The sequence below is a fragment of the Apostichopus japonicus genome, chromosome 6, assembly GCF_037975245.1.
Source record: "Apostichopus japonicus isolate 1M-3 chromosome 6, ASM3797524v1, whole genome shotgun sequence".
In the NCBI taxonomy this organism is placed as follows: domain Eukaryota; kingdom Metazoa; phylum Echinodermata; class Holothuroidea; order Aspidochirotida; family Stichopodidae; genus Apostichopus; species Apostichopus japonicus.
Window position 1 is genome coordinate 1,482,808 of NC_092566.1, and position 242,900 is coordinate 1,725,707.

At 36.0% G+C, this 242,900-nt stretch overlaps 7 protein-coding genes and 6 non-coding genes across 16 annotated transcripts; 8 read left to right on the forward strand and 5 right to left on the reverse strand.

The window, feature by feature from the left end:
* Positions 1-3,959: 3,959 nt before the first annotated feature.
* On the reverse strand, positions 3,960-88,983 carry LOC139968609 (paired box protein Pax-2-like). Of its 2 annotated transcripts, XM_071972776.1 has the most exons (10): positions 54,099-54,284; positions 51,973-53,457; positions 36,080-36,245; positions 28,685-28,882; positions 26,940-27,124; positions 11,081-11,256; positions 10,198-10,285; positions 8,425-8,529; positions 7,401-7,526; positions 3,960-6,939 (listed from the first exon to the last, which is right to left on the reverse strand). In XM_071972776.1, the coding sequence occupies exons 2-10, from the start codon at positions 52,046-52,048 to the stop codon at positions 6,818-6,820; spliced, it is 1,242 nt and encodes a 413-aa protein (XP_071828877.1). In that variant the 5' UTR covers positions 52,049-53,457; positions 54,099-54,284; the 3' UTR covers positions 3,960-6,817. The 2 variants fall into 2 exon arrangements, with proteins under 2 accessions (XP_071828877.1, XP_071828878.1); XM_071972777.1 differs by lacking the exons at positions 51,973-53,457; positions 54,099-54,284 and adding an exon at positions 88,761-88,983.
* A 6,047-nt stretch (positions 88,984-95,030) lies between these two features.
* On the reverse strand, positions 95,031-101,012 carry LOC139968610 (uncharacterized). Its single transcript, XM_071972778.1, has 2 exons — positions 100,790-101,012; positions 95,031-96,669 (listed from the first exon to the last, which is right to left on the reverse strand). Exon 2 carries the CDS (start codon positions 96,611-96,613, stop codon positions 95,294-95,296), a length of 1,320 nt encoding a protein of 439 aa, XP_071828879.1. The 5' UTR covers positions 96,614-96,669; positions 100,790-101,012; the 3' UTR covers positions 95,031-95,293.
* A 5,252-nt stretch (positions 101,013-106,264) lies between these two features.
* LOC139968612 (uncharacterized) lies at positions 106,265-145,863 on the reverse strand. Of its 3 annotated transcripts, none has more exons than XM_071972781.1 (8): positions 145,529-145,863; positions 127,250-127,401; positions 126,143-126,528; positions 125,189-125,443; positions 124,458-124,595; positions 122,682-124,244; positions 115,934-116,842; positions 106,265-107,591 (listed from the first exon to the last, which is right to left on the reverse strand). In XM_071972781.1, the coding sequence occupies exons 1-8, from the start codon at positions 145,634-145,636 to the stop codon at positions 107,224-107,226; spliced, it is 3,879 nt and encodes a 1,292-aa protein (XP_071828882.1). In that variant the 5' UTR covers positions 145,637-145,863; the 3' UTR covers positions 106,265-107,223. The 3 variants fall into 3 exon arrangements, with proteins under 3 accessions (XP_071828882.1, XP_071828880.1, XP_071828881.1); XM_071972779.1 differs by lacking the exon at positions 145,529-145,863 and adding an exon at positions 134,172-134,555; XM_071972780.1 differs by lacking the exons at positions 124,458-124,595; positions 145,529-145,863 and adding an exon at positions 134,172-134,555.
* Trnap-cgg (transfer RNA proline (anticodon CGG)) lies at positions 129,758-129,829 on the forward strand. The gene has a single exon. It is a non-coding gene; the product is annotated as a tRNA-Pro (tRNA).
* On the forward strand, positions 130,141-130,212 carry Trnap-cgg (transfer RNA proline (anticodon CGG)). The gene has a single exon. It is a non-coding gene; the product is annotated as a tRNA-Pro (tRNA).
* Positions 130,648-130,721, forward strand: Trnan-guu (transfer RNA asparagine (anticodon GUU)). Its single transcript has one exon. It is a non-coding gene; the product is annotated as a tRNA-Asn (tRNA).
* Trnap-cgg (transfer RNA proline (anticodon CGG)) lies at positions 132,794-132,865 on the forward strand. Its single transcript has one exon. It is a non-coding gene; the product is annotated as a tRNA-Pro (tRNA).
* Trnap-cgg (transfer RNA proline (anticodon CGG)) lies at positions 133,233-133,304 on the forward strand. The gene has a single exon. It is a non-coding gene; the product is annotated as a tRNA-Pro (tRNA).
* Positions 133,619-133,690, forward strand: Trnap-cgg (transfer RNA proline (anticodon CGG)). Its single transcript has one exon. It is a non-coding gene; the product is annotated as a tRNA-Pro (tRNA).
* A 5,146-nt stretch (positions 145,864-151,009) lies between the features above and the next one.
* Positions 151,010-165,055, forward strand: LOC139968620 (inorganic pyrophosphatase-like). The gene is made up of 13 exons (XM_071972798.1): positions 151,010-151,250; positions 152,115-152,176; positions 154,280-154,336; positions 154,849-154,968; positions 156,011-156,097; positions 156,748-156,811; positions 158,440-158,502; positions 158,726-158,766; positions 159,565-159,651; positions 159,796-159,881; positions 160,407-160,482; positions 161,488-161,527; positions 162,425-165,055. The coding sequence occupies exons 1-13, from the start codon at positions 151,046-151,048 to the stop codon at positions 162,454-162,456; spliced, it is 1,020 nt and encodes a 339-aa protein (XP_071828899.1). The 5' UTR covers positions 151,010-151,045; the 3' UTR covers positions 162,457-165,055.
* A 531-nt stretch (positions 165,056-165,586) lies between these two features.
* Positions 165,587-193,440, reverse strand: LOC139968619 (serine/threonine-protein kinase 31-like). Its single transcript, XM_071972796.1, has 23 exons — positions 193,226-193,440; positions 191,933-192,018; positions 190,244-190,351; positions 189,622-189,674; positions 188,635-188,729; positions 187,229-187,384; positions 185,907-185,984; positions 184,966-185,124; positions 183,407-183,793; positions 182,561-182,667; positions 181,522-181,714; positions 180,600-180,722; positions 179,225-179,329; positions 178,557-178,646; positions 178,147-178,251; positions 177,423-177,725; positions 176,977-177,081; positions 176,073-176,153; positions 174,918-175,043; positions 173,727-174,080; positions 171,876-172,001; positions 169,461-170,256; positions 165,587-168,647 (listed from the first exon to the last, which is right to left on the reverse strand). Exons 1-23 carry the CDS (start codon positions 193,289-193,291, stop codon positions 168,547-168,549), a joined length of 3,903 nt encoding a protein of 1,300 aa, XP_071828897.1. The 5' UTR covers positions 193,292-193,440; the 3' UTR covers positions 165,587-168,546.
* A 2,186-nt stretch (positions 193,441-195,626) lies between these two features.
* LOC139968626 (uncharacterized) lies at positions 195,627-200,365 on the forward strand. The gene is made up of 4 exons (XM_071972815.1): positions 195,627-195,844; positions 198,239-198,642; positions 199,513-199,569; positions 200,152-200,365. The coding sequence occupies exons 1-4, from the start codon at positions 195,751-195,753 to the stop codon at positions 200,302-200,304; spliced, it is 708 nt and encodes a 235-aa protein (XP_071828916.1). The 5' UTR covers positions 195,627-195,750; the 3' UTR covers positions 200,305-200,365.
* Positions 200,366-201,021: 656 nt separating this feature from the next.
* LOC139968625 (uncharacterized) lies at positions 201,022-230,508 on the reverse strand. Its single transcript, XM_071972814.1, has 6 exons — positions 229,780-230,508; positions 212,948-213,036; positions 211,720-211,821; positions 207,115-207,500; positions 206,222-206,307; positions 201,022-205,560 (listed from the first exon to the last, which is right to left on the reverse strand). Exons 1-6 carry the CDS (start codon positions 229,868-229,870, stop codon positions 205,382-205,384), a joined length of 933 nt encoding a protein of 310 aa, XP_071828915.1. The 5' UTR covers positions 229,871-230,508; the 3' UTR covers positions 201,022-205,381.
* Between the last annotated feature and the right edge of the window lie 12,392 nt (positions 230,509-242,900).

Sequence of the window (242,900 nt, forward strand, 5' to 3'; positions counted from 1 at the left end):
TGCATAGAGTACATATTGCGTATATATACACTGGCCGTGTAATCTCGTTGGGTATGGCTGGTTTAGGGTGATTATAAGGAAGAGATAAAACCCAAACGAGGTTATTTATGAAACGCTTAGCAGCCAACTGGATTTAAGCTTCGTGGATGAGTCTATTGAGGACCCTTAAAATCTGCTTTTTAAATCTGAAACCACGGGGGTTGGAAGAGAATGAAAGAAGAAAGGACCCTGGGTAATCTGTGCCCCTTAAAGTATTCCAGTTTCTTAAGTTTGATTGGAATAACTCAAAAGTAACTGCTTAATCGAGGTACTTAAGTGTCCTCGCAGAGATTGCAATCTCTTGGGGACCACAGCTTTTTAAGAGAGTTATTAACAATCCAGTGAAGTAAAAGTTTGGCTACGAATATTCTGATCGGATTATAGCTGAATGGGAATTCGAAGTGGGGCGGAATGGGGTGGGCGGGGTTCTGGGAAGGGGGTTCTAGGGACGTGTGGTTCTGAGGTGGGAGGTGATAATTTGTGTAAATATTGGGGTAGAATGTGGTTTTGAAAAAATAATGGACGTGACACAGTGTTCGAGTTGGGGAGGGAGGGGGTGAGGGGAAGGGGTTGGAAACTTGGGTTAGTGATCTAATTTATTGGTCATCTCATCAAAGTGTTAATAAAATAAGCCACTAACTAACCTGTTATTACTATTAGCGTATAAACCCTTTGAACTTGAGTTTTATATGGGTGAGGGGGAGGGGGTATGGGAGTTGATGTTTGTATGAGGGGCTGTTGAAATGGTATTCACAACTTCAAACGGTGAATAACAAGAAACCATCAAGACCTAACGTGGATATGGTGTATAAAAATGTTGCGGTTGTCCGCAAAATAAATGAAACAGAAATTGAAAAGTACAGGTGACTTATTCTAACAGAAAACTGAACCCTGTATTTGCACAGCCTAATTATGGCATGGCAGGCAATCACAATATAGTATAGTCATACTTGTCTCATATGTAAATAATAGCCTAACCTGTGGAACAATTCCTTTCTTTCCTTTCTTCGCCCATTTTTTTTCTGTTTTTTTTGTGTCCAGATTTTTGCTGTTTACTCAAACCTGGATATATAGCTCAGCTATTTCTATTCACCATTCATCGGATGAGCGAACAAAAAAGTTTAAAAGTAAGAAGGTCGCGCTTTAAATTAACCAACGGGGCGTGACAGATTGGACTTCAAGGGGCTTCAAGTTCCCTTTAGAAATTTTCAGATTATCAAAGATTTAAAAAAAAAAAAAAAAAAACTTTAACATCCGTGTGAAGTCGTAATGGCTGAAATACTCGACAGGGATTCTAAGTTTGAACGTGTCCTTCTTTTACGAGTGTTGAGGATGGCCTGGGGAGAAAAGGGGCGGGGGAGGGGGGGTAAGCATAATAAGAAACATATGATGGATGAGGTAGGTGAAGGGGGGGGGGGGCACTTAGTATAGGAAAATGTTGGCTTGAATAATAAAATAGAAAATTCAGAGATAATGAGATGAGAAATGGTGGAGAATTAAGTGTGGGAATAAATAGGGGTGGTTGGGAGGGGAGAGGAGGGTGTGTGGCCAGAGATAAAGGGAATTACGGTGTCATTACCGACAAAGGTGTGTGGGGGGGGGGCATGGAAGAGGTGTGTACAACCCAAGTGGTACTACGATTGGTTATTAAGGCCGAGCAATTGGTAGCATGGAGATTCATACACATCACAATTGCATGGAAAATACTTCACCGGTGGGGAAAGGAGAGGGGGGGGGGGGAATTTTCTCATTTCCCCATCTTTGATCAGATTTTAAGCTAATTGTGCAAAATGATTTAAAAAATTATAGAGCAATTTCTGGAACCGAGATCTTGATTGAAACTAATTTGTAGTGACATGGCTGACCATTATTTAATCGTCTAGCATATTTCTAGTAAAAAACGAATGTTCTTATATATATATGTAATAAAGATAAAATAAGTAAAAATAATAATCGGATTAACCTTAACAATTGACAAAATAACGTTTTTTTTATCCTTTTATTTGTGACTCAAGTTTCTTGAATTCATTATCGAACGAAATTAATTCTTATTGTGATAACTTAACAATTACCGGAAGTGAAAATAATAGACACAAGTTGAAAACTAATAATATGAGCAAATAATATCTCTATACAATAGAGATACAGGTTACACATAGCAGCCTCATTATCTGATTTTTTTTATTCTTTAAGAAATAACTGTGTTTTTTTATTTAATAATTACCATATTGAAATGATATCTTATGTCATGCAATGACACATAAACACAAAGTTTTATAACATTAGTTTTTTTTTTGTTTTACGTCAGTTCACGTCCGACCAAGATACAAAGGTGATTGAACAATAAAAACAGTTACGAAAAAATAAAATAAAGGGAAAAAGGAAAGAAAGAAAAATATATTAATATAAGAAAAGGAAAAACGAGGAGCAAAATATAGTCAAATGTTTGTTGTGACCATGGTGGGCTTACAATGGAGTATTGTATGAATTTAATATAATGAAGAAATACATTGACAAGGCATGCTTGGTTATTATGCAAGTATACTACAACACATTTAAAGAACAGACCAATACGATACAAAAAAGGAAAAAACACAAATACATCGATCTTCTATATAAATCCATCTTTCCATTTTGTATTACAAAAAAGAAAAGAAAACGCCATTCTAAGAAAGAGAATTTTTTAAAAGAAATATTTATCAGATAAATATTTGTGTTGATTATATTTTAGAAATGAAAGGTGGGCTAGATTGCTTTGTAAACATTAAATTGGTGGAATTCGTTTGATTTTCTTTTCAATTCTTCAGAAAATTCGGTTTCAGTCATACATAAACATATTTAACTAATTTGAAGTGGTTTTATTCCACGTCTTAATATATTCTCTCTTATAATTAGTGCATTGTTTTTGTCTGTATGATAAGAAATATGTTTTTCTTGCCAATATATAAAAAATGAGTCAAGTAGATGGGAATTTTCCTTTAACAGGTAAATGACAATAATAACTCGTGTTTCTGTTTATTGTATGCAACGCAGGCTAGGCCTACATACATCTGATACGTAAGTTCGGTAGGATCAAGGAAGTTCATTTTGTCAACAAATATATATATATGTGCGTTTGAAGAGTATATTCTGGGCACAAAAAACCAAACTACTTGATCCACTCAGCTCCACATCAGCCCCCACCCCCCCCCCCGCCTTAAACCGAGACTGTAACCACGTGGACATGACGGTGTTACGTCTGTTCAGGGAATAGATGCTACACATGATCTTGGTTAAAAGCTGACAGCGATCTTACAGTTTATCTGAAAAGAACAGATACTATACACGTCATCTTATAGCATAAAGGCCGAGAAGCCGAGCAGCCGAGAAGCCGACAGTCAAATATATGTAACTTGATGGTCAATTCCATACATCTGCAGACTGGAGACACCACGATGCCAACCTGTGTAACTTTGCTTTAAGTGTTTGTTTCACTTACCACAAGTAACGAATGTTTTTTGTTTTATTTCCCGGCATGCTCTAGGTGGTGACATTGACAGCAATGCGAATGATATAGACGCAGGGATGTTGTTTGTTTCAGTTAAGTAGAACCTATAACCAGGTTATATTTCTATCCATTATTTTGAAGGACAGTGCAAAGTATATTCGTATTTGGCATATATGGAAATACATTCAACGTTAAGAAGGTATACAATATGAGGTGTATGTATGTCTTGCTTGTGACACGTAATTGTAACGTAAATACTGTGTTCCTCGGCATACCAGGAAAATGCACGCATAAAATAACACCCTTGGAAAACGAACTCGGCGAAGTAATGAAATATGGTAAGATCATCAAAATATATATATCAGTGTTTACATTATGATTAAATCTAACAGAAAAAGTCTTGAAAATGCGTTGGTTTATGCACAAATTTGTGAGAAACAGGAATTAATGTTTGTAAAATATATACCGAACACAAAACACAAATAAACTTAAAATCAAAATAACGCCATACTTTTACCGTAACTATATATGCGTTCATAACTATGTATTTTTTATCTGTTCCCATTGGGAAACTTTTGGAAAACTTCCTTCACCTATTCGCCCCTGCTGTCCTCCCCTCCCATTCCGGTCCCCGGTTACGTTGTTTGACGATAATAGTATATGGACCAAGCTCATGTCGATTTAGTATAAAAAAAAAAGAAGAAGCGAATGAGCAATGACGAAACTGGACTGAAATTTCATGAAAAAACACATTTTGAGAAGATTAATTAAAGTAACTTTTGGTTAAAACTGGATTCTATCCAGTGACCTCACGATAATACAAAACACTGTATTCTCCTAACTCAGTTATCCATTTCTTAGTTGGTGGCGATTCCTTTCTTTGAACAGTGAGTAAAAACATGACCATAGCCTGTGCTATAACGTGGGAAGGTATAAGACACTTTGTGACGAAAGGAGACCGTTGCGAAGTTGAATCAAGAGTATATTATTGCAAAGCTACACCACGTTCATCTCTGCATTTTCCAATCAGGCCTAACTCAGAAAAAATGTTGCAATCCTCATTTCGCCCCCTCCCTTCCTTCACCACACCCCCTCCCTCCCTCTCTCCCAATCTCGCGAGTGTTTTGACAAGATTTACATAATCGCCTATCGAGAGTTTGTTACAAACTATTTGGTCTGTGAAGTTACAGTCCACATGGACTTTTTATGCATAATAAGCAGTTGATAATTCCATACTATACATGCGTTATGTGAATCGTATGTCGGCCCCATTAATTCACACACAAAAGGTTGCCTTTTATACTCAGCTTTTGTTGGTAGAACTAACACCGACCCCAAATACGACACACACACACGTATACACGATATGGACCCTGGCAAACGGATTTATGTACTACAGTCCTTGCAAACGATGATACATGACGTCACACAAGCCGTCTTGTTGACTTGTATATACGTTTAACGGTCGGATACCCCTGAAGAGGGAATTATTGTTAAATTATGAATTATGAGTAAATTCTGCAGACTTTGCCAACGTCATCAAACTGATACATCAAAACAGACCTAAATTTACCTTCCCCCCCCCCTCCCTCAGGCAAAAAAAAGGTTAACAAGAACTGCTGATATACAAAACATATACAATTGAATACAGTATTGTCTCCGATTCCAGGTTAGCGATGATTGGAATAAAGAAATTGATAAAAATGGGTCCTAGTCATAGACACAAATGGATATGAATATTAAAAAAAGCTGGCATGATTAAATTATCCCTTAACCTATTTATGTACAAATGTTAAACTCAAAATAAATTTAAGAAAAAAAAACTGACCATAGAGAAAGATCTAGGACAAAATGACAAGAGAAAAAAAAAAACAGAAAACCCCTTATATTGTCAATATCCTTGTTATATATGGATTGTAATATCAAAGATAGGGAATCCAAAAAAAAAATACCTTCAAAACAAATCGGTTTTTTCGATTTCGAATATTGCACGAGATAAAAACGAAGAATGTTTCTATGACAGTGATGTAGTAAACTTAAGTTTTTGAAACAATTTTCATCTGCTGTCGAATTCACTTTGAGGTAGACCGGCGTTTTTAAAGTCCATAGGGCCATAGTATAGAAGAATAGGATATACTAGTTTACATTTAGACCTATAGGCCTTTACCTTTTCAACTTACTTTCGTGAAGAAAAAGAAAGCTATTTCCCTGAGGAAACTTAACAGCTTAGATTTAAAAGGTCTTGTTTTTGTTGCCAACAAAGAAATGAAATCATGAAGGGAAAGTCCACACAATTATTAAAAACCTTGGCTTAAATGTCCAAGGACACCTTGATGGTGACGTTTAATATGTTTGTATAAAATAGTGCTAGAGAAAAAACAATAATTTTAGAAAAAAAAGTGAGTACCGTTAAAGATGAAATTAATGTTGTCACTTTTAGTGAACATTTTAAGTCCAAAGAGATAGATTGTGAATGAAAAATGTTGACGATACGTCACCATGGAAACCTGGTCCCACTCTAAGGTATATCCCACTGACCGTCCGGATTTGTGACGTGTACGATCATGTTAATTTTATACTCGATGCAGTTTCTGTTGTTCTGAAAGAATATTTTACTTAAAAAATATCTGGATTCTAATATATGGCGAGTAAGATCATGAACAGATTATCAAGCACGTTGATCAAAACAAATGCTTTGAGATTATGATTAGACTTTGATTCCCCTACTCCACCGGTGTTTGCACTTTGAATACACTGCAGGGTGCACGCCCATATGCAAATGAGCACATCAGTGACGTCATTTTGATAATTTACATACGGTACATCAGATTGTGTAACTTCTCCGAGCAAATTTTGTGCACAAAAACAGTTATCTTTCTGGTGTCGTCAGGTGTCGTCCTATGTATACGGTATCTTACAGTATTTACTGTTAAAGAAATTGTGATCACCGATTCCAAAACTGCCCAAAATATCTTCCTTACACAAATTTGTGTCTCAAATATTGGAGGTTAGTACTGCGGTTTGTCACAGCCAAATGTATAACTTGTAGCAATGCGAGATAAAAAGTTGTCAGGGGAGGGACAGGGGAAAGGCCGGGGGGGTGACTGTGGAAATGATTGGTTTATTGCCTACGTTCGGTATTTCAAAAAGTAACGAAATTACTGCAGTCTTCTTCGAAGTCAGGAAAGAAGTGGCGCGAACAGTTTTTTCCGCGTTTCTTACATACTTTTCTTCGTAGTGACGTATAGTGACGTCATTGTTTCTTGGCCAATATTCATTTCATTTATTTGGCTACTTAGAGATCAATGATTGCGGTGAGCTAAATCGCTGCCAGTCGTTGTAACCTGTTGGTACTGCCGAGAACTGTGAATGTGGGTTATACTGCATACTGGAAAACTGGGCACCGTAATCACCTACAAACAGACAAGAAAAGAAGAGAAATTAAATATTTATAATAAATATCCATTCAAAGTTTTATACTTTTAATCATCAACGTCTACGTACATTGATTTTACCGTATATACTAATAGACATATAGCAACCAATTCGCACAAGAGGAGAGGAGAGGGGAGGAGAGGGGGAGGAGAGGGGGAGGAGAGGGGGAGGAGAGGGGGAGGAGAGGGGAGGAGAGGGTAGGAGAGGGGGAGGAGAGGGGAGGAGAGAGGAAGAGAGGGTGGAGAGGAGAGAGGAGAGGAGGGGATGGCAGGCACGACTTCCATCCTCGTTTGAAAAAAAACATGCATGATTTTCGTAATTTATAGTCCTGGTTTTAAACAGACAAGTGAACAAGTTCAGTACTTTGCATTTGCTCTGTAGGTACAAGCTAATTTGTGGTCACCCTTCTCAACTTTCGGACATGTCGGGACTTGCTTACCTTCTCGAGACCCCGAGTAAGTGGTACTGGTAGGTGGTAAAACAATTGGTGGCACAAGACTCGCAGCAGATGGAAAATTCGTTTGACTTTGGGTGGTGTAAGGTCGTGGAACATCTCTCCCCTGACCTGTGTACAAGCAACGACATATAAATACAAGAAAATTCAAGGTTAAAAGTCTGCAATAACTGAATAAATTTGTAAAGTTTCATCCAAAGTGGATACTGTGTTTGTGTTTTGCAGTAATATTTTGTTCTGCTTTAATTGAGCTTTTTTTTTTTAACCTCTGACCTCTACAGTTACCAGGACATTCAGTTTTCATGCATGTAACCATAGTTATTATACTAACTATGATGTAACGTTGCAAGCTGCAGTTCAGGGTATGTAATGGTGTGCAGCTATACAAATGCACTTTCGAATGAACCTTTGAAATTCAAGGAAATATTTAGTGACGTCATGACATTCAAATAACAATACATCTACAGGGAAAACAAAGATCCTGTAAGAATTTAATTCATGAATTAACCATTTTATTGATAAACATGTTAGTAAGGTTAGAATGACGCCTTTGTACGTCCACTAATCTGTATTTACATTTAATATCATCACGCTAACTTTGCTAAATGTTTCCTACATAAAAAGAACTTTCCTGAATATCTCAGACATTCATGTTCTGCTGAGATACTAAGGATTAAACATATGACCATTAAATATTGATGTGTTGAGATGGTACATGATAATTGTAAGAGTGAGTATCGGTGAAAAGATTCGGCCATCTACCTTACTTATGGCAGTATTGATTAATATTTCAATTCGAAAAGTAACTAAGTCTGTTGGGGGGAATCTCTTGTTTCGTATTATTTCAATCGAAAGGTGGCTAGTGAAGGAGGAGGAGCGGAGGGGATGGAGAGAGGGTGGGGAAGAATGGTCTTACTCGATCAGAGGGGAGCACCAGCCTATCGAGAAATGGAAATAATTTGGAGGACAGAATTACGCACATAGTAAGAGAGATTCTAGCTTTACTCACCAGAGTATTGTGTGAAGGAAGTCGCGGTGGTAGGAAATTGCGTATGGGCTGGGATGATGTTATAGGCACTCTCGCTTTTTATGTTACTCACAGCGGCTAAGCTTCCTAGTGAGAGGAAAGAAAGGAACATTACAGTAACAGTAACAATAAGTAAACAAATATTAATAACATAATAATAATAATAATAATAAGTAAGCAAATATATACTAAATACGCGCTTCTTCTATGTAGAAAAAACGCATGAGTTTTTAACGTTAATAATCTACGACCGTAGAAATATAGGCCGCGTAACTGCGATACTCATTGTAGCTGACGTTATTACAATGCTGTACTGCATTCAATGGTAATTGAAGTGCGCCCTCTAATATTTCTGACACGTGCCATGCAGTTGGGAGATGTGGCCGTTTTATCCAAGTTCTTTTAAGGAAAGCATCACATCACAAATTCCCGCCGTCAGTGGCAGGTCGGGCTCCGGGGACAATATAACCACCGTGCACCCTTTCCGAAATTTTCCTTTTCCCTCCTTAAACGTATGTTATGAACATGAAAAAAACATTAGTATTTATCCCATATTTCCCCGTCACCCTTATCGACCCTGGACCCGGGAATATATCCACCTATCGCACAAACCACACCGACCCCTCTCCACCCCCTCTCCTCAGACATTTCTACCGTTGTCCATTGATTTTATGATATCATATACCTATATGAATATATCATGAATTTGATAATATCCTTTAATATCCGTTAATGTCAGTTAATATTCAATGATACAATCAATGCACATTATAAAGGCATGCTTGACATACTTAATTTAATCTAAAAGACAAAAGTGATTGAGACTGAATCCCTTACAAATCTAAAACTAATAGACCCACGGCTATGAGATCACTTAGGACATAGCTCTTATAGTTTTCACACATGCACTTAGTAATATCGAGCGCCGTACATCAACTTTGCAGCCACTAATAATAATAATAATACGCTGTTATCGAGCGCCGATGACCAGAAACGCCCTTTCTTGTTTCAGCTTCCGACAAACGGATGCTAGCGCACAATACTCGTCTGATTTTACAGTGATGTGCAACACTGATTTATAGGATAATTATTACAATGCAAGATTAATCTGTCGACTAATTTAGAGGTGGAGGGGGAGAGGGGGGGATATCACCATTTCCTTCTTAATTAATTTGATTCTTGATCAGTGAACTGGTAAAGGAAATAAACGTAACTTGATGTTATTGTCATATTAAGAAAATTTAATGTTGTATCACTGATACTGGCGATGCCAGCAAAATGCGAACTTTATTTTTGAATTAAAATTTTAATAGGTGAACCAAAACATTGTTATTTGCAACCTTGTCAGATACGTCAGATAACCAGAACTACTGACAAATCGGGAGGGTGGTGGTGTGGAAGGGGAGGGAGGGAAGGGAGGGGTGAGAATAAGTTCCCAAGCTATAGGGCAGTCATTTTATCACTGTGCTCAAAGAGGTGAGTCACAAACAGGATATTATAACCAATATAACCACACACCCACCCCCTCTCTCTCACTGAATGAACGAACCCTATAAATATTTAAGAAATTCTATTGCTATTGTTTTCAGCGAACAGAGGTGAACGGGCCATTGAAACGTTTACTAACATTTCCGCAAAATGTTAAAAACCGTCGCACAAAAGAACCATTTCTACATCTGAGCTGACCTCGACAAAGTCAACAAGAACCGACAATGATTGTAGCTAAACGATAACCATAATGAAGGAATTACACACCTGCTTGGTACCCGGATGTGACCACATTGTTACTGGAATTGACATCTGAAGGCTGGTGGTAATTGTTAGCAAGTGGTAAGCCATTTCCCTGAGAAAAGAATAGATACAAAAATCATGAGAACGAGCTTGTATTCAACTAACGTGGATGATACGTTTATGAAAATTAAAGATTATTGTTATTAAAAAAGTGGGTGCGGGGGTTTGGGAGGGGTTGCCTCTTTTGCGACAAATCATATGAAAGACGAAAAAGGGGCGTGAAGCCAATCTGTAAAAAAGATGGCGCTGTTTATAATCCACACAAAACTAACTACATATGGAAGCGAAAGAAGGGGTTCAAACGGATTATAACACAAAGCAACAATTCCGATATAAATGTCACGATTTGAAGTCCCCTCCCCACCCTCACCCTCACCCTCACCCTCACCCCGTCCCATTACACGCACTTCATACTCAACAAAACAACTGAGGATAACTTTTCTTTGCATTTGCCTAAAATATGGAGTTGACCACAAACGAAAATTCACGCCGAACTTGCATGTAACAGGTTCTTGGTGCTTACAATACCTCAACTGAACCATGCCTCCTTCGTCGGATAACTTACAATCCGGCCCGTCTCCTCCCAGCTCATGCCGGCCCATTCCGTCCCTTTCCGTCCCAATTCTCCCCATCCAGGCAGTTCCGTCCCACCCTGTCTCATTTCTTCGTATACCTTAGAATCCATCCCATTTCATTGTAGTCCCCCCACCCCATCCCGTCCTTTTCTTTCCCATACCATTACCCCCCCCCCCCCGCCCCGTCCCATGCCGTTCCCTTCCGTCACATGATGTCTTGGAGTCTATGGCATGTCCGATAACTGGGCGTACAACTTAAAACCAATAAATACCTCTGATGCATGTACGTCGTCGCGTAGGTAAACATCCGGGTAGTGTGATCGATCAAAGGCCTTCTCCATTGCTTCTATTTGATGAGGTGAAAAGGTCGCTCTATTTGCGCGCATCATTTTCCTAGCTTCGTCTTCGGCTATGGTCGATCCTCTTTCATGTGGGGTGATGTTGCAATCTGCATAGCAAAAGAACACAGACAATTATGAAACCTTAATTGATTTCACAAAACGGATGAAAGTTATGACCACAATATCACAAAACAAATGGCAGAGACAAATAATGTTTTCAGAGCGGTGAAGGTGGAGGGTGGGGGGGGGGGGAGGGGTGCAGGGATGTGGGCTAGTGGTATTCAGTGGAAGATGATGGGTGAACGGTAAGGGTATGGGAGGAAGTTGATGACTGAGGAAGGAGGGGTAATGGGTAAAAGGAGCTGATACCATCGAATGAAGTGTTCAATGTGTCAAGATAAAATTATATTATGTTCTTTGTTTAGTTCCATTAACCGGTATAATGTTACCGGTCAAGGCTTCGGTAATTAATACAAGACTTGTGTCAAGCAACGATCAAATGCGGATAATTAATAGTTAGAGAGGGAGAAATAAATAAATGTCAGACAAGTTGGATATCACAAAACCAATGAAAGCATTTTTTGATTAAATAGGCGGCGCTATACTACCACTTGAAAATGCCTCCCGACATACAATTAAGTTAGCGCGCCATCACAACACCAATTTCGAAGTCATTGAAGAATTAGAATGTCTTCGTAAGGCGACGTTACGCGGTTAGGTCTTACGTCCAAAGGACTCAGTTGTTTCTATCACTAGAAAAATGAAAATGTCCATATCAGCATCCGTGGAAAAGTGCAAGACCCATCCTGCGTGCGATTAAATCGTAAAGCACATGACGTGCATATTAATGAAGTATTACACGCTCTGATTGATGCTCCCAAAATGTTGAACTTTACCCTTGGATATGCCTCACAGCTCACCACATGACGTCACCCTTACCCTCGATACCCACCCCAAGAGGGGAATTGAAATAAAAGCTAGATTATCAATTTAATTCACAAGTAAACCTGTACATTGCATTATTATTATAACTGTTGTTATTATTATTATTATTATTGTTGTTGTTGTTCTTATTTTATATTTTTCATCAAGTGTTTCCAATAATTACATTGATATACCATAGACAATACACTGAAATCTATGCAATCCTTTGTTTCAGCGAAATTAATTCGCCGATAGCTATCCCAGACAGGCATTTTTCATAACATCATAATGGATAGATGTTGGTGAAGTTCAGGGCCGACGTAGCCATGGAAAGTTCATTACCTATGCCTTTGTATCTGCTAAAAATTCACTATTTTTTAATTACTCCCGATTCTCGCAAGATTGGTTACGAAAAACAAAAAATTGTTGTTGCAAGGACGAGGAAGGTGAAAACAAAATTCTCTAACAAAGAACTAGAAGATCGAATATAGTCTCACTCAATCGCTTAACATTAAAAGCATAAAGGCGATTAAAGGTTTTTTTGAGTTTTTAAGTAGGACGGAGCAACAGAGGAAGCTGGTACATCTTCCGCCCCATGTGCTAAGACTATTAGCACACAGGAAGTTCAGCTTATCACTATGCCAGTTTGTAAAAACAATTGACGGCCAATACGGGGGTGTATCGCTTGGATTTACAGCACTTAATTAATGTTGGTAGTGCGGTCGAGAAACAAAAGGCGCTTTTAGTGCTTATATATTAAACTACTAGAAAAGCTTTAATTATATAGTGACACTAAAGGCTAAGATTAACCACAAAGTATACAAGTGTCCAATTAAAACACTAATATAGATAGAAGGAGACATCAATATTTTGACCTCATCTTTTACATTTTAATGCGCTCAGTGTAAAACTTCATTTCGTCAGGTTATTAATGTTAAGAGAACGTTTCAAGGAATGCAAGACAAATGTCTTTGAACGTAGGCTATACATCAACTGTTCATCCTTTATTGGAAACCAGTTCTCATCACAAAGAGGTTTGGCACCGAGAACTGAACTGAAGGGGTACTTGCCATCTTTAAGCTTAATATGTACAAGTTTATGCTGTCTTATCAAAAACATGTTACTTTAATTCTTTGCAGGTATTTCTAGTTCAACAGTACGGTCGTTTCGAGATCTTTTTTTCCGATCTACAAAGATGAATGAGTAGTATTTTGTGCATTCAATCGATGATTAATATACACCACTGAGAAAGAATAGAATTAATAAACCAAAAACAAGGGAGAGGAGATAAAACAAACGGGAAGGAGTTATTTACATGCAACTTGTATCCTTCGATTCTCTTGCTAAAATGTTGGTTCTTAAAGATGGAGGTTCGTCTTACTGTTGAAGAGTTTCATGGAATATGAAAGATACACGACGCCCCCTTCCCACCCCACCCCACCCCTTAACATTCAAAGCTGCAGTTGTTCAAATGTATTATTGATTGCCATCATTAAGTTAGACCTTTGTTTAATTTTTGAGACATTTTCTGCGATATTTATTAACAACATTAGCAATTTGTGATGAGTGTAACCTACATAATAGTAGAGCTAACCCAAATACAATATGTGCGTGTGAGTTTTTTGGGGTGGGGGTGTGGGGTGTGGGGGGGGGGTGGGTACAAGTTTTAACATTCAAATTGTCTTCGTATGTAATAATGTAAATTTGGATCTATTTAAGTTTACGTTAAGGCATAGTCTCCAACCATACAGTGGCTCTCTTTTTATAAAATAATAGGTATAGAAATTATACACCATCAAAATATTTCGAACGTATTTTTTTTCGGACAAAGTTCTTTGCTGGACCTTTTCACGCCAGGTAAAAGTAACAAACCAAGTCATGCACCGTTTACCGAATGACGTCATTAAGCAAAACAATCTACCAGTCTGAAAAGTACCAAAAGTTGACGAGAGAATAATTTAATATTATTTTCTTCTTGTGTATAACGACAAATGTAATCAACAAGTAATATTTATGTAATTAAATTAAGGTAATATTATATTTTATAAACTTTTTAGAAACATCGACTAAAGAAACTTCACTAAGAAAAGCTTTAACATCTTGAAATTAAGTTGAGTTGTTATATTCGTGACAAGCTTTGCATAAACCTTTTCTAACCTAAATCCAATTGACAAGAATACCGGTTAATTTCCTCATTCGATAACATTCAACACCGCGAAACGAGGGCGTATGTTGACCCCGTGATGTCAACCTTATATTGATGGTATATAGGTTATAGATTTTTGAATTCTTTGGGGTAACTGACCCGGGTCACTTGCGTCTCAAAGTCGCCTAGCGGTCTTCACAGCGAGCTGTTTGTTTGTTTGCAGGGGTAACCATACCCTCCCTTCGAAAAGGGATCTAATGTGTACTATATATACTGATTCCGAGACAACTAGGGATCATAACGACTAACTAGGGGAACCACAAAGGGACGCTTGTCAAGAGCTGCGAAACATGATGAGGACGAATATTTGGAGATGCAACTGTTTAGGTGAAAAGGAGACCCCTGACCTTTGACCTTCATTCCATGCCTTTTGTTTTTGTCTTGTTGGTTTTTTAGCCTGTTTTCTGAGTTTCCTCTTCTCTTTGATAGTCCGACTTATGTCGTCATGATATACTGACAGATTGACATGTAGAGGGTGAATGTGATCTTATAGAATCACGTGAAACAATCAGCAACATTCCCTCACACACGCGACTAGAAAGATCGAGGGATATTAAGAAGCATGGTACTATATACGTGTATTGATGACTAGGGGTATCATAGTTTAAATCTACCAGGGAGCTCGTCATCAAGACTCTATACCTTTACCAGGTCACGTGACAATAAAATACAGGGAAATGTTTCTCTTTTTACTGTTTACATGTACAGAGACAGCTACTGCAATATAACAGACATGTCAGACTAAGTGTCTCAAAGGTAAAGGCAAACCTCAAGCAAAGTGTGTTTTGTTTTCTAACGGTGGACCCGTCTAACCTCTTGACCCCCCCCCCCCCCCCTCACATGGGAGCCACATTCAACTTGAACAATCCAAGGCGGTGCCTTCTCCATTTTAAATCAATTTTTAAAAATCAGTTTTTTAAAAAGTGCCGAGCACTTTTTAATTCCAGTTAACTTCCCCCGTCACCCTTCTTCATCGCCCTTGATGTCTCTGTTAGAGCAAGGTGTATCCAATTATGTTTAAGTATTTGATGACCTGGTCGGAATGATCCAAGTCCAGTACAACGCTATATAGTAATGTAGCAATAGGCTAATGTTTACAGACTTTTCTTATACCAAGTGGATATACATTGAGTAAATAGTGTACGGTACTCTTCCTCTACTAAGTATATTTACATTGAGTACATATTGTACTCTAAATAATACTTAATAAATATACATTGAGTACTTACGGTACTCTAAATAATACTTAGTGAATATACATTGAGTACATATGGTACTCTAAATAATACTTAATGGATATACATTGAGCACTTACGGTACTCTAAATAATACTTAGTGGATAAACATTGAGTACATATGGTACTCTAAATAATACTTAGTGGATAAACATTGAGTACACATGGTACTCTAAATAATACTTAGTGAATATACATTGAGTACATATGGTACTCTAAATAATACCTAGTGGATATACATTGAGTACATATGGTACTCTAAATAATACTTAATGGATATACATTGAGTACATATGGTACTCTAAATAATACTTAATGGATATACATTGAGTACATATGGTACTCTAAATAATACTTAATGGATATACATTGAGTACATATGGTACTCTAAATAATACTTAATGGATATACATTGAGTACATATGGTACTCTAAATAATACTTAATGGATATACATTGAGTACATACGGTACTCTAAATAATACTTAGTGGATATACATTGAGTACATATGGTACTCTAAATAATACTTAATGGATATACATTGAGTACATACGGTACTCTAAATAATACTTAGTGGATATACATTGAGTACATACGGTACTCTAAATAATACTTAGTGGATATACATTGAGTACATACGGTATTGTTCCTATACTAAGTGGATATACATTGAGTACAAATGGTACTCTAAATAATACTTAGTGGATATACATTGAGTACATACGGTACTCTAAATAATACTTAATGGATATACATTGAGTACATATGGTACTCTAAATAATACTTAGTGGATATACATTGAGTACATACGGTACTCTAAATAATACTTAATGGATATACATTGAGAACATATGGTACATTAAATAATACTTAATGGATATACATTGAGTACATATGGTACTCTAAATAATACTTAATGGATATACATTGAGTACATATGGTACTCTAAATAATACTTAGTGGATATACATTGAGTACATATGGTACTCTAAATAATACCTAGTGGATATACATTGAGTACATACGGTACTCTAAATAATACTTAGTGGATATACATTGAGTACATATGGTACTCTAAATAATACCTAGTGGATATACATTGAGTACATATGGTACTCTAAATAATACTTAATGGATATACATTGAGTACAAATGGTACTCTAAATAATACTTAGTGGATATACATTGAGTACATACGGTATACTCTTTTTATACTAAGTGGGTATACATTGTTTAGAGCACGTTGTGTGGACCATGGAATTATTGCATCCATATACCTGCAATACCAACATAAAAACCAAGGTCAATACAATAGTCCATATACGATGTAAATTTGTACCAACTTGAAAACAATAAATATTCGGATTTCGTATCCTGATCAATATGAAGGCTAAAGATGGTTGCGAGTCACCATATGCTATAGTAACTGTTATTAAATGTACCTGCAACATTAAAGCTTACACTAGATATCCCGCAGAATTAACGACAGGTCCTTCGAGTTACCCTTGCCCATATATCCTGATCGATACGATTCTAATTCGTGATAATCTGATAAAGCCCAGCAAACTTTTATCTGATGCCCTAATAAGGTAATTTTCTGACCTTTATCCGCCCAACAGGATTTTAGAGTTTGTTAGATGAGTTTGTATCAGTCCTCCTTGATATACCCTCCTTGTTTTGAGAATTTTACAATATTTTACAAAGGAGATATGTACCTAGCTTAAGCTAGGCCTGAAGTTAGTCAATCTTATTGAAATACGTATATATTACCATAGTGTACCTTTCATTGTAAGAACCTTGATATCCTAATGTTAAAATGCGAGCTATGTTCTCAGTTATGTCATATGTGATACCTTGTATAGTGCTACTCGTACTAATATACCTATACTCATGTACCCTTCACTTTGGAAATTTTGATATTCTGATACTAAAGTGCGAGTTCTGTACTCAGTTATGTATAACATATTTACATGTACTATTCCACCCAAGCCGAAAAGGTGTGAGCTTATATATGTTCTTAACCGTGTAGCATATTATGCATTTATATGCCAGGGTGTTATAACACACTAACATGTGTTATGTTTTGGGCGCATGCGAGAGCTTGATATGTTAAAGATACAATACAGTAAATCGTAGTGGTATTATATATATATATATATATACATATATATATATATATATATATATATATATATATATATATATATATATATATATACATATATATATATATATATATATATATTTTTTTTTTTTTTATTTTTTTTTTTTATATATATATATTTTTTATATTTTTATATAATATAAAATATTTTTAAATTTTTTATTTTTATATATATATATATATATATATATATATATATATATATATATATTTTTTTTTATTTTTTATTTTTTATATATATATATTTTTTATATTTTTATATAATATAAAATATTTTTAAATTTTTTATTTTTATATTTTTATATATTTTTTTAACACAGGCCGCAATAAAATGTGCCTCTAGCATAACACGTGTTATCATGTAATAACACAGATGCATATAAATGCGCAATATATTCAAGTCGAAAACGCTATTATAAGCAAAGGTACAATTCGGTTCGGGTGACTATTCAGTGGTACTATAGTAAATTAACTGCAGCCAACAGCTATAAGTTAAAGTACATTAAACATTTTACTCGCAACAATTCAAGTGTAAATATTCCTCATGTAATGATAATACATGAAGTTCGTTCTCTTTCTTTATTTCTTTACAGAATTGAACTTATTTTGACTCATTACTTGACATTTTGCTCTTCAGTTGTTATGACTACCCCCACAACATTCTAAAAAAGACACTATGAAGAAAAAAATGTCAACTCCATTATAAGCCTTAAATCTTACAAGACGTACAAAACTCCTGTAATGGCTTATTGCATATACAGCTGGGTAAATATAAATTGACTTTCACCGCCTTATCGACAAGCTAATATCATCTAGACTGATAAAGCCTCTGCTGAGCGGACATCTGTTCTGTTGTTCTTCTAACAACTCCCTGTTCTTAATGGGTGGGGGGGGGGGGGGAATTCTAATGTGAAGTAATCCCGGTGTGAGATACAGATAAACAACTTTACTTTTGACTTTTTAACAAAACTACAATTCTTCTCTCGTTTCGGTCCATCCTAGAAGAAGGAAACATATCCTACACATGATCGACACCACCGTCTCCTTTCTATCCCCGAGACATTTCTTAAGGTCGCGTTAAGGTCGTGTCTCGATGAACGTTTGCAAACACAATTTGGGTCAATTTGGTAACATGTTTCCATTAGTGCCTCCGCAAAACGGTCAACTACCGAAAAGATAACATTTGTGAGACTAATCGGGACCGCCTCGGGCTAACAGCGGGCGTAGACTTGGATTCCATCGTCGAAACAAAGGCGGGCGATCGACGTGATCAAAGGCGACATGGGCAAAGTAGATTATAAACAGTATCGTGTCAACCTCGCTACGATTCTATTGTTCTCCCTTTACAAAACCCGAGAAAACAATAGAGGTCGTGAAATTGATCAACAAGACAGCATAAATGCAATTTATTTTAGATAAAAGAACGAGAGTGTTTCATAAAGACTTTTTTTTTTTACTCCAACAAGTTTCCCATCTGTTAGGATATTATAAGCTTCAAAGAAGTAAAACGATATATATATATAAATATATATATATATATATATATATATATATATATATATATATATATATATATATATATATATATATATATGTATATACTAAACTATATGCATGTGTTGTGTGTAACTACAGGCGGCATGCATGAACTCAATGTCAATAGGCTACAGTGTTCGTTCAAGGCCTTTTTACATTGTTACTGCTTTTATGCTGATGAGGCCGAATTTTTGAACGCAGTAGAGATGCATATACGTACGCTCTTGTTTGGTACCATCACAGCTTCATAAATTTCTGCGAACACGGATGGATCTATTTCTTTGTAATTTCGTTTCATTTTTGAGAATTATTTTTGCAAACGTAGTGTTTTCTGTTGTAGTATTTATTTATAATCTTTAGAAATTAATGTAAATCATACCTTAATATATCAGTATCAATGTCAGTGTCACTATAAATATTAGTATCATTGTCAATATCAGTATCAATACCTTAGTATTAATATCAGTATCATTATTGCTCGTTTTACCGGTATCGACATCAACAAGTTATTTACATATATCGCTGCTGTTGTTGATTAACAAACTGTGGACTGCATGGGAAGAAATATTATATTAATTAAACATAATAATATATCAAAATCACTTTCGATATCAGTGACACTATTAATACCCACACTAGTAATAATCAATATCATAATCAATATCGGTAGTCATTATCGTTTTACCAATATCAATATCAGTGTTAATATCGCTATGAATATTGATCTATCAGTATCGATATACCGACATCGACATAACTAGAACATCATTAGTATTAGCATCGATATCAGTGTTACTATCCCTATAAATATCGATATGTAAATACCGATTATCCAATATCGATCTCTCAATATTGGCCTATATGTTATGATCGATCTCAGTTAACGCCTATCTAAATAACAATCTCTACCACTACTCGCATAAAAAATTTTCTCATCAAGAACTTAGGGAAACACATTTCAAGCAAAAAGTTCATAAAAAAAATTATCTTCTTCCAATTTCGGTTTGTTTAACATTTAGATGAAACATTAGTTTATATTATCAGATATTGTCATATGTGTCAACATCCATTATTTTAGTAAGTTTATCAATGATTGGTTTGGGGTTGTTGTCAGCATTGCATCAACATAATAGACGTTGCGAAAACAACAACATTTGTATTCAGTCTTTCTTACTATGTAAAACCTATATCAATTCATAACGGTAGGCTACGCTTACTCATCGCACGTAGGCTGCTACATACACAGCTACAGCTGATTGTAAAGTGCGTCTTCGTCGAAGTGATTGACTTTTATATTCCTTTTTTTCCCGCCATAAACCGTGACATTTCTAGCTGTGCAGCGCCCGAAAAATTGTCGGTTTTTCTGCAACGCTTCCCTTCGAAGGCTGTGAAAACTCAAGTCCGGCGGAGAATTTACAGTGGGACCTTTTACAAGTTTTTACAAGAGAGGCGGAACGTGCTTTTGACACTTCTCCGCCGCAACATGTATACAGTCTTATCGGGCGAGGACGGCTGCTCTCGGCACACCGATACAATATTTACACGCGGAAAACGCAGTTTGAGTTGTAATGAGCTGTTTGGCAGAGTCCATATGGAGCACCCATCAGATTGTACGGCACGCTCCTAGCATATGAATTTCACATTATCACTGAAGTTTCAGTGACTCAGTTATTTGTCAGCCCCCTTGAGGACAAACCTCGCATGCAAATCAACTCGCTACTTTTACACCTTGTAAGATTCTGTCTGATGTGTATATGTAATACATACTAGACCTGTATCATCACGGAGACCGAAGGGATGTTGTTTTTTTGCGCTTTCCATGCAAACAAATGCCGTACTACCGGTGCCGAGTTAAATGGCGGAGAAAAGTAACACTAGTTACCGATCACTGCGTCTCACCTTACAAGGCATTTCCCATGATTTTTATATATAATATTCTTTGTGATTTTTCCTTATTTACATATTTTGTTGCTTGTATATCAAATTGTGTTTATTGAGCATTAAATCTTGATTGAATTGATTATTCTGTGCAATAGTCTATTAAAACTGCCAGTTTTTCGGAGAAATATTATTGGTTAGTTGTCATGGATACGAGTCCTTGTTTCATTGTGGTTTTATGATAACAATTACTACGTCAAATATAATTTATACGTGTATCTCATTTACGGCATAGAAACGACTTATGTGACAGAAACTTTTTTTTCTTTCAGCTTATTACAACATAAACAATTAAAGATATGACTCATTTGTGTACATGAACTGTATACTGCGTTGATGAAATTTATATAGTCTTTACGTATTAACTGCTAAATGAAACAGGAAAATAAATACAACCCACACACACAAAGGGGAAGAAGGGGGAAGTTGGTAGGACTTTATGTCAATTAAGAAGAACTCTGTGTGTGTGTGTGTGTATGTATAAATACGAAGAAGAAGAATTAAGCTTCACTGAAAAAGTCATCCATCCTCATTCAGGGGAAAACTTCATTCGAAGAATTTCTCTTGTTAAATTAAATCGAGGAAGCATTATAGACCACTCCCGGGCCACGAAGCTCAGATCTAAAGGGGATGTGGGAATGAATACCTTCTGTCAACCTTACACTAAAGTAGTTATTGCAACAACCTTGCGATGAAACCTAATTATAGAATTAATTTAATCTAAATATTCCTCAGAACTCACCATCTGACGTCCAATTTTGTTCTTGGTGAGACCTACATGGCCAGTCGGCTTGAACGACCCCATGGCCACACTCCTCTTTTATAAAATGCTGGATCCACCTCTGAACTTTGCTTTAAGGTTTATGACGTTACCTATTCATTAGGAGGCAGAGGGTGGGTGGGTAGGGTGAGGGGGGGGGGCATTGTCGCATAAGAATACTTAATTGTATGCCACCAAAGAGCAGACGCTTATCATTGAAACTTTAAAGAACTTTATTTTCTCTTTAACTGTTGTAATATTAAACTAGAAATTATATCCTAATAGATATACGACGACAACAACAACAACACGTTTTTAAATTGTATGACATCATTATCCGTCCATCTCTAGAACGTTGATTTTCCAATTTAATTTACATATCTGTATATACCATGAGTCAATTTGCATATCTCATGAATACGCATCATCATATACAATACATGTCAGCTTCCGACCTCCATCACGTGACTTAAATCCCTTTTCAAAGTCATATTGTCTAAGCACATATTCAGACCGAAGAAAAAATATATATATAAATATATCAAATCCATAAATCAAATAAATGACCTCTAACATAATCCAAAATGAATTTACTTTCTATTATCGAAGTCAAATCGGTCGTAAGTGTGTTTGTGTTTCTGCTTAAGATAACATATCTTTCTCATGTCGAAAACAATATAATGGGAGACGCATCTTGTATGCACGCATGCTACATGACGAAAACATAGCCAAACACAAGTATCAAATCTTCCTTTTTCTTACTCGACTATTGATAAAAAGTTTAAAATACTTAAATATTGCCTCTTGCCGAGCCTATTGACCCATCAAAAACACCATAAGTGACATTTTAGGGGCTTGCTCAGTCGAGCAAATCTTTTATTTTTTTTGCCTTTTTTATTTTTCTTCCTTTTCTCCTTTGCTATTATAGTTGGTTTAGGAAAGATTTACCAGACTGCATCGGAGTACAGGGCCTGCATGGCAGATGTTGTACGCGGCAACTGCTCACGAATCCTAAGTTATTCGACACTCTGCCGGAAGATATGTTTACGTTGGTTTCGAGATGTGTTCTCTTCGGTATTACTTAGCTATTATTATGCTATTACTCTATTCAGCTTCGCGGCTAACGTGTGTCATAAGTTTGAGTTTCCAGGAACAGAAAACAGTAGTGTTAGCTATGCTAAGATTATCAGGACACGCGTATACATGATATACAATAATGGGACGTATCGTCCCCATCATTATGCCCCCAAAGGAACATTGTCCCACCTCAAGACCAAACGTTATCCGCAAACATTTGCTAAGTATGTCGCTGAACTTTAATAAAACTATAGAAAGCCCATTAAATATATATTATAAGGTGACCTGTGAAAAAAGTCAAATAATTACGCGAAACTGTTTGCCATTAGTATGTGCAGTAATAACCTATAGCATATGTGTTTTCCAAAAAATGTGGTCTCACCCGACGGGTTAAAGAAAGAAGAAGAAGAAGAAAAATTAAAATTTCGGAGCAGGCTATATATATATGTGTTTTTCTATACGGCATGTCACAACCACTCTAGCCTGTAAGGCTAAAATCTTAATGACTTTCCGCTTCGCTTACATATCGGGTGACAGCCCAGCGTCTGTTTTGGCTAAGTTTGATCGTAATGAACATGACGTATCTTCAAGTCGGATTCTTTTGTCTTATACTAGCTGAAGGCTATACCACGACTACTACGACGACAAGGGAATTTAATATCCGAGCAGTAACCAAAATAGACAGATGTAACTCCTAAATAAAAATAAATTTCTGCTGAAGTGATGTTCATCAAACGGATGTAATGATTTCGACGGAAACTGAATTTTATCGGGTCATATATATTAGAAGAGGGGAAAAAAATACTAAAACGACAAAAAGATTAGATAAGGGGGGGGATAAAAATTAGAAGTTCGGACGAAGATAATTAAAAGTCTCCGGGACTTACACAGAAATGACCACGCCTAGCGAGTAAACGTTGTAAATGATTCGATCTTATCGAATTAGGAGTTGAAAGGGCAAATTAATGATAAGATTAGTTTGATAAAAAGAAATGCTTAGTTTTCTTTTTGTTGTATTAACCTGTGGAAAATTATAAACTAATATTTAATTATATATTTGTTTCTTTTCATAAAATTGATTTTTCTATGGACTATAATATTAGCATAAGAGAAAAAACATTTGTTCAGTACCTGCAGTTAGAAGAATGTGGCATAGTGGTCAAAGTGTCTTTCTTACTTAAAAAATGTGTAATTTTATTAAACTTTTATACTCTCCTTTTCATGATCTCGGGTTCGGGAAGTTTCTCAAACGTCACAATGCAGAGTTTTTATGACTAAACAGTCGGTGTTCTTGTCTCATTTGGTCAAATCAAATAATGCTAAATTATATCTTCCACTGTTAGAATATCAAATGAATCTTTATTAACTCGGAATACCGCCAACATTTCTTTTTGGTCTCTTATTCCTGACACCAGTTCAAATTGGGCTGTCGTTTATCATAATGTATGTCGTTTGGGATACTGGAATATATTCGTGTTGTGTTGTACAGAACCAATCGCGTGATACTCACAAATTTTCGAACTTTTTTATTCACTATACTATTACAATGTAATTATATATTCATACGATATGAATATTCATTAATGTAAATATTTATTATACACTGCCACTACACTGAGAGTAAACATATAAAAAAAATACCCTCTCTAGCAGTGTGATAGTCAAACACTTCATACCTTCAATATATTGCTACATTAAACACATCAAGTATCGCGAGGAAGAAGCCACAAAATGCATGGATCGCCATTCATGCCATAAAGTCTACTTAAGTCTACATTGTTAAAAACTATATGAACACAAGATTGCGTCAACCTATTAAACAAATTACATTTTATAATCTTTTAAATATCAAGAAACAAAGAAATACAAGGGGGAAAGAAGGAAAAGAAGAAGAAGAAGAATATGTTTTGAAATAATTGGTATTGAAATCTGTTGCATCTTAACAATTAAATTTAGGGATAGCGCTGATTGTTGCTATTGTGTTTAATAACAATAGCTGCATAACTGTGAGATAACTGTTCTCTATAAGTTCATCTCATTTACTAATAGGCACGGTACATTTTGATGTCAGACAGACGGGAATGGATAAAACAAATTTAGAAGTGGAAAAAAAAGGAGAGAAAGGAAAAATGAATTGACTCGCTTTTGAAAGTTTCATCAATAACCATTTAAATGATTGAAAATCACGATAAAATGTGGCATTGCAAAGAAATCTGTGTGCACAAAGTTCAGATTTTTTTAGGCAAAAAGTGTTATTACTTAGATGTTAATATATTTTTAGATTTTTCTTAGAAAAAAGTAATGATGGCAGAGGAATATCCATTTGAAAGATTTAGTTGAACAGACAACCATATCAGGATTGCGGGACAAGGGGGGTGGGGGAGGGGGGGGGGGGTGATGTTCGTTACGTTGCTAAATCTAAAATATTAAGATTTACAAGTATCAGGAAATATTTTTTCACTTTGTATGCTTCTTTTTTTTTCATTTATAACTTACTAGCTAACCAGTGAATCTTGCGAATCATAAGAAAAAAGAGGATAAACCTCTTTTATAACAAGTTGCCACAATATAGATTCCAACAAAACTAGTAAGCGGAGAATGAATGAAGAGACAGAGAGGGAGAGTGAAAAGGGGAGGGGCAGTGAGGAATCGATAGGGGGGGGGTTGGTTGGTAGGGGCTTCTGTATCGTAGTGATGGTACAGTTTGGTCATTTGGTTTATAAAACAGTGACGTAATTTAATATACAATGCCAACAAGCTTAAGTCGAAGAACGAAAAATCCTATTTAAGTCTAAGTTCAGTTATTGAGCATAGGCTTTAAGCGGACTAATTGCTGCACGGTATGTGACGCCAGTTTTATGGCACGCCAAATGTGACATATATACATAAAAATATATATATATATATATATAATTATATAAAACGTAGGTTCCACGAAAAAAGTGTCCCTTTTGACGATGGTAAATGATAAGTGTGGCAAAGTTGTAAACGCACAATTAGATACCAAACCGTGCATATCTTAATTAAGCCGACTATATGCTGGTACGTTCATAAGCTGATTAATGGTAATACCAGATATTGCAGTAAGTAATAAACAGATCCACACACTAAGACTAAAAAAACACAGAGCTACTAGTGACTGTTCATGTAAATCGTCGTTATACTAATAAAACCATTGGCTGGGCTATAGACAAGTTGAGAAAAAAATATATAAAAGGGAAAGAATAAAGAAAGATATCAATAAAAGAAAATGCCAATGTTAATAATGTCTAATAATGAATGTATGTGTCATGATAAAGCATAGAGCTAAAATGGAAAACCTACAGTAGTATATTACATGGGATTGTAGTGCATCAACTTTCCCTTGTGTTTTACTATCAACAGTCGCTGTTGCTTACATGGACAAAACAGATGTCGTATAAGGTGAAGCGAAAGGTGGGGGGGGGGGGGTGGAGAAGGGAATGAAAGGTAAGTGGGACAACTCTAACAGCAGCTTTAGAGTAACAATTTAATTTTGTTTCATAATGTTTGACAATTTCCAGAATATCACATTGAATAAAAATACCCCCTTCCCCGAAAATCCGGCTTTCTGAATCTTACCAATATTGTATATACATATATGTGATTAATCCACCTAACATCGATAGAACCAATTTTGTTCCTCCCCATCATAGTGGTAATGTATACCGCGTTACTGGAAATAGTTTAAAACAGAAACATGTTCCAGTTTGTTCTTACATGTGTACCAGATCCGCGAGACATTTCAAGCAAATATGCCGTTATTATTATCACCAGATAAAAACCGTGATATTTTTGGCGAACTTGTTAAATCACGTCTTTATAAGTTGCAAACTGTTTGCAACGTGTTTAAGGGGAAGGTTGACGCACAACTTAATGTTTATAAATCACCAGACATCACCATGACGACGAAAAGAAATATAATATCTTACCTGGGTATAACTTCTCCCCTCTTTTATCTTTGGGGATCCCCAGTATGCCACTGATGGAGTAAGATGATCCCGTACGATCCCCCTCCCCGTTGATTGGTATCAACGTGCTGGGAGGGGATCCTGACGTCACTAGGCCATGTTCGTGATCTTCTGGTCGTTTGTCTCCCAGTTTGTTTCTGACGATCCTGGAAAAGAAAAAAAGATGGATTCAGATATAACTCAAACCAGATACGAAAGCGATTATCCAACAAAGACAAGCATACCAGGACATGGCGAGGCCGAGCAGGACAGGACAGGATGGAATATAAGAGGACAGGACAGAACAGGACGGAGCAGCACAACACAGGACAGGGTGAGGCCGAACATGACAGACGGGAAGAGGATGGAATGGAGGCAGAAAACAGCAAGACTGTACAGGACATGGAAGAGAAACATGACACATGGACCAGCACAAAATAGGACGTGACGAGACCGGACAGGACATGATGGAATGACCAGGACCATTATGGACCAGCACAATAATAGGGCATTGGGAGACCCAGCGGTCAAGGACGAAACAGACACAGCATATGACAAGGGTGGTCATGGCATCAGGTGCTATACCAAAACGGGTAAGGACAACGCAGAGAGATATAGGACGAAATAGAAAGGGAATAAACAGGATAGGAAGGAAAGGAAAATACATGGATGGACATCAGAGAATAGGAACAGATAGGAGCAGAGGACAACACAGGCAGGACAGGAACAGGACAAGGATAGGGACAGGAACAGGGACAGGACAGAACATGTCAAGATGACGCGACTTGATCGACAGCTCAGGACAGATCAGAATAGAGAAAATCAAACACAATATCCACATCAATAATCAAAGAAGTTTTCGTTTGTTCTTTCAGACGTCATTTATCCTCCCCCAATCAGTTGTCTGTTTCTGTATCATTTTAAAATTTCAAACATCTCATAAATACATTAAAAATGTAAGTTATATCTCAGTTATGCTTTCGTATTTGTGAAGAAGTAAGAAATGGTTAGTATTTATCAAAGTAACTTGTATATATTAGATTTCAAGAGAAAAAAAAAAAAACATTCCATCACATACTGTAACCCCACTTTGTACTTTTCCCACTTTGAACTTTTTATCTGTTCATCTGATTTTGAAATCAGATGAAACCACAGTGAGACTTAAGCAGTTAACTTTTATACACTGTACAATAACAAGTTATTGGTTGCAATACTGGTTCTAAATATTATACGTACTAATATATATCCAAGCCCTACTTTCTCAATGTACTGGTGGTGTTTGATTTAAAAAAAAAGGTCAGATGATAGCATACTATGCATTTTATTTCATTATGATCACGTTTAAATCACACCAATGGTTAATGTACGTTAGAGGTTTTTAACAGCTTAAATTGGATTCATGTTAATTCAAATATTGGGTTAAAAGGATTAATGCATAACACCTGTCTCTATCGTCACACCAGGGTCGCAATCAGTATTTTTGTTCCGGGGGGGGGGGGTGGTGGATTAGGTGGGGGTAGCTAACGTGCACTGTTATGTCGTCCAGGAGAGGGTCTAAGGGGAGGGTTGGTGCGTCTCCTTTGAGAAATTTGTTAAATGGAGGTTGATTAAATGCAAAAATATATACTATATTTAATTATATATATATATTCACGAGTAAATGCGTGATTACAGTGACCTGTACGAGTTGACATAACAGTTATGAATACTTGAGTATATATACCAACCTGTTTATTGAGCTCACGCTGGGTACATTATCTTTATCACAAACTCCCTCGGCTAAAAGTCTGTCCCTAATCTCCCAAGCAAACATCGTCGGGTTTTGTCGTTTATATTCGGCTATTTTCGAGACTACTTTCGGTGTAGCTACCTTAGGCTTACTTCCCCCTATAACTCCTGGTTTGATGGAACCAGTTTCATAGTATCTGTGAAAGAAATAACAAGAAATGTTTAATGTACAGCTTTTATTTCTAAATATAATATAAATTAGAAAGCATTTCAATAAGTCACATTCAGGTAATTAACTTACGTTTGTTCTTCGTTAACAATGACAGAGAGACATCATGTGATCAGGTTAGCGAGACAACCTCACGAAATCAACAGTGGAAACTTTGTTTCATATGTAAATTAGTTGAAAAGTACTGACAATTTTAATGATGTTTTCGGAGAGAAAAGCAGATTGTCATATGGACGATACTTTATTATTATAATTATTATAAAATATCTTTGTATTCGTTATGCTTCATCGAGTGCCTTGGTAAAAATAAATTAATATCAATATCTTTTGTACATGTGTTTGGATTATTGTAAATATGTGATACATAGCGGTAATTGTTGAAGGTATGCATAACAACAGATAGTAATTGGAAAGACAACGAAAAATAGGGCGAAACCACATCATAGTGAATGAATCATGACAAACATATGATAACTTAGATTTCCTGATAAAATGGGCGAACTCTATTATTTTTAGAGGCGAGAATTTAGGTGTATTCTTGAAAAGGTTTATAAAGCGAAAATAAATGTATCTTGTTTAGAATTTCTTTCCTTTGAGCGTTATAAACCTTTTTTTCCCCTATGGAATGCAAATTTTCTGTTGATTTCACGTTAATGCTTAACATTATCACTCTACTACATTTGATGTGTTATCCAATTTTTTTAGGGGGAGGGTGAGGGGGTATGTTGTTGTTGTAAAAATTAATCAGCCAGTTGTTGATCGCACATGCTTCTTGCAATTATAGTTCTATTTTTTTTCCCATTACAATAGTCGTATTTTTGAGATGCAGACACCTCAATAACACATATTTTATAAGTAGTTCGTTTCTGGTATAGTCAGAGGTGATTATAATATACCCCTATTTTTGTTCACTACGGGAGACGCTATAGAGGAAGTTAGCAACTTGCGTACTCTATTTGCTACCAGTAAACTGAACTACCATGTCGTCAAAGGTATAGGATGTCGTGACGTAGGAAAATATATATATGTTTCACTCCAGAACTGTCGAACAATTTCCGCGTCCCTCCAATACCATAAATTAAGTCCTGGATCAAGTTTTGTACGATTCAGATAACGTGAGGTGAAAGACCTCAGTATTGATAGAGAGAGAGAGGTGGAGATAGAATAGTGCAAAAATAGAATAAAAGTAACTGATGTGTTATATAGAAATAAATTATACAGTTCGAACTACTGTACTAGTTCATTATATGTATCTATAGTGTGTATATTCGTCATAACAAAACCGGTGTTGAAAATTCTGACCCGCCCTTTAGCATCTCCTTAGTTTACAAAATTAAAAGTCATCTTCTGTCGTCAGTTGCAGCAGCGTGGGTCCTATGTCGTGTCATACACTATATTGTTAATGCCATGGGCATCTCTGTGTTGCATCTGTGGATCTAACACACCCCTTTACAATTATTACTGATCCTGTTTTCAGTTAAAACCATTAATCATTAAAATGAAGATGAGACATAATGGCGAGAGTATATGCCGATGTTATGGTATAGTTGTTCGAATTGTCTTATCGATGCATCTCTTTGTTCGCATGACCCAAAAAAATTGTTCTGTGTCTGCAAATAAATAATCGTCTTCGGTATATTGATTCACCATCCTTACTAGTTTACACTTAACGCAGATATTATAATCGGGATCGGTTTAGCGAAACGATCTTTACATAGCCCATATTTATGAAAGGTATCAGTTTTGCGAAACTATAATCATTAAATCAACAAGTATATACCTCCAGTAGAGCACACACATAATATTAACACCGCAGTGCTCACATGCATTCAATACAACGACTAAACTGCCAAGCTTAATATATATCTAATACGCTCAAAAGGTGAAAAAAAAAATTGCGACAAGATTAATTGTGGGGGCTAATTTCATATTACAAGCCAAAACACGAGGTAGAATGAATCGAATCATTATGACTGTTCATGATAACCAAAAGTTTTGGCTTTTCTTGCGGTGGTGCTTAGACTTAAATGTGGCATAGGTCTAGTGTTGCTGGTTATCACTACACATAAAAACCATAACATCGGCTGCAAATCTACAGCGTTTTGGATTCTTTTTTTTTCTATTGCAAAGATGGAAATGTGATATCAATTAGATAACACTTAAAGAAGTACAAAATCGCTATTTTACTTTTTCCTAATCAGAGAGCATTTGCAATTAAATTAACTATGTGTAGGCCTATGTGTTTTTGAGAGATTTTAGAGTATATTCTATTTACTTTCAAAATGATAGCGAATGCGTTTTATAGATTTTATATTTATTTATCTATTTATTTATGAACCACATTAAATATAAGATATGTTGACTTTTTTTGACGAAAAGACCACATGATCTTGGAATTTTTGTTGTGTAAAAGGATTTAACTCAATCGATCTCTACAAGGAAGCTACATGGTGCACGTTAAAATAAAAATATAAACTTCTAGTTTAGGTTAGCTCTGCGCACGATGGAGCTAATGCTGGCCTGCATGACAAATTTCAAGAATAACTTGCTCGATAAAGTGATAATTAAAGTATCAGGCTTAATATAGTAAAACGTACTATGTTAAATTCCCTATAAAAGTTCACGCTGAAGTGCGCGAAAAGTACAAGGCGAAGTGAAAACGGTGCTTAGTATAATGTGACACCTCTTTCAATTAATTTTGTAATCATACTTCGAGATTAATTCTAAAATTAATCAAAATGGTAACTGGGGGAGTGAAGTGACATTTTATTTTTTTTTTCGATGTGCTCTGACTTCACAGATCTTCATAATGATTTATTTTGAAAAGAAAAAGATAAATACGTATATAATGTTTACAAACAAATTCTGAATATACTATTCCTTCTATGTACACCCATGTTTAATGTCCAAAATATGAAAAGCATTTGCATAATATTATATAGCCTACTTAACGATGATTGGTCGGTTGGTCATATTACGTCACAATTTGGTAATTCTTTTTGAGTGATTATATGCAGACTGTAGTACTGTTACTAATATATTACATTAACCGATTGTTATTAAAACGACCGTTTCCAGTGACTGAATTGTACTCTCTTACATTTTAAGGCGCCAAGCATGCTAATGTAATTAATGTTGTAATTGCTGATATAATCAAGGCTTTGTTGTGCAGGAATCCTTATCTTCATGATAACCGAAGTAACAGATGTATAAAGTATGCGTCACCAATATTACTTTAGATTTTCAACCACACGATGTTTTGTTCTTATGGATGGAGATTATACCAAATAAACCGATGACCTTAAACTACACTTTTTACCGATGACCTTAGCTAGCAAGCTATAGTAAAGTTCAACCGTGAGAACTAATCGTACGAGGTATAAGGTCTTAACAAGGTCACCAGTTTCGCTGTTAAGTTAATAAGATTACAATGTGGGAGAGCATAGAAAGTGTTTAGCAGTGCAGATTGTAATTAGAAACTTTAATTTGTTTTATTTAAAATGAAATAACCTCTAACACTTTGCAAAAAAAGCACACCTACATACCTATACACGCATACCTACATATATACCTACACACATACACGCATACATACATACACGCATACAGGCATAAACGCATACACATAAACGCATACACGCATACACGCATCCACGCATGCATACATAAACGCATACACGCATACATACACGCACAAATACAAATATCCCATATGGATAATTGTATTGATAAAGTGTATAAACCCTATACATCATGACGTATCAACTCATACGCATGCAGTGACCGTAACAAATATAACAGGGACCACAGTTTCAATGCAAGGGTTATATCTTTTGAAGTGAAATATTTGTATATGGTCTTGTTATATATTTTGTTGAATGAAATGGAACGGAATCGTTAAAAATATAGTGTATGCTTGATATAAGTTTGATAAACAAAATACCCTCAATATTAGTCGAGGCCAATGAAAGTATGAAACACGTTTCCAGCAAGAACGCAGTTCAAGCATATAGGCCTATATATGGCTTATTCTTTGGCTGTTGCATGTATTTCCATACAGTTTTGCTCATTCGTTTGTCAGAACAGTAATATTTGGCAATCATTTTTCTTCCATTTCTGTTATTGCAACTTTTTTTTATTGTCTTATTCACTAAACATGGATTTCATGAGAAAAAAATAACTTGTCTAAACAAGCCAATGCACTGTATGGTCATAGGCATTTTATTATCAAATATATATTTATATAAAGAAATATGACCTAAAATCGACTTAAAAGTTGTTTCAAGCGATCAAGACCATGACCGTGACGTAACGCTACCTCATTTACATACACTGTTATTAACGGCATCATATTATGAAAACGATATTGGGAACACTAATCAAGTGACATTGTTCTGTTTAGGACGGATATAAAACTATACCCCAATTAAAAGCTTAACTAATGAAGAAACAATATATAATAGATAAGCAATTAAGTGGGCTAAAACACAGCGCGGTAGTTGATTTTCATGTATTATTGATTCAATATATTAGCCCCACCCTCATTTCATTTCGGATTTATCATCAGATAAAACTTCATACCAGTTTTGCAGCTTTTTTTTTGATGGATGCTTCAAGCTAAGAGAAACTGAAAATCTTATCATTCACTACCCACCCGCAGAAAGTAGCGAAGCATTGTTTGTGCGAAATTTACGCTGGTCTTTGGTAGTAATATCAGAGAGGTGGTCCTCTAGTATAGGCCACTGGCAACATCAGATATCGTTCAATAGAATGTATAGGCAGCCAATATATATGGAGAGAAATCTTTCATTAATTTAATTCGGATTGCCATGGTAAAGATTATGTGATTCATAGACTATGCTCATAATTGATGTAGGCATGTCCTACAGGACTTCTTAGTCCGCTTGTGTTAATCTCATAAATTTTGACGTCACAATACCCTTTATCGGTCGTTGTCTGATGATTTCGTAAACCCAAACATGATTTTTTCAATATTACCACCAACTTCAAGCTACATACGGCCTCAAAAAATAACTTCACGTAAAGTTAAAAGGAGTTTATTGTTCAGCAAACTTGCCGGAAATTTCTGCAGCTACCCACAGAACACCTTATTTTGTACCTTCGATACATCATATCTACACCGTGGTTACACCTTACATAATCCATCCTGAGCTATACATTCAGTATACATCTAGCGACAGCATCCTTACACTTATCTCAGATACAAACCACATTATGCCTTATTTGCACCTTAGAACCACACAACCTGGGTATTACATCTACAACGCACGGTTTACTATTAGTGTCAACCTATCTAAACTCTGTTTACACCTTGCCTGTAACCTACATACACCCTGTTTACACCTTGCATACAACCTACATACACTCTATTTACACCTTACTAGCAATCTGATACACCCTTTTTACTGCTGGCTGCAATCTATACGCCTTGCCTGCAACCTACTTACACCTGAGTTAAAGTTTAAGTACATATAACATGAAGTTATTCATCTGCTCTTTATAATTTCATCTTGGCTATAGCCTACAACCCCAATATCTCACCCAATTTACATCTTAGTTGCATACAACTATAGTTACATCTACACCGTAGTTACACCTAGTATACACCATCGTAAATCTTGCTTACACGATGACGAGGAATCCCAGTACTATCTAAAGATGAATTGCGTTCAAACTAAATGTTATACTTTGAAATGGACCACATAGCAAAACTTGATAATCGGGCCTATTCTTGCTTCATTATTTGGTACATAAACAACTGAATAAAATATGTATAGGCATATTTATAATAATCGTGTTTTGTTTCTATTTGTCCTATATTACCACAAATGAAAAGACTTTAAACCAAAATATGTGCTCTTGAAGATTCTCATTGAATATTTCTTGACTTTTCGTCTGGACTAATTTTATTGTTATTATTATGTTTTTGAATTCTAATTTCTTATAACTAACGCTTTATAACTACCGCATGCGCACACGCAATATATGAAAATACGTTCTTTATATACGCTTTTTAGTCTTTTAGGTTTCTTTAACTTTTTGAAGTCTTATAATACGTATGTCAGGGTTGGCTGGTTTTAGTGCATTTTATCCCAGTGAAATGATTGATAGTATTAATGAAGTTGGCTTTATTGTTATATCAACGAACGTTTCCCCCCTTTTCTCGTTTTCCATAATTAGTATCAGAGATAGAGTAATAAATAGACGAAGTTGAAAGTTGTCTCGAAAGGTTATAACACGTCTTTGTGAGGGTAAAGGCATTACAGAAAACATCTAATGGCACCAAGAAAATGTATAAAACAGTCTTTTTCGCCAAACGTTGTTAAAGAGTTTTTAGGTAATGCACAAAATACATTTCATTCTATATCTGCTTTTGCTTTTGTTGATCGATCGCACCGTTTCTTGTTCAGAAAATCCATTAATAAGAATCCATATATCTAAAGAGAAAAAAACTAAACTATATGGGAACACAAAAGGTGAACTATAAAATAGGCGTTCCTATTGACCATGGTTTTTGAAATGAAAGATGATTTCACTTTAAGTTTGGCATTCCGGTATGTAGAAAGTGACGAAAGTTATTGAAAGCTTCGACGAAAATGCATACATGCTTTCGTAGCAATTATGTTTAAAGGAAATGAAATTTTCTTTCAATTTTTTTTCTATAATAAAACGTTTTAATTTTACAAATCATTAAGAAAAGTAATACAGCGATGAATTGATTAGATGTTGTATGATGCGCATTCTTGCAGCATTAACTAATAGAATATACTAATCAGTCGTTTCTTTAGTTACATGAGTCCAATCGTGTTGTAAAGTAATATATTTTGAAGGGACATGGACTAACATATGAATATTGTGCTTATGTCATTCCTCATTTATTTTCTCGAAGACAAGTTTTGCATATGCAAAGAAAAAAGTGTCGAGAAACGTGATTAATATAACCTTCATAACCTAATTACTACACTTTTCAGATGAGCATGTTTCGAGAGGACCACCCAGGCCCGCCCCCCCCCCTTTAAACAAAAAAGAGGGTGAAGGCGAGTTTCAATCTATTTCGATTGGTCCTCGTTTATAACATCAGGCACAGGATTAGAATGACTTTGAATTTTCAATCTATCATGATATATAAAAAATGCCTGTTTACCTGCCGAGTATCTTAGAGACACATCCATGAGACACTCGTAACTGTCTCGATATGTCACATGGACGAACCCCGCTGTGGGCTAGGTTGACTATGCGTTGTCTTACGACATCAGGAAGAGGCCGCCCATTTACAAAAACTCCACCCAACTGGTTGACACCTCCGTGACCTGCAAAAAGATAGGGAAAAGAGAGAAAATGTAATTATTTGGCTCTAAGAAAAATGCTTGAACAACGGTATCTTTTTTAATGAAAAGTAACGCAAGATTGAGTTCCTGGACGAAAACCAAACCACCTGATCCACTCTTAACCCCAATCCCCTTACCTGGTAACCATAACCATGTGATCATTACAGTAAAATGTCTAGTTAACAACGTTCATGAGCAAAATCATTTTTATAACACAAAGTCTAAGCAAATATAATTCATGTTTGTGTTGATATAGTACTTGTTCACAATTTAATCTGTTTGTATCGTATGAGTAGTGAAGTGTTTGAATATTCATGTGCATATTAACATGTGTCATATTACAAAACTTCAGACAATTTTACCAGTATCGCATCTTTTATTTTTAAGATATACAGAAAGAAAGCTCTATTTAAGGATAAAGGAATATTCATTTGTTGGTGTAAGAGTTAGATATATAAGTAAGATCTTAATTTAAGTAATAAATAATAAATGTATATATGCATATTCATGTTCTCACATGATATGTAAATCAGATTCTGATCTTACCCATATCACAATTTCCAATTTCTCGTTCGTCTAAATAGTGACGAAAAATCTGAAAATATTTTTCGACGACACTTGATACTCATAAAAAAAAATTGGATTTTAAAAGTACAATGTCAAACGTTTCTTATATTTATGTGAAAAGAGTAAAGTATAGATTTCGTTAAGGGGGTTAAAAAAGACAATTGAGACGGGAATAGAAATTGTAGTCTCGTCGACAATACTTCTGATGATACCGGCATGAAATCACTGGTTCCGCGATGTCTGGTCTCCGTTAGTTATATTACTAAAAGATACCTATGCATGGTGAAACGATCCGCGGGATAAGTCGCGGTCTGCTGGTTCGGTACATCCATCAAACACTTCAAGAAAAACTTGGAAAAATGACGACATTTCTCGGTAGTCATCAAGATAGCAACTCCCAAATCCAATTAAAATTGAGAGCCCTCGCGAATAGCTTGCTGCGTAATACTCCGGGGACCGATCAGCCATCGAATTATTACAGCCGAAAATTTCTCAGTTTTAATTTTTCTTCCTTTCTCTTTCTTTTTTAACTTTCGGTTTGTAATAGAAGCTTTGTCGCAACATATTGTTCTGGCTCTTACAGAAGCCATAGAAAGTTGTGTTTTTTTTCTTGTTGTTGTCTTGTGTAACATCATCACGTTAAAGGAACCTGTTATTTAGCTAGGATGTTAATTACTGGCAATTCCGAACTTGAATTCGGGATACGATATGAAATTAAATTGCTTTGTCGGCCTGTGAGCTTTTTTACATTTCTATAAAAAAAAATTACAAAAATATGAATTGATCTTGATGATGTTTAGGTTGGATGTTATTATATATTCTAAAATTCCATCATGATAGAATTCATTAGGTTGACTATATGTATGTTTTATTTTAAATAATAACAACAATTTAGCAATTTTTTAAACCTTTTCTTTCGTTTTGCCGCTTGTAATTTGAAAAGAACATTTCTGGGCGACCAAACTTAGCATCAATCAAATATTTACTCATAGTTGGATGCCATTGGTTAAATCTTCCCAAAACGCTGTCCTAGATAGTTCAATCTTTTAAATCCGAAAATCCGATATAATTAATGATCTTTAGATTTAATGAAATATTCGACAAAATGAAGAAACTAATGATAATAATAAAAGATGAGATTTGGTGCTCTATTTAGCATAAATCTGTCAACAGTCTTTTCATACTTTACACTAGATAATCCTCTTTAAGCAATTCCAAAATCCCTAACCCTTTTTTCTTGGAGTGTAAGAGTTTCGTTTAAGTTTTGTATCTACTATTTAGAGACATTTTAAAATTTACATATTGGAATTGATTTACAAAAATATTTGTGAAGTATAAGAATCATTTCTATTCAATAAATATCTTCACTATATTTTATTCATTTAACAAAACAAACCTGTAATATTTAACAGGTATTAGCGACTTTTCAGTTTGAGTAAAGACGTATTATTATTATTACATGAAAGGTCAACAAATCGAGTTTATAAGACGAGTGTATAAATCCATCTCATACAGACATATTTATAGACAAGATAATAACATCAGCTCTCGTTCAATATTGTTGAATAAACATCATTATAGCTTCAATCATTCGCATAATCTTAAAGGAGATCTCTATCTAACAAGTTAGAAAGTCAAGTGCTTGATTTTGAAGTGTTTCAGCTAATCTAAACTGCAAGTGACAGGGGAAAAACGTTATTAAAAAAAGATCAAATCAACTCGGTGATTTTTTATTAGCACATTCAAAGGGACATAGTTTTTATAAGCTCTTTACTATATAATAAATAACGAATGTTAGGTTATGTAAGTGAACTGCCAGATAACCCGTTATTGATTGAATTGAAGTAAACCTTTATTTTTGTTTGCATTAAATCCCTAAATATTTAATGAATTTCAATTTTTGGAGAAATAAAGTTTTACTAACTTACTAACTTACGCATATATCAAGTCGAGTTTATTTAAATGAAGCATAAAGTAGAAAGGGTACATTGGCTACTTTTTTTTAAATTAAAAATGCTTAAAGTGATGAATACACGTATTATGCTGTTTTCTTAGTGCATAAGTTGTTTTTGTGTTATATATTTATATTGTTGTTGTCGTTGTCGTCTGAAAATATGTCAAAGAATAACGTCTGCAAGAAGTGATTTGAAAACAAATTGCTTGTAAGGTTGATCAAGTGTTGAGCCGACCTTACACTTTACTAACACCATATCTATGACAAAAGTTATGCACCAGGATAATTTGTGTAAACGGAAGATGTTCTTGACTAAAAAAAAACCATTGCTTCTTTGGACAATATCTCAAGAATGTAAGAACATCATACATCCGAGGAATGTGTTATGCTGGTTGGAATTATTGGACTGTGACGTCATTTGACAATTTTGATGTTTCATTCATATATCCTTCCTCTGTTCTATTTAACACCGTTTGTTGATGCAAGCCTTTTTTTATCACTGATATCAATATTTCACACAGATATATATGCCTATCTAATATTTGTGTACACTTATATCTGTTAGGATATATAAATCAGTTTAGTAGGCTTCGAAATGATAATGGATCCATTGTTACACAAAATTAATTAAACTTCACGATATATTCATGAACATAATAAATGAATCCTGTTACATTCAAAATAACATACTATAAATGAACACAGTTTCCGAGAGCCATGTTCTACAATAGAACAGTATATCTATGTCGTTCGTTGTTCTTACTATGTAAACTTTACATGATATCATCCCTTACTCATCCAATGACGATGAACCTACGCAGTGTATTATGTGCTTTGTTTACAGTGTCGTATGTTATAGTATTAACCACGTATAACGTTGCGCATATATATAAGCCTGTACGCTCTGTGACTCGTTCCAGCGCAAAACAGAAAAGAGGCGAAATACAAAGTTTATACCAGAAAATGATATAAATATCATTCTTATCAACAAAAGTAACATAAATATTATATTTTTGCTACATCGATTCTGCTCAATGTCCCGATACGGTTGGCTGTCTTCTTCTGTTGGATTCGCTTGATATTTCAAAAGCTCTCATTTTTTCCCCTCTCTCTCTTTTTATTGAAGTAGTCGAGACAGGGGTTGTTTTACACGCTGATGCTCCCGTGGTGTGAAAATATGTCCGCGCTGCCGGTATTTTCCGCCTACAGTGTAAAGCTTGTGCCGTCTGTTTCGCACGCAAACTGACACTTGGCAGACTATAGTTTTGTATAGTGATTGAAGAAAGATACCTTTAATATATGTATAACATGAAGCAACAATTCTTATCAATAGCACCACACACACACACACACATATATATATCAAAAAATAAATAGAGATAGACACATCAATTTAAAATTCTCCTGCAGAAATTTGTAACGTAAAATAAAAATTCCTGCAAAATATAATATATATATATATATATATATATATATATATATATAGATTTATATATATATTGAAATATATTTATATATTATATTATTTATTCATATTTACATATATTCATATTTATATATATACGTATATATGTATGAATAATTGAAATTGTAGTGAGTTGGAAAATCCAGAACAGTGAAAAACCTTCCAGCCTATATATCTATATATAGAGGCCTATATATTAAACAAAGTTACGTGATATGGATTATACTTGATTGCGCTTCCGTTTATGATAATTTTTCATGAAAATTAATTTTCTCTTCTATCAATGGAATTACTGATTACTTGCGGGGATGTATTTGCTTGAATATCACACAGTTACCAAATAATACATTCTCTTTTCGTGAAATCAGGAGCGGAAAAATATTTACCAACAACTAGATTGAATTTAATTCTTGAATTTAGTGTTATTTTGTGTTTGTTATGTAATATTAAAGATAAAATGAAACAGGCTCTACTCTAATTGTCTTTCATGTGTGTTACCCAGAGTTAAGAACTTATGCCAAAGTCAACCCTGCATATAGTGTTCCTATTTCTACGGTAGATCCTTAATGTGTCTATCTCTTTACTTCAAATAGAAAATCGTTAAACCAAAAAAAATTGTTTAATCATCATCGAATCGCTTTTTGTTATAACATCTTGTACCGACATTCCGCCTTTTTCACTTTTGCTTCAATTTTTTTCTTTATTTTTTTATTCTATTTGTTTTTCAATTTTTGTTCTTTCTCTTTTTAGGTGAAAATAAAGACAAGCGAGTTGTATAAGAGTAGTTCGATCTCGACCATTACAGCGGTCGACTACACACGGATTAACTGGCACTGTGCAATTATCGGCTACACCAACTCTTTCGTATCAATCAATCACATGACATGTGATGCATACACAGTCCCTATGTTTCTTCCATGTCACTGCACCACATAATATCGTATCTTTGAAAATATAATTTTCTCTCTTCAAAGCCCCGTAATTGTCCCGCCGATAGCTAACTTCGTTGGTTTGTTTTCCTCTGGGAATTACACTTTTAGTATTGTTATTTGGCATCTTCCTGTTTTTTTTTTGTTTTTTCGTTTTTAAATTCCTGTTTTTTATATTCTTAATGTCATATGCAGCATCTTGGTACTACCTCGCAAATTAGCTGTTTAAAAAAGGAATAAAAAAAATACGAGTTTTTGAAGTGTGAAAAGAGCTGAAACTATAGGCATGCTCCGAGGTAGTTTTATTTCCACAGAAACGTTCTCCAAGGAGGCCCGGGGAACGTCCCATATGCATAAGCTTCCATTCCGCATGGCAGAATTGCAACAAAACGACTGATTTCCATAACCTAACAGGCGTGAAACTTACCGATAAATCGACACAAACGACAAGGCGTTATTGCATGATATATATATACGAGGATTTGGCATTCTATTCAAGGCATACCGACCTGTGCGTACATAATATGCACAATGATGCTGGCTGCATTAATATGATATAGGGTTCTATGGGACAATTGTGTTAAAAAGATATGGAATTTACCAAATACCGTAGTGAAATATTCCCCCCCCCCCTTATATCCCCCCCTTTGTTTACTCTACGTATGTGATTTTGTAATGTAAAAAAAATGTATTAGCAACTAATGGGAGTTGTTATTTCAAATTAAGACGTCACTTAAGCCACTAAATAAACGGATATTTTTGGCAACTATTATATTAACAGGTCAGTGAAAACCAATGGTCTACGGACACGCCCATTGGTCAATGGACACGCATGGTATACAGAACTGGGTAAACAGCAGCTCCCTGTTTGCAACAATGTAGCTATTAATAGATAGTTCAAAACAGTGCTGTTGTGTTCCGAAAGAAACTTCTCTTTGCATAATACATCATTTGTCAACAGTGTTTGTTCTTATAGTATGAATGTTGCATTATGAAATATCTACAAACATGAGAATTGTTTTGTTTTTTTCTGTTGCAAAATAAATAATCCAGGCCAAACATTAATATTCAAAATGGAGAATATAGTTCAATTTTATAGCATCTCTATCTTCTCTATAGGTAAACCTTCATTTGCATATAAGAAGCGAGACGCATTATCTCTTGCGGTATAACTTTGTTTAAACGACACCAGTTTAATGTCATTTTCTTTGGAAAGAAAGCATATTTTATTATACTCGTACAGATCATAGTCGATAATCTCGTGAGTGATTTTGGTTCATAATGTAGAAAAATAGTTTTGTATTATTTCTAAGTTACTATGAAACACAAGAAGTTGTAACTGCTCTAAAGTAAGTATATGAAATCACAGGAATGTGTTACGTCAATATGAATTAAACTCTGAAGAGTAAAATAGAAGAACTAAACCAAACATGAATTTGTAATTTATCTAAACGGTTTACTCTTGGTTAGCTTTACCTAATACATGAATATTAAATATTTCATGACTGCAAATATTTACAGAAGAAATGTATGTTATATGTATTGCATGAACTTAATTGTATTTTATGTATGAAATATGGATTGCATGAATGTGGTATGTAGGCCTTTTGTATTTGTGTAGTATGTACTCATGTATTGTGCATTGTATGTATATCTAATATGTATTGTGTGTATGTAATATGTAGACCTATTGTACTTTTGTATTATGTACGCCTTTACTGTGCATTGTATGTATATCTAATATGTTTTGTGTGTATGTAATATGTAGACCTATTGTACTTTTGTATTATGTACGCCTTTACTGTGCATTGTATGCATATCTAATATGTATTGTGTGTATGTAATATGTAGACCTATTGTACTTTTGTATTATGTACTCATGTACAGTGCATTGTATGTATATCTAATATGTATTGTGTGTATGTAATATGTAGACCTATTGTACTTTTGTATTATGTACGCCTTTACTGTGCATTGTATGTATATCTAATATGTTTTGTGTGTATGTAATATGTAGACCTATTGTACTTTTGTATTATGTACGCCTTTACTGTGCATTGTATGCATATCTAATATGTTTTGTGTGTATGTAATATGTAGACCTATTGTACTTTTGTATTATGTACGCATGTACTGTGCATTGTATGTGTATCTAATATGAGTTGTATGTAATATGTATCATATGTAAATTATTTGTTTATTTGTTTTATTTGTCCTGTTCATCAATCACTGAGATGGGCCCACATCACTTACAATGATTTAATATGACTCGTATACGTTTGTTATACAAATCATTTATGACATATAAGCCTAGGCCTAAGCCTATATAACTCATAATATTTTCAGTCGCAATTTCCCTATATTTCTTGAAGAAAAATTGTGACTGCAAGTAAAACACGCCTCGCTTGTAGAAGTGCGGGCATTCAAGCCTTGAAAATACTGGTACGATTGTTAAGGGGCCGAAAAACCGTTACAACTTGAGCTAGAATTTGTAGTAATTGCAAGTATAGTTAGGAAATATTTTCCAGGGAAGGCCTATTTTAATGTGGGGGAAGTCGAGACCCCGATTAAACAATTTTTGCTTGCTCAAATGAGTCCATCGATGGACGTTTGGTTCTGGTCATACGTGGTACCAGCGAAAATAAAATGATTTTTATCAACGTTATATAGCTCAGACAGGCGACACTGGTTACACACTGTAATATTTTACCAGTTGCCATGACATTGTGATTCTAAATTTACGCTTATCGGAGCACGTTCCTACCTTATGTATAAACCATTATCATATGTGTATAAGATATATGATTCGTGTTAAAGCGTCGTCGAGATATGCATATGCATATATATTAATATATATATATATATACATATATATATATGTATATACGTGTATGTATATACGTATATGTATATGTATTTATATATATATATATATGTACATTGATCATATATATATATATATATATATATATGTACATTGATCTTCAGATTAAATATTTCAATCTATTTCATTGAAAGTTTATTTATAAGTACATTTGCACGTCAATTAGTTGGTGGAGTTTTGTTGTTGTTGTTGAATTTCCGGCACCTCTAAACTTGCTCAAAGTGTTGCCATGCATTTCCCCTGAGTAGCCACAATCATAAAATGAGACCAGTTGTTACGAATTGGGTTATTAGGTTATATGACAACTATACAATAGATAACGAAAGATATATTGCGTGCAAACGTTATTCCATACCATGTATCAGGGTATGTATTTATTACTATATTATGTAGTGTTTCACAGAGTGTAACTTCTGATGTTTTTATCACACTGGTATTGTAAAGCAGTTTACTGCGTTTAAATAAACATGGCAAAAATGTTCCATTCTTTCGTCACGATCCATTTTGCACACAAAAAAAAAACAAAAAAAAACAACTTGATGATCACGTGACGTCCAAAGTGATTTAATAACGCTGTTAGAAAAGACAAAGTTACCCAAGGGTCACATGTCTTCTCATTTTCTATCCCCTCCCCTCCCCACTCCAACCCCCACCGCAAACATCTCTCATCTAGCAATGTACTGCAATCTTTACGCATCCCCGTCACCCGACTTTGCGCCATGCGCCTTGCTCCCTATGCCATAAATATTTTGGCAAATTTTACAAATTCGATAAAAGGCTGAACTGAGTTTCTGTCAATCATTAATGAGGCGTTTGGTTAACCAGTATGGTATGAGACCCCAAGATGAAAGTGAGTATTCCTTGATCCTCCCTCCCCGATCAGACCCCGCCCTCTCCCTTGGTCTCTCTCATCCAATCAGACCCCGCCCCCTCCCTTGGTCTCTCCCACCCTGATCAGACCCCGCCCTCCCTTTTGGCTTTGGTAAATATGGATGAATTACAGATTGGTTATTTAAAATGTTGACATTGTATGACCAACAATTTAACTGTAGGGCTGTTCTGCTAAGTTCCTGTCAAACTGTTCATTCCTTGATCCTATGATTGATTAACAGATTAATTCAACGTTAGCTATTTTTCTCGGTGTTAATCGTTTGATATTTAGTCCTTTCATTCTTCCTTACTCTTTTCTTTCTTTAATTTAATCAATTATATTATATGCAACTGTTTGTTATATACATATTTCCTTCTAAGAAAGTTTACCGTTGCAAACAGTTTTTCAAAGTTTTGTCAGACAGTCTTTTGAAAGAACAGATGTTAGGTTGTGTGCCTGCCGTGGAAGGGTTATTGTTACGGCACACAATGGACTACAAAACAACAAAACACGGTAGAATAGAGAAGCAAAGATGTTACTGAGACCGCCTAAGGGAACAACATTTCGGAAAGTTACACAAAACTCGTTTTTTCTCGGCTTCTTGTGCGTTAATTACAGCCTATTTTTCTAAAACAAATTTGCAAAGTCTGCCTAGCATGTAGAAATATATATATATATATATATATATATATATATATATATATATATATATATATATATACACATATATATAAATATAAAATAAACCGTATATATGATATAGGGAAAATATAATACAAAGAGAGATGAACGCAAACAATGTATCTATAGTTTTTTTCTCTCCAAATATCTTGGATGGAATATTTGCATCTGTTCTGAAAAGTACTGAACGTATAGTGTTAGAATTTTCTTAAGGATTAGTTCCAACCAAGTCTTAGATAAGGTTTCACTTACAGCGACATGTGTTAGTCTTACACTTGTTTTGAGCAATATTATTATTATGATCGCCCAATGGAGTTGCACAAACGTTGTTACGAAAGATGTATCTATATTGGCTAAACCGCCGGACGCCAGAGTTTATTGTCCACAGACGCCAAAAAAAGACATAGTTTTACAAGACTCATATAACAATAATTGGTTCCATCCTCACATGTACCATCTGACTTTGTTGCGAAAAAGTTATATAGTTTAACTCTAAAGCATGCAGTTAACAGTTCAAAGCTAAAAATAGAACAGTGTGAACGATCTTATAATGGTCGTGTGTCCACCAAATGTGATTCCACAGTTACTGGCACGTGCAGAAGAATACTCCGCGGGAATATATTCACTGCATGAATACCATAGACTAGTCGTCAGGGTTAATAGTGGGGGAGGGTGGGGGAAGATAACGCTACCTCCTGGCCCCCTTCAAACTCATTAGAATTTTATGGGCAAAATTGTTGACACTAATAAACTTATGTCGATTGTGGGGGGGGGGGGGGGGCATAACATTGGGCAGATATTCAACCGAACTCCTGTCCATCCTTCCCAAAGAAAAGTTTGAATTTTTTTGACTCAGCCTTGTTTTTTGTTTGTGATTTAAATTTATCCTGTGAGAAGGAATATGTTTTTGTATCATTTCAATTTTCACATAAATGTGTATGCAATTCAAAAGATACATCGTTAAGCTGTTAGCAGAGGTTAAATTGGTCTTTACTGTAATGTTCCATATGGAATACTGTTGGTAAAATCGATTCGATAAGTAGAATATTAAAAATATTAAGTAGCATATTAAAAATATTAAAAATACTAAGGATATCTACAACAGGAGGAACAAAATATGATATATTTCGATAAAATAATAATATATTTTAATAGGCAAAGTAATATAATTCGTTTTCCATTGTCAAGACGAACTAAAATTACCTTAGGTGTGGTAAGACAATGTGGGGTGTGGGGTGGGGTGGGGTGGGGGAGGGGTGGGGAGGATGGTGCAATTAAATCTTTTGTTAAATCGAATTACAATATGTAAATACTTTGTGTGTCTCCAGCCGAATTTTATATGCAGGCATCTTTCCACTTCTATACCAGAACAAAGAAATATAAATAAGAAAACGTTGAAACAGCTTGTAATCCATCCATGAAGCGACAGAGATTACAATTGTAAATAGACGGGGAATAAAATCGATCCTTCCATTTTACAGAAATCTATCTTTATACACCCGCAGGAGTCTCTAAAATGATTTAAGCGTGTATATCAATGTGCATGTGGGTTTGTATTGTTATATTTACTTTCCACACAAATCAATGCTATATTCCTTTTGACTTCTTGCGGCTACCGGCATTTTGCAATCATTCCATACACAAAAGGCTGCAGCATTGAGAATCAACAGAGAAAAGGGCGAAACAAACGAATAAGCCTGTCGCAAAGGAGTAGTATATCCAGTCTACTATTATCATACGGGTATAACAAACGCGTATATACCAGATTGCCTTATATTTTTATCATTTTATTATCTTACTTATAGAGTAATTGTTTTTTGGTAGGTTTTGGAATGATCTTCAATAGAATGTTATTTAGTTATAAAGAATTAAAATTATGCAAAAGGACTCGAAGAAAATTTTTCACATAATATGCTGTAAATTGAAACTCCAATTTTACGAAAGTTTTGACCCATGAATCTTATCCAATATTCTACAGACCTAATTTATTTTTTCCGGTTTTACATTTACCATGATAACTTTATTGTAATGTTTGTGTCTATAGATGCAACAGATCGCACTCAATACTTATCATATACGTACTACAAATCATCTAACTCGCTAACATACAACGCAGGCTACATGTAGTTTTTAAAACTAATAAATAAATGGTTGAACAACAACTGGTTGAATGCATGGGCATATACTTATAACAAGTGAATTTAGGGGTACACACTAATGAAACGAGATAACATGTCAATGAATCTTGTACACAGATAAAAATGAATAGTTTGAGAGCATTGTAATGGTTGGACTAGCGTGTAAATTCTCAATCAATTAAGGTCTGTTCTAGTAGGGAACGTCCCCTGAGCGATAGGGAAATAGATTATGCGGCGTTTACAAGGACAATTTGTCCAAAGTTAATTAGAGAAACCATAATTAGATACCAATATATATATATATATATATATATATATATATATATATATATATATATATATATATATATATATATATATATATATATAAGCAGGTATTTCTCGAGGTCTCGAATAGATACTGTGTTTTCTGTTGGTTTTATTTTATTTTATTATATTTTATTTCGTTTGTTGATTTGTGTTAATTATTGTTCGTTTTGTTTTGTCTGAACCATCAGTTTTACATGCTGCTTTGAGAAATACTGTTATAAAAGAAGATGTGTATACGCACAGCTATTAAATTCAGGCGGTAAATTTTAATGACTTTTTAAACACGTCTCAACAAAATAACTAATAAGAAAGCAATCACACGTAGAATGACTTTAATTGAATTATGTTTTTGTTACCAATAGAATATACTATTTGTAACTGATATGAAACAATAGAGACTCGTAAGTTAGTCTAGTTATAAGTATTGGTTGTGTGAGGTACCCGTTCGTTCTTTTGATATTCATTATTTCGGTCAGTTTTTCCAAAACTCAAAAGTTCTCTCCAACTAATGAGTTTGTAAATAATCAAACTATAAGAAATTCCTGACCTTATTTGCCAACAAAAGAATATCAAGTTGCTTATATAGGAAATGGCTTTAGTGGATAAAAGACAATCGTGTTGTAGACAAAAACATTGGATAGAAATACAAACGATTTGCAGGAAAGCATTTCGAATTTTAAAAAAAAAAGACTTTTTCATTATGTTTTGAAATGAAAGTTGAATTGAAAACTACTGCAATAGAATTTTATGAGATTTTAGTATAGAACAGTATCAATATTTTAAATGAAATTAATGAAAAGATTTGCATAGTAAGGTAATAATTTCTGGAAATTGCTCATTAAAAGTGGATTTTCAGTCTATTAAACCAAGATGGAATAATAAAGAACTCGTCCATCTTCTTTCAAAATCTTTGATTTGCTTAATTGATTCTACAAGCAATTGTGGTGGTGGTGGTATTTTCTGTTTTAGTATAGGCGACATTAAGACTGTTACAAACAACATTCCTTAATATAGATTTTGGAACATTTAAGATGATATTCAAATTTGATTTGATGATATTAGACCTGATGAAGAAGGCTTGGTTTCATGAATTCAATTTTTGAACTAAATTTTCGTTTCGATTTCAAAGTCACGATATAAGCAATATCTTTGATACCTTTTTGTCAATTACATGATACTATTTAAAATATGTACCCTTAAAAACCAATTCAGTCATTTATTTATTGAAAAACATAAATACATATTCCAGTAATGAACTGCTGAAAAATATATGTGATTTTTAATCAAATGATATAAATATGGAATGAATGAACCACATGAATGTCACACATTGAAGTAAACTGCAACTGGTAATCTCTTAAATAATTTGAATACATTTATGAGTATAATGGTACCCAAACTGCCAGCCCCTACATTAACAAGCAATATTTCAAAGACCCACACGGTTATCATATTTGACCTTTGGAAGGACAAGGTAAAATTTAAATATTGAAATCACATAATAGAGGATGCATATATTAATTATCTATCTGTTTGGGTACCAGCTCGAAAAATAATAGAAAATGTCAAAACTTGCGGAATGTTTCTGATTTATGAAAGGCGACAATTACCTTCTCCTTTACAATCATTCAGCTGAAAATACTGAAAACCCTTTTCTGAGATATAACTTTATGGAAAACATTAGAATGTTAATTACATAGAAAATTTTAAAATGGACTACTTATTATCATCAACTACATAATTGCTAGGTAATAAAGTACTTGCTACCAAATTAACTTTATCAGCACGTTTCTTAAGATGTGATAAACTCACAGAATGCATTGAAGATGATTGAAAAACCCATTTTCGTTTGCCCGTGAAGAGAGAAAAAAATGTTTCTTGCGTTGTTACTTAAATAATAGAAAAAACAAAGTAAGCAATTTTGTACAATAATTAATTATGGACGAAAACAAATTGTAACGTTAAATGGAAAGACCCGTGTTTATATGTCAAAGATTCAAATTCATTAAATACCCTATTTGACTTTCTAATAATGAATTAATTAATAACACGTGTTGTCCCTGAAAAAAAAACAGGTTTCACAATTTAATAATAAATGATATTATGATTCAGCTTCGTGTAGTAAAACTTGCCATAATCTATTTTTGGTCAGCATTTTCGTGACGAATACAGCTGAAAGGGTATCCTTTTAATTTAAAGACTTTATCGAAGTGTTTTGGTAAATTTTCGACGCTTATCGATACTCAAATCCTTTAACAATGTATGTCTTGAATATAATCCACTTCCAGTTAAGAGAACGAAGAAACAGTCGAGCACACCAAAAATCCGTTTGTTTTGTTTTGTTTTGTTTGCGGTTTATGTTATTATGAAAAGTGCCTGGGTGAAGGGAATGTTGAATATCGCACCAAATTCAGATATTACCCACTGACTCACATTCTTTCTTTGGGGGATGGTGGTGGGGGGGGGGGCGACAAAAATCTAGTAAGATATCTAATTTGATCAATTTTAATATTTTTTAGTGAAATTTGGGTAGTAGGTTTTTAGTAAAATTGCTGACCATTTATTGATCTATATTAAATAAATTAACAATATTTACGAATTTAATCTTAAACTCCAATGACATAATTTTTTTCTCGAGACAACTGTGAAAGTGTATCAGCTCATGTGATTCTGCTTATGGTTATATAACGTTAGACGAATCAAGCGCTTAAAGTAATAACTCAATTTATTCCCCTTTCCTTTCCCCATCACCACCACACTTAAAGGTTAATAATAACTCCATTTCCCCATCCCTCCCCTCGGAACATCAGCTAATGATCAATTTAATCAATTAATGACAATAACAAGATTAGCCCAGATGTGTATATGCAAATTAGGCTAGGTTCAGCTACATCTGTAACGAGAACGTCGTGTGCTTTATCACATCATTAATCGACAAGAAAGTAAAATTTGTCTTTGTAAATTATCGATTTGTTGTGATATCACAGGAAGGAAGTAAAAACATATGTTGTTTCGGTGTTTTTGGGTAGCTAAAAGTCAAGTACTATTGCAAACGGAACAAACCAGTATGGGTATGAAATAAAAATGTAATGAAGAAAGAAAAAAAAATCACGTTTCATGATAAACAATATTAATTGTGCATCTTTTTGTTTTCATAAAGGAAAGGAAAGGGATATCTCGACTGTTTCACAAACGGATTATATAATTACTCGTATTGGATTAAACGTATTATCCTGATTAGTGATTACCTTGTAATTTCCACATACCAAAGATTTTGACAACGAATCAACAATATTTAATCTAGAGCTGAATGTCTTTGTACTTCTAGTTTTAAAAAAACGGAACATTTTTTTATTGTTACAATTGATTAGTTTCATAAATAGAAGAACACAATGCAACTGGCGTTGGAATCAAATAAACCTCAAATATCTTAACATTATATTTTAAGTGAGAAATATGATAATTCTGAATCGGATGAGTGAATAAGTAATTTATTGAAACAAAAGTCAACATTTAATCTGTTGATTTTGTTACTCAAAAATTTGCTAATGTTAACAGGTGTTGAGCTGAACACCTGCAATCATTGCGTTATTAAGGTCATATTATGTGCCACAAACGTAAACCATACGAAGAGCAAACTATCATGCTCAAAACAATTGAAGATATAGTCATTTCTGTGAGGTAATGGGAAGGGAAGATATCCCTTCCCCACCCATACACCCCACCCCCCAATTAGTCAAGTGTTCACAATATGTAATACAATTTCAAGAAAATAATCGTTGGTGACAATGCAAATACAACGAAGGTATTTCTTTTAATTACCTATACGTTACCTAAGTAACATGTAGGTAATCACGAGTGGTATAAACATATATTTATTTATATATATAGAAAAATACAAACAAACTTACTTTTGCAAGCTCCTGGGGGCAGGGGGGCTCGTCGGGAATGGAGATCCATTATCATTGACATGGTTATTGAATGCATTCAAACAAGTTCTTATTAAGCGGAGGCTAACGGTAGGTATGAACTCACAAGAAACGCCTTTCTTTTTGATGTTGATAAAATATAAAGTTCTCACAACGTGCACGAGAAATCACTTAAATTAATCGATCCTTTCTCTTCCTCCGTCTATAATAAGGCCATAAAAAAATTGGATAAAAATTCTAATTCGTTTCAAATAGTTTTATAATAGTTACGTAATTCCAATTCTGTCAAGATAATGTTGGTGACACAAATAACGTTCGTGTAGAATTCACGCCTCGACTGTGCGTAATAAGTTTCAATGTTTGCGCAAGAATAACAATTAGTTGCCGTCTTACTCTTTAAAGAGAATCAATTGTGTAAATAAAACAATGCATTGTTGTTTTCCTAACAATAGTTTTGATTGTTCTTTCCTTTTCTTTCCTTTTGTTCTTTTTTTTTAGAGATGATGACAATGCCACGATTGAGTAATCAGGATGGCTGTTTGTTCTCGCACCGCTGGTGATATTTGACTCGATCAGTTTCCACGTATGAACGCTTTCCCGATGAAGTGAGATACTCCACAATCACATCAAGAAAAGAAACTCTTAATACAAACTTGGTCCTCTTTCTGACGATAATTATTAACCGAATATAATTCGTTACAGGTATTTTTTCTCGGTGAACAAACGGGTTCACTTTTTAAAACAACAAAATCGCAAACAAAAAGTTACAATTTGACTTGAGAAATCGACTAAGCGATGAAATCAAACTAATTAAAAAGGAAGTCCGTAAACCCAGAAGTTATATGCTCCCGCGGACACGTTCGGCTTGGTTGTGCGCAGGTGCCAAACGGACTTCCGGTTTTTACAAGTGCAGCCCTCTAGCGATGGGTTGTTAGCAACCACTTTCAACGACCGTGTCCAACACAAAGCGCTTTTATCATTGAATGATGCCGTGGCACAAAGAACCAAACTATACCTATAGTATGGATCGCCGTTGTGGTAACCATGAGAAACTTTTCCTTTGCTGAATGTCGAAGTTAAAGTTATAGCGATGCGTCCCGGCGCTAGTTCTTCCTTGCTTGATAATGTCAAACTATATCTGGTGAGATATATGATTGTAAACACAAATTTTTCCAAATAATAAGGATTTCAGCGTAAAAAGGTAATAAAACAAAATACAGAAAAAGGAATAAGCTTTGCCGTGAGTGCAGTTGAGGAAAACCCAATGTGTACACACGAAAGCTTTCTGTTAACAGTTTGGTTTCGGCTGGTAGGTGTGTTTGTCACGCTCCAACACACTGAACAACAAGTAGACTTCACCTAGGCTTTTGCAAGTTAGACAAATGAGCTGGTAGTGATAAATGTGGTAGATTTTGCCTTTTATTGCTTGCAGAATGGCAAGTTGTACAGACTATCGTAAAAGGGGAGCTGAGAGAGATAGAGAGAGAGAGAGAGAACTGTGAACACTTCTTTGATTTGTATATATATATATAATATATATATATATATATATATATATATATATATATATATATATATATATATATATATATATATATATATATATATATATATATATATGTATATATATAGGCTTATATTAAAATATTGTTGTGCTTCTTGAGACTGATGCTATTTGAACTACAATAACAATGGTGTTGAGTTTACAGTTATACATCTCTAACAGAACCGTTCGCACGGTGTAATCCCCCAAAACCAAACGCCTCTATTATAAAATCGATTACTCGACCTTCTAACCAAATATTTAAGTATTCCCCTAAATAGTCACGCTGAGCAATTTCGAATCATTTGTATCATTTTACACCAAAGATAGATTGATTATCGCATTTGTTTATTCAAGATTGTTTACAATAGTGTCCTCTTTGTAAACAAAACGCCTCTTGTCCTCGAGGTAGCATTCCAGATCAAAACAATTAAGAATATCACTTTTCAAATAGCTTGTTTAAACCACTGAACCAAATTGGATACGCTCTCTTTGCCTACTTAGGTCTAATAATATAAATATATTGACAACTTCAACAAGTACGGTACTCTATACCACTACACACCAGTTTCGCGAATAAACTTGAGCTATTTCCTAAACGCTTGTAATTCGGTAAGTGGCTTAATTTCATGGCAACTTGACATCTCAACGACTCAACTTCAACCAACCGATAGAATCAAGTGGTTAAGCCTGTTAAATTTCTCGCTTCAAGTGTGATAGGGGCGACTGGTATAGAAAATTAACCAAAACGCTCGTGCAAGTCACACGCCGTAATCGCGTTCATTCAAAAAAACATTTTTAGCAGTAGTAATGTTAGTTTGTTACGTCCCATTGTCCTGCTCTACGCTCTTTTCTGATTGGCTGTCGGTGGTTTTTCATTACAGCTGTTGATTGGTTACTAGAAAACAAAATCTCATGATGCGCAAGCGCTTAGCGTCTCCTATTTACTCCAGTGTAATACGTATGCTGATATGATAGTAACTACAAAAAAGTTTCTCAGTGGGAGGGATAAAAGCGAGTATTGTAGAACGAGGTGACAGCTAAAAGAAGACAGGGAATGTTGCTGGGGCGAGGGAGGGGGTGGAGAGGGGTTTGGGGGAGGATAGGACGGCTAGCTTGCAATGAAAGTAGCAAGCCTTTGTTGCGGTTAGAGCAGGATTATGCAGTAACTATGCAACCTTATTAAAAAGTCATTTTAAAGCAAAAGGAAGTTGTAGTAAATGGATTCAAGACCGCTGAAGCCACGTTTTAACTTCTTCTTTTTTCTCTCTCTGTGTCAATTTGAGGATAGTTTGTTTGTTTGATAAAGTTCCTGAGTACAAGAGGTTTGATGCATCCCTTTGGGAAAGACATTGTAAGACCTTCAACGGGTAACATTACTTTAGTATAAAGGCTGTTTATTTTTTTGGGAGGGGAGAGGGAAGGGTGGTGTTTTTTGGCAAGAAGGGGAAGGGATGGAATGACTATGGGGATGGATTGCGTGTACATAGATTTTGCAAACCGGATTGCGAGGTGTTGATGGTAAGGTCTATGCACTGGGGTGCACAGGACTTCAAAGGTGGGGGCCAACTCTGATACCCCCGAGTAAATTAAGGTTTATACATGAACCGCTATGGAACAGTCAAGGGTGGATGAGGGATTTTATAATGGATGAGGTGCGGGCCTGGAGCGGTTGAAGACGACGTTTAGAGGCCAAATGGTGCATTCTGAGGACTATAAATTAGGTATAAATGCAGGTTTGTGGTAATAAGGCATAACAATTCTTGAGGTTGAAAATAAGGGGGTGTACGACCCACACCCCTGGATTCCCGTCTGAGAGTCCTAGGCCAGTAGCAGTGGTCTAATTGTTTCCGACTGGATATGAAAGAGTTCCTCAACTGATCATTTTACCCTACTGATGATAGAGGTGCGCTGGGGTGCATGGAGGTGCATGATCCACGCCCCCTAACATTTGCGCTTCCCACCTGGTCAGTGTCTCGAAGGAGGGGTGTGGTGTGGTCAACTCTTTTTGTTTTATGGGAAATCTACTTCTAATGGTTACCCCTTTAAAGGGTAATCGCGAATAAAAGTACTTAACTCACATGGCTATGTACTCTTAATATATTCTTAATTAATGACTGACATTGTGTACTCGTAACAGATGCAATTGTACTCACAATATGAGTACCTTGAACACTCTTCTTAATTTGATTAAAATTTCTCTCTAAGTCAGTACAGTGTCAGTTAAGTGTTTGGTTATTAATATTATTTTGAAAACAAGTGAACTAAAAATCCATGTGGGCTTGACAACAATCGATGGTTCTCTGAACAAATATGAGAACGTATTCATAAACATAACAGTAATAAAGATATTGGTATACTGTAACAATTCTTTGATTGTTTTAGACCAATCGCTTTACATATATTTACCGATAGCTTATGTATATGTAGTTCGAATTGGTTAGCATCATGATTGATCTCTGGAGTAATGTTACCAAATATAGAACTAGCATGGTTCGATACAGGTGAAAAACGCCTAGTGGAATTACGACCTTCCTTACCGGTTTCGAACCTCTGGACATACAATCAGCGTCCATAGCCTAGTGGCTATGGTGTCATTATATAAAGCGGAAGGCCCGGGTTCGAATGCCGGGGGAGACTGGACGATTTTCACTGTTCTGGATTACCAAATCATTGTATACATACACACACACAAACGATATATATATATATATATATATATATATATATATATATATATATATATATATATATATATATATATATATATATTGCACAGAATTACGTTTCTCAAACTGAATATCAATTATCAAAGATAATAAATGTAATTATCATGACTCATTTTTATTTAATAATTAATATAGTTCTGGATAGAATTTTTCTCCCAATATTCCAAATTTGATTCAAAACGAAAGCAATATACCCCTCCTTCCCCTCCCCCCAATCCCCATCAAATCTAATGTTGTTAAAATCTTCCAAAGTACATTTCGGTGGCAGAGAAAAAAGTATTCGACGTTAACTGTATATCTTGTCTTCATATTATATAACTGTATCAATATTTATTTTTCTTTCTGGATTTTACTTTTCTGAACTAATGTTTTTATTTCCTCAAACGATATACCAGTACTTCAATGAATACATGCCTTTTCTTTTAAAATTTGGCAAATTTGCAAAAAAATACAAGTGTATATAAGTTAAAACAACCAGTATCACAAAGTCGGTTGTCGACTCTTTCTCTCTCTCTCTATCTTACTCTTGTCTCTCGGAAACCGTTAATCAAAGGTTTGATTCTCAGCGTAGCAAAACGAAAGCTCTCAAATTCATTTCTTTTTTATCAAGGGAAGCGTCGGTTAAAAGCTCCACTGTCTCCCAAAGGACGATATTTTCCTGACCAAGGCGTAATTTTTTGGGAAAACTGGACATAAATATCACAAAAAGCAACAAACAAAAAAAAAGAGAGAGAAAAATATAAAGAGGAAAAACCTGGGAACGTTTTGATATCTTTTTGAGAGTAAAAAAATTTAAACTCAAAACTTGTCAGCTTTTCCTGGCAACGATATACTTTCACTTTTTTTTTCCTTTTTTTTTTTCTCGAATTGAAACTGGAAACCTATGAATTAATGCATAGGATGAAACATTTAAGAGAAGGCCAAATCGCCCAAATTGTGTGAAAATCACGCGTTCTAAAAGAATTCAGACCCCGTTGTGATTAACTTCACTTTAGCTGTTGTTTTTTCTCGTCTAAAGGGAACATATTTTTCTACGTTTATGACAATCAGAAGGGTAGAATATTACGAAAAGGAAGCATATCGACTTTCGACGACCCGAGATTGTAATCGCCTTTAAGAGGCGAAGTGACACATGTACGAGGTAAATGGGGAGTACGGAATATTAATAGGCCCGGATAGGCAAGGAGCGGTGGTGTTTGTTGACTGGAAAACTATACGGAGTGTCCAAGTAACAAGGAGCCTCATTTTTTTTTATCTTGCTTGAAGTTTCGTGAATTTTCAAGGGGGTATCTGACGAGGCTGCTTTCAATTAAAATTTCGGAATCATTGACTTTTTAAGTTTTATTTACCGTGAAGGTGTCTTAAGGAGTGGTATAGATATGTAGGTTGCTGGCATGACGTGATAACGTGACAATCACTGACCGCTGCTGTCAGGGTGTCAATCCAAGAGATACAAAAGTGACGACTTGTTGAAATCTAAGTTTCTCTCGAAAAGAATCAACGTTATCAGTATAATTTACAGAAAGTCATATTACGCGTATAGGATAGGTATATTTTATATTAATCCGTATTTTATTTCGCCTCGCCTTACGTCGCCTTTCTCTCCCTCCCCACTCCTCCCCACCCCACCCCCACCTTCATCCCTACCATTTCGTTTCTTTTTAAAACATTTTTTTTGTTTAAGAGCATATTGGCTCAAGGAACAATCTTTAGAAAATAAAACAATATTACATATTAATTTTTTTCTTACGACAAATATTGTCTTGGACTTTACGTTTCGATACCACTTTCTGGTTTCGATAAATGTCCCTGTTAGAAGCGAAGGATCATTAATAAAAGCGGCTGTACTGCATAGTTTAGTCAGTTTCTTATAGAAGAAAGAAAAGTCTATAGGAAAACACAAAGACCGTTACTGATGCATGTTACCAATGAATTTAATAAAACTAAATTATAAATCGAAATCATACTGAAGTGTCCCCCCCCCCACCCCGTTGTTTATTTTCAAGTTATAAATATATGTTTGAAAGGAGAAAAGAAACCCGTTTGGCTCGAATGGGATTCGAGGCCTGTGACCTCAGAAATGCAAGGCCGTAAAGCTCTATTCAGATATGCCCCACCCCCTCCCCCTAGATGGTGATGATCCCTTTGCTAACATTTGTAAACCAGTTCTATAACCCAAAATGTCTTACTATTTTAAATCGCTGTTATTGTTCTGTTCATCCTTCTGTTTTTGATTTACTAATTGAGTTATTTAAATATTTTAAGTAATTTATTAACATTTTTTTAAAAAGAAATGTTTTCCAGACATATAGGACCAAATATGTTGTAACGTATCAACCTGCCAATTGTTGTATTGTCGGGAGATACTGACTAAAGGGAAAGTTTGACGTAATATGCTAAACGTGGTATAGCACATAGTTAAAGGGAAAAATTATCAAACAATAAAAGCGATATTGAAATGAAACCGTTTGGAAGGCACTTTTCACTAATAAACTTAGATTAATCACGTTAGTAATTCAATGTTATCATTTAAGCGCGTCATAATCATGTATTATACTTTCATTAAAATTAAAACCTTAAAAGCTTGACTCAAAATTACACACAAAACAACTACAGTAGTGTATATACAATGTACTAAGCATTTTCAAGGTTAAGTGGGTGCTGAAATTCATTTTTGTGTACTCTGTTGTTTAAGTGAATTATAAAAGATAACAGTTTATTATCAAATTTAAAACGAACAGATTGAAATCAACACGGACTATCCTATAGGACTGGTCATCGTCAAAAAACACACTTGTTTGTTAAAGGAGAATACCAGATGGTTATTTATCTTCAAAGCAATACTAGACCAAGAGACATTAAAATTATTTTCTAATTTTATGGTTTATATTGTATACTTATGCTCAAATTCTTCATAAAAGCTTAATATACAAAGCCTCAAACGTATCCGATGTCTGGATTTTTTTTTTTTGAAGGAGGGGTGTTTTGTTTTACTCCTTTGTTCAGATCTGCGAATTAAGAGTGAATGTCAAAAGTCAACTCTTTGCTGTTTTCTTTGTTAATCTAAATTGTTAACCCATAGGCCTACATATAAATATTTTGGTAAAAACGTATCGTATAACTCGATTTCAAACGTAAAAGTCAAATTAATGATCCACTTCAGAAATATGGAACGAGCATTTTTCGCAACGAAACGTAGAAGTTCATTATAATTTCCTTTTAATGGAAAGACATAAAAGTAACCATCCCGTGACCCATATATACGTCACTTATACGCACAATAAATGACCGCTTTCTTCTTAAAAAAAAAAAATCTCCTCCTGAACTGCTAAGAGCCTTAGTCATGACAAAACAAAAAGTCTTCCGCAACATTTCAATTTTAGATGCTGTATTTTTACCAATGATGTGTATCGGTCACGCAACGTCGCGAGTAGCTTATTCGGTTTCCTTGCCAAATTGATGTATTTAATTCCGAACTACTGGGATTCACACACACAGACTGACACACAGAGGAAAAAACATCAAATGTTGAATCTGATATAAGATTGGGGAAAAATTATACTTCCATTATCAATCCGATGACAAAAAGACCTATATTTGAAAAGAATAACCGAACGATTGGATTCCATATGCGCATGAATATTTTGGGATCTTATATACTATATATATATATATATATATATATATATATATATATATATATATACACATATATATATATATATATATATATATATATATATATATATATATATATATATATATATATATATATATATACACACACACATATATATTGCTGTTTCACTGATATTTCCCGTGATTGTATCTCATTAGTAAGTTGTAGACCAAGTAAAATTTCAAAAGTATTCCACGACTTTCTAGTAACATGGCAGCAACATTATATGCTATTGATTACACAATGGAGTCAAGTGTGTTAATATAAACCACACAGGAAACCATTTCATTGTTTACCATCCTGCAATCAAGTTTAATAATATCAGTACTACCTTGATCAATAAACACCGTACGTCATATGAATGACATAAGGAAATAATAAAAATCCAATCTTTACTCTTTCAAATGGCAGATTCGAAACCATCTCATGTATTTATGATAGTATAATGATAAGAACGCTTTTTAAACATACCCCTTCATGAAGGCAAATCTGTTTATATCACAGCATAGAAAGTTAATTCTTTTTGTTACAAGACATAGAAAGTTAGTTCCTTCCGCGACACCACATAGAAAATTAGTTCTCTTTTCGACTCCACATAGAAGTCAGTTCCTTTTGTGACACAACGTACAATGTCAACTTTCTCTGTTAATAATATAGAAAGTTAATTATATGTGCGACTCCACACAGAAAGTCGACAATCCTTGCTACATAACATATACATTTTCATTCTTTTGGGGACACCACATGAAAAGTCCAATCTGCTACATAACATATACAAATAATTCTATTTGCGACACAACATACAAAGTTGATTCTCTTTTGCCAAAAAAATAAATAAAAAATAATTCACCTCGTCGGACATCGCATACAAGTCAATTAAGTCAATTTATGCCACCACATAGTCGTGTGCCATTGAAAGCTATACACTACAGCAATACATAGCTAACTGCTTTCATCTGGCATCTTGCGTGACAACATAAGACAGGAAACAAATAAAAAACATATGTAAACAAACACAAAATGTGAGAGATAGAGAGAGGGAGGGGAGAGAAGAAAAGAGATATTATAAATTTTTTTTTATTATTAATATTTAATATTTATTAATGTTTCCCTCTTCATAGATGAAAAGTTTCCAGTGGCAGAATAAACACCACATCTATGATTTATAGCTTCATAACATTCTGGAGACAACTTTCTTATCATACAAGACTTGTCAATATTAAAAACAATACTTCGCCTTATCTGTTAAATCTGTTATAGGCAGACATATCTAATAGCGATAATCCGTGTCGACAGGTGTGAATTATGTAACTAATGAATATGTATTAGTTACGCAACCACTAAACCTTGTGTAAAGTTTAAACGAGATACGGATGATTAAATTTGAGACACAGAAGTGCAAAACCTTGTGTAAACAGTTTTATCCGTTCTAATTATGTAAATGTGATGTAATGGTTAGGTCTCTCGACTAAATTGATGGAAATTTACCCTATAATTTATGCATAAATGTATATGATAGGGAAAACGTCGTCCCGAAGAAACCGGGCCCTAATTAATATTGCACACTCATGATTTGTCAAGGTGGCATCAACCTACATTCGGGTGAGAAAACGTTACCACGAGAATTTTTTTTTTTGTGAAAATAGTTAACAAGTGACCCAGTTAGAAAATACACCCGCGAAAGCCTTATTCGTTAGTTTCCATGGAAACGATAACTTTCTAGGTCATGTTTCGTGGAGTGAGGAGCCCCCGATGAGACCTGGAAAGACCAGAACAAGTTACAGGCGTCGCTCTTTCCGATCTATGAACTTTGTAACGTCACACCTTGATGAGCCTAAATCTTTATGACAACAGTGCATGGATGCCAGTATATAGTAAAGTATCGTTCATATTATACTTGCGAAACCAGCAGTGAAACGAGACTTTATATACTACTACGCGCGCAAGTTACTCATTCCGCTCTTGTCTCATCCAACAATCTTGTGATGCGTGGAGAAGCTTCTATCGATAATAACTGTCCTCGGAATGTTTTGATCAATTCTGATGGAATAAAGGATTATGCTTGAATTAAATATTAATAACGCTATAACACGGCTGTCGTGATCAGAGCGACCTTACCCGTTGATGTTAAGCAGTAATCGGTTACCGCCTCCATCTCCATCTCTTTCTGCCTCTCTCTCTTTCTCTGACTCTCTCATTTCTACGCGACTACCGAAGACAGGTTTTTCTCTGAGCTATCGTATCACTAACTTCTCTTTCTCCCGTCAGGCCTTTGCTTCGTAATTTTTTTGCGGTGGAGAATTTACACATAAATGAAGAATCGTGCTAACGTAATTTTTTGTCTAAAAACAACCCATGTAACATCGTAATTTACACCGCTGGTGAAGAGTAATAGGACTTAAAAAGTCAGTGTAAAGCATGGAAGACGGTATTCCTCAGGAATGAAAACCGATAGGACTGCATTATTAAGGCCTCTTCCCTCTGTTGCTAGAGCGGAACGCTTCACACTTCACTGGGAATTGTATTAAAAAGACGTCCCTAAGTGGGATATAATGTGAGGGAGGTGCATAGGAAACACAGCTTGCTTATTTCGAGCCGTGCTTGCTACAAAATGCAAGAAACGAGAAATTGTTGAGATGGCGGAGGATGCTTGACTGTGCGGCATACATAAGAAGGAAAGTAACAACAGAATAAAAAAAATGGGGGGGGGGGGGAGGGACAAAGAAACGAATCAAAGGAGAAAAAAACATGAAACAACAACAACCATGTTCTTTGTTTGTTTGTTTCTTTGTTAGGGTTTCTAATAGTTTCTAAAATTAGCAATGGAAATGTCAGAAAAAGTTATTTCAATGCTCTAATTCAACTGTTTGACCTGAATTCTAAGCAGCGCTGATAGAACGATATTCACATTGTAAGATCAATGATTCTACTTCATTGATACCTATTTTAGTTGTAATATACGTTTGTTTGTTTTTAGTTATTAACATGAACTTAAATAAATTCCGGCCACAAAAATGTTTCAAGAATCTTTGTTTACATATGCACAATATAAATATTTACAGCATGATTTAATAATGTAACCATATCAACATCAGATATACTACTTACAATAAAATAGAAGTGCACGAACTTTGTTTTTTCGCATGCAAATGTATACTTGGCGTTACGATCTGTTCTCTCATACAAATATAACCCACCCCATCGTTGGTATTATGGTGGAAAAAAAAACCCCAAGCGCCACATTATTTGTAGATATCAATAATTAAATGTGAAGGGAAGAGGAAGAGAGAGTAAAAATCATATCATAAAAAGCTTTCTTCAAACAACCATCCTTAGACTTGAAAGGAACGTTTGTGAACCCCCACCCTCACCCCATAAGGGAAATGAGCATGATGCGTCATAATTATTTCCCACTTGCGATTCAGTTGCTCAGCGGAGATGTCGAACTTTTGAATTGAATCTCCAGTCTGCGAGTTGTATAGTACACAAACAAACTAGCATGTAGTGATATTAATAATTTGATTTTCATACAAGCTGACCGTGGTGTCAGAAGTGGGATGTCGAATGACATGTACAAATAACCAATATTTCTAGTCTTATTTGTACGTTTTAATTTTTTACTTTACCAGAAGTGCTATGAACATTTGCAAATTAAATTGTGAACACACAAACAATATCGAAATTACAGTGGCATATTTAAATGTATTTATATATTTAAGTTTTGAGGACTGATCGCAAAAAAAAATACTCTTAATAATTAAATGACAATTAAAGAAAGCAATTTATAAAAAATAACAAGCAGCGTGGCATAAATAACAATTTCTTTAAAAATGTTTTCATGGATGAAAGACAATTCCTCGTCATTGAATGAAGAGTTCCCGAATATGCGTAATTTTCACAGCGGAATTAGTGGCTGCCATGTGACCCATTCTTCTAAATTTAACGGATACATAATTTTGATAGGCTATTAATCTTTAATTATGTAGGGAAAAAAAGCTTAATGAAAAAATTGTGGCGTATCTCCAGTATGATTTTTAAAGACAAGGAAGTATATAGTGATACTTTTTTCATTAGTAAGGGAAGTGAGCATGTATCATAATTATTTCCCACTTGTGATTGCTCAGCGGAGATGTGGAACGTATTAATTGAATCTACAGTCTGCGATTTGTATCGTCCGACAATTGCCAGATCGGTTAGTTGACTATCAGCTAAGTTATTGGCGAAAATAATGAATCAGAAACTGCCGGTTGAGCAGACTTCTTCTGCTTAGGACTACCAGAACCATAACGAAAGAAAAAAGAAAAAAACCCAAAATCTTGAAGCTATATCTAAAAAAGATGAAAGTCGAATTGTTGATAGTTACGGAGTCTAAATTTTCCTTAATAAGAGAAGGATGGACTCATGTATAAAGGGAATACTAACAAAATAAAAAATATATATATATATATAAATATACAGAAAACACCGGAAGGGTTGAAGTGCTTGGAGGAGCGAAATTTATGGTGATTATTATCCGGGATGATTGATGGAGAAGTTGTAAGGAAGAGGATTACAAGTCTATTTATTTCATCAGTATTGCAGTCGCTGCGTCATCACTCATTGAGAGGACAGTAGAGACGAGAGGAAAGAGAGAAAGAAAGTGGGTCTTGCCAAAATGCATACTTAATCTACTTTATGGTAGGAAAAAGAAAAAAAAAGTAAGGAGCTAAAACAAAAAAAAGGAACAGGATTTGAAATTGAATATTAATAGCCAGAGTGGACGTATAGATGTGTAACCAAATATGTAAGAATATCCATTGGTTTTAATATACTGTTCTGTTTTAATTATTAATTAGGGCAATTATTATCTTGTCGAATCCGTCCGATCTTAGATAACCGTAATAATGGTGTTTTGAGATAATTGAGTGTTATAACTGTTACCCCCCCCCCCCCCTCTCGAACTTTTTTTACTAATTTAATTAGCAGGTTAAGTTTAGAAAACATCCGATTCTATCGTTAGTCTCAATAATTATATTCCGTCACATGATTTGGCTATCCCTGTGGATTTACTAATCGCATCGTTTTAATCACCTATAGGCCCCTATGTTTGTACCCTTATTGATCCTCCCTCTGTACTTTCATCGACGAAGTAACTTTATAACATCAAATTTAAACTTGTAGGCGCGTAAAACCGTCAAAGGCCAAGCGTGTAACCTTTTCACTGATTGTGCATAAGACAGCCAAATATGTGTGTCTTCATAATAAGCATCCAGTTTTGTAATACTTGGAGTGCGCTATATATGTCCTGGATTATTTTCTTTTATCAATATTATAAAATTATTCGTTTGAAATTTATGAAGAGAGAGCAAAGAGTTATCGGATACTTTTGCTTCAAACTTTTATATTTCAAGATGAATTTTGTTCCCATCGACCTAAGTAGGACTTACCGCCTATAACGTGGACATGTTATTGATTACATTATTATTATTTATTATATAGTTTCATGGTTGGTGATTGCTCTATCCCAGACAAATGCACATTCCTCTCTGAAAATTTCTTGGATTTTACAAATGTATTCCATGAAAACATTTTCTGTGCCTTTTGGTTTAACAATAAGAAATATAACTTATCACTGGTAATTAATTGTTCTTTTGTTTTTAAATCTTGAATGAATTGAATCTCTTTAAATTACTGAAATTGAACTTTGCAACCAGTTGCAAAACTATTGATGTATTAGTTATGACTTCCGAGAGAAGAAAAAAAATCAGAAGAAGAACAATATGCCTTAATCGCTTAATTACAGACTTAAGTGTTTTATTAAGGCTGATGTAAAAATGAAATATAGCACCGTTTGTCTGTACCAAATATGTAAACATTTCAACAAAACAATGTATGTAAAGGCCAGAACTGTCTTATCTTTGTCTTGTTAATTTTTATTTGTTTAAAAGAATATTTAATATATAATTAATTTAATAATAAACCCAACCTCATGGTCTGCTTCTGGTATGTTGGTGGTCTGCATATCAGACTATATGCAGAGCTATAAAAACCTTATAGGCCAAAGGATCTTGCCTTAATAATTAAAAATAAAACATGCACAACAATGCCGTGTTATTTTCCTGTTAATTACCAAAACTTAGTCATCCGTTAATCGGGGTAAACCATCTGGACTATATATAAATATATTATTAATAAGGAGAAACATTGCGTGCCAAGAAAGTCTCATTGTATAACACATTCCATAGAACTCTTATTATGTTGGTGTCAATTTAATATTTCCATATTTCAATTGTCTATAGCCTAAGTCTATAATATCAAGGTCACTATATGAATGAAGTTTTTTTCTTTACATTGAATGTTTCAGCGACTTGTCCTCATCAAATATTTAACATCGATCTTGAATATAATTCAATGACGTCCTTTGTAATTAAAAATTTAAAAAAAATTAAAAAACATATTTGTTAACTAATAATAAGACGCCTTCGTCCTCTTAAACCAAACTGTGGATCGACTTAATATATGTTTTAAAATTGATAATATCTGCCTTTTTACAGAAAGGTGTCATTATAATATAATAGCGTGACGATCTTTGAATTCGGACGCATTCAAAATTAAGACAAAGTTTTATATGTTCTCAGTTTTTACCCATGTACAATCTAAAACCAGGAAGGGGGGGGGATTTTAAAGACTAAAGAAGACCCCCCCCCAAAAAAATATATATATATATATATAAATATAAGAGAAAAGATATAAACATTTTTTTCTAAATAATTGTGAAGTTTGAAAGTGATAAAAAAATTACCTCAGGCAATTTTTTTTTTTTTTATATAAAAGGCATTTAAACCACCCGATTCACATATAGTATTCTACAACAACATCGTTTCATGATAATATCATATAAAACATCCACAATAGTATTGTTGCATAAAATATTAACCATTTCACATAGTATCATACAAGAATATTGTATCAGAATGAATCATATAAAACATCCACAATAATATTGTTGTGCTATTATATTACATGGTTAAAATATATATTATGATAACAATTCTATTATCATTTTTGTTTTTAATATTACAGTACAATAGTATTATATGTGAATCGGCTGTTAAATATTTGTTTTCGGTAGTCAGTCTTGTCCTATATGGATATTAACTTTTAACGGCGATAAGTAATTCAGTTCATGTCATTTTGAATTTGACAATAGGTTTTCACATTAATTTTCACATTTTTTATCCTCTGTCCTAGTCGATTAGTTTAGCTATACTTTCACTTCCCTTTACGATACAATTTTGTTTACAGCTAAAAACTGCCGCTGGAATAAGGCCACGGAGATCAAACGAGAGGTTTAATGCTTACGCAAAGAAGCGTGTCCATCTTTTACGCTCTTACATACATGGAATTGATGAATTGCCTTAATAAGAAGCTCTGCGTGAGATATTTTTATCATAACAAAAAAAAACCAAAAAAAAAAAAATTCTGATACGCCTGACTAAAATCAAAAGTACGAATACCTTCTTTTTTTTCGTTGCAACTTCAGACGTATTTCCCATTAGTGGGAATTCATTGTAGGTAGGATGTCCCTCAGTGATTATCAAAACACACTGTATCTTTCCCTATAGGCTTCGTCATTCAACTGACTAGCCTACCACACAATCCTATGCTGCATTTAGACATACTGTCACACTGGTTAGGTCCCTGACGTCGCCGGCCTACGCTGTTGCTAGGGTAGCGTTACAGACTCGCACCTCTACAGCGGCAGTCCGTAACAACTCATGTCAAGTGTGCAGTGAAAGTCAGCCTCTAGTCTGACAGCGTTGTGTATTGTCGATAAAGGGGGGGTTTCTTCTTCTTCTTCATTATGATTTTGTCATGTATAGTGGTGTATCAATCGCAACGTTTCACATGCAAAGAACCAGAAAACTTGTGCCAACATGGTTGAGTAACAATCGAATAAAAACATATCTGTCACTTTGGCAGAATAATTCATCTGAGGTCTGCTTAACTGAAGCAAAGCACGTACAAATGTTACAAATTTATTCAAGTCGCGGCGTTTTATATGGTGAAATTAGCATGCACGACGCGATATGATTTAGTGTGTTACATAAAGGGGTATATATGGCATGTTATTACGTTACATATACACAAACATATATGTATCTATATGAAAAATATCAGATTAATACTTTCATTGACTGAAAATTACAGAATATACCGGTTAAATTCAGACACGGTCAAAACGGGTGATAAAACAAAATAAAGATATTTATTGAACCTTGATCTATTTAAGTTGGACCTTTTATAAGTCACTAGGTGTGAAAACGTCATAACAACTTCATAAACAAAGCTCTGGTTAAACGCCAATCTTTTATTATGATGAAAATCACCATTTTCGACGAATTTTCCGCCATCGTGTTGTTATAAATATAAATATAAAACAAACAACATATAATCTAAAAAACGCTTTTCCTTGAAAGATACTGCTTATAATTAATTACAAATGAACACGTGATCTATTTCATATTCAATATAAAAAAATGTTTCATACTTCCAAATGTGTTTCTAAGAAAAAGAAAACGGCCAGACGTGCTGACAGTTAGCGGCACAGGTTTGACACGTGACCAATATGTTTGGCTAACTAAATTATTGACGACTCGAGTAAACCTCAAAATTATCATCCATTGTTGAAAAGAAATCCGCTATATATATATATATATATATATATATATATATATATATATATATATATATATATATATATATATATATAGATATGCAAATAGAGAGATAGATAGATATATGTAAATAGATAGATGGATATATCGATAGAGATAAGAGGACAATTGAACGTGCTGGAAACATGTTTACAAGTAATAAATTTCTCTTGTTAATGAAAGGAACCTTTAATTAGCATACTTTCTATGCACCCAGCTGTGGGTACCATGAATAACACTAATTCTCTTACTATTTCATATCTGTTCTATATAGATTTTCAGCCTGAAGTATATCAACTGTGAGCTGCACTTTTCCTTAAATTTATATCTTTTAAGAGAGACATGATTTCCTTTTTGTTTTTAATCAAGTTTTCGACAACCATGTACGAAAAACTAAATTATGACTTCTGAGATGAATTAATTCAAGAGTTCTAATAACGCGACCATTAAATCATATACATAACACACACAAGCACATATAGCAGACACGGACACTATAAATCTCAAATCAAGATCCTTTTTCGAAATTTGTCTCCCCTTATTTGGCCCTCTCCGGCAGATTTTGCTTTAGCTTCTCCTGCATATATAACTCAACGAACTCTGCACACTGCCTGCACTAAAATTCTAGTAACATTTTTAGAAAATATTCAAATTTTCAAAAATTTTCAAAATATCAAAACCATCCTACAAAAAATAAATCTCATTCTTTTTATGAAGCGTAATGGCAAGCTATATACGTCAAGAAGGGAAGTCAATGCTTTACAATTGGCTCATGAATATTCAATAGAAAAAGGCTGCGTGCATTACGTCAGCTCATATAGCTATATATAGCACAGCGCAGTAATTCTCAAATATTGTAAGGGACGCCGTTATGGACTGAAACATGTGATGACACTCGCTATCTCTATATACCTTCATGTATGATTATTTTTTATCCTTACCAACCTATATCACAGTAAGACATATACAGATGTAAGGGTATACCCTATACAGGAATGCACTGTTTCTATTAACGAAATTACTCCTGTTTTTTTCCTCCGGATATATCATAAAGAGGGGGCTTTCACACTGGACACCATGCATGATCGGTCATCGATAGCGATGTCGGGTCAGCAAAAGGAGTTCGTCCGAAATTACCCACTTTAAAATTGATCACTTTTTACAAGTTGTACAAAATGGGGTAATATTTTCGTCAACTCGGGTTTGTGAAAAACATTCAGCTAAATATTTGAACTGAACCTACTTTCTATTCAGGAAAGCGATCATTTTTAAACAATAGTAAAAAAAAATATGAAGAAGAAGAAAAAAAAAGAGGGGGGTGGGATGGACGCGAGCAATGCCATATTGTCCTTTTCGTAAGGAGACAAATTTTATAAGTCTGTTTCTTTCTTTTTTATCATCTTCTATGAATTGTCCAGAAACCACTTTATCATGCATGTCGACCACTGTTTGCTTGTTTGCACAATCCGCTGTTTTAGTATTATTTTCACGAAGGTTGACCAACCAGAGGCTGCATATACATAAATACACAGATGATGACAACGACAATTCCATATCGTTGTTAGTTGTTCTATATCATCTTTGGCTTCTGCAATTGATCTTATTTTTTACATCGAATTATGATATATGCACTAATACATATTAGATTCACTCATTTTACGTCCTTTTATATTATTATTATTATTATAGATATCGTTAGAAATGCCTGAAGAAGGACGGACACTGGGGCAAAACGATACCAACAAAAAATAAGGGCAAAACGTTGACTAGGGTTATATGCATATGTAATAGTTTGGTGCGTCACCTATACTGACACCTCAGAGCTAAGAAAATGATTTCACCGCGAGGAGATATTTGATACATTCCTATCTGCGTCCGCGTAATTGAGAAAGGGGCCTCCATTTCTTTCCCTCGTTTTTTATCTTTTTTTTCTCCACATTTCTCTCTTCTCTCTCTCTTCCCATCTCTCTTTCGTTTCTTCATTCTCTGTGATCTGACGCCCGAACTAAAGAAACCATCACTCTAGCCTATATATATATATCACAAAGACAAACAGTCAACTATATACATTCTGTATATAGGTCTCGCTTTATTCTTTAATTTCACTTCCCTTTCCCCCCAATTTTATTCTCTTTTATTTTCCATTCTTAGGGGTAAATTGTCGTTTTTGTATAGTTTTTTAACTAAACTATAATTTGCTTGACTTTTCTTTCTTGTTATTTTTTCTTTCTAATTTATTTGCTGTCTGTTTCTCCCTTAGGAATAGTTCGTTACCGAGACATACTACTAATGGCATCAATAAATGCTGCCCTTACTTTTTTTTGACACCACGTGTGCCAATGAAAATCTTGTTACTTTCTCATTAGCTTTCTTTTGTTTTATCCTCCGTTTTTTTTTTGTCTTTTCTTTTCTTTTTTCTGTCTCTCAGTGTTCTCTCTAATATACCACTTATCTTACGAATCCCCCCTTCCCTGGTCGTAATGAGGGTTAATATGCGATCCATAGCGACAAATGTTATAAACAAAACAAAGCAAGTTTTTATGGGCAAAATAAGAGAGTGAGTGAAGATGGGCGACATCCCAGTCACTAATTGCCCATATCTGTCCCAGTGATGACAGCCAGACACAGCAAGCAAGATAACTCTCTGCGTACAACCAAAATAAGGTTCACCAGTGCGAGACGCAGAGCGTACGATCGGGTGCACCCAGGCGAGAGCTGCCGATTCTCCACTAATCGTTCGCCCATCTGTGCGCGGTTGGACGCTGAATTGCTTCATTTTTTGACTCTACAAGAGTCACGGGGCTCTCATGACTGCGCTCCCTAAAAGCCCAAGCAGGAACGGGATCCTTCTTGTCGTCATTTTTTTCTCGGTTTTTAGGGAAACTAAACTGCAGCAGCTTGCATAAATATGAGTAAACTTGTCAACGTCACCAAGAACAATTAACTATAAATAAAGAATATATCAGTAATGTTACGATTGTACCCTTCCCCTATATCCGTAGCAATGACAGATTCAAGACCTGCTGGGGGACACACACAAAAAAAAGAAGGAAAAAAAGAAAGGAGAGGACAAAAAATTAAAGAGAGAAAAATATGAAACGCTGAATCGTGTTAGCAATATGATATGGGGCATAATAAGGCGCTCATTAATCCCATGGGTGGTATAAGTTACACATGAAAACATAGTTACAACCATGAATAAGACAACGGCACATGTTTCGGTATATATATATATATATATATATATATATATATATATATATATATATATATATATACATATATATATATATATATATATATATATATGCCTACAACTGCGCAAATAGATCGCGAGCGTGAGCAACGCGGGCTGACGGTCAACAAATTATGAAATATTGCTGAAAGACGAAGAAGAACGAGGGGCCGAGCTTTGAGGTAAATAACTCGAAAATGACATTCAAATTGGAATGACATATTTTTCTCTGCTCTATCTTGTTTTTGTTGCGGAGGGGGGGGGGCTTCAAAATATTTAAGAGAACACGAATAAATGAAACATTTCATCGCCGGATTTGCGACGACGTTGTGAATATTCTGTGTTCGTGCTGCGAGCCCACGAGCGAGTAGGGAGATGTTTGGGATTAGTGCTCAGTGGGTTGTAGCTATGTAACACCTGTCACCGTGGAAATTGATAGGACAAAATTAAGAACAGCCGTGACAAAATTGTTTTTAATGAAAGTTCATGACAGATTTAATTCCTAAACTTGGAGAAAGATATTAAAGAGCTTTGTTCGACGCTAAATATACATAGAATTAAGGTATAGAATCTTGATATGATATTTATATACGGTTATTACCGTATGTATATGTAGGCATATGTATTTACTCAGTATATAGAATAATAGTAAAAAAAGTTTCAGTATATGATGAAACAGAAAAAAAAAACCGAGGTTGTGAGATTGATAGCAGAGTGCGGTATAGCCTATTGGCTTAAATAACGTATAATTGGCCAACCGGAATGGTGGAATGATAAAACGACATTATAATTTGAGGATGATTTAATAACGTCAGTTGGAGTTGATTTGAGAACAAATTTACATTCGGGAATTAAAGAAATCGCAGGGGGAAGGGGTCAAAGAAACCCTTCTTTTTGTGACGTAATGACAAATATCCAGGAAACTGGAAAATATGAATAATTTTTGTTTTCTTTCATATCGCAGGAAGCCTTTCGATTCTGGAAACTTTCGTCGCCTAGACTATCCTTCACGGTGTTTATGATGTTAATCGTACGAGGTGAGAAAATCAGGACTTAAAAAGAATATGACCTTTCCTTCACTGTTTGACATGGAACTTGACTACTGAACTGCAGTGGTATAGATTTATTGCACTATGGCGACAAATTAACGAAAAAAATCAATTCAAAAATCTGCTTCAATGATTAATGACAAAATGGCAACATTGTTAATTACGGAAATGGTGAGGTCATATAGTACAAATCTAAGGATCGGACAAAATATTACCTTTCATATTTTAAAGATTGGTTTCCTTTATTATCAATATTGCACTCGAAATAGTCCATGTGACGATTCTTGTTAACGCCGCAGAAGTGCTTTTCACAAGTGTAGAAACAGCAATTCACATGGATGTTGCAACATGTAGTATAGTTGCATGCACCCTGGTATAGATATACAGGTAGATACAAGCGGCGGGATGCAGAAAAAAAACCCGGACATGACGTTATATGTCGTCGTGATCCTGGGTCACCGTGATCCACCGAGCTTTCACAATTGTTACTTTGATCGCGAGGCTGCGGATCTGATCTCCCCTGAAAGAAGGTTTAAGATCTCGGGATCAGATCCCGCAGAGTGTTAGAGCTTTGGCATTAGGAACTGTTGCTCTCGAGTGGTGAATCTGTTCCGGGTCAAATCCACAGGTCGAAAGATAGATGTCACGTGACAGCACTTTTAGGTTTGACATTCAGGCAACCGTTCAGACATTCTTATACTTTTCGGTCACATTCAATAATCTCTCACATCATATTCATCATCTTTTTAATTTAAGTCAGGATTTCAGGATTCCAGAATATTGCATGGAAACAGCAAAATCGATTAAACTGGTCAGGGATAGATGGACTTTCGAAAGAAGACAAACTTTAGAGCTAAGAAGATAAAAACTATGTGACGTAATTGTCTAAATATAACAAGATGCCATCTGTCTTGAATATAGACACACTGGCTATACAGAACACGTTCATTATTCATGACCATAGCAGTCAACCATGTATATGAGAACCAGTCCAACCTCCTATAAATACAAAATGACTATCCAGCCTTCAATCTCCCATCACAGACGGACAGAGGGGAGGGGTCCCCTTCCCCACCTTGAATGGTGGGGATGGGTCCCCTTGCCCACCTTGTATGGTCAACCTCAACGATTGATCCCCCACCGACCGACAAAAAAAATGACAAACAATATGAAGTATTTCATCCTTTGAATCAGCAGCTCAACTCCAATCAGATAGAGGGTGTTTATCATCAAGGATTATGTAACATCGGACGAAATAAAACTATATTTTGCAAGACATTTCTTCCGTTTTGTTTGTACCTCTCCTTTTCCCTTCGTATAAGCATATTGGTCTGAGACTAAGACCTTTATACAACGATTAAAAAAAAGAGGGAGTGGTGGGGGGGGGGGGGTTCATTCTCCTCCTTCCCTATCTTTGAATCCTTAGAGGTCCATGAAATCACCAATGATACTTTATAATACTTTTCTTACGTTTTTTTTTTTTTTTTAAATTTCACCTTACCTATATACCCTCAGGTAATCTTTGTTATGACAAAATATTTGCTGATGCCAAATGCGAATTTTAATCCTCTTTTTGTGACATCATGATATCACTCCGACCCATTCCCATACTTTCCATGAAGATACTGTCAGTCAAGTTAATTTTAAAGAATATCTGCTTTAACTAAAATGTTCATATCCAAACCAACTATCACCGATAAATGAAAATAAGAGCAAAAGTTAATTTAATTTTTCTGCCCCCGAGATTTGATAAAGAAATTTAAAACGTCAACAGTTATCAAACTATTTTCTTTATTATATTTTCGCCAAAGCGTATCATATTTCTCAACAGAAGAAAAACAAAAATGCCTTTTGGACAATGCCCATCATTTCGGACAGAGAAAAATCCAATTTCATAAATCCGGATTAATTTACGAACTAATAGTTTTGACCATTTCGAAGAATTTATGTTTTCCTTCGTACAATATGTTCGGCTATAGTTTCTTTGATTTGTTTCTGCATCTGCATATTGCCGAACAACTTTTATACAGTTACACATTTCATATACAGTATCAGTATAGCGATATAGGTCGGTCCGTGGGGTCTTAGACCGTACGGACAAAGGGGTATGGATTGCGGCCGTGTCAATTAATTTTTTTCTTCTTCTTCAAAACCATTCACACGAGATTAATTATGTTATATATATATATGAGTTTGCTTTACACTTTACTTTCGTGAGGAGTTTTCTTTCTAACTTTATTTTTTTACTCTCATCGTTGTAACCGAAGGGCATATCGCAAAGAAATAAAAACGGTCTAATTTTGTGTCATTTACATGGCTAAGTGGTGCCTGAAATGCGTTAAGATTATTTCAAGATGGGTAACTAGCATGCTAATATTGCCTCGTCAATCCCAGTGTTAAGACCACTAGGGACATCAAAATGTACGTAGATGGAGCAACATCAGCCCCCGATGTCCGAAGGCGCTGGCCGAGAGTCACGGTAACAATTAACGTCGACGGCCGGAGAGGCAATATTGTCTAACTCTATATGGACAATAAAAGGATACAAATATAGTTTACCTGTGAGGCTAAGCTCACTTCATTACATGCATGCTTCCGTTCCTTGTAAATTTACTCTCTATATTTACTTTTTTTTTCTTTCGGCGGGAAAAAAATATTGGACCAGATGTTGTAGTCATTCTGTACCATCACTATGGAAACACGATATCCTCGAACGTAATGTCACGACTTTTACACTGTCATTAAGCTTACGTCGAAGAAAAACTATACTTTCCAAAAACCGATCCCTATTATTTATACTTCCAAAAGAAAGAAAAAAAGAGAGAATAAAAAAAGAGAGGAATTGCTCAAGGCAGAACATAACATCTTTAGGGAATTCTTCCAAGTAAAAGAAAAATAAATTCTTGACAAATATTATGTCCAACTCTATATGGACGAACATAATCAATATCCATTTTAGTGTTCGCATAAATAAACGATCGCGGAAAAGAGAAGAAGAGTTGCCCACAGGTAAAAATAGACACGATGGTTTGTCGTGCCACACGGCTATTCGTTAGCAGCATTGGCTTGACAGCAGGATTTTGTGTCGAGTTGTAAGTAAAGTTTTTCTTTTCACCGTTATCAAACTGAGCTGAATTGCCGCGAGCCAAATGGGGTGAGTGTGGCAGGCACGCGCCGTCTTTTTTATCCATCCCGCGGTTCAAAATGTGGTGGTGACACTACCTCCTATATATATATATATCTAGATATACATATATACAACACTGAACCACTGATACAAGATACCACGAAAATGGAATGGAGGGAATACTTTTCCCAAGAAACGTTCTTACTTTGGATAGACGAAAATATGTTCTTCATCTCAAGGTCATTTTAGCAGCAAAAAGGTTTTACGTTCTTTAGGAGCTACAAAAAATATGTATTTTATTTTAATAGTTAATACTTACTTGATGGAGCTGAAATGGCGAGGGGGGAGGGAGGAGTGAACGAACTGTGCACGTGGACAAAGTAAATGCAAACTTTTACCAACTAACCTTTATGGTTAGGTGAGGTATCAGTTCAACCAACGCTGACATGCGATTCCTTGTGAGCGAGAATGAAGAGAACAGATTGCCTCTATTAACTTGCCGATTTTATTCACTTTTTTATTCTTGTGTTGGAACTTTTAATCATACGCCAATGTTTTCGTTCTTATATATTTTAAATTTCATTTTTTTTTATATTCTTTTTCTGTTTGTATTAGAGTGTGTGTGTGTGTGTATGTGTTTCATGATCTGCTTTTGAACTGCCGCGGTGATGGTTTCTGTGTCGGCCGATTTGAAGCTTGTTTTAAGAGACGCATTCGTCTTCTGTATAATCACGCATGCTCAGTAGTCACGTCACGTGGCTATATTCAAAAACTCGTAATACCAACCACATTTTGTGTTGGAAGAAAAAATATAAAAATTCGTTCTAGACAAATTTTCATTTTAACGAGGAGCATCCGGTTGAATCAAGACTCACAGGCTGCAGGGTTTTAAATAATTCAAAGTAAACGTTTTGATCAATTTATTTTAATTAATAAGTCTGTAGCAATACTTTAATTTCAAGATTATATTTCTCGGTGATTTCTGTCCTATAACCGAATTGATCTGGAGCGTTCCTTTTATTATAGTAGCTTGTTTTTTTTTAATATGTGGTAACCATGATCCACTCCTGCCCCCCCCCCCTCTCACCTCTCCCTCCGATGCAGTCAAGGGGAGTGTATACTCCTAACTCTATGTACACCACTTATGACATAAGAACTCCGCCTAGACTTTTATATGCAATACATGAGACCATTGTCCTCTGTATATATGCAGTTGTATTTAATTAACAGTTGTTATGTTAATTAAAGGGCTTTCTTGATTGTTTTACTTTCCAACATTTTCTGGTGGCTTCAAAAATCTCAGGGTCACATCCACTCTTGTTTTTTTGTTTGTTTTTTAACCTTTGACCCATCCCTAAAATATTGTAGATTCTTGGATAGAGTCGCCAAACATATTATTGTACAAATAAAGAACAATGAAAAACAGAAACAGGACTGCGGTGAAAAGTTGGTTTTCATGTGTTACAATCGACAATTACAACTAAATGTGAACAAAAAAGAGATCGTTTGATAAATTCTCTGACATTTTCGTCACCTTATGTGGGTTACAAATATTGATGTTCTGTGCAACCACGGTAGCCTGTTCAGTGATTAATTGGCACACATATCGGTGTAATAAACGATGTTTTCTGAAATTAGGACATTGTGAAAAACCGCTTCATCTCCCCGCTTCGATATTATATTAAAAACATATGTTAAAGTGATAACTTCTCTCTTCGCTTCCTTATTATTATTATTATTATTTTTTCGGTTCTCGAAAATTTATAATACCATTCTTTGTTACACTGCATGCTGAGTCTATATGGGAGTTGATATTGATATGAGCCAACTGAACTGAAGCGAATCTGATGAAGCTACAACCCGTTCCATCATTCCATTGCTATATAAGCCTTCACTATATATATATATGTACGTGTGTCTGTGTGTATATGTGTGTGTGTGTGTGTGTGTGTATGCTCTTATTGAGAGCGGATTTGGTCACAAATAGCATACAAATTATAGTACATTATTAATATCCAAACTTGTTACAAAGGGCATTGAACTTCACTTATATATCTATATAACAGCGATGTGAACTCAATTTGAAGATGTTATTCATATACATATATATATATGTGTGTGTATATATATATATATATATATATATATATATATATAGATAGATAGATAGATATATATATATATATATATATAGATAGATATATATATATATTTATATATATATATATATATATATATATATATATATATATATATATATATATATATATATATATATATATATATATATATATATATATTGTTCTTTGTTCTTCTTTCCTTTTACGGTAATAACTTAAACTAAATTTTACTTGGTACTCTTTAAAAATGTTTTTAATCCTGAATAGCTTAATTAAATATCAATAATTGTTTAGTTACAAAATAAAGGGGATGGTACAGGAGGGGAGGGGGTTCTTGCTCAACATTGATCGTGTGCTAACACATTGTGTATTTACCATATATGGTGTCACTTATAGCATTTTGCTGTTGTTTTCTTGTTTGCATTACATAGGTATCATTTAATCTTTCACGTTTTGTAAATACTGGCAATGGTTAAAAGAAATCATGTTGTAGTTGAAAGCAAATCCAAGAAAATTAATCGGGCTGTGTGAACACTGTATGGAGGTGAGAGGGGGATGGGGGGAGGGGGTACGTTTGATTACCAATAGTTTAATAAAAGTATTTCTATGGGTGCTTATTGTTATCGACTCGATATAATAGTCTACTTATATAGACTCGTTCAGCCCTATAGCTGTTATATTTATTAGTATTAATATTTAGTAAGTCCACGTCAATTTCTTTTCCCAACACGTCCATATTTTAGTGAAACAATTAGACTCTCTCTTTCTTTCTCTCTCTTCATCTCTCTCTCTCTCGACTTAAGAGAGAAAAATATCAGAAGACAGAAGACTTGTAAACTGCCAAGACCAAAGAAAACCGACACGATTCACAATCTTATTTAATCACAAATCGAATTTTATAAATTGAGGTCGCTCTTGCAGAATGAAGACAAAAAAACAACAGATTCCTCAACTTGTTCACTAGACCTTTCGACACCGCGTGTGGCATTCTATCTTGCTGGAAGCTTTGACAACATCATGTTTTTTTTCTTTGTATTAAAGATGTAAAGACCTAAAGTTTGTATGAAGACTGAATTTGCACGAAAAACTATCTCACGGGCTAATTATTTGAGTAGGCGTAGCTGAAATATAAAGTTTCTAAATGGTAACATTATAAACCACCTATCCCATTTACCTTTGATAAATTATTCGATACTATCCGATTTTTTCAGATGTTATCCGATTTTTATCCGATAAAAACCCATGGTATTCGATATTGAAATCCAATTTCAATGTACTTCAATGGCCTCACTACGGTAAATTATCAGACAAAAATAATGAAGTGAATATTGTAATTGTATATACTATTGTGCGTGTGACGTAGGCGTTTAGGGATAACGCAACTTCCCTATACAAATCATGTCTGTTTTAAATTCATTTTCCTTCGTTTGAGTTTCTCTCATTAGGTATCTTTATTAATTAACCTTTGGTTTATTTTTTGAGAATTCCCATCCACAAGTTTTTCGTCAAACTTTTTGGAATGTTCACGATCTTTTGTACTATAAATATTAATGTTCTCTATAGGTTATTGTGCTTTTGTTTGTCTTTAACTCTAAGCATTAGTCTTTTATTTTCTTCCTTGTACATAGTTATGCAAAGTTTATGTATAGATACTCTTGCACTACTTGGTAAAAATTACTTGTACAATATTTCACTGGTCAAATTGGTATGAAACAGTTTAGTGCGTATATAAAACTGTATCGGTCAAAATAAATGAAAAAATGTAAAAGTGGGTGCGCTGTTTTGAATTAACAGGGACCAATCGACCAAAATACATCCGCACCCCGTATGGAAAGCCGTTTTAACATTTAATAAGGAATTTCAGATATCTCGAAATAATTTCAGATATCTCAAATTAAATTACAGATATCTCCAATTTATTTAAGATATCTACAAATAATTGCAGATATCTTAAAATCAATTTCAGATATCTCGAAATACCAGGGAATTTCAGATATCTGAAATTCAATTCGAGATATCTCGAATTCAATTTCAGATATCTCGAATTCAATTTCAGATATCTCGAATTCAATTTCAGATATCTGAAATAGAATTTCAGATATCTCGAATTCAATTTCAGATATCTCGAATTCAATTTCAGATATCTGAAATAAAATTTCAGATATCTCGAATTCATTTTCAGATATCTCGAATTCAATTTCAGATATCTCGAATTCAATTTCAGATATCTGAAATAGAATTTTAGATATCTCGAATTCAATTTCAGATATCTCGAATTCAATTTCAGATATCTCGAATTAGAATTGCAGATATCTTGAATTCAATTTCAGATATCTCGAATTCAATTTCAGATATCTCGAATTAAATTTAAGATATCTGAAATAGAATTTAAGATATCTCGAATTCAATTTCGGATATCTCGAATTCAATTTCAGATACCTCGAATTGAATTTCAGATATCTGAATTAGAATTTCAGATATCTCGAAATCTATTTTAGATATCTCGAATTCAGTTTCAGATATCTCGAATTGAATTTCAGATATCTGAATTAGAATTTCAGATATCTCGAAATCTATTTAAGATATCTCGAATTCAATTTCAGATATCTGAAATAAGAAACAATTTCAGATATCTAAAATTCCCGATTAAATGTTAAAATGGCTTTCCATACACCCCGTATGTTATGCCTTTACGGTGGGCCATCAGTCTCAAATCGTGAGGAATCGACAAATACCAATTTCCTTCGACTTATACCAATTTCCTTCGACTTATATCAGTTTATAGCAGCTTAAATTGACACATCACAAATTAAACTGGTAGATGTCGATTTAAATTGACATATACCGATTTATTTTACATATCATCGATTTAAATTAGTATATGTCGATTTAAGTCTATGATATGTCGAATTAAACTGGTATAAATCGAATTAAATTGGTATGTGTTGATTTAAAATGACATACAGATTTAATTTGACATATCATCGATTTTAAACTTTTAGATGTCGATTAAAATTGACATATACCGATTTGTTTTACGTATCATCGATATAAATTGCTATATATGTCAATTTAAATCGATGATATGTAGTATTAAACTGGTATACGTCCATTTAAATCAACATCTACTAGTTTTAAATCAATGATATGGCAATTTAAGTTGGTAGAAGTCAATTTAAGCTGCTAGAAACTGGTACAAAAGTCGAAGGAAATTGGTAGATGTCGATTTAAATCGGTATATGTCGATTCCCCACGATTTGAGACTGATGGCCCGCCATAATGCCGTACCCTGACAGCACCTAATAAGTTGATTACAGTCTTAAAATTAACGTGTCATCTATGACTGATCATTTTCCATTACAAATAACGTGTTTATGTTTCCCTCCTCTCTGGGGAGACTTTGTGGTTAGTTCATGTGGAACTCATAAGGAAATGAGGTTCCTAAACAGTATGAAAATATAAACAATGGGTCAATAAAATGACATCATCTCATCAGCATCAAAGAAAACTTAACAAAACCAGGTTAGAACAGGCATTGACCTCCTTTCTTAAAATTAAGCAAAATAAACTTGAAAGTATAAAACTTATAAACTTTTTATTTCTTTCAGTATATGATCAAAAAATAACTGACTAGGTTTACAGTTTATCAGTATTTAGACCCAAATTTGAGCAGGTTCAAAATTGCTGAAAGTTTCCAAAAAGTCCTCTCTTTATGGGCTTTTGGCGGTTGAATCTTTTCAAATTCATCAGAGATCATTAACCGGAGGAGTGTTGAATTAGAGAAGTGAACAGAGTAAACTTAATTTGAATTTGGCAGTAAAAAGCTTGTGGAAGCGTTATCATGAGTAACCACTATTTGATCTCATCCCTTAATTCGGAGACAATATTGATGAATCGATATATCGAAATCTATTTATCGAGATGGATATATTGAGATCAATATCTCGAAGGAGAAAAAAAAAATACTTACATAAGTACTTGACTTAAATAAATTATGCCGAGTAGAAAAGCTAACACAGTTGTGAACTTTCTTGTTCTAATAGTAAGGGGACGGGGATGGGGTATGGGGGAGGGCGTGGGGGTACAAATGCCGATGAAGCCTCCCCTCATACCTCTCCCTCTGGTACCGTCAGTAACCACATGCCCGTAGACACCAATTCATTCCTCCTCTCTCCTCCTTTGTCTTTGATTTTGCGGAGGCCTTTTATTATAACAATTCGTGCATTATAAATGTAAAGCATTACTGTATGCAACTCAATGGGTATACTCGACAACCAGGCTTGTACTGTGGGTACCGGGTGTCCCGGGTACGAGTCTGATTACGAAGGCCCGAGTACGAGTCTGTGAGTACGAAGGCCCGGTACGAGTCTGAGTACGAAGCCCCGAGAACGAGTCTGAGTACGAACGCACGATTACGAGTCTGAGAACGAAGGCTCGAGAATGAGTCTGAGTACGAAGGCCCGAGAACGAGTCTGATTACGAAGGCCCGGGTGCGAGTCTGAGTACGAAGGCCCAGTGTTGAGTTTACGTATGTGGAAGAAGTGTTGCTACGGAAACGGATCCTTTTGTTTCGCAACGAACCATGATATAGAAATGTCATGTCATAATATATATAAGTCACATTAAAAAATAGTCGTGAAGTAAAATGTACGTTGACTCATTTTAGCCTTCTTATTTCGTACTTTTACTCCGAGCAATCAACTTAATGCATACAGTAGTCAATATGTTAGTGATCGCGACATCCGGTGAATACAATGTATCAAGCTTGATTACCTCTTTTATCAAATGAAAGTTGAACACTTTAGGCCGACTTTACAAAATGTAATATTTCTCTGAGATTTAGAGGCCTTTATATTCTGTATTATTCAATAATCACCCTGAGTGAGATTCGTACATCTATCCATGTACATTCTTCATTCGTTCGTTTAAGTCTTCAAAGGCTTAGCGTGTTGCATCATCAGTCACTCCGATATGTATTCACAGAGAAGACAGTTAAACAAAGGGACTGGTGCAGGTATACACAAATCCCTATAAAATTAAAACCCAGCTGCTTCCTATTGAACGCCGTTTGTTCATTACCGAAAAACACATTTTCGTGCCAACTGAAATTATGTAAAACAATTTAAAAAATTGTTCGTTGTTAACTCTTTTTATTTCTGATTATGGGGCAAGACTTGTCCACTATTAACTGGTATCATAATAGAAACGTGTATCAGAAATTAAAATAAAGTGAAAAGAGATCAATTTGTACGAATGCGCAAACTACGACGGAGAATAATAAGAATTGGTTAACATTTTGGAAAGTTTAAAATACAGTACTAATTAAGTTCATGATGTGTGCGATAAATTCAATTTGGAGAATTACATACACGATGGTTGCAAACAAGAGTCCTGCTGCTATATATAGGCAAATAATGAAAGTTTCTGTAGTCAAGGATAAACTTATTTTATTGACTGATTAAAAGAAGCATTATTCTAAGCCTCCTGGTGAAAATTGCCTTACAATTTTTACACAGAGATATTGAAAGTTAAAATTGTCACAGTTTTGTACCCTGTGCTTCATGAATAAACTTGAATAAATCGTACGTGAAGTTATAGTTGCAGTTTCAAAACAACTTCATGTAAATGAATGTGTCCATATTTAACATTACCTGCGTTTGTGTCATATCTTTAGGGAATGGTGAGGGTGGGGTGGGGGGGGGGGTTGTAACTGTGTCGCAAACTTATATAAATTAACCTTAATGTACATACAGTTTTATAAATGATATGAATAATTTTAATATCGTTTCGGATAATCCATGATACGGATAATCGACTGTGTGCGGTATACCGTATACACTGGTTGTCAAGCGCTTTACAATTTGACACGTGGTCCAGATTCATGGTCACGGCAGATGGCGACGATATTCTGACCAATGTTGTTGAAATGGGAGGATTCCACAGAACAGTTAAATCTATTTATTTATCGTAATGCTTATCACGTGACATGGTCCACAAGTTTACGTCATTACTACAGTAAAATACAAATAAAACAATTACGCAAAGTATAACGAACTACAGACTAAATTAAATTAATTATTCAAATAGTGCCAGCAAACGGTTGTAATGAATGCAGACGCCCTCTTTTCTTTTTTAATATGAACAATAAACGAGGCTTACGTATTAACACATACGTAGCCACAATATGGGTCACGTGTCTCTGCGTGTGTCTTGACATGTGTGTGTGCGTCAGTGAGTGTGCGTCTTATTAATTTTTGCCCTCATACATTACAAAAATCTGACAAAAGTGTGTATAATCTGTTGATTGGGAATGAAACCTTCATATGAAGGTAGTTTTCCAGTACATCTTTAGCCCCACCCCCCCACCTCCACCGTGCACTCACTTTGGAAAGCAATCACCCAATGTACACGGCTGAATTAGTTTGTACTGTGTCTAAGAGACAACCGTTACTCAGTGTAAACTAAAGTGCATGTGTTATAACACCGTAACACATGTTAGACCTGTCAGCAGATGCTACTGTGGAAAAAATTACTAACAGTCGAATTCATTACTCAAAGGCTGTTTCGACTAAAGACTGGTTAAGAGTCTAAACAACTGTCCCTATGTTTGACTAGTAAGTAAACCTTGTAAAGATGGTTCAAATTGCAGATTTTAAGCACTTTGCAGTAAAGTGTCACCCATGTATTGTTAAAATGTGGACGAAATTATTGGCGAAACCTTTAGAGTATGTCTGGTTAGTCCATTGCATCAATCAGTCTACATATGCTTTTTGTGTTTAGTTTTTTTTCTGTTTGTAAGTCCTCAGTAGCAACTGGTCATAAATGTAACACATGTTAAGAAATTATGTAACATACATCAGTTTTAACTGATTACTTAACGGGTAATCACCTTTACTAATGATTTTACTTATAGATGCCATGAGCATCGGGTGCAACAATAATAATAATCTTGTATATGAATGAAAATGCAATAAAACATATTAATATATAACTTACAGTAAGCATATGTTGTGTAACGTTTGTCATATTATTATAATATGAAACAATCTTGGAATACTGCTAATATCTTCACGAAAGGAGAGAAATCAGAAATGAACGCACAACAAGTATTACTAACAGATGCATTTACATATGTCCATCATGAGCAATGAATGAATTTAGGGGGCTGTGTAGGGTACGTTCTACAGGCAGGAGAACGTGGGTCGACAAAATCAGGGGAGATTTTGAAGGAATGAAACCAAAAAATATATCTTTCTGGGAGAGGGCGCGGTTGGGAAGGAGAGCCGTTTGATAAATAAAGAACAAAGCACGTATGTTGACCAGGGACGTGATCATTGTGGGATCCATAGAAGGCCCATATCCTCCTCCAGGTCACTAACCTCCCCCCCCCCTTTAGTCCCAACCCCATGAAATGGGTATTGTTATATATGTTAAACCTTGTAACTGAGCAGCAATGAAACCCTGGAAGCACACGGCACGAAGTAAATCATAACAACAGCAGCAACTGCGTAGGCCTATAGCCTAACGGTGACATAGTGTGTATAAATAGAGGATTCCCGCCACAGAAAGTGTACAATTTATAGGTAAAGGCTATGGATTATAACAACGTTATGGACGTAACAACAAAATAAATGTGTAAAATAATTCCTCTCCCCGTACCACCCAGTGATCCATGCATGCTCACCCCAATAGGATTGAAACCGCTTTGGAAGTGGCTAGGCTTTGAGCTTTCGACAAGTGTTATTATATGTTTTAAGATATTTGGCTTTTTTAAAGGAAATAACACTAAGTTACACCAACTTTTGCCAAGGTAACATCTCCAACCAAGTCAAATTGTAAACGTTTGGTCTATCCAACGATACTTTAATACAGTACGTAGGTATAAACAATCATGAAATCAAGATTCGGTTGGGTTTTTATTTGATTTTCTTAACCAACTGCAAAAGAAAACCCGTATAAACCACGGGAAACACACTATACTTAGTGTGGCAATATACCATATAGCGCGTTCGTGCGGAACATTGCAATATCATAATGATGTAATAATCTGGTGATACTGGGTAGAATTCGGTTATGGTAGCTTAATATATATTACTCCATCAACTTCAAATGTAATAAGACAAACGATGAAGGATTTTGTGTAGCAATAACTTCCATAAGTTGATTTAATAGAGCGAAAGAAACGTTATTATTGAAGAGTCGCACAACTTGTTACAAATCTACCATTATGTAAGTACGGTATTCAAAGTTGTTTACATGCACCATAGGTGTGCACAGAGATATACATATAGGCGTAATCGCGTTTGCTGCTCACGCTCCCACGTGACTAATACACCCATTCCATTGATTGTAACTGCGGATGAGCCCAGCTCAGTACAGTAAGTTCAAATGCGTCCAAGTGATACGCGGGTATGTGCTCTATTAACCTATCTATACATTATCTTATAGGGACATCCAGTGCCCACTTTAACTTCATATGTTTACACCCTCACCTTATACATGCACAAACCAAGTATTGAAAAAAAAATGGTAAATTTTGTGTAGGCGTGTTAACAGAGGTCCCTTGACCTCGGGCCACTTGGTGGACTTACATCTCTCTATTCGATAATCCTATATAAATAGGCACATCATATAGAGACGCATTGCTAGTAACTGTCTCTGTTTAACGGAGACAGGAGGGCGTGGAGAGAAACAGGAGGAGAAGGAAATTTCTCTCTTTGAGCAGGCGAGCGACTACTTTAATTCATTTACTTAATCACTGTATCATTTGCTTTGTAGCATTTTAACCGGTTAACCGTCAGTTGTAGAATTAACCTTAATCCATATGTCGTATAAGTGCTAGTAAGTACGAAACAAACCAATGTGATTGACGGCAATAATTCTAAAAGCAGAAGAGTCGATGGGTGTATATATACTGTATATGTGTGTCAACTTGACACTGAATAAAAGAAACGGCTGGATAAGAGTTTTTTTTTTTACCAAATTAGGAATCTTCATAAACAAAACTGATTAGCTGATATGAAATATGACATTACTGATAAAGTGAGGGGAAGAAGGACAAAAACAAACTAAAACTACAGTTGACTAAATTAATTTTTCTTTCAGAAACAAAGATTCTTATACTATTTAACGGTGGAATGAAGTTGTAACTAACATGAAACAATCCCCAGATCCCGTAACAACTGTCAGAGGCAAATTTCTTTTTAAAAACATGGACAAAGAAGAAGAATATAACAATATTGCATACTTTTCTTGCTGCCGTGAATATGTAGTTTTAATAATAAGATAAATAATAAATATCATTTATTTTTACGACGCTTAAGCGATCACAAATGTGGGAGAAACCCGCAAGGGCTTATGGATTAGAACTTACACGTCGGGTGGCTTCCAATTCAACATTTTAACTCAAATTTTTAGTCTTTTCAATTTAGAAAGTCATTTCAGACGGGAAAACCGTAGATTGCTCCCTCCCTCCTTACTATACGACCCGGCCGGGTATCGAACCCGGAACCTCACGTTTGCTAAGCCTCATTGCTTTAGATGCCACCGCCTTTATCCACTCGGCCACAGCACCGGTATTTGTGATATTTCTTCAATACATAGGCCTATACAGTTTAGCAGCATGAATATGTACTCATTTCTCATAACGCTTACACGTAAAGGATATTAAGAGAAAGGGCTTTGAAGTAGATATAAATCCAAAATATCACTAGCCACATATGAGTTAAAGACCCTCATCACCCCCAGACTGTGCTACCTCCCATCTCCCCCCCCCCCCACCTAAACAACTATGATAGGAGACCTACCGGTACCGTATATAAGCCAACTATATTTACCCCACATAATTATGTAGACTATATATATATATATATATATATATATATATATATATATTAATGAAGAAGAGGTTCCCTAACCCTCACTTTTGTCATAATTATGGAATACGTAAACCTTGCTAGGGTCCTTAACCTATGTGAGAGAGATGCTTAGTATGAGTTGAGGATTTTCATCACAATAATTTACTGAAAGGGATCGTCTGGGTCACTAAACTGGCTCTTAGTCACTACCCCCCCCCCCCCGCCCCTCAATTTCTGTTCTCGTTGATTTGTTGTTGTTCTTATTGTTTTTTGAATAATTATACTTCCACGTAGATAATGCATATGCAAAGAAAACTGATGTGAAACCATCTGTTTTCATTTCCAATTACATTAAGATATCTTCCCTTGTCGATAAACAGTTAGCCAACCGAAATGGTTTTGAAATACTTTTTAAGAAAAAGTCGCCCAAGAAAGAACCTGGGCACGAAAACCAAACTACCGAACAACTTATCCGCTTCCAACTGCAGTCCCCTTGCATCGGGACTGTGACTGTGTGATCATGGTTTTGAAATAATATGATGTGAATATTATATTTTTATCCCTATAACACATATACAATTTGCTTTAGTCAGTGATAGGGGCATTTTCCACCCTTCATTCCGTTACGAATTATAACTTGTATAGAACGGAGGGAGTGTGAGGGTGTGGGGGAGGGGGGGGGTAGGTGTGTGTGGGGTGAGTGAATAAAGAGAACGATTATCTGAAGAGACTTACCTGTCTGGAAATGGTTTATTCTGGCATATTCCATGGCTACTGTTTGATTTTGAGTCCTTTCCTTTCAGTTCAGAAACACTAATGGGTCTTAAACATATCACCGAAATCACCCTGACTTTATAGAAAGTAAAAAGCTGCCATGCAGTTCTGTTATCACGTTCCAGAATATTGTTGAAACAATCAATGTTTTCGCAGCGAAAAGAAGAAGAAAAACCGTGAAATAATGATGTCTTACTCGTCCTCTTTTTTTCTTCTTGCCAAAAAAAATGTTTATAAGTTGGCTGATTTTTGTGTAAATGCCTTTGACCTTGACATTGCGAAAACAGGCGCCAAGATTTAAGAACCAAATTTGGGAAGAAATGCCTACTTTTCTAAATTATTTGGTTATACTTTGGCTGTAGTCTAAATCTCGATGCTAACTTTAGTAGATACATGAACTTGTAGTTTCACATAAAGTTTAAAATCACATTGATATTTCCATTCCAAAGGTATCAACTCCAAAAACACCTTTCAGTTGCCAAGGTAACCGAGTTGGGAACGTCTGCTAATCCAGAAATGTTGCGGCGCATAACGCGCACTGCTCCTCTTACAATGTTGCTCTTTCGTACAACTGAAACACTTTAAAGGCACTTCAACGGTCAGTTGGCCGTGACAGCTTTCATGTTGAACACTTCCTTTAATTTCCGTTAGAATAAAGTAGATTATTTGAGTTGATCTGTCTTAGAAGAAGATCAAAATATATATCCATAAAGTTGTCTCCAAGTAATTCAACCAGTAATAATTTCTAAATTATTCAATATCATGTTTAGTCTCCTATATATATGCTGGTTTTTAGTAAAGAGTAAAATAAGCACTGCCTTGATTGTAATAAGGTTTTGGACTAACCCGTATATACTATAGCTATCCAGCATGCATTAGCAGTATCAATAACAGGAATTAGCTATAGAGTTATATTAAACTCTATTGTTCACAGATGCCTTTGAGGAGATGGATGGACTCGAACGGGATAGAGACACAAAAGAGTTGACGGGTACACAAAGGGGATCTTTGGTGAATAGGCACCTTTACAACGCTATTGAAAACAACACACGGGGTTAATAGTGCGATGACTTTATACCAAACTCTGTCAAAGTATAACGGACGAGAGATGCTTTAATGTTTCTTACTAGATGGGTCCAGGGTTATTGGTTTTGTTTGGTATATAATAGAAAACGTTGTACATTTCAAGTTGCTAAGTCGGGGGCGCAGCATTTCTGATGGCTTTCAAACGGATGAGATAAAAACTGTTTCGGTTAGGGTGGTGGAAAGGCTGAGAGGGGGAACCTTATAGGGGTGGAAGGAAACGTCGCTTAAGAATGAGCCAAGTTGATAATCCTCACCAATTGTGCCACTAACAAGACTGGTTTTTGTTTTTTCAACTCTGTGGGTGTTGTTCCATGGTGCGACACTTTTGCGACATGGTGCGACATGGTACGACACAATTGGTATATATGACATGCAGAGAAAGAGAGAGGTTGGTTTGGGGGAGGAAAGAGGTAGCGGCGTAGCATGAGCTACACCTTGGGGACCAATGTTAGCAGAGGAGTTTTGTGGTTATTAATTTTCATCACTTGATGAATTACCCGCCGGAAATTTTTAGACTTCTTAAATGTCAATAGAAATATGAAATAGAATGTGCTAGAAAGAGCCCCAAAATGGTCATCAAAATGAACCCTTCTTCAGTAATGATACGACAGTGGCCATATATGTATTTTTTGTACATGAAAAACTTTCATAAACTTATGAGAAATTTAATTTTGTTATTTGGGGAGGGTTAGCGATGTGGGTGGGGTGGCGGAGGGGAAGGACTAAATATAGTCTCTGCTCTAGGGAAGTTGATCATTTAGTATCGTCTAGGCTAGTTACGACCTCGAGTAGGGCTTTCTATACGCTAAACTCTGAATGGATTGAGCTCCCTGGCATTGAAAACTAGACATCTTGAAAAGAAAGGGGAAAAAAAGCTAATGTGTTTTTTTCTTTCTTTATTCCGCAGTTACGATTGTCTACATGGTTTGAATAGAAGTTAAAAACTCAACTCCGTTACATTAAGGAAACTAATTCTGACACAGGAACAATATAAGTAGCCTCTGGAGGGATAGAAAATCGAATTATGGCCTGCAATTTCCGACCCCAATTGAAAGGGACCCGGAACGCGAAGACAGTCTAGCCGAAGAATCGACCGGTGTACTGACATGAAAGGGATTATCTATCAGTTATGTCAATTGAGAGACTACAGGTTCATCCAGGCGTGCTTTGATCATTTCGTTGTCCATCAAATACTTGTAATTGGATGAAACTCAAAAGTGAATGTTTTGACCGATCTATTATATTCTTCATATATAGCTGAAGAAAACCATACAGTTTTGGAATTTTTTTTAAACTTTTTTTTTACTTGAATTTTGCATGGATAAAAATAATGGCAACTCTTAATTGACCAAGTTAAGCCAATAATTTCTAAGACTAAAGTAACTTAAAGTAGAAGGAAAATTTGTAAAGGCAAAAATTGCTTATGATCATTTTTTCTAAAGGTAGAACGAGAAACTTCATGTTATCGCTATGGAAGGACAGACACCGTATAATTATAACATGGAGCTATTCTAGAGGATTCAAGCCAAAGTCTGAAGCTAACCTAAGATTTCATCCCTAGTTTCCGATCCTTGGATTCTGAAGTTATTCCCATATTAATCCAAGTTCCATCCTTAGAATTGTTCTTCAATTCTTGAAGATAACTCCAGTAAAACCCCCAGTTTCACTCCGAAATTCATCCGTAGATGAATGAATACTAAAATTTTGAAGTAATCCCAAGATTATCATTTTCCTTTTCAGATTCTCCTACACTCAAGCCAAAGTCTGAAGCTAACCTAAGATTTCATCCCTAGTTTCCGATCCTTGGATTCTGAAGTTATTCCCATATTAATCCAAGTTCCATCCTTAGAATTGTTCTTCAATTCTTGAAGATAACTCCAGTAAAACCCCATGCAGTTTCACTCCGAAATTCATCCGTAGATGAATGAATACTAAAATTTTGAAGTAATCCCAAGATTATCATTTTCCTTTTCAGATTCTCCTACACTCCGAAGTTAGTCCCAGATACTTCCTCACTTTTAACCTTAAAGTCATAACAAGTTTCTGAAGCTACCGCTAGATTCATTCCCAATTTCCGACCCTTAGATTCGTCCCATCCAAACCCCTCCCACCGAAGATCCACCCCTCCCCTCATTTACTAACGATTTACAGGGTTCTGAAGTTATCTCAACATTCGCTCTTAAATTCATTCCGACATTCTGAATTACTCCAAACAGTTAGTTCAGATTTTAGTCAAATTTTCATCCCAGATACTGAGACTACCTTAAATTTTATATTTTTTCTGTCCACTGATCTGGTCCCGAACGTACGGTCATATATATCGTACATTTACTTCTGCTTGCTGTTTCCTCGCCTCTGTTGCGCCGTGGTGCGTTTATACTTACCAAGGGAGGAAGAGAGAGAGATACCCTATAGACTCTATAGAGGACATTGTGAAGGCATCTCAGCGAAGGAAGGTCTTAACTCTTTCAGAGCGCGGCACGCGGTTTGGGGCGGGTCTTCATTGCCTTTAAAGGCATTTAAGACTCGCCCCAAACCACGTGCTGCCCTCTGAAAAATTAACTTTCCGTTGCTTGCAAGTGACGTTTTTTTTGTCGCTACAAAATGCAGACAGTACTGAAACGTGACACCTTGTTATCTTGTATCTAGACCTGAGATGTCAATCGCTGCTATATGTACACTGTGCTGTGGGTATTGACCGTAGCTGTATGTATTGACTGTACACTAGTGTCTAATTACCGACGGTAGCAAGCTGTGTGTGTATTTTCTGGGACCGATGGTGGTATCTAACACTTCTGTTACACCTCATTCTAAACTAGGTCAGATAACCGGCATAAGACGTCTCTTTGTGCGCGAGTCTTCACACCCTTTAAAAGATTCGGAATTCGAATAAAGTAGTTTCGACATAGTTTAAGCTATCGCCAATATCACCGCAAGTTGTATCCTTGGTTTTTAAATTAAAACTTGAAAAGTTCTTTATTGATACCCTTAATTACAATCTTCTCACTGCGACATTAACTATCTAGAAAAAAAAGTGAAATTAAAATTGTGAAGAATTGAAGAAGTAAAATAAACAAAGAAAGGAAAGTATTTTAGAAAATTCTTAGTTAATTTTAGGCTGATTAACTTTCCGGTACAAACTGAATACCTTTAATAATAGGATATATTTTATTAACTTTATTTAAAATGGATAAGACTGCTTCCCTTTTATAGCTAATTTCAGCTTTCCAAATCAAACTGAGCCACTAAAGACTTTACACGCATGGCGATTTTATAGATTTGTAAGATAGGCGCAATATTATACTTCACAAAATTTTATCAGAAACAAAAATGTAATGAGTTAAGTTTGATTAATCAACCGTCACGTGTCAGACTATAATTAGGATGTAAACAGAACTGTTAATTGCATCTGCAGTTGAATTCCTCTGGGAAATTTAATGTAAAATGACGGTAGCGAAAGTAATATCGAGGTCACTTATGCGGATAATCGCATAAGCAATCAAAACTGCAGTATGAAATGCTTTCCTATTTAAATGGGGGCGGTATTGAAGAACTTAGCATACATTGACTCCGGATGTGTGACCTGATTAATTCACTTTGGGGTTTTGACTTTGCAATCCACGGTCCCCCTCACAATTTTGCAAGGTTGGTAACAATGACTCCATAGTTTTCCTTTTCAGGAAACCAAAAAGAAAGACCTTTAAATAATGGTGTTATTTAAACATAATTATCATAGTCGTTCTAATTTTCAGTTTCCACCAATATTTCACGATATGCTAACTTTTCTGGAAGTCTCCAACAGCATTTTCCCCGTGAGAGATTATGTATCTGCAAATTATTCAAAGATATTGGGAAACAATAAACTAGACCATTAAATATCTAAGGAGAGGAAATGGTTGAGGCGCTATAGTCTGTAAATGTACGTGTGTTTTTTAACTTCACGTTACGTTTTGTTTACACAAAAAAATGTAAAACGGGTTCGTTTATTTCTTTCGTTTGTTCGTGAAAAGGTCTCTTATAGCTAAAGTGCAAACAAATATCAATAATGTTTTATTATGTATTTTTACTGTTAAATTGTGCACGTTTTATTGTTTTATTTAAACTTTGCAATCACACTGTGCATGAAACCATACTTAAAGAGTGATGCAACCATAGTAACGCACCAGTACGATACTAGTCCTGGGCGTGAAATATTTTATTAGTAGACTATATATACCAGCAGATTTCAAGCCGGTTGTTGTTTGTTAAAAAAACAAAGACTTTTAAGTTGTATTAAGCGCTTGGTTGATTATTTCAAATGCTATGCATTTCATTTAAATTGTTATTAATAAAAAAATCGACATTATTTAATATAATAACATATTTTGAATGGAACAGTTTGGGGTTGTGTCTTTTCCCACCTCCGATTTACAGGCTGAAATTCTCTGTACACATGACGTTATGGATATCCTCATATAAATTAGGCTGTACTTGATTCTAGTCACTACATAACCATTCCTAGCTAAAGGTAGCATGTTACTTCGTGGAACTTGTGGTGCTATCAAAGCAAACCGTGTAAGGCATAAAAGAAAGAAAGTTTTTGTCCCGCCCCTCTGCTCCCCCACCCCAAGAAAGGAAAAGAAAGCGAAATTAGATACCAACCTAATTTGTTGCCCTATTGTACTCCTCTCCCGACGATCATGTCATGTCTTGGTTGTCCCTCTAATTCTTTGAAGTAAATTTATGACAGGGGACACTATGAAGTACAAAACAGCATGTTATATAGGTTAAATGACCAACTATTCTAAAGTTTTATGCGTTTGTAAAGAGTTTATGGTGACTAATCGCCAATACCTTCAACAGTTTTCTATTAAACAGCAAGACAACAGAAAAAAACAAATAAAATATTCTTGTTTTTTTTGTCACGTTTTCTTTTATTGCATTTTCTCTAGCAACACTACAAATAATCCGCCTTTTGGTTTCGAGAAAGCTGTTTAAATATAGAGGGCGCACATCAAAATGAATACACTATAGTTTCTGGATCGACAACGGGAGCAGTGTCCGTCCATGGATCGCACTCGCTGCATTACGAAAACATTTCTGATCTTGTAGCAAGGATTCAGTCAAACGGTAGAGTTTATAAACTATCTAAACATAATGTATTAAATATGTTTCTTCATGTGTTTTCCATATGTTCTTGTATTGTAAATTTACTTCAAAATCCTGTTTGACTGAATCTTTTGTTACTTCAACCTTTGCCTTTCTTCGTCATAACCGAATATAATTTTCACATATAGGATCTTCCATACCTCTTAGTATGTTCATATATACTCTCTCCAGCCTTAGTTGACATGTCATGATATAAGGCATGCGAATTTATTCCTCTATTTTATCTCGGCTCTAAAAGTTTTCATAACCCAATGATTGCTTCAAAGTTCATCGGACTCGCCGTATCCCCAACTTGACTGTCCCGTGAACTGCTTCACGGACGACTGGTTATGTTGGCTATGTTGTGGATACGCTCTCCGCGAAGGTGGAGGTTGTCGTTGACGGTGTGAAGGAGAAGCAGTAAGCTCAATATCACACCAAGATTTAGGTCTGCAGTTGTAGTTATCCGTAAAAGGTGTTGTCATGGTGTTGTTGAATTTATTGATTCTAGGAGCGGGGCTAAATTGAAACTTTTCGGATGTGCCGGTGTACTCATAATGATCTTTGATGTTATTATCTTCACCAAAGTGGTCTACATCCCTTCCCCACCCCTTCGGCGAGACGTTGTAGCTGTCCTGATAGGGTACAACGTTTGGGTGGAAGCGATTACCAATAGGCATATTGGGATCCTTCCACGGTGAATTCAGCTCAAAACGGGTGCTCTTAGGGGCCAAAGGTTGGCGTGAACGTCTGGAATCAACTGTGGTGTGACCTTGCGGAGGTTGATTCCGATGATGCTGCTGTTGTGGCGGCGGTTGGCGTTTTTTTTGATGGTGTTGTGGTTGCTGCTGTGGTTGCGGATGGTATTGTTGTTGTGCTAGGTGATGTTGCTGCTGTTGTGGCTGATGGTATTGCTGTTGCGCCTGCATCTGTTGGGGCTGATGATGTGGCCGTGACTGAGGGGGTGGCGCCCGTCTAGGTTGGACTGGGGCGTGTGCCTGCAATCTTGGCGTTGGTGCTGGTTGCTGGTGACTTGACCTAGACCCGTCCCATGACGTCTGCGTCATCAACATTGTCTGTCTGCTCTGTGGGGTAGTCTGGTGCGCCGCGGGTGTCGGTTTTTCGTTCTCCTGGTCAAGAATGAACTGGTCTGACCTTTCACGTCTACGTTGGAACATGTCGGCTGCCTTACTTCCCCTGTTCACGAAGCCGGGTCCACCGACTAACTCATTGTCTTCCATGCTAGAGGGTGTTTGCCGTCTCGGAGGAAGTTGCCGACGGGGTGCTCTGATGAACGCACTGGGCTTGGGAAAGTAATCTTGAGGGTCTTCCAAAGACTGGCCCTGGACGTGGACTTCTTCCGCCGGTTCAGCTCTATGTTTATTTTGATGAATATTGTAATATTCTTGCCGGATTTCTTCGAAGCCGGTTGTCTTTCTACGGTTCGATCGATCCCGAAAGTTGGATCTCGGGTTACGTTGAGGTGCGTTTATTTGGCCGGTGTGACCCTCTTGATACACGACTTGCTGGGTGTGACGAGGCGCGTGCCCGCCTAGCGCTTCCACGACCTGTGCATGTGCTCGGATGTTTGACTCGTACATGGAGACTGTTGTCTCGGTGCGTTGCTTTTTTTGGGGAAAAGTTAGTTTTCGTTGGGCTGTAGGAGAAAAAATAAATAAATAAACGAGGAAAATAAAGATAAAACATACAATCAAAATATGAATCTTCCTATTGAAAGATAACAAAGAGAAACTTCATTAGGAATCTTTTTGCAATTGTAAATAACTTCGTTATGATCAAATGAGACACAAACAACCATCTTCGTTGGTCTATCTGACATAGTTAAGTATCACGACCAACGCTCCCAAACATTTAACAAAAAACTCCTTCTACCATCTGGGAGATATCATAGGTTTAACGTTACTATTACAATTAACAAAGCTGGAGACTTGAGCAAGTCTAAGTATGACGTCATCAAATCATATGTTCTTATTGTGGTTATTTCCACCTTGTTTATTACGCTGTTTATTTTCAATAATGGACATTAGTGTTACAGACATAATATGAAATATCGAAGCTCTGATGGCATAGGTTAAGCACTGTTAACAATCTAATCAATGAAATTGGGGGAAAAGAGAAAGCAAAATGTTTCAGATCCTACCGGGAGGGGGAGAGGGTGGGGGAGGGGGAGGGGTGAGGAGGTTGTGAATGGAATCTGTTCATCACAAATATCTCTATCAGACGTGTACAAGACTATAGTAGGTTTGTGTCTCCGAAAATGGTATTAAATAACAATAAAAATAAAAATAACCGTCACAATTATTGGTAATCAGGAGTGTTTCATGTTTCCTTTGTTTAATGGTTGATATTTTACTCTCATTCGTTGAGTTTGGATATTTATTGTTCCGACAAAACAGGTATCAAATTTTGTTTATGTTTACATATGTCATACCGTTATGAACGTTTTCAGTGGGAGGCTAATAGCATAACGCTTGTATTAAATTGATTTCATTAAAAGTCATACTTTATCTTTAGATTGTAAAAGGTAAGTCAATATGCAATTGTTTTTTCATCATACATGTAATTCACAACTGGCCAATTTATTACGTATATCAACATTTTCTTTTATGATACAGTTAACTTTTGTTTGTACCATTTTTTATAACTGCATGTTAAGATGAATAATGATATAAATGGAGCAAGGTGATCAAGCAGTGAAGATCCATGCTTGTTACTTTCAAGTATTGTCAGTTGAATATATTCTGTTAATATTCTAGGAATATATTCTCATCGGGACTTAAATGCGTCTTTAAATGCAAAAGGTTTGATTGGTGTCGCTTGGAGCCCATGCAGTTTATATAGTTAACTATACAACGGTGTCTGTCTATAACTATTAAATGACAGACTTATGACATGTAAGAGGATACGACGAAACGTTTTGGAATTCCTTGGAATGGCTGACGTGTCTAATTATAACATACTGTCACATTCTTCATGCCCACCGTCGAAAGATAAATCTATATGTAACCAGGGAGTTAACTGCGGGTTCTTTGGAAGACGAGGAAGTGCGTGGCCGGGTAGGGCATTTCAGAGATGTGCGTTCTTTTTAACGAACTTGGAAAGTTTCAAGTCGTTTAAAAGTCCGATTGGTTTTTATTTTCAATTTCAAGTGTCCCTTCCATCCCGTCCATCATTTAACAAACATTCAAAGTGACGTTTCTACTTGTGTCATGTGACAAGAATGGATGACATATTGTATTGCAACATATATAACATACATAAAATGTATATATTTCTATTTAAGCTCGCATATATTTCGTTGACGCGATATGCATAATTACAATAGTTTTGAAATCATATTCGCTGGAAGAAATTGTTTTGTCGAATGCTCCCGTTTAAACCTGAACCCTTATTCATTCATTGCAAGACTTTCACGGCGTCAACTTTGACTTTTAAAATTGCAATTAAAGCTAAGCAGCTTATTTTGTTGAAGTAGACTTAACTGGATCTTATTTAGTCTTAGTAATCCCAATTATCATATCACCACGGGCATGCCTGATTGGACGGTAATTGTAGCTTGATATCCATTTAAAACTGTTAGCGGGATGCTTATTGGACGTCCCTGGATGGCGGTGTGTTCGCATGAAAAACGTCATTAGCTTATTCACCTACTGTAATAATATACATACTCAGTAGGAAAGTTGTTTATCACGGTTTTGTGAGGTGAAATTAGACACTTATTGAAACACCAAAGGAAAACGGATAACAAGAACAACAACATAACAAAACATAAAAGCCATAAACATTAACATGAAAACACAAACCGATTGATGTACGTATAGAATTTAAATAAAATTATTGTTGTCCAGAGTATGTACTGATTGAGGATTAACATTGTTATTAGGACCTCATATTTGTTTGACTGATTAAGGACTTGTTTTCTTCGATTAGTCTTCATTAATGAGACTACTAAATCAGTTTTTCAAGTTTCGCAATCGTTCGTATGGAAATTATATATATATTTGTTTTCAAAGGTTTATTCCTTTTAATATACAGTGTATTATATATATATATATATATATATATATATATATATATATATATATATATATATATATATATATATATATATATATATATATATTGTTTACTTTAATGTTACTATACTACATAAAGGCAGAACGTTAGGAACCAATTTACCTCTATGCATATATGATAACTGTCACAATATATTTGAAGATTTGATCATATCCTTATAACAAAAAAAATGTCGTCCCCAGACAAAATATTTCATTCAGTCTAAAATCATGTTGATCTATATAATGTTCTATTTTTAAATTGAACGTCACGAGGCACATTAGCATATATTAAACAGCGTCATAATCGAAATAGCGATGGGCATTTCAATCCCTTCGTGACGAACCTGTTTACACGTGTTACAAACGTTCGTGACTAGAGGCACTTCTAATTACCACAAAGTATTTACAGGATGTTATTTTTGTGAAGGGCCAGATGAGTATCTCAAGTCCCTACGTTAGTATGTTGTCGCGTTTTACGCCTCTGTTGCTAGGCGGTTGTCAAGCTGGCATAGAAGACATTCCAACGTTCGCAATCCGTTCGTGGGGCACATCCAAGAAGTCGACGGATTATCTGCCATGCAATAGTATAACTAGCAAAACCCTACACGCACAATTGGTATGTAATTATGAACATACATGCAGTATATTTTATTACTGTATGTAAATTGGCAACAGAAAACTAACCGATGAAAATTTAAAAAAGAAATGAAAGAGCATGCAAAGTGATTATTGGCTAGAACGTTATGACGTCACTGGTTGGAATCGCATTTAAAGCCAATAATTTCTTTGCAAAGTTTATTATCGAAAAAAGTAATCGCAAAATGTGATTTCTTGTATTGTAATAATTTAAAAGTAGAAGGAAGTTGGGAGTGCTCAAAGAGATATAAAAATCATTGTTTTTAGCATTTGTGTATTCTTCTTGAAAATTAATAAAGTCGAAATAAAAGAGAGTGGGACCTGATTAGAGATGATTTTAAAATAATTAGGCTGTCGCATGAAATGATTCACAGTATAGTAACAAACAAGGAAGAAACACAGAAGAATGACAAAATATGAGAAATTAAAAACAAAATTCAGGTATAGCTATATCTTCCTCCAAATGTTGCCATATTGCAATAATAACATTTTGGGAATAAATGAGCGAATTTGTATATAAATTTGACCCTATATTATTGTATGTTGTATCATGTATATCAAATGGTCTTAAACAAACTCGCTGTACATTTGTATTAATTTGATTTTGCAACAAAGGTTTTAAAATAAATATTATGAAGTTCATATTATCATGCTTATTCAGTCACTGGGTTATATACATAAGTATATGGTGTATAATAATGTTATCTCACACATATATATATGAAACAGGTGGTTAACATGTTATAGCATAGCGTAACATTATCATATGAATTTCTAAATATAGATATATATTCATAACTCAAACGAAATAGGATTTTTTTTTAAGAAAGAGGGAATTACACTACATGACGAGGTTTTGTTTTATTTGATCAGCTTTCCTTTAAATATGATTTGAAGTTATTCATCTTCATACGATGAATTCTCATCGTTTTTCCATGCTACGAATAAACACCATTTAAAAGTTAGCTACTGACTCATCAAATGCATGTAAGCCTACTAAGTATTTTTAACAATAAGAAAAAAGAAAAACCAGGAAAAGTTGAAAGAAACATTATGACTCACCTATATTAGCCCTGCTTCTTCGCTACTCTTCTGATCCCCTTCTGGAGTTTGAAAATCTGTCCCTACATCCTCAGCTGAAATTATTATTTCAGCTGTTGACCTCTCAAAAACGCACAAGATGGAAGAAATCGGCCTCCTCATCAGCCGAGAGCAGAAAGCGATTGGTCCCGTCAAGCTAACGGGTCGAGAATGTGCGGCATCTTCGAGAAGGGTATCCGGCTCTCTAGACAATGTATGCATACGATATGACGTATGGACAAATATGGTAGTGTGTATTCATATTGGCCTACGTTGTGGGTAGCGTTAAAGCTGCAGAGCACTATATCAGATATTGAGACGCATTAGCAAGCAGTGGTGGGGTTGAAAACGGTGATCTTATTGTACTTTAGGGTTCGTTAGTGAATCCCCGTCGGGTTAACAAGGTGATAGCTAGGTCAACTGATGGAAAATAAGAAGGCAGTCCATCTTATTGTGACGTCATCACGGGAAGAAAGACACTAAGCAGGTACACATAGACGGACCCTGGGCATATAGACGGACCCTGGGATGTTTGTCGCTTTGTAAATTCTTGCGTTCTTTGAATTGGTCGGAGAGGTCGAAGGAGACAACGATTGCATCTGGTTACTTAAATATGGCTTCGGTTAAAAACTGACCTAAAGATTGTATGTTGACCAGGCGACGGTGTTGAAAACAACCATATTAAACACAACAAAAGAAGTAGATATTTTATACTGATTTTTTTTTAAATTTCCAACATAAAGGTATTAGAGGTGTACATGGGAAACTTGTGTTTACGTCAGTAGTTTAACGACACCCTCATTATAACTGTTGACCAAGCAGGTGCTATTAATGACATAATTAGGCCTACATTAAATATTCAGAACCAATTGGACCATTTAACTCTACTACATGGCAGCTAACCAATCAGATACTAGTATGGATATGATATAGTCAATTATAATGAGCAACATGTCGGTTTAACACCACTATAGGATAGCGGACCATTCAAATGATAGCATGGCCGTGGTGACATAAACATCGAAGGGCAATTGGACGGTTCAACGCTGTTAAATTGCAACTAACCAATCAGGTGCCACTATGGATATGACGACATATCAATATTCATGATCCATTGGGCGGGGGCTTTAATATGACCTTGTAATAGACATCATGTTGCATGTATACTACATGTATATGTGCAGTTTGTTGTAATTATAGAAATCGACAGATAGCTGTAAGGAATGTTCCCTGTTTCTACAACAAATCACGACTGATGACATTACATGAGTTGCATTATATAAGTACAAGGCAAATAAAGGCTAAGACGCTTGTATAAGTCACTTTAAATTAAAAGAAACACAGATTTGGAATAGCATGATCGTATGATTTTTGCCAAGTTTTAAGTTTCTTTCCGAATAATTTGTTTTAGTCCATTTGAAATCAGTTTTTATTCTTCATTTCTGTCCTCTAGTGTATGTCAATAGCAGTGTAAACTTATATAAGAAAACCTACTTCAAAATAATCATTAATTCTTTTACTTTTTTTAACATAAAATTGCACAGACAAATCTACGAAAAGAATAAAAACACCACTTCCCCCTCCATCCCCCACCGCCCGGCCCGCCCCTATACAATAATCCGATCTCTACGTATAGCCTCCCCCATCCCATCATTCCCACAATTTTGTCACTGTGCCATTAACTTCGCTAATGAAAGGAGGGTCATTTTAAATTTAAGTGAAACATATCGCGGGATGAGACCTCATGTGGTGTTCTACTTATAATGGGTTATTTACTATATTGGTACTTCCAGGGGGAACACAACTACTACAATACACATCTCGTGTGTCGGATAGGCTATTTATGTAACGACTCACCATGTTGACATATATGACATTTGTGTGGGACTGTAGGGACTTCACGCAGTTCACAAAAAGGCCATTGTGAACTTTCTCTTGTTAAGTTTAAATTTAAATATACTGAATTCTTTGTATGTAGAATGAATGAATTTAATATACATCAATAAAATACTAAGTGAAGGATGAAACATACTTTCAGCAAAATCTTCAAGAAAAATCAAAGAATATTTACAGTTTGTGTAATTTGGTATTTTTTCATGATTTTCCAATTTTTTTATAAAATAGTGAATGGATTATCCAAATTGTTGGAAACACAAACAATTGTCAGTTGATTTAGAAAAAAAAGAGCTTCTTAATGAGTAAAGGAAGGGCATGTTGCCGGTGCGGAGGGGGGGGGGGGGGGATTTATAGAAAGTACACCTAGTTTGTGACCTGACTCCGCGGTTACTGGTTTCATCTCGAATGGTTCCCAGTGGTGCTTCCAGGAAACACGACAGTCCCCTCAAGTGTCGCAGTTAAATTTAAAATCAAGACTACTTAAGAATAATTAGTTTTTAATAGGATTAGCTCAATATATATCTTTAACTTTAATAGTTGTTTGTTGGTATTCTTAGAACAAACGTGCAACCATTTGGACGCGGTTAATTATTGTTGTCGTGAATAAGGCAGTGAGTTGCTATAGCAACTCCAGGCACTTATAAACTATAGGTTGCATCAGCGAACTGGTGTTCCTGCCAATAATTTGACGTTATGATGATGGGAGTCGAGTCAGTTAGTATGGGGGTAGGTTACACGTCATGGAGATCGCGCGGAGGAGACATTTATATCTGAACCGAATAATACATGGTTGGACAATGGCGCTAGAATGGAACTAACTAGTACAGTGGCCTGTTTGTTCTAGTCGGTTTTGAATGGCGGATTAAGTGGTATTTGGTTCATATCAGTTTAGCGCCCTCTCATAATAATAGGGTAATGAAACATAACTCGCAAAATACGAAACAGCACCTCACCAAAGCAACTACATATCCGATTTACAGGTCAAACGACATTTGACACTTACCTCAAACCCTCAAAATGTTAACCAGTGCGAACATGGTCGTGACGTCATAGATTCATAAGTCAAGACAGCCCAAATTATTTGTACGGCCTCAATCGCTAGGTCCTGCTTTCAAAAAGGACCTTTCCGAGTCATTATAGTGTAAAAATATTTCAGAATATTTACCTATATAAATGAAGTGTCACTAAATATACAGTACTGTGACTTGCAATGGAACGTTAGAAATGTCAAGCGAAGTATTCATAACTAAATGAAGAGAGTTATCTGTGCCCCAAGCCATTAAGTTATCATCATGATTGAGAGAGGCCCACTGCATCTTTACTTCAAGTTACTTACGCATACTAATCTGTGAATAAGTCAACTTCCGGCATAAAGAGTGGATCGATAGAAAACACATTTTAATCCGTGTAAGGAATTTGGAATGGCGGAAATCTTTTTTGGAGTTTTATAAAGTCTTATTACAAGACCTATACGGTTTCGCATAAGGGTATCTGTAATGTGTCTGTGATAGCATTTCCGATGCGATACTCTTGAGGGCCCTGAATTTCACTCTATACAATCATTTTCATCTGACTTATCTCACATCATTATGACAAACATAACTGCGCATTATAGGGCCATTCCGTACATGTTTGTTTGATTGCGTGTTTTTTATTTTTGGAGGAGGGGGGGGGTACTCTTGTTTCAACTACCAGTCGCAATCGCAATGGGGTCCAGACCCCCTACATGGAGGTCGACTTCAACTACCCAAGGAACTACATACTCTTGATTAATTCCTTCATTGGCCTCTGGACCTTCTATGAAGGTCTATGTCCGTACCTAAATCAGTCTGGAAATCCTCCCCACCCCACCTTTGAAATCATGCACACGCCACTGTCCACTATACGTCACTTGATAGTCCTAGATCAAATAAAATAATCATTTATTATTTGAGTTTTAGCTCAGTGGTTAACGGCGGTGCCTTCCAATCATAAGGTCCCGAGTTCGAGTCACTCCAAGATTAATGTATGCCATCCAGTTACAGAGTTGTTGACATTAACAATCCATTATCATGGACGTTAAATATGAATGTAAGAGACTGACTTCGGTCAGCTTGCGGCTTTGATAAGCCAATGAGGCTTCTTCGCGAGTTCCTGCTTACAGGAGGATCTAAAAATACATACATACATACATTTACAACAATATATGTCCGTTCTTGTGTCCTGTTTCATTACATACCACGTGACCAGAAGTTAGGGCAACGAAGTAGGTATCTGTTTCTGGTATAGATAAGCCGTGAATATCACCTCAGACGTAGATGATGTTGAATAATATTTTCCTATAAGTTTGGAGAGCATCCTCGTCTTACTCAACCCACCATTCCTCTGCTTTGGTTGGTTCACTTTCCTAGAAGCTGCAAGCTGGTCATATTTTTTAAGAACACCTCCCTCTATTCAGTACAGTCCAGTTGGCTTTTTACGTAACGTTTGAGTTAACAAATGCGCGTTTTACAGAGCTAACGTGTCATTCCGTCAGAGGATATATTTCATATAAATGTAAGTCACACATGGTGATATTAACTAGTTTCTTCATCCCCAACTCCGCCTCCATCACCCCACCACTGCTCCCCTCCATCACACTACCACTGCTCCCCCTCCATATCGAAGAAAACATGACTCGTATTCAGTGATCCGGAAATCAATAATAAAGAGCGCCATCTACTAGTTAAGTTTTTTTTGAAGTTGATATTTAATATACCAGGTGATAATTTAGTACGTGATATTGCCCATCAGGAAGTGCTTATCAAGACACTAACACATTCTAACAAGAACTGATTTGTGCCTGTTTCATGGAATAAGTCTACTCTACGAGTCATATTCGTTAGAGTAGTACAGTAGACTCTATACCGGTACTATACGTAACTAACAGAAGTAATACGCATATACTGTTATTGGTATGTCATTCATTTCGCTCAGTGTTCGTTCATAGTTAAGGTGTGAAGTCATCATGGGAGATTTTTGAAGCTTGATCATGTCCTTAGCATCCAAAAAGCAAAACTATAGAGAACAACACGAGATTTTAATCGTAGTATTTAGGGTGATGAGCGCCGGTATATGGGGGTAGTGTGGGGTGGAGTGGGGTAGAGTGGGGCAGAGTGGGGTGGAGTCGAGTGGGACGCCCTCAGATTCCAAAACCAAAACTATAGAGAACGCCATGGCATATTAATCTTATTAGTTAGAATGATGAGCGTCGGCAAGTGGGTACAGTGGGGTGAGTTGGGGTGAAGTGGATGGGGAAGAGAGTTGCATAAGATAATTTCATAGTATTGCAATTTAGTTTATACAGTTAAATATCGCTAAACTGATATAGCCTGATTTAAACGTATTGCATAGTTGCTTCAATTTGTGCAGCTCAAGATGATTTTTTTTGTGGACTATTTTTGTGTGAATGTGTAAGAAATTAGACCCTCGCTTTCTGTGAAATTGCAGCAGTTTACTTTCTGTTAACCCACTACATAACCATTGAGATATTCCTATTTGTTAGGAAAAAAGAAGACTAAAATGACATAGAAAATAGGAGAATTGTAATTTAAGCAAAGATCAAACCAACCATTTTATTATTTAGGTCGTTTGAAACTGAGACGGCGTCAAAGAGACTTTGGTAGCACATAACAGACATGATAACTTTTATTACATTAAGTTGTTTAATCCCGATTGATTTCAATATAGTAACTATAAACTAAACAAAATATCATCAACGTTATAGAATCATTTAGACAAACATGTCCACACACTCGACATATATATATAAACTTCTTTTATCAGTCGTTTTGTTAAACAGTAATATCTACTAACAATAAGTGCATCAAACAATAAATGTAGCGCATTTTTAAGTGCACAGCTAACTATAGGAGATTGTTAGGTAAAACTGTTCAATTTATTCAACCCACGTGATGTACTGCATACGGATAGCTACAGCTCTAAGCTATTGATCTTCGTGCTTTACTTCAGGATGGGTTATTTTTCTCAAACTAATCAAGTCTAAAGAGTTTCATGAAGTCAGCTCGGGCAGATCCACTTTTACCATCACATCAGACAACGTCTCCTGTTTATCGCTTACTGATGCACGATGGAGAAGGCTTCGCTGTAAACGCTCGCTAACGTCAAATTGCTCACTCGTTAAATAAGAGAACGACGAACTTCCTCACAGCAAACAACATGGAGAGTAATTGGCCAGAAATAAGACGAGGTTAGTTGCTATACTCACAGGCTATGTACAACATCATTTGTCCACAAACGGTACGTGCAATGGAAGACTGCGTTGACAGATACACAAAACGACTGAAAAGAAAGTCTAACGATGGCCTCTTCACAACGTTGCATAGTCACTCATGATAAGTTGAGAACACTTCAAAACTCGTAACTGTCTGTTACAATATCCATTTGCGCAGATTAAGTAAATACAATAAATAAGCGCACTTTTGATTGGATATTTTTTTAATATTTTTATTATTAGTATTTTAAAGATAGTTTGCAAAGGTTTATTCGACCATTCCTGCACGTGGCGTGTAATTGCTAGGATGGAAGCCTTTCGGCCTAGCATTAAAGTCTACAAAACCGTCGCTTCCTTTCCTTTGCTGCTCTTGAACTAAAGGTTGTGACCGGAAGTCACCAGCGTTGCCCGACTCCACGGATCGGGGTGACGTAGGGGTGTTGTCTATTGAGTTCCTAGGGGAGTTCCAACCCCGCGGTTTGGAGTTGTAGTTGGTGGGGGTACTACTTCCTGCTGGGGACCCGGACGGAGAGAATCTGATTGGCTGGAACCTATCCATATCTGGAGCTGTGTGTGTAGGTGGTAAAACCCTAGGCTTCGGTTTAGGCTTGGGCGGTGGAGGTACGGGCCTCTTTTCTGATAAGAAAAATATACGGTACAAATAATGTGTTTGTAATTATCGTTCATAAAAAGTACAAATATATTAATTAGACTGAAACATTTCATAATATTTGGTGTTCTTTTAAAAGTTGTCTGCGAAAGCAAATCCATAAAATGACACGATTCACTGGCGAAACAATGACTCATTGTATTCATCTGGGGATGTTAAACACTCCCTCCCCACCCCAACACACACCCCTTACAGCAAAAACAAGTTTTGAAGTCACCTACTTGAGTCGTTAAGTACAACATCACTTACTACCCAGATATCGCAACATGCGAGTAAAACATTGGTTTGCAATTTTTTGAATTATGACATCATAAACTTACGTAAACTTGGTTTTCCCCCTTTTTTTCACACCCTATACCAAACTGACCAATTAGTTCAAACTTTAACGAATGTGCGGCCGACATTTGGACGTAAATGTTGAAACTGGTTAATACACCCACCCCACGCCTGACAATATATACAATGAAATAACAGTCAAGAGTAACCTTTAACAAATCAAATCAACGTATATACATGCCTTGAACTCCTAGAAGCTACTCTAAACCACATAAAACATGTATGGTATAAACGTAAAATTATAAGCCATTACGGATGATAAATTTTGTAGCTTGGTCAAAGGTTAACAGTGATTCTCTTCGGAGATCACTTTTAAGACACAGCGGAGATTAAAACAGGTAACCGCTGTTTGTTAGTGCTCCCTGCTTTCTTCAAACCGAAATATGTGTTGCATATGACAATCAAACCTATAGTTGAATTATGTCTAAATAAAAACTCACGCTTGAAAGATAAAAGGCCTTAAGGGATACTATGAAAGTAGGCTAATGCAAGACAAGGATAAATCTCCTGTTGACCCTTCAAATCCATTAAGCCCTTTATGAAAGTTTGTTTCTGTACCTTGTTGTTCAAGTCGCCTAGGTAACAGCTTAAAGCATCACAATAAGACCGTGGGTATGATAATTGGAAATATGGAAATTTCATAAATTCTTTGTAAAAGTGTTATTTTGTTTAAATGTGATTTTTTGTATATCTCTGGAGACATAATACTAAGTATATAATAGCAAATAATTCGTTTAGAATGCACAAAGGTAATTATTCGAGGCAGTCGCCTATAGTTTCGAATCGAGCTCGATATTTTTTAATTTGCAATTTGAACTAAAAAACAATCATTTTGTCATAACTTGACAAAAACTTTGAGTTTTCTTCGGTACTTGAATTGATTTGACATGTTCAAAGTGACACACTTTTAATGATTTTTTATCAACAGTTTTCTTCAATTCAAGTTATTCGTCTTTGCTGTAAGGATTTGATATAGCACTTAATCAGTGGTTTAATATTTCATAATATACCAACAATTATTTCATGAATATTCAATGTGTCTCGTTATAATATTGAATAACAGTTTTATCCATCGATTACGCCTTAGCCTCTTCACTATTCCCAATCCCGTGCATCACCAACATTTTTTTTTCTCACTTTATTTTTTAATTTTTTAAATCAATGTTTTATTTCTAAAATATTCTAACAGAAACATGTTTTGGAAACATTTCATTCACTAACGTACATCTACACACATGCACATGAACAATGAAAACGCCCGGCTCAAAGAATTCATAATTACAGGATTACACATATTTATTATTAACACACAAAGCACACAGAACAAAACGGAATGATCAAACACAGAATAGGCAAACATGTTAACACGAAATATAAACTGGCTGTATACTTTCACCGCTAAAAACAATAAACAGAAACGAAGATTCGAAACTTCACACCATGGCATTAATACTTGCGGTATATGCAATATTTGTGAAGCTAGTACATTTATACCTACAAAAAAAAAAAAAATACACGCACAAAGCCACATACACATATACGTTTATAAATGAAATTTCTCTACCAATTTAATCAGCCAATTCGCAACGTTTTCAAGATATTCAACGTTTAAGTACATACCAAGTTAGACTGCAGACTTCCTCCAAAATACTCTATAGAGTATTGTAAAATCACGAAATTACTTTCTTTTTCGAAATTAATCTGACTATTCGGTTTGAAATCCGACCAGATTTCCTTCTGAGCTTCAAATGTTGGTTTGGTGCTTGTTAAAGATCAAGTGGCCTTTAGCGTCTATTGCACGCAGTATATATACACACATACACACACACAGCCGTGAAATGTCGGGTCATCGTTACAAATTGGTTTCTTAGCAACGGTTATCCGTAAATCTATTCGCCACAAAACTTTCTTTATGGCGGTTTTCTCTGTTGATTCAAGGAAACTTTCTGTGACGTCACTAGTCGCAGAGGAAGTTCAAGCGTTGTTATGAATATTGAGGAAAAGCGATTTACATTGTTAATGGGGTTGTGGTTAGGCTTTATTTAGAGACTTGTTATCGACGAGGTTATACAGGTCAAGTGGAGAATGATTCTTAACATTAGTGATACACCGGTAATAAAGTACATTAACATTCATGTTACTGACATAAGGCGGGGTACTGAAAAGCACTATATTAATTAAGTAAACGGGGAGCACGGAAGGAGTAATTTAATTCAATTTGTACATTAATTGTAAACATCAACGTTGGTTTAATGCAATCATATAAGAATATATAGTTGCCTGTCTTATCATAGACATAATTAACGCGACGGAGGGGAGGGGGGGGGGGGGTAACTAACCCTCGCCCTCGTGTACAAATACATTACAGGTAATGATTTAATTAATTTCGAATTATTTGTGTATTATAAGCCAACCTTGGATTAATATAGAGTCGAGAACAAGTTTAGACGTATACGCACATGAATTATCCATATAACACAGAGTACTTTGTTGACTATATTGACAGGGGTTGAAGCTGATGTGGTGGCACGGGTGGGGGGGGGGGGTAGGGGGTTAATTTATCGTCTGTTATGCTAACTACATAAGGGTCAAACGGAAAGCATGCATGGTCGAGAAAACTCTAACTTATGTTGTACATCATCTCTGCATTGCTTGAGTAAATTAGCTATAAAGGCATAACAAGTTTTGGAGGGGGAGGGGGTGCATGGCAGGAATATTTACCCATCCCCCGTGTTGATGACGTCAATTCTACAACCATACATGGTACATGGGTATAAGAGAATTTATTCTGTATGTTGTAGTGTATGTCACTATAACTTTGCAACGTCGGCGTGTAATACCATATAGACTAAGGCGAATGGTTTCATACAGATATCGGCATATACCGGTAATATATGTATAAACGTATTAAAAGATATATGGTTCATGCAAAATCGCACAAGAAGTTCATATTCAAATATTTGCTATAGGCGTATCGAGTTATATGCCTACATCTGCTTTGTATACAATGTGGTAGGCTTCGGGTTACCACAAATGTTCATCTGTATATTACATAGTATGGTACGGACAGCATTAACCTGCATCTCACGTGACACCCAAACCATGAACAAGGTATGATCCTATATTTATGTTGAACTTTTCTACGAGACGAATAATGTCTCAATAAACAGTCCGATACAGCTGTTAAAAACATAAACTTTTAACCCACATTCTTATAGGTTTCCTCATCGGTTTTGTGTCAAACATGTTTACAGAGTTATTTAAATGTCTGTTTAGGCCTGCATGCCGCCTTATTTAGTGTCTTATAGAGAGACGGTGTGATTTTGTGGTATCTAAGAGACAAAGCCTTTGTCGTTACCACAAGTCAAACCTTAAGTCTGTGGAGAGGCTTATTCTCGGGGTTAAAATCAATTCATGTGTGAATCATGACTGATGCATTAAGATATGAGTTGACTCTAATACAGCTATGATGCATATATAAAGTGTCAATTTATAAAGAATTATTACAAATCCTTTGCTGTCGATATGACAAAAAGAACTTGGTCAACACCAAGGTTATTCGGAATTAACGCCGTAAAATGGCGGCGTCTACGTCACTTACGATAAAAGGTATTAGTAACAAATCTTTCAATATACCTATAAGCTTCTGGTTGTCTTTATAATCAGAAAGCATTATTAATAAAAGAATAAATCTCGGTTATTTCTTTTGGTCTAGATATTTCATCGACTACTATAAAGTTAGGGGTGGTCATAAAATCACTCTTGAAAAGAAACAGAACAATTAGTCATTCTTCTTGCGGTTACCGCAAACATCGATAAGCATAAAAGGTGAGGATTATAGATATAATATAGAAAAGGAAACCTCTTTACTTGGGAATTTTACGTCTTTCATAACTTTTCAACAACAAAAAATGATCTGAAGACCATATGCATCGTAAAAGAGATTTGCAAAATATGTTATGAGTCATAGCAAGAAACAGAGGAAGGAATTGTTTTAATGTTATTCAAAGGTCAGTAACTGTAGTAACGAACTCTATTCATAAATGTAAGTCCATGCCGTGATTTTAGACTTGACCAAGTCGTTTTATAGCTTGTTTTTGTGACTGTCTGCTCGCGTTGGCGTAATGTTGTTATTGTCCGTGCACCGGGTATTACTATGATGTATTTATTACACACATACAAACACACACAGTGTTGCTGAGGAAGTGGTACAAGTCACGGATGTTTTCAGTTCCACTATTGAAAGCCAAGCTATACAAATATGACAAAATGAAATATGGAGAGTTTATTGCCCCAAGATATGACCCTATACAGATACCGGGTCACAAGGAGCACAATATTTAACGTTATGTTATATGATCCACCTATAACCAGAAATGTTCTGGAAAATACCTTAGGAGTGACGGAAATAATGCTATTAGTGGTTGTACTCATTTTTCTTGGAATTTTTGAAATACTTGTTTTTGATCAAAAATGTTTTTACGCAGTTTCAATTACAATTTGGGGGATATGAAAAGTGTAATGTAACGCTTTAGGAAAGTAATAACGTACCAACGGGAAGACGGGCCGGGTAATTAATACCAGCTTTGCTCGATATAAGGAAATGAGGCTCCTCCCTTAGGAGTTGAGTTTCATAAGAAAAATGTGATGATATGAGAAAAACAGGATAATTGAGTATGAACACCCCTTGTCAACTACACCCCGTCACCGCTGTGTATATGTGGTAACACGCCAACAGTGAACAGCTGGAAAATGTAGCCGAAGTGACAAAACTAACTTGTTACTTGGTTCTTGGAAAAAAAACAACCACGAGAAATGAAACAAACAGGACTCGTAGTTCAGTTACAGAAAGTTAAAGACTATAACATAATTTATATGTTGACTAATATTAAGATTCATATGCATAGTTTACACTATCAAAAATAACACTATAGCAAATTTGTAAAGTACAGGCCCGTAGTCAGAGTAGCCGAGTTGGGGAGGGGGAAGGGTCACATCAACGTAGGATGATCGCCGTCCTAGGGAGGGGTCTAAAGGGGCGTGTCTCCCCTCCCTTTGAGAAATATTTGTTTATCTCAGGGGCTTAGATGCCAAATGATGCAATCTTTCCATCTTTTTCCCTACATTTGTGTTCCATGAATCTGTTTATATGCAACCTTGAAGAAAAAAAAAGAAAATCTTTTGGGGTCCGTACCGCCTGCCCCCCCCCCCCCGTGGCTACGTGCCTGGTACAGTACCAGTACGAGTACATGTGAATTGCCGTTGTTATGAGTACAACAACATGAGTTCGAATTACGCATGAACACAACAGTATGAGTATGAGTAAAGTTATACAGGCATGTATATAACTCCCATTGGTCTGAGTGCAACAGCGTGAGTACGTGAGTACTTTTAAACTGATATTTATACTGATATAAACTGAAACGGGTACAAGTTGAAAGGCTCCTTGGTAGGAATACAAGGTATGAGTACAAGGCTCTTAGCGTGATCACTATATAGAACTATAGTAAAAAATATACATTTCCAATAATGCCCCAACATATGGGTACAAATGCACGAGCGTGACCGTGCGAGTGTATACAGATTGCTATAATCTGCTAGAAATACATTGTTTTTGTTATTGAGTATTGGATTTGGGTTTATTTCTTGCATGCAAATAACAAGACATTCACCAATTTCCTCCCCGCTGTTTTGTATTCATACAATTATTTCTTTTATAATTTTTGAAAATCTTAATTTTGTGTCTTAGAAGAAGGATGTTATGGTTATATCGGACCTTTTGTTGACCGGCCCTTAACCTTCTTAACCTTTTTATTGTAATTGATGGACAAAAGCATTCTAATATACAATGACCGCTGACCACTAAAGGTGACCTTTCAGTCTTTTCAATTTTCTTTGGCGGTTGTAATTATATTATTATCTCAACTGTTATATATGCAAATCATATCACACAAGTCTGCGGTGTTGCTTGATCGTTATTTGCTCTACAAACAAGTTTTCAGATCTATCGAGTTTGCAAGAATTCAGTAACTGAATTTTTGACATGATGAAGGTCTACCCAAGATTCGGAAAAATCGTTGCTTTTTCTCCTTTGTGCCATAGGTTTGGTAAATCTAAAGCCAATACCTAGTTCGAATAAAGGAGTTAGCATAGAACGTCTCGGTGGTTGTATAGTGTTTATTTTGTGTTATGGCAAACATGTGCCTACTAGTATGGAAAAGAAATGGAATCTTTAATTAACTCGTTCATTAACATTCATTTAGTGGATGACATGTTTGTATCTCATTCTATGCTCATTTTGAGTAGAACTAGTTTGGTTGAAGTTTGAGTTAAGTCACTTTAGAACTTTGTGATCAAACGCGTCCGACCTGTTTCGTGTACTCGTAAATATCCATGAGATAACTTTTGGGCACACAAACACGAAAGTGTATGCTTAGTGCCTACGTTAAAATAGATTGGAAATGTCAATCCCTTTCAATTGAAACTGACCTTGATCGTCCATTTGTATGTCATCATGGAAGATACATACATTTGAAGCTAGATTTAAATATACATTTCATGCCAAAATGTGTGTCTGATAGTGTGATCAACTTTGTATCAATTATTTCTATTTCGGGGAAAAATACTTTACTAAAAATGCACCAATGTTCAATCTAGTTGGACTGGCCACAAATTTAACAAAGTTAGGCAAAAAGATTCCTCGATTAAATTGGATTTTTATTTTATTGAACTAGGAATAAAGCTGAAAAGCGAACTAGATCTTAAATAAGTTCTAGTGTATAGAGTATAAATTTTCACCACACTTCACGTCTTAGTTCCCGCGCCCAATCAAATACTAAAAATCGTGACGTATGGCTACTGGGCCAATCATCAGATCAGCTTGACATGACGTTGCATATTTGTAGGTGGGGTTCTTCATGTGGGACGTTCCTTCAATCAGGGGCGTAGCGAAGGGGTTTTTGTTGGGGGGGGGGGTGTGGAGAATTTGATTTGCCGACGGATCTGGAAGTGGCGACTGAAATGGGGGAAGGGTCTAAGGGGAGGGGTCTACCCTCCCCTTTGGCAATTTTTAGGTTTGAAACGTCCTTAGATGCAATCTGGTGCATATTTTAAGTCCAATTTGATTTGCCGACGGATCTGGAAGTGGTGACTGAAATGGGGGAGGGGTCTAAGGGGAGGGGGTGTACCCCTCCCCTTTGGAAAATTTTTAGTTTTGAAACGTCCTTAGATGCAATCTGGTGCATATTTTAGGTCCAATTTGATTTGCCGACGGATCTGGAAGTGGTGAGTGATGGGGGAGGGGTCTAAGGGTAATGGGTCTACCCCTCCCCTTTGGAAATTTTTTAGTTTTGAAACGTCCTTAGATGCAATCTGGTGCATATTTTAAGTCCAATTTGATTTGCCGACGGATCTGGAAGTGGTGACTGAAATGGGGGAGGGGGCGTACCTCTCCCCTTTGGAAAATTTTTAGTTTTGAAACGTCCTTAGATGCAATCTGGTGCATATTTTAAGTCCAATTTGATTTGCCGACGTATCTGGAAGTGGTGAGTGATGGGGGAGGGGTCTAAGGGTAGGGGGTCTACCCCTCCCCTTTAGAAATTTTTTAGTTTTGAAACGTCCTTAGATGCAATCTGGTGCATATTTTAAGTCAAATTTGGCACGGAAAAAGCTCCCGTTCTCCTTTTCTCTATTCAGCTTTCCTTCTTTCTTCCCCTTCCGCTCTCTTCACCTTTTCTCCTTTTGCCGACAGACCCAAAATTTGCCGACAGCGACCAAATTATTGGGGGGGGGGGTGTGACACCCCAACACCCCCCGCTCGCTACGCCCCTGCCTTCAATATATTAATGATCCAAATTTTGTCTTTGTTCACCGTCATGATTCCTAACCCACTCATTCCTATACATCCTATCCTATCAGCCTATCAATGTATATATGTAACGTAAGTATGAAAGTTTTTAAAGTTGATACTAACTTCTTTGAGCCTCCCAGGGTGGGGTCTTCTTAGCCCATGGGGCTGGCTGATAGGAGTCCATCTGGTCATGGCTCTGCGAGGCTATGTAAGAAAGAGAAACTTCGTTAGAGGCGCTAGATGGTTTGGCCAACGAAGAGTTGACTGGTATGTCGTCTTTCTTTACTGTAGGGGGTTTGGGCTTAGGAAGCTTAGCTGTATTCTCATCTAGCACAAACTGTTCAGAGCGCTCTCGTAAACGAGCGAACATTTGGGCACCTCGTCCACTCTGTGACGTCATATCCTTAACCAGGTTTTTGTACTGAGACGGGGTTTTATGTTCGCATTTGTCCTTGCTCTTTAGGTCGATATTAAAGTTCGTGGCTTCGATTTCCCTCCCTCTCCACTTGTATTTGATGCCTCCAGGAGGCATTGGGGGAGGTGGTGGAGGGGGTGGTGGAGGTGGCGGTGCAGGTGCCATCGGGGGTGGTGGTGGTGCCGCTACACCCGGAGCATCGATGGTATCCATTTCCGCTGGTGAGGGGGGTCGAGCTCTAGATGGTACCAAACCCTCCATGCCTGGGATTAGCACAGCGCCCGCGGGTAGTGATATTTGCCGTCTTGGTCGAGTGGGGTCGAATGCCTCCTCATATTCCCCCTCATAATCCTCATCGTCATACATCTCGGCAAGTTCTTCTTCGTCGTAATCCGCGTCATAGTTCATCCCTCTGGTTTCTTTGGTATATTTTGCGCTACGTTTGCGTTGCTTAGCAAACATTCGTGCACCCTTTAACTTCTTGTCCATTGGGAACATCAAGATATCAGCGATTGTCTTTGCTGCCCTCTGTTTGTCCTGTGCTTTAACGGAGAGTTCCTCGATGGCCCCCTTATCCCTCGTCGGGAGACCATGGAAGGATTTGGCTCTTTGGACGACTGTGAAGATAGAAACAAAACAAAACAAAAGAAGATCAAGTTTATGTCTATTTTTTTCAAAAACCAATTTGCTTCTTTGTTGGAGGGACTTAGCATGCTCCTTTCCACGCAAAACAGGAAATTCTGCATAAAACACTACAGTATTGGTCGCTACATACTTTCCCATGCTCGCACAGGTATATTAACACCTTAAACCCCACCCCACCTCACCCCCACCCCAACACAAAAAAAGGTCAAATTTACCCTGTTTCACGGTATCTCACATCCATACACACCTGGTATAGATGCATCAGTCTATTTCCTACACGCTCTTTACCTACTATTTAAAAAAACAAACAATTGTATTCTTGTTTAGAGAAAAGCTGGAGATTATTTCGGTATTTAATTCTTATCACAATAGAATAATTTTGTGATTGAAATATAAATTTAAGATGGGTTCGTCATCAATTGTTGTTTACGACGTGACAGTCACAACTGTATTTATCATATTATTAAAAGTAAAAATAGTGTTTTTTAAAATTATTTATAAATTATTTTCTAACGGACACAAACAATTAGATAACAAACTAGAAGCTTCTTATAGGTTTCCATTGTTGTCATTGTAAAAACATAAAGACAAAGCATACAATTGTTTAATTAAAAGACAAAGGAAGAAATAACAACAAAAACAACTATAAAGCTGAATAGATACACATAAAGAATTACGCATGCAAAATGCCAAAATAGTTTCTTTTTATAGCACGTGTTAATTAGTTTGCGGTAGAGATAAATAACTGCCAGCTCGAATACTCTTTGGTTCAGTATAATCTGGCAGCTTGCCTTACTTCACCTCCCCCCCCCCCTCCCCCTATCTACAACCAATGGTGTTACAGAGTTGGGCACCAATTGCTATCAGGTGTTTGTGAGAGGGTGGGGGAGGGGACCTTTATCTCTCTGCGTGATATGGTAGGGTGTATAACAGGGGCGACCAAACTTGCTTAACGTAAGAGCCGCATATACGATAAACTTAATATCTTTGAAAGCCGATTATGGGATGAAAAATAGACCTATATTTGTTGTTCGTATAGATATGTTTCCTACAAGATACGGAAGCATTTATTTAGATATATTAGAGTGTTGCTTCCGTAGTGAGGATAACCATCCTGTATAGATTGCTTGGCAGACCATTAAAACCCCTCTTAAAATGCTAGAACATCTGCTGTCCAGTTAAATACGTAATTAAGCGTCAACATTTCCGATAACCGGACGAAATAACGAATACCGGCTAAGAGGAAAGGCTTCAACTAGTAACCAAGGAATTAAGACGCGGATATTGAGGTACAATCACAATAAAGCGGAAGGTTATTATATGCAAGTTGTTTGTCTAAGAGAGCAAATAGGGTATAAATTGTCCAACATCTTCCCCACAGCATGGTTTACGTTACAAAGTATACTCCTTGAGGGTTCCTTTATTTATAAATAAGTATACTAAAGTTTGTAGGCTATTTATATGGTCCTTCATAGAACCGATTTTGTTCTCCAAGTGAATGAAAACTCCGCCCACACCCAAACCCACCCCACCACACCCACCCCCTTCACACACACACACACACACACACATATATATGTATGTATATATATATATATATATATATATATATATATATATATATATATATATATATATATATATATATAATATAACGAAAATCCACGTTTACTCCAAAAGAAAATATTATTAGAGAAAACCAGAGAAATAAGATATGACTCATAATTGACAAATAAGGAGTAAGTTTTAGAAAATATATTGGAATTTTCGGTCCCCCTGGGACCTTCGTCAGCAATACTTGGCAGTCGAATGAGAAGTACAAAATGTGACACAATGAAAGTATGACGCTAGATAAGTGTAAGTTGCAATGATGGAATTAGAATCAAATAAACCATGACTATACAGGAAGCGGATTGAGGAGCAAAGAACGGATTACATATGCTTGTAGAACTGGTAGTTGTTAAGGGGTCCCAAGTCTTTGTTGAGGCCGGTGATGTGAGACTTAATACGAAAGATCCAATCGATTTCTTTACGTTTACGTTCAGTAGTTGATTTGAAGTTCGAGGCAATTAAAATACATTGTAGGTTTTTTAGAGAATGACCATGAAGATTGAAATGTTCGGACACTGGGAATCCTGCAAAATTATCACGAATAGATTTTTTGTGATTATTAAAACGTAAGCGGAATCGGGAGCCTGTTTCACCTACATAATTGCCCTCTTTGCAAAGTACACAACAGGAAATGCTATCCACTTCTCCTCTTAAGCCATCACATTATTATAGATATATTGACGATATATTTTTTGTCTGGCCACATGGTGAAGAATCTCTTAAGTCTTTCTTTGATCATGTTAATTCTTTTCATGACAGCATTAAATTTTCTGTCGAAGTTTCCAAACATCAAATTTCATTCCTAGATGTTCTGGTCAAGTTGGATGGCAATTCCTTAACCACTTCGGTCTATTATAAGCCCACTGATATTCATATGTATTTACACTTTAATAGTTTTCACCCACATAATCTCAAGAGTTCTATTGTTTACAGCCAATGCCTTAGACTTAAACGCATTTGCTCCAACCCATGTGATTTTAAACACCAGGTATCCATATTAACTGGTTATTTCTTGAACGTCGGATACCCCCTTCACTTACTTAGACAGGGTATTTCCAGGGCCGACAAGTTGAGCCGTGAGGACTTATTAAAATACAAGTCTAAAAGTCCCAACACACGCATTCCGTTCGTTACCAGTTACAACCCCCTCATCAAATCCTTCATTCGCTCCATCAAACAGGAATTTGCTGCTTTTCAAAACGATCAGTCTGTAGGAGAATCGTTTAAGGTACCCCCCATGCTAGCATTTCGTCAACCCCCCAACCTTAAATTTCTTCTCACTTCTTCCAGACTCCCCCGCTCAGTTTCCACCTCCGCAGGCAATTTTCCTTGCGGTAAACCTAGATGCCAAATATGCCCCCATATTACCCCAGGCACCGTGGTCAAGATTCCCAATGTTGACTTTAGTCTTAGACCCCCTTCCCTCTCTTGTGATTCTATTAATGTTATTTACATTTTCTATTGTGTACCTTGCAAAGAGGGCAATTATGTAGGTGAAACAGGCTCCCGATTCCGCTTACGTTTTAATAATCACAAAAAATCTATTCGTGATAATTTTGCAGGATTCCCAGTGTCCGAACATTTCAATCTTCATGGTCATTCTCTAAAAAACCTAAAAACTCCTTATTTGTCAATTATGAGTCATATCTTATTTCTCTGGTTTTCTCTAATAATATATATATATATATATATATATATATATATATATATCTATAGCCTATATAGCATGACAAGTACAAAACATAAACTGAACGACAAACGTTTGCAACTAATATTAAAACTTAACGCTCAACGACTACAATTAATCAAGAAATGTGTGCATGCATGGGTTTGTCTGAAAGTTTGTCAAATTGTCCTTTTTATTTCTTATGCATTTGGGAATCGTTATAGTATTTCGTATAGAGTATGTTAACTTTCGTTAAGTGACTTGTTGATACCTGAATATGATATAACGATATGACTCGCTTCAGTTATGTCAACATTCAACACTTCACATTTTAAAGAGAAAGTAAAATTCAATGATATGAAGTGTATATAACCAGTGACGGCATGAATAGTAAGTCAATGCACTTTTCCGCCCCCAAAAAGTAATCAAGTAAAATAAAGCTCTTGTCTTGTTTACCTCAGCAACTGATATAAGGTATTAAGTTGTTAGGGTCATGTATGTTGGATCGATGAGTTTATCTGTATTTTCATTTTTGTTAAATACTTGACCTTAGTTCTCCTTTAAGTACAACGTTATCCATTGAACAAACACTTGGCATTGTCCTATGCTTATACACTTCCCAAATTAAAATCGACCTTTCAATACCCCTTCACATCAATAAGTTTCGATTCATGAGTGTGTAATATTTCATGTGCTATGGTTATCAATTCAAAAGTGAGACATACATTTCCTTCTCTCTATGACTTACAGTCATAGTAAGAAACCCTGTGCCTGTGCTGTGAGCTGTATCCTTATAAGGAAGTTGGAAGTTCGTGCCTATAGAACCACTCTAAAGGCCAATTACCCTTTTAAATAGTCTTACCCTCTATTAATATTTAGGGCATACAATTTTTAAAAGGGAGACTTTATATCCTGAATGTTACATGATTAACCCTAACGCCCTTTTACAAATCCACTGTCTTGTCTTCATCCATCTTCCAAAGGAAAACGAACATTATTTTTGCCCAACTTATTTGGGCGACAGTTTCTTAAATGATGGCAGTAGACCACAATTGAAAAACAGTGTGGCAGAGTGTGAAGTTATGATCCACAATAACCTTCTTTGTAACATTTTAAATTTCTATAGAAAACTGTATTGGAAAAATTGCAATTAATATCATGAATACCTAATCGGGGAAATTCACATTGCTTTTGTGGGATCATAGTTAGAGTCCTTGTCACGAGTATGCTTGACGCAAGTCTAACGACTATCGTGCAGCTGGATAAATTTACTGATGAATATTCATTTGCTGTCTGTTTTGCTCACGAAGTTCAAATTAGTAACATACGACATTCTAGTATATGCTTTGTTTAATTCACTGATTGCTCGACGGGCATCAATGGAATTTGTGCAAGTCTTTGGTTAGATTAATTTGCATAAAATGCAGGTAAAGGGTCGGTATGAATAGGCCGGGTAAGCCGGTCAGGGCGTGGTATTCGTGTTTGGTATAATATACTTGGTGCAAGGGTGCTGGGTGCACCACAGCAGTTACTTGTTGCAGTTGGACACGATGTCCGTTGGGCGACGTTAGCCCGCAGTACTTCACTATTCTAATATAGTATATGTAGGGGCAACTTCAGTTCCCCGCTGATGAATTCGTGGCAATATATATATATATATCTTGTCATATATCGTAAAGGACGTACCGATACGTGTAAAAAGCCGGAAACTGACCGAATTCCGGTTTTTGCCCCTGGTAACGAGGACCAAATAAAGCTTATACAAAAGACACACGCCATCCGAGTATTACGTTGTCCAGTCGAATAGTTTTACCTTACCCGTGACAGTCCTGTCAGTACAAAATGGACGTAATCAACCCCTCCACGCTGGAGCGGCTTTTCTACTGGCGCTCTGAAGTACCCAACTTCTAATAAACCATCCATGTTATAAGTACCATAGTATAACACACAGTACTGAAAATGGATGAGTTTTTCATGCTATTTTGAAAAATGTTATAAGACGGATCTTCCTACCAAAAACGTTCGGAGGTAATGAAGCATTCAAATAAAGCCACATGGACGCTATAACAGGACAAGAACATTGCATCAATATCAATGCGTTTTAAATTATGAAACGATATACTTTGAAAAATGACATTCTATAGTGATTTGAACATCAACGATTTCTTGTTGTTAATGTTGTTGTTGTTCTACAATGTCGCAGGAAAATAGAGGATCAAGTTTGAACTCATCTGCATTCAGTTACTTATGCGAAAATGATTTCAAAAGTCAAAATTAATGATAAATAGTTTGCAACAATTTCCGACGAACCAGTGACCATATGAACGTGGGGATATGTCCCGCCATGCTTGCCAGTGGTTAACCGTCAAATATATCGTAACCATTGTCCACTGTATAAAGTCTGTATATGAAACAACCTCCCAAGTTATATTATCTTACACTTCCTCCCTTAACTCTTCTCTTTCTTCTGCTCGAGATCCAATTACATACCCAAGCTTAAAGTTGTTTCTAAATTAGGTAGACCTTGAACTCACCTTTTTGTTTCTTTTCACTCTTTGCCTTTAAATCCCTCCTTTTCCTTTGAGACTTCACGAATCCATGTGTGACAGATCTCGACGGATCCTCTTTCTCTTCAACCATAGCCCGCTCCTCTTCATCCTCTCTAGTTGGGATGATAGTTGGTTCAAACTGAGCACCGACATCAGGAGAGGGTGTTGTCGGCAGACCACTATCTTGTGAAAAGGTATCGTCACCACGAACTAGACCCGGTACTGCGAAATTCATCGAAACCTCTTGTCCAGGGGTCATCGCTGGTGGGAGAACAATAGTTTGTACCTTCGGTTGTTGCTTCGGGGGTTTCACGACCGCATGTTGGGGCCCCGGGTGAGTTTCAGCTTTCATGGGCTTCACAATGTCAGTTGACTCTTTTGTCAGTCCCTTGAAAGCTAAAGGTGTATAAACTGGTTTAGGTGACGCTTTCGGGGAAACAAATGGTGCCGGTTTCGGTTGCGTTTGAGGCGGCATTCTGCCTGGCTGGGGCTGAATTTTTGTTAGTACAGGCATCTTAGTAGTCTGACCCGGCCGCCCCTGGACGGTTGTTTGAACTCCATAAGGAGACTGAGTATTGCTTACTTGACCTCCAGGAAATTTGTTACCAGCGTGAGATGGTTCACTAACAAATTGATGTTGTACGCCTGGTGTTCCATACTCATTGGGTTTTATTGTGGTTAAGAGACCCTGTTGGGACGACGCGGGGGTATGGACGACACCTGATTTAGGAGAAAATGTTCCAGGTGGTATAAACCTTGTTGGTGTCTGTTGACCTTGAGGGGTGTAACCTGGCTTTGCTACCCCTTGACTTGGCCTAGCGCGAGTAGGAGGGGGCGCTTTTCTTGGATCGATATAGCTAGACTGAGGTGTCCCTTGTATCTGGTTTGTTACCGGCACTTGAATAACCTTCTTGGCACTCGGTGTTGGGCTATAAGAAGGTTTCGGTGAATAACGTTGTGGAACTGACTGTTGGTGTCCTTGTATGGATCCCTGGTGGACCTTTGGGTACATAGGTTGTGGTTGTGATTTTCTAGGGAAAGTGCCATATTCTGGGTAGCTTCTTTGTTGTGAAGGGGGTCCATGACTTGTTGGAATTTCTACACTAGCGGTCTGTCCTTGTCTGGGGAGTGTACTGGACCTCGCCGGGTACGTCTGAGCTGGTTGTTGGTACGTCGGCGCTAAAGGACCCTCGTTAAAATCTATGGGAGGCAAAAAGTGTGGGCGAGATGAGGTTCTGGAAGCTGACTGAGTTGGTGCGGGTGGCTTAACTGGGGCGTAAAGCGAACCAGTAGAGGGTTTATAAGACGGTGTAGACGATGGTGATGGTGCATAGGAAGAAGATGGTGAGTACGAAGGTGAAGGGGTATGAGATGTTGGGACTCCGTAAGGTTTCCCTGTCCGTTGAACTGGAATACTGTCACGAGGTTGTTGTATATCTCCTCCTTGATAAGTTCGTATTTGTGGCGATGAATGAGGCGACCAGACCGTTGGTTGTGTAAGAACTATCTTTCGCCGTCCATCCGTGGCGTCGTATTCCTCGGTGTAACCTGTTAGTATACAGTAGAACAAAGAAACCACACGAGTAAGAGTAAAAGTTGGATTCACTGTCCTTACGTATGCGTATGATACCTAACACGACATTGATGAAATGACGAACAACATTTAGACATTCCATGAGGAGGGAGGTTAGTTTGGTTAAGAATCACCATGCACTCTGGTAATATGGATTCAAAAAGAGATTTAGGGAGGAATCAACTTGCCTTTTGGTGACCTTCGTTGATCTGTGGTCATCCTTTGCGTCGGCAATGGCTGATAGGGCTGAGCGGATGGTGCGTGACCATATCCAGGGAAGCGTCCTCTTCTAAGTTTTTCGTCTGCCATGCGCTCGGCTGCTAGATCTACAGTGTGGGGCATGCGGGTGTATAGGTTTGTAGAACATTGTGCACGGATGTCATGTCTACATACAGGATTAGGGTTTCGTTACGATGTGTTTAAACAAGATTATTCTACCGGTGACATTGGTCAATACACTAAAGTGATAAACAATGTGTAATAACATGGAATGAGATACTAAGGGGAAAAGACGATTAAACATTAGGTGGCATGCGATGCTCGGAGTTGTCAACTTTGGATCTGAAATATGTATGTTTGTTTACAATATGCAATGAGGCAAATATTAATATAACAAGATACTATAGAATCAATACATTAGTCCCTTTCTCTATAACATAACCAATTAAAACAAGTTCCAAATCATTCTCGTCGTATGAAATACCTACATCCATTGGATCTTACCATAGAACTGGTTGGTCATTTGTGTCTGAATGAATTCCAAAGAAATGACCATATCATTGGGTTTTAACGTCGTCTTACACTCAAGTGATATACTTCACCTTATGTTCATTTTCTGAAGACACAAAAACCGAGTAACCTAGAAAGCCTCATTTTATTATACCAGTTTTTGAATAAATATATATGAAAAGATACTTGCCTGGGGCAACCTCCATGAGATCTTCTACGGGTTTGTCCGTGTATCGTGTTTCCTTGACGACCGTTTTAGGTCCCACCTCTTCCCCATAGCCATCATTTTTCTGTGTCTCTTTGATTGTGGTTGTTGTCTCCTGGTTCCCCACCCTCTCTGTCACCGTTTTTGTGACGGTTTTCTCCGATTTGTCGCCTCCTGTTTTTGTTAGTACCCTCGTGGTTGTGGTGGTCTTCTTCTTTATCGATAACCCACCTCCACCATCTGATGAAGAAACAAAAATATTGGATTACTTGCAACACTCGGCTTTATATTGGGCCTTATTAATGGTGGTATGGCTTCAGCATAAAACGTGAACAAAATTGTTAGCAAGATATGTTGTTCACTCGCATTATAAGCAACTAACGATTAACGAAACATAAATTCATTAGGTCTATAGACTATAAATTTTAGATATATTATTTTTAGAAATATTAGAATAGACATTTGGAAGACCGATTCAGCTGCTTACAGCAGTTGATAGCGTTTGCGGTCGAACTTCTCTCGCCATCAAACATACTGACTTCAAGTCTTCATGATCTTTGAGTATATCATGAAACTGAAAATACATTATTCTCTTTCCAATAAATCCTGCTTCCCCATATTGACACCAGGCCCGGGGCTGTAGCTCCTGATCCCCCTCCCCCTACATGCTATATTTGACGTCGTTATAACTTAGCGGGTATTTTTTTTCTGTTTTGGTCGCTATAGTTTCTGGAAGTTTTATCAAACCATAACAAGATTTTCTCACCATAATTTTATAATTGATCCAACTCAGACTCTTTTACTATAGATTTACTTTTATGAACTTTAATTAGGAACAATGGTTTATAAATGGTATAGATTCTAAAAAATATTGAAATTTAAGGTACTGAAAAATTAACAAAATGTTTATAGATACAAAATACCAGCATGGGTACGTACTGTTATCATTGGTTTGCGAGACTTGAACAGTACTCGGTCTATGCTGCACCGCATGATTATTCATAGTTGATGTCACGTGGGGTTGGATACTACTATGGGATGTCTGATAAGGAACTGCTGCCTGGTACCCCGGATGTGACTGATATGACGGTGGTTGACTTGGTGAGTATGACGTATAGGGTTGGTTTTGGTATGTATCCTGGGGTTGGTACGGCTGAGGGTACGAGTTTTGATAAGGTTGGTGATTCTGGTGCGGCTGTTGGTAGGTCGGCTGTGCAGGCTGATAGACTTGAGGTTGTTGGTAAGTCGGCTGAGGGGACTGTATCTTTGGATGACTATAAGCACTGCTGGTATAGTCAGTAACGGGACTATCTTCGTATCGTTTTCTAAGAAGGAAAACAAGTAGAAAACGACATGTTTAGCGTTTTCTCCGTTATTATGGACTGAGTCAAAACTAAAAATACATCCTTTTCAGAAATTTATTAAATTGAAATATGTCCCATTCTCTCTTACACTGGTATTACAATAGGTCGATGGATCAATCACTGATTAACCGGAAGTAAAATTAATTGAGTAAACATGGAGTGACAATTAAAATATGAGAGTCACGTGTGAGTTTTGCAGCCGAAAGGAAGGAACATATGTGAAATTAAGAAAGAAATGTGACAAATTCGGAACAAACTATTTAAAAACAAAAGAAAAATGATTGTATTTATCAGTCCTTCTCTCCGTGGTATCGTAGAAGTATAGGGACTTTTGAGGGGCAGATGTCTACTATAATGACCATAGTGGGTTACCATGCAGGGTGACTTCTAACCCACGTATTACAATAATATGTTATTTTTGTGTTTTTGATTCTTTCCAATTTGCCTCACGTCAGTATAGTAATTTGAAAGTCATGAAACGTTAGGATAGATTATGATTATGAAAATGATTATTAAAATATTATTTATGCTACAAAATGTTTACTGTGTATGCCAAAGACAAAGTGAAGCGTTTGTCAACGAAACTACTGTCAACTAACGTCTAATAATTTGGCCAAACGTATAGAAGAATACATTAAATTTACTGATCCAAAAATGCAAGTAATTAAATGCCATATTATACCTCATGATTTCCAATTCCAAAATCCCAACAGAATTTTCAACAATTGCCATGGCAACGTCACCAGATAAGCCTTGCATGCCGCGACCGTTGATGGAGACTACCTCATCCCCGAGTTGTATCTGCTGTTCTTTGCCGCTGCTCCTTTGCCGAAGCTGCAGAAGAGACAAGAAAATAAATAATTATTTGTCTTAAAAACTTTGAAAGTAATCAAGCTTTTAACGTAAAGTGTCTCGGTAGAGAACCTGTGCACGAAGACCAAACTTTATGGTAGTATTTCCGTTACCAAGACAGAACCGAACTCTCAGTCCCAATGCCCTAACATCGGGACCGTGTGAACATGATCGTGGTATTTTAAGATACTTTACCATTCACAATTTCCGGACAGGAGAGTTGTTAAAAATAAACTAGTCAAAGTAACATCATTATATAAAAATATGTTTTTTTTTTTCAGCCGGCTTCTAAAAGTATTTCTAATAAAGAAGAAATCCTGGCGTTACGTTCCTTTGTGGTATTGGCCTTCTCTTTCAAGCACGTCGATGTAAAGTCCGCTATAACTTATTCTCAAATCTTAGTAAAAAATCGTCAGTGGTACTAAAAACCGATGTATTCGATTAACCGACGCCTCACAGATGCGATTAAAAATGACCGGCCGAATAAAATCAGCATATTTATCAACGTATGTTAGGTTTCATATAGTGTCAAAAATCACCAACGCGTTTTTCGTATGTATAGTGTGACATGCTAATATGCGCTTGGATAGAACAATTTCATCACGCATTCAGAACAGCAACAGTATTTTAAACATAGCTAGCTAATTGAAGAGACACTTGAAATGCTTTAGTTTCGTAGGTCTAACAACTCTAAAAAGTTTCGAAACAAGATTGACTTGGAATAACCACTGATGTGTAACATAACTATTATGATTATACTAGCATCGAAGCAAATGCGAATTGCAATGTATTTATCCTTGCGCTCTTGATTTTTCTGAGGGTCGCCAAGTTTTTTTGGAGGGTTGCCAATTAATTCTGAATTTAAAAAGAAAAAAAGAGGTTGTGATTGCAAGAGGAGGGTATATGGATAGAGATATGGATAGGGCTTTGGGAGAGGATATATAAGTATTGGAATACGAGGAGATAGTTATTGGGAGGGAGGAATAGGGATAGGGATGTGTTAATGTGTTAATAAGTGAATACGTATTGACCATGTTGACCCAGTACAGAAAACACAGTTAATATGTATTTTACATTGTGAACCACGTGACATGCCCTAAAAGATTGCTGTTTATGAAAGCAATCGAACACGATCATAAATTCCCCAGCGATATCAATCCTTTAACCAAAGCTAGGTCATCGTGTTTGACCTATACCTAACGAAAGTGCTGTTTACAATGTGGTAAGCTCAACAGCGCGTCGTTTTTACTATCACCAACATATGTGTGGCTATCTTTCAATTAGGCAGTTATCTTCATCCGATGGACTTGTCGCCGTAAAATTGTCGATTATTTAAATATCTTCACAGTAGTCTGCTGTTCATCAAACTTTATCAGACATCATTAAGATGTCAGACCCTACTTAAATATGAACCATATGAAATTGAACATCACCCTACCCTCTATATAACCTGAACCTGATTTTAAGTGCACGGAAGCCTAAATACCAGTTGTTGTTGGGGGGGGATAGACTTTCTGATATTACAACGCCAATTACTTTAACATACTGAAATATGAAATATATATTTGTCTATATACTAAATATTGAAAATGTAGATATATAATACAACGCCCTTGGTTTGGGAGTATTATGCAGTTCCCGGTCAGTTAAACAAATCCATCGATAAGTTTATCAAGATTTTTTTTTACACCATATATTCATTTACTCCCTAAGCGTTAACAGTTAATATTGTAGGACATTGAACTTAAAAAACAACATAATTATTCAAGTTTGGCAATTGATATTAATATATTTCATGTCAATTTTGCTGCGAGTTGCAGAATATATAATTTTGAAAATGGCCTAATGACTGCAGTGCAGAGTCCAGCTGTTGCTTGGTAATGGACCACACACGAAGATTGGCCGAACCTATTAATGGCACTACCATCCAGATGACCCAATCCGAATTTTGGAACTAGTGCAAGCCACATATCATGGTTGACTGTTAACTGGTCTCCATTTAACAGTCGACTCGGATAAATTGCTTTTCGAAGATACTATTCGTTAATATACATCAATAATGTATTCATAACTAGATATTAACAAACACTACCAATTGGTGCACCAAGTTTGTACCAGTTTTACTTGCACCGGTTTATTTCTGCCATGAATCAGTTAAAGAGGTCAAAACACTCACCTTATTTATACTTGCCTTTAGTTATACAATTTCCTGTTAATAAATACGTTACGCTTAAAATTGTATCCACATTACTCGAATGGAAACTAATCAGTCGTATAGATACTGCAGTATCGGTTTGACACATTTCATTAAACGCTTATCCAACGGTAACTTTCGAGTGGCCCGTTGGTCTAGAGGTATGATTCTCGCTTCGGGTGCGAGAGGTCCCGGGTTCGATTCCCGGACAGGCCCAATTGCTTTTGCATCATTACAATATGTGATTGTGTATTCACGGGAATTCCCGCTCTTATGTCGCAGACAACTAAGACTACAGTTGATCAATAAATGTATTTAAATCATAGTATTTCCCCAAACTGTGCTTCGTTAATCTATTTTTATTTTGGGCAAGAGCTTTAGATTGACTTTCTGATATTACAACACCATTAACTTAAGCATACAGGAATATTATGATATTAGCCTATATATTAAATATTGAAGATGTATAAACTTGATACATGAGGGGTGTAGAATAATCGCCGGTTCGTTTCACAACGCTATAGAGTGGCCCGTTGGTCTAGAGGTATGATTCTCGCTTCGGGTGCGAGAGGTCCCGGGTTCGATTCCCGGACAGGCCCAATTGCTTTTGCAAGAACAGTAAATTGAACAGCTTTAATTTTGTGCTTATTACATCACTTAATTCTAATGACGTGCTGCGACTCGTGGTGCAATTGTAGATTACTACAGTCTACGTTCCCGGATGGGGTTGAACCCCCTAGTCTTTTGGGGATGACATGATTAAACCTTAGAGTGCTTCGTGTCTCTAATGCTGATACTAAAAACTACCTGCCATATTTGATTTTTTTGCGCAATAAAGAGATAATGTAATTCAGCGGTCCATGGTGACTAAGCTACGACCCACTTAGTCACGACCCACCAAACCACCCCCACACCAGCCCTAAGAATAAATGCTCAGAATGCTTGAAAGCTCCAAAAAGTGTAGATAAATTCACGACGTTTGTAATAATCTCACGACCCACCATACTTTGTTATCCCGACCTGTAGTTGAAGCAGTCTCCGTGGCGCAATCGGTTAGCGCGTTCGGCTGTTAACCGAAAGGTTGGTGGTTCAAGCCCACCCGGGGACGTGGTCATTTTGTCCTTTTCTACTCAGTGATATTCGTTCAAGTATTTTTTTCTGATAAAAAAAATGCTATCTTTTTAGTTATTTCCATGTTATAAATACTGTATATATCATATCCTTTGCATATTTATGACTGCTTTTCACAATGAAATTTTCAACAAACTGAAAGAAGATAAATGTCATGTGTGTGTTAATGCATTCCATTTTAATACTTGAATCGTTATCGTGTTCTGCTTGCTTTGATACGGTAGCTGATGTGTAGTGAACTTTGACCTGCACGTGTTGTGACAGTAATACAGCAACTTACAATATATCTGTTGAGAATTGTGGAATCGGAACATTTCACTTATTTTATTTAGTAATCAATATTGTGAGACAGGGAAGAAAACTAAGCGAGAAAGTATCACATTTGCAATAACCCAACCTTAGAAAGTTTGACAATTTTTTAACATCATTAAAATGGATGAAACACTGATGGCCTTAAGTTAGTGTAGGAGTATGACTTTCAATTTATCACACAAAGAAATACCTTCATCACAGGTTGCACCAAATAATTCCTATTAAATTCCTTATTTGTTGTAACTGTTGTTGTGTCTGTGTTCCCAAAACCCATGGTGTCCCTCTTTTAACTTAGATGTGAACCCAATTGGTAACCAATCAGATTGAAATTCGCAGAATGTTTTCTTAGATAAATTGCCTCTCGCGGATATCTCGCGACACTGGTAAGAAACTCGTAATTGACATATGACACGGGTTATCGATCGTTTAAGGTACAGGGTCGTGGTTATTATACAACGCCATTAAAACTCTCCATGAGATATTATTAACGATGCCAGAAAGTAAAGAAAGGAAAGGATTAAGTTTACTAAAGAGAGAAGATTATAGAGAGATTATGAGATTTATTGAACCGCCTCTTCGTCTCTCTAATGGATTGTCCCCTCCCACGGATGACCTGCTTTTGGGCATTGGTGATATAACGTACAGGGTACACATTTTGCTGAAAAGCTTGGATCAGGGCGGATTTTCCTCCCGACTTAACTGTAGAGGAACCGGTGCACTGGTCCAGGTATCGAAATGCTGATTTTTCTTAGATCATCAAATGAGCCGCTCGTTTCAAGGCCCCACCGCTGCCTGTTAGATAACTGGGCCGGTAGCAAGTTATGCCCCACGGTCCACCCCCTATAGCGTGGATCATTACCCACTTTATACTTGTCAGTTTTTGTTTGGTACTTAAGTTCTTCACGATATTAACAATGTGTTAATAACAGCCACCATCTTAGAAAACGATTAATGGGATACACGAAATATTCATTGTAGCCCGGGAAAGTCTTAATGATAGAAAAGTATTGCATATAGCACATCATGGTGTCTTTCACACACAAGAGAATATGCTCAATTAAAACACAGCCACAATAAGAACGGACCATTTCCTGGAATTGCCTATGATCAATAACTACTCAACAAAGACCAGTGAACCTGTTGACAATTTGCGATTACATTATATATATACACGTCAACCTCACAGGTGACGTGTAGGCTCAGATGCACAATGTATACGTTAGGCTCATAGCTGTTAGTTGAATCAATTATACTTCCTTATTGGAAAATTGTAACACATCCCTTTTGAACATTCAGCAAGGCCCTTTGGTCTAGATAGACTTTCTGATATTGCAACACCATTAACTTAAGCATACAGAAATATTATGACCTAGTATATATATTAAATATTGAAGATGTATACTTAATACATCAGGAGTGTAGAATAATCGCCGGTAAGTTTCTCAACACATAGAGTGGCCCGTTGGTCTAGAGGTATGATTCTCGCTTCGGGTGCGCAGACAACTCAAACTATAGTTGATCAATAAATCTTTTTAAATCATAGCATTTCCCCAAACTGTTCTTCGTTAATCTATTTTTATTTTGGGCAAGAAGTTTAGATAGACTTTCTGATATTGCAACACCATTAACATAAGCATACAGAAATATTATGATATTAGCCTATATATTGAAGATGAATATACTTGATACATCAGGAGTGTAGAATAATCACCAGTACGTTTCACAACGCTATAGAGTGGCTCGTTGGTCTAGAGGTATGATTCTCGCTTCGGGTGCGAGAGGTCCCGGGTTCGATTCCCGGACAGGCCCAATTGTTTTTGCCTCATTACAATATGTGCTTGTGTATTCACGGGAATTCCCGCCCTTATGTCGCAGACAACTAAGACTATAGTTGATCAATTAATCTTTTTAAATCATAGCATTTCCCCAAACTGTTCTTCGTTAATCTATTTTTATTTTGGGCAAGAAGTTTAGATAGACTTTCTGATATTGCAACACCATTAACATAAGCATACAGAAATATTATGATATTAGCCTATATATTGAAGATGTATATACTTCAGGAGTGTAGAATACATTCAGGAGTGTAGAATACATTCAGGAGTGTAGAATTCAGGAGTGTAGATACATCAGGAGTGTGGAATAATCGCCAGTACGTTTCACAACGCCAGAGAGTGGCCCGTTGGTCTAGAGGTATGATTCTCGCTTCGGGTGCGAGAGGTCCCGGGTTCGATTCCCGGACAGGCCCAATTGCTTTTGCATCATTACAGTATGTGCTTGTGTGTTCACGGGAATTCCCGCCCTTATGTCGCAGACAACTAAGACTATAGTTGATCAATAAATGTATTTAAATCATAGCATTTCTCCCAAACTGTTCTTCGACAAGCTATTTTTAGTTTAGGCAAGAACTTTAGATAGACTTTCTAATATTGCAACATCATTAACTTAAGCATACAGAAATATTATGATATTAGCCTATATATATTAAATATTGAAGATGTATATACTTCATACATCAAGAGTGTAGAATAATTGCCGGTACGTTTCACAACGCTATAGAGTGGCCAGTTGGTCTAGAGGTATGATTCTCGCTTCGGGTGCGAGAGGTCCCGGGTTCGATTCCCGGACTGGCCCCAACTTTTGCAGAACTGTATCAGTTCATGCTTGGATTTTTCAGTGGAGCAATTGATTAGAGCACGCATTTGACTATTACCCGAAAGGTTGGCAACTCACTAGGGAGCCTTCATTCTCATATACTCATTAATATTTTAAAATTATCTTCATGTTATAATTACTATTTCTTTGCTGAGACGATAAAGCACTTGACACCAAACGGAATAAGAAATTAACTAACGATCGAAATCATTCTTCTGAATCACATTGATCTACATGAAAATCAAGAAACAAGAAATTATAGAGCCCCATCACCCACCAATACCATACCCCCCTCCCACTAAAGAACCCCACAAATATACCATATCCCGCTAAAAGAGCCCCACCACCCACCAATTCCATACCCCTACAAAAGAACCCCATCTCCCACAAATATACCACATCCTCCACTTAAAGAGCCCCACCACCCACCAGTACCATACCCCAAGATTTATGCTATTACCTCCGTAGTATTCCACACATCTTCATTTTCTTCCACTGCCTCCGAGTTTCTCTCCGATGATGCGATATCGTCAAATCGCTGAGAAATTTGAATCATGAATGGAAGAGAGTTGACTTTAAGACAAAGTTTCTTGGTTTCGGAGCCATTTTGCCAATCACCGTTTTCAAGTGTGATGACGTCATTTCTATGCTCGGGATATTCCGATGTAGTGGGCGGTTTCCACGGTTTCGGTACGCGAAATGCACTGTTATATGATGGTATCAAAGGCTTGTTTTCAATAATGAACGGTGGAGAGGGAGTGGGATCACAAAACGGCTGCAACACGGCTGTCTCCTTTCCCGCCTCGTTACCCACTAAATAGACGATCATAACTTTACTATTTGAAAATTCTTGAAGAGAAATAAAGGTTGTGCGATAGTTTTTTCTTTGCAAAAAGATAGTTTGTATTACCTTTACGTCAGACTGTATAAGTTATACTTAATGCAGAAATATATGTGAGGAGATTGATTGAAGTAAATGCAAAACATTCGTCATCCGTGTACTGATTTTACACATCATCAGAAGAACCCAAACTGATTATGAAGAGAAAACGTTACGATGCACGGGAGAGATTAATCCATGTAAATCCGCAGGAATAACGATTTTGACGAAAAATCGGGACCATCCACAATAGAAAAGCTCTCCAAATAACAGCAGTTGATGTGATACAAGGTCAACGAATTTTGCTGTTGTTGTTGTTTTGTAGTCAATTTGGAGGAAATAAGTTGCCAACTACGATCCTTGGGTCTCTCAGAATAACTTATTTTGAAGTAGTTAAATTCAAAAACCGCGTTCCATGGATGCCGCACGTCTCCATAGATTAGATTAGTACGCGGTATACACTATACACATTGAAAAAGCTTCATGTAATCATGATTCGCTTGACAATCTTACTGTAGTTCTCATACTGTTGCAGCAACCCAAGACTAAACCCAAATCAAGTAAACAATTTCATGAGAGATGCATGGATCCCACGATCACGTATTGAAACTTTATAGAGCATGATGGACTCCTTTAATGACTTCACAAGTAATCGATTATGCAATTTAAATTTCAAGAAAGACAACCCATTGGGGAAGTATTCACAAGTAACTGCGATCGTATTCAGAGATTTATAGATCGGTTATAGTCCATTATTGAACTTCGATTAAATTCTTAGTGTTTGTGTGTATCACGCAGATGATGGCCCGGTATAGGGTATATGCTATTGTCATTCTCGCTAATTGGGTACTAACGTGAAACATATACAATACATAGGAAATTGAAACTTCATTGTGATATATCACGTTCACAAAGAGACTAAGATCGTATGGTGACACGGACGTACTCTATGACACATGCATGGTCAGTCATCTTGCAACGACTTGGTCAAGCTTGTTTTTCAAGAGGAGTTCTCATTTCTTCATATGTTTGAGTTTGAATATCTATCATTTAGCTCTCGTATGGTTGCTAAGTACGTAAGAATAAAGTTCTCTCACATAGGGTGATTAGAGTTGGCTCTAGGCATAATCAGAATATTCCAGAGAAGAAAAAACATTGAGATTCCGTCATTTTTGAAGGAAATTTTATTTACAAAATGGAGTGGGTGTTGAAGTGTGCTATATTGCATCAAATTGCATCTGAGGCCACCTGGAAATGCAAAAAAATACCCCCTCCCCTTAGACCCCTCCCCCAGGCCGGCCATCAGTCTTCAGCCCCCCCCCCCCCCCCCGCCACTCAAAAGTACCTTCCTACGCCACTGGTTTGCAATAAATATCAACAGTTCAGTAATTTGATGTTACAGGGTAGCTTAGAAAGGCCACGACAGAACTTTTTGCTATGGCATGTGGTTGATGAATTGTTCACTCAATGACCGTCACAAGACGTAATATTTGACACCTAAATCAGACCAGGATTCAGTATATAGAGGCCTATAGCTAGGCTTTAAAGGTTACGTTAGCCTAGCCTAAGTGTTATTACTTCTTTCGAACATTATAACGAAGTTCTCGAAGCAATGAACATCTGTTTTGAATCTTTGCATCAGATTACCAATCGATGTACGGGTTTTCAAACACAAAAAGAAGCATATATGATATATTGTTGTTTTTCAAACCATATAACACTGCTCGTGACCAGTGTCATATAAGATACTTCAGCAATGTTCTGTACGAAGACTGTGAAGCCTTCCTTTCTTCTTTGTATTTGTTTGTTAGTTTTTTTTTCTTGCAGAAAAGCAATCAAGAATTTAAACTGTTTTAACTTTTCACATGGTGTCATTCAACGGTCAGTGAATCTGTAATCTCATTACATACAATGTGAGTACATGCCTTCATGATATTTCCTAGCAGGAGTCAATGTCATTATAACGGCCTAAGCTTAGTTATACCTTTCGGAGGACCCAAACGACACATTCCACTCTGTCTTGTTTAATATACTCACTTTGTGTGTTCACCAGAATTAATTAAACCTAGTAACGACCTTGGCCTTAAAATACTTCCACCAAGTACCTTGGCTGCCAGCTTAGAAATACCAAAGGGTTCAGGGGTTGTCCTTTGACCGATTGTACCTGACAGGTCAGCTGTTTAATCACTGGAAAATATCTTATTGGCGTCCCTTAGTAATAATGGCTAACAAAATAGCACTACGGGGAGTTTACACCTCCATATCGACCGCATTCCGTTCTTTCACAAAATATCATAAAGTATATACGCCTACACAAGAGAGAATAAATACTGTGCAACACACACGATGTACGTCAACAGTAGATGAGTTCACATGCTAACGTTATAACGTTGTGAAATGACTAGATTGGATTGGTTAATCCATAACGTTGCTAATGCTTCAATCAAGTCAATAGCGACGAGGTTACATATATCTAGGACATACAATGTTTTCTATAGTAGTTTATTTGTCCTGTGTCATACGTATAACCCTTGACTTTTTGAAGCCAAACCTTGTATATACACTTTCTATGAACTATCAGCGAGTACTATCCAAAGTTCAACGCACGGTAAAGTCTCGTCACCAGGTCAACAAACAGCTGGGATCAGCTATAGATCACGTGCTGCTTAATTTGGAACACGATTCAAATCCCATGGTTACTACTCCCTAACAGACGAAGAGTTTGTGATGGCTGTATAATAAGATATTAAATGCAAGTGTCACGTGACGTGGTAACCTCAGTATGCTTGAAACGTTCTGTGTTGGAGAACGTCAGCTACTACAACGACATGAGGAACCTACCCTTCCCTGAATTGCTTTGTATATATATATATGCACCTTCTATGTACTAAGAGCGAGTACTATCCAAAGTTCAATGTACGGTTTAGTCTCGTCACCCGGTCAATAAACAGTTGGGATCAATCACAGATCAGGTGCTGCTTTGGATACGATTCAAATACATTGGTTACTAGTTACTACTCCTTAATATAATAAGAGTCTGTGAAGGCTGTATAATCAGTTATTAAATGTAAAGGTCACGTGACGTGGTAACCTCAGTATGCTTGAAACGGTCTGTGTTGGAGTACATCAACTTACAACAACGCCATGATGAAAGCACTTGGTAGTATGGAAGCACATGGTAACACGGGAGCACTGGGTTGATCTCAAACACATATCAGTGCACGAGTTAGATTAATTAAGGGTGCCCTCTATTTTCTTCTCTTGCACCAAGTGTAATAATCGACTTGAACAAGTCAAGCCAAGTCAACAACTTTCATCTAGGCTAGGCCTTCTTTCAATAAACAAAGCTATAACGACTAAAGCAATTCCAGACTTTGTTCTCCGTTAAGTGATTGGCAACTTTACTAGTCGGAAACCTTGCGTCCTATCAGGCATTGTTCTGATATCGGCAAGTTACAACTTTCATGTATGTGTAGGCCCTCTATATTATATCATTATACTAACCTATAGAATCAACTTTAGCAAGTCTCGAATTTGTTATTAAATGATGGAAAAATGTGATATTAGGCAATCACGTGTCCTACCAAGCACTGATGTGATAGCACGTAATACATATCATGAAGGATATGTGTGGCCCTCCATTTCCTTCCTAGATTTTTTTACTAAAGTAATCGACTTTAGCAATTCCAAACTGTTGTGGTAGCACGCAACAACTATTATGTAGTCTATTCTTCTTTCACTCTACTAACCATAAATCGACTTGAGCAAGTCAAGACTTTGTTTATGGACAACTGTATACTGATAAGTATCCATGCGTCCTACCGGGCATCAGAGATATGTTATAGCGCCGTAGCGAATCCCTGACAGATATTGCGTTGGTAACACGCAACATATACGTAGTATATTGGTTTTAAATTATACTAACTAGCAATCGACTTGAGCAAGTCAAGACATTGTTTGCCGTTAGCTGGGGAGCAACTATACTAGTAGGAAGCCATGCATCCTACCAGGCACTGCTGTGGTAGCACGTAACACATATCATGTAGACTAGGGAATGATAAGTATTACCTCAGAGGATAACTTACCCTCAAACATGACAAGAATGCGAAGTGGATCTGTCAGATAAAATCTTTGTTTTGATTTCACATAGTACGTTCACGTCAATAATTTGTCTAACAAACATCAATGCTTGTCAAGATATGAACTAAAATAAATTCATTTCTCACTCGAGAATAGTAACAAGGTTAGAGAGTGTTTTTAGTCTCTCTCTCTCTCTTCTGTTTCTGGGGGCGCTCTTGATTTGGCGAAAATATTTAGTGAGCTTAAATTAAAATGAGCTCCAACTAATTAGCCATAGCTTATTTTTATGTCAAGAAATTTCTCACCAGATATTCAAACGACACAATTTCAATCATTTTTGTTGTTGGCAACCAAAAATAGTGGGTAAAGTTTTGGCATTTTAGGATTGATCTTCCACGCTGCTCGTATGCACTTGGAGAAATTCAAATATCAATCTTCGAATATGGTAGACTTATAGTTACAGGCCTGTATAAACAAATTCAAAATCGGTACATGTGAATCCATATCACAGTATGCATGTCCATTGCAATAGCTAGCTTATTGATCTCTCTAAATATACTGTTTCACGAGTACCTTCTTTATACCTCTCTATTTTAAGTATTCGCAAAAAGATGTTCATCCGACTTTACCATCAGGGAAGGTATACAGATAACAGATGTTCCTTGTGTTTACGTAGAATATAGACAAACTATGACGTCACAACAAGAGTATGCACGTGGGCTGTGACGTAATTTCCAGAGGCAACCGTTCTCATAAACTCTTTCTTAACCTTAACGCATGCAGTCCATTTATACTGTGAAGGCAAATGCGTCAAGTTATGATTTCTTAATCAATGAACTTTAAAATCTTCAAAAATGTCAGTATTGCGGGTGTAAAAATCAAGTTCACAATCATTTTTAGTTGAGAAATAGTTTTGACATATAACGTTCTTTCACAGCATTGGAATTTTTCATATCAATACATCCAGAGCGTATACATTCTCTCGGGTAGTTACTGGATAATTATAGTGTTTAGCATAGCCTATGACAACGTTAATTGACACACCACTTAAGTTTACCTCTCTCTCATATCTCTATGGTTTGACCCTTCACTTGTCTATGCTGCAACGGATCAAAATATGTCTGCCATTTTTCTTTCTTTCTCGTTATTCTGTTTCTGATCGGGCATAGTCCAAGACTTCTCTGCAGCTTGTTAACCTGACCCTAATAGGCAAACTGAACCTGATATTCCCTCGTTATTTTCATATATATACTAGCACTAATAAAGACTAATGCCTGAACATTAACCTTTGTTTTCCTTACCAGTCGGTTGTTTTAAGGGATCTTATCGGTCACCGTATCTAATTACGTGTACGGTAGTAACGGAATCTACATTCCTTTCCCACGCCGCCTAGCACGTCTGCCTATTTAGGGTTCTACTCATATACTCAGAAAGGCACGTATGAGTATACAGTATAGACACCATAGCCTATATGTATACTCATCCTGATGATAATAATAATACCTGCCAATATGCGTATACTGAAATGTACCAGCTGTTACCCAACGATCTACGGTAGATGAACACTTAAATAACTACATATGTTCGCCATGATAAGGGGCACAAGTAATTCAGCTGGAAGATCATATACCTGTTTGTAATTCCGGGCCTCCCAGTGAGCTAAACTCTATCTGCTGGGAAGCTCAATGAAAGGCTATAGTTACTTCGGGTTCTTCGTTCTCTGTTTTATGAATAAAAAGTCTGCATTATGGAGAATAATTGCCACATGCTTTGAGAAACACTTCTAACACAGGAATATCGTGATCAGGTGTTCGGATGGTGGGGAGGACAGAAAGGAGGAGAGGGAGTGAGGGGTGCGCAAGAGAGGGAGGGAGGGGTAGGGAGGAAGGAAGGTAGGAAGATATATAGGATAATAGATTTTGTTAAGTGCTATTTCAGAAGCTTCTACATACTTTCCAGCATATTCCCAAATATTGAGATGGCCATTCATGACTTGATGCACTAAAATATCAAGTTAAGTGACTGCAAAGTTTCCCCTATAGAACTTATACAGTGACGCGAATCAATGATATGACTGGATTCTGGATATCACTGATAATAATTCGACTCGACGCGACCGTAAAATGAAGTGCCTTGATGTAACTTTGCAGGAGATAAAGTCAAATCAGATTGAATATGAATGCCACTGTCAGTAAATATGATCTGAGCTGGCAGTAAAAGAAACCCAGTCATTTCATAATTGGAGACCAGTCGTGCCTTCCTAACATAATGTGGGAGGGAAAGCGAGGAACCCCTTAGGCATGTAATACGTAGTATACCCCAAACAGCAAGATCCACTGATCCATATACGCTGTCAGAATATCCAGTTTGTCCTGTTCGCAAATAAACTTGGATTGAGGAATGTTGACTTGGTAGATTGATGGGAAATAATGAACGTCCAAAAGCTTTGAACGGATCTATACAGCTATACGGCACCAACTGTTTCTAACGTGTCTTAATTACCTCAGCGACACGTTTACTCTTTCTGATCCAAGTAATTACCACATGCTTGACATGTTTGACTATCCTCTGCTCAGACTGGCAAACCTCCAGACACCAGGTTGCCTGGAATGCCCTAATATAATGATGACAACGCTAACTAGGACTGCATTTGCCTGCAAATACGCATAATTGTAGTGCGCGTGGAGTACTTTCCGGTTGCTCATGGTGTTATTTTTTGGCGGAAAACACACCAGGGAGTATAGTCATGTAGATACCTTAGTAAGGGCGCATGTGAGCGCCGTGACAGGCTCAGAATAAGTTGGCCTCGCAGCTAGCATCTGAAACTGCAAATGTGCAAAGAATATTTAAACGTTATGTTTCAAACGTCCAGTCATGTATGTATCGTTCACTTGGCCAGTAAAGCCAATATTTCAGCGCGCAAGCGCACTACAATATTTTAACGACTCCTTTTTGGTTGTTGTCAAGTATGTTCAGGTCTCTGTAACGTTTAGTTTTGCAGATTTATATATTTCAGATTCCCGACAGAGCTACACAAAGGGGAACAGCAAAGAAAAAAAACTGTTCTGAAAATAAGCAACCCCACAAACCTCCCTGTGTCCAACTTTTATAAGTTTCTGGTTAATCTATAACTGACCATATATTATCATAACTCTTTGTGAATGGGAAAACACGGCTCAATGTTATTAAACTCTCCTACACCCACCCCTCCCCTCCCCAAATGAAAACGTTTTACCTCTACAATTGTTCTAAATCTTAAATCCATAGGACGGTGAGAGAAACATCCTGGTTTAAAATTTAGTGTCTGATTAAATCATGTCTGTGCCCCTACTATTCCTTCCTACTCAAAGTTTCAGACTACAAGCCAACGTTTGAACTACGAACTTTAAAAGCATGAATTGTTTCCTTGTTCGTCAGTCAGCAAGGGTTGGAGTTTGACGTCATCATGTCGGATCAAGTTATTTTAAGGAACGATCCTAGGAATACCTGACGTATCAAACACCAATCATGTAAATTACACTTGAGGTGTTGACGTGGCACTATAAACACATAGGAATGCAGTTTAAAACATGTTCCGATCATTATTATAGAATTGTGTTTTTCTTTGATGTCATTGATTGACTTTTAATTGCCTTTAGGTATATACTATTCTCACAGTTTAATGCGATCAATGTAAGTAAATATTTCCCTTTTCAGTTGTTGATGAGGTAAATCTACCCCCATCTTGTGTAACTAGTTGTGGTAACGTCTTAAAGGCAAACCTTAATGACCTGTTAATGTTCAGACAACATGTACACATCTCGGGCTGTTTGAATGAAACCAAGCCAAAATTAAGGCAGAATACATCGCTCTCCGCCGCGATTGGAACAGCTTTGCATTCCACAATGGATGTGTTGAGGTAAATCTTTTATAATTCCCATGTAAGCGATGTAGTGGTATTTGTTATTGCATGTTTACATTTCCGATTCTAATAACTTCAATCAGGAGTATAGCAAGCGATTTCCTGCTCTCTCATATATATACAGTATGCAAGTATAATATCTTAATATTGATATATTTCATATATTGAAATTGTTTTGAGCGATATGCTTTTTTAGCATGTTGGGAGGGCCCACATGACGATCAATGGAAAATAAACTGTCGATATGTCAAGTAATATATTTACATATTGATGTTAAGATGGTCATATATTGATGTTGATATATGATATATGTTGATATATGTTGATATATTGCTAACTTTGATGCGGATTATGATTGACATTTCTCCAAAAAGTATTTTTGTAATCCGGACTGAAAATGGTTGTCTCAAAATAGTCCAATTTAATATATCATTCAATCCTTACAGCGGCTTAGCATGCAATCTTGAAACGAAGTCAGTTATATTTCTCTCCGCCTGAGAACGTGTTTTGACCACTTGTGACCTTTTGACATTTAGAGAGCGTAGTTGACGAATTCCCTGGTCTAAATTAAGAAACCGTCGGGGCTGCTGGGTACCACATATTTCCTCTTATAACAGGCATACCGAGTATACTGTGTGTGATTATTCATACCCACTAGCAAGTCAGACTCTATACTTTTAAGACAGATTTTTATTACAAAGTCGTTAGGAGAATAGCTTTCGATTAAATTAATAACATAACAATTATGAGAGGAAAAAAGTAATAAATCACTCACTGTTTGGGATATGCAAGGAATGTATGGACAATTCGGGGTGTACTGGATACGCGAACCCGGGAATATGGGAATCATAACGTACAGACTACATGCACTTAAAACGAGCAATGGTGTTTAAATTCTAATGTTTATATATCAACTATACCGGCTGTAAAACTTCAAAGTCATAAAACGAAATTTTATTTATTGTAAACGGATAGATATAACAAGTTGATAAACCACTGCGTATATTAATTTCAGCAGTTTGGTGGTGACAGTTAGACACCCATATTGTATGGTCACTAAAGGAACTAACGGACAATAGATGTATTTTCCTTTGTATTCATATTTCTTTAAATTATTCATGGCTGTAGGCTAACCTTTAAACCGAAAACCTTCTTTTTTGTGTGTCATGTGTAGGGAAATAAGGGACAGAGCCTCGATTCTAGAAAAGTGATAGTTGAGAGACTGTATACCACAATGCCCATGACAAACCCCTCCCCACCCCACCCCACCCCACCCCAACCCCACCCCGCGATGCATATGCTTTCGTAGCTGTTTGATCATGATCCAATAACCGACAAAAACAATAATTTGATATATGTTGCATCATATATGTACACATGTTTAAAACGTGTAGGATTAATGATCACGTGGGCGCTCCAATTAATTATATTAAAGTGAATGTATGAGAGGTAATGTCCGCTGTGATAACAACATGTCTGTGCAAAATCATATCATCATTAATGCTCAGTTTGCTAACCCTGGTAACTTACCCCCCTCCCCCCTCTCCTCCACTCCGCTCTCGATTCATTTCTGAAACATTATCGATGAAAATGAGAACTGATAAGAGCTAAACTGAACGTATCATAGGAATCGTTACAATAAGTGTTGGCTGTATATAGTGTTCGAATCTCAGACATATTGGTATGTGTGTGGTATAACGTTGCCGTGTGATGCTGTTCGTGTAAGATATTAATTTGATAACAGATAAGTCCATATGATTAGCTTAATCTCCAATAAACACAGAAGCAACATTCCTTGTTTTAAGAACAAACACTACCACAAGTAATGTGTGCGTGTGACGTAACTTGTAAACGTCGGACTCGGCTTTGGAGGTCAAATTGCTTCAAACTTATATCGTAATGAATTTATTTACAACCTACGCGTATTATGGTACGTTTGCTTGGTCACACTGTCAATTAATATCCACGATAAGGTTTAAAACAAGACGAATGTCGTTACCGTGACAACACGAATGACATACCCCATAACTGACCTTTGCCAGCATAGCGACCCATTCATTAAGTGAGAGATACATCACAATGCAATATAGGTTACGGTATACCCATACGAGCATTCTTAAGACGCTAACGAAGGTGTGTGAGACATCAAAGTAATGCACTGCCTGACAAGATATCGTTACCACGATTTCCGGTCCAAAATGGCGCTTTAACCTTGTGAAACTGTGTAACGCATGCATATATATATATATATATATATATATATATATATATATATATATATATATATATATATATATATATATATATATATATATATATATATATACTTTTTCAGTTTCCTTGCATTTTTGTTTTTTTAGTTAGGTAATCTATTAAGCACCTTAGCACAATATATTTCTTCTTCTTTTTTTCAGGCTAACGGGTAAAATCTTTTAACCATGACATTAATAAAGATAACAACTGCTCATATTTTTACAGCAATTGCAACTAAGTGAAATTGCCTTGCTCAAATTAGACAAACACAATTTGACAGAAAGGTTTCGATTTCATTGCTTAAAAAATTCCCGATATTGGTGTGCTGTTGCTTACAATGCAGTAGGTTCCCGAAATTTTAGTAGTATACATAGCCTATACATATAGCCTGCAGGTAACATAAGCTTTGTAATTAAATTCCAACATTTTAAGCCAACTTGAATAAACACGGTATATATTTCAACATGTGTGCGAATGTATTTTTTGTAGGCTACAAAAAACCCACAGCCATTGTTTTGATTACCATTATAAACTACCTTGCTTACGTAGTGTTTCTTATGTTATATGTTTTGCTAGAAATTGCTTGCATGCAATTTACCGTCCATATATGATATTTTCATGTGACCACCACATGTGATCTTCGGCTCATAAACTCCAAACTAACATTTGGGCTGAAATAAATCAATGAAAATACTCGACTTACACTAGAGATATAGACAGGTCCAGTGGTACTTCCCTCGACTCGAAAGCCCCATGGAGGTCCTCCTCTCATCCTCAACCTTATCCTCTCCTCAATAGTTGTTGAAGTCATCTTTCCTTATCTTCTGTTTCTTTTCCTGCCTCAGTCTTTCAAAATCGTATCCAAAAGAGGATTATAAAAAAATACCCCCAAAGTAACCAAACATTTGGGTGATATTGGAAAGGAGTAGATGGTGTTTCATCTAGTAATCCATTGACGGGAGGGACAGTCCCTCCTAATAGCAAAGAACATCCCGTAGGATGTACAGGGCATAAGACTAACAAACAGTCGGACGCAGAATGCCAGGGTTTGGATGGTAACGACGATGACGTATGTACGTGCTCCCACTAACACATGCCTCACGTGCTAAGCTTAGCGTGAACACTAGCGGAAGGTATTTGTGAAGTGTTACGGGAGAGAGTCTTAATGAGCTATGTTTATGCATATTGAGAGAACAAAATCGTTGGCTGGGGGATGCATGGAGATTCCGTGAGATACCAGAGGTTGCAGTTGCGAGGTCCATGCATCATCATCGTTGATGGGTAAGGTCTACTAACAACTCTACCAGATTAAACGAATTAGTTATATTTCACGGAGTGCAGCCTGGCATATTTAAAACAGAGTATGAATTTTAACCTCTGTCATTATGAAACGTACAGTCAGTGGATATTCTCATCTGTTTAACTAGTTTGACATCTTAATCACCTAAGATGACAAACTTGAAGTAAGCCGGACCGTGCGAGTCACTGCTTCAACAAGTTTAAGCCCTTTTATACTCAGTTGGCTGCAGTAATCGCTTGTTTGTAGTCTGACTTAAAATCCAAGAGAATTGGACATTTTAGACCAGTAAAACTTCGTTCTTCAAATATCTGTGGCTGGTAAACGGCAATTGGTACTTGAGACAAATATTTGCTAATTTGTAGGATAATGAGTTTAAAATCAATTTGGTATGTTACAGACGAATGAAAACAATAGCTTCAATATACTGTACGTATATCGTCATCACACAACAATCCCATTTTAGTTTGTTACAGGCAAAATGTTAGTTTTCATCCTCTGTAACACCATTTGTATCATATCTTTACAGAATAGTTTTGGATGGAAGAGTAGAAATTATAAAACAATGGATACGATTAGTTATAAATGGAACGACATAACTGAAATTCGAACTTTTGCTATTTAGATATCTTTGTAAATAACATTTTATTTTGGGTTTATTACATAATCAAAAGAAGGTTATTTCAAAGTTGCGTCAGTACATACCAAATTTATAATTTTTGGATGAGTGAGTGGATACTAGTGGCCAGCAATCGTAGATGTTAGCAAAACAACAACAAGTTTCGCAATTGACGTCACACAATGTACTTTGATCGTGCCAATGCACTGAGAAACAGCGCCCTCCCATAACCCACACCCCAATACCCAACTGCACATGAATTGATCCATTCTCTATTTATAGAACATCAATATATGACGCACCCCTGCCCCCTTTCCAACCCAACACTACAAAGCAAAACAAAATCATAAATGGAAGATAGAGTATGCCCTTACTATGGTGACGTATATGATAACAAAAGGGTGCATGGAAATGTTATCTCGATTACGGTTAATAGTTGTTCTCTTTTTACCTCTCAACAGATACCACTTGCGCGAGAAAAGATTAATTGTAAAAAGTTTCATGTTGACGTTAAGTGTGATGATATCCTGTATGGTCTGATAAACCAGCCAGGAGCCACAGAGCACCTAATTATCTCATAAACATTACATACTTAGCCATTTTATCTGTCTGTAAATTACGCCAAAAGCCGGAAAGGCATAAATCAAGTTTTATTTGTTACTGCCAGTTTCTAAATTACTTTCTTTGTTGGAATTTATTGTCACAACCTTTTGTTTGCTTATTTCAATCAGAGATTATGACTCCTTACGTCATAAGGTAGATAGGAAATATTGTTCAATTGAATTAAAAATCTCCAAATGAAAGAATGAACACGTTAGCACAAAAATTTGCAAATTTTAACTTTCTACTAGCTTTTCTGACGTATTCAATACGATTTCTGCAAATTATGCTGCAATATCATTACATTTCTGTTGGAATCAATTAATTTATCTATAATTGAAAAGAATGTCATTCTAAAGTTTCTTTAATCCTTTCAAAGCCAAAAAGAATAAAAAAAAATGGCCAAATTATTGTATCTCGAATCAGCAACTTTTTTTTGTTTTAATGAAGAATAACTATTTCGAGGTAGGAACATATCACTCTTTTTTTTTCAATTTCCTGACTACATCTTAAATTTCTTTCAAAGAACAACCATCATGGATAAAATATATTTACCATTCAACAGATATCTTGTCAGTGTTATCCTACGTTGACTGCAGGTTTTATGATTATAACAACTGGAATAAACTGAACAATATCAAGGCATTGTAATTGAAATTCTTCTTTGTTTTTCTTACTTTTTTAATTTACTTTAGCCGATTAGAATTCCTTTTTTTTAACATAGCCTATATTTAACTTCATATCCATGTTTTCATTCCACGAAAATATCACCTGTGTTCAGATTTCCATCGGTTAGTGACGATATCTATATGTATGGGTAACATAACAATCACAAAAAAAGACAACATTTGAAGGGCCTAGATTTTTCAGAACATACCGTTAAACTGACTTTGTGAGTATAGCTATCAGAATTTTAGTTTCTGGTATAAACATCTAGGGGCCCAATATGTATGACTCAGGCACCACATGTGGTCCAATGTGTCGATCGTTTCTCTCCGCAGTTATTACATTAGTAAACTATATACTGGTGGGAACTATACTGCTCTACCATCCACCGTAAGCACGCAGCATGTTCTCGCCAGTCTGCATGGCCTTATATGGATGTGCGATTTGTTAGCGCTGTTCGACATAGCAGTACACAAACACTCCGGGGATATGTGCTATCTTCCTGAGATGAGCGCTATAGTTAGATCTCTATATACCATCGGTTGTTTAATTAACAGACAGACGGGAGTTGATCGCCCAGATAAGAATGAACTTCCGTTACGGCGATTGCTAACACGTGATGTGACAGTCAAACATGTAGGATATAACCATAAACATGTATTTCGTCTAGTAATGCCTCCCATAGGTAAATAAAAAACAAATCGTCAGCTATTATCCGTCCGATTAAAATGTTTATATATTTCATGGAGGACTACGTAAGTGTTCTTTTTTTTTAACAGATTACATTTCAGATCCGCCACAACGAGTATACGCGAGTATAGAAGAACACTTTAAACGCTCAGTTGATATAAAGTTTATTGAGTCAAACACGGAGGTAGTGGTCCGAAATTGTTTGTAATAATATCAAAGTAACACACTTCAGTCGTTACCCAAAATAACCAAACATATATGCATTCGCTTGTCAAAGTTTTTGTTTGGAAGGGGGGGGGGGACGGGCCAAGAACATCTCCGTGCCTAACACTATTTAAATTTACTTACTTTTATAGTTTTAAGTACTTTAGTAACTACCTTCACCCGTCGACAGTTTTTGATATTAAGTTGAGTATTCTGTAACATATCAAATCATGATAAAAACTACATCCGTGACGAAGAATTCTGCCATTAGGTTTACGACTCAAGCTTTTGAATGGACATGAAGAGCGCCATCTTTATCAATTAGGTAACAATTCAGTTTCGAGTTTCAGTTTGTTTCTGTTCATATCCTCTTAGAGATGTTGGAGACTGGTAACATAAATATACACAATGAACAGAAACACAATGATGGCATTCTTATAGGACTTTAGGAGAAAAACAGAGAATGAGACCGGGAATAATAGAAAGTGTTTAAGAAGACAATTTTCATTCATAATTTAAGTGATGTGACTTGAAATGTGGAGAAAGGCATTATCACTACCACTGGTACACATATAAAATAAACGATCAATTATGAAAATGTTTTTTTCTTTATTTTAGAGTAAATTTACTTAAATTTCAATAGGCCGCATTACACTTGATCTTCAACTAATTTACCAGGGATCTAGAATAACAAACTACATAATTATGATATATTTTTTTAATATGACGGAGCATTGGTGAGCACTCGCGCAAAAAGAAACATCTAACGCCGGTAATCTGACCTAGTTTCGAATAAGGTGTAACAGAAGTGTTAGACACAACCATCGATCCCAGAAAAATACACACATAGCTTGCTACCGTCGGTAATTATACACTAGTGTACAGTCAGTACATACAGCTGCGGTCAATACCCACAGCACAGTACACAAACGATACAGCGATGGATATCTCAGGTCCAGCTATAGATAACAATTAAGGTATCAAGTTTCATTACTGTCTGCATTTTGTAGCGACACGAACAAACGTCACCTGCAAGCAACAGAAAGTTAACTTTTTCAGATGGCCGCACGCTGTTTGGGGCGAGTCTTCAATGCCATTAATATCAGGGCAGTGATATGTTCGAACTGTCACTGACAAGCTATCTTAGGACTTTGGTGTAAAGAGTCAAAGAAATCCGAATAGTTGGCGTACTTTTTAAACAATATTTCTCCTAATAGTTCATGGTCCTTCGACGCAGGCACCAGTTTTGTGGCTTAGCCAAATATTACTCGATAATTGTGAAAAATTTGTCCGTTTCCCTAGGAGGAACCAGATTGGGACGTTTTCTATCATTATTTTATCTCACCTTCACCACTGGCGGGCTTTTATGAGGCTTATTGTATTTCCTTACAAATATTCTGTCTAGTGTAATTTACAATTTGTTTTTATTTTAATTGCCTAATATGGCTTAATGTTTCCGAGATTTAACCCTTCCTCAACCCTGTCCTGTGAAACCTCAAAGAAGTCTATGGACGAGAAGAAAAGCGCACCCTACAAAGACCTACGAAAGTCTTTTGCTGAAACTTTCCGTAAGCTTTCTTCTCATCAGCTAATTATTACTAGCGGAATTGGTCAAACTGTGGTACGCTTTCTCTTAACGATAAAATTCTTTATTTGGACCTTGAAAATTTGCTCTTTTGTCAGATTCAGTGAAAAGGTATATACGGAAAAACAACAACTTATGTTCTCGTATCTCAGTTAAATCTTTTTGCACTTTGTTCTACATAACCTTTTGCTTAGACAGGTCGATGAAATATATGACTCTACGGGTCAAAATGTCAGAGAAAATTACCGTCATTCACGACAACGGTACTGGGATGCGAAGTTGTTTTGTACTACCTGCTTCGTGAAACTTTGTGTTGCCAATTTACACTACAACTAGTTCTTTTTATAAAAAATTGTAATAATTAATAGTATAGAATTTTTTGCGTTTAGTATTTTTATAAATACTATAAATATGTTATAAATAATAATTTAAAATTAATTTATTAATATAATTGTTTAGTATCTTAAAATTTATTTTATCATTTTAAGTTGGCAATGCAATCGATCAAGGTTCACGGGCGTCTGCAGGCAATACATATTTGCGTTGACGAACTTTGTCCATGCACTGCCACATGTTGACTCAACACCTTCTCCGAAGGTTTATACCTCACATATATCCACAATTGCTGCAGAATTGTCCTGCAAAGTTTGCCACAGAATTATTTACGTCTGGAGGAAAACATCGCACGTACTTTGCTTCAACAATGGCATATAGAACAGTAGAGAGAGGACCACCGAATTCACTGGACTACCGTGTTTACTTCCGTACGTTCTCATTTATAGCAATAACATTAGGGTTGAAGTAGGCTTATTTACAACTAAGTTTAAGACTTACTTGTACCTAGTAGTATAGCTTAGGTGTTGTAATTGATGCACCCACGTAATTGACACCTCTAAATATTACTATATATCACCGTGGCAACCATACTGCATGCAACCTAACCTTTTTGCACCTCAGCAGAGATACGTTTTTCACGTGTATGAATTCTTTTCAGGTAGGCCCCCTATGTGCCGATGAAACTTTGGTTCATTTAAAAAAAATTAAAGCTTTTTACACACTCCCACAATTGTGCAAGTATTTTTTGCTTTTTGAAATTTTACCCTCCAAAAATAACCAAATTTACCCTGAGATGACGCCACTACTCTGTAAGAACGATTCGTCTGCTACATCTGGGCATCCATACACTATACAGTATTGTTTTGTAGCAATTTTGTTACATGACATTAATGTAAGATTATGGACAAATGTGTCAATCATGGGGTATTAATGGACTTGACCAGGCAGACCTCTTCGGGTTAGATTCTCCTCAACTGTACAAGTTGTGGGACCATAAGAATAAATATTTTGGGGTCATTTAATTTCTGAGGTACTACACATTTGAAAATCGCATACATTTTAGTGTTTTGGGATTTTCCTAAATTACATATATCGTTCATCAAACCTTAAGTTTCTCAATTAAGAGCCCACCATGCTACTTTATTATTTTGCGTGTTGTATTTCTATGTAAAGACAACATGAGAGTTGGTCTAGTTGGACCTTGAATACAAGCTAAGCACACCTGTCATGTACCTCAGCTGTATCAGGGTTGATAATGAGAGCTTAAAAAAATTTTTTTTTGTCTTTTCCAGAGGATGAGTCCGGCAAGATTGTTTCTCCCTTTCACGACATTCCTCTCTTTGCGAATGCGGAGGTGAGAAAATTAAACTTTAAGTTATCAGACTAAGCTCAATAGTAACCTGGAATTTGTGTTCCTTTCCCTTACTTTTCCGTTGTGTTGTACATGCTTTCGTTGGCTTAGCAATTTGAAAAACAGGTCTTTTAAACTGAGAGGTTATTTTAATTGATGCTATTTCTGATTGAAAGGAAATTCTGAATAATCTTTTGTAGACTTGGGAAGTTCCAGGTAAATATGAAACAAAAAGAGAGGAAGTGACAGTTACGTATACATTACAAAAATGTTGATGTTACAAAAAAGTTAGTTTCATTGTGCACACACGCACACTAGCCGATTATCCACAATCTTCCCTTTAAGATGATGGAACAAAGGTCAGGAGAGGTAATAATGTGACAACCTTGTAAAAACAGTGATGGTATGTCAAAATGGGTAATTTGAACTCGTCTTCATGCTTGATTTGAGGATGCCTCAAGTGAAAAAGTGTTCTTGTGTGTATTTGGAGGTTAAAGGTCATATGAGACAAACATGCGTCACAAGGTGGAAACTGAGCGACCTTATCTCAAGATGGGAAACATGCAGGTTAATGTGATTCCTAAATATTAAATTGCAACCTCAATGCAGGTTTGAATTATGGTTTCAGACAGCATTGAAGTTACTAGACAGCTCTAACTAACATACCAATGTTAGGGGACCAACTCTGTCTGTCTATACCGTATGTCTGTCTGACTAACTAATCTATACTCACTTCAATAGCTGTTTACTTACAGATAAAATGGTCTTGTATAATCTTGCACTCATCACATGCTAATTGATATTGCAGATGTATATTTAGGGAGAACTTTGATAAATGATGTTTACATTGCTGGTCCTTAAGTGTGATTTATCTTGAAATCGTGGAACTGTTGTACACTTATGCAAAGTTCATTGCATATAATTGCACCTGTGTCATTCACTCAAATTGAAATGTGCAAACATTTGATGTTGTTGAACTTGGTCTGTGAAGTCGCTTTGAGTTTGACATTGATTAACAACAGTACTGTATGATAATCACCACAGTGTTATCTGATTGTACAATACTGTACATGTAGTATTAACTTGTGGTCTTTAGTTGTAGAACCGTTTGTTCTTAAAATGGAAGTACATCTCTGCTGTTCTGTATCATTATGTGTGAAGTTGATGCCCGTATTTTATACCCGAGGCATTCAGGCACATGACATTAACTTTACATTCTTACAGTAGAATTTGATATCGATCAGTAATAACTCACCTGGTCAGAAGTGAGAAGCAAGGAGGCAATATCTAGATGTCATGTCTCCCGTAAAATCTGAGCCTCATTCCCCCTTGTCACCCACTACCCCAGTAACCCTCCCCAACACCCCCACCCCCATCCCTTCCCCCAACAAATCACTCACCTCTCCTGTTACCTCTTCAGTTACAAGTATGTATATTATTAAGTGCTTGTCAAACCAAGTCTTAAAATTATCAATCATTTACTTCGAAGTGTTTGTGAGTTTGTGACTAACCGGAAGGCAAAGTGCTAAGCTTCACGAGTGCAAATTCTGTCAAAACTCCTCAGCGAGTGTAATAATGTAGTGTAATAATGTTGTGAAATAATGTAGTGTAGTATGTGAAAATTGAGCGAGATTTATGCCTCTATTGTAAACAAAGTGTCTCTGAATCTATTTTTGTGTAAACTATTTATTTGTCGTTTACATTGCTATACAATGAGCAAAACTGCTTTTTTCCTTGTGTTTCTTCTTAAGAATGAGAACTGAATCTAACTATGCCTTCTCGACTTTTGGATTAGAGTACAGTGAGAAGTAATTTTAATGACCTCATCAAGGAGAAGGACTATTACAATAACTAATACATCACAAATATTCATGAATTTCTTCTTGGTTTTTTGTGTGATGAAGAAAACTGAAGAAGAAAGCACTTGAAAAATGAGAAAAAAGTAGTAAAATACTTCAGAGAAGGTTGAATAGTGCATACTGTACAGTAGTACTGTTGCATAGTCATACTCTGAGAGAAGAACTGTGAGAACAGACTGAAGACATTCATGGTAGAAACTTTCACAATCAAAAACCTCAAATTCAAGTTTTTCCCCTCTTTTTGCAGAAAACTGTTTTCAACATGGTGGTTGAGGTGCCCCGATGGACCAATGCCAAAATGGAGGTAAGTAAAAGTTCATGCAAAAGAAGAGGGAGGGAGGAAGGAATGGGAGGGAAGAAGGAGAGGGGAGGAAATGAACTTAACTGAAAGAAAAGAATAATTTTAACTAAGTTTACTTATATATTTATTAATTTTATCTACTTAAATGTTATCAAAACTGACTGAAGTTTAATGAAAGATTCAAATTTTGAAATGGAATCTCTGCTGTGTACAAATTGAGAGGGATCCATAAGGTAACATTGCTGTGTCAGAATTTCTTGCAGTTTGTAGATTACGGCCACCTCTAACTGTTGGCTCTGAAATCAAACATGCTACCAGCATTTGAATTGGAGATCCCAAACTTCATTCTATGGAGCCTCAATACTTTCAAGATTACACTTGACATTGAAGAGGTGTTGGGGTGGAAAGTTGGATAGGGATACATGAGTTTGAAGAGGGCAAAGAATAATAAATACTGGGAAGAATTATAAAACTTTAAGTTTTTCTTGTTTTCAAATGTTTTCCTCTCCTTGTAGATATCTGTAAAGGGTGAGATGAACCCCATCAAACAAGATGTGAAGAAAGGGAAACTGAGGTACGTCAAGAACTGTTTCCCGCACCACGGATACATTTGGAACTATGGTGCTCTCCCACAGGTGAGTGATGTGGGTAAATGGGTAATTTGAACTCGTCTTCGTTCTTGATTATTTGAGGATGCCTCATTTGAAAAAGTGTTGTTGTGTGTATTGGAGGTCAAAGGTCATATGAGGCCAACATGCTATGGATACTTTTAGAACTATGGTGCCTCTGCCACATGAGTGATGCCCAATCTCCAAAGAACTTTAGGAATCATTTTGCTGTCTGTCAATTATTGTTTGGTAATTTGTGGAATAGAATACTGTCCAAAGTGTTCTTTTTCATTCCCGGTGAAATCTTTCAAATTTGTACCCTTTTTGTCTGGGAATTTCGTTCATTGCTCACTTACCTGTCTTCACACAACTGCTTCACATTCATTCTGTCATATCTAGAGCCAATAGATAACCCTTGTATAGCTGACCCTAACCCAGTAACCAACCACTTTTTTCTACTAGGGTTCTCTCACGCTACCCTCTCATAGAGTCCACAAGAACCTTTATGAAAAGTGGACTTTTCAGAAATTACAAATTATGGATTACCTCAGAAAGAAATGTTAAATAGTGCATGGAATTGATTATTTCATCATATCATGTGTTGGTATAAGAAAATAAGGGGGTAAAAACTATTGTTGATATTAAATAACCAAGTTGTTGTGCATGAAAGTTGCAGAAACATCTCACGTTTGTTTCTGCTATACCACTTTGACAATCCAGAATGGGTCAAAGTTGACCGAACAGTGTGTAACCAAGGTCGAGAAGACCAAAACTATTTCAAAGACTTTATAGACAATTTCTCAGTTTTTGTGCAATCATAGCAAATCCTGTCAAAGCAAAAAAAGCAAAAGATATTTCAAGGTAAAACATGTGAGAAAAGATCTGTTGAAAAAGTCCAAAAAATTCCCGATTGATTTTGATCACATGCAATTTTTCCAAACTAGTCAGAGTAGTATCATGATGTGAACTTTGCATTTGTCATGAAAGGGAAAGACCCTTGACTGTCATCATGTAAATAATGTTTGCAAAATTCCCGATTTATAATCAAAATTGTTTCTTCTATTTACAGACCTGGGAGGACCCAAATCATACAGACAAGGACACTAAATGTAAAGGAGACAACGACCCCTTGGATGTATGTGAAATTGGTTACAAGGTATGGGTCCTAATAAATGTTTCATTTTTATTTTTTCAGTTTTGGGTGTAATTGAAGATTGATCTCACAAAGAGACACAGTCAGATGCCATGTTTTAGTTATCTCCTAGTTTCATTTTGTACTTGTAGATTGACAATTAAAAGATTTAACAGACATACAAATGTGGCTTGAGAAATGTTAGAGCAAATATCAAATTATGGTAATGCCCTTTAGTTTATTATCTTACCTGCCCTCCTTCCTAAATTTTCTGGTCCAAAGAAGGAAAAGGGTCATAAAGTCAAAAACAATTGACCACCTCGGTGAGTTACTGTAAACCCTAGGCTTTGTTCTCTGTAGTGTTCATAGTAGACATCCTTCAATCATAGTCTTCACCCCCTGCAACCCCCCCCCCCTCCCAAGAAATAAATCAACCCTTCTTAAAGGGCTGCATTCAATATAAACCACATCCAGGATTATATTAGGTTGTTATTCACTTCTGCAGTTGTATTTGATAAAAAAAAACACCTGGCAAGCATCAACTTATCTTCTTAATATGTTGCATAAATTTACATGCACAGTATGTAGATCACAGCATATGTATATACCTATAAATATATATATATTTGTATGTTTGTAAATAAGTTTAATATTTTGTTACTTCAAACATTTAGGTAGCAGCTAGGGGTGAAGTAATGAAGGTCAAAGTACTTGGAACCCTTGCCATGATTGATGAAGGTAAGTTTTTTCTTTCTGGAATATTTATATATGTATATATATTTGAAATTGTAATGGAGTTGGGAAATCCAGAACAGTGAAAAATCTTCCACCTGGATTCGAACCCAGGCCTCCTGCTTTATATGCGGATACACTAACCAACTAGGCCATGGATGCATATATATGTATATATACATGAGGTCCCATGTAGAAAGCATTGGAAACTGACAGCACAGAGGGTGTCATGCCCATTCAAGTTTGTCAGTAATGTTCTCCGTCCATGGTATAAAATTATCATATAGCATTAAAAATGTCCCCCCCCCTCACCCCCCCCCTTCTTAAAACTTGAGGCTATTGTATCTTTAAGTGGCTGATTTTGCACTTTTCAAGATGACTTTGAATTCTTGTCGTTAAATCGAAATGAATCACTGAGAAGGTTCTATAGAATGATTGTCCTTGTCATTCTGGCAACAGTTTTGACTGACAATTAATTGTGACGTGTTAAGGCTAACAGATTCCAGTTACCACCCAGCATTGCAGGTTTATCTTTGGTGTTTACTATCATGCTACATTTGATATGTACACAGTAGTGATACACCAGCCTCTCAAAACACTTTGATCTAATAAATTATAAATTGCCAGGTTTCAGTCATTTTGAAAGCAACTGCTGTGAATGCTCTGCGCCCCCTTTGGTGGTAGAAGTTCATTGTGCCAAACGTTATGATTTATGACAGGTTAAGGGTTTACTAGCAGTAGGTGAAAGTGTGTTTATAAGTAACCCAACCAGTATGCCTGTGTGCTTTACCTTTATCTGTTGCATATATGTATTGTACAAGTATATACCTTTATTCAATGCTTGAAGCCAACAAATTTTACTCAGTAAAATTATTTTAGTCTTTTTTTTTTTTTTTGTGCCGGCACATAAGGTCCACAAGGGTCATATTCACTGTACATAATAATAAAGAGGCATCAAATGTGGAATAATATGGTGGCATCAACATGGAATATACTATAATAAAATCTTTGAATAAGTTTTCACTCCCCCATAACAATCTATTGGACACATCTAATCAAATTTTCATTTGAGGTACCGCTTAAAATCCTTGTAAAGATGTCTGTTTGTTTATCACATTGTCTGTTTGTATGATGTTTTGTAGTCTGTTTGGTCCAGTAGGGTCTCTAAGTCTGTGTAAAATGAGAGCAAAAGATGTTTCTTCAATACATTTATAGCACCTGATAGCAGTTGTCATCTCTGTGAACTGTTGACTCTATCATGTAAAATGTTTTTGGGTGAAGTTATATGATGGTTGGATAAGTGCAGTTCATGTTTGAATCAGATTGTTAACCAATCTCATTTGGTGCAATAAATATATTATAATTATATATAAATACAAAAGTCCAACCCCATTTAGCGCCATTAATTTGGAAAAAAAAAAAAAATTTATGTAAAGGTTTTCAATCAGTGATTTTTGAAAAATGACCTTGGTATAAGCCAGTGGAACTCATTCGTATAGTCAGGATTTGAACTTGGAGAGGAATAAATTGTAGAAGGTTCCACATAATTCCTTCCTTTTAACAGTCCCATAGGGATACTTCTCAGTAGAGAATGACGTTTATTTTTCTTTCTTTTTTTTCTTCCCATTTATTAGGAGAAACAGACTGGAAGATTCTGGCCATCAACGTTGACGACCCACTGGCCGAAAAATTAAACGGTTAGTGACATAGAAGGATCTAGAAATCTTGTCTTGGCAACTACTTTAATCTTTCGTTGTGTCTGAATAGAAATATTAGGCTTCATGACATCATATTGAGTTGAACCAGTTTATAGATTAGAGTTGTATGTTAATCTCTTTATGCATTTACCTGTCTGACAAAACCAAAAACTTTGGGTCATTTTTTTTTACATTATCTCTTCTTTTCCATTTTTTATTACAGATATTGCAGATATTCAGAGAGAAATGCCTGGTTTTATAGAAGTAAGACTTATTTTTTATCTTTTTATGCTCTGCTCTCATCAACTCATCCCATTCACAGTGTGTGCATCCATCTCTCTCAAAACAGTCGTGAAAACAATTTGAGGTTTGTTTGAAATGAAACAAGGAACGAAGGTGAAAATTGAAAATGAGGGTTGCATCATTGTAGAACTGAAGTTACTCAGAATAATAATAATAATAATAACTGGTCTTATATTGTGCAGACTCCAACAAAAGAATCTCTTGTAATTGGCTGTATGTGGTAGAACCTGTCATGTCCGATGTGGTTAAATTGTCGTTTGTCATAGCAAAGCCGTGTGTGCCCTGTAGCTGTGCATTCACTTCCCTTTCTAGTTTGGGTCGTTGCCAGACTTCTGAACTAGTAAATATGCTTAGAATTCAATCCGTTCCCTAACCTAATCTGCCGAATCCATTGGTATTGCAGGTAATATTTTGTTTACAATAAATTAAGATTGGAATGCCTTAAAAGTTCTTGTTTACATTGTATAGTGAAAACAGCTCCCTCCCCTCATCCCATCACTTCCCTCCCCCCCCCAATCCTACCCCTTGTACCCTTTTATCTCAATAGTATCTCCCCCATACCAGCTCTGATAAGTAAAGTCAACATTTTTTAGTTCATTAACATGTGTTTGTATCCTTATCTTTCTTCAGTTTGTTCATTACAAGTGTTCTACTATTTTCCTTGACATACTGTTTAGTTGCTATTTTATGCCTTCATTTTCCTGACAGCAATGACGGTGCACTACTTACAAATTATCTCTTTTTGTCTTTTATTTCTAGAGTACATTTGAATGGTTTAAAATCTACAAAGTGCCTGACGGCAAACCTCTAAACACGTTCGCCTTTGATTCAAAACCAAAAGACAAGGTAAGATTTGGAATATTCAGTACATATCTGCCAGTTATCATGTTAGGCTAGGTACAGCAGTGTGTCCTAACCTCCAATATTTCTCTCTTGAAGAAACACACATCCAGACTAATTTTTTGGGGGGGTTCAATTTTTTTCCTTTAGGCTTTCGCTCTGGACATCATAGAGCAGACCCACGGACAATGGAGAGAACTCATTACAGGACGAACAGATGCCTGTGGTATATCATTGTAAGTATCAACAATTACAAAAACATATACAAGAATATGTTCGCAACTCTCGTTGCCATGGTAATGATAGGCAAGGTATGAAAATTGCAAGAAGTTCATCCCAGGTCTGAAAATGTGCATGCATGCAATGAAATTTGTTGGAAATTTTGATGCGGTGTTCTTGTGTGGAACTTTTATTGTATGATTCACTTACTTTTGTAAGTGCAAGAATGTTGCTCGGGAAGTTTAGTAAAGTATGGTTTCTGCATTTGATGGCTGTGGTCATAAAATTTCAACTTGAATCTGATCACTAGATCACTAAAAGTTAGACGAGACAAGTATGTGTTATGTTACGCCCTTCAGTTTTGAGACATAATGAATGGTACAAACTTAAGAAGTTAATTAAGAAGAAATTAATAAACTGATTGCATTAATTTGCTCATCTGTGTATATGCACCGTTGACTGCGAACAGAAGTGTTTTGAAATGTATGATGCTTAATTTGATTCAATTATTTGAGACTGTTAATATTATCGTTTCTTTCTAGGAAAAATGTATCCGTCAAAGAATCTGTTGGTGATAATAAAATCAGTGCAGATGTTGCTAAGAGCATCGTTGATGACGTAAGTATAACATTGGGCGTGTTTTATCATCCTCACGCAAGGGTGTTTGTTAAAGAAATGCTGGCTGTTATTGTAATTAATTAGTTCTTGCCTATCAGTTGGATTTGCTTCTCCTTATTAAGTATACACGACCTACTTAAAGTCATAGAAGGCCTGCCACTCTCTATGGGGGAGGGGGGGGGTGGTGGTGGTTCCAAAGTGGTTCTGTAATCTGAGACAGTTATTCACTCACTCTTCACCCAAATTTAATTTATTTTCAAGAAGGGAGGGAGGGAGAGGGGGGGAGGGGAATGGGTACAGGCGAGATGGGCGCAGAAGGTTGAGGTGATGGGAAATTTCAGAAAGATAAGCTGCTTTGAATATCAACATGTGTGCAGTCCAGACATTTTCATTTACTTTTAAAATGGGGGAGGGGGGGGGGGAGTTTACAGAATCCCCTCAATGTGCCTCCATAATTATACCAGATGAGCAATGAAAGATGAGGGGGTAATAAACTTTCATTAATTTAGAATAAAGAGACTTTTAAAGAGAACACTTCTCCTTGATGCAGGATATGGAGATAGCAACCAGTTAATGATTATTCATGAATCTAATCAGAACCAGAAGCCTGTTATTGTATTTGTACCTTGTTATGAATATTTAATTACTGATATGAATATTTAATTACTGATTATTCATAAATCTAATAGGAACCAGAAGCCTGTTATTGTATTTGTACCTTGTTATGAATATTTAATTACTGATATGAATATTTAATTACTGATTATTCATGAATCTCATCAGAACCAGAAGCCTGTTATTGTATTTGAACCTTGTTATGAATATTTCATGAATATTTGATTATTCATTAATTTAATCAAAAGTAAAAGCCTGTTCATGCATTTGTACCTTGTTATGAATATTTTAATTGACACTCTGAGTGTATTCAGGAATTTTGAATCGTTCATCAAAAAACTTCTTGAAAATCCATCTCAAAATTGTTCCATTTTGTTCATTTGTCTACAGAGCCCACAACCAGGTGATGCTAATCCGATCAGTCCAGAAGGTGAGCAGATTTGTTTTATAATGTCATTACTCCATTATTCTGTAGGTGCATATTAAGGGAACCTATTCTTGACACTGACAATTTTCCTTTCAGCCTTCAACATGTTGTTTAATTTGTTCCTGTGTAGACATTTACTTATCGATTTCTTATCGGCCAAAATGACCTCTTTGTAAAAATGTACCTTATAATCAGTTTCATTGATCAAGTTACTATCCCTTTCCACAATTTTGTCATCTTTCTAAGAAGGATATAGATCAAATAATAAAATACGTGCCCAACAATAACCCTGTCCCTCGTTAGGCAAATTACGAGATGATCTGTATGTAGTATCTATGCTCCTTTGACTTGTGACTCCCACTTGATGTAACCTAGCCATGATCAAATGGTTTAATACAGCCTCAATGTAACAGGCAATGTAAGAGGCTTGAGAGTGGATCAAATTGTTTGGTTTTTGTGCTCAGTCTCTATCTTGCGTGGCCTTTTTTTAACAGTATGTTTAACATCTAATCTCCGTTGAGTTGGACAGAATGGTCACAGGTATTAAGGGGTTAGCAACAACAGATGTAAATACACTCGAGAACATCTGTGAAGTTTACAAATATTTTAGCCTAGGCTAACGAGATTTTCATAGCAGATGTATCTAAATCCTATCCTAACACACTTGTTGAAGCTGGTTGGAAGTTGGTATTCTCATGAATCTGACTAGCAGCTTGTTGCACCCCTCTGGATGAGATGGTATATTCTACAGCCATTAGACCAAACCATGACATGTACTGATACATGGTAACTTGTGTAGTCAGGGAAAGCACAAAGTCTCATTGACTGTGGTTGATCCTTTACTTCTTATGTTCTATTTCTTACCAGTTTTGTTGTATTTTCTTCTTGTGTCATTCACAGTTGACAAATGGCATTACGTAGCCAGCCAGTAACATTCCTCATCAAGCCAGAGTATCTACCAAAGGACATCTCATCCAGTATTGCATCCTCTCACTTCATCACATGATCAATGCACAGATCGCTGGTTGGTCGATTCCGAGGGAATGTTCAATGTAGTAGTTTCTGATTAAACAGTTATAGACACAGCAATTAAATTGCAAGAGATTAATATCACATAATATGAAGTCCTTTATTTTTACCCTTTTTGAAATGATTTCTTGGGACATTTCTAGTTATATAAAAACTATGTATCCTATAGGTACTTGTTGGCTGTTACAGAAATAGTATGTTAGTACATAGATTGACTTAAACATCAGCAAATTCCAGGGATTACAAAACATCAGATACAACCATGATGTCATTTGCATAAAATGAATAATGAAACTGGAGCTGCTAATTGATTATTTTAAAAGTAGAAGAAATATCTTTGTTCGTTGTGCTCTATGAAACTTATTTGCCAATTTGTTTTATCGTTTAATAGTAAAATATTGTGATCAAGATATGTATCTCATTAAAGTTGATTGATTTTGCCACTAATATGTTGAATGTTCAATTATATATTCTAATTTACAAAGACAATGATTGCTACTCTCAAGGCACGTTATCCCACGCTGAGTTTTTTTACTCAAGTCTAGGTTGACCCCTTCACAATATCTGAGAATGTATGAAAGTATCCAAGGAATTACTTTTGGAAAGTTTCAGCAGTTTTTAGTTACGCAACCAATAGGATGAGACATGACCTGAAGCATGTCATGTGACTCATTAAGAACTTGTTGCACATCATGTGACGTGTGTGATATCGTACGACCTTGCCTCTCATTGGTGTGGTTATACGTCGTGAATATTCATATCTAGTCATGTGACCATAGTGTTTCTCATTCCTTTGATTTTCCTACCAGAGTTCTTTCCCTGTGTCTTAATTCACTTTTCAGCTAGCAACAATGGTAGAGCCACCTTGATTTTGCTCTTAGAAATAACCTATGCTAATTTATAAATGGCAGAAAGTATTAATTAGTGAGATAAACCTTTGTCTCAGGCTAATGCCTCTTTTGTTCTTCTCTTTCTTAATAAGGTAATCTTTCATACTAAAGCAGCACTTTGTGTTGAATTTAGAGGTAACAATGTTGTTATTGAATCAAGTAATTAACAAAAGTTGTTTACATTTTAATTTAATGTTTTCTGAGATGGTTACCACCAACGGTGACCAGTGTTTGGTCGTGTCATAATGTAAAAGTATTGGCTATGAATCACTGGTTAGGAGTCATGAGTGGACATTGTTACATGCAAAATACATTAAAATTAAATACAATAAAGAAAGAAAGTAAAGTTGGGTTAGGGGTTGGTGCATCTATGTAGCTGTATTGCAGGTGGCACCCAGAATTTTTAATTTCAGTTGATAACAATAATTTATTAAATTTAACTTGTATTTAGGGCTAAGATTTCAAAACCATCAGAGACCACACCGCTCTGGAGAACACCGACCTGTGTAACTTATTACTATTTAGTAGAACGGTTGGTATTGGTTGTGATTTAGGTATTAAATCCCCCCCCCCCCCCCCAACTTTCCTGACAAGTAGAATGATATGGACCTGTCCAGAAATCAACAATGACCATGTGTGCTCTCAATATTGTCTCAACTACATAAGAGAAGGGATTTCCCTGAAAAAAAATATCAAAAAAAAATTTTTCCTCATGGTTCTCCAAACTTCTCTCAAAATCTACTGCACTTCAGTCAACTGCCCTGTTACTGTGTTGTGTATCTGACTTCATTTAATCCCCCCCCCCCAACATCAATATCTTGTCAACTGTGTGTGATAATAAAAAATAAGTATTTGATGCCGACATGAACAGGTTCTGGAGAGTACTTAAGTTATTCATATCGTTTCTGAAGAATTTGATCATTTCTCAAGCTTTTGTAAGAGTCAAGTTTGCAGAAGGTTGTCTTTCTTTCAGACGTGGTCGTAGCAGACTCCTTTGGTCTAAAGGATGGGTTTGGGGGGGGGGGGGGAGGGCTTTGAAGGGCATATAAGGACCTATATATTCTGTACTTCTGCTATTTCTCACAATTATCTCTTGCATGCAACTTGTTCCTCTCTCTAGACTGGAAAGGTAAACAGACAAATGCTTTACCCAGTTGTTTCTTGTATAGCAGGACTGCATAAGGTCAGCCTGTGGTGTCTGTGCACTAAGTATTCAGCATTTTCATTGCACTTATCTTATCACTTTTTTAAGAGTAATCTTATCTTGAAACACATCTTTCGTGTCTACTGAAGAATGACCCTATCCAACCATCCACCCGAACCAACCCACCCCCACAGCTGTGCAGCAGTTGCTTGAGGAATTTATGGTTACATGCCTGGCTAAGATTAGACAAAATCATCATGAAGAACTGTTAGTAATAACCAATAAAAAAAAACCTGTCTTGCAACAGTCCTATGAAATAATTCATATGTAGGTATGTAATACCAACTTCTCAAAGAATATTCTCATCAAAATGATCTTCAGCAAATTTCTTGCAGTCAGCAGCAATACTTCACATCATGCATGATATAATAATAATAATTTGAATGAATCAGATCATATTTCCATCCACCCTTGGTGTCATCTACTCTTTTGCTTCTCTGTATTAATTAGAGAGGATTATTGGGGTGTCCAATTAAAAATAATGAAGTTAACACAATGTAATCTTTCTTTACTAATACCAATAGCAGTAAAATCAGTTGTGTTGTTGTTTTCAAAAATAGCAAACACTTTTTTGGTTGGAACCACACAACTATACCTAGCAGCACCTTTCTCCTATAAAATAGGTTGATTATTGAAGCACAATGATAATTAGCAAAACAAAAAAAGTTTAGATGTTAATTTCTTACAAAACATTGGTAGGACCCATCCCATTGATATTTGATATCAAAATTTGTTAAGTTTATAATTCAATTTCCTTAAGTAGTCTTACCCCTAACCCAGCCCCCCCCCCCTCCCCATATAGTTAAAATGAAGTGATTTTGTTTCCAGTGTTCCATTTATATACTTTCATGATAAACGATGAATCTAAATGGAATAAAATATTCCATTTTTTTTTTGCAATTCTCTGCACTTGAAAAAAAAAAAGGAAGACATTAACAGTCAATTTACAATGTTTTTCTATTTAACATAACTGTTCAAAAGTATAAATGCAAGGTTACAAAGAGAAATAGGATAAAATGAAAACTATTATCTTGTAAAACTCAACAATTTACCTGCAATATTTATCAGGGAAAGCTCATGAATTTGAGTCAGAAAGTCTGGAAACTAAGTTTGAGTCAGAAAACCTTTAAGATTCATTGAATCCAAGAACAGTAATTTTCATAGGATATACCAAGTTTTTATCATGCTAAACAATTTTGGGCCCATACCAATAATCTATGAGCACAAACAACTAATACCTTCGATGAAAGGGTTACCAGAGGTCGGGGTGCAATGTTCTCCAACCAGCATGGAAAAACACGTCCGGCAATTTTAGTGGACGATTTTAAAGCTAAAATCGAGTCTGCTTTCAATTTTTTTTTTATAGAATCTTTCTGCTACATTTTTAAAAGATCTCTTGTTCTGACTTCCTTGTAAAAATTAAGTGCACATTTGGAACTGACAGTATTAGCAGTATGATGTTTATGATTCAATCATACACACGGTTATGAACTGTTCGCACTGTCAGTACGAGTGCTTCAATGCATGATACTGGAGGACAGTATAGAGTGGTGTTAGCACTGGGAATTTATCCGAACTGGCTAGGAGGCATACATACAAGCATGTGCGTTTACCACGGTGCAAACAGCCATTCCTAGAGAAATGATCATATATAAAAGAACTCAAGGATCACCATTATTGCCCCAGAATATTGTGCAGAGTCAAATTAACAACCAAACAAGTTATAATACAAGCAGCAATTTGTTGTTCAAATCACATTAGCACTCACAGGGGATTAAAACTTGTAAAACATTTTGAAACATGTTAAAGCAAATTTCTACTTGAACTAATATTTGGAGGCAACATGGAAGACCTTAAGGCCATTATGACTCCAGATAATACCTGTGTGTGTGTGTGTGCATTCTTCACCCCTTCTACGAAACAAAAACATGCCCATTCTTGTTCCTTTGGGAAGTCATTCATAGGACCTCAGTACTTTGGAACAGACGTTTGAAGGAAACCAGGGCCATGGAGTTTATCAAGACAAATAATCCATCATTTTCACAGCCTCAGATCTACGTTGTTCTTTAAGAAGCTGTTACACATTTGGAAAGAACCAGATATTGAATCTCAGAGCTTTTAGACAGAATGGTACCGTTAGTCTCATAGACCTTTCATTTACTGGCAATCACATTCCCTCATTTAAGGTTTATAAGAACTGTCCTGAAGTTTACAATTCTCCATTACATATTGCAATACTTCTGAAATTTAGCTGCTCTTCATTTTCAGTATGGCCCTTCATTCCAGTGTGGCCCTTCATTTCCAGTACGGCCCTTTATTTCCAGTACGGCCCTTCATTTCCACTATGGGCCCTTCATTTCCACTATGGGCCCTGTATTTCTAGTACGGCCCTTCATTGCCAGTATGGCCCTTCATTGCCAGTATGGCCCTTCATTGCCAGTATGGCCCTTCAACTGATGTTTCGGACGTTACACCTTTCTTCCGTAACACGTAAATCCTTCCATTTTCTGGTTAAAATCTTACCGCAGGCTATGTAAGTCTACTAAAGTCTACCAATCTCTACTTATGGTCCTTTCTATCCCAGAATTTGTAGACCAAAGACTTTTTGGTTTCCAATTTAATTCTTTGTAGATGTCTTTTACTGTCTGACTACAGTTAGTGATTATAATTAACATCTTTACAACATTCAATCCTTCCGTAGCATATAGCATGTTTTAAGAGAAAGACTTATCAAATCAACCTATTTCGGATCCTCGCAATAAACTGGTTACCCTAAAAAATAATAACTGAAGAAATTGAATTTCCAAGGGATGTCATCAAAGTTGGTTTTTTGGTCCACATTATCATATAACATTTGTGATTATTTTTGCTGTGTTTGGATCCTATTGCAGTCCAACTGGCATAAAACTTATCCTGAGCCTTCCCTATCACTCATTTTAAAATAAAATTACATTGCCATGAATCAATCTTTATATTCTCATAGTTGGCCTTTTTTTATCTGATGAATTTGATCATTCTAGCAAAGTCAAGTACTGTTTTAAGCTTTCTCATTTAAGCTTTCTCATTCAGTCCCAATACTGTCAGATTACTGTAAACTCAACCACCAACCAAAAACAAACAAATTATGTAAATTCCTTCCCACGGAGAAAATTCAAAATTCACTCCTTTGAAACAAAAACAAGGTTTTTGCCATAATATCATTTCTAGTGTTTACTACGAAATGCTCATCTACCGATAGAACTCCACACAAAATGTTTTTTCCTCTGTTGACAAACCACCAAGGAAAGAGTCCAGAAGAATGTGTGAAGTGTACTCAACAAGTACTCATAGTATCAAGTAAGATAAGACAATGTATAACGTTTATGCAAATTAGTGGATATTCTGTATTATTCAGAGCCATAAATGTTTGCTCCTAAACAGAAGCGTAAAGTTCTTCTTTATTTCAGCACCTTTGTATTCCGTGATAACAGCTTTCCGAAACAAACGTTTTGCAAACACATGATTGAATCGGGCAAAGATGAACGAGAGAAAAAATATCCAAGAAGCTCGATTGTGTGAAAAAATGAATGCAGCAGCACGTAGGATGGTAGTAACTTGGCATCTTCTAACACCCCGGGCATTTGAAGCGGGTGAAGTTGGGTGGGTATACCCCCAGTAAACTAAGGCACTAACAGAAAGACACCATTTGGAAATAAGTGCCTCCCTCACTCTCTCTTTCTCGCTCTTAACTCTCTAAATCTTCTTCGTCTTCATAATGTTTCCGACTGACTCACATAATGTTTCCGACTGACTAACAGGAATGTATCTGTCCATGTAGTTAAAAGCAATACAAACATCTCCTTAGCTGAATACACCCAACGAAACATAATCCAACCTCACAGATGACATCAAGATTCCCTCTAATCGTCTAAGAGAGGCGGTGGTGAGTTTATCCTATCCACTGCATCTTCTGTGTCATCCTCTGGCTGGACGTCACCGTTTGTCAGTGTCGCAGGAGGACCTGAAAATCAAATCGACACAGCAGTGATCAGTATTCTCGGTACGTATTTCTCCACTCGGACATAGATCTAGAACAAACATACTCTATAATTCTTCGGACATAGATGTAGAACAGACTTACTCTATAATACATCGGACATAGATCTAGGACGAACATACTAGATACCTCGGACATAGATCTAGAGCGAACATACTCTATAATACCTCGGACATAGATCTAGAACCAACATACTCTATAATACTGCGGACATAGATCTAGAACCAACATTCTCTATAATACTGCGGATATAGATCTAGGGCGAACATACTCTATAATACCTCGGACATAGATCTAGAACCAACATACTCTATAATACCTCGGACATAGATCTAGAACCAACATACTCTATAATACCTCGGACATAGATCTAGAACCAACATACTCTTATAATACCTCGGACATAGATCTAGAACCAAGAAGAAGAACTGGTGAAACAAATCACGGTACCTTTACCTGCACAGACTCAATTATCTTGTACTGTATCATATTAACATATTCATATTACCATAACAATGTACACACAGATTGCACTCATATTTCAACAATTTTGCAAGATATCAACAGACCGAACAATGTCATAAACTTGATCCTGCAGCCAAAACTGCCTATATAAATTAATTGCTTGTAGTTGTCACATCGAGCATTCGCAATTCATTTTCTTTTCAGGGCCAGAGAGATACGTTAGTTGAGGTGGTTGTTGGGAGGAGGGGAGGGATAAATCTGTAAGTTATCTACCCCTTGAATACAAGGTTAACGATTGCAGAGGGGGCTTACTTTTATCAACACTGCTACCGTCAGCATCGTGGTCTTCTTCATCTTTCATTCTTCCATCCTCCGTCTCTTGCTGACTCTCTAACACTTTCTCCTCCTCCTCTTGTTCTACTAGATTTGCTGCCTCTTCCATCTGAGGAGCATCTTCTTCATCACACTCTAAGGTTTTGTCCTCCTCCTCTGTTTCTTCTTTCTGGTCACCATCCTCCTCCACTGCCACAGACTCTTGACCACCCCCTTCTGAGTGGTCAGGCATCTTCTTCTCTACATTTGTCGCATCTTCGCTTTCCTCTTCCTTAACGTCTTCCTCCGTTGTTTGTGGCTCTTCTGTTGGGTTATCTTCCACTCTATCCTCAGATGATGTCTGAGATAGTTCACGATCGGACGTCTGCGAAGGTTCGGGATCGGACGTCTGCGATGGTTCACGATCGGATGTCTGCGATGGTTCGGGATCGGACGTCTGCGTTGGTTCGGGATCGGACGTCTGCGATAGTTCGGGATCGGACGTTTGCGATAGTTCACGATCGGACGTCTGCGATATTTCAGGATCGGACGTCTGCGATGGTTCGGACGTCTGCGACGGTTCAGGATCGGATGGCTGTTCCTCTTCCGTTCCTTGTGTTGACACTAGCCGATCGAGATAACCAAAGTCCAGGATGTGTTTCACTGTGGGCCTATTACTCGGGTTCACGTGGAGCATTGGCACGACAAAGTTAACCAGTTCTCGAGGAATGGGCAGTCCATCCAGATCGGGGGTACCATTTTGTTTGGTTTTGAATGGCGATGTGGGATAATGAGCCTGCATTAGAAAAGAAATGACATGAATTTGAAACAATAGCAATGTAAAAATCATCCAACTATTGAGAAGAGAATATTTTAGTTTGTAGCAAAGCTTCCACAATTCTAAGAATGGCCTACTACTTATGCCACTGGATTTCAGTATCGTTACTCTTCATGTTAACATTGTTAACATGTTAAACAAAAAGCAACATGGTATTGTCTCCTTGTGGCACTATGATGTCACCGATTGACCATATGGCCGATCGCTGATATGAATTTGAAACGCGATATCAATGAAGAAAGAAAACCAAGAGATTATTTTCCCTAAATATTTTGGAGCAATTAGTTAGTCACAACTGTTTCTATAATATCATCTAAAGATGATGAGTGGGTTTGGTTGTGCTTCATGCAGTCTCTGAACAAAAGCTCTCTTTGGAATCTAACAGTGGTGAATGAAAATCAGATATTTAAAACTGAATCTAACAGTAGTGAATGAAAATCAGATATTTAAAACTGTATCTAACAGTAATGAAAGAAAATCAGATATTTAAAACTGAATCTAACAGTAGTGAATGAAAATCAGATATTTAAAACTGAATCTAACAGAAGTGTAAGAAAATCAGATATTTAAAACTGAGTATAACAGTAGTGAATGAAAATCAGATATTTAAAACTGAATCTAACAGAAGTGAATGAAAATCAGATATTTAAAATTGAATCTAGCAGTAGTGTAAGAAAATCAGATATTTAAAACTGAATCTAGCAGTAGTGTAAGAAAATCAGATATTTAAAACTGAGTATAACAGAAGTGAATGAAAATCAGATATTTAAAACTGAATCTAGCAGTAGTGAAAGAAAATCAGATATTTAAAACTGAATCTAACAGTAATGAAAGAAAATCAGATATTTAAAACTGAATCTAACAGTAGTGAATGAAAATCAGATATTTAAAACTGAATCTAACAGAAGTGAATGAAAATCAGATATTTAAAACTGAATCTAGCAGTAGTGTAAGAAAATCAGATATTTAAAACTGAATCTAACAGTAGTGAAAGAAAATCAGATATTTAAAACTGAATCTAGCAGTAGTGTAAGAAAATCAGATATTTAAAACTGAATCTAACAGTAGTGAAAGAAAATCAGATATTTAAAACTGAATCTAACAGAAGTGAATGAAAATCAGATATTTAAAACTGAATCTAGCAGTAGTGTAAGAAAATCAGATATTTAAAACTGAATCTAGCAGTAGTGTAAGAAAATCAGATATTTAAAACTGAATCTAACAGTAGTGAAAGAAAATCAGATATTTAAAACTGAATCTAACAGTAGTGAAAGAAAATCAGATATTTAAAACTGAATCTAGCAGTGGTGAATGAAAATCAGATATTTAAAACTGAATCTAGCAGTAGTGTAAGAAAATCAGATATTTAAAACTGAATCTAACAGTAGTGAAAGAAAATCAGATATTTAAAACTGAATCTAACAGAAGTGAATGAAAATCAGATATTTAAAACTGAATCTAGCAGTAGTGTAAGAAAATCAGATATTTAAAACTGAATCTAGCAGTAGTGTAAGAAAATCAGATATTTAAAACTGAATCTAGCAGTGGTGAATGAAAATCAGATATTTAAAACTCACCCAGAGCACTAGAATCCCAAAAGAGAAGATATCTGCAGCGATGGTTGCAGAAGCTCCATGAGCTATCTCAGGTGCTTGGAAACAAAGTCCGTTACTGCTCATATATGCCTTTTTGCCTTTATCTGCCTGAAATGCAAAGAAATGTAAATGTTTTTTGCTTTGAGCATTCTCCACGAGCTACTTGAATAGGAAAGAAAGATTTGATAGTCTTCGAATCTTGATGACTCACAAACTAGCTTAGCTTGAAGCGATGCAGTCGATCTATTTGCCAAGGCAATTTGTTGTGTGAGGTGAAACACGATATTACACGGCAGATTTATGTGAACTATGATAGTATCAAACAGTGGATGGATGGGGGATTTTATCCAGTTGACTGAAATGACAAATGAAATATAATCAACAACTTTAAGTAATTTACAACAAATTTATGACATTTGTAATTATATTTGGATGTAAATGTTTATATTTCGCCCAAAGTTCCACTATAAGGTGGTTTACTCACTGAAAGTGCAAAATATCAATTGTCCATTGGACGACGATTCCTTTCAACTTAATGTGACAATGTCAGTCCCTATTCCTTAGTATTATAGCAAACTTTCTGATATATTTATAGCTATGCTGCTACAGTAGCAAACTATGTGCCTAAATGCCAAGAAAATTGTACTAACCCCCTATTTGTATGCATCGGTGGGGTGTTAGGGTAGAGTTTTGTATTTGTATGCATCGGTGGGGTGCTAGGGTAGAGGTTTTTATTTGTATGCATCGGTGAGGTGCTACGGTACAGGTCTGTATTTGTATGCAGTGGTGATGTGTTAGGGTAGAGGTCTGTGTTTGTATGCATCGGTGAGGTGTAAGGGTAGAGGTTTGTATTTGTATGCATCGGTGAGGTGCTACGGTACAGGTCTGTATTTGTATGCAGTGGTGATGTGTTAGGGTAGAGGTCTGTGTTTGTATGCATCGGTGAGGTGTTAGGGTAGAGGTTTGTATTTGTATGCATCGGTGGGGTGTTAGGGTAGAGGTTTGTATTTGTATGCATCGGTGGGGTGCTAGGGTAGAGGTTTGTATTTGTATGCATCGGTGGGGTGCTAGGGTAAAGGTCTGCTTTTGTATGCATCGGTGAGGTGTTAGGGTAGAGGTTTGTATTTGTATGCATCGGTGGGGTGCTAGGGTAGAGGTTTGTATTTGTATGCATCGGTGGGGTGCTAGGGTAGAGGTTTTTATTTGTATGCATCGGTGAGGTGCTACGGTACAGGTCTGTATTTGTATGCAGTGGTGATGTGTTAGGGTAGAGGTCTGTGTTTGTATGCATCGGTGAGGTGTAAGGGTAGAGGTTTGTATTTGTATGCATCGGTGAGGTGCTACGGTACAGGTCTGTATTTGTATGCAGTGGTGATGTGTTAGGGTAGAGGATTGTGTTTGTATGCATCGGTGACGTGTTAGGGTAGAGGTCTGTATTTGTATGCATCGGTGGGGTGCTAGGGTAGAGGTTTGTATTTGTATGCATCGGTGGGGTGTTTGGGTAAAGGTCTGCTTTTGTATGCATCGGTGAGGTGTTAGGGTAGAGGTCTGTATTTGTATGCATCGGTGAGGTGTTACGGTAGAGGTCTGTATTTGTATGCATCAGTGGGGTGTTTGGGTAAAGGTCTGCTTTTGTATGCATCGGTGAGGTGCTACGGTAGAGGTTTGCATTTGTATGCATCGGTGAGGTGTTACGGTAGAGGTTTGTATTTGTATGCATCGGTGAGGTGCTACGGTAGAAGTCTGTATTTGTATGTATCAGTGAGGTGCTACGGTAGAGGTTTGTAGAGTTTCCTTCATAGCATGTCTCATCCAACTTTTGATCTAACTCACCTGAGGTTTGCTCAGATCATATTCTGCTAGGTACACTTCTTCTGTAGATTTGAATAGGACATTGTTTGGATGGACGGCTCCGTGAATGAACTGAATGTTGTGAAGATCTTGTAACGCTAGAAGGATGTTCTTGAGATGTGTCAAGGTTTGGGACTGAGAAGGGGGCGGGTCGGACATCACTACGTCTTTGAAGCTACCCAGCTGGTGGTACCAGACTTGTAAGTGGTACTGGTTGGAGTCGTTGTCGGGAATTATGCCGTACACCGGTAGAAGGAGCGGGGACGAAATGGACTGGTACGTTTGCACCCTCTCTAGGAATGCTTTCTGGGATGAAATATCTGGTAAATGATGACTCTAGAAGAAACAAACCCAGAAAGGAAATGAAGGATTTAATCAGGTTTCATTAAGCATTGTACAGTATTATTATTATTTTTTTTGTACAGGGTTGTAACATGCATTTATTGCTGACCAAAGCCATGTTGAATTCACACATAATTGGATAACCGTCACTCTGAACAAAGAGTTATTAACTGTTTCATCATCCAATCTAGAAAATCTTTGTCCCCACAATTTTAAAATGTGTCCAACAAACTTTCAAATAACGTTCACTCACATTACTGAAAATATTACTGAAAACAAGAATTTATGTCTGCTCGAGTCATGGCTGGTGCAATGTTGAGGAACTAGAATAAGAGCGTTAACTAACAGTTCGTCGTTATTTTGTTCAACGTCGTGTACGGCGACTCCAGATTGTAGCAGTTTCAAAACATGACAATGAATGTGATTATTATGGGGGCACCCATGACAACTTGATTGAAGGGGATTGAAAATTGTCATCATTGGAAAACAAATATTTTTGAGGGCATTACGGCAAGAGATAGGAGCAATATGTCATCATTTAATTCCCGATACATAAGCCACTGATTTCTGCCACACCATTTACATGGACCTCAAAACTGCAGGCAAGCCATCTCTATTAAGGAGCATCAGCAAACTTGTTGCTACTTTCAGCCCAGCCAAGGGACACGACTCTTAACAATGACTGTTATTACCACATATGCCCCCCCGCCTTCTTTAAAGCTTGAAATAGTATGTATATTCTTGATCCAATGATTCAAATTAAGCGGTTGTCCACATCACTTACTTCATAAAACAAAGCAATTCAAGATTCATAAATAGGTTGGGTCTTACTTTGATAACAGCGACACCTTTAGAAGAGATTGATGCCAGCTTTGTAGTGGTCTTTTGGCAAGATGGGAACGGTGTTAAGTTGAAGTGCATTAGATCCCTCCCATCCTTCACAAGACCGTCAGTTTCCTGAAAAATAAAAATAAAAATTCTTGTAATATTTTATCTACCTTTCTTACTCAATTTAAATCACTGCAAGACTCCCTGCAAGACAATTTACTCACTGCAAGACAATTTACTCACTGCAAGACAATTTATTCACAACAAGACTTCAAGAAACCTATACTTTGGCTCACGTGGAACCTAATTCAGGATGGTTCAGGCTAGAGGTAGTGGACCACAGAAAAACATTGGTTGGAGGAAAGGGCAGGGGGAGAACACCCTAATCTCACTGTACATGTACCTACATTGAGCAATCAATGTGCATGTTAGGTCGGTAGGGTACTCAATAATAAAGCTCGCATACATAATTAGTGCGAGTGAATGGGATGATATCTGTAAAGCAGCCCATATTACAATCTATCGTGAGATGGCCATCTATTGACAACCACTGATTTAAGCTATAGCAGTAACTCATACCAAGCCATTTTTCTTTTCTGTTCTACTGACAGTCACGTTTTAATTCACTATCTCACTGCTCCGGGATCTGTCAGAGATTCCAGATGGGAATGAATTTGTGTCTAAATTTTGAATAAAATTTGTTTAAGCACATTGCTCATTAGAAAATAGAAGGGTTCTGTATTCAAAAACTGAAAGCAGAGTTATGGAGAGCCAGGTCGAGCCTCAGAGACAATTTCTGTCACAGGACCCATTTCTGTCACTGGCCCCATTTCTGTGAACGGGCTCCATTTGTTCCACTCTTCATAACGTTTTAAAGGTCTACCATAATAGGCATCAGAAATCATTAAAATAACTTCAACTCCCATCAAAATCCATTTAAGAATGACCATTTGCAAGTCTTTTCTTAATTCTATTTCTATTTATGAGTAAACATTAATTAGTTACTTACACACATTGAAGATGTACAGGGACTGACTGCCCAATTTTCTGTTATGTTATCCCTTTGTTTCAAGGACACTTGCAAAATGCTTCAAAGGGGGATATTACTATACGCTTGAGCGAAAGGTGATAGTTTAAAATGTCAAGAACTCTACTTACAATGTACTTCTGGAGGCCGAGAGTGGCATGTGTCATGGACAATTCTGGAAAGTGTTTTTTGGTAAGTTGAGCTAAATGTAACTAAGTAAGACAAAATATAAGTAAAACAATAAAAAAAATTGAAAAAGTGGTATATACATTTACAAATGTGCTATTCAACTTTTCATTTTTATTTTTCTTTCAGCTACCACAGAAACCTATTCCCTAAGAACATTTCTATCACACCACAGGCAGAGATACGTTACTTTTTAAACTTTTATCAAATGTAAATATAAGACACAAAATTCACAGGAACTTTTCAGCATACGTTCGTGATCATTTTCGTAAGTCATACAGATAACAGAACTACCTACTCATTAAGTTCACGCAAAATTGTTTCATGGAAACAAATTTTGCTTCTAAAGGGGTAACCAAGTAAAAGTATTTTTTTCCTTAAAATTTATAGAAAGAAGATAACAAGAGAAGCATGCAATCAATTAGGTATAACTCATTTAACAAATTTCTTCTAGAGACAGCAGCCATTCATGTGATTCTCATAACAAAAAGGAAGTCCAAGGAAATGAAATTCTCATGCTCTTTCTGCCCTAAAACAATTAAAATGTTATGACATTAAAATTAGATTGAATTATACTACCAAAGGATACAACAAGTGCTGTAACTAATTTTGACCTTGAGTGACTTAATTTCAAATGTGAAGTGACTCAAACAAATTTTGTCGACTTTTTCCTCGAAGAGATAATACAGAGGACAAATGTCTCTCTGACTGGAGTAGGCTCAGAAAACTCACTGGCATTGACACGACTTGACCTTCCTTGCTTACCTTTAAAAATGAAGTGGCTTTTATTAAACACCTGTGTGCATCTCATTAGTCCATTACTAAGTGGTTCATTAAGTCCACACTTACCAGTAATTCATCTTCTCTTGTATAGTGTTTTAACAACTGTTCCTGATAGCTGGCGATGTCTCCTTTCAGCTCATCCACTGTTTTATCGCCCAAAAGGTCAGGATCCTGAAGAGCAAAGAATCAAATATTTTTCATCTTTCCAGTCGCCGGTATCGTAACACAGCTGATGCATCTTGGCTAATGCATAATCTGTACGTAGTCTAGATAAACTTTGCATCATAATTACAACTGATGCCTGCACACTTATGTGACCTACTAGCTCCACCAAACACCGGTGGGTATGCAGGCATATATGTATGTTGAGTAAGTGGCTATGACTTGGGCACACACAACAATTTGATCTCCCTTTGATTGAGGACACTTGTCAAAAATCTGTCGGCAGTCAAGACAACATTTAAGACCAGATGTTGAACAGATGTGAATAATATCGTGATGATGTTGCTTACCTCTTCCCCGTCTCTGAGATCCACCAATAAATGTCTAAGTTTTGACCTAGCCACCTTGATCTTCTTCTGTAATGTCTGCAGCTCATCGACATTGGGCGTGGCGTCCAGCCACTCCTCCAGCTCCTTCATCCTCTCCTTGTACCTCTTGCAGTGGGTAGACAGCTGATCCAAGAGGGCCGCCTCTTCGTTGATGTCACGGAAGACCATCTGTACCGTCTTGGTGAGTACTTCGTTCTCTAACTGCAGTTCGGCTTGTCGTTGTTTGAGAATCTCTGGATTCAGTGGAATGTGCGGCTCGTAACCCTGTAAGTGGGAGAGATAACATTGGATGTTCAGATTCAAACTCAAGAAGTACTTTATTTCTATATTATGTATCCATCTCAGAGGTGAGAAACAAAACGTGGAGAATCCTCATTCCAAATTCCCCCCCCCCCCTTCTCTTCCTATGTAAAGCTGAAAAATGTTTATCTAAAGAGGTATATCAGATTAGAGACAGACATGTTCATTGGTGACATGAGATATCTCTCAAATTGTGACAACCACCTCTATCACAATATAAGTTGTTTGTGAATGACACAACATCAATACTTTTGTGTTGCTTTGGCATGATTTTCTTGGTGCGAGTCGGTGAGATCGGCTGTGATGATACAAGCTACGAGACATCTCTAACTCCGCAAAGTTGAACCGAATGTGATCATACATTAACAAAGAATACCAAACATACCTGACAAGATACAACCAGTTCGGTTTCCATGGCAACCAGAAGTTGCTGAATGCTGGCATCCAAGTTTTTAGCTTCAAATTCACTGCAACTCGAGAAACTGAATGCCTGTGAGAAAAAAGACGGACGGAATGCTTATCGGTCAAAGTGTTTCTTAAGAGGATGCTCAACGACACATCAAACCAAAAACAGTCTCACAGCACATGTGGATCGATGATGTCATATTTAGACTTGCTAAAGTCTTCAGCCTTTGTATGTTAAGGAACATTAAACCTGAATTTTCTCAACTTTGAAAATTGTTCTTCTCAGCCATTTGGGGAGGGGGGAATTGTCCATACGGTTATCTACATAACATAGTCCGATGATGTTGGAGCATGTGTCTCATTTAAATCAACTTCCTGAGGAACACTGACCTGGGTCATATCTGAGAGGATATGCTCCCAGCTGGACAAAGCTTCGTCTGTCTCCTTCCAATAACTTCTCAGTTTCTTCATTTTCAGATCCTGTCATGTAAAAAAGGAAAGAGTTTGTTCAAATAAAAAGAATTGGCCAAGGATGAATTCATTATTGACCGCCGGTAAATGTAGAAGCTAACTAAACCATCAAATTTTTCAATTAGTTCCAACCCGCACTCGGGAGTTGACAATATTTTCTCCATATCAATGAAACAAATTTTTGGTATTGAGTTGACTTAACAAGTGGAGAATTTAAATTTGTATAAACAGAAATAGACTGAAAAAAGTTAACTTTTTTTTTAATTCATATTTTTGTACTCATTTTGTGTTTTCAATAAGTTTTGTATTTCTTGTACCCTTTCTACAATTTTGTGACTTATTGTGCATTTGAGCCATCTTAGATTTTTGATAATTGGATGATTAAATAAATATACAATATACAATACATAATAAACAAATTAAATATGCATCCATCACTTCAAACTTATTTACTGAAGTTCACTTTTACATACAAACTAACAATTCAACTACCGGTACATTTGAGAAAACCCTTTCTGCAAGATGGAAGTCAGTTTGACCTCAACTTGCTACTTACTCAGAACTTAAATCAGAGAATACCAACTTACCAACCAGGCTTTGTACTGATCATAGGTTTCTTCTGGTGAGCCCTCTACAGCACAATGCGGCTTTAACAGTGAAGGGTAACCTGCGTTGATGGTGCCTAACATATCCTACGAGGCGGGTGGGGGGGTGAGGGAATAAAAGAAAACAACTTTGTTTATATTAAAAATAAATATCATAATCATTTTCATGCAAGGAGTAATACAAAACACAACTTTACATAATTATATATATATTATCAATTTGAAGTGGTTTGAACTAAGAATTAGATCCGATCAGCTTTTGTTTGCGAAATCACTGCCCTAGCAACCTCTGTCTTTACTCTCCAATGACCTTTGACATTATATGTTATGATAACCTCAATATTTTATCATCTTTCTCATTCCTTATTTCTTCTTTTCCCATTGTCTTTCCTGCTTACACCAGAGGAATTATGATCCACAAGATTTATCATAACCTTTCTTCAGGCATTTCTTCAGCCATTTTCTCTCAGTTTTGCTCTGTTCTAATTTCTTTGTAAACTTTGATATATTTGTTGTTTCTCACTCTTATGTATGTTTACCTCGATATTTACTGACAAAAAAATTCATTGATTGATTGGAATTCCATAGATCTGCTTGTTTCTGAAATCATTGATTGATAGATAAATTTTGAAAATAACCTGATATTGAGACTGAAAGTTTGGCGAAAAGAATCAAAACAATGATTGCAATCACTCACATTAAGGTACAATCCTTCAAGATGTTTTCAACAAGTGAAGGTTAATACACAATATCATAACAACATTTCAGTTCTTTACACTTCGTTGCACAATAACTTTGCACAATGGTATTCATCACATGTTATAAGCAACATGGAAAATTTGTGAAATTTCAATAGTTTAATTCTCAATTTTAAATGAAACTAAACTATTCAGGCTCATGCGCTATGTTGTTTTGAGATTAGTGAGTCCAACAGCATCCAAAAAGTGATCATAAACCTAACAAGAAACATGTGCTTGAAAATATGAAAATATTATTTCCATTTGACCATTATTCATGTCATTAACAAAATACAAATCCATTTCTGATAATACTCACTCATTTCTAGGGTTGGAAAGAAACAAGTCGTGTTAGTTCATGTCTTAGAGATGTGAACATGTAAAACTCAATGTGATCCACAATAATTTCATGAACAAATCAAATAACCAGGCATACAGTGGTTGTACTTTTTAACTGTTTCTTGCCTTCCATTCCTTTATTGGTGTGTTCTACTTTGTTAAGCTTGAAGGCTTCCTAGAAAACTTCCTTTCACAATTATGTTGTACTAATTTACGATCCAAGTATATTTAATATTATTGTGAAAATGAAATAAATCAAATAAAACTATTTGCATGGCTACCTGCAAAGCTGCCAATCTTTCTCCGACGGGCAACTCATCCGAGACTATCAGGAAATCGGTCATCGCCTGATATGATTCATGCCGAGCACTATTTCTCTTTTCCACCAACTGGGCTAGCTCCTCCTGAAATTTAGAATTTACAGGAATATTATTATTATCCCTTCCAAGAAATAATGCTTTATCTTGGTTGGCCTGGCTGGACTATGAATGTATATAAAGGAATATATAGCAAAGACTGCACCTCTGCATGTAGCAAAACTATATGCATACATATATATTAGAGACTATATGTTTACTTATATATTACAGACTTTATGTTTGCATATATAGCAAACACTATATGTCTGCATATATAGCAAAGACTATATGTTATATAGCAAAGACTATGTTTACACATATAGTAAACACTATATGTCTGCATATATAGCAAACACTATATGTCTGCATATATAGCAGACTATATGTTTGCATATATAGCAAAGACGATATGTTTACATACATAACAAAGACTTTATGTTTGCATATATAGCAAAGACGATATTTATACATATATAGTAAAGACTATATGTTTGCATATATAGCAAACACTATATGTCTGCATATATAGCACGGACTATATGTTTGCATATATAGTAAACACTATATGTTTACATATATTGTAAACACAACATGTTTGCATATATAGCAAAGACCATATGTTTACATATACAGTAAATTTTAATAATAAGAAACAGTTACTGGAAAAGGAGACAAGTAACCTTCTAAGAGAGATAAAAGAGTTTTCAGAACCAGTGAGGAATGTACTTTTTCTTCAGTTATCAAGAAGGATTGACATGAGCTTTTCCTTAACCAGAATCATTAAAATATTATTATCCTCAGAGCTGTGTCACTGTCTGCATATTGGAAGTACCTCTGACCTCACCTTGTTGGAACAAGATCTTATCATGTCTTGCCATTGGTTTAGGACCTCCAACTTTTCTTCCACCGAATTGGATTTTGGGGTTGCATCGCGAAAGGTTTTCTTTTCCCCGTTGAGAGTGATCTCCCCTCCGTGGATGATATCGATGGCATTCTCTAAGGGAGCCTTCTGGTTATCATCTGCTGGATACAGACTCCTGTAAGTTAAAATACCAAAGTATTCATTGATTAATCTATTAATACCGTAGTATTCATTGATTAATCTATTATATCCAATGTAGTAACGATTGTTGACTGATTCAGTACACAGGGTTTGATCGGACAAACTCCTGTAATATAAAATACCAAAGTATTCATTGATTAATCTATTACGCAAAGTGTGACTAACACTTAGTATTCATTGATTAAACTATTATGTCCAATGCAGTAATGATTTTGTTGACTAATGTTGTACACAGGGTTTAATCTGGCTGAATTACACTATAGATTCCAGTGTCCCTGTGAGCTGTAGAGCTGAATACCGCACTGCGCACGGTAGAGCTGATCCGTCCAGAATTATCAGTGTGTGTAAAAGTAAGTTGGCCTGCGGTTTTGATCCTAGCAGGATCTTCTTCAAAGTCTAAATGACAAGTAACAGTAACAGAAGGGACAAAAACACGCACAGAATACAGACAGGTTAATGAGCATGGTGAACACAAAGAGATAGATGTAAGGGGATTAGTAGACAAGGGATGGAGAGAAGAAAGAAAGAAACCAACAGGGGAAGAGGAGAGGTAGGAGATAAGCAGTGGAGGGACAGAATTATCAGTGACAAATGCAAGCACGACCCACCCTCAGCGCATATGATCGGTGACAAAAACTAAATGTGAAAAAGGAAGCGGTGAGCTAAACACACAGTACACAGGATTTGATTGGGCAGGATTCCGACTTAAATAACAGGGTGTTCCCACAAAGCTGTACAGCTGAATGATACGCTGTGCCTAGTACTGAGCCTACCTCCCTACTGTTTTGGGCACAGTTGTAGTGTACACTTATTTATTTACCTAGCTTTCTTGACTCTTCGTAAACTACCCAAGACGGTCGCTACTTTGTAATCGATTGCAAAATCCACCTTCTCTTTATAACTGTTCACTTCTATTTCTTTGGTTGACTGTGAGAATGAAAAAAAGAAAGGGAAAGAAAAGGTCAAAAATTGAGTACAATTATTCACATAAAAACTATAAAGACAATCTTGCTACCTTAAGTTACTTGAATTAAATCTGACAAAATCAATTCATAATTGGAATACTCTGCTCTACCAAAATGCATTTATCAAGTCTATCCATATTTCATGAAAATTTATATTTCCTATGAAATGTAGACAGCTCTTGATCCAATTTTCAATGAACTGAAGATTTGGTTTATATGTATTCCATAAATTGACTGCCTAAACTCTCCGACCCGCCCACACCCCCCCCCCCACCCCCACATTCCTTGCCTCCATTCACTGTCCACTGACATGCATACACTACTTGTACTGTAGTCGTCCCTGCCTAACAGATTTGTGGTGAATCTGTGATACCATTCCAATCAAGTTGCCTGTACTTCAACTTGCCCCCATCGATTTGTAAATGTACTCCTAGTACTCAGAGCAATCTAGAAGTCTAAGTACAAGATGTGAACAAGTACTCGCACTGAAGACCTTGTACTCTTAGTATTAGCACTCATGACTGATAGGGGGGCAGTTGCTACTTTGAATTCAATGGTAGATGAAACCAAACACAACCTACCACGCTCTATCCAATAGTTCAAATTTAAAGACACACGTCACGGTCATATGAACAGCAGTTTTCTGCCGCCATTTTGCTGTTACTATTTAATAAACAAAAGAGAAGAGAAGAGATCTTTACCCCAAGTACTTGCATATCCATCTTCATTTCATGAACCTTCTGAATCAAGTTTGCTTTCTCGTTCTGTAACTGCGCCACGAGGGCCGCAGTACTGTCGTTCGACCCTGATGGGGATGGTGCGTTCCAGTTCCTCTGGGGAAGCTGACTGGGCCTGCCAGTTGAATAATGGCCACCCCCACCCACATCCTGCTGAAGCTGCTGAACCTGCTGAACTGGAGACATAACCGGACTAGGCCGTTTGTCTGCAAAGTTGTTCTGAATGATTTCGTTGACGTTCTGTCCATCCAGGAAGACCACAACCGAATACTCTTGTGGTCTCTGTTGTTGGTTTGATATTCTCACCGTAACTTTGTCAGCTTCAGGTAACTTTGAGAGATACTCAAAGGCCTAAGGGAAAACAGAATCCAAAGTTAAGAATTAAGAAGTCAGGGCTTCATTAAGCTTTGTAACATTCGGGGCGCATCTCTAAATCAAAATTTCATCACAAGAACATTTGATGTACTCCGATGTTGAAAATCATGTAAAAGAAGCAAAACAAGTTCAGAAACGAAGAGTGACCGACCACCTTCAAGTTGTTACTAGTTATAGAAAGTAAAATTTGAAACCAGCCCTAAAGATACCACTTTCTGATTGGAAGACATTCTTTATGAGTGGAGTATTTATCTACTCTACTGCACCAGTGGTAATAGCCAGTAATTTAGCCATCCAGTGTATTTGGATGTTCAACTTGTTTTGAAAATAACTTTGGAATGACTAAGTAGGTGAAATGATCATCAATCGACATTAGTTGACGAGCCGAAGTACTGAAAATTTATCAACAAGATTACTGCCTGTCTGTTGTGGCCAGAGAAATCACATTTTTATTATTAATGGGTGCAAAATATGTTTTGGACCCCTTTGCTCCACAGAGAAACCACCTCCTCCAGGGAGTGACAAAAATGTTCTTTTAGATTAACTTGGAAACTAATGTTCAATCATCTACAAAGTTTATATCAACTTTACAACTCCTTGAGGTTTGGATAAAGCTTGTAAAGTTTGATATAATGGCCAAAATTCCTCCAAAAAAAATTGACACGGCAGTGCTCTTGCTCGCTTCACGTTCGCTTTCATACTGAGGGTTAAAACCCAAATAAAACATATCTTCAGATCAGCATTTGAGAACTGAATGAAAATATCACCAGAATCTTGGTTTTATTAAGTTCCACTTTTTACAAGGCTTAAAATAAAATTTACCTATGAAACTATCTGTTTAAACCCCCAAAACACACAAACATGTTACAAAGTGATATATTAATATTGAACCTTTTTAAGTTCTGATTAACGCTCCCACCACCAAGTTGGGACAATCATTTCATCTTTCCATCGGATAAAGCTTTCGAAATGTCGGTAAAAGTACTCCAAAGTTTCACATGAAAGGAACTTTATGGGTGGTAACTACTGATTACAATATTGTCGCCTATTGGCTGCTCTTCCTAAGCTTTGCAATATCGAACGAACCCTTTCTCCGTTTTTCATTTGCACATTGAGAAAGAATAAGAAAAAAAAATGTCAAAACCAACCTTCTGAGCATTTTCTGATGATTTGTTTGGAAATGCGGATTCCAGTCCGTAGAGTGACATCTGGATGGCGAAGAAAGGAACGCTAGCTAATGCCGGGGGGAGCTCCACCACGGCGTCCACGGTCTCTTCATTGCCGTAATCAACGAACCCAACGGTCACCTGCAGGGTGTGAAATATCAGCGAGAGGTCTTGACCAATCATCTCAATATCATTGTAACCATCAGATAGGGGAAGGGGGCGGGAGAGGGCAATAAAATGAATTGTTTTACACTGTCAACCCAAACAACTGTAAAAAGAATTGGGACTGAAGGCTGTGAGAGGTTGGTCGGATTATGAAATGTTGTGAGCAGAAGGGGAGGTGATGAGTGACATGGTGGATTGATATGGTGGGGTGGGGGTGGGGGACTTTGACACTCTCTCACTTGGGGGAACACTTGGTACACTTATTTTACCAGCCTGGATGGTATCAACATACAATTAGCTTTTGGAGTAGCTGATTATTTACTTGACAGACAGAAATATGAGAAGGACCCTCCTGACAAAGATAATGACAACCTCCTCCCCCCCCCCCTTCCCATTTAATGAAAGACAATAACACTAATTTTGTGCATAACTTCCAAATCAGATCAGAGGTTCACATTACTTTTCGACAACAAGCATTGATCAATCCCCGCCCCCCCTCTTCCCCTTTCCCTCACTGCTCATAAAATCACTTTAAAGATAAGACTTTATACAGATACAATATGGAATAGTTTTTAATGTGTTCCATATATATTAAATATTTATTTGACAACCAAAAGTCCCGTTCCCATAAATATACTCACACACCCTAGAGTGCTTATTCTTTCCCCTCATTCAATATTTTTGTCTTCTTCCATTGGTGCAGGATTTGACAAATGTTTGAATACTGCCAGGGACTTAATTACTGATATGTAAATTACCTTGCCTGTGGTTGGATCGGTTCCTTTAACTGTACACCTGTACCATCCATTATCTACACTGAATATAGCACCATAGACCTGTCGACAGAAAATAATAAAACAGTTATTAGTGTCAGGCTTATTTTCAGGCTCCTAGTGTATCTAGGAGTGTGCAATGACGATAAGTTAACTGTTACAAATCATATATCGAAAATGTTAGCTAAAGTGTATTATATTGTTTCGACATTAGCATTCACTGTCCCATACTTTTCCAGTGATACAATAGAAAGGGTGTTCGCGGCGTCTGTCTTGCCGATCCTAGTACATGCGGTTTCAGTTTGGTATCATTTTGTACACATTAAAGATAAGAGAAGAATAAGAAGTTTCCTTAAATTTTGTTCAAAAATTTTCAGGCTTAATTATAAGAATCTTGTATATAGAGTCAATGAATCTGCTAGGGATGAATTTATAAGACTTGTCAAAAATATTCAAACTACTAACGAACATCCTCTACATTCCAGGCTCAACTCTCTGTGCAATAAAACAAATTATAATTTGAGAAATCCAAATATCACGCCATGTTTTAGAATTATACTCTTTAAGAACTTGTTTATTTACAGAGCAGCCCTTTTTGTACAAAACGGCTCCTTAGATCCTTTATTGTAGCTTTTTGATAATGTTTTAGAATTTCTACTCTTTAAGAACTTGTTTTATTTACAGAGCAGCCCCTTTTCGTAAACTGGTAAAGACAGCTTCTTAGATCCTTTGTAGCTTTTTGATAATTTTGATAACTTTTGTAACGCTTTTTATCGTTCATTATTATCTTAATCTCATAAACTTTTGTCTTGACCTGTATTTTTGATGTTCTGTATATTTTTATATTTTTATCTTATTTATAAAATTCTCTGTAAATTTATACTGGAATAAAGAAATGAAAATGAATGTAATGCTTCCTAAATAAACAACAAACAGAAGTCATTTCACACACACATACAAACACCGTCACACACACATGCACACATACAAGCAATTCCCTAGAACATAGCTAGAGTTTGATATTTTTCTTACGAGTACTTCATTATTTGAACTTGACCGAGTCATCAAGGTTATGACCTAAATCGTTACTGGATTTTAGTACCGATTAGGAAAAATGATCAAAATGCTAAAAGGTTGCTCAAAGAATCCTTTACAGCTTTGTTGTCATCTCAAGAAATTTTCTCCCAATCAGACGAGATCAGAGTTTTCTCGGATCAAGAGATTGATCACTATATATAACACGGTTTAGATAGACATTATTTTGTATATCAAGAGAATTTAATGAGCGATATCATCAAAGTCCTTACGTGATTTGGTTGAATCTCCGTAGCTGGGGTAGGCCCATAAGCACAATGCTCAAACAGCTGGTTGATCATAGTCTGGTAGGCTGTGGCCGTTTCTGCATTACAAATCTGAGCAAAGAATGTTGTCGAATCCACCACGTGGGTCACTGCGATAGTTTCCTGTAGTGTGCAAGGGAGGGCCAAAGAAAAATAAAGGAAATTAGTTTTGTTTTATTTGTCATAAAGATGAGAAATTTAAGTCAAAGAAATATAACCTTCCATCCTTCATAATTCTAGTAAGTAATGAAGCCAGTTGTGTAATGGGAATGAAGTCATCAACACCGCCCCTCCCCCACCACCCTAGGGTGTAGATGCAGACTACAAAAGGTAATATGTGGAACTGTAAGTGGTTTCAAAGATAAAAAGAGCAGCAGGCCTCTAAATTCAGGCTTTTAATGGCTAAAAGTCTGTGGGTGTTTCCAGTTGAGAGAAAAGACACTGCCAGAAAACATTAAGAACATAAACAACTGGTGAGAAGGTTAATAATCCTCAGTCAATGAGCTGGCTTTATTTCCATAACTAACATGAAATCCAGAAGTACTGGTAACTTTCAACAAAATAATATTGGGCTGCTCTCACCAGCCTTTAACAGCCAGCAACTAATGTGATGTAGTTTAATATTATGCCTGTGAGAGAATTGATTTTAGCCAGTAGAGTGTTTTTAAAGCACATGCATCTTATTAGCAGGTCGCTGAAAATGTGAACTACTAGGCCTGATCACTGAATGGGTTGTTGGCTCACTCTCCCAGTTAGGCAAATGGAAGTGGGATTTAACATAACATGCAGTCAGTTGTCTTAATCAGAAGATAATGGCAGTAGGAGGGAGTTGCTCAGGCATTTTGTAAGCAGGTTGCTGAAATTGTGAACTACTAGGCCTGATCACTGAATGGGATGTTGGCTCACTCTCCCATTTAGGCAGTTTGACAGCAAACGGAAGTGGGGATTTACCATAACGTGCAGTTGGTTGATAGAAGAAGATAACCGCAGAAGGGCGGCAGAGTTGCTCCCTTGTACCATCAGAAGTTAGTTATGCCCCTTAAATTATTCAGAGAGCATCAGTATCAATCTTTGACGACTACTTCCGAGCAACATTGCCTAACAGTGTCTTCTATAGTCTCAAAACAATTAGTTTTAGTTTGGCTTAAATTGGGTATTTATGATCAAATTTCTTACGGGATCCAAACCAATAAAAGTTAACTAAATTGAAAAGAATTATGAAATTGCCAGTAAAGTTGAGGGTAGCAACATCATGCCTAAAAGAAAGCAAAAATACCACCAAAGATAATAAAAGGACTTCTTGAAAATTTGTAAGATTTATGAAGATTAATGTAACAACTATTTCAGCATATGAATAATTGAGATAGTGTTACCTCTTTCCACATCCTTGACTCTTCTCTATCATAACCAGCATCACCCCAAGGTCTGTTACCGTATCCAATCTGCGGTGACCTTCTTTGTACTGAAACTGAAAACGATAACATTCTCAAATTTGTTTTTGATTAATATCTTCACCTTGTCTGATAGAAAAGAGATGTCTGGGATGATCAACCTATCCTAATCGCTAGGAAATTGTTCACTTTGAGACACATTAATAAACATTGCCAAAGGAGTTCTCATTTTTCTCATGTGGCTATTTTGAGATCAGTGTGTTTCCAGTTTGGGTCAGATATACGTCCAACTGGTGCACTAACTGAGCCCAGTTTGATGTCCAGTTTGAGTCCATCTGGTACTGAGTGTGAGTCCAATGCATGTCCAGTGTGAGTCAGTGTCAGTCCAATTGGTGTCCAATGGTGTGAATCCAATAGGTGCACTATCTAACTTTAGTTGTGTCCAGCATGAGTCCAGTGTGAGTCTGGTTGGTGTTCAGCATTAGTCTGGTTGGTGTTCAGCATGAGCCCAGTGTAAGTCTGGTTTGTGTCCAGCGTGAGTCCGATTGGTATCCAATGTGAGTCTGGTTAGTGTCTAGCATGAGTCCAGTATGAGTCTGGTTGGTGTCCAGCATGAGTCTAGTTGATGTCTGGTGTCTATAGTTCTTCCATAAAGGCATCTCTCCTACTTTACTCTGAAAAGTAGTACTGCTTAATTCATCTCAACAGTCAACAGTTAAACATGAACACGATACCCTTGTAATCAAAAATATAAATAACATACATAGGTAAGAAAAGGAGAGTTAAAATAATTGTCTCCCTACACACCTATATCACGTCAATGCCACTGCTACCCACCTGCCATCCCCTCCCACCCACGGGCAAAGTTCCAATTTCATTCGTCAATCTATATAATCAGTCAATAAATAGAAGTACAATAGAAATATCTCCATATCAATCCATAAAAGTATTTTTATTAAAGTCACAAACCTGGAAAGTTTCTTGCTTCGGGTGGACGCATTACACCTCCTTCCATTTTGTTACTGTAAATAAATTAGGAAGGTTTCAAAGTCAGTTTTTGTTTTTGAGTTGCTTCGACTAAGCAAAACATACTTCGACTAAGCAAAATACATACATACATACAAAACATGTTTCATTTATATGTCAACATTTTGCTTCAAGCAAGTCGTGTACTTCAGGACAAATATGTTATTAGAGTGTCTCTGAAATGCAGTGTAAGAAACATAACAAATGTCCAAGGAAAACTGAACTATCATCAACATTTCAAAATAGATATCACGATTTAATACTCCCCAACTCTTCCAAATGTTGTTATTTAAACAAATATAGAATTTTTGGACAAATATTGTAAGCTTTCGGCACTCTTTTCAGTCAACTGACTGCTAATTAGACATTTCAAGAAATTTTGACAGATTGCTAGATTATCCTGAAAATTTACGACTATTTTTTCTTATAAACGTGTTCAAGAAGCTTGGAGAATTTAGTTTAGTTTTACTACTGTACATATTGCAGGAAATGAAGGAACTGGTATGATATCTTGTGTAACTTTGATCTGTGCTATTTTTTTTTGGGTAAGAATGAAGTCACTTACGGTTTTCTTCCAGCTGGCTTCACTGATAGGGCCTTTCCCCTGTACATATGGCCATTGAGTTCAATAATGGCAGTCTCAGCATTATCTTCATTGAAAAATCTTACAAAGCTTCAATGAAATAGAAAAAGCCAAAATGAGATAACAGTCAAGTAGTGGCAGATGTGCAAACATAAAATTATACTTTCATTCTAGTATCCCAATACTGTTAGTTCAATTTCTTTCCATGGGTCATGTAACATGTTCTCTCCGTACATTTTTAACGAGCTTCCAAATTGACAAGATTTATAAACCTATGTCAGAAACTGAAATTTACAAATGGACTACAATGCACAAGAAATCTCAGTTTGCCAGTAGCCATGGTGACTGTTGAAACTGTTGTAGTTGTGTGATCTACAGTCAAGATACTGTGGCTTATGACCATTTAGTCAAGGTGACCGTCCAAATTCTGTCCAGGCCCACAAAAGTTTGTTCACCTCTTCTGGGATGGTAATGCCATGGAGATCAAACAAAAAGCATCATTTGTAACATTAGGTACAATGCTAACTTAGGAAAAATAATCAGACCAAACAAAAAACTTCCAATGATGACTAAATGAAAGGAATAATTTAGTGTGAAATTTTGTGAACTCAAGTTTTGAAGGCTCTTAATTCTGTCTTTTACTATGTAAACGATTATGGTTTCTGTGTATTAAGTAAATCTTTGCACAGTTTGTATAGTGTTATGCAAAGTCAATTTGCTTTTTTTCGGTATACCGTGTTTACAATTCTAAGTATGTGGCTGGTCTGGATTCCTTTATTGTCAAGCTACGCCATGCTGAATACCAAGGTGTGGTTACGGTCGGCTGAACTCCCTAAATAACAAACAGTTCCACGTGGCTCAAGTGCTCTTTCCCGTGACGCAGCCTCTCAGATCTTCGCTGCTGCTGTTTCAGTGATTCCTTCTTGCCATAACATGTGAACCTGTCTGCATTCTCATCTTGTAACAACCCTTTTCCATTTCCTGTAACTCTGCCCAGCACCGACGTCTCTATCACAATCCATCAGAATTCTTTAACTTGTTTACCTGAACTTTTATAAATACTTACCTGTGGAAAATGCCTTAACATCACCAGTCTCATACCAAGTGGCCGGACCAACCCCTAAACCACCGGACCCTACCGAAAGGAGGTACCTCTGCGTGGGTTTACTTAAGTTCTAAGTTTGAAAGTACCGGTACTTTGATATTTTTTGTATGATTTCATGTAATTACAAGGACAGTTCTAATTATATTTCGTTGTACATACTTTCTCGTCTGCCCATTCCTTTCCCACTCCGACAACAAAACCTAGAAAATAACTACAACCTCTGACTTCGTATTTTAGATATTTGGGGGCCTATCTGGGAAGAACCAAAACAACGTTAAAAAAAGTAATACTGAACATTTTGGCTTATTGGAATCCTCGTTTCAGAAAGTTATCTCAGATAGACGATCGTAGACGAAATACAGTAATTTAATTCATTTCATGTATATTTTATTCTTGTTGCACATTGTGATAATGGCTTTCAGTGATCCTAAAGTATTTCTTGATCGAACAGAATTAGTATACGAAGTAACCAATGATTTGTCTAGAGAGTATCTCGTTAGTTTAGCTGAGTACTGTAAAATGGCAGCTGTAAAAACCAACTAAGTTAAGTTTGTTTATTTTATTACCAAAATTTGCTCATGTTGTTCTTTCCCTCCTTTATCGTCACCGATTGGACATCTCCAACCACTGAGAAGATATCAGAAATCGTGGCCTGGTGGAAGAAATGGAAACAAACAACATGTATTTTGAAAATCCTTTCCAAAAAAACGTAAATAAATATGATGTTATTTACACATGGGCATTGCTTTAGAGAACAATACTACACATGTGCATTCACAAAAGGGTTTCCAGGAGCTTCTAAAACTCCAATAGTTTTTTCAGCAGTGACTCGGTAGCACAGAACTAGCATAGAAGCCATAGAAGCCAGTCGCTTGCAGCAATTTGATGACCAACAGCTCAACCTACACTGATACTGTACATGGAATCTTAAAGTTAAGCAATGAAGAGCCCAAGTAATTTCCCATATTGTAAGAAATTCTAAAAATATAAAAAAATACACAGAAATGTGAGCCACATTCTTCAATAACAGAGTGCACAATATAAGAACATGAGAAACAGCATGTTATTCATTGTTTCGGGACACATTTTTTTTTTTGTCCTATTGGACTTCCCAATTTTAGTTTCAATAAGGTCCAACAGTTATAATTATAATGATGTAATGATGGATCTTTCTTAAAAGAAAAGAAACGTCCTGACGGGGTAGCCACAAGACAGCATAATATATTGAAATGAGTTTATTTTTGGCATTTCTCCTGGTATTGAACTTCCCTATGCAGAAATGAACCGACAGTATAGCCACAACAGCATGATACATTGGACTCTATAATTGGCATTTCTATGCGTATTACTTGACTCCCTATATGGACGCTGAAGTCAACCCTTTTATTAAGGGTGTTGCTTCAAAGTTGAGGGGTATGCTGCAATTACTCAGTAATTCATTTTAACAAATACTTTCTTCCTACAAAATTAAAGTTATATATCTGGAGCTTCAAGTTCAAGTGTTTCTAAATGTGAAAATTAAAGATATTTAAAGAAACCTTGTTACTACAACTAATCATTGTTTTGGGTGAACCATGACCTTCAAATTGCTGCAATTTGTATCGTGTTCGTAGTCAGTTGGTGTGTAGAAGCTTCCAATGTGTTGAATTACTGTGCTCTGTAGTGGCTACAATGCCAATGTAGCTTTATTGTCTAAAACAATGGAGCCAGTGCAGCCGACTATGAAGTACGGGAATTAGCTCTCCAATTTTAATACTGCGAAGCGTAGGGTCTCACCTAGCACAACGTTACTGTATAAACTATGACTAAGCCTAACTTCGATAGGGAAAGGTAGCTGTTGAAACTTGTACTAAACCTACCTCATCGGCGTCATCTGGCAACGACCCCACAAAAACGTCTCGGGAATTGTTTGGCTTACTTGCCATCTTACAGCTACCTGTAGCTACGTTTTCTCAACGAAAACGTCAAAAGGGTTCATAAACACACAATTTACGGAAAACGCTTTGATAGTTCTGTGTTAGCGTCGTTATTTTCAAATGCCGTGTGTATTAATACTAATAGAATGTAAACATTCAATGCATATAGGCTACGTACATGGTATAGTGAAAACATACAAGGACATATTGTATTTCTCATACACAGTGAACGAGGCACGTGTAAGTGGTAAAACTATTGAACGCCATATTACAGAACCTTGAGTCTCTTTGAGTTACCCATAGCCAAAAAATTGAAGCAGGTTTCTGTGGCCATAGCTAAATATTTGCGCGTGAATAGTACATATCTATTTAGGCTGTCATGTTTGTCGCGTGGTAAAATGGTAGGTATAATGTAAAGTATTCACATTATTGTGATGCAAATCGTATTGTTGGTCATATATGCGCGTAAAAACACAGTAACTTCAGTAAGCACCAACTTATATCTTTTACATTTCTCCCACTCATCATGTATTGCACGTTCGAGCTGTACGGGCCCGGATATTGATGTAACAAAAATGAATAAGACTGATTTATTAGCAAATTAAACTAGTTCAAAATTGTTGCTGTGTTGTGGAAAATTGGAAATCTTCGACCTCTACTCTCCATGTCCTCATGTTGCTTACAAATATTCTATCAATTGATGCCTTCAAATTGTAAGATTAATCTTGAACCGTACGCCTCTGCCAACTTGAAAGAAACAGAGAAATCGTTCTCAGTACCTGCAGGATGAGTGACTGAGGAGAATAGAAGTTAATTCAACCATACATGAATGTGTACATGAAGTTACGTCAATTCAGAGCAGTGGTGTATCTTACATGCCCCCCCCCCATCCCCCCCGTACGAAAACATATGTTTCCCCTTTCACGGTGCTCCAAACTGAAATGGGGAAATAAAATGTAAAGTAGGCAGGGATATACACAACTCTTTGACATCCACTAACTATAATTTACGTACGTCAAACTCCAAAACGCTGATTTGAAGTTCGTGTTCTGGAAAGACATGAATCTAGGCTGCAGGGTAGAGCTTCAGGGGGATAAGTCCCGGGCCCATGGCCCAAACTAGGGGCCTAATGGCTGGCCCCTGGACCCCACGTCCACATGACGTAGCAATCATCCAGGCTACTACCCGCCTTTGACATCAGCTTACACTGTCCGAGTAAATCATTATCTAACTGTTTTGGGTTTACTATACTGACCCTACAATTACAACCGCATTAGTTTACTGGACCCCAATTGGACCGACGTCAACATGACGTAGCCTGACGCCGGGCGATACTATCCCCTTTGACACCAGCTTACACTGTCCACTCTCTGCCCCCCCATCATATATTGTTGTTCTCAGTTGCTAGGCGCCCTCCCCCCCCCCTCCCCATGCCCGATTGAGTTCCAAATGTCTGGAAAGCTACTGATTCAGAGGTTCTTACATCACATAAATGTGATATTCAATTGATTTTTGTAATAGAAGAATGAACTTTTACAAGCTGATGCATATAGGTAAAGAGGCTAAATTTATTAAAAGTTGCTTTTGTTAAGACTGTTTAATAGTTAATTGGGACAACACTGGTAAAAACCAGCGTTCATGTTTTTATACATAGTTTGGTTGGTCTTGTCAATTTAAAGTGGTCCAAAATGCTGGAGCAGTGGCTATATAGGGAGCTTATCAAAAAGCAAGGGCGCGAAAAACCGGTGAGGCTTTGGGAGTATTTTCAAGAAGAATTTCAGTAGGACATGCTAAGATGGTCAATGGGACGTTGGAAATTGCTAATCTGGTAATCCCCAAGTATTCACTATCTTGCCTCCAATCTTTTCTTTTTCTGTCTCGAAAGTTTGACTATAGATTTGTTTTCTTTTCGGAAAATGTCACTTAATTGTTATATCGAAATTTTAACTATTTATCTCAAATGTTTGGTTTTTTTTACGAACATTTTGATTTCTTCCTCGACATGTCGACTTTAAATTTTCCACTTTTAAGTGTAAGAATTTTTCTTTCTTGCTGAGAAAATTAAAACTTTCACCTCGAAAGTTTCGACTGTTTTGTCTGGAAATGTACACAAGGGTTCAAAAAAAATATGATCAAAGGTACTGGGATTTTTCCAACAGCTATATCAATTAGATTATAGTATATTTTTGGTTTTACAGATAACAATATTAATCCCTGACTTGCACATCTATAAATTCATATCTGAAATGGCGGAACGGTATGTCGACAACATGGAAGGAAAGTGTATGAATGGAAACTGATATGAATGCACATTTATTATGAACTTGCCTTGTTCAGGATAAAGGTAGTTCTCTTGATTGCACGCTACCTACATCTGCATTTTAAATTCATTGTTTTTCCATGATCGACGTGCATAAATATAAAACAAAATCAATAACTTAGACTGTATTACCAATATCCTGTCAGAAATGGACGCTGTGAGCAGACGACAAGAAGCGCGAAGACGTAGACTTCAACAAGATCCAGAGGAAAGGCTAAGAAGAATACGTAATTTGAAAGAGGGTATGAATGGTCAGCAAACGAGAGTTTGTTATGTGGGAACGTAATACATAATATTATCCAGTTGCGCGAAATATATTTATGCACTAGCCTAACGTCAAACCTAGTACTGTACTATAGTAGTAGTAGCTCAGTAGTAGTTGTACATTGATTGCTAGATATCCCCAAATATCACCGAAATAAAAAGCGTAAACATTTTATACAGTCTTTGGCTATCTGACTTCACAGCATTCATAAGTTTGTGGTATCATTGTGTTCAGAAGTTTTTGCTGTAATAATTGAAAATGAGCTTCAAACATGCGATCATATTGTATAAATTTGAAAGTCATTTTCTCAAAATGGAAAAAAAAACAATGCTGTAGACTCCTAAAGTGTTTGTCCAAATCTGCTGAAATGTTGTAGTATAACGTTTTAACGTTGAGATTGTGGTGTACTAAAGTTGTTCAGGAAAAACAGTTTTGTCATCATGTGAGGGTCCCAAACAAGATTTCTGCCAAGTTTTCAGTGAAGATGAAATGTAGGCCACAGATCATATGCAATGATCATGAAATTTGGTTCTTAACTTCTTTGTATTTCATGACCAGTATGCGTTTTTATGTGAGCAGCAAACTGTCTTCTATCTTGATTTGTCATTTTGGGAAATCATTCTACCTGTGGGAGACTTCATCAAGGCAAATATTTACTTGTTATTCAGGCTTTCTTTCTAGTTTGATATCATTCTTTGTAAACAGGACTACTTGGTAGATCTGCAATTTGAACTTTTCCACATTTTGTGTGTGTACTACGACAAGTGAGAATGACCTATATTGTTGGAGGCTTGGAGCCGATTCCGATTTCTGCTCTTTACCATTTCTCTGTGGTACGTCAATTGTAAAAAAGTTGGAGTTTGTTCAATTATTGTATGGGTGCAATTTTCATGAGCAATTTTGAATCAGTACCATTCGAACGTGACATCCGTGCAACATTTGAGCAGATTTCTCAGAGGAATACTGTTTTTAAGTTTTGTTCTATTCATTGCACAAATGAAAACTACAAAGTGCAAATAGTTGGTTCTTTGTTTTTGCGATTGGGTATAGGAATAAGTACAACAATCTATTGCATAAAAGAAGTTCATGACAATGTTTCCACTTTGAAGAAATACAACTTTCTAACATTGTAACAATCTGTGTCTGCTAGGAAGGAGCATAAGGGTAAAGAAAAACGGCAATGGGGGGAAAGAAATGACACCATTATCCCGCCTATGTCTTCATATTTTGCACACATGGATAAACTGCTCAGAAATATTGCCAATCAAAACAAAATTCTCAGATAGAAGCCTAGCTTAGCTCCTGCAACATTGCTGCACTTGTTTTGGTTACCCATTCTTGCTGATCTGTATGAAGATCACTTTGGACCTACAATAGCGTAACAATTATTTGATCAATCACAATTTGTGAAATTTGTGGTTGTCATAAGGTGCTTGATGCAATATTACAAAATGCTACATGTAGCTAAGACAGAAGCCTTTTAAATATTCCACTGCCATTAAAACAAATAATTTTTTTCAAAATTAATGTTTTTTTACATATATTCTTTCTCTTCTGTTTATGACTTTATTTTGGAGGGGAGAGGGGGGGGGAGTAGGCGGTTGAATTTGAAGTTTAATACATCAATTGGAACCATATAAGACGAATTTAGACAGTCTTTTGGTTTACAAATGGCGTGGCTTATTTTTATGTTTTGTTTAAAGATCATATAGCTATGCATAACAAATTACCAAGGAACCCGTGAAATGAGTAGAGCTACTGTATTGTGTCAATATTCCAGCCCTCACTAAATTTAGTCAGTATGGACAAATGTAAGTCTGTTTAAACATGCTTTCAATTCAGATGGACATATGCTATCGGGAGCAATCAGTTTCAATTTCTCTGTAGCACACATATTGTTGAGCTTTATATATCTATTAACCCATCAGTAGTTACTGTGTTCACAAGTTCACAGAAACTCATCATCATGAATATTTTATCCTACGTGATTAGCATCTGCACAAGTTCTTCTAAGGAAATTAACAGTCAACATAAAATCATTGAGTTGTGTGTGCCAAGGATTCTAAACTTGCTTACCCACATGCACAGATGCTGCATGTGGGTAAGCAAGTATAATAAGCAAAGTGTACTCAATGTGAAACTTTTATTGCTGATATTTTAGGAAAACCAATTTTGTAATTTCTTGATCATTGTGAACTAATATCCAGGCTGTCTGAGAAACAATAAAAAAAATGCAAAATAAACCCCCCCTCCCCCTCCTTAAGAGATATATTTGAAAAGATTGTCACTAAAAGAGATACCTGTAGTGGTGGGGAAAAGACATGTACGATGCAGGTTGGTCCTAAATGATTTTTTGTTTTCTAACTTACAGGAGTGTCCGAACCAACTACGAAACGAGAGGTGAATGTGAGTGAACTGTTATCTTTATCAACTACAAAAGAAGAAAATTCATTTTTGAAGGATAAAACTGTAAAACTAGAGAGTGATCATAATGAGCCTTTAGAGGTAGATTCACAATATGGTCAGTCTGATCCAGCTAGCCATGACCAAACCCATGCAGAAACTTCAAAGCCACCTCAAACAACAGCTCCGTCCACTTCAAAAATGGATCCTTCGAATATCATCTTCAGTTTTCTGATAAATCAGTTTATTACACCTAACAGTGGTGGTTCAACTACAAGTTCCACTTTGAATAGAACTATCTTCATGTGCTTGGTGGCTGTGCTGTTTCGTCTGTTGCTGGAAATCGATTGGATTACAACATTTACGGGACAGGTTTGTTCTAATTTTTCTTTAAATTCGAGGAACAGATGTCACAACTAAAGCAAGTTGTTATGAACTTCTATTATACTAGTCATTTTCATGTAAACAAGAGTGTTGATGGATTCTTAAGGCATGAGAATCTTCCGCGGAAACGCGGATTTCCGATTTTTTTTTTTTTCATTTTCGCGTTTTTTCTCGTAATTCACGTTTTTTATTATTTTTTATTATTTTTTTCATTAAATTTTTTTTTTTTTTTTTTTGGCCTAACATGCTGGACTGTGAAGGGAAGGAACACCGAATTTGACCAGTGGTGGAATCAAGTAGCACAAAGCAAGCAAAAGAGCCTTTTTTTGGTTCAAAAAAGCTAATGGATAAATTATACAAGCAGAAATTCCACACTTTTTTGGCGAGTTACGTGATGTGATAGATTCCATCTAGAGTCCACCATTTTGCATTTAAGCCCTCCTTACCTGACAAAAAATTTCTAAAGGGGAGGGGGACATCCCCTCCCCTTAAACCCCTCCCCCAGGACAGCGATCGATAAATTTCAGATTTTTTTTCCCCGGCTCAGTCTCATCCCTGATTCTTGAGGGTGGCAGAGATGGTGGAGGGAGAGCTGGGGGGGGGGAGGAGGGGCTGAAATATCCAAAAAATTGAAGGGCACATGCATGTGCAGGTTGTAATTTTCTGTGGCAAAATGTCACTAATTTCGAAGATATTTTCTGAGGTTGGTCGGGAATGACTTGTTATTTTTTAAACTTGAAGGACCAAAAATGCCTGCTGCCTGCATTGTTTCAAATATTTACTCCTTCCTTTGGGATCATTATATTTTTAACAAAAATCCATTTTGTGAGTATTGATTTTTGTTTCATTTCCTTTCAGTCGATGGTCGTAATGTTCTTGGTAGCCAACGTGTCATGGTTGTTTTTCTATGAGAAGGTAGGTGTTCCTCCTTTACAATAAACGTAATAAGACATGAGGCTGTGGGGTAGTAGTTGCAGTGTTTGTGCCACAACCATTAAGTTCCTGGTTCAGACCTTCAGCATATTGATCTAGCTACCTACTATGTTAATTTGAATAATATGAAAGGGGTTTTTTGTTTTTGCTTGTGGAAATTAAACTATGACATTATATCATATACAGACCACCATGATCAAAATTGTTGGTCATTTTTGTTGAAACCACTATAAGACTTAATTTCATTAAGAAAAACACAAGAAATTGTTATTCTGCAATACATAAAAGGAGTAAATTTCAGAATATTTTTTCTCTAATAATGAAAAGAGAAAGCCATGAAAGTCGTAAATGAACAAGATAGCTGTTTAGCATCACTGTGTAAATTCTCTACATGTCATCACATGTATATATTTCTGCTCATCATTTCAGTCTTTTGTTTCCTATGAATAGAATAAAATATTTTAATCTAGTCTTTTATTACAGATTAACCAATGGGTTAATTACTGAGACAAGCATACCTTTTTATTTTATTTTTTTATATTTTTCTTTCTTTCTTTTTTCCAGGTTAATATCCAAAATCCACGAACAGTCATCTTACTGGTCTTTAATATCCTGCAAGATTTTGTTCTTTATCTGTTTACGTTCGTTGCCACACATGGATTACTCTCTGTGGTGTTTGGGGTAGAAGTTTCTTCAGCAAATCTTTCTGACATGTGACAGGGTAACAGCATAGGGTGGTGGGGGCAGGGGGTGGGGGGGTTCATAGATGTAGAAATAAAAGAGACTGAAATATCCAAAGGACAATTCAAGCATCAGCAGGGAGATGGGGATCAAGTGGATCATCTACAGCAGATTAGTTGTAGATTATGAATTGTTCAGGGTTGAGGTGAAAAAAACAATTGTAAAAGTAGAAAACTTTGTATCCTTCCTGGTATTCAGATCAAGTTATATCAATATGAAAACAAATATTATGCATTATATTTTGTTGTTGTTGAATAAATTAATTTACCTCACCCATGTGTAGTGGTATGTCTTCAAGGCAATACATCACAAGTAACACTCAAAATTGTATGTGCTTTATATCTATGATATATGTATGCAATAAAATGTATTCAGATTGGATGAGAAGTTTCTGTGTGGGGCTTTTTTCAAAGCGCCCTTGATTGGGACTGAGGAGCTGGGGATTTTTGATTGGGACTGTTTGTTCCCCCTGATACTCATCTTTCTCCTAAAGTAAACCCTTGGTTCGGGTTAACCCTGCCACTCTTTGAACCAGCCTATTTCATTGCATCATAATGAGTCCCTTGATTTTATTACACATTGAGATAAAAGGCAAGATGCATTCTCCATCGATGGTCTCAGTTTTCACAGTGCTCATTAGGAGGGTCCGAGAAAAGTCGTGAAAGATGATGCCCCCCCCTCCCCTCCCCTCACACACCCCACCACCAATCACAGACCACGACTCCTGTATAAGTACGCAGTTCTTTACTTTTTTGATCGCCATTTTGATAGGAGTTTGCATGTGAGTATTAAATTAGCATACTAATTGGTTTAACCAGTTTATAAGGACGACGTTATCCTGTAACCTTCAGATTTTGATTAGATTATGTAACAGAGAGAGAGGTCCCATCAAACTGTTGACTAAGATACGTTACACTTGCATGTAAAACCTTATTAACACAGCATTGTCGGTCGAGAGACTTTGATAATTGGATTTCAATCAGCAATGATTGTAAACTAGTCTATCCATTCGCGGCCTTTTTACCTAAGATTATGTGTAGTCTGCCATATGTTCTTTTCAGTACACAGTATTATCTCTCTGTAACATTTAACCAAGACCATGTGTAATATCTATTCCCTTATCGAGGGACTCTAGATACGTGACGACGCCATGATCACACGGTTACAACTCTCGATTTAAAGAACTGGGGTTGACAGTTGGGTTTTCATGCCAAGGCTCTGTGTTGGGTGACTGTTCTTAAAGTACCCACCCCCCTTCCCCATTCTTTCTCAAAATTAATATAGGTATGTGTGGGAGGTTCAAAATGTATATAATCATCTTTCTCACTTCTATATCAACCCCGTCCTCTCCCCGTCCACCTCTCCTTCTGGAATGCATACAATTATTATAAAGCACAAAGACAACCAAACAGTGCAATGTTTCATGAACCACATATATATTTCATATCAGTGAAAAAAAAGTGTCAATGTGAAAATGATTTTGTTGTTCTATGTACATGTTTTTATATAATGTTTACTTATATTAAATAAGACGTTTCCATTACACCAAGTAATATATTTACTTTCATGAAAAAAGAAAAGAATTTCAGATGAATAGAAAAGCTTCGCTTCCAATTAGTCCAAGAGTGTTACCATAAAACAAATCTCTCAACTTGCTGAACCATAATATTAGATATGCATCACTGAATCTCAACTCCTGTTATTGGAATATTCCCTTACATCAAATATGGTCATCGATGATTACCAGAAAAGCTATATAGAATGTCCAAACAATGGTCACACATGGCAAAAACTTCAACAAGCAATGATCATATGCAGCCAAACTATAAGAATGTACTAATGCAATATTTTGGTTAAATATTTCAACTTTTTTTCTCACCCTTAAACATAAAAGCCAATGCTGTTGATATTTTAATGATTGTATTTCTTAGACACAAGTAATCTTTTTGACTTATCCCATCGATATAGATGGAAATCCATAACAAATAAATCAGAAATTTCATCTCAATAAATTACTATATAAGTTCATATCTGAATAAAAAAGAAGTTAAAGAGCATGATAGCTTTCAGCTGACTACAAATTAAAGTGTTTGTAAATTCGAACACGCCACATATCCTTCAACCTGTGTCCAAATCCCCACCCCCACACTCTCCCCACCTCTCTCTCTCTCTGATTATGTTTTTTTTTATAAGTGTTCCTGTCTGGCATATGCATGGCATCTTGAGACAATGTTAGTAAAAGTAGCATCGTAACAAAGTACTCTGAACACGTGACGCAGCCTCTCAAAAACATGCGCAGAACACTTTTCTTCTACTAAGAGGCTGTACCTACTAGTAGTTTCTGGCGCCCTCAAATTTGTGTTTGCTTTACGTTTTGTGAAATTAGATAATGGTCCTGGAAACTCCATTAATTTCCGCTTTCCACAAATGTCTAAGCTGGACCATTCGTAGAATGTGTTCCAGTACTCAAAATAGTTCCGCACGTGAATAAGTCCAGATACTCGACTAGATTTTTCTCGAATTGAACGTCAAATAGCCAGATAGATTGGTTTACCCCTATTTGTTCTCTTCTTCCGTCCCCACAACCCCCCCCCCCCTTGATTCCCTTCTAGTTACGCCAATGAATGTTAATTGTTATGTTCAACCAGCCAACAGGGACTTGAACCTGTACCTATAAATGTCAATAGTTTCACTTTTTACTATTCCTTCGTTTAACGATACCGAAGGATCGTGCACATGTTTAACGATTATGAAGACACGAACATTCACCCAATATTATTAGCCACCATCGCAACTCACTTTAATTGTAGACTTATTCATATATAAATATATCAAACAACATTTACAAATCTTCTATCGGTCTCTCTTCCGACTAATTATACCTATCAATGAATGATTTAACGATTTCTTTTCTTGAATTATTTTACCGATAAAATACCTCTTCTTATTCCTATCAGTCACGACCAAAATGAATTAAATAAGTTAATAATATGCAATGGAAAACTATACAACTTTAACGTATTAGTATTGCTAAATTTTAGAACAGTTTTAATTGTTTTCTGAATCACGGCTGTAAGACTCTTTTTTAGACCCTGTGAATGTTTTCGTTTCTCATAATACCAACACGGTCTCGTAAAACGCAAAACTTTTGTGTGGGCATCACCGGATTTTAAAGCTCATAAAGTGTAGGGCGTTTTTGCAAGTTAAAAATAGTCAGTTTATATGAAATATCGAGGGCGCCAAACAATATAAAAAAGATCGAAAAAATGATGTTTATTTGTTTTCAATCGCATCGACCATCTCATTTCTTTCCCGTGTAGGTATAGTGAAGGAACCATTCCGGCTTTTGATCAGCCCCACCTAGTTCCCCGGACCACATATACCATTGGGCCAGATGGGCTCGAGCCCAGGGCCGCCGATTTAAGAGACCTCCAAAATTAGAAGGCCAAAAAGTGACCCAATTGAAATTTTTAAATAGATGGTTATCTTTTTGTTATGTACTTCTTCATGTTATGGTCCTTGTTATACCTGCCTACGTGCAGGGTAAATAAAAGTATACTGCGCAACTGGATAAGAATATAAACACAATGCTTGCGTACAGTGGCGTAGGAAGGTACTTTTGAGTGGGGGGGCTGAAGACTGATGGCCGGCATGGGGGAGGGGTTTAAGGGGAGGGGGTGTCCCCCTCCCCTTTGGAAATTTTTTGTTTTTCCAGGTGGCCTCAGATGCAATTTGGTGCAATATAGCACACTTCAACCCACACACTCCATTTTGTATATAATTTTGCATTTTCACCTGGCCTTAGATGCAATTTGGTGCTCCAAATGAGATTTTTTTCTCATTTGGAAATGAAAAAGGGGTTTTCTGACTTGCGAAGCGGGGGGGCGGAATGATACTTCCGCCCCTCCACATTTTTCACTGGCGGGGCTGGCGCCCCCCCAGCCCCCCGGTTCCTACGCCCTTGCTTGCGTAGGTTGTAGATCACGAAATGTTAACATGTGTGACAGGGGACCCCTAGGGAAGTATAAATCCGGCCCTTAGCCAGGCTCCCAACCCTGTCCTCTTTGTAGCACACAATAATAAGTAAATGACATTTAACAATTTGTCGTTGTACGTACGTAGTGATATGCGGATTACACCCTGAAGCTGGGCACACCTCCTTCAAAGTACTATATGCCTTAACTTCACGAAATTAGGAACACACTTACATGAGTAAGATGCTAGAATATAATTAAATACGCTTTCTTGACCGATGTCCACACGTTTTTTGCTGTCCAAACATTTTCAATCACCTTCTATTAAACTCCTGAAGCTTGTTAAATGCTTGGCCGATGAAGAAGATGTTATCCACATCACTCATATAATTGCCGGACCCTCGTGATTTTATTTCACTGTATTGTATTTGCCCTATGTACCGCCTCCCTGCCCCCCCCCACCCTCCCCCGTTAAGTCGCTCTTTATTGGATCGCATAATTTCCCCCTTTTTGAAAGGTAATGAGTCTGCTGCGACAAAACTGCCGTGGAACATTTTTTGTGAATAGTCAATTTTATGAATATTCTTTCCTTTGTTTAACTTCATATACCAGTTTATTATCACAGTTAGGCTAAATTGTAATCGAAAATGAAACTCCCAAGAAAAGAAAAGAATAAAGCATATACTACGTTCCTTTAATAACAGGAATATTTCCGTTACACATTTGCGAGCAGGAATAGAGTGGATAATTGGGTGTTCATACCAATCTGTTGGGACATGATATTCTAATGCTAATACCGCTACACACTGTTGTCTCTTATCACGCTTGAAACCATTGGTACTGACAGTATGAACAGTTCTTGACCTTTATCTGATACTTGAATAGCTGTCATTGCAAGTGCTTTAGAATATGACACAAACGTACGTTACATTAAAAATGTCCATCGTGCGTGTTTCATACACGTCTAAGGCCGCCAAAAAAGGAAAAGGAAAAACGATTTTGTTTTTATAAAGACGTCTTGTATACAGAGTCTGGTGGGCGAAAAGGCGTGGATTTTGGTCCCTTCATAAAGGTATTAGTCAATTTATTCCAGCTGCTTTGGCCACGGCGTCGGCATACTCTCGGGCCCTAGACCGCAAAGCAGCTAGACTCAGAGACCGTTTCTCCTGTTCTCCCCATAGAAGAGGCGACGAAGGCAACATGCCAAGAGGAAAGGCCGATGGTGAGGTTGCAAACGGAGGCAGCGGAGCACCGAGTGCTGAAGATGAAAATATGACAAGATGAGAATTAATTCTCTAAATATGAGATTAAGCAGTTTAGTATAAATCTATTGAGGAGATGGAATCCATGATTTACACCTTCAAGCTGATTGTGTACGATTGAGGAGTACTGCATGTACCATGGGCTCTCAATTAAAATTCTATGGAAGTTCTAGAAATTAAATAATTGTGTTGAGCAGAGAGCCGGGAAGAACTAGAATCTCACTGTACCTGGATAGATCCAGCAATATACAGGGTAGACCACCCCCCCCCTCCAGGGGTACATACGAAACGAAGCTTAAACTGGCATAACCCCAACCGCTGTATGGGGTCTTCTCTGTCCTGGTTACTCCTTTAACATTCTTGCTACAGTAAATAAAACCATATTTTCTTGGAAAGTAAAAAGATCCTTGAAACATTATTGAATGTGACTTCTGACCTACGCAAAAGAGGTTTGTTATTTATTCATATCGGTTGATAAGTAATTTTAAATCATAGAACTAATTTGACTTTTAATGCTCGAATATTATATATGTTTATAGCTATTATTTAGTACAATAAAAAACATTAACGAGACGGGCCTGGCCCGACCACCGCCATTGTCCCCCCCCCCCCCCTCTTCGGAATTATCAGAGAATCTTGCGGATTTATGGTACCAACCTTTTCTTTCTTGAAAAGACAAAAGGCCAGTCGAACACCCGGGAAAGAACGATGGCATTACACCGGTGGAACCGAAAGATGGATACCTGGAGAAATTAAACAGAAACACCAAATAAAATATGAATATTGATTAAATAAAATTGGTGACCAATCTAAGTAACCATAATGAAACCTAAAAAACAATGGGTGGGAATCTTGAAATGTAAATTAATGATTTTTTTTAAAATTTTGTCCTGTCTATGTGATGAATTGTCTTTTGTTTCTATTATCTCTATTAACTCCATGCAAACCTGATTTGTTAGAGACTAAATCATAATGGGACTGTTCGTTCATGATGTAACATCTTACGCAACCAGATTATATCTGTACTGCGATTAACGTAAAATCAGAAATAAATCACTAAATTTGTTGGCTTTCCTCGTATTAATAATTTATAGTATTCCTTAAAGGGAGTGAAGACTCGCGCACAAAGAAACGTCTGATGCCGGTAATCTGACCTAGTTTCGAATGAGGTGTAACAGAAGTGTTAGACACCACCATCGATCCCAGCAAATACACACACAGCTTGCTACCGTCGGTAATTAGACACAAGTGTACAGTCAATACATGCAGCTACGGTCAATACCCACAACACAGTGTAGGCCTACATATAGCAGCGATGGACATCTCATGTCCAGATAAAAGATAACAAGGTATCACGTTTCATTACTGTCTGCATGTTGTAGCGACAAGAAGGAAACTTCACTTGCAAGCAACGGAAGTTAACTTTTTCAGAGGGCGGCACACGGTTTGGGGCGAGTCTTCAATGCCTTTAATGTTTTCTATAAATATGAAATAACACAATATAAGTTTGAAGTTTTCATTCTGGGTATTCTTATAGAATATTAACATACCTATTGCTTGCTCTACACATAGACAGGTTCCAGAAGGCAGGTTCGGGAATTGCCATATATCTCCTAAACTCGGAGAAATCTTTATGCGGTTGAAAGGTTCCTCTGTCCTTCTCCAGACCGTCATCGTCACAAGGTGGGTGGTCCGTTTTGATCTTTTGAGACTCTGTGCTATCTTTTGATGGTTCATATGATGTCTTTTCTACGTCAATTTTGTTGTCCTCATTGGTATCACTCAATGCGTCATCGTTTGTACTACTTCCGGGAAATTCATTTGACGAAGCTGATTGGCTGCCTTTGTCGTCTGCTGACAAGGATTCTGTAGCATTTTGCTCCTGCTTGATACGCTCTGCTTTGCGCCATTTTGCTCGACGATTTTGAAACCAAACCTGCAAAAATAGTCAAAAGTACTACATTACATTTGATAGTTTTATTAACATCTGAAATTCAATGATGTTTCATTTATAATTCAGATAAGTATATGGTTTGTTTAAGTTAGGTAAGTAATGGTTATGTACCCGACCCTACATGAACACATTGTACTACAAATAATGTTGCAAATGAACAGTTTTCCCAATCGATGAGGCCAATTGACAATTTGCCATATAAAGAATGACTTTCTCCCCAAAAGCCCTCAACAAAGACAACCTTCAGGCAGATTTTGGAATGCCTTGGATAAATTTTCGAGGCTATTTTGGTTTAACCATCATTTGAAAATATTGAATGTTTAAATTTACTTTTAACTTGTGACTGATATCAAATGAACACTTGTCTGTAGGGGCGACACAATTTGCGAGGATTAAATTAAATTCATTTATTTGGCTCTCTCATTAACCGTCATTTGGTGATGAAGTCTTTGATGGTTTCATTGTTTAATTAATTTTAATCTTATTTTGACTTATGCTACCAAGGTTTGACAAAATCGCACTGCTGCTTTCAAAACACGGTTTCAGTAACGTTGAATATTCAAACAATTACGTCATACATGGTTATTTTCAAAATACATATTTCAATCATAATAGCAACAATGACATAAAGTAGCTTTCTGAGTTGATGTTAATAGTTTTTTTCTTTGCTTTTTCAGGAGTAAAATGATCCCGTAACTAATTAAGGTTCATCAGCTTAATTAATCAAGTTTGATTGGAGATCATGCAAAAATAGTTAGTGAAAAAAATGTTAATATTTTTCCTATACGTTTATTTTCTATATTTCTTAATTGTTATTATTATTATTATGATTATTATTATTATTATGATTATTATGTTTTGCAAGTGATTAACGCAGAAACCGTTGAATATAAAATGGTCCCTATATATGCTTGCAAAATACAGTCCTATATTCGAGTGTATAAGATGTGTCGCTATTATTTTTTCTTTTTCTCTCCACACCGTGATGTACCTAACCATTTATTTGAATCATGTTTTCAAGGTGTGCATGAACTCCCGTATAATCATATGCTTAATCTCTTTATCGCCCAAGTCGAGTAACACATTTGGCACCTTCTTTTCTTTTGCAAGCCTGAAGATCTTTCTCCAATGATAAACTCGTGACTGATTTTGACTCAGTTTTTATATTCCCCTTTTCTTCTCTCTGCTTTAATTTGTGTTCATTCTTTCTATTCTTTTCTTTTCTTTCTTTCTTAGCTCATTAAATTTTCAGCTTCTCGGCCCCGCTCTCTTTACGCAAACTCCATTACGCCAGAAGAGATACGGGTGAGTGCGCGCCTTGTGCGCGTTACGATTATCACATTAGCAACACCCTGAAAACTTAATTAAGCTCGTTTGTACCGACCACCTGGGACGACTCGCAAGGTGGCAAAAAAACAGACTCACCGAACGGAAGAGAAATATCTTTCTTTATAGTCCAATACACGTCAAAGTAAAAACAGAATAACATTTAAATGGTTTGATACTCATGTGGCATAGTACGTCTATCACTTTATGGATGACCCCTTAATTAACATTTTGTTACATTTTGTAGCAGTTTAGGAAGTTTGTTAGTCTTCAAAGAGATATTAGACGATAATTTCTTTCTCATGGCAATATCCAAAGCGAAATTCTCTCTCTTAGTAAACAAATGCAGGTTAAAGAAGTGTCCAGATGTACTTTTTATACAATTGACTTATCACCACAGAACGATTGACTGAATTATATAAAATAACAGAGTTTAATGTCATGAATCTTTAATTCTACAGGGTACATGCCATTGGCTGCACTGAGCTAATACTCTACATCTGTCACGTGTCAGAAAAGAAAAAAAGCTCGAGTTAGGAACCAAATGAGATTTGTACCAACATGAAACAGAACCATTCTGTGCCGTCGACATCAGCAATACACTGAGCTTATATTTTGTTTATATATATATATATATATATATATATACATATATATGTACATCAGATATATATATATATATATATCTGATGTACATATATATGTATATATATACATATATATATATATATCTGATGTACATATATATATATATATATCTGATATACATATATATGTATATATATATATATATATATATCTGATGTACATATATATGTATATATAGCTTCGTCCTTGTTCGTCTTTGTTTTTTGTAACTTATTTATTTATATAAATGTTTATTTATGTTTTATTTAAAGCTGCTTTAAAGACTCATTTATTTAAGAAATCGTTTTTATAATTGTTTTGTTGTTCAGCGCCATTGAGTGTTTTTACAGTAATGTGCGCTTTACCAAGTGTTTCCACCTTAACCTTAACCTTAACCTTATTTATAAATGAATGTGTAGCAAGTGGTATAATACATTTCTGGTGTATATTATATACATATATACACACACACATATATATAGAGATATATATATAGCTATATATTTACATATACATAAACATATATATATATATATAGAGATATATATATATATATAAATATAAATATAAAATACATTTACATATGTATATATAGACATATATATGTATTAAGCACAAACCAAGCTCCTATGAATCATGGTTAGTTTTAGTGACGCCAGACAAACCGGCATTACGTGTCTTTAATTGACTATCTATGATCAATTTAAATTATAACTTTGGACATCTGACTTCGGTTTTACATGGCGCGAAATATTTCCCGCGAAAGTAACGGCTAAGTTTGATAACGTGCAATTAATTTAATCTAAACGCTAGGCGTCATCTTGTGAAATTAGCACGTTCTCCTGAATATAAAGCCAATAAAAGACGTAAATATTTAAAACCGAATCAAGAAGATGCGAAAAGGTCATTTCACCTAAATCTCCTAGGAGTTCAAATTGTTAATGGTTTTGATAATATTGCTCTGCAAGGACAACACAACTTTTAAATGGATTGTGTGTAAAGTGGCCTTGACACTTAACACGCTTCGTTAACACTAACCAACCAAAATATCGCAATATTTTGACAGTTTCAAACAGTTTATCATGCATTCGCCCACAATTTGTATTTTCACATTAGTTTCTATTTTCACTAATATCATCATTCCTGAAAGTTCCATAATTTCTTTTGCGAAGATGAAAACATCTTCTATAAGCATCTTCCCGAGAAAAAAAAAACAATAGCCACGAAGGAACAATAAGTTACGTTTCGTTAAATACGTTGTATTGATTTATCACAAACCACCCTTTTTATGGGCCATCTTCGTGTCAAGACCGCTGCAAAGTATTGTATTTATTAAAGATTACATAATTACAGTCGCCTTTCCCTATTACATGCAGACCCCTGCTGAAAACCCCACACTGAAAGAACGCATGCATATGCCTTCACCCTTGCTCTTCTCTCCTCTACATCGCGAACAGAGGGAGTAACACCCAATATATGAACAGCGGTAAGTAATTCTCAGTTGCATGTCCGTAAGATCGTTGGAGACTCGAAATTCGTCTAACGGACTCCGGAAAGTTTACACAGCAGATTGTCAATAATCTACACATATCCAATTTAAACGTTTAGTTTGAATACAAAGTGATCGATAAACGTTAAATAACGAGTTAGCGTGCGTGTAACAATCAACGTAAGCCATAACGTAGGCGTCTATGCGGCGTCGTCCACGCAACCATGTAATCAGTAAAGCGTTTGCGACATGGAACTCTACGATCATCGATATAAGACAATCCGTGCAGGATTGAGGTATTTTACGATTCGTGAGGAATGAATCTGTATTCTTGATAGTTGTAAAATTTGTGAGGCGAATTGCTGTATATATGTTGAACGTTGCGCATCAGATAAGTTATTCCTATATGAGGTCTTGAGTCCCCGTATTGTGGATTTCTTTTGGCGGAATTTTAATATGAACGCATGTAACAAGAGGGGTATATAGTACTTGAGTCTTATAAGGTTAAACCCTTACGTTAATACGGATGTCTTAATCGAGCCACGAATAACGTAAGGAAATTTCTACGATACATCTAAGGGTAGTTACCACTTGACTGAAAACGCTTCTCTGATTGGTTACTTTCAAAGCGATTTGGCTGTTTCATCTGTAACGATATTTCATTTCATCCAATACCCCTACCACCCCCCCCCCCTCACGCACACACACCCTGCTGACCATAACCTTACACCAAGTAATACTGAAGAAGTGACAACGTACCTGTACTCTTGCTTCTGTGAGATTTATTCTCATCGCTAGATCCTCTCGTGTAAAGACATCAGGGTAATGTGTCTTGCAGAATGCATTCTCTAGTTCCTCCAACTACGACGTAAACAAATAACAGAAGGAATTTGTAGAGAAACAAACCACACAACCAGAGGTCATCGCAACACCTTGTTTCAATATATATATATATATATATATATATATATATATATATATATATATATATATATATATATATATATGTTTTAATAATGATCTAACAAACACATTTCTGGTATCATTGGTTTTCGCAATTTTAATTATGATAGTTTCATACATATTACTGTTGTTGTTGTTGCTTTATTTGTTGGTAATTAAAGACTGTAGTAACCAAACCAAGTCATTGGCCTGACTGAGAATAATATTTTGATTCGTGGTCAATGATGACGTCATACTTTTAGTATAAAGTCTTTCTCCGATTCGTCCAGATAGACATTCGTTAAAGGTTATGTTACCAACGAAGACAAGAGCCTATATATGGTTCCTTTAGTTGCTTACGTATGAGTTAGACCGCCATAATTGGCAGTACAGGACGCTGTACTCATGTAGCAGACCACACCGTCCTAGAGTCCTGTTACTTTCTGCTATACTACGTGTATGTGGTTAACTGTTACTTTCTGCAATACTACGTGCAAGTGGTTACCTGTTACTTTCTGCTATACTACGTGTATGTGGTTAACTGTTACTTTCTGCAATACTACGTGCAAGTGGTTACCTGTTACTTTCTGCTATACTACGTGTATGTGGTTACCTGTTACTTTCTGCTATACTACGTGTATGTGGTTACCTGTTACTTTCTGCTATACTACGTGTATGTGGTTAACTGTTACTTTCTGCAATACTACGTGCAAGTGGTTACCTGTTACTTTCTGCTATACTACGTGTATGTGGTTAACTGTTACTTTCTGCAATACTACGTGCAAGTGGTTACCTGTTACTTTCTGCTATACTACGTGTATGTGGTTAACTGTTACTTTCTGCAATACTACGTGCATGTGGTTACCTGTTACTTTCTGCTATACTACGTGTATGTGGTTACCTGTTCCTTTCTGCTATACTACGTGTATGTGGTTACCTGTTACTTTCTGCTATACTAGGTGCATGTGGTTACCTGTTACTTTCTGCTATACTACGTGTATGTGGTTACCTGTTACTTTCTGCTATACTACGTGTATGTGGTTACCTGTTTTACAGTGAAGGTGGTTCTATTCCGCCGTTGCTTTCTTCTAACAAACGCCTCTTCAGAATCTATTCCAATATGAAGATCATGATCTGCCAAGTAGAAATGAAAAATATTGTCAGGGAATAGAACATAACGTATATATCATCTCGAAAACTGAGGGTTGATCGATTAATTAATTTTGACTGATGAAAGAAGAACCTATTCTTAGCATCCGACTGATATTTGCAGGCAACTTCAACATATTGCATTTCGAGGTTATTGAGAATTGAAATTGCCACAGTTTGTACCCTAAGTGTACTTGAAGTTAAAGGAATAACGAAGGCAGGGATCAAAGACAATTCATATTATTCAGTAACCTCAAAACTCTGAATATGAAATTTTCAGCGTATCACGTAATCAATGGCGTCTTACTGTGAATAGTGGAGAGGCCTTATTTTCAAAGCAAGCGTATTCAGTCATACAGGAAGCGGTTAACTTAAAAACCGAATGTTAACAGGTTTAAGTCAGTCGTCCCAACAATGCATGAACTCACTATAGCCAGGGATTGTAATGTTCGAACACGGAAAACCACGATAGTTTCTCCACAGTGTAACTGCAACCTACATCAACGCACATGTACCTGTGCGTGGAACGTGAGTTTACTAGCACTGCATTGCGTTTAAAAGTATAATTCGATTAATTCAAACGCAACAGAGGTTCCATCAGTATGGTAATTTTAATCGTTTAAGCCGCTCGGAATAAATGCTGCGTTATGAACATTCGAAACATTTTGTTGTCATGGTTACTAATATCTAAACGGATATGGTACACATCTGTATTAGGTTCCTCAGATTTAAAGTATGAATTTATGAGGAATTCTCAGAAGGTATTTCTTTCTTTGTCAACACCTATACTAGCGTAATAAGTTAATTTTTTTCATAATTTCTCCTAAATATAAATAACTTTACAAAGATCTTTTTATCATAAACAAATTATCAGTTGTTCTATTGTATACTGCATGAAAGCTAATGCATAGACAAATATTGCTTTATTGCATAAAATTGTGCAGTTATTTAAGATCAATTATATTAACAATATAAAAGGACATTTGCATTAAACCATGTCTGTACATATAGTAACTACCATAACGTCATAGCCATTACGTCATCGCCATTAAGTCATAGTAACGAGTGTTTCAAACTCATTTACTGAGATGATTGATAGGTACTTGAGATGCATTACCTGTCGTAAAACGTTAATATACACCGACTGCTGTATATATATATATATATGTTATATATATATATATATGTTATATATATATATATATGTATGTTATATATATGTTATATATATATATATATATATATATATGTATGTTATATATATATATATATATGTTATATGTATATATATATATATATATATATACTCAGTACAGATGTGTACCATATCCGTTTAGATATTAGTATATATATATCATATATATAATATATGTAATGAAAAGAGAGTTTCGACGGTATAGATCTGTGCGATGATATTATTATTATGCAATTATCTCAGAGACAGTCATTCATATGGGAGGAACGGTGAGTTACCCTCTGAAATTTATTGCTTGCAAGCTCCAACTCTCTCTCTCTCTGTATCTCTCTCTCCCTCACTCACTCTTTTCTCCATAATTCCTTTTCTTGAGTTCATAACTGTTCCGACGAAACCATGTGGAAAGTGTCGCCTTCATTCGAGTGATCCTTCAAAGTCATTAGCCAATCCCAAGTGTGATCTTATTTTCTCGAAGACTTCGGGCAGAAATTAGCCTCTTGAAAATTTTTAATCCAATTTACCTTAGCCCTTATCGTTTCAGCGTAAAATATTTCATTTTAAGTTACATTCAAGAGCCCGAAGATATGAAAAACAGGCAGTTTATAACTAGCTTGTCGGGTACTAAATTAACAGGGTTTGTTTACACACCTTTTAGGGAGGGGTTTTGTAAATCAAATTAAAAGAGAACAACACACTTGAGGGGGAAATTAATGTCTTGTCGAAGCTAATGTCTGTGGCAGTATGTGGTTAGTCTTCTCAAATCAGACGTAAACCAGCTAGTAAATGAGGGCCAAAGTGGAGACGAATTGAGCGGGGGGAAATGATAAAAATGGAAAAGGAGACAAAAAATCGTGGAAATTAAACCTATCAAAAAACTATCAGAAAAAAGAGGGGGAGAAACCTTATGAGATTAGAGCAATTTTTACTCAATGATTTGTTTTAATATGTCGTGTGCAAAAGATTTTTCTAAATTTAAAAGATACTAATTGTTTCGATTCAGATTAAAACAAAATAGTTTTGGTTGTCATCGTTGACAAAAGTTGTCGAATTTTAAAGTTTTATTTATACTTTGATAAGATAATGAGTTATAAAAACAGTTTAGCGACAACATGTCTGAGACAGCGTCACAGCATGCATCGCAATAAAATGACTAAATTTATTGACGATATTAATAAAATGACTAAATTTATTGACGGTATATACCCAATTTTCTGACGACAGTGTTGTCTTTGGTAGATAGAATTATAGATAGATAGACAGAATTATAGATAGAATTATAGATAGATAGATAGAATTATAGATAGATAGATAGAATTATAGATAGATAGATAGAATTATAGATAGATAGAATTATAGATAGATAGAATTATAGGTAGATAGAATTATAGATAGAATTATAGATAGAATTATAGATAGAATTATAGATAGATAGATAGATAGATAGATAGATAGATAGATAGATAGATAGATAGATAGATAGATAGATAGATAGATAGATAGATAGATAGATAGATAGATAGATAGATAGATAGATAGATAGATAGATAGATAGATAGATAGATAGATAGATAGATAGATAGATAGATAGATAGATAGATAGATAGATAGATAGATAGATAGATAGATAGATAGATAGATAGATAGATAGATAGATAGATAGATAGATAGATAGATAGATAGATAGATAGATAGATAGATAGATAGATAGATAGATAGATAGATAGATAGATAGATAGATAGATAGATAGATAGATAGATAGATAGATAGATAGATAGATAGATAGATAGATAGATAGATAGATAGATAGATAGATAGATAGATAGATAGATAGATAGATAGATAGATAGATAGATAGATAGATAGATAGATAGATAGATAGATAGATAGATAGATAGATAGATAGATAGATAGATAGATAGATAGATAGATAGATAGATAGATAGATAGATAGATAGATAGATAGATAGATAGATAGATAGATAGATAGATAGATAGATAGATAGATAGATAGATACTCTCAGTGCAAAACAAAGCGACAGAAAGAGAAGGCACTTCAAGATAAATTTGGCACATTAACATTTACATAACATAAACATATACATTTACATAACATAAACATATACATAACTTAAAGTGGTCCTGCCATGCCATCCAAAATATTTGAGTTAGATGAAAAATATACAGAAGCTCAAAATTTTAAGAATTTACAAACAAACTGTTGCAGTGGCGTCGCCAAGGGGGGCCAGGGGGGCACGTGCCCCCCTGGAAAACCTAGTGCCCCCCGAGTGCCCCCCCCCCCATCTGAGATTTGGGTTGGTAAAAAAATATAGCCTACATATATTTTGTTATATTTAACTCCCATCATCTGAGTTGGTTTTTCATAAGGACAAAGAAGCACAGTAATTCGTATTTTCTTCAAATGAGCTGCGAAAAAATGAAAAAGTTTATCCTTGAACGTCGGGTATCGAAGTCGTAACCCGCGCCATCACAACAGGTGTCGATATTTACATTGAATGTGTCAGTGCTCACGCCATACCAGCGGATATACACGTCCGCTTCGCGAGCTACATGACTGTGAGAAGGGAGGGTACTGCAATATGTTGCCTTGGTCTGAGATTGACAGGTTAGGAGCTGACGAAATGTGAGAATGTGAGGGTCCGCAGGCACCATACTTGCCTATATTTGTGGACCCATATATTAACCCTGTTGTGTAGGGGGTGCAGAGGTCATTTGAGGTCAGATGCTTGTAGGAACAAATGGCGAATGTTCACACCTGCATACTGAGCCATACTCGATGTGTGATCAAACTTTGGATTGCATGGTGAGATCCCTGATAGGAGCCAATAACGATGCTGGAACCTGTTACATTTTAATAGATAATGGGCGAAAACGAGAAGGACAAGAAAGGAGTCGGGGGTCATGCACACATTAATTCAACAAATGTAGGTTCTATTGATATAGGGTTAGGCATAATATCGACAGCATGTGGTTCATATCCTCTGCAAAATTCTGCGCCTTGTTAAAATCATTACCTCAAAAATAGCAATTTCTGGAGATATCTTCAGATCGAATTTAGCATCAAATGTGGCAGCATTTTGCATCTAGCCCATCCTCCGTATGCGAAAATTTTCCAAAGGGGAGGGGGGCAGTGGCGGCGGAACCGGGGGGCTTGGGGGCTCAGCCCCCCCAATGAAAAAGTTGAGGGGGCAAATGCATGATAAGCCCTCCCAATATTTACCAAGGCTCCGAAACGTGCATCTGCCCATTTTTCAATGCATACTTGTCCGATGCACACGTATACTATATAGGTGTAATAATTTTAGTAAATGCTGGGGGGATCGACCCTCGGCCCGTCCCCTGGCTATAGACCACATTGTCACCCCAACCGCGTCTTCACGCCCCGTGAAAAGTGGAAGCTGTGAGTGTGAGTACCGGTAAGCGCAACACAACTTCGTCTTAGGCCAATGACTTGCTTCATTTCAGCCAGTTCTCCAACATCCCCTTACTACACTCAAAAACGTCTTTGCGAGTACACTACGAGTAATAGCTACTCTCTTAAAACACCATCGAATATACAAATTACAACGTTTTTACAGACTTTTACGTGCAATCTGAGAAATTGCAGGCTTGAGACCCATATTTTAGGGCTAGGTATTCGCAGCATAAAACACTCGGGAAGTGCCGTTTCCGGCCATCTGGGGGTTTGAAAAACCCAAAATTTTATTGAACGCTCCGCGCCAACCGATGGTGGCGCTCCGCTTAGATAGTCTCTACACATTAGCCCCCCCCCCCAATAATTTTCCCGTTCCGCCGCGCCTGGAGGGGGCACCCCCTCCCCTTAGACCCCTCCCCCAGGACGCCGATCCGTATCCACCTAAGTGCCCCCCATCAAATGCTGGTGCCCCCCTGTGCCCCCCCAGACTGAAAAGTCTGGTGACGCCACTGAACTGTTGACTAGTCTAGGTTTCGAACTAGTGTCAATGCCCTGGGTCACTGACTGGGCCATAACCAGCACGTAGGACCGCGATTTTTTTTTTCCAAACAGGTTTGCAATTATCTGTAAATAGTCGCTCATGATTGGTCGGAAAAGTTACGTCATCATCATTGAAACCTTCACTTCGAGGTTACCAAAATCCATTCAGAGATATTTCCCTCCTAAATATACGGTGTTTATTCAATAGTTTCCTCTATATATGATTTAGCCCAATGGAGGAGATACATATAATTCAACAGAAAAGTTGAATTGTTCAACTTGATTATTTGATTATTCGCGTATACGATTTTCCAAATTTTAGACGTAGGAAAATTCAGACTAACTAGAGTCCTAATCTATAGTCGCGCAATTCACTCACGTACTGTACCGATTCAAACTATTGCTGCTGTCATGTTTTGCGTATATTCATTCGGGACTCGTGAACTAACGTGGTGAAGTTAATTTCACGAAACGAATTCCTATTTCAATAGAACGGCTCACGAATTTTGGATATCGTAAACACGAACCCAACGGAATGTAGCGTATGTATCATAAGTAAGGTTAACATGTGTTCCAAGCATTTAAAAGTGAAGTTAGGCCGTTTGGAAGGAAACCCCGTAACTAGGCTTAACTTAGTGTCACAGGTCAATCAACAACAAATATCATTTTTTTCAGCTTAAGCACCACGCATGTTTCAGTGACGTCAATAAACCCATTCATGCTTTGACATTTTAAGACCTGTGGACCTTATCGTTCTTCTGATTCAGTGTATGTCTTCAAACTTCCAAGCAATGGTCATTAATGATGCTGTCGTCACGAGCAATCTGATTGGTTGAAAACTCCGTAATTGCAAACCTGTTTGGGAAAAACATCTTCGCGGCCGGGGGGGGGGGCAGTGTCACCACCACTGGGTGGGCATTGGTATAACCGCCCCCCCCCCCTCTACCCTTCCAATTCAAAACCTATTTTGGGTTCCATGACCTATGTCTCTGTTAGGAGTGCTCTTCAGGCAGCGTTTCACTTTGCATGTCACGTGACGTAGACCTACGTCTATTCTTTAAAGTACTAACTGAGCTAAGTCTGAATCAGAATCGTCTTTAAACTTCACAATCAATTCAGAAATAAATGTTCTATGAATAAATTAAGAGGGTATAGACTATCACTCAACAGTCTGTTTGATATTCCTATACAAAAACCTGGTATCAATTTCAGAAATTCTTAAATGGACAGCATTGATTCTACCATTCGTTATACTCTTTAGTTAAAAAGCTAACGCTGTCTGCTTATATTCTTTAGCATGTAATAATTCTATTTGCTGTTACTTTATGTTTGTGGTACCTTCAATTTTAGCATACACTACCGTTTTATACATGCAAGAAGAGAGTTACCATATAGGCCTCGACGTATTTTTCACCTACTGCCCCAATTATCAACATCCGTTAATACATATGTGTTTATGAATCGGTCATATACAAAGTACACCGAACCCAGACAATTATCATTATTAAATTTTACTGTCTATGAAAAAATAAAGCCTCGCAAAATTATTAATGCTAAATGTCTCTTAACAGTTTCACTACGGGTTGCAACTTGTCATCATCGAAAATATGATTTTATTACATTTTTTTTTATCTTTAAATCGAGGCTCTTAAGCCATATAATTGGCGAGAATCCTGTCTTATTTTGCCACTCTCCTTCTGTAAACAACACTCGCTAATGCGCAAACAAAACGGTTAATTTCCTCGGTGTTATCTATCGTATCAAAAAATGAAGACAACTCATTCAATTTTATGATCAAGAGAAGAAGAAGGGAAAAAAAGTCAATTATAAACTCCAATTGTTAGATCGTCTTAAAGAACCGCCAAGTGCAATTTATTTCCAACCACTGCGTGAAATTAGACGTTAATATCTTTACGGTTCATTTGTAATTGTACGCCTAGAAAAGAAATAAGTTAAAAATGGCGGTAAAAGACTCTCTAAACACAAGGCCCGTCGCTTGATTACGCCTCCAAACACACAACACTATTACCTCGACTCATCCCTCTGTCCTTGATGTTTTTTTTCTTAAAACCTCTGGCGAAAAGTCCATTGCGACTCGGAGACAAAAAAAAAAGAAGAAAATTCCATTTACCAAATTAGATTTAGTTCAAAAACTCAGCAGGGAAAGAATAATTGAGTGCGGGACACAGAACTAAGAAATGGATGGTTGGCTGGGGTGGGAATTAGCATCTAGAAGTTGCACCGCATAGAACAGTTTGAATATTTTAAGCGCCTCTTCACGCTTGGCTTGCTCCACTCCGGCGAAGAAGTAGAGAGAAAGCTCCTTCCAAGCCGTCACAAAACAGTCTAAAATTGCCTCCAATGGATGATCACCGAAAATTGAATTATTAATGACGAAATGTTTGGATATAAAAGTACGCCGTGAAATTAGTTATAAATTAGTTTGGACTTGGCGAGTGTTAACGGAATGATTGTGTTATCTTAGAGAGACAACAAAAAAAGAAGACAAAACAGACAATGAAATTAGTAGATTCATCAACATCACATCTCTCTATGTCAATTCTTTTGTCAGTGACGTAATAATAAACTTATGGACATTTTGCACGGTTTAAAGAAACCTGACAACCTGATTAAACTTAACGAATGAGAAACACAATACGATGTGACTAGCTCGTAAATTGTTATCATGCCTGCAAGTTTTATTATTCTTGTTAAAAAAAATATATATTAAACATTAGTCTCGAATGGTATAGATAAGTTATAAAGCTCGTAGTCAATTTTCTTTTTGGGTATGGACACGTGAACATAAAATATTTATGCCAAACCGCTGGATCTGAGAAGCTAGATATGAGATATGTCAACCTGTATAAAAATACGGTTTGGCGATAAGAATCTTACACGTGACGTGTAGCTTTGCACTGCCGGTATTTAACACCAACGGTAACCACTTATTTTAGATACATAAAAGACTTCATGGTATATAGGGGGGAGGGGGGTGGGGGGATCGCTAACAGACTTGCGTAACTTCGAAAACAGCTACTATTAACGTAGACATGAGCAGAGCATACCCAGAGCGAGGTGTGGTGGCGGGGGGTAGGGTGGGGTTCGTGGGATGGCCGAAAAGGTCCTGTTTTCATTAATCGATTAATGGTCCAATTAATTAACCAGACACTATCGGTTTACAATGAAACATAAAGGAATAACCTGTTAACATGTAAACAGTCAACATTTAGCCGGTTAACCCCAATTTTTAACGAGAGAGAATGGTTTTTATTTTACTACTTTGATTCTATTCCTCCCTCTTTCCACCCACATCCACATTTTCGCTTGCAAACACATCCATAGGAAATGTTTCTATTTGTGAAGGACATATACGAAGTGAGTGTGTTGTTTATATTTGTTTATATCTGTTGTTGATATTTTGTTTATATTTTTGAAGGACATATATACGCAGTGACTGTGTTGCTATTGTTCATGGAAATCCACTTTCCATCTGATCTACCCATAACTTTACGCCTAACTGCGAGAATAAGATCACGTGACTCAAAAACCTGTTTTGAATACTTTAATCACGCCAAGGTGACGAAGGGGCAGGGTCTTCCAGTATATCTATGAATATTAACATATGCCTATTCCAAACTCGGTGATATGAACAACTGTACATGAATTCTTTGAAGAGAGAGAGCGAAAGAGATCGAGTTAGTGAGGCTCATATGATATCACGGGCAGGCGGTGGATCAGAAAGTTTGAAATTATACCCTTCCATACCCTGTAAATTAAAACATAACTGTCAGATGTCAACAACGACTTTAAAGACAAAACAAGTCATCGACTGAACTTAATTAAGGACGGAATAAGCAAACCCCATCCATTAACTTCACCTTATATTATAGAGAACGCCGCAATGAACATAACTTCCCCAACACTACTGTAGCATACGCAAATGAGGGTTGGGGGGGGATGTTTACATCATCATAATCGTTAGTCGGTGTTTAAACCGTTCTGACAGGAATAATTATACTACTCCTTAGGGCCCCAGGTTCTTTCCCCTTCCTTCATCAGTCAGGGAATTAATAATTTAACCCCACCCCTCCCCCTCCCCCTCATCCCACACACATATCTTTGATATCATGTACACGTCACTGTTCGCCAAACGGCTAAGGAAAATTAAAAACATCTTTTCGGGAGATGTTGTACTGCAATATCTTATACCAGTTGATTGTCGTATTGTTTAATAGTGTATCCTTTTTGTGATTTTATTGATTGGCTAGAATGTGAAACGTTTTTAGTTTTCTTTGCAGTTTCCTATTTTTATTGCCATGGGGACAGCAATCACTGTTTTTTTTTCAGTCAAAACAATGCCATAATGTCAGTATTATATATAAAAAGTTTATTCTTAAAATCCTTCTTAAAATATCTTCTGTTGACATTTTCAAATCTTACCGCCATCGACGAAAACAAAGAGAGTAAAAAATGGATAAAGGAACGCATTAAATATCAAAGAAATAGTGGTCTGTATTGATGTCACTTTAAATTTAGACTTACTTAAGTCTTCAGTTGACTGTATATGCATGGAGTTACATAAAAGCCATGTAATCTCCAAAATGAACTAATACTCTTTCTTATAACTGTTAGTTTCATTGTCAACGTCATTTTTTGTATATGCTTGTCATGACTGTGTTTGCTTCCCTTTTGAAACAAAACGAGTGCTGTAAGTGACATTAGGGCCTATGTGTCAGTTACGATGGGGTAGGGTGGGATTGTAAGTTAACGGTAACTCCAAAACAAAGCCAGGAACCCATTTTAACCGTTTGTAAAACCATAATTAAATTAGTGGAATTAACCAAAAGTGTAAGACAGGCAAAGTAATTATGTGCCTATCAATGTGATTTATTTAACATTACGGTATATGCTTATTTGGGGGAGCAAATTCAAAATTTGCTGCGATTTCGCGATTTTTTAATACGTGAATTTCTATCATTCTTTCATAAAATGAACCATTGACCTTTTTAACTTAAAATATCCCCAGTTGTCATCGACGTTACCTCTGCCAAGTTTTTTAATTAAATTTTCATTTTTTTTTGTCGTAATTTTAGAAGAGAAAATATTTCATTATGTCCCTTCTTGAGAGCATACGTATGATTTTAATTAATTTATCAGTTTATTAATCTTCTTTTGAAGTTGGTGGGTTAGCCATGCGTAGACTTTCTTCTCCTTTGAAATTATTTTAATTAAATATTAGTATATAGTCCATATATAGATATATACAGTCCACAAAAAAAAAACATGGAGTCAACAATAGCAATAAGTCTTATTTTTACGATTTCAAAATAATTTAATTTAAAAAAAAATGCAAAAAAAAATCATTACTGTTGATCTTTATATTAAAGATTTAAAAATTAAGAACATTCGTTCGTTATAATACAAAAACACAGTCTTTGACCCGACCTGTATAGTAAACCATTGTCTGTAGGCCATTGTCTTTCGTTCCTATTGTTCTTTTGTGCGGTGCGCGTGTGTGAAGGTATATGATCAATAATTTTCTTCCTCCACAAAACTGACGAAGACGACCATATGACCAGCGGTGACGTGAGTTTATATGTAGGTTCATATGTATATAAATTATTTGCATATCGATGTAAGCATAAATATTGCATTGGAGCTAATGTAAAATATCTCCTTCACATTGGAATTGAATATTCAATCTAAAATTAATCAAATCAATGTCAAAAGTAGATCATTTCGCATATTTGTCACCAACTTATAGACAACTTCAAACTGGTGATTTTTGGAAGCAAAACCACGCACAGCTATATATAGGGACCGGTTTATAGGATATAATAGGCTATGTACTCAAGATCGTTCGGTAAATATTTGTAGCTCATGTGTCCTTTTACTATCCTCGGATGAAATAAACAAATCAATAAATATTTAGAGTTAATTAAATACAGGCATTTTCATCTACTTTTACATACTTTTTGATATCTGTAAATATCATGCGGAAATACATAAAGAATACCAATTGGTTTTTGTTTTTTACCCCAATTTATGAAAGCATTGAAACAAGAGGGTTCGTGTGTATTATAAGGGTTATATCTATAGGTAACTTAACCCAGTTGTATTGAAAACCACTTATGATAGGCTATAATAATCTTTCTGACCGCATGATCTAAATATCGAACGGTTTCATTGAAGACATGAAGGTAACATTTCAGAACGTGGGTGGTAGATTTTAAAAAACATCTATTTTAATAGAGAAAACGTTGTGCTCCATTCTGGTGTGACAGGTAGTGGCTGATTGGTGATATAGTCTAAGCGCCAGGATATATTATAGGCAGTGATGAAGAGCTATATACACACTGTGCGCTAGGAGGGTAAATGATTGCGCCAATCGTATTTAATGAAATTATACAGCTCAGCGAGAACGGTTAAGGGGAAAAATTTTTAAAGGATAAGCGTTTCGAAGGAGTAACTCATTCATCTTCCAAGATTTTGAGATTAGTTTGAGCAAAGTGAATATTCTAAACATTTTTTCCCTTTTTTCTCTCCATCTCTCCCTCTCTCTCCTTTTCCGATACAAAAATACACTACAAGCGCGTAGATTGATATGCAGTGACATTCGTAGCCATTAAACTGATGTGATTAGTCAAATTTACGGCGTATGTTTATGACATTAGTCAAGCTTGCTCAGGGTAACATAGGAACGCTGCACCTCCCTCTCCCTATACGTTTGCTTTACCATTTTACCTTGGTAATTAGATTTACTTATTAAATTTGCCGAAGAAGATTATCGCCTGCAAAACGATTATTGTAACCCAATAAAGGGGACTTGAACGTCTGGAGAGGGGGCTTGATGTGATTATGGCCCGGTCACCTGGACAGGTGTGCAAGAATAGTGAAAAGCACAGAGGGAGTATGCCAGAAGGTTAGGCTCGTCCACCTAACAACGGACATAAAAATAATAAAATAAGTAAAAGGACAGATAGAAAGAGAAAAATAAGTCTGATAAGGGGAATAACGATTTCCAAAGTTATTCTTTGAATCGTGGTTATTTACTCAAATTTAAATCAGTTTGTTTTTTATACAATTTTGTTTACTTTAAATGAAGCGATTTATCAGATAAATTTAAAACTGAGTGGCGTTTATTCTGAACTGCCTATGATCTATATACACAACCACAGTTTGGTATAGGCTGCATGTGCATGAGAAATACACAAGCAGTGCAATTACGAATGCAATTATACGGTCGCAGTTATGCTATAGCATATTGTGTTGTGTTTCCTGTTGTGTTCTTCGGACGAGCCTCTTCAAATATGTTAATTTTGCTCAGGTAACTGTCCTATTGGATCGAAGTATACTTCGGTTAATCAAAACCTTCCAACGTTCATTTAAACTGTGAAGTATTTCTCACCTGTCACAAATCCCTTCTTCTGGTTTTCCTTTCGTAACCTATTCTTTGAGATCACTAAACACCTTCGAGAGGTAACATGCAATGAAACCTCTTAATGTTTTCTTGGTCTCTCCGACCCTCCTCTAACCTCATTTTGAGAATAATATCAAAACGGACAAAAGAAAATCTAAATAAAGCATTAAATGAAACCAAAACCCCAAACTTAAGTTTGTCTACTTACGTTAAGATTTGTTTGAATTATTGTATTGTAATAATTTTCCCATATACGTTTTATATATTATATATATATATATATATATATATATATACATATGTATTAGTGTGTGCGTGTATTCGTGTGTGTTTGGTATTATGTTTTGAGCACGAAGATTTTTTCACCTTATACGTACGGTCGAATAAAATTTAATTATCTTTAAATAATTCATGAAATTAAACTATGATTACGAAAAAGATGAGGAGGACCTTCCCATTGCCGATGGCGCTTGAAGGCCACGGTGGGGAATTCGATTAATTACAAATAGCATTTTCCGTTCATTGATGTGACGTTTCCTATCAAAAATAGGTTGAGCGAAAAGCTATAGGGGAAACTATCTTCCAAATAAATAATAGAAAATATAATAATGTTCGGCGTTTATATATTGCTGCTTAGCTCTGTCAATAAAAGGATTAGAACCGAATCAAGTCATGCTAAAGGAAATGAGATAAGGATTGTTTAAACACTACCATTTTATGATTATTTATTTTTCATGAAATAAGGACGTGGGGACTGTTATTAGAACTACATATCGGTAAGCATTAATTAAATCTTAAACTTGATTTATTACCAGATTAAAGTCAAAGATGTGAAAAGTTTTGTTTTAATATTCGTTATATATGTTTTTCTCCACGTGCAAGCTTTGCATATAGATGAGAAAGCGTTTTTCGAGAGTCATGAATATTCATTGTATGTTATTATAGCACATCCCCAAAACGCACTGTTTTTAGCTTAAATGTTGTTACTGTGTTTGGTCACCACTTTTACCAAACCGTTTACCGTGAATTACTCAAGTTAATCTTACAATAATTGATCCAAAAAGACATCCTCCCTACATTCTTGTATATTAAATTTAGGTTAATGAGAGCAATAAATTAATGATTTACTTCGTTTCTCGGCATCAAGTTCGTTGCGAAGACAATTTGTCTTATAGTAAGTACCAGTGAAAGGTTGTGTAACGCAAATTGAAATCTATCAACATTTACGACTTTTTTTAATTTTATGAAACGAGTCTTTAACTAGTGAATGTCATGAACTAATTTGGTTATCGGGCTTAAGTTTCTAATAGCATTGAAAATTGATATATCACAAGCAAATGAAACGCTGTTTGAAAATTGTAAAGAGGGCTATATCTTCTTGGCCTTGGGAAATAGTCAGAACTATTCTATGCTAAACTTCACTTTGTTAGTCATTGACGTCCATTAGCTTGATAACCAATTAGTTGTTCTCCAAATAATTAAGAAACAAATAGGAGGTTAGCTTGAAAATTTGTCGATTTCCTCTTTGCTTACCATGGTTAATACCAAGAAGTAGTTCAGCGACGAAAGTTTTAAAATCGTCAAGGATCATTAATTGAGCACTAATTAATTTTTCATCTGGTTTAAACAATACAGGAGCACTTTGTCATAACTTAACCAAATTAAAATCTAATCAACCACTAATCCGTAATTACCAAAAAAATGACGGCCAAACATTATCCAGTGCTTCCCAAAATAAAAAAAAATAAATTTCAAGACCTAAAATATCTGTGTTGAAATTAAATTTTAACTTCGTTCTCTCTTAGTTAAATTGACCTTAATTACCATGTTTCTGGAATATCTCTTAGAAAAATGCATTTTCAAGGATAAAATTTTAATTTCTATAAAGTAAAATATTCTTGTGGACAATAGACTTATGTTATATACTCATTAATATGTTTTCAAGCAACGAAAATATGTATTCGTTCTGCGACATATCCTACATTTAACGGAATATATAAATTCAAGGTATGTCGCATATTCTTTATAAAATTCATATATTTTACATTTTATGGAAAATTGAAATTATATTATATTACTTTATACTAAATTGTACTTTCTAAAATATATTTGTGACTTATTTGCAATATTCTGAACCACTTTTTGACATTTTTTACGAACATTATTGTCACTCTTATCATGTTTGGTTATGAAACGGAAACTTAAATATCGTCTCAGAATCTCAGAATAAACAAACTAAGTATTCAATGCCTACGGAAACAAAACTATTATAAATAAACAAACTTGGGAAACCTTATAACCCTTCATTGATTAAATATTATATTAATTTATTTTTATCTTATTTAGATGTTTTCCTGCACTTTATGAGACGTTTTCTGCTTCTTTATTTTACCCCAAAATGTTCAAATATTCTTCACAAATCTTTGTGACTTACAAAAACACTTTGTCGACATTTTCGTCTGCCGAGGTATAATTAATTAATTAAACCAATATTAATCTATGAGTTTGTGATTGTTAAAATAAAAACAAATCATAAATTTATCAATCCAGATATTTTAACTTCAATCTCGTTTTGTTTTTCATTTTCTTCGTCGTTATTGAAATGTTTCCTTTTTTAGACATTCCATGGTGTACCCAATTTTTGCCCAAAAGTGTAGAATATCAAAAGTGACTTAATCAAGATTTTATTTTTTTTCCCCCAATTAATGAGATAATCATAGCCGTCAGAGCTTAACAAATCACAGATGTCCTCTTACGAACCTTATAAAAGAAGCAAAAACACACCAATACTGCTCAGGTTACATCGCTAATTTGATTTCATCTCTAGAAGGTGTCATAAGTCTTACCGGTATATAACGCACGACCATGTAAGAATTTGGTATTTTAGGTTTTTGCAGAAACAAGGAGAAAGAAGCAAAAAACCCGTTCGATAATACATTTGATCTCCTACTAATGTATTTCATATACAATATTAATTGGCAAACAAGTCCAACGGGTTTTATCCCGATTTTAATTAGGGCCATGTATACACAGGAATTCAGGCACGAAGCGTTTTGCCATATAGAATTGCAAATTGATGGTCATCGTGGGACGCATCAATCATAGAATGCGTGAGAAAACAGGCTTTGTAGCTTGCTCCTAAGGATTAAATCTCAGGAAACTGTGTAAAAGATAGCCAAGGGTGACATTTTAAGGACGAAAAAAAAGAGGTAAAAAACAAAAAAGAAAGAAAAAGAGTCTGATAACGAAGGCGGTTCTTATCATAAATTCGTCGATCCGTTTCTGTCCTGTTTGCTTTTGTGTATTAGTTACACACACAGTGGTCTATATACAAACTGTATTGATATCTATGCATCAGTACTAAGTTGGACTTTGATTGCCTTTGAGTAAAGAAAGGTATAGGATGATAAGCACGATATCAACAAAGGAAAGGGTGAGAGGAGCAGTCAGGAGGAGGAGGTGATGGGGGGGGGGGGGGGTTAGGGGTGGTGAAACGTAAGATTCGGAAAATGCAAGGAAACATTAACTACAACGTGATTTATTGACTTTATATGAATGATTAATTTTTTTAGAAGATATTAAGCTTAAAGTAATTTCGTTCAACTTTTCAAGGTGGATACTAGTTCTAATGCCATTTGGGCGAATATAGCTGATCTCCAAATATTAGGTTTACAAATAGCCTATAGCAACTATTTGAGTCTGCGTGACGTGGGTGTTGTGTAATAGGATATGCCAAATTTACGACAGTTACCTGGAATACCTGCTACTTTTATATATATAATTTTTGTTAAAATCTTGTAACGCATTCAATAATATACACGTTTATAGCAAAAACAACATTGAAATATATGGCCCACTATTTACTTAAGCATTGTAAGCCTAAAGGCTTTACCTTTTAATTCTCAACAGATTTGAAAATGTAAAAAATTATAGTGTTTATAATTTTCTCCACTTGTAAAGGTTTCGTTAAGATATCCCATTCGTTTGAACTGTTTTTAATGAATATTTTAAACGTAAAAACCGCCATGGTGAATCGAACGCATTCATTTCAAACAACATACAGTTTTGCGCTTATTTGTCAAAGATAATTATATAGTTACGTAATAGAGCAAATAATAGGTTTGTTTTATACTTACATCTATTGGTATTTGTGCAATTTCCTCCGACTGACCCCTCTCCGATACATGAGGATCGCGGGTGCCCCGTGGTACAGTGGTAGCAATACATGCTGTCCCCCGATCAATGTATCCTTCCTCTAATGAATGTCCCAGAATAATATTTTCTGATGATTTAATAAAATGTTAACAACTGCAGATGAAAATTGTTTCGATATTAGACCATTTCCCAAAGGTCTGTTTAATAAAAGGAAAGATATCCAGCTCAATAGTTTATGGATATTTCGAGAACTTATATCGTCGGTAAAAAGTTGATATTAACCGCTTCTCCGCCAAACCGCTCAATAAATTACCAGTTGTTCTAAATTTTCCAAAAGGTACGCTGAAAATTCTGAGACCTGATAACCAGTAAATCAGTATTTTAATGGATAACCAATCGTTTTTGTTACAGTAAACTTTCCTATAAAATAACTGGCTAAGTTATGATCATATGCGGATGAATGCGACGTGTCTAAGATAGTCCTTCTCGTTGCATGAGTCAACTACGTGCGACGAACATAACAGTGTGTAGTTTTTTTTCTTTCGCGCCAAATGCTTTATACCTCAGCTTGCAGCACGCGCGTCAAGCTGTGGAGTATATCTGTTGCATACTTGTGAACGCTATTTCGCTCGAGACCACCTGTAATTGCATCTAACTACAATTACGCGTTTCAATTGAATTTTGTTGCTAAGCGATAACACGAAGCGAGTTTCTTATCTGCGCGAGTCCAAATGATTTGTAGAGCAGAAATGATTATGAGAGTCAACGATACTTATAGAAGGGGGGAAAAGTAATTATTTCTCATGAATATTCAACGGATAATTGTTCATGACTGTTTGCCGTTTAGAACTGTTAAGATGCAGGCAGGTGGGGTTACAATTTAATTTGATTAAAATGGGGTACCTTAAAGAAAGAAAAAGATGTTTTTTTTTAGAATTGTAGTGACTTTGGAGGTGTAAATAGTGCGTTTGTTTTTGTTAGAATAGGATGGTATAGGAAACGCATTGCAAAAAAGCAAAATACAAATATGTTCTGCAGTAAACTATTAAAAAGTTTATGGAAGGAATATACTTCTGCAAGTTATATAACTATTTTGTTTCAAAATAAGTCCATAATTAGGGGACCTAGTATTACCAAAGTTAGACATTTAAATATTTATTAGGGAACACGCGCCTCCCTTCTTTGTTTCCACAGACATTCTATAAAGAAGTGTATACACAACAAATAACAATAATACATGTACTAATCAATTCCAATTTAAAAATAAATTATAAAATATAAATATATATATCTATATCTATATATATATATCTATATATATATCTATATCTATATATATATATCTATATATATATATATATATATATATATATATTTATATATATATATATATTCTCCAAAGGTGATTCATATAATAACTTAATGTGTATAATGTATGCAATTTGGTTAATATTTCATTCATTTGTTCGTAATAGTTGGAATGTTGAATTTTTTATGTTGTTAAATGGGTTATTAGTACAGTTTTGCTAAAACGTTTACATTCATTATACCAATAGCTGTCGATTATTCTTTTCTTTTTATGTAGTGGAAGTGGCTTATGACCTTCTAAGTAGGTTAATGGGACATTGAAACATTCGATATTGTGAAAATATAATCAGTGTGAAACCATGAAAGGCGAAAAGATTTGCCTGGTCTCTTTAAAAGGGATAGTTTGGTATACATTATAATACAGTAATAACTAATAAATAATATATAAATATATATAATATATATATATATATATATATATATACATCCATATATAATGAAGTTCAGTAACTAATGCTTTTCCGTATAGTGTATAGTTTCAATTGGATGGAACTTCAGTGCACTTTTATAACCTAGATGCCGTGAAGTGAACTTTATCCTGTATACGGGGTAAACATTATGTTGACTCATAATTCTTCTAGGAAGTTAACATTTTCATTGGGTGAGGATTGGGTGGGGTTTTTATTACGAGATAAACACACAAACAACGTTAAGCCGAATGTTTATGTATTTTACCTGCCATGATAATTGAATGTAAAAAAGAGTATACACAAAGTCACGAAAAGAATGATGATGATGAAAATATGAAAAGTCACCTTTTTCAAAGAAAGTAAAAAAAAAAAAAATTAAAAAAATGCATCGTGACTTATAACCTAGAAATAATAGAACGGTCCATTTTGGACTCGATTGAAATTGCAATGTCATAACAAATAATTCATGCTTTATTTCGTATTTTATCTTTTTACCCCTGACCAACTTTAACTACTTTCTATTTTTGTTCTTCTTTTTTTTTGGTGGAAAAGCTTTGCTACACCATGCAGACGGTTAATTTTTGAAAATAAAACAGCAAAGAAAGTTGCGATAATGAATGATAAAATGTAAAATGATTTTTGTTGACAAGCAAGAAACGATGCGGAACTCACAGCCATTATCGATTTTAGTCTATAAAGCAAAATGGCTTGAAAATAATTGTTCTATAGTAATGACATTTTCACGGTGAGTACGGACTAACGATAAATTCCCTACAGGCAAAATTTGCTTAATGTGTTTAATCAATCACCGTTATATTCTTCGAAGGAAACTTCAACGATCTGAAGGGGAGGGGGGGGGGGGGTGATAAAACGACGCTTGTTGTGTTTCCTATATTGCAGTCAGTTATTGTAATCGTTATTAGCCGTCCAATTATCACAGATGAGAAAACGTTTCTACAATATGGCAAAGATGAAAATAAGCAAGAGAGAGCTGATGATGATAATGATGATGATGGCAACATCATTTTAAATTTAAGATAATAAATGGATAATTACCTGAACAATGAAGTGAAGAAGCAATAATCAGTTTTTGCTTTCACGGTATATATAATTAGAAATTATAATTTAAGGCTTTTATTTTGACAACAGCTACCGGTCTCTATACATTTACGATGCTATTATGATGATAACGTCAATCCGAAATCTCTGGGGAAATCGCGTCATTTTTGATATTTTTGAAAACTTGTAATCGTGTAGATTTGCTATACGATGATGAGACAAATAAATTGACAAACATTGACATCGATGTGAATACCATAGAGTAAACGTATGTATAGATGTTGTTTTCTTGTAATTGTTATTTATTAACTCATTAATTAATTAATTAATTCGTTCGTTCGTTCATTCAATTATTCAATTATTCATTTATTTGTTTATTTTAGTTTTTGTTCTCTGTTTGTTTGTTTGTTTGATCTCTTGTTTTCGGTTTTCGGTTTGCTTTAGTATTTTGCTTTGTTCACCTTCCTTTTAACTTCTTTCTATTGTTGTGCGTGGCTTTGTTATAATCAAAATTAAGTAAACAATAGATTCAAAATATAACAAACTTTAAGTTCATTCAAAGTAAATAATAACACGCCACCATACAGGTGATATAAAATATAGCAATTTACATCTGGAATTTTGCAAAATATTAAAATTAGAACAGAAAATCATGTTTCATGTAAGTATAATGCTTTACAAAAAGAAAACGAGAAACCGGAACATTTGTTTCTAATTTCGTTCGTTTCGACGCAACGAGACTAATTCGAATAAGTATTGGTACTTAGGGCACATTTATATATTTTGTTGTAATTATTAATAGGAAACACTGATTTTGAGTAGACAAGAGAAGTTATATACTTATATAATTGGTAAAAGCACTCCATAAATTAGACTAGATTTTTTTTTTTTAACTAAAAAAAAAACAAACTGTTGTTCCGTCATGCAGACGCGAACGATTCATAAAGATAGTTAAAATTGTCTCTATAGTGCAATGTCATCGATTGCAAATATCACCTACACAGATTATGATTTTACCGTCTGAGATACAAAACGAATCCGCCTTTTTAGAAAACGTTCTCACTTTTGGGGGCCCCTAACAACTCGTATTACGCCATACGTCCTAACCTCATCAGAGAAAATACATCACATCAATTTTAAAAAGGGTTATAAGATTAGATCGGGTTTTTTACTATTCATGTGAGAGTTCTTACTAGTCACAATCAAATTAAGAAGAGGATTTTAAGGATTGTATCGGTTAGTGTCTGATTTAATTCCAGCCAATGACCATCTTTATAATCACCTTGTAAACTGATCTAACACAGCGTTTTATTTCTTTTCATTATTCTCACTCTCTCTGACTTTGACAAATCACTAAGATATCGCGTCTGTAAAAACCTTCTAACAGCCGCGTTTTTGTCTGTTTTTTATTATATATATTTGGAGCGATCTTTTTTATTTCGAACGCAACTCCCTGGACGAGTACTTCTGTCTGAAAATCCAATTTTTTTTTTGGCTAACAGAAAAAAATCCTTTTATAGGAAAAGGCTTTCTTTCAATTTGCAAATTTGTTCCATGAGAGCATTTGCTGTTATTTCTTAGGAGTTGCTGTTTATCAACTTTAGTGATAATCTTCAAGTTACCCACTAATCGATTTAAAACAATGAGTGGTCAGGAAATGAGATCGAACAAGGGGTTGGGTGAAACTGAGAGAGGCACGTCCGAGAGAAAATGGAGACCTAAAGGGAAACCATTTCTTAGAGAGGTGATTTCTTGCCAACATAATAGCCGTGGACATTTCTCAAAAAGATGATCGAAAAGCGATCCCTTATTTCCGTGGCATTTTCAATGTTAGCATAGTGTTACAAGGTCGACGTAGCTAGGGTTGGGAGGGGGTGAGGTTGAGAGTGGGGGGGGGGGAGTGAAATAGGACGAACGTGTCCCTCCCTCCCAAGGTTGGTGAAAAGTCTCAAAAGTGACGCTTTTCATAATTATATGTGCCCATTTTCCATTTCTTAAATTAAACATATATAACGTATATATTTTTATTAAAATTACCCTTTTGTTGAAAAGCATCCAATTTCGGAAGTTTGTGGTGTGAACTTTTGAGGTAACTTTTAGGTTGACCCCTCAAATAAACGTCACGTGTTCCAATGCCACGGGGAGCTTATGTGCCAACCCCCTCCCCTCCTCCCTTCCGCTTCCGATTGAACTCTTTTCCACCGCATATGTTTAGTTACATATTTCTATTAGAACCTCCTCAGTTTACTGGGCACTAGAAAGGGGACTTACCCATGGGTTGGGGTGGGGCAAGGACGGTTAGCAATCTCCCTCTCCTCCACCTATCATCATCCCGATGTCATCACCATATCCGCAATCGTCTCCAGTGTATAAATTCATCATTTAAAATGGAAATTTTTACGTTTGTTGGGTTAATGAATAACATGAAATTCCACGGTGCATATAGGACTGGATTATTCCAAAGCTCTTGCAACCTCATAGGTTTCAAATTTCAATCTTATTCGTTCAAATATTCAATATAACCGTTTAGAATTAATAACCATTTACTAGAATCAACTTTGTTCTGATCATTCTTCAAAATCAGTTAAAAGTGATACATTATCAAACACGAAGTAAGCGTTTACATTGGTGTATGACCTAAGTGTGCTCCCATATATACATAAATGACGCCAAAGCGAAAGGTCCCGAATAAGTTTCAGTGAACATAAATTGAAAATGGAAACAGTCCATGCAATAAGAGGTTTCATGTTTCCAAATGGGCATGCGAAAAAAATGTAATCTTTAGATGATACTTGCGATGAAATATACGTATTTATGTCTTAAGACGTATGCTATTTCTCGAATTTATGATGCATGGGGGTAAATCTTTAGGAGTCACTTTCAGTCTTGTCGAAATTAAGTGAAAGGTCAAAGGTTATCTTTATTGACCCCAAGAATTTAAAACAGTCGAATAAAGGTTCCGCATGACATCGTATAGTGTATAATACAACGAGATAATGCAATGATACCGCAGTGGTATTGAAAAAAACGTATGATGTTGGAATGATACTGTTATGATATTATAATAAAATTGTAATGATACTGCTATGATATTTTCACGATACTGCTATGATATTGCGATGATTCTACTATGATATTGTCATGATACTGCTATGATATTGCGATAGGACTGCTATGATACTTTAATGATACCGTGTTATGATATGTAATGATACTGCTGTGTTATTATAATGATGCTGTTATGTTATTGTAATGATATTATTATGTTACTTTAATGATACTGTTATGATATTGTATTGATATTGCTATGATATTGTAACGGTACTGTTATATAGTAATGATACCGTGTAATGTTATTGTAATGGTACTGTTATGGTATTGTAATGACACTGCTATGATATTGCTATGATATTGTTATTATACTGCTATGATATTGTAATGATACTGCTCTGATACTTTAATGATAACTTGTTTTTTATTAAATGATACTGCTATGATACTTAAATGATACCGTGTTATTTTTTAATGATACTGCTGTGTTATTATAATGATACTGTTATGTTATTGTAATGATATTATTGTGTTACTGTAATGATACTGCTATGATATTGTATTGATATTGCTATGATATTGTAACGGTACTTTTATATTGTAATGATACTGTTATGGTATTGTAATGACACTGATGTGATACTGTAATGATACTGTTATGATATTGTAATGATACTGCTAAGATATTTTATTGATATTATAATGATACTGCTATGATATTTTAATGATACTGTTATGATATTGTAATGATATTATTGTGTTACTGTAATGATACTGCTATGATATTGTATTGATATTGCTATGATATTGTAACGGTACTTTTATATTGTAATGATACTGTTATGGTATTGTAATGACACTGATGTGATACTGTAATGATACTGTTATGATATTGTAATGATACTGCTAAGATATTTTATTGATATTATAATGATACTGCTATGATATTTTAATGATACTGTTATGATATTGTATTGGTATTTCTATGATATTGTTACGATACTGTTATATTGTCATGATACTGCTATGATACTTCTGTGGTACTGCTATGATATTGTAATGATACTGCTATGATATTGTAATGATACTGCTATAATAGTGTATTGATATTGCTATGATATCGTAACGGTTCTGTAAAATTGTCACGGTACAGTTATATTCTAATGATATTGCTATGGTATTGTAATGATACTATTATGATATTGCAATGATACTGTTATCATATTGTATTGATATTGCAATGTTATCGGGAATAATGTATTATGTAATAAAATTGCAATAAAACTGTCGTGGTATCGTTATGATTCATTCTTTATGTTATGTTTTTTATGTTAAATGATGTAAGGTAATGACACTATTACAGACTAATAAGCTGTGATTTTCACGGAATTTTCTGGCAAATGTGATGAATAGTTAACTTCGTAGTGACGTCATTGTGTCGTTCATCATTTTACAACAACGGTGTTCCACCTTGCAGACTTTCGTTACAAAATATAAAATGCAGTGACAACAAATATTGACCATATAGTGCAGGTCGGTTCTCAAATAAATTTCTACGAGGATCCAATATCTTATCATATGACTAGATTGTTAGGTCCATAAAGTGCTCAAGTATAAGCCCTTACGGGTCAGTAAAAAAGATTATTGCAAGCTTGTGGAACATTTTGTTCGCTGGCCGGACTGATAGTTTTTCGCGGGTATGATTTAGCCTGAGGGCCGCCATATTAAATACCTCTACCCTAGTTGAACGAAAATGATCATAACAATATAACAGTACCGTTATAATTTCATAGCAATATCAATACAATATCATAGCAATATCAATACAATATCATAGCGGTATCATGAAAATATCATAGCATCATGACAATATCATAGCATCATGACAATATCATAGCAGTATCATCTCAATATCACAGTACCGGTACAAAAAAAAATGTATGATTTATGTATAACACTACCTTTACGAGTAAACTTCGTGTTTCTATACAATTTACCTTGTCATATTACTATACCAAAGGTTGCATGTATACAATATTCAACGCACTTTTACTTCTTTGATTTTTTGAAGTCAGTTTATGTAAAAGTTGATACTCTAGCACACGTAGAGTGTACATACGACATGAATATATTAAGCTTTATTATCATCATAAAACTCCTTTAAGAGTGACCTGAAGGAAGAATCCCATAGTCTGTAAAATATTTAAATTAGACTTCAAAAAATTACGTTATATCCACTTAACCTAGAAACTAAAATTTAAAACGCAAAATAACGACAAAAGCTTTTAGCGTGAAGAAAAAAACTAAATTGAGAAACAAAACCGAATAAAAAATCAAATGAAACAAAATAAAGGGAAAGAAAATAGCAAACGGCAAAACGTGTTTTTAACTTCTCTTTTTTTTTAAATATTTGAGCTATGTTCTGCTTTGTAAATTAAGAATAATAAAATCAAACAAAAATCTGTTAGTCAACTTAACATTGAATATATATTGAAAAACCACGATTTTTTTATACAATTTTTGTTATATGAGTACACATTGGAAATAGATTTTCATTCTTTAAAGCCTCATATAACATAATATCGACTGGGTTCATCCCTTTAATAGAATAAGACGAATCGTAATGGGTTTTTGCTCACTCCCCCTCTATATGTATCTATCACTCGTAATATCCTTTACCTAAGTTGATAAAATCCATACTGATTTAGTCTTTTGTCCCAATCAACAATAATCACATTGGACGAGATAACACGCTACCCCTTAAAATCAATTTGATACGGTTTTACGGTCTTCTATACGCCAAAATAAGAATTGTATTACTAGCCGGGCGCCTAAACCATAATCGCCAGACCTACAAGGCCACTAATTGTACACGAACGCGCGAAAAAAACTTTCTTCCTTTCGCTTTTTCTCTTTGCTCTCTCTCTCTCTCTATCTCTCTTTGAAGATTGTATACAATGTACAGTGTTACCTATGCCTTTAAGTTCACTTTGTGTAATATGAAACTAGCCCTTTTTACAACAAACAACACAAAAAAATACAGGGGGAAAAAAATCATGCTTTTGTGTTTCTTCGCTTCAAGTGAGACTTAATTCCAGATTTGTTGCTGAGTTTATTATAATAATACATCAAGCTTTTTTTGTATATTACTAAAGTTGACTTTAGTAGTTCTTTTTTTTTTTTCCCGCCCCTATACCTTTATTGTCGGTGTAAGGCTCCTTCGCGGCTTTGACAAATTAAATCAATGATCGCGCTTAACGATAGTAATATGAATATAATTTACACAATACGATCTTGCCATCAAAGGCGATTACGACGTAGGGTTCACGTCAACTGCAATTTAACAAGGTTCAAACTCTGCAATTCGATATTTTTTCCTTTTCTAGTTTTTATTCATTTTCTTTTTACTTCATTTTTTTTTTCTTTAGCTCGTTTCTGACTTTTAGTTAATAAAGGCAGGAACTGTAAATGATATGGAAGTTTCTTTTTAAGCGCCTGATAGATTTTTTTTATTATTATCATCTATTATCATGTTAAAGATAAAATTGAGAAAAATAATGATTAAATATGCTGCAAAGTTGGAAAGTCTTTTGAAGTTAACAAAGGAATCCTGCCTTGAATAAAAAATGAAATCTTCTCCAGCAAAAATCAAGTCTTATACGGGAGCTTCATTTAATAACCATAATCAACAACATAGTAGGTTATTGTTATTTGGAAACCCAACGAAAAGTCGAATCATAAAAGAAAACGTTCCTTTTTTACTTTTTTTTTATGTCTCAATTTTGATATTATGAAGGAGTGTTGTAATAGATTTGTACTTTTACATGAAAGAGTCGCTCGTAACAACAATCATATTTTTATTAATACCAATATGTGTGAGAGGACTTTGACCAAGAAAGACTCCATATTTCATTAGATGATGTAGAAGAAAAAAATAGAGATCTGAAAAGCATTAAATAAAGAGAGAGTGCGGGAGTGAGAAAACTAATATTCGAAATCTCCGATGAAATTGATTCTATGTGATAAAAGAATGATATGATCTGCACTGTATAAGCTCAATACGATTTCTTGACAGACGTACATTACAAGTACATCTACATATACATATGTTATGAAGGAAATACACGTGTAATCCTCGAAAAGAAAATATTATGAGACCAAAGCAGAGAAATGAGATATGACTCATAATTGACAAATAAGGAGTAATGTTTTAGAATATATTAAAAAAACAATATATATATATATATATATATATATATATATATATATATATATATATATATATATATATATATAATATTTTGATCACGACAGACGGGTTAGATCAACATGGAAGCTGAATACAATACTTGCACTTAATGAACATTTTATGTTTATTTACACTAAATGGTATATACTTTGTAATAATTGCTATAAATGAAAGGCTAAAATTTGATCAGCCAATTCTTAAATAAATATAACAAACACACGCATCGGGAATCATTCCCATTAAACTCATTATTATCATCATTATTATCATCTTTTTCTAAATTAATTGTTATGTTTAGTTGACTCTCGATTATAACATACCAGTATGATGCTCTCCGCTTCCAATCCTGTATATATATATATATATATATATTCTATGGACATCATCCCTTATTCCATTTGTTGCTTTGTTTAAATTAATGCCATCCGTTCATTAAATACATGTCGCATACATTGACACAATATTTATCTACATGTGATGAGCAATAGGAACAAACAAAACGAGGAAGAAATAAACGTTAGTTTTTGCCATCAAGACATTTCAATGTCTATATTCTTCTATTTTACAGCAATTTAAACCCATTATTATGAGGCATATAAAAGACGCCTCGTCGGAGCTTTATGTTATAAGACAATTACCTTAGCGCTTTTTTAATCTTTTAAGAGTGAAACGTGTCATTACACACGAGTGACGAGGGAAAGAAATGATATAAAGATAGTTAATGGGTTTTATTTGGAAGGAGAGAATAAGATGAAGTGTACGCAAATCAGTTGAGCGCGATAATTACATTTTACGCCCAGCGAGCTAACTTTCATGAAACGAAGCGTGTAGGCAAGCCGAATGGTAGTTATATACATATATAGTATAGTATAGTATATATATATATATATATATATATACATATATATAGTATATATATATATATACATACTATATTATATATGTATATAACTACCATTATATATGTATATATATATATATATATATATATATATATATATATGCCCGTGTAAGTGCGCAGAACGGCTCTCTATTGGTATATTTAGTTCTCAGACCTTCATTGCGAGTCAATGAATGTGATTCATGTGGCGTGTAAGATTCACTTATAACGAATCGATTGAGAACGCAAATAGAGACGTATCGGATAGAAGGATCTGAACACACAGAGCTAATGGCCAGTCACTTCTGTTTATTTGAACATCGTGGTTACCAGTCTCCTTAATTATAAAATTGGAAGTAAAAAGGGTTCTTATAGTTTTAACTGACTCTAGCAGTCACATCTAATATAATGGGGGAAGGGGGGGGGCGGATGTTGACTAGTTTTTTTGATAACTGTATGCCAGGAAAGAGCGACTCACAGGAACAAATAAAGTTAAAATATAAGAACATAAAAACATTATGCATATGAATGAAATAAATGGAGAAACACCAGCTTGTATATAGGCTATACTACAATCACATGGGACAACCGATACGGAGAGTATAATGATTAAAATTCATCAATTATTAAACGAGAACGCATCTGTTACTGCTTACATGAGAGAACTTTAAGTGAAATTTACAATGATATCTTCATTAATGTTTCACATACTGTGAGTATATGAGAAGACTGTTACAATCATGGTGTAACATTAATGACAAAGGTTTGGGTTGAAGGGATGAATCACCGTGAATAATCTTCACACACTATATCATTGTTTGTTAGAAATAAGGTCGTCATGGATGTTGCTTACTGCAAAAAGAATAAAGCTTTTTACCTTTTTTAAGAATTTACATATATCTTTAAGTTAAACGGGAGAAAGTGTTGACATTACGTATATACACATACATACATACATACATATACATATGAAACCTTATATATATACATACATACATACATACATACATACATACATACATACATACATACATACATACATACACAAATATATATATATACGTGTATATATATATATATGTATATTCATATTATTATATATATATATAGGCCTATATATATAGGCCTATATATATAGGCCTATATATATATATATATATATAAGACACAGAATAATCAGCAAAACGCAATCATTTATTCCCATGAAGAAAAATACTAAATATTCAACAGGCACGAAATAGCAGGCTGGGTGGCACAGCGAAAACATTAGACCATATAACCAAAGTTAGAAGTATTTAGGACCATTAAGTAATGTCCATTTCTTCTACCCTCAAGATTTATCGAGATATCTTACCCAAACTGACATCAGCTCATATCCTACGGGGTTTAATTTTTTACAGCAATTTGTGTCTAAAATGAAAGGTGATTGCTAATGATTTTCCATTCTACTATTTTCAAAGTTGAAGCTTTATCAACTATCTCAATCATTGCCTTTATTGTTCCTCTCTCCGTTCTTTGCCTAATGATCTCATATATGTTCATTTGATGGCTGCCGTTTGGCGCTGTTGTACTTGATGATATTATCAATTCTATTCATCGATTTAATTTAGAGCTATACATCACTCGCTTTATCATTTACGGAAAATTTGAGGCAAAAAACTAAGCAAACAAGAAAATATCCAAAAGGGATATATTCTTCTCTACTATAACATGTTTTAATCACGCAATTAAATATTTCTAAGAACACTCGTTATCACTTCCGCAAAAACCCTTGATAATTATTGTTCAGTTGAAAACTTTTGATATTAACAACTATTATTTCACGCACGCTCTCAATTCAATTTGATCTTCCCTAATTAATTTTACAAGATGTTTTTAAAACGTTTATTTCATACTTATACCCCCATCTTCACTCAAAAGCGTCATAAATGATTTGTGTTGGTTGCCTGGAGCAGTCAAACTAGTTAGCTTCTCTCTCGGATGAAATGACTTTTACGACTAAGTAGATGCACTGCTGTAATAGATATGGGCACTTAAGATATTTATTAAAAGCAAATATATTCTGTTTGATTGTCACCCACTAAC

Excerpts from the sequence above, each read along its gene's own strand:
- LOC139968609 (XM_071972776.1), bottom strand. The coding sequence starts at position 52,048 with ATGCATTCAATAACCATGTCAATGATAATGGATCTCCATTCCCGACGA. Across the intron at positions 11,257-26,939 it reads AGGGGAGAAGTTATACCCAG|ATTGCAACATCACCCCACAT; the intron begins GTAAGATATTAT and ends TTTGCTATGCAG. Across the intron at positions 8,530-10,197 it reads CACATCCGGGTACCAAGCAG|GAAGCTTAGCCGCTGTGAGT; the intron begins GTGTGTAATTCC and ends TCCTCTCACTAG.
- LOC139968610 (XM_071972778.1), bottom strand. The coding sequence starts at position 96,613 with ATGTACGAGTCAAACATCCGAGCACATGCACAGGTCGTGGAAGCGCTA.
- LOC139968612 (XM_071972779.1), bottom strand. The coding sequence starts at position 134,540 with ATGATCGTCTATTTAGTGGGTAACGAGGCGGGAAAGGAGACAGCCGTG. Across the intron at positions 127,402-134,171 it reads ATGTGTGGAATACTACGGAG|CTTCGGCAAAGGAGCAGCGG; the intron begins GTAATAGCATAA and ends TCTCTTCTGCAG. Across the intron at positions 124,245-124,457 it reads TCAACGAAGGTCACCAAAAG|GTTACACCGAGGAATACGAC; the intron begins GCAAGTTGATTC and ends GTATACTAACAG.
- LOC139968620 (XM_071972798.1), top strand. The coding sequence starts at position 151,046 with ATGCACTGCCACATGTTGACTCAACACCTTCTCCGAAGGTTTATACCT. Across the intron at positions 154,969-156,010 it reads ACTATGGTGCTCTCCCACAG|ACCTGGGAGGACCCAAATCA; the intron begins GTGAGTGATGTG and ends TTCTATTTACAG. Across the intron at positions 158,767-159,564 it reads AAATGCCTGGTTTTATAGAA|AGTACATTTGAATGGTTTAA; the intron begins GTAAGACTTATT and ends TTTTATTTCTAG.
- LOC139968619 (XM_071972796.1), bottom strand. The coding sequence starts at position 193,291 with ATGGCAAGTAAGCCAAACAATTCCCGAGACGTTTTTGTGGGGTCGTTG. Across the intron at positions 189,675-190,243 it reads AAGCCAGCTGGAAGAAAACC|TAACAAAATGGAAGGAGGTG; the intron begins GTAAGTGACTTC and ends ATTTATTTACAG. Across the intron at positions 183,794-184,965 it reads CATCAGAAAATGCTCAGAAG|GCCTTTGAGTATCTCTCAAA; the intron begins GTTGGTTTTGAC and ends GTTTTCCCTTAG.
- LOC139968626 (XM_071972815.1), top strand. The coding sequence starts at position 195,751 with ATGGACGCTGTGAGCAGACGACAAGAAGCGCGAAGACGTAGACTTCAA. Across the intron at positions 195,845-198,238 it reads AATACGTAATTTGAAAGAGG|GAGTGTCCGAACCAACTACG; the intron begins GTATGAATGGTC and ends TCTAACTTACAG. Across the intron at positions 199,570-200,151 it reads GGTTGTTTTTCTATGAGAAG|GTTAATATCCAAAATCCACG; the intron begins GTAGGTGTTCCT and ends TCTTTTTTCCAG.
- LOC139968625 (XM_071972814.1), bottom strand. The coding sequence starts at position 229,870 with ATGTATTGCTACCACTGTACCACGGGGCACCCGCGATCCTCATGTATC. Across the intron at positions 206,308-207,114 it reads ATGTGTAGAGCAAGCAATAG|GTATCCATCTTTCGGTTCCA; the intron begins GTATGTTAATAT and ends TAATTTCTCCAG. Across the intron at positions 205,561-206,221 it reads GTCTTTTCAAGAAAGAAAAG|CACTCGGTGCTCCGCTGCCT; the intron begins GTTGGTACCATA and ends TTTCATCTTCAG.